Source organism: Apodemus sylvaticus, chromosome 6 (genome assembly GCF_947179515.1).
Source record: "Apodemus sylvaticus chromosome 6, mApoSyl1.1, whole genome shotgun sequence".
In the NCBI taxonomy this organism is placed as follows: domain Eukaryota; kingdom Metazoa; phylum Chordata; class Mammalia; order Rodentia; family Muridae; genus Apodemus; species Apodemus sylvaticus.
Genome location: NC_067477.1, coordinates 11,208,679 through 11,491,371, shown reverse-complemented (window position 1 = coordinate 11,491,371; position 282,693 = coordinate 11,208,679). Strand labels below are relative to the sequence as shown.

The 282,693-nt window shown below is 50.5% G+C and overlaps 6 protein-coding genes and 1 long non-coding RNA gene across 19 annotated transcripts in view; 5 read left to right on the top strand and 2 right to left on the bottom strand.

The window, feature by feature from the left end:
- Positions 1-94,022, top strand: part of Traf3 (TNF receptor associated factor 3) — a 100,091-nt gene extending 6,069 nt beyond the window's left edge. For 4 of the 8 annotated variants that reach the window (XM_052184991.1, XM_052184985.1, XM_052184984.1 and 1 more), the window contains 11 exons: positions 49,021-49,134; positions 66,960-67,218; positions 68,516-68,567; positions 71,790-71,894; positions 72,690-72,857; positions 78,349-78,429; positions 81,000-81,074; positions 82,442-82,534; positions 85,601-85,741; positions 90,183-90,357; positions 91,068-94,022. In XM_052184991.1, coding sequence (XP_052040951.1) covers positions 66,977-67,218; positions 68,516-68,567; positions 71,790-71,894; positions 72,690-72,857; positions 78,349-78,429; positions 81,000-81,074; positions 82,442-82,534; positions 85,601-85,741; positions 90,183-90,357; positions 91,068-91,639 — 1,704 coding nt within the window. In that variant the 5' untranslated portion in view covers positions 49,021-49,134; positions 66,960-66,976 and the 3' untranslated portion in view covers positions 91,640-94,022. Of the gene's footprint in view, positions 1-358; positions 430-22,993; positions 23,084-24,429; positions 24,475-46,970; positions 47,101-49,020; positions 49,135-66,959; positions 67,219-68,515; positions 68,568-71,789; positions 71,895-72,689; positions 72,858-78,348; positions 78,430-80,999; positions 81,075-82,441; positions 82,535-85,600; positions 85,742-90,182; positions 90,358-91,067 lie in introns of those variants that run through there. The other 4 variants (XM_052184990.1, XM_052184986.1, XM_052184988.1 and 1 more) reach the window with 4 other exon arrangements.
- A 6,566-nt stretch (positions 94,023-100,588) lies between these two features.
- Amn (amnion associated transmembrane protein) lies at positions 100,589-107,524 on the top strand. Its single transcript, XM_052186681.1, has 12 exons — positions 100,589-100,631; positions 101,179-101,297; positions 101,379-101,423; positions 105,410-105,497; positions 105,602-105,819; positions 105,952-106,089; positions 106,197-106,305; positions 106,394-106,476; positions 106,581-106,728; positions 106,816-106,993; positions 107,076-107,169; positions 107,285-107,524. Exons 1-12 carry the CDS (start codon positions 100,589-100,591, stop codon positions 107,396-107,398), a joined length of 1,377 nt encoding a protein of 458 aa, XP_052042641.1. The 3' UTR covers positions 107,399-107,524.
- Positions 107,525-120,781: 13,257 nt separating this feature from the next.
- Cdc42bpb (CDC42 binding protein kinase beta) lies at positions 120,782-203,152 on the bottom strand. 2 transcript variants are annotated; one of them, XM_052184983.1, is made up of 37 exons: positions 202,588-203,151; positions 170,699-170,790; positions 168,410-168,493; positions 166,176-166,271; positions 162,654-162,802; positions 156,105-156,198; positions 154,097-154,297; positions 153,136-153,384; positions 152,197-152,276; positions 150,204-150,370; positions 149,995-150,114; positions 148,634-148,767; positions 148,019-148,261; positions 147,055-147,165; positions 145,701-145,945; positions 145,472-145,577; positions 144,941-145,065; positions 144,526-144,631; positions 142,825-142,973; positions 141,250-141,344; positions 139,800-139,879; positions 136,586-136,675; positions 136,259-136,336; positions 135,018-135,123; positions 133,649-133,785; positions 133,043-133,182; positions 131,689-131,770; positions 130,173-130,389; positions 129,988-130,050; positions 127,940-128,539; positions 125,503-125,600; positions 125,335-125,419; positions 125,092-125,209; positions 124,887-125,004; positions 124,136-124,241; positions 123,975-124,045; positions 120,782-121,003 (listed from the first exon to the last, which is right to left on the bottom strand). In XM_052184983.1, the coding sequence occupies exons 1-37, from the start codon at positions 202,760-202,762 to the stop codon at positions 120,872-120,874; spliced, it is 5,142 nt and encodes a 1,713-aa protein (XP_052040943.1). In that variant the 5' UTR covers positions 202,763-203,151; the 3' UTR covers positions 120,782-120,871. The 2 variants fall into 2 exon arrangements, 1 of the variants encoding a protein (XP_052040943.1); XR_007978270.1 differs by lacking the exons at positions 120,782-121,003; positions 123,975-124,045; positions 124,136-124,241; positions 124,887-125,004 and having other exon boundaries at positions 125,199-125,209; positions 128,124-128,539; positions 202,588-203,152.
- Positions 203,153-230,060: 26,908 nt separating this feature from the next.
- On the top strand, positions 230,061-233,091 carry Lbhd2 (LBH domain containing 2). The gene is made up of 3 exons (XM_052186679.1): positions 230,061-230,133; positions 231,703-231,859; positions 232,945-233,091. The coding sequence occupies exons 1-3, from the start codon at positions 230,068-230,070 to the stop codon at positions 233,073-233,075; spliced, it is 354 nt and encodes a 117-aa protein (XP_052042639.1). The 5' UTR covers positions 230,061-230,067; the 3' UTR covers positions 233,076-233,091.
- Positions 233,068-235,163, bottom strand: LOC127687832 (uncharacterized). Its single transcript, XR_007978504.1, has 2 exons — positions 235,003-235,163; positions 233,068-233,221 (listed from the first exon to the last, which is right to left on the bottom strand). It is a non-coding gene; the product is annotated as an uncharacterized LOC127687832 (long non-coding RNA).
- Positions 235,164-238,449: 3,286 nt separating this feature from the next.
- Positions 238,450-252,130, top strand: Exoc3l4 (exocyst complex component 3 like 4). Of its 5 annotated transcripts, XM_052184982.1 has the most exons (14): positions 238,595-238,732; positions 242,910-243,073; positions 243,555-243,980; positions 244,890-245,550; positions 246,450-246,561; positions 246,775-246,897; positions 247,183-247,283; positions 247,428-247,508; positions 249,026-249,140; positions 249,555-249,674; positions 249,753-249,905; positions 250,499-250,620; positions 251,038-251,129; positions 251,643-251,828. In XM_052184982.1, exons 3-14 carry the CDS (start codon positions 243,572-243,574, stop codon positions 251,729-251,731), a joined length of 2,178 nt encoding a protein of 725 aa, XP_052040942.1. In that variant the 5' UTR covers positions 238,595-238,732; positions 242,910-243,073; positions 243,555-243,571; the 3' UTR covers positions 251,732-251,828. The 5 variants fall into 5 exon arrangements, with proteins under 5 accessions (XP_052040939.1, XP_052040941.1, XP_052040942.1 ...); XM_052184979.1 differs by lacking the exons at positions 238,595-238,732; positions 251,038-251,129 and adding an exon at positions 238,450-238,507 and having other exon boundaries at positions 251,643-252,130; XM_052184978.1 differs by lacking the exon at positions 251,038-251,129 and having other exon boundaries at positions 238,597-238,732; positions 251,643-252,130.
- Positions 252,131-263,297: 11,167 nt separating this feature from the next.
- On the top strand, positions 263,298-275,442 carry Tnfaip2 (TNF alpha induced protein 2). Its single transcript, XM_052184977.1, has 12 exons — positions 263,298-263,390; positions 265,653-266,007; positions 266,254-266,884; positions 268,614-268,728; positions 268,885-269,007; positions 269,186-269,286; positions 269,871-269,969; positions 270,366-270,489; positions 271,228-271,350; positions 271,577-271,732; positions 271,869-271,990; positions 273,890-275,442. Exons 2-12 carry the CDS (start codon positions 265,668-265,670, stop codon positions 274,029-274,031), a joined length of 2,076 nt encoding a protein of 691 aa, XP_052040937.1. The 5' UTR covers positions 263,298-263,390; positions 265,653-265,667; the 3' UTR covers positions 274,032-275,442.
- Positions 275,443-282,693: the final 7,251 nt, after the last annotated feature.

Below are 282,693 nucleotides of genomic sequence, written 5' to 3'. Positions count from 1 at the left end.
CAACTTTTGCAGATTGCCCCCTGACGTCCACACACGTGTCTCTCACCTACATAAAAAGATGTAAAGGAAAAAAATTAAATGGAAGCTATTTGGTAACTTCTCAAGAGGCCATTTTCCTGAGAAAGGTATCAGGAACTGCTGTTCTGATATCCTAATTTCTTCTCCAGGTCAAATGCTGATTATACATCCAGACCATTAAAGGCGTATGCATGAGAAGCCTGCTATCCTTTAAAGTAGTAAGAAAGGTTAAATTGAATAACCAAATGGAATGAGACAACCTTTCAGACAGTACTAGGCAGCGTTTCAGTGGAAAAATATTATCTCTCGGGGTCATGATTTTTGTTTGTCTTTGAGACAGGTCCTCAGGCTGCCCTTGAACCTGGGACCCTCCTGCCTTGGCTCCCAGTGCTGGATGAGCCACCATGCCTGGTGAGTCAGAAGCCTTTTTTTTTTGTTGTTTAGGTTTTTGGAGACAGGATTTTTTTTTTTCCGTATAGCCCTGGTTGTTCTGGAACTCTGTAGACCTGGCTGGTGTCAAACTCATAGAGATCCACCTGCCTCTGCCTCCTGAGTGCTGGGATTAACGGCGTGTGCCACCACTGCCTGGCTGAGTCATAATAGTTTTGAAGAGGTTTTCCAAGGTCAGGCTTTTGTGCATTTGGAGATCTGCATGCACAGGAGGTAGGTAGGTGTTTGTAATGCAGCTCTTCTTCCTCCAAGGGCCAGGCACATGCCAAGTGCTTGGTGAATGTGCTCAGATTCTCTAAGGTGGGAGGGAAGAGAAGACAGTGACGGATCTCAGGGTTTCACTGGGCTTTGAGTCTGGGTTGCAGTTGGCTAAACCTTGTGCCCCCTCCGGTCTTTTTCCTGGGTGCTACTTACTCCTCCTGCAGCTCCCATCCATCAGAGCCAGGTACACTCTGGGAAACGACTACTTTTTATTGTTCTTGTTGTTTTGAAACAGGGGCTCTCTATGTAGCTATTACTGTCCTGAATCCTGCTGTGTAGACCATGCTGGCTTCAAACTCACAAGAGATCTACCTGTCTCTGTCTCTGCCTCCAGAACCCTGGGATTAAAGCTGTGTACTGCCAATCTGGTAGGGAAACGTCTTTGATACAAACTTCTAACTTCCTCCTCCTCCTCCTCCTCCTCCTCCTCCTCCTCCTCCTCCTCCTCCTCCTCCTCCTCATTCTCATCTTCTCCTCTTTTGAACATGAACCATGCTGGTGGCTAGCTTCCATGCTATGGCCCAGTTAGAAGAATCCTTTGGTGATAAAATGGTAGGGGCTGTGACCGGTGAGCGGAAGTGCCGTGGGATTTGGATCACAGGCTAGGCAGGGATTTTTCTTGGAACATAATGGCAGTAACAGCAGGGATGAAGAGGGGTGTCACAGAGTTAGGTCCCATGAGTCTATGCTGATTCCATGGCTGTCCTTAATAGGAAAAGGAACAGGAAAAGGGAACTGACTAGTTGTTGAGGCTGGAACCGCACCCTTCACAGGAGAGGAGAGGAAGAGCAGAGGGCTTTTCTAGAGGTGCGTTCACCACAGCTCTTTGCGTCCTTTAAGCAGGTGGTTTGATGGGGCTGTGCTTTGATACGAAGTCTCCCATACAGTTCACATTGGCCTCACACTCACTGTGTAACTCACATTGTCTTGGACCTTCCCAACTCCCTGTCTCAGCCTCCGAGTGCTGACAGGACTTACAGGCACGTGTTACTGCATCTGGTTACAGTGCAGCTGTAGATTTTATTCCTTTGTAGGTTTTTTGGTTTTGTTCTGTGAGTGTAGATTTTATTTTGTTCCCCGTACAGTGCTTTTCAAGTTCGTAGTGGATTGTTGGAGCATTTCTCATGCAGCCTTCTCTGCTGACATCTGCTTGGCCCTCCCTAGTCAGTTGTCATTCCTTAGCTGGACACCGGTACACCTGTGTTCATGACAAGCCTAACTAGGGCCTGGGGTTGTAGCTCAATCGTAGAGCCTAGAACAAGGCCTTGGGTTTATCTCCAGCAGTGAAAAAAGTCAGTCAGGATGCTCTTTACCCTAGCGGTTCAGATATTGTGCACATCTTGCTGTACGTAGCAGTCCCTAGCCTGATTTACTAATGTGTTTTCTTTCCTCTTTATCTCTCTTAATTTACATTTAAACCAGTAGTCTACTAATAATGATAGTATTTAGTCATCATGTCTTTAGAGTTTTACAAACATTAGCTTGTTAGTGGTGAACTAGTCCCCGAGGCCTGGTCACTCTGTAGAGAGCATCATGGTTATAGCCCAGCACCCATTTATCGCAAACTTAATTATAACTACAGAGAGCTTATGGGAATATAAGTTAAAAGCAAAGAAGTCTTTCCCCAATTAGCAGGGAGGTGGAGCTGGCTGGTTTAGAGGATCCTGCTTTCAGCTAGAGCCACTGTGACGTTCTGATGTGGGTCCAGGGAAGGCTGGAGTCTGCTGGAGTCTGCTGGGCCAGAGGTGTGGGCTGCTCTCAAGGCCATGCTCCTGCTCCTACTCCAGGGAGGGCTGGGCACCAGGCGCAGCCTGAGTCCCTGCGTGAATAGGGGTTGTTAGGGTTTGGGTTTTTATTTTAGACAAAATTAGGTTACAGGTAGTATGTGAACCAAGGACCTCAGTGTGTCTAAAACACTTCCCTGCCTTTTCCAGGCTCAAGGAAGTTCTATTGTCTCTCTGACAGACTTCTAGGTTGAGATGACAGACTTGTTTCTTTTTTCAAGACAGGGTTTATCTGTGTAGCCCCATCTGTCCTGGAACTCTCTCTGTAGACCAGGCTGGCCTCAAACTCAGATCCACCTGAGAACTCTGCCTTCCAAGTACTGGTATCAAAGGTGTGCGACACCATTGCCCAGCTGTGAGATGAAAAACTTTGTAGGGGGGTTGTTTCCTCCTTTGTTTTAATACAGTTCAGCTTGAAGTGTGAATAAAAACAAGACACATTTGGGGCTGGAGAAATGGCTTAGTGGTTAAGAGCACTGGCTTGCTCCTGCAGTAGACTTGGAGTCAGTTCCCAGCATCCTCCTGATGTCTCACAGCCATTTATTGACTTCAGTTCCAGGAATTCTGGCCTCCATGGGCTTGTATACAGTGCATTCATATACATATAGGCAAGACACGTACGTACATAGAATAAAAGGATCCTAAAGATGTGAGACACTCACGGATGGGAAGAGGTAGACATTTGAGCTCAGATTCTTCCTTTAGCTGACGGTGGTGTCAAGTTTCTTACCCTCTCTAAACCCAGTTTTCTGTGGAACGCAGAGCTGTAGTGGTAGGTCCTGCTGAGAGCATTATGACTAATGTCATGTCATGTGCTTACAATGGCTGACATGTACATTTTATGTTCCGTGTGTTTTACAACAATAGAAAAGTAATTGTGAGGTGTGAAAGTGAGGTGTAGTGGGGTCCTGGGGAGATGGCTTACCGTTCAGAGCTCGGTTCCCACACCTGTGCCTGCCCTCTCACACCGTCCGGTATCTCCAGCTCTAGGAGGGCCAGACTCATCCATCTCCCCAGGGCTTCCTCACTCGTGTGTACATCACACACAGACACGTTAAAAAGAAGTGATAAGTAATGGCCTCTGAGAAATGAGCATATCATAATACATGAGCAGTAGATAATACCAGCTGTTACTATTGCACCTATAGCCATCTCAGTACTCGTGAGGCAGGGGCAGGGGCAGGAGGGTTAAGATTTAATTATACAGCCTAGGATACATAACTAGTTTGAGGCCAGCTTGGGATATTTAGAGACTGTCTCAGGAAATAAAATAATTTAAAAAGAGTGATAATTTCTTTCCTTTTTTTCCGTGTGTGTGTGTGTGTGTGTGTGTGTGTGTGTGTGTGTTTGTGTGTGTGTGTGTGTGTTATCAGACTCTCTAGGAATGTATGGGCCAGGCCAGAAGAACACCTTACACACCAGGCTAAGGGGAGAACGTTACTGGACTGTAAAGAAAGCTCCCCACTTCTCTCTTCTTTTGGAGCAGGGTCTTGCTGTGTAAAGACTGACCTTGAGACTTGCAGTTTTTCTGCTTCACCCTCCCGAGGTCGAGTGTTGGAATTATCCATGAGCTGCGTGTCCAGCTCAGAAAGTCTTTAGAACAGAAGGTGAAATATCTGCTAATCAAAGTCACACTATGTTTGCATAAAAGGAACAGCTATATTTAGATATCTCTGTTGGTTTTTTTAAGAAAACTTTTTTGCATGTGATTGAATTTTGCCCATTATTTATCAGGAATAATGTTTTCTGATTTATTCAGGTCTCTTTTAAAAAATTTGAAGGATCTTCTCTAAACTCTTAAAATAGCCCATGCCTCTCATAATCCCTTCGATTGCTTCTTTTCTTTCTTTCTTTTTTTTTTTTTTTTGGTTTTTTGGATTTGTTTTTTTTCCTGAGACAAGGTTTCTCTGTGTAGCCCTGGCTGTCCTGGAGCTCACTCTGTAGACCAAGCTGGCCTCGAACTCAGAAATCCACCTGCCTCTGCCTCCCAGAGTGCTGGGATTACAGGCGTGCGCCACCACCGCCCGGCCCTGTTTCTTTCCTTTTATATAAAAAAAATTTATCACCTTAGTGAAGAGAGTTTCTGGCATATGGTTGGTAGTCAAGTTTTTATATAAATGAGTCCATAAGTTACAGTTCAGCATTTTCTTCCATTGAGACAAAATTCATATGACATATAATTAACTATTCTAAAGTATACAGTTCAGTTGTTTTTAGTCCACTCAAAATGTCACTCTGCTACCAGGTCTTTGTAGTTTAACATTATATCACATACCCATTGAGTAATCACCTCCCTCCCTCCTTCCCAAGCCCTGATTCAGTCTGCTGTCTCTGTCCATGGATTTGCTTATTCTCAATCTGTCGTGTGAAAGGAGTCACAGTCAGTAATAACCATCTGTGTCTGGGTAATGTCCCTGAGGTGTATCCAGGAAGGTATTGTTACTTTGTTTCTTCAGCGACTGAATAATAATCCATTTTGTATGGCGTGCATGCTCTTCTGTGTTTGCACTTTGTTTATCTTTTCATCTGTCTGTGAACATTTAGTTTCCATCCTCTTAGCTGTTAGGAGTAATGTTGCCTAAAGTGGGTGTTTAAGGTGTGTGTGTGTGTGTGTGTGTTCCCTTTTCTCCTGACTGTATCTCCAGAGTAGTTGTTGGTAATACTGCACATAACAGTTTAGCTTGTTCCCACCAGTAGTATTTCAGTTTCTGTACATCTTCACTAAAACTAACTTCTGTTATTCTAGTATGTGAATTACTGTGTCATTGTCTTTTTGATTTGTTATTTCTTGATGACCGGTGATACTAAATGTCTCTCTATGTGCTTAGTGTCCATTTGTATGTTTTTCAAATGTCTGAGCCCTATGTCTCTCCTTTAATTGGGCTGATTTTTTTCTTGTTGAATTATAAGAGCTCTTTATATAGTGTAGACATAAAACCCTTTAGGTACACAATTTGCAACTATTTTCTCTTACTTAGTAAAATGCTTGGTAGATGTTGATGATAGTGTCTTTTGCACAAAGGTTTTCATTGGAGTTCATTTTTTTTCTCCCATTTGTTGCTTGTGCTTTTGGTATCAGCTCCAAGAATCCACTGTTAAATCATTAAGATTTTTTACCACTATGTTTCCTAAGACTTTTATAGTTTTAGACTTTATGTTTAAGTCTTTGGTCCGTTTTGAGTTCTTTTTTTATATGGATTGAGACAGGAGTCCCTTCTTTATTTATTCATTTATTTATTTATTGGTGGTTATCCAGTTCTTCCAGCACCACTTTTGGAGAGAGTATTTTTTCCTTATCAAAAGGTTTGGCCCTTTGTTTAAAATATATTGGCTGTAGATATTTAAGTTTATTTGTAGACTCTTAGTTCATATCTCTTGATCTGTATGCCTGTCCTAACGTCAGCACCACACTGTTTTGATTGTTGTAGCTTTGTAGTAAATATTAAAGTAGGAAGCTTTGAAAATAAGAGTATCCCAACTTTCTCATTTCCAACATCATTTTAACAGTTTTGAATCCCTTGATGTTTCATGTGAATTGTAAGGGTTGCTTTTCTGTTTCTGTAAAAATGGTCACTGGAATTTTAATAGGGATTGCACTGAGTCAGTTAGATTGCTTTGGAGTTACCATCTCAATAACGCCTTCCAGTCCGCGAACAAGGCTGTCTTTCCTATCACCTCCTCAGTTCCCCTCCTCCCTTCTCTTCTCATGTGATGCTAGGGATGGAGCTAAGGTCCTAGGAGTCCTGGGCAGCCCTCTACCCTGAACCCCAGCCTCCTCTACACTGAGCCCCAGCCTCCTCTACCCTGAGACCCCCACCTCCTCTACCCTGAGCCCTCCCCCCACCTCCTCTACACTGAGCCCCCAGCCTCCTCTACACTGAGCCCCCAGCCTCCTCTACACTGAGCCCCCAGCCTCCTCTACCCTGAGCCCCCAGCCTCCTCTACCCTGAGCCCCCAGCCTCCTCTACCCTGAGCCCCCAGCCTCCTCTACCCTGAGCCCCCAGCCTTCTCTACCCTGAGACCCCAGCCTCCTCTACACTGAGCCCCCCCTCCTCTACCCTGAGCCCCCAGCCTCATCTACACTGAGACCCCAGCCTCCTCTACCCTGAGACCCCAGCCTCCTCTACAGTGAGCCGCGGCCCCACCCCCCATCCCCCCATTCCCCCAGTTTTCTGGAGTTACAGATGGTTGTGGGTTCTGGGTGTTGAACCCAGGACCTCTGGAAGAGCAACCAGTGTTCTTAACCTCTGAGCCATCTCTCTAAGTCCCTGTGGAGTATTCTTGAGTCATTTTGCATGCAAGTAGATGCTTTGCATCCACTTTCCAATCTTTCTGTCTGTCTCTCTCTCTTTGTCTCTCTAGCTCTATCTCCCTCCCCCTCCTCCCTCCCCCCTCTCTCCCTCCCTCCCTAATGACTGCATCTTCAAGTATCCAGGATAAAAATGAAGATCACAATGGAGGTGAACACCCTTGCATTGTTTCTGATCTTAGAGGAACCACTGGTTCAGTGCTTAGCCTCTGTAGGGCCCTGGATTTGATTGCCACCATGGGGTAGAGGTTAGTGCTAATCCTTAAAGGTTCTTTGTTATAGTAAAGAAGTTCTTGTTCTTGTTTGTTCCTGTTTACAGATTTTGTTTTGTTTTGTTTTGTTTTGAAGACAGGGTCACTCTTTTGAGTCTTAGTTGTCCTAGAGCTTGCTTTGTAGACCAAGCTGGCCTTGAACTCACAGAGCTCCTCTTGCGTCCTGGGATCAAAGGTGTGCACCACTACTCCTGGCCTTTGTTTGCTATTTTTAATCATAAAAGGTCGTTGAATTTTGTCAAGTCCTTTTGTAGTTTCTGAATGAGCATGTATTTTTTTTTCCTTTGTGCTATTAGAATACTGTGTTATGGTGAAAGTGTGTGTGTGTGTGTGTGTGTGTGTGTGTGTGTGTGTGTACCAAACTCAGACACTCATGCTTGCATGGCAAACAGCCCTACTAACTGAACTGTGTCTCTAGCCCTAGTGATTATGTGTACTGAATCATCCATGCATCCTTGGGGCAAATCCTCATTTATCATGTATGTAATCCTTTTAACAGATACTGGATTATGTGTTCTCCTGAGGATGCTTGTGCTTATGTTCATAAGGGATATTGGTTTGTAATTTTCTTTTCTTGTGATATCTTTAGCTTTGTTATGAAGGTACCAAAAGGTATATCATGTTTATATAGAATTATACATTATAGAAATTTGTTACCTGGTCTCCCCTATCTCTCATCATATAGAAAATTCTAGGAGGGTTTCAAAGCAGACATGGTGATGATACCACATAGCTTCTTATTTCTGATACTTCTTAACATTTGACTGTGGTATTGGCTCTAAGGTCAAGAGTTCCCCTAACAGCTGGGAAGATCATGGCTGACATTACCTTCATCACACTGTGTCTTCCTATAGACTCAGGAAGGGTACTCTGTCCTTGATGCCTTGATGAGAGAAAGGTGTACTTCATTTATCTGGTTCTCCCTTTGCAGATAGCATTGGTTGAAGTCTCTCACTGGGATGTGTCTGGTGGCTGGTCTGGCTTCAAGGGTCCAAGACGGTTATACTCAGATGCCTGTGTGGTTGGAACGTTGAGGTCATGGTTTCCTTTCTCGCTGTGGTCTCAGCTCTGTTGTTATTGATGCTGTTGATGTCATTGCTGAGTATGGCTGCTTAGACTCCTAGGCAGTAAGCTCTCTAAAGACCTTAAGTCTGAGTTGGAAATCAGTGTAGTGTTATTCCGACTCAGAGGTCTTCCAGCGTTAAAGGGTGGAATGCAGATGGGATTGTCCTAATGCAAAGAGTGTAAAAGATTTGTGACCACCCACCCCTGTGCATGATGCTTATGTAGCACAGTGTTCTCAGCAGTACTGTCAGATAAGCCTTTGAATGAATTCAGTGCTGTGAATGGAGACTTTCTGAGTAAGTTCTGGAGAGTTACCATTCATACCGAGGCAGTCGCCGAATCAAATCTGTGTGTCATTCCCTGTCACGAGCTACCTTGTTCTTCTCTAGAGCTGGTCTTGGTGTGGCTAAGGACGGCCTTTGCAGTAGTGGCCCTTCCTGCTTCTACCCTCAGTGGAGGGATCCTAGGTGGGCAGACCCCTGGGTGTGCTAGCATTGATCCTGGCTCTGTTCCTTGTGATCAGATTCTTTTTTTTGTTGTTGTTGTTTGTTTGTTTTTGTTTTGTTTTTTTCCGAGACAGGGTTTCTCTGTGTAGCCCTGGCTGTCCTAGAACTCACTCTGTAGACCAGGCTGGCCTCGAACTCAGAAATCTGCCTGGCTCTGCCTCCCAGAGTGCTGGGATTATAGGTGTGTGCCACCACCGCCTGGCTTTTTGATCAGATTCTAAGAGTTTGATTAGTGGTGTTTTGGGAGCAGCTTTGGGTTTGTGACCTTCTTCCTGTGAGTTAGTTTATTTAGCAAGGTTAGTTTACACTCGTGTTAGGAAATTTAAATTAGTATTTCTCTCAGTTCTCTTTGGTTTTTTGAGACAGGGTTTCTCTGTGTAGCCTCGGCTGTCTGGAATTAATTTTGTAGACCGGGCTGGCCTATGGACTTAGAGATCTGTCTGCCTCTGCCTCACAAATGCTGGGATTAAAGACATGTGCTACCATGCCTGGCTAGTATTTCTGTTTGTTCTTTAAAAAAAAACTTCGTTGAGAAAATAATAGTGGAGCTGGAGAGATGATGGCTCAGTGGTTAAGAACACTGTCTACTCTTCCAGAAGTCCCAAGTTCAATTCCCAGCAACTGCATAGTAGCTCACAACTGTCTGTAACTCCATTTCCAAGGGATCTGACAGTCTCTCACAGACATATACACAGGCAAACATCAATGCACATACAAATTTAAAAAAAGATAAAAAAATAATAGTAAGCCTGTATATCATAAATTCCCCTTTTTCATGCAGATCATTCTAGGAAATGTCTTTGCTTGTTAGAATAAACTTATGGCTGGTTTCTGTATAAAAGTGGGATAGTTGGTGTGCATAAAGGTGCATGTGTCAGCTCTAACATACAAACCTTCTTTTCTGTGGCTCTTGCCTCCTTAGCCTTCCTCAACTGAAGTATCAGCAGTATCTGAGCAAAAGCACAGATGATGACATCACAGAAGAATGAGGAGGGTGGAGATGAATAAGGAAACTAGAAGTCTGCCTCTCATGCCGTAGTGTGTTAGAATCTGAGGGCGGAGTCATGCTTGCTTGCGTCTGCACAGAGAGCCCCAACACCTCTGCCTGGGAAGTCACTGGTGCCGTGTTTCCCAAGCAGGTCACTTCTAGACAGCATGAATGAAAACCATGTGATACACCAGAAGGACTGTGGGAGTCTCAGGGAGCCCTGGCACTTCTACTTCTCCTCCCGTGACTCCTGAGGTCAAGAACTTCTGGTCTTATATGGTCTGAGGTCTCTTGCCACAGTGAGGTTACAAGTGTAAGTTTTGATTAGAGTGTCTGCTTTTCTTTTTTTTTTTTTTTTTAAATTCATTAAATTTGCCAGTTTTTTTTTTTTTTTTAATATCATATGGGACAACATGCCTGCCCTCTGTCAGCCTCTGCTGTTGTTGGATACCATGTTCCTTCTTCACTGCTGTTGTCTTCAGTCCTCTGCACCACAGTGCGGTGACTGTGGCCCAGGGCTGGCCAGTGTGGGGCCAAGGTTGGGTAATTAGTCTCTGAGGAGGACGGTAATGGAGGTGTGAGGTCAGCAGCATTCCCACAGTTGATGCCATGTTCTTCATGCCTTGCTCTATAACCAGTGCTCCACCCCTGAGCCTTGTCCCACTCAGCTGGACTTATTTTTGAGTTCTGGTTCTTACAGCATGGTTTGCCTTGTCTTGCGATATGTTAATGTAGATAACGTTTCCTTTTTTCCAAGGGTTCTTGGGAACTACTTCTGGTTTTAGTTACTCATGCTTGGAATGAAACCTATCAGTAACATTTTAACCTGCAAGAAGCTTTCTGAGGGGACCACACCATCACATAGAAAGCTTTGCCCTCCTCTTTTTCTAGGCATGACTTTGTTGTTGTTGTTTTAATAGACTTTGAACCTAGGTTCATTTAGCCTAGGCTGGCCTTGAACTCAGTGTGTAGCTAAGGATCACCTTGGAATTCCACCATTATTCCCAGTTGCTTTGCTTTTGGGTTTTGTTTGTTTTGTTCTATTCTATTTTCTTTGGTTTTTTTTTTTTTGTTTGTTTGTTTGTATTTGTTTTTGGATTTGTTTTTTTTTTTTTTTTTTTGAGACAGGGTTTCTCTGTATAGCCCTGGCTGTCCTGGAACTCACTCTGTAGACCAGGCTAGCCTCACACTCAGAAATCCGCCTGCCTCTGCCTCCCAGAGTGCTGGGATTACAGGCGTGCACCACCACTGCCCGGCTCTGTTCTGTTTTTTTTTTTTTAAGACAAAGTCTCACTATGTAGTCCTGGCTAGCATGGAACTTATTGTGTTGACAAGGCTGGTCACCACCACTGCCCGGCTCTGTTCTGTTTTTTTTTTTTTTTTAAGACAAAGTCTCACTATGTAGTCCTGGCTAGCATGGAACTTATTGTGTTGACAAGGCTGGTTTCAAACTCACAGATATCTCCCTGTGTCAGCCTCTGCCTCTGAGTGCTGGGACTAAAGCATGCACCATGCCCTGTCTTAGTGAACCTGTTTTGGAGTGTTGAACATGTATACTGTGCGAGTGAGCAGAGGCTGGAATGTTGGGGTAGATGGTGTGATGGCTAATCTTGATGTTAACTTTGACTGGATTTAGAATCGCCTAGGAAGCTTCTGGGTCTGTCTGTGATGTGGTTTCCAGAGAGGTTTGGCTGAGGAGACAGGCCCTCTCTGGATGTGGGTGATACCAGCATGTGGACCTCGGGCCTTGGGATGGACACAGTGGGACATGGAAGAGAGCCCTGAGCACCAGCACTCCCTCCCTGGTCGTTCCTGCAGCTGTGCGGTGGCCAGTGCCTCCCTGCGTGCCACTCTGTACCCTGAAGCCATTAGCTGAAACCAGTGCTTTGTTTCTTAAGTTGCTTCTTGTCAGGTCTTTGGTCACAGCAGTGAGAAAGCAGTCAGTACAGAAAAATGATTCCAAGGGGTCGATCTGGCCATGTGGGCCATGGGCCTCTGTAACTAGTTTGGAGGAAGAATGTAGAGGAGTTTGGAATTGAGGGCTAAAGAAATCCTGGAGTGCTGTCAGCAGGGTTTAATGGGCCTGCTGGTAAAACTGTAGACGACCAAAGGCTGCTGGGAAGGCAGATGGCAAAGACTGTGTTCAGTGGCTCCAGGGAAGCCAAGGACCTGCTGGGAACTGGGCTATTGGCCATTCTTGTTATAGTCTAGGGGAAAATCCAGCTACTTTGTGTCCATGCTTTAAAAACTTGAGTGAAGCTGAATTCAAAGGCACTAAGTTGTTTGGTGTAGGAATTTTATTTATTTATTTAGAGATGAGGTCTTTCTGTGTAGTCCTGGCTGTCCTGGAGCTCTCTAAATAGATCAGGCTGGCTACAGAGACCCTTCTAACTTCGCCTGCCTTGTGTGGGATTCAGGACATGCCACCATGCCTAGTGAATTTAGGAAGGTTTCAGATAGCACACCATGAAGCCTGGCATGGTTACTGTTACCGCTCTTACTAAGATTTACAGTGAGGAAGAGCAGAACTAATGTGTGTGGTTTGGTGAAGACAGAGTAAGTTTCAAGTTTCAGGGGAGGTTGGTGTGCAAGAAGTAGTTATACCTATTACAAGATAAGCACCATCAAAGAATCCTCAAAATATGCACTGAGAAAGTAGAGGAGAGCGCTCTGAGAATAGACCCCACCCATCAGAAGAGTGGAGATTAGTGAAAATGCAAACACATTTGAAAGACAGACTGGATTGCTAATGCCAAGGAAGGATTTCCTGCTCGAAAACAAACCTCTAGAGAAGTGGTTTCCCAGATGCAGCCATCGAGGCACAGAGAAGCCAGGATACCTGTGGAGAAAGAGCCAGACTATATCTTCAGCTGACAGCAGGGCGTGGCTTTATTGTCCATGCATGAATTATGAGGTAATGGAGCAGCTTTCTCCAGGGAAAGCTGCTGGAGTCTCCAGGTCTGGTAGGGTTGCAGACCCTACAGTGAGGTCTTGAGAGCTCACAGTGGGAAGTTATGATGGTGAAGCCTAAACTATACCTGAGGCCCCAGATGCTAGAGCTGCCAGGACCATGGAGACCATGTCTCCTAAGAACAGTGGTAGCCACAGACTGAAGCTCCAGAGATAGAGAAGGCCCTGTGTGCTGCAAGGGCACATCTGAAATCCAGTGCTACTCAGGTCCAGTAGGAACCAGATGGTGGCATTGACAACCCTGTTCTGCAGGGAGCCTCAGGATTTGATGTGTGCCTGTGAAATGGTGATCTTGCTTTGGTCTGATGTCTCCTTGCTATGCACACAGTTCTCCATTCTGATATGGGAAATGTTTATTTTGTGCCATTGTATATTGGGGCTAATCTTCTTTTAAAAACATTTTTTTTTAGCATAGGCATATAGTTAAGAGATTGTCTTGAGCCTCAGACATTTGAACAATCATGGAACTATTAAAAGACTATGAGAAAGGGCTAGTAAGATGGCTCAGTGGTTAAAAGCACTGACTGTTCTTCCAAAGGTCCTGAGTTCAAATCCCAGCGACCACATGGTGGTTCACAACCATCCATAATGAGATCTGATGCCCTCTTCTGGTGTGTCTGAAGATAACTACAGTGTACTTACATATAATAAATAAATAAATCTTTAAAAAAAAAAAGACTTTGAGAAATTTTAGAAATGGACCAAATCTTTTCTATTTATTTGTTTATTTATTTATTGGTGGGTTTTTTGTTTGTTTGTTTGTTTGTTTGTTTGTTTGTTTTTAAGGACAGGGTTTCTCTTGGCTGGAACTTGGCTGTCCTGGAACTTGGTTTGTAGACCAAGCTGGCCTCGCACTTAGCCTGCTTCTGCCTCCCCAGTGCTGGAATTAAACTGCCTGACTTTGTTTGTTTGATCCCTGGAGGGTTTAATGTCATCTCATGGCCATTATTGGGACTCCCCCCTCCCCCAGGCTTCTCTGATGGGAAGTATGAATTCCATGGGGACTTCCTGACAAGACTTGCAGGGTGCCCCCTCAGCTTGCTTCATAGCAGCTTCTCTGAATGGGTGGGTTGGCATTTCTGAATTCTGACAGCACATTCCACACATCAGAATAACCACAAGCCTGTGGACCCGACTCCAGATCATATTCATAGGGAAGACCAGAAATAGGAGTTTGCTGATTCTTTGAGCAAGCATGGTGGCACACACCTGCCATTTGTGTGTGGAATTGAGAAGTGAACCCAGGACCTTGCATTATGTATGCTGAGCAACTGAGCTGCATCTCTATTCTGAACACTCTGATACTCAGGAGGTGGAGATAGGTTCATGAGATTGAGATCAGTCTGCACTCCATTGTAAGATGCTGTCTTTTTAAAAACAAAACAAGTCCCCTGAGAGGCCCTGCCAGCAGCTGGCTGAGACAGAAGCAGATACTTACACACAGCCATTGAAATGAAGTTGGGGACCCCTATGGTTGAATTTGGGGGGAAGGATTGAGGAAGCTGAAGGGGAAGCAACCCCATAGGAAGACCAGCAATTTCACCTTACCCAGACCTCCAGAGACTGAGCCACCAACCAGGAACATACACGGGCCAGTCTGAGACCCCTGACACAAACAGAGCAGAGGTCTGCACCGTCAGGCCTTAGTGGGAGAAGATGAGCTTAATCCTCCAGATACTTGAAGCCGCAGGGAAGGGGGAGGCTTGGGGGGAGCACCCTCTCAGAGGTAAGGGGGAGGAGGAATGGGATGAAGAACTGTGGGAGGGGGGACTGGGATGGGGGAGCATTGACTGGATTGTAAATAAAATAAAACTATTCTGAACTCTGAAGCACACCTGGCAGCACTTGGGTGAGAGACTGAGTGGTGCTGTAGCTGCCTGTCCTACAGTCTGTGGGCAGGTCTGTCTGTGTACGCCTGCAGGAGGCACCCACCAAGCAGCAGTTAGTGCTCTCGAGAGTCCCTCATCCGACTGTCTTCACTCACCGCTTAGCCCCAGTGTTCCCAGCACATTTAAATTTGGTATTCCAGGCTTTATCTTTCAGATAATGCAGTATCTTCTGTAAATCAGAAATAAATGGAACCCACAAATGGGTATCTTCTGTTCTGTGAAGGTCACTTGGCTAGATGTCATAGAAATAAAACTCTTAGACTGGCTAGTTTTATGTCAACTTAACATAAACTAGAGTCATTTGTGAAGAGGGAACCTCAATTGTGAAAATGCCCCCTCCCCTTACTGGCCTGTAGGATATTTTCTTTGATGATTGATGGGAGAGGACCCACTTCACATTGGGCAATACCACCCTTGGGCTGGTGTTCTGTTTTATAAGAAAGCAGGCTGAGCCAGCCATGAGGAGCAAGGCAGTAAGCAGCATGCCTCTGTGGTCTCTGCTGTATGCTGAAATAAACCCTTCCCTCCCTAAGTTGCTTTTGGTCATAGTGTTTTATCACAGCAAATGTCATATGGCATTGTCCTTGCCAGCAAAGAGCTTGGAGAATACTTCTAGAAAGAAAACACAAAAACACAGAAAGCGTCCATTTCCCACTAAGTCAAGCCACTTAGTGATTGACAGTCAAGGTGAGTAAGACGTGTTAGAAGGGGGCTCGAGTTCATGGCCCAGCCTCCTGGCTGGCTTTTTATAGAAGACGGGGATCTTTTTAAAAGACAGCAATCGACTGGCCCAGGTTCCCCTGGCACTGGTCCTCACCATGGCTGCCTGAGGGCCAGGATTGCAGGTGCTGCGGAATGAGAGGTGGTTCTCCTTGGGCATTAAATGCCATTGGAGGGACGGAAGCTCCTCAGCTTTTTGTTACTTTCTTTTTGTTCAGATGACGCATGTCTGGGGACGTCCTGGGTCAAGGGTGGTGTGGTGACTAAGAGTGGGTGCTGGGTGCAGTCTATTTTACCCAAGTGATCATGGGTCGTGGGCAAATGACTTCATCTGCAGTGTATGTGTTTCTCTATCTAGAAATAGAGGCAACAGCACCCACCTCTTAGAGAAATGAGATGACAAAAGTCTCTTAGTCATGTGTGGTGGTGTGTCCAGTACCTGAGAGGTCAAGGCACAAAGATAATGGGTTTGAGGCCAGGATAGCAAATCCCTGGCCAGCCTTGGCTATGCAGTGATGTCCTGTCTCAAAATAAACAAGTAAACTATCATTTAGCACAAGTAAGTGTTTAATTAGGAACTAGTTAAACCTTCTGGCACAAGAATAGTAATGGTGACTAGGGACTAACTTGGGACTCTTAAGTGGGTTATTCTTCTAGGACTGGGGCTAAGAGTGAGAGCCAGTAGCACTCCTGGCTTGCTTATAGAAAGGTCTGTTTCTCTCTGCCTTTGTAACTTCATGTTTTACAGTTAATTAGCAGCAGAGTTTCTTGTTTCCTAAACAGACCTTGCACTCATGTAGCTGAAGACAGCCTTGAGACTATAATCCTTCTGCCTCTCTACCTTTTGGGTACTGGGATTATATATGTGGGCCACTGTGTCTAGAGGCTGAATCCAGGGCCTTGTGCTTGCTAAGTACTTCTCCAGTTTAACTGTGTCTCTAGCCCTGCTGTATCTCTTTGAGTGGCTGATGATGGCTACATGTACCATAAAAGTATGCATTGATAAAATTCTTGTCTTTGAGTAGGTAACCACATGGGGTTCACTGAAGAGGTGATTGAAAATTCAGGAATAGCAGCATTTAGTTGTTTCTGTCTTTACAGATAGGTTACAGACAGGTTCAATCTTTACTGATTTCTCTATAGAGACTTGGACTCTTCAGCTCCCTTGAGTATCCTTCAGATTCTTCACTCGGTAATTGACCTGGACTGGGAAAATAATTGGGACATTTTTATTGCATTGAAAATGACTATAAGTATCTCCCAAGCTGCCCACTGTGGGGGCCTTCCGGTGACAGAGTAAAGTAAACGTGTGACCAATGCCCTTTCAGAGGGCTGAGAACACTACATTCTATAGTAACTAGCTTGTTCTTAATACTGGGTTCTGTCCTATTATTTAAAACTTGTGTGAATTTTACACTCTGCTGTAAATGTGTATTTTTACGGTTACAAATGTCTGAAATCTTCCTGTGCATTGAAATGGATCTTTTAGGACAGGATGCAGCCCTGTGTCCACCTTAGTCTATACCTTTAAACAAGCACCAGCAAGGTCTGTGACCTTCCTTGAGCATAGAAGAATCTGCACTGGATGGACACTTCTCTATTTGCGTTCAATTTTCCTTTGGCCCTTAAGGGCATATTTACTTAAACAGTTAAGATAACTGGTAACTAGTTTGGGTCTCGTAAAAATTTTCAGTCATTATACTGCCATCCCTAGTCCCATCAAGGGAGATGTGGAAGGCCAAGAGACCCGCTGATGCCTGGTTTGCGTGGTGGCTCTTCTAAGATAGAGGTACCCTAAAAAGTGGTGAGCGAGTACAGTTTCTGTAGCTGTTAGAAACTTCTCGGGTGATTTAACGTGTGTGAGACACTGACTTTTCTGCAGTAGGTGGTGTTCATGGAAATGATGGTCAGGAGAGCAGAGTGCCTGCGAGACTTGGACTGCTGCACTGTGGGCTCTGGGACACCAAAGCTCTCCAGGGAGAAGTCCACACTAACGTCAGTGCCCCTTGTGGGTGGTGCTGTGAGGGAACGTGTAGGTGCTGGAGACTTGTCTATCACCGTTGTGGTTCCACTCAGTGTTACCTGTGCAGAGAATGATCTTAAGAGTTGGTTTCCAGTATGTCTGTCTGCCAGCCTTAAAAGGCGGTCGTCAGCCAAGCAGCTGCTGTATTTAGTGTCTTCATCTATAGCAGTGAAAAGGCCAGTTAGTGTGTTCACTCCCACCGCCTCCTGCTTGAGACTCATTCTCCAGAGGATTGTGAGCATTTCTATGTAACTATGTCATAGGAGCTCTGTGCCTGTGTACGTTCACTTTCAGCAGAAGCTGCAGTTCAGCTGTCTTCTTTAGTTTTATTAACATACTGTGGGCTGGCCAAGAACTCTCTAAGTAACAGAGACTGGTTTTGAACTCATGATCCACCTGCCTCCACCTGCCTCTACCTGCCAAGTGCTCATCTATTGTCTTTAAGGGACACTTAAATTTTAACTGAATTGATCCCTATCATCATAGTTCCGATTCTTTAAAAGATCACTTGGGAGACAGGAGATGTACCTCAGTTGGTATTGCATTTGCCTAGTATGCACAAAGTCCTGGATTCTATCCCCAACACTGCATATATTGAATGTGGTGACATAAACCCATAATTCCAGCACTCAGGAGATGATGGCAGGGTATTAGTTTAAAGTCATCCTTGGCTACTTAGCAAGTTTGAGGCCAGCCTGGGCTACATAAGAACCTGTCTCAAAAAAAAAAAAAAATTTACTTGGTCCCTAGCAAGTCATTCTCATTCCAGGGTGGTTGGTAGATTTGAGAACTTCTGAGTTAGAGGCCATGCTCCTAACAGCCTGTGAGGCTAAGGATGTAATACCCACAGAACATGCACGGCCTCTCTGCACTTACATGGTCTGGAATACCATTACTGCCAGTGTGAGAAAACTTGTTCTAGACATTGTTCAAGGGCATCATCCTTTCTTGCTTGTGTTAAATGTGTGACTCAGGGCTAATGTCTGTGTGTTTATTTTGAGGCAGGGCCTCAACTGTGTAGCCCCGTCAGACCTGGAACTCATAGAGATCAGCTCGCCTCTGCCTTTTGAGTGCTGGGGGTTAAAGGTGTGTGCCATTACGCCTGGCCCAGGTTTAATGTTTTTGTGAGGTGAAGTGTTTCTGATAGAAAATTCTATATTCAGTCATTAAATGACTTCAGCATCAAAAATAGTTTTCATATAGCAGGGATGGAGTGAGGGTGTGTATTAACGCTGATGGGGTGAGATGGAGGCTGGAGAGATGGTTTAGAGAGAGATTCAGGAACATATACCACTCTTGTAGGAAAACAACTGTCTCTAACTCTTAGCTCCCAGAGACCCGACTTCTCTGGCCTCCACGGAACCCTGCACTCATGTGTACGTACCTATATGCAGAAACACATATATGTATACATATATATAATAAAACATAAAATAAAGTTAGCAGAGGGAACAGGAAGTTAGAGCACCTGGGGTAGAAGTCCAGATGTCTGTTACATTCACCTGGATATTTTCTTCCAGATTCTGATTCTAGATTGTAGATTCTGTAGTCTACAGCAAAACTTAGATTAGTAAAATGGGAATTTTTGAGTAGGTACTATTAGAAAAATAATAAATTTCCAGCTGTGGTTCCAAGTTCCCCAAATGTGTGTTTTGAGCTTGTACCCCTCTGCGTTTGCTGTTGAACCTGAGTATTTATTAGACTGTTGTTGGAGCTCTGAGTGTGCACTAGACCCCGCCCTAAGTGCACCGTGGTCAGGAAGCCATGTGGGCTGCTAACTCGTTGCTGTGGAGAGAAGCAGACCAGCTTACTCCAGTGAGGTGTGAGGGTGGGGTGGGGATGATGGGAGGTGGGGGGTTGTGACAGATTGAACAGAGCATCTCACACAGTTGATCTGACAGGAATCATTTAGCGAGGACCAGGAGGAGAGGAGTGACTATTGTTGTATTTCATTTTAGTTTATGTGTATGGGTATTTTGCTTGTTTATGTATCTGTGTACCCCATGCAGTGCCTCCAGAATCCAGAAGAAAGAAACAAGATTCCCTGGGACTGAAGATACAGACAATACAGTGTGTATTGCATTGAACACAGTGGGAATTGAATCTAGACCTCTGGAAGAGGAGCCAGTGCTATAACCACCCAGCCATCCGTGCACCTCCAAAAGGGAATTGTTTCACCAGAAAGCCGCAGAGGGAGTGACTGGGCCAACTGAGGCTGCTTGGGTGTTCTGTGATCATTCCCTAGAATTCTGGCCACAGCCAGACCACTGTGATCCTCACTGACACCCCCTTTTCCTGCCTGTTTGGTCCCTAGGGACCGTATTTAATCCTGCTCTAGCCCATCTTGTCCCTGGTCCCTCTGTCCACATGAGCCCTTTTTTTTTTTTTTTAAGATTTATTATTATATCTAAGTACACTGTATCTGTCTCAGACACACCAGAAAAGGGTGTCAGATCTCTTTACAGGTGGTTGTGAGCCATCATGTGTTTGCTGGGATTTGAACTCAGGACCTTTGGAAGAGCAGTCAGTGCTCTTAACCACTGAATCATCTCTCCAGCCTCACATGAGCCCTTTTGTCATGCTGGTGTTCTTCCCTCTTGCCAGGGCCACCTCATGGTCTGCATGTGGTGTGTTCTGACTACCCAGACACCATTTTCATTCTTAGATGCCAGCCTGCTCTGCCCACGGCTTCATCAGGCCTTCACTCAGGCCTGCACTCAGGCCTGCTGATCTGTTTGCTGCAGGAGCCCTTCACTCTTTCCTCACGCCACTTCCGTGTCCCTGGTTGTTGGCCTTTCAGATACAAACCCACTTACCTGTACTGCTTGCCATCAGGGCAGGATGATCTACAGGGACCCGCCCTCCTTCCCGCAGAGTTGGGACTTTTCGCATGGGGGATTTTTCTGTCATCTGTTTTCTTCACCCTTTGGAGTACAAGGGGTGAGGAGTGAAGGGGGCGGGGACCGTGACTGCGCCTCCTGGGAGTTCTTTGATCCCAAAGCTGTCCTGTAGTTCTCCCTGTCTTCAGAAGGGGAGTTGTATGATGTTAGAAGCTTTGAAGTTACCTTTCTCATCACCAACAAGGAAATGGAAAACTCAAGGCACTGCAGTTCCATAATTACTCCAGCATGCACACTGCTGCCCATAGCAAAGCTGAGGTGGTGTGCTGGTGTGCCCGGCCAACCCTTAGGAAGTGCACGGTCCAGGTGTCTCTATAACAGTGCGGTTTGTCCGGCTCAGGGTTGTGGATGGGCAGGGTGTGGAAAGGGGCAAAGAGTCACTTTGCTTTTGTCCTTCTGACAAGCTGTGCTGTCCATTGTAAAATTTCAAAAGGAGGACAAGACACAGGTGCACAGAGGGGCTTCAGAGAGAAGAAACTGTGAGCATTTAAGATGATTTGTAGATGACAGAAATTTCCAGATTGTACTGAGGCAGGGTCTCAGGTGGACATATATTTCATAAAAAGGAGCTAGAGATACCGAGATGATTTTCCTGCTGGGGACATACACGTTCTGAGTGCAATGGCTGGTCACCGTTTACACAGAAACTCTAGTCCTTGTCTTAACTTTTTTTCTCAACAAGGTTTCTTGTATCCTCGGCCATTCTGCCCCTGTAGCTGAGGTTACTTTTGAACACCTAATCCCCTGCCTCCATTTTGCAAGTGTTAAGATTACAGGGTGCTCCACCACACCCAGTTTTAGTCCTAGATTTTTGGTTTGTTTGGTGATGCTGGGGACTGAACCTCGGGCCTCATGCGTGCTGGGCAGGCCAGGCACTGTACCACTGAGCTATGTCTCCAGTCTTAATTCTTAAAAAGCTTCTGTGCCATTTAGAAACTGTGTACTAAGTGTGGATGGTTTTATGATTAATATTTTAAAGATTTATTATTTTATGTATGTGCATGAAAGTATTTGCCTACATGTATGTCTGAGTACCTCGTGTATGCCTGCTAACTATGCAGCCAGAAGAGGGTTCCAGTCTCCTAAAACTAGAGGTACAGCCTGTTGGGGGCCACCGGGGAAGTGCCAGGCATTAAATCTAGGCCCCTAGATGAGGATCTTTTTTTTTCTTTCTTTCTTTCTTTCTTTCTTTCTTTCTTTCTTTCTTTCTTTCTTTCTTTCTTTCTTTCTTTCTTTCTTTCTTTCTTTCTTTCTTTCTTTCTTTCTTTCTTTCTTTCTTTCTTTCTTTCTTTCTTTCTTTCTTTCTTTCTTTCTTTCTTTCTTTCTTTCTTTCTTTCTTTCTTTCTTTCTTTCTTTCTTTTTTTCTTTTTGGTTTTTTGAGACAGGTTGGGTTTCTCTGTGTAGCTCCGGCTGTCCTGGAACTCACTCTGTAGACCAGGCTAGCCTCGAACTCAGAAATCCGCCTGCCTCTGCCTCCCAAGTGCTGGGATTACAGGCGTGCGCCACCACCGCCCGGCTGAGGATCGTTTTTAAGACAGGGTTTCTCTGTGTGCCATCTGGCCCTTTCTTTTCTTTCAAAATCATGGCCTCTTTGTTTAATTGTTACATATGTGTATATGTGTGTGTATATTTTCCTAAATATACAGTATAACCGGCTTAGTCTGTATGTTACTTGTATGCATCTGTGTTCAGGGCTGACCATTTGGTATTGCATAATCAATTGCTGTGCCTTTCCCCAGGCAGGACCACATCTCCTGTTTTCAGCTTTTGTCACTTGCCTATGGTTCTTTGTCTAGGGTTGAGGCCAGAGGTCTTTCCTAATACTGTGGCTGGTTATGTAAGGGTTGAGTCATGGCTTCTTGACTAAGTTCTGTATGGTTGGACATGTAGGTTGTTTCCACTGTTCTCTCCTTGACACAGTGCTGTGGTCTTCAGCACTCCTGTGACAGCTGCCAGGACACTGAACAAACATGTGTGTCCTCTCTGCGGCATGCAGTCTCCTTCTTACCTTAAGAAGGGCAAGAAGGGGAGGCAGGCTCGCCATTAGACTGTGAGCAGGCCCAGCTCTCTTCGTGTGTTCGCCAGGCCTCTGAGTGGATGGCATCTGAGTCAGGACTGGGTGAGAAAGGGGCAAAGGAGCCCTGTGCAGACCTGTGGGCAGAAGGGGCGGAAGGGTGAGGACCAGAGCAAGAGAGGGAGAGAGGGCGGAAGGGTGAGGACTGGAACAGAGAGTGCTTGGCTTGGTGCTTGTTTTGCTTTGGTCCTGAGGGTGGGGGCACTGAGAAAGGAGTGCCTTTTTGGTCTGAGCAGTTGTGTAGTGCTGTTTATCAGACCAGGGATGCTGGAGACAGGTGGGGGAGGGAAGAGGATGCTGAGTTCAGTGTTTGGCTGCTAAGTTTGAAGAGCCTTTTGGGTGCTTACTTGGAGATGCTGGTGCGGTTGGTGATGGGAAAGCTGGAGCTGGAGCAAGGAGAGGAGGAGGGTGCAGAGGGCAGCAGGAGGCAGACGAGCTGCAGCTGGAGGGAAGGGGGTCTCCCGTTGCCTCTCCAAGAGGCTAAGAATGGCAGGGAACGGGTTTCAGTTCATTGTAAACTGTGTGAATTTTTAATAAAAAACCTAGGGATTCATGTTAATTGAGTTGCTTCAGAGTGCTTCCCCTGAGGGTTTTCTCTCCTGTGCCTTGGGGGCTTTGTTGGAAAAGTTTGAGAAGTCACTTCATTATTGTAGTCTGTTGTGTTATTAAATCTCACCCTAGTGAGTGTTTAACCTTAAAGAGTCTGAAATTCACTCACCCATTTTGTTATCCTTAATAGAGGTTTTGCAGCTGCTCCAAATACCCCCCAAGTTGTGCATCTTAATAGTTGTTTGGCAAGCCATTCCATTCTGCACGGAGGGTCTGCATGCTGTAGTGGCCTTAGAGATTCCCAGGTAAGGATGTGGAGGGAGTGGGTCCTGCCTAGGCTCCAGAGCACGTGGCTCCCTGTGGACAGTTTTCAGCGCTCTTTTCATTTCATAGAGATGTGCTGTTCTAGTTCTAGCCAAGTACAGAGTTCTTGGCTACATTTACAATAGTTAATAGTCAGCAGTGATTAAAAGTTGTTGGGATTTTTTATTCTATACAGTTAATGTGAGTAATTTTCCTGGCCATTGAAGTCTAGCCTGACATGGTAGTACATGCCTGTAACCCTAGCACTTAGGAAGTTGAGGCAGGAGGATTTACAATTTAAGACTAGCCTGAATTATATAATGAGATCCTGTCTTAAAATCCATCAGCCTTTATAGTGGAAAGTGCTAGCTGGGTGGTGGTGGTGGTAGTGGTGGTGGTGGTACATTCCTTTAATTCCAGCACTCAGAAAACAGAGGCAGGAAGATCTCCGAGTTTGAGGCCAGCCTGGTCTACAGAACAAGTTTCAGGACAGCCAAGGCTATGCAGAGAAACCCTGTGTTGAAAAAACAGAAAGAAAAGGAAGGAAGAAAAAAAAGAGTGCCTACGAGCAGGCTGAGCGAGTCACAGAAGTTATATCATTGAACTAAGCCATTGAGAAAGCAGAGATGGCCTTTTTCCTTCTCCTTTTTGGGAAAGGTTCTCATGTAGCAGAGGCTGCCCTGGCGCTCCAGATCCTCCTGCCTCTTCCTCCCTCCTCACTGGGAAGGAGTGCAGTGACTTGCTACCACAATACTTTGTCCTTCTTCCTTTTGAAACACAACTTGACAGAGGTGTGGAGGGGTGTTCATTAGTGAAGCCTTTATTTCTAGCCAGCTTAATCAAGTCTCAATGCTGACTGAAATGTTGTGTCGTGAGACTGTTACCTGTCTCCCCCAGGCCCCTGGGACCCCCACCACACACCTTGCTTTAACTTTTTAAAGCATATGTAGAATGCATCTGTGGTGTTTCCCTTAGCATAATATTCGTGAAGTTCATTCACGGCTGTATGAAAAGAATGATGCACATTGGCAGTTGCTAAAAGAATAGATCTTGAATATTTTTACAAAAAAAGAAAAAAGAAAAAAAAAAAGGCAGGTGAGGTGGCGGGCATGCTAATCTCTTCACAGAGAGAACATATATACCAAGACATTGTTCGAACCATAAATGTATACAGTTTTTATTGGGAGTTAAAAATAAATTTAAAAACTCTAGTTGACAAGATGCATGCCTATAATCTCAGCACTCAAGAGGATGAGAGGAGGATTCCAAGTTCAGCCTGGCCTGTACAGTGAGGAGACTCTGTTTCTTTCCACAAAAATTCTAACTGGTTTCCATCTCCCAAATTTAGCTCTTCCATGTGCCTCCAAGGTGGACTATCCTGGACTCTGCAGAGGTGGGTCCTGCCATAGCACGCCTTCTGCCCACGGCTGTCCCTGCTCCTTACAGTCTCTGGCAGCCTGTAGAGGCCTTCCCAGCCTCCCTTGCCGCTCCTTCCTGGTGGTTTATCAGCTCCTCTCCTTGCTGCCCCACACTAGCCATAGCTGGACTTGCTCGGTGAGACAAGTGCAACCTCCCCATTCAGGGTCTCTCCAGCAGGGCAGGGATGCACCCCACATATCCCAGGTACATGCACACACATGTGCCAGTCTGGACTGCTGCTGCATCCTGGCAGTAACGTGCGTGTTGTCCATTTACGTCTCTAGTGTATCCTGTCCCAACCAGAGCTTATCCTGCCCTCGTTCAATGCTCTAAGACCACAGTCCTTTATCTGCAATTCTTAGGAATAGGTATCCGAAGATTTGGAATTTTCAAATTTCTGACGAAAGTTAGTAAATGTAGCATATATCGTAGAAAATGCTAGGTAGTACCTTGTGTTCAAACAGATGCACAAAATTAAAAAGTAGTTTGTGCTACAGAATTTTCTTTATTGTACATTCTGACTTGAAGTAATGCTGCGAGGGTAAAGAGGTGCCACTGTGACTTTATGACTAACACTTGCAAACAGTTTATTCATCTGGGTTACATGAGTCTTGATGGACATGGTGGATAACTGTAATCTCAACATTTGTGAGGTGGAGAGGAGGGTCAGGAGTTCAAGGTCATTCTCTGCAAACTTGGGGCATGTAAGATCTTGTCTCAAAGATAGTAAATGTTTAAAAAGGGAGCAGGAGCAGAGTCTCCATCTTAGGTTCTACAGTTATCCTTTTCCAGGAACTAACTTTCAAAGTAAGAATTATGGGATTGGTTGTACATATGCTGTGGGTAATTATCCTCTGACTTTTTGAACACACATTAGGTGGTGCAGGATAGAAAGTCTACCTATATGTTATACATGCGGCTTTTATACAGAACAGAAAAGTTCAGGTTTTTGATTGCTTAAATATCTGCTTCATTGGTATTGAAAACCAGTAAGAATAATATATGGGAGTACTGAGTAGATGCAGTATGGGAATGCTGAGTAGATGGAGTATGGGGTGCTGAGTAGATGGAGTATGGGGTGCTGAGTAGATAGAGTATGGGGTGCTGAGTAGATGGAGTATGGAATGCTGAGTAGATGGAGTATGGGGTGCTGAGTAGATGGAGTATGGGGTGCTGAGTAGATGGAGTATGGAGTGCTGAGTAGATGGAGTATGGGGTGCTGAGTAGATGGAGTATGGAGTGCTGAGTAGATGCAGTATGGGGTGCTGAGTAGATGGAGTATGGAGTGCTGAGTAGATGCAGTATGGAATGCTGAGTAGATGGAGTATGGAGTGCTGAGTAGATGGAGTATGGGGTGCTGAGTAGATGGAGTATGGGGTGCTGAGTAGATGGAGTATGGAGTGCTGAGTAGATGGAGTATGGGGTGCTGAGTAGATGGAGTATGGGGTGCTGAGTAGATGGAGTATGGGGGTGCTGAGTAGATGGAGTATGGAGTGCTGAGTAGATGGAGTATGGGGTGCTGAGTAGATGGAGTATGGGGTGCTGAGTAGATGGAGTATGGGGTGCTGAGTAGATGGAGTATGGAGTGCTGAGTAGATGGAGTATGGGGTGCTGAGTAGATGGAGTATGGGGTGCTGAGTAGATGGAGTATGGGGTGCTGAGTAGATGGAGTATGGGGGTGCTGAGTAGATGGAGTATGGAGTGCTGAGTAGATGGAGTATGGGGTGCTGAGTAGATGCAGTATGGGGTGCTGAGTAGATGCAGTATGGGGTGCTGAGTAGATGGAGTATGGGGTGCTGAGTAGATGCAGTATGGGGTGCTGAGTAGATGGAGTATGGGGTGCTGAGTAGATGGAGTATGGGGGTGCTGAGTAGATGGAGTATGGAGTGCTGAGTAGATGGAGTATGGGGTGCTGAGTAGATGCAGTATGGGGTGCTGAGTAGATGCAGTATGGGGTGCTGAGTAGATGGAGTATGGAGTGCTGAGTAGATGGAGTATGGGGTGCTGAGTAGATGGAGTATGGGGTGCTGAGTAGATGGAGTATGGGGGTGCTGAGTAGATGGAGTATGGAGTGCTGAGTAGATGGAGTATGGAGTGCTGAGTAGATGCAGTATGGGGGTGCTGAGTAGATGCAGTATGGGGTACTGAGTAGATGGAGTATGGAGTGCTGAGTAGATGGAGTATGGGGGTGCTGAGTAGATGGAGTATGGGGTGCTGAGTAGATGGAGTATGGGATGCTGAGTAGATGGAGTATGGGGGTGCTGAGTAGATGGAGTATGGGGTACTGAGTAGATGGAGTATGGGGTGCTGAGTAGATGGAGTATGGGGTGCTGAGTAGATGGAGTATGGGGGTGCTGAGTAGATGGAGTATGGGGTGCTAAGTAGATGGAGCATGGAATGCTGAGTAGATGCAGTATGGAATGCTGAGTAGATGGAGTATGGGGTACTGAGTAGATGGAGTATGGGGTGCTGAGTAGATGGAGTATGGGGTGCTGAGTAGATGGAGTATGGGGGTGCTGAGTAGATGGAGTATGGAGTGCTGAGTAGATGGAGTATGGGGTGCTGAGTAGATGGAGTATGGGGTGCTGAGTAGATGGAGTATGGGGTGCTGAGTAGATGGAGTATGGGGGTGCTGAGTAGATGGAGTATGGAGTGCTGAGTAGATGGAGTATGGGGTGCTGAGTAGATGCAGTATGGGGTGCTGAGTAGATGCAGTATGGGGTGCTGAGTAGATGGAGTATGGGGTGCTGAGTAGATGGAGTATGGGGTGCTGAGTAGATGGAGTATGGGGTGCTGAGTAGATGGAGTATGGGGGTGCTGAGTAGATGGAGTATGGAGTGCTGAGTAGATGGAGTATGGGGTGCTGAGTAGATGCAGTATGGGGTGCTGAGTAGATGCAGTATGGGGTGCTGAGTAGATGGAGTATGGAGTGCTGAGTAGATGGAGTATGGGGTGCTGAGTAGATGGAGTATGGGGTGCTGAGTAGATGGAGTATGGGGGTGCTGAGTAGATGGAGTATGGAGTGCTGAGTAGATGGAGTATGGAGTGCTGAGTAGATGGAGTATGGGGGTGCTGAGTAGATGCAGTATGGGGTGCTGAGTAGATGGAGTATGGAGTGCTGAGTAGATGGAGTATGGGGGTGCTGAGTAGATGGAGTATGGGGTGCTGAGTAGATGGAGTATGGGATGCTGAGTAGATGGAGTATGGGGGTGCTGAGTAGATGGAGTATGGGGTACTGAGTAGATGGAGTATGGGGTGCTGAGTAGATGGAGTATGGGGTGCTGAGTAGATGGAGTATGGGGGTGCTGAGTAGATGGAGTATGGGGTGCTGAGTAGATGGAGCATGGAATGCTGAGTAGATGCAGTATGGAATGCTGAGTAGATGGAGTATGGGGTACTGAGTAGATGGAGTATGGGGTGCTGAGTAGATGGAGTATGGGGTGCTGAGTAGATGGAGTATGGGGGTGCTGAGTAGATGGAATATGGGGTGCTGAGTAGATGGAGTATGGGGTGCTGAGTAGATGGAGTATGGGGTGCTGAGTAGATGGAGTATGGAGTGCTGAGTAGATGGAGTATGGGGGTGCTGAGTAGATGGAGTATGGGGTGCTGAGTAGATGGAGTATGGGGTGCTGAGTAGATGGAGTATGGGGGTGCTGAGTAGATGGGGTATGGGGGTGCTGAGTAGATGGAGTATGGGGTGCTGAGTAGATGGAGTATGGGGTGCTGAGTAGATGGAGTATGGGGTGCTGAGTAGATGGAGTATGGGGTGCTGAGTAGATGGAGTATGGGGTGCTGAGTAGATGGAGTATGGGGTGCTGAGTAGATGGAGTATGGGGTGCTGAGTAGATGGAGTATGGTGGTGCTGAGTAGATGGAGTATGGAATGCTGAGTAGATGGAGTATGGGGTGCTGAGTAGATGCAGTATGGGGTGCTGAGTAGATGGAGTATGGAATGCTGAGTAGATGGAGTATGGGGTGCTGAGTAGATGCAGTATGGAGTGCTGAGTAGATGCAGTATGGGGTGCTGAGTAGATGCAGTATGGGGTGCCGAGTAGATGCAGTATGGGGTGCTGAGTGCAGTACTCCCAGTTATTGCCCAGTGGGCACATGAACAAAGTGGCCATGGGGCCGAGACGGAGGTTATGCTTGGGCTCAGCAACACGAACTTCCACTCACCAAGGTAAGAATAGTATATAGGAGTGCTAAGTAGATGCAGTACCACAGGAGGCGCCACAGAGGAATATTTTTGGGGCTCTACTGAGATCATATGAGATCACATGAGATCACAGTTTTGGAAAAATCATGTCTCCATTTCGATGTTCACTAGCCAGGCATTGTGGTACACATCTGTAACCCTTGTACTTGTGAGGCTGAGGCAGGAGGATGGTGAGTTTGTGGCTGTCCTTGGTTATGTAGTGAGACCCTCTCTCCCAGAAACAGGAGACAGAATCTGAAGCCATCTCAAGGTTTTACTTTTCCTAGCTGAAGGGATAGATAGCAACATAGTGTCTAAGTTTAAATCATCTATGTTGCCAACAAGCAGATTCTAAAAATAAGAAGTTACTAATGTGACTAATTATGAGTATAGTCACAAAAAGAATTTGGTCTAGGGATCAAAAAGTGTGCATATCTGATGTAGTTTTTTTTTTTTCCTCTCTTCTTGATTTTGGTTTCATTAACAGAGAGGTATCTCTGTACCTGTAATTTCTGGTAACTTAATGAGAACACCCTGAACTCTCAGGTCACAATAAATTTTCCCGTTATATAAAATATTTCACATGTTAGTTGACATGTTGTGAGTTGTGAGTAGCTCTGATTCTCTCCCAGCAAGTAGAGACACATGATGATGGTGACTTCAGCCAGTTACAGAGTTATACCTAGGTTACCGACTGGCTGCGTGCTTGGTTGTTTTGTTTTGTTTAAGAGTTGTTTCATTTATTTATTTAATTTTATATGTGTGGGTGTATTGCTTGGATCTGTGTATGTACTTTGGATCTCCTGGAACTGGTGTTAAAATGACTGAAGTCATCATGTGGGTGCTGAGAATCAAACCTGGTGATCCTCTGGAAGAGTAACCAGTGCTTTCAATCACTGAGCCATCTGCAGCCCTCAGTTTTACCTTTTGTTGTTGTTGTTTAGATTTATTTATTTATTTTTATGTATATATGAATATACTGTAGCTGTCTTCAGACACACCAGAAGAGTACATGGGATCCCATTACAGAATTACAGGTGGTTATGAGTTACCATGTGGTTGCTGGGACTTGAACTCAGGACTTCTGGAGGAGCAGTCAGTGCTCTTAACCACTGAGCCACCTCTCCAGCCCCAGTTTTGCTTTTTGAAGTAGAGCCTCTTGTAGCCCAGGCTTATTGGGGTCCTGAGTACAGTAGGGGCAGCAGGAAGCCACCACCACAGACCCGCAGCGGCACCGGCACCAGGGGCAGGCCGTGTCCACTGCTGGCTTCTTCCCATCCCCGTGTGTTGTACTCTGGCTAGCTGTTGGCTCCGCCTCAGGGGGTGGTGTCCTCAGGAGGCTCAGGAGGCTTGATATAAGACATTGGTCTGTTCCTGCAGTACCCTGTGGGGACATTGCATTCAGGTTGGAGCACAGGGTCTGACTGCATTGGGCTTCATGAACTGGCCGGAGTGGTGGAAAAGTTGAGCTGTTGTGCTGCAGCTGCCTGTAGCTGGTAGGATTTAGACAACCACAGAGCACAGGCCTTGATCCCTGACTTGAAAGGAAGAGCTCTACTGGACTGGAGTGGGGAGTGCCCAGAGTGGCACCTAGATGTGCCCATCTGCCTGGGATGAAAGCTCCTCTGAGGGTTTAACTACTCCAGTGAGTCTCTAACGTGCGGCGGTGACAAAAGACATTTCCTCCTGCTGCCTCTCTGCTCATTTCCTACGTGCTGTGCGGTTTTCCAGGTCAGTAAGGAATTTACTAGTGAGTCAAATCAACAGTCATGCATCCCAAAAGGATGGAGGGATATGTTCACAGAATGTGCCAGTGGTTGAAGGGTGAGAACATGATAGGGTGAGTGCTCACACCTTCTTGCACACACTGAATGTGGTCCCAGGGCCACAGTCCTATAACAGTCTATTATTGACCAGATGTCATTATGTGGTGGGACTGTATTCATTTATTCATATCTTGCCTGGAAAAAGAGACAGAGCAGGAAAATTAGAAAATGTTCTTGCCGGCCAGTGGTGGCACACACCTTTTATCTCAACACTCGGGAGGGAGGCAGATCTCTGAGTTTGAGGCTAGCCTGGTTTGCAGAGTGAGTTCCAGGATAGCCAGTACACAGAGAAAGCCTATCTCAAAAAACTAACAAGAAAAATAAAACATGTTTTTAAAAACTTTCTGCTGGGCAGTGGTGGTGCACGCCTGTAATCCCAGCACTCTGGGAGGCAGAGACAGGTGGATTTCTGAGCTCAAGGCCAGCTTGGTCTACAGAGTGAGTTCCAGGACAGCCAGGGCTACACAGAGAAACTCTGTCTTGAAACAAAACAAAACAAAACTTTCCGTAAAGCCAGCATCCTCTCTCCTAGCTAGTGTCAGCAAACCCTGTGGCTATCCATAAAAGCAGGAGGTTAGCAAATGACCTGTGGAAGCTGGGGCCTGCACTTCTGGCCAGCTTCACTTGGACTATAACTTAGGGCCCTTGTGCCTCAGTTTCCCTACCTGTGAGGAGAGGATGATACTAGAGGCTACCTCACAGGGAGCAACTGGCTTCTGTGAGACTGATAGTGTCTTCTAGGAATGGCAGCCACAGCGTGGTACAGTCTACCTGGTGTTACATGTCACAGCAGCGCCGTGATCCTTTAGGATGACAGAAGGGTCTTGCTGCTGGACTTGGGAAAGAAGTTTCTGAAAATTTCCTGGAGGTGATCTTAGAGCCTGTGGTTAGAGGAGCACAGTTAGGTAGACAAGAGAGGTGAAGAGGGAGTGTTTCCACGCCCATGGGAATGTGTGGGAGTGGTCAGCGTAGCTTCTGTTTGCTTATTCATTCAATCGGCCTCAACCCAGGCCTGTTCAAGTCAGATTGGGCCACAGATACTCAGAGGAACAAAGTCCATCTGAGCAGCTGCCACTGCACACAGAGCCCCTTCCAGGGGTCAGAATCCCTAAAAGCCAGCGGCCTGCTCAGGGCAGTAGTGAGGACTATCCCTCTGCCCCTGCCTGTGTGTTCACACTCTGCCCTGCCACTTGATCCTCAAGCCTCACATGTTTGTATGCCTCAGATACCTGATGCTCTGATACCTTGTCAGCTGTGGGTGTACACAGCTGCACGGGGGACTGTGAGTTTACAAGAGTGTGGTGGTTTGAATGCAAATAGTCCCCATAGCCTAACAGGGAGTGGTGCTATTAAGAGGTATGGCTTTGTTGGAGAAAGTATGTCACTGGGGGTGGGCTTTGAGGTCTCAGATGCTCAAGCCAGGCTCAGTGTCCCACTCTCTCTCCTGTTGACTGCTGATTGGGATCTAGAACTCTGGGCATCTCTTGGCACCATGTCTATCTGTGTGCCACCTTGCTTCTTGCCATTATGACAGTGGACTAAACCTCTGAAGTATAAGCCAGCCTAGTTAAATGTTTTCTTGTCATGGGCTGGAGAGATGGCTCAGTAGTTAAAAGCACTGACTGCTCTTCCAGAGGTCCTGAGTTCAATTCCCAGCAACCACATGGTGACTCACAACCATCTGTAAAGGAATCCAATGCCCTCTTCTGGTGTGTCTGAAGACAGCTGCAGTATACTCATAAACATAATTTTTTTTTAAAAAAAAGGAGGAAAAAAAAGAGTTGCTGTAGTCATGATATCTCTTCACAGCAATAGAAACCCTAACTAAAACCAAGGCCTCAGGCCCCAGCAGTAGCGGACCTCGTGACCTCTTGCTGAGGGCCTGTTGTACCACATGGGGACACACAGCTGTCCTGAGTGTGCATCCTCTTCTCCTCCCTCTCCCAGCCAGCCCACTCCTCCAGCTCCATCACAGCACCTTCCCGAGGGACCTTGTCCTCCCTGTGCCCTGCTGGCCCTGACCACAGCCTTGTCCTCTCAATAGCCAGCTCTCCAGCAGCATCCTGCTGGACGCCTGTAGCCACCGTCATGGTAAAACTGCCATCCGCAGCCCCTTTCCATATAGTAAAGGACATAGTGGTCACCAAACGAGTCAACGAGTGAGCAAGTCAGTGCAAAGTGAAGTCACTTAGGAAACTGCTGCTCTTGTTAAGGTCTCTTTCTGAATTTGATTGCATGGTCAATAGTTTAATATTTCAGGTCCTCTGACCGCATAGTGGGGTTTACTATTCTGGGTGTCCAAGTGGAAGCTACCTGTACAGGAGCCAGGCAGGCTTAGTGTGTTGGCTTTTTTTTTTTTTTTTTTGGTAGTGAAAGCTGTGATTCATCCCGAGCCTCTCGGCAGGGCCTGGGAAGCAGACATTTTGATAGCAGATGTGCACAGTGCTCACAGGCAGCTTGAAAATTAAAGGCTGTGTGTCACTATGCACACTTCACCCATTTCTGCATTGTGACCTGCCTCACTTAGTTGTCCCGCTACACCCAGTGTAAACCACAAACCAGGCAGCCTTTAGGACAAGGTCAGAAATCCAGAAATACCTCTACAAGTTTGTAATGTTTTTTAAAGATCCTTTAAAAAAAATCTTTGTGGTTCCAAAGGCAGAGCTGCCTCTGCTGAGGAGCCTGTCTCCAGCGCCTTTGCTTCTGAGGCTGGTAGCTTTCAGAAAGACTGCAATGCAGCGCTCAGCAAGCCCTGTTAGTATGGAAGCTCCCCGCTCCCCTTCAGACTGCTGCTGCCGCCGCCTGTGAGCTGAAGAAGGAGGTGGTGGGTCTAACATGCCCCAGGACCCGCAGTTCTGTGACGACGCAGACAATTTTGTGAGTGCCTCAGCTAGCACAGGCTTGTCCTGCAGCAGCTCTGAGTTTCTGGTGCAGAGGGCTTTCCTCGGAATGTGAAATTGAAGATGCCTTTGCAGTTTGTGCCTGATAATTTGGTTTTCATCTATGAGTTCAGATGGTGGGTTATACAAAGGTAAGGGACTTTAACAATCATAAAATTTAATATTTAAAGTATTTATGAATATCCCAAGTCAAAGTAAATAATTATGATTTGAGTAGATCTCCACTGGATCTAAAATAAAACTTTGTATCTTATTAATGACAGTTTTGACATTTGAAGAATTGTCTTATTTATCATGGACTAATATCCTCTAATGAATTACTCATGATGTTCTTTGAAAAGGGTTTGCTTTTACTTGGGCTTTCTAATAAACAAGCTTGACTCTCAGATATGTAGGTAATGATTATAGTATGTTTGCTTTTTAAACAATTATTTTATTGATCTGGCATAGGATATTTCATTTTTCTGGCATAGGATATATCACCAGGCATGTATGATAGATGATAAAGTCTAGTTCCCGGAGCTCTCCCTTTTCCTCAGATGAGAGTCCTCAGTGAGCATTTCTGGGGTGCGGGCTCTGCACTCTCGGTTGGGATGTGTCGAGCACTGCCTTCAGCTGCTCCTCCTCATTTACCTAAGAGGGGGTTAAATTCTAACTCAGATTGGTGACCCCAAAATATATCAAATGTATCGTGGTTGGTAATTTTTTATGTCCAACACCAAGAAATATAATGTCAGGGTTACCATGGCAACCGCATGTGTTCTGAAAAGCTTGTGAATGGGCTCTGAACCTTCTGGCATTTTAACTGAGATTTTCCAGCTGAGAGTCTGAATACATGATCAGTGTAAATAAATTCGGCTTTCTGTGGCGAGCACATCCTGTCTCCAGAGTTGACTACCCTGTTCAGTTCTTTCCCTTGTACCATCTACCTTGCCTCTTGGTTTCCAGTCACAGACTATGGTTGAAAGATTGTTTTCAGCCTCAGGCTGGGGGGCTGTCTGACCACAGTTAGTCAGTGGGCTGGCAGTGCCTGATATCCTCACCCCACACTGTACTTGTAGCTTCATATCCTGCTGTGCTGTGCTGTTCTGGTGGAGCTTGCTGTCCGTCTGAAAAACTTCTTTCTAGAAGTGTCCAGGCTCCAGAGAGCCTGTTTGAAAGCTGTGGTTGTTGGGTTTAAGGAAGGAGGTCTAGTGATGAAGCTTATGTGAATTTTAACAGAAGACCAATTGGCTTCATTATCAAAGGGTTGTTGGCAGCATTTATAGCCAGTTCATTCCCCAAGCTGAGCATGGTACATACACCTTTACTCTTAGCACTGAGCACGTGTGTGTGTGTGTGTGTGTGTGTGTGTGCGCGCGCGCGCGCGCACACACACACACACACACACACGCATGGAAGCAAGCAGATCTCTGGGAGTTCAAGGCCAGCCTGGGGTGTAGGGTGGAAACAGGGGTGTCTGCCAGGTCAGCAGCTCCAGGGCGGTAAGAGGATGAGTGTGATGGAGGGAGGAGTCATCCAGTGTCAGCCTCCTGCCATCAAAGCACACACTCTGGAGCCCTGACACCGCACTGATGAAGGCAGAGCCACAGGATGCTAGTAGGCTCAGTCTACCTACTACACAGAGATTCCAGTGGTTTGTGGTTAACCTTGGATTTTAATTTTCTGGTGTTCAAAAATTAAGATTTTAGAGGGCCAGAAAGATGCCTTGGTGGGTCAGAGCACTGGTTACTCTTGTAGGGACCTGGGTTCAGTTCCCACCCCATGGCCCTTCCTAACCATTTGTAACTTCAGTTTCAGGGGATCTGGTGTACTCCATGGGTACCAGACTCACATGTGGTGTACACACACACACACACACACACACACACACATGCACACATGCGTGCGCATATGCAGGCAGAATACTCATACACATAAAAAATTCTCTAAAAAAAAAAGCTTTTTATTGTAGGTCACATAAGTTCACTTCTCTTTCAATATTCTTTTTCTTTTCTTTTCTTTGTTTTTAGGATTTATTCATTTTATTTATATGAATACACTGTAGCTGTCTTCAGATGCACCAGAAGAGGGCATCGGATCCCATTACAGATGGTTGTGAGCACCATGTGGTTGCTGGGAATTGAACTCAGGACCTCAGTCAGTGCTCTTAACCACTCAGCCATCTCTCCAGACCTTGAATCTTCTTCCTTTTTCTTCTTTTCTTTCTTTTAATTTTTTTTTTTTTTTAATTAAAGACAGGGTCTCTCCATGTAGCCCTGATCAGCCCTGGTCATCCTAGAACTTATTGTGTAGACCATGCCGGTCTTAAACTCACAGAATGCTGGCCTATCAGGGCTGGGATTAAAGGTGTGCACCGTCACACCTATTGTCTTCTCCTTAAAAGATAATGAGTGCATGGCTGGCACTTACAGTGGCCAGAAGGCAGGATCCCCGGAACTGGAGTTAGGGATTGCTGTCAGGTACCGCGAGGAACTGGAGTTAGGGATTGCTGTAAGCTACCGCTAAGGTGCCACCTAGAAAGTCCTGAGCCCCTGAAAGAGCAGCGGGTGCTCTTAATCCCGAGTCGTGCCTTTAGCCTTCCTTTCTTTCTCAGCTGCTGCCTTTATTCACTGAGCCATCTCATTGGCCCAAAAATGTATTAAAAACATAATGCATATAGCATAGACTGCCTTGTTAATACGTGGTATCCACTTTTGGTATGTTCAGGATATTATTTAATCTTAGAACACTCGAGTCAACCTAAAATCTTAGATTATTTATTTATTTATTTATTTATTTATTTTGGTTTTCTGAGACAGGGTTTCTCTGTATAGCTCTGGCTGTCCTGGCCTCTTAATTTATTCAGTAGACAAGTGAGAGTGAAGCCCAGCATCATGCCTCACCATGTTGAGCTGTAGTCCTGTGTGCCTTGCCCTGTAGGCAGAGATTCAAACTCAAGGGTGCAGGTGGCAGCTGAGAGGTGGCTTTGGCTGCCACACTTCAGAAGCGCATTTAGGTAAATAAGAGTTTCTGCTGAGGCTCTGGCAAGAGGTGAGCTGTATACTAGGATTTGGGGAGCGGGGTCAGTTTTGATAGGACAGAGGTCACACTTCAGGTGGAAGGACATCCTGCCAGGTGAAAATAGACTATGTGGTTTGAAGCATTGGTTGAGTGCATGTGTGTGATGAGTCTACACACTCTTCCTCTGCCACGTGAGCATATCTTGTCCTATGTGTCCTGTGCTCCTTTATTTCCACACACGCCTGTTTAAAAGACCATATCATAGGCAGAAGTGAAGGCCCAGAGAGGAAAGGGCTGGTCCTAGTCTAGATCATCAGATCAGTGCCATCTGTATGTCTGTCTGCCTCTAGGTGACTGGTCCTGATATTAGAGGCATATTTTTGCACTAAAAATAAATCCAGTATCAAAACCTTAAGACTATTCTTTTGTTTAGAGAAAGAAAGTACAATAATTGAAGTATAGTTTCTTGAAGAGCCAAACATGGTGGCATACATCTTTGATCCCAGTATTCAGGAGGCAGAGCCCAGTAGATCTCTGTGAGTTTGAGGTGAGCCTATCCTATCTACTGAGTTTCGGGCCAGCTAGGACTACATGGTAACACCTCGTCTCAAAGAAAATAAGAGGGGAAGCCAGTGTAGTGGTGCACAGTTCTCATCCCAGCCCTCACGAGGCAGATAGAGGGAGTCGGAGGCCAGCCTGTCTGTGGAGTGAGTTCCAGGGCAGCCAGGGCTACACAGTAGCCTGCTGCAAGAAACAACAAAATCAGAGAGAAGAACGTGCTATCTAACAGGAAATCCCATAGCCTGTTCCGATAAGCCTCACCTGTGCTATAGAATGATGTCTCACAATGAGATCTGTGGCCTGAACCTCTGAGAGTGCTGAGACCCATGCGGGTGGGACCATGCCCTAGCTGTGTGCTCCTCGGCTGGTAGCCCGCGTTCTGCCTTCTGCCACGGGATGTCTGTGTTCCATAGACACAGCTGACATCCCCATAGCAAAAGATGGGTTCATAAGAAGAAATCAGGGGGCTGGGGAGATGGCTCAGCAGGTCCAGAGGTCCTGAGTTCAAATCCCAGCAACCACATGATGGCACAATCAGTAATGGGATCCGATGCCCTCTTCTGGTGTGTCTGAAGACAGCTACAGTGCACTTACATATAATAATAAATAAATCTTTTTTAAAAAAAGAGGAAAGCACAGGAAGTTGATTCAGGGCCAACAGGATGGCTTAATAGGTGAACTTGCTGCCAAACCTGACAACCTGAGTTTGATTCCTGGAAACTATATGGAGAAAAAGAGAACTGAGTCACATGGGTTGTCCTCTGAAGTACATATATACACAGTGGCACATGGTATATACATATGAACACAGACCTCTTAAACGCTTCCATAAGAAATAGCAAAAAGTAATTTTTTCCCCCTTAAGTCAGGGCTTCTCTGTAGCTCTAGCTGTCCTAGAACTTACTCTATAGACCAGGCTGGCCTCAAACTCTCAGAGATCCTCCTGCCTCTGCCTCCCAAGTGGCAGGGGCCAAAGGTGTGTGTCGTCACCACCAGGCTTTGTCAAATTTTTCAAACACTTTTTTTTTTTAAATATATAGTTTTATGTGCTGTAAAGAGGCTTCCTAGATGTGTATTCCTCTAATCCCAGCACTGGGGAAGCTGAGACAGGAAGATGTATAGTTGTTTCCTACTTTCAAATGCTCAACTAAAATTCTGCTGTAATGTTAACTTAGAACAAGTTTTAAATGTGTGACCTGTTTAAGAACACCTTTAATCCCAATGTCCCAGGACAATCAGGGCTACAGAGAGGGGGATCCCATCTCAAAAAACAAACACACCTGCTACTTGTTGCCCCTCTCCAGTACTGGCGAGTTGACACACTGTCCTGAGCCAGTGTTGGGATCCTCCATCGTTGCCACCACAAAGAAGGTAGCACAAAAGTCAGACTGAACCACACCAAGGTTTCCTTGGCAGCTGCACACTCAACAGGTCTGTGTGCAGAATATTTGACATTAGCTCTTGCTGACTGAACTGTCGTCTTATACAAATCCCTTTAGCCCCCAGGAAGGCTGCTTCTTTTGTAACCACATCTCTCAGAGGTTTCTCACAGCATATTTCATGAACCAGTGAATATTCAATAGAACTAAATTTGAAGTCTGTACAAGAAGCTCTGCTATAACATGGGCCACAATATATAATCTTGTCAGTCTTTAATGTCTACCTTTCTGACTTTTTATGGATTTCTGTTTCATAAGGTTTAACCTTTCTTTTTTCTTTCTTTCTTTTTCTCTTGAGATAGAGTTTCTGTGTAGTGCTGGCTGTCCTGGAACTATGTAGACCAGGCTGGCCTTGAACTTAGAAATCTGCCTGCCTCTGTCTCCCTGAGTACTAGGATTAAAGGCTGAAACATATAATAAAACAACATAACCTTCCAAAAGTAAAAAAAAAAAAATCTATATCTTACCTTTAATAAAGATAATTTTAAAATGCCATTTAATATCTAGAAGTCAATTGACATAGATGTTTCATTTTGTGCTTGGCAAGGTGAAGGATGTCCTTCCTTTTTCTCGTTTATGGAGATAGATGTGGGGAGAGATAGGGAGGTTTGTATGTCTTCCTTTGTCACCCTTTATTCCCTGGAGACAGGGTCTCCCACTGGGCCTAAAACTGCATTTTGGCCAGGCTAGATGGCCTGGAATCTGGAATTTGGTAGCGTAGGAGGGGGTTACCAGCATGCACTGCATTTTTGTGTGGATACTAGAGATTTTAATGGTGCCGTAGCAATCACTAAGCTGTTGAGCCCTGTCCCCAGCCCTAAGTGTCCTTCTAAGCTCAAGAGTACAACCTCCCAATTCACCCAGTCATTTATGACGCACTGTGTACATGTCCTGTACATAGCGAGCGCACGCACACACACACACACACACACATACACACAGATATAAAACAGAAACTTCATGAAATGAGATATTAAATACTTTTTAAGCATTTACTTTTTCTTATGCCTGTGTGTATTATTTTCAGATCTATTAAAGAAAATGGTTACTTTCTATATATTCTTTAGATTGTGGCATAAATGTCTCCTGTGGGAGAGCTTACCTATGGCTCTGTGTGCAGTTACTGCTGTGTGTACTGTGCCTCCCTTTGGTAGTTCTCATGCCCTGGAAACTGGGCAGTCCTCTTCTCAGCCTGCCAGTTGGTGAGTGAGTGCAGGGTCTCCAGCTCATCTTCTTCATAGAGTCCCCAGCATGGACAGACACATGGACAGGTAGGTACAGTAGGATGCTGCGAGGCCTATGTTACCCTTTTCTTTATACGATTTTCTCGGGGGTTTTGGTTCCACCAAGAAATCTTTTTCCATGACCGTCCTTGCTAGATTTTCAAACTGTTAATCACATCTTCTTCCTCCTTCATGGTGTAAATGACTCTTTATGTCTTGAGCCGCCGGCCGGCCAGTCCTCCCTTGTTACTCTTGCATTTGCATGAAATACAGAGGTAAAGAAGATAAGATCATTTTGAAAAACTAGTAGAACATGCCCCAGAGCTTTTGACATTCTGACTTATAGGCAGTCCTCTTAAATTTTGTTTTCCTCTAAGTGCTAGACCAAGCAAAACGTGTTGGCATTCAGAAATAGTAGGTTGGGTTCCCTGCTGGTGCTTGGCTTGCTTGCCAACCTACATGGGAAAGGTGGGACTGGCCGTGGCCACAGCTCCTTCTGTGCCTCTCTCTTCCAGGCATGACCGCTGCACTGACTTACTTAACAATTGCTTAACCTATCTTCAACTTTTATCCCCATATATTTTCAACAACATTTATGAATGTAGCTGTTTTATTTATATGAGGAATGTTGGCTGAATAGTTGAAAACTTCTTTTACACTGTGCATTAGAAAAGAAATAAATGATGTAGACAATGTGGGAATTGAGTGAGAGTCCCTTGGTTCTCATGTAAACAGGTGACTTTTGCCTACTAATTGCTTACTTAGTACATTTATTCAGAGGAATTAGGAGCTAGGACTATTTGGGAAACAAAATGGCTCATTTCAGAAGTACAGTTATTCTGTAAAACCAACAGTAAGCTTGTTGCCCTCTGGCTTATAATTGAACTGACGCAAGACCTTCGAGTAAGGTGAGTTGACGTCAGTGCTTCAGACTGCTGCGTGCTCAGGTTCCTCGTAGTCTACTGGAAATGACTGCATCTGGTGGTGTGGGTGAGAATGGCTCCCACAGGCTCAGAATATTTGAAGGCTTAGTCCCCAGGGAGTGGCACATTTGAAAGGATTACAAAAATTCCTTGTTGAAGGAAATGTGTCACTGAGGAGGGGCCTTGAGGTTTCAAAAGCCCACACCAGGCCCAGTACCTCTCCTCTTTCTGTGTCTGCCTGTCTGTCTCTTTGTCTCTGTCTCTCTGTCTACTGGTCAAAGCATAGCTCTCAGCTGCTTCTCCAGCACCATGCTGCCTGCCGTGCGTGCTGCCCTAATCCCCACCATGCTTATAATGTAAGCAAGCCACCAGTTGTCTTGTTGTTTGGTTGGTTTTTGGTTTTTGTTTGTTTTGTTTTCCAAGACAGGGTTACCCTGTGTAGCTCTACCTGTCCTGGAACTCGTTTTGTAGACCAGGCTGGCCTTGAACTCACAAAGATCCACCTGCCTCTGCTTCCCAAGTGCTGGGACTAAAGTGGTGCACCACCACTGCCTGGCTAGTTAGATGCTGTCAGGAGTCGCATGTCCATGATGTCTCTTCATGGCAATGGGACAGTCACTAAGACATCACCTAAGTCCCAACTGACTGCATTTGGCTTTATTTCCAGCCACATTTTGTGTGCATATATTTCATGGTTATAGGAAACTTTAATTCTCTTAGTACTATCCTGTCTACAAAGTGCTTTTTTTTAAAGCTAATTTATATCCATTTGATAATTGCCTTTGCTAGCGTGGAAACATGCACATACATATGTGGCCATTGGCTACAAATAATGGAAGCATCTGGTTCCCAGACATCACTGAGAAAAAAAAACAAACATTGATAATTCCTGTTGGTATTGGTTTTGATTCTGTTCCAGGGGAGAATTATTCCTGGAAACTTTTGTGTGCTCTAAGATAGGAATAACAGGACTAGATCTCCGGCGGGGCCAGAGAGGCAAATAGTATAGAATCTATGGGGACACCAAAAGCATTAGTGATTAAAACTAATGATATTTTAATGTAATACTTAAAAAATCAAATTAAATGATATCTGTTGACAAATAATAATTTAGGTAAAGGTGATATTAGTATTGATTGTTTTTCTAACATAGCACTGTGACTGGTGCTGTTTATAAAATGTTGTTATGCTGTTCCTCAGGGCACTCCCCATTTATTTTTATCCTATTTCTGTACCTTTTACACAGTCCCTTACAATTTGTGCCAGAGGCAGGTCTTGACTTCACCCCAGTCTAGAACAGACCATCTTAAACAAGTTAGAGACCAGGTGGACTGTGAAACAATAGCTTTTAGATATTCATACAAGGCAGATCATCCTCTGAAACAGGGAAACCAGGTGAACGGACTGACTGCAATGGCCCATCCCCGAGCAGGCACGGTGTGGGTCTCTCTTACAGGGAGGGCATTGAGCGACTACGCACATGCTGCCCTTGCTGGGCCTCTCAGTTTCTGCCTTAGCCATTCACTCATGTGTGCTTCTAAAAGCAAGAACGTAAATGAACAAGTGTGGATTTGTTTCAACAAAGCTTCATTATAAAAGTAGCAGCAAGGTGGAGTGACCTTCAAGTACCTTTTACTGAACGCAGGGGCGGTTTCCACACTTGAGGTAAGGGAGAGAACAGCCAGAGTCCTCCAGCCTCATCACTTACAAAGTGAGCACGTTTGGGGAAGAGGAGTTGCTTAGAGCTGCAGGAGTGCACAGTGGCCCTGAAGTCTGGATAAGCAGACATACCTCAAAGCCAGAGAAAGCCAGCACAAAGAACAGACTATCAAAGCCGGGCAGTGGTGGTGCACACCTGTAATCCCAGCACTTGGGAGGCAGAGGCAGGCGGATTTCTGAGTTGGAGGCCAGCCTGGTCTACAGAGTGAGTTCCAGGACAGCCAGGGCTACACAGAGAAACCCTGTCTTGAAAAACCAAGAAAAGAAAAAAAAAAAATAACTTGGGCAGTGGGAAGGCAGATCACAAGGGTACACCCTTGTAGCTTGCTTTAGCTCGAACAGAAGTTGCTTCAGGCTTTCTCTAGCCATGTCTATGTAATTTCTCTATATTCAAAGAATGAAACCCAGGATCTTAAAAAGGTATGGTAAGGGCTGGGACCGGAGCACAGTAGGAGAAAGAGAGGGCTTAGTGTAGACAGGCCTCTGAGTTTGAGTCCCACCACTACAGAAAAACTCGACAAAAGCAAACAACTTTATTTTTTAGAGCAAATAGCAAGTTTTCATGGTTCTGGGGCAAGGGGCATAGATCAATAGTAGAGTGCTTGCCCAGCGCACATGAGGCCCTGTGTTCAGTCTCCGACACTCGAGGGGAAAGGATAACACAGTAAGACCCAGTATGCATAGTGTGTACAATATTCAGTGGGGTCTGGAGAGATGACTCAATAGCCAAGATCACTTGCTGCTCTTTGAGAGAGCTGGAGGCAGTCGCTAGCACTTAAATTAAGTCAGACAGTTCACAGGTACCAAGAACTCTAGCTCCAGGGGGTCCAGGATTGTTTTCTGGCCTCTGTGTGTTCCTGGTGCGTGCACCATGTACATATACACATAGGGCAAATCATGCACATACGTAACATGAAAGTTGTTGGGTTTTCTGTTTGTTTTAAAGAAAAAAGGAGGATGGATCTTAAGCAGTTAGAAGAAATGCTATTTTACAAGGGAGCTGAGGTAATTTTAACAGCATATCGGATCTTCTGTAAGCCAAAAGACACTTGGCTTATGTGTGAAATACTAAAAGAAAAACAAAACCATAATTCCAAATCTTAACTTCAAATTTTGTACCTAGCAAAAAGATCTTTCTGAAATGAAGAGAGAGATTTTTTAGTCCAAGAAAAGCTAACATAGGACCTTGGACTCAGGACATAGCTTAGCTGCAGCACACAACTCCTAGGGCTTCAATGACAGTCCGTCCCAGCCCAAGGAGAAAACAAAAAATTCCTGTCTGCCATGGTGACCATAACCCAAGGACAGAAGAGTCTGAGGCAGGAGGATTGCAAGTTCAAGGCCAACCTGGACTACATAGTGAGACACTATCTTAAAAACAAAAACAAATTAGAAAACTCCAACAACTGAGAAGAAAAACAGAATTACATTATAAGAAATACCAAGGGCATTCAGGTAGATAGAGAAGACAATGTGACAGGAACCCAAAATGGCCCATAAAGGGCTCATTTTTACTTTTAACTAGTTCTTTAAAAATTGACTATTTGGAGATGGCTCAGTGGTTAAGAGTACTCACTGGCTGCTTTTCCAGAGGTCCTGAGTTCAATTCCCAGCAAGCACATGGTGGCTCACAACCATCTATGATGAGATCTGGTGCCCTCTTCTGGCCTGTAGGCATACATGCAGGCAGAGTGCTGTATACATAATAAAAATAAATCTTTTTAAAAATTGACTATATAAACTGAAAACATAATGTATTTTGGACATTGTAAAGGTAAAATAAATGATAACTGAAACGATGGAAGAAAATGCAAGTATTAAGCTAGTAAGGTTTTATTATTGTTTTGTTGTTTTTGTTTTATTTTTGAGACAGTCTCTGTGTATCTTAGACTGACATGGAGTCTGATGATTAGAGGCATGTACCACCATGCCTAAGTACAGAGCACTACGGGGTTCTAGACTGTGAAAAGTTGAAGATGTGTGTTGTATCAGGGAAAGAAACTAATGGCCAGCTATCAGGCTGTCAGGAGAGCACAGCTGGGAAAGAAAGGCCGAGGACTGAGGCAGTCCCTGGGAGGCTACACAGTGGACGTAGACAGCCAGCCCTGCCGGATGTCCCCTGACTGTCACACCCCCTTGTGCCCATGCACATCACACATGTTCTCTATATAAATGCCATTTAAAAAAAAAAACCTTAACATATTTGAAAAAGAACTTAATTAAAAATGCTTGAAAGAAGACTGTACATGATATTGTACTGGTAAATTATGCTTAATGTTTAAAAGAAAGAATATTGGGGCTAGAGAGATGGTTCGGTTGTTAAGAGCACTTGTTGCTCTCTCAGGTTCTGTGTTCAGTTTCCAGCACCTACCTGGCAGCTCACGACCATCAGTAATTCCAGTTCAAGGGATCCAGTGCCCTCTTCAGACCTCTGCAGGCACCAGGCATACACATAATGCCCAGACATACATGTAAGCAAGACATGTATAAACATAAAATAAATCTAAAAATAGAAAAATGTTAACTGGGCAAAAGCTTTTTCAAAAAATAGAAAACATTTTCTAATATATTCTTCAAAGCTGCACTATCCTAATTACAAGAACAGACAAGATTTAATGAAGACAAACTTCTGTGACAGATCAGCAAAGCACAGAAAAATTCCCCATATGTTTGGCAAATCAAATCGACATAGCAACAGATAAAGATGTTACACCATAGTGGACAGGAGACATTTATCTCAGGAGTGAAGGGTTAGTTTAATATTGGAAAATCTACTGTGGCCAACTAAAGAATAGAGCAAAGAGAAAACTCAAAGTGATGCAGAGATGGAAAATGGAAAACACAGAAGACACATAGAACGATGCCTTCGGTGTTAAACAAAATCAGAAGGGAGGAAAGGAGGGATGGGGTGGCTGGGGACAGAAATGTCATGCAGAGGTAACAGTTGAAAATGTTCAGACATTATGAAAGATGGTGTCTTAGTTAGAACTTTACTGCTTGAACAGATACCAGGACTGAGGCAACTCTTATAAGGACAGCATTTAATTGGGACTGGCCTACAGGTTCTGAGGTTCAGTCCATTATCATTAAGGTGGGAGCGTGGCAGTGTCCAGATAGGCGTGGTGCAGGAGGAGCTGAGAGTTCTACATTTTCATCTGAAGGATGCTAGTGGAATATTGGCTTCCAGGTAGCTAGGATGAGGGTCCTAAAGCCCATACCCACAGTGACACACCTACTCCAACAAGGCCACACCTTCTAATAGTGCCACTCCCTGGGCCAATCATAGACAAACCATCACAGATGGGAGACTGAAGGCAGGAGGGTCAGGAGTTCAAGGTCATTCTCAGCTATATTGAGTTTGAGATCAGTGTGGCCTACACAAAACTCTGTCTCAAACAATACAGAAATCCAGTATCTAACAGAAATAAATGAGTATCATATTTCTAAATAATAATTCAAAAGAAAGAGACCATTTAACTTCCAGTGACTAAGAAGCAGGCATGGGAATGATAACTTGTCCAGAAGAAGGCAACAGGAGCCCCACGTAAAAGCAGATTGAAACCCAAATACGAATAATCACTTACAGTATAAATGGATTAAGTGTTCTAGTTAAAAGATAAATATATTAAATTAGAATTTAAAACAGTTTAAGTCAGTTCAGCTCACTAGGGAACCTTCCTGGCCATAGGGATCAGAAACGTTGAAATCAAAATCAAAAAAACATACTACACAGACACTAACCAGATGTACACGTGTATAAAGTGAGCTAAAACACACACATGGCAGACATGGTACTGTGGTGTGAGGGGGTCCCACATCTCAGCCGCTTGTCAGTGCATTAATTTCCTGCCACACAGACGTCCTAAATAGCCTGTCCTAGTAGGCAAATCTCTTTCCACGTGGTAATTTAGGGATTCAAGGTTGTTATTTTTTATTTGTTAATTTTTTTAAGATTTATTTATTTTATATACTCTGTTGCTGTCTTCAGTGACACCAGAAGGGGCATCAGATTCCATTACAGATGGTTTTGAACCACCATGTGGTTGCTGGGATTTGAACTCAAGATCTCTGAAAGAGCAGTCAGTGCTCTTAACTGCTGAGCCATCTCTCCAGCTCAGGTTTTTATTGTTTAAATTTTATTTTATTATTATTAGTGTGTGTAGACGTGTGTATGTGTGTGCATATGTGTGAGTGTATGAAATGGACAAACCTAACAGTATAACTTCAGAATGGACAAGTAGACATTGACATCAGTTCTAAGAAAACGGGGCACATTCTTTTTTGGCATTATGGATTTGGTTTTTTCGAGACAGGATTTCTCTGTATAGCCCTGGCTGTCCTGGAACTCACTCTGTAGACCAGGCTGGCCTCGAACTCAAATCTGCCTGCCTCTGCCTCCCAGAGTGCTAGGATTACAGGTGTGTGCCATCACCGCCCAGCAACGGGGCACATTCTTAATCATGATGACTTTATACATTGCTATAATTCATGGAACAAGCAAATAAAGTAAATGTAGCTCACATCTAAATCTCTTGTTTGATGTAGCTATATAATACATCCAAATATAGCACCAGAGTTAAGTATGTAAATGTATTTATAAAAACTGGTCAATCTTTTTATTAAAAAAACCGATTTGTTTATTTTATGTATGTGAGTACACTGTAGCTGCATTCAGACACACCAGAAGAAGGCATCAGATCCCATCACAGATGGTTGTGAATTACCATGTGGTTGTTGGGAATTGAACTCAGAACCTCTGGAAGAACAGCCTGTGCTCTTAACCACTGAACCATCTCTCCAACCCGAAAACTGGTCAGTCTTGCAGTTCCAATTAGTATCAGGACATTTCAAAGTACTGGCGTAATACAGATTATAGTATATGACCTCTGTAATTATAAGCCAAGAATAAAAAGGTAATTTGTTGGGCATGGTGGTACGTGTCTCTCATAGCAGGAGGAGCTATGAAAGAAGGGGAAAGCAGAATGAGTAGTACTGGAATTTGAAGCTAGCCTCGGAACCGTAGGCAAGCCAGGGCTACATAGTGAGACTCTCAAAAATAAATATTTTTTAATATAACTCATGGTTAAAGAACATTAATGGAATCTAGAAAATATTTTAGGTACAATAATTAAATCAGTTTATGACATCCCAATTGGAAGCGTTAGGTAGGCCATCTATGGACACTGGCTGGGTGAGGGTCTTCCTGCCTGGTCCTTCAGGCGTGCTCTGTTCTGAAGTCAACATTTTACTGAGAGTTGGCTGATGACATACATTGTCAGCTGTAGTGTTCACGTTCTGGGGGAAATAGAATCACTTTGAGTAAAATGTAAAAACTCCATAAATTTTGACATAGGCCATGTTTAGAGAGGGACCAACACAAGTAAAGCCCAAGTCGGCACACTCCTCTAGGCCCAGAGCTAGAGGCCGGGTGGCTCAAAGTGGGTGGTGACACCTGGTGATGAGGTGGGGAGCAAAAACCTCAACAGGCGCTTGGTGGCAGAATTAAATTTCTGTGCGGTGATCATCAAACAAAGTAAATTTATTCAAAATAGCCCGAGCGTTGTATTAAGAATTCGTCAGCTATTATGCACTTATTTATTTAGAAGGATGAATATACCAATTAGTTCTGTTGAAAAACTGAGCAACAGAAATCCTCACATATCCTTCTTCTAGAAGTGCAAATTATTATAGCTGCTTTGAGAAATATTTGGCTTTCTCTAGAAGACATGCCTGGTTCAGAAGTCACTGTTGCTCTTCTCATGTACCAGAGAACGGTATATATATGCTTGATACAGCAGATCTTATGGGGTTCACATTTGCTCAGTGACTGGATAGCCAAGTTATATATGTATACTCTTGATTTTACATGATAATGGAAGCAAAGGATAATTCCAGCAATACTAGTGTTGATCAACAAAAAGCAAGACTAGAATAAATGTGGTTTATCCAGGGGTGGTAGCTTTTAATCTCAGTATTTGGAAGCTGAGGCAACAGATTTCTTTAAGGTTGAGACCAGCCTGGTATATATATTCATAGAACCTATTTATGTAAAATTCTGAAGCAAGCAAAAATCAGGAAAGAATACCTCAGTATGTACTAGGCTGGTTTAGTTGGGTTCTAACTGTATTAAGAAAGGTGAAGGGGACTGGAGAAATGGCTCAGCAGGTAAGAGCACCGACTGCTCTTCCAGAGGTCCTGAGTTCAATTCCCAGTGACCACATGGTGGCTCACACCCTCTGTAATGGGATCTGATGCCCTCTTCTGGTGTGTCTGAAGAAAGTGACAATGTACTCATATACATAAAAATAAATAAATCTTTAAAAAAAAAATAAAGATGTACAGTAGCCAAGAGAGCTAAGGTTTCTCAGAGGCTACAGCTCTGTGGAGAGCAAGGCCAGCAGGATTTGCAGCTCTGACAACACTGCATTCCTCTACCAGGGTTGTAGCTGGGCTTACTGTGTAATAACCATGGCAACACTGTATGAATGTTCCCGGAACTTTACTGTCTGTTACAATTTAGCATAAAAAAGATTTAAAGGGAAAAAGAATCAGACTTTATAATGTTATTTTTTTAAGTGTAGAAAAATTATAGTAGATTTTCATATAGAATGATTAAAAATACTTATCTTGAACTTTGTCATTTTATAAAAATGTATGCTTTAAAATTCTGTTTTTTAAAGCATTTACTATTTGCCAGATGAGGACTGAGCAGGCATTCCTCTTGATTCCCAGGTACAGGGTCTCCATCACTTGAAGGATAAGGCTGGCACTGCCTCGGCGTCTTTGTGGAAGCTTCGCCCTCCCTTCCAAGCTTCCCTAGACTCCTTACGCACGCGCACGGCAAAGGTATGTGCTGGGAATTTTTGTTTGTTTTTTTTTGTTTTGTTTTGTTTTGTTTTTTTTGTTTTTTTTTTGTTTTTTTTTTCGAGACAGGTTTTCTCTGTGTAGCCCTGGCTGTCCTGGAATTCACTCTGTAGACCAGGATGGCCTCAAACTCAGAAATCCTGCCTGCCTCTGCCTCCCAGAGTGCTGGGATTATAGGCGTGTGCCACCACCACCCAGCATGCTGGGAATTTTTAGTACAGGCAGGCTCCTTCCTTAAGCTGTTACCCGTTTGCTTTGTGTAAAAATCATCTCGTGCCAGAGCATGCTGAGTGTGCTGGTTTCAGCCATCACAGTTCTGGTCTGGGGCTGAGGTGAGGGTCTGCAGGTGTGCCCCGTGTTTCATTTCTGCTTGACCTTACCTTCCAGCTTTTTTATTTTCTTAGTGTGAGGGTGTATGTGTGTGGGGGTGCATGCCTGTATTCTGGGGTTTGTGTGTCGTTACCAAATGTACATAGAGTCCAGAAGAAGTCCATTATAGAGATGCCCTGGAACTGGCAGCACAGGCACTGTGACTGCACTGGGATCCAAACTCAGGCCCCCTTTAAAGGCAGTGCAGCTCTTACCCACGGAGCCAGTACCTCAGCCCTTTCAGTGTTTTCAAGCTAGCATTAAACTGTGATCACAATGGCTAAGGCCCATGGAACTTGGGAATGATTTAATAACTTTGAAAAACAAGAGTAGAGGAGTTGCCTTGCCAGGAGCACTCTGCTAGCTCTGTCACCCACAAGTCTGCTTCCCGACCACCTGCGGCCACTGCCCCACACGGGATGGCACCTTTGGCTCCTTAACCATCTTTCTCTGGGGACTTGAAAGGGAAAAAAAATATAACATTTTTTTAAATCTCTAATTTATGATTGCGACATTTTATACTTGGAATTAAAAATCTATAATATGTTATGGCATTAAGATAAAAAAGGGTTCGGAGTATTTGCAAAGTGAGAGTTACTATATAATTACTTTTGATCAGTTGAATAGTAGCAAGAAAACTGTTCCCTAAGCTTCATTTCTGATGCAGTGTCCTTAAGGTGCCATTCTTCCCCAACAGTCAACAGTTCTTTCCGTCTGTGAGTTGGGGCTAGTAGCATGTGAGTCTCCTAGTTGGGAGGAGGTCCCTGGGCATTGTCTGCTGTAAAGGCTGGTCTGGTCTATGCCCATGGCTTCCCCTGCCTGGCTGGACATTGGCCCTGAACATGTGGCAGGTGGGTGTATTTGGAGGCTGGCCCCCTGGCTTTATCAGCCCTCCTTGCAGGCATTCAGCGCTGGTGTGCGCCCGCCTGTGTCAGCAGGCACAGGACCTGCTCCTGCTCAGTGCTCAGCCACCAGAGCTTGCAGAGTGTCACTGGTCTAACTTTGACATGTATTCTTCCTTGAGCAACTGAAATGTTTCTGTATTACTGTGTCAGTATTTCCTCCATTAGGTATTTGCTTATTCTAAGGGACAGTGAAACAGGATAAATACATGCCTGAATCTTTATTTCTATAAGTTCACAGTCATGTAGTTCTGCCATCATTTGGGTTATTGTAAGTGTATCTCTTACTTCCACAGATGAAGGAATGAGATTGAGAGCCGTACCTGAGCTGTGTGAATACACACAGCCCAGAGTGTTTTCTTCTCTGTTCTAACTATCCTTACGCATAGGCCCAAACGCTTCTAGCTAGCGTCTGTACAATGTAATCTTCCAAGCTGACTGATTCAGTCCAGCTTATCTCTACTTCTGCCTGAATTGCTCTGCTCAGCCTCAAACCGAATTTAGCCATCTGTTCTAATCTTCTGCCTCCTTCTCATCCTCTGGCTTGTTCTGTCTTCACCTGTGTCTAGCTTGCTCTCTCTGCAACCTGCCTCTGTAAAACTGCCGTCCACAGCACGCATCACCCTTGTCCCCCTCTTCTGCTTCTCTTGTATAGCCTCTCTTGGCTGTGCTGTTCCCATGTGAGTTGGGCGCATCCTATCTCTGATTCATTTGTCTGCTCCTCAATTAGACATCACTTTCAAATATGGGTGCTTCCTTCTACAAACTAACCTTACCTTCATTGTTAGGAATTACAGGTGTGTCCTAAGGGCTTGTCTGTATTCCAGCCACATCATACTATAATCTATAATGTATTTATATTTGGGCTGCATCACTTAGACCTAGAAGGGCTTTGGATGTGATCCCTTCTCAGAGCAGCCATGTTGCTGGATTAAAATCCCTCTACAGGTTATAACCAGTTGTCACTTGTAAATTGAACTGTGTTCTTAGAGATGGTCAGATGCCACTTGTGGCCCGCAGAGCCTCCCGATTGCTAGCTGCAGTCTCTGGCTGTGGCCAAGCCTGTCCTCCTTGCTGTCTGGCCTCCTGCTCTCCACTCATCCTGAACTTCTTAGTTGCTGCCTGCACTGCCTGTTTGTCTCAGCAACCCTGGTGTCCTCTGTGGAAAGTGGGAGCGTGAGCCCCAGGCCTCTCGCCTCTGTGGGCACTCCTGATGTGGGAGCCTGCCGATGCGGGCACATGCCACTGTGGGCTTGCTGATGTGAAAGTTCCTGCTGTGGAGCTGCTGATCACCGCTGGGCCTGGAGACTAGGGTGTGTTCAGTCTTCACTTGAGTTAGGGGTGTTTGAGGGTTTTTAAATTTTTTTTATTTTTATATTTATCTTTTTTCTCTTATGCTGAAGTTGATTCCTAATAAATTTAGTACATTCACTAGGTTGTTTTAACCTGTAAAATTATGTGGTTGCTTTAAATATCAATACCAGCATATCACCAACCTTATGCCACCAGCATAACTTTAGATTTCTAGAAGTTCTTAATGTCTTTGAACTACCAAACAGCTAACCTTTTTAAGTTCCTTGAGTCGTGTGGTAGTTAAATGATAATGGCCCCATGGTCTCATATATTTGAATGCTTGGTCCACAGTTGGTGGAACTTTTGGGAAGGATTGGGAGATGCAGCTTTGTTGGAAGAAGTGTGTCACTGGGAGTGATGAGTGGGCTTTGAGGTTTCAAAGGACTGGGGTCATTCCCTGCTTCTCTCTCTGTCTCTTACTATCTGTCTATCTCTGTCTCTGTGTCTATGTGTCTGTTTCTGTCTTTCGTCTCTGCCCCTCTCTCTACTTCTCTCTACCTCCTGGGTCTGAATTGAACTGTGAGCTCTCAGCTACTGCTCCAGCGCCATGCCTGCCCACTGCGGGCTTCCTGTCATGATGGTCATAGACTCACCTCTGAAATGAACTTTCTTTTCTAAGTCGCCTTGGCTGACTTCTTTGTCACAGCAATAGAAAACCTTACTAAGGCAAGCCATCCCTGCAGCACCATCACTGGTTACACTGTTAGATGCACTCATTTCTCTGGTTTGGGTGAGTTGGTCTGCCTGTCATTCTCTTCTTGAATAGGGCTTTTAATAAGATAACTAATCCTAAGTTGACTGATATCGAACTGTTGGGGGAAGTATTAAAAAAGTTGAACCGGCTCATTCCAGCGCTTGTGCCTCTGCCCAGCATCCCGGCCGGCCATACATTGGTGGGCAATGGCCGACCTGTTTTCATCTTGTGGAGATTCTGACTCTGAACTCCACAATCTCTCCACCCAGCTTGCTAGGTTCCCACTGGTGGGACGCTACCAAGCCAACCCCGTGCTTCAATTCCCCCACAGCCTTTGTGGGCCACCTGAGGGAAACCCACACTTGGCCACCCCACTTTTCTCTCTTGACCCCAGATGAGCTGCTGCATGAAGGAAGACACAACACAAACTTAGTTCAGAAACAATGTAACTCAGTCTCTGGGTGCAACAACTACAACCTAATCTTGTAAGCCTTACTAAAATCTGATCCCTCCGGTGGGGAATCCCTGGGGATCCACCATGATACTAGGAAACTAGCAGCTACGTCTTACCCTTCTGTTGTCCTGGTTCCAAGGAGAACTAACTCTCTCCTGCTTCCTCTCTTCCTCCATCAAACCCAGAAGTCCCGCCTACTGGCCCAGTGATTGGCTCCTTTATTCATTAGGTGATAGGTTCACAAGAACAGCACCAGGCCCATCCACAACACAGACCCACCGTGAAACCATACGTCTGGATGTATTTTTGAAGCTGTTTCTGAAAGGGCTTGCTAGAGGATGAGAGTCTATCATGTATGCACACCGCACTGGGGTAGTAGAGTAAAGAAGAGGACAAAGGGAGCTGGGCACTCACCTCCCTCCTTCCTGACTGTGGTTCCTACTGCCATGCCTGCCTTTCCACAGCACTCAGCTGAGCCTTCAAATGGTGAACTAAAGGAGGAGAGTGGCCCCTGGTGAGAGGACAGCAGTGTTTGCCCTGCCCACCTGTCTGCATGGCCTTCTCTCCCGTATTTTGCAGTGTCAGGGCCAGAGCCTTCTGCCACAGTGTAGCGTTGTCTGGCATCAGGAGTCATGAAGGGAGCCGCTGTACCAGAGCACACAAGAAGAGTAGGATTCCAGGAGGCTTATGTCTGTCTGTCTGTCTGTCTGTCTGTGCCACACCTGCCTTCTGCCATTTCCCTCCCGTCACCACTGCCTTGCTGCATGGCACTGACCCCTGCTGGATGGGACTCAGCCCTGTCATCCTTTTTTGCTAGCAAGAGCCATTTTCTTTATCTGATGCTTCCCTTTTTTGGTTTTCCCCGGGCTTTCCAGTTTTTTGGAACATTCTTTTGTCAGCAGATGTACTTTTGCTTCTGGTTTCTTTTTGTTTGTTTGTTTTTTGTTTTTTGAGACAGGGTTTCTCTGGAACTGGCTGTCCTGGAACTCACTCTGTAGACCAGGCTGGCCTCGAACTCAGAAATCCGCCTGCCTCTGCCTCCCAGAGTGCTGGGATTACAGGTGTGCACCACCACTGCCCAGCTTGTTTCTAGTTTCTAAGATCCAAAATTAAAATGTAGCCGAGTCACAGGAGCAGAGACCTTCATGCTGAAGGCAGAAGAAGTGTGAAGTCACCATCCACTCTGCTGCATTACATGTGTGAGCCAGGCATCTGAGGCCGCTGCCTGGAACCTTAGAAGCTGTGCCCTCAGAAGGGTCCTCATATCGCAGGCTGGATTAGATGACTCACATACAGTGAGTCCCCACCTGAAGTGTAGCACAGAGCACTGGGTCTGTGTGACTGACAGGCAACAGGGAACCAGCTCTGCAGCTGGAGACCTTCTGGGGCTGCTCAGTGCTGCTCACTGCAGCTCCTCCTCAGGGTCTCCTCAGGGGAGCATGAGTGGCTAAGTGTCATGTTCTAGCCACTCAGCTCTACCTGCTTGCCTAGGGGCACCATCATTTCTGTTTCACAAAAGCTAACTCTTCATGTGTCAGAAGCAGACATTCCATCCTGGGTGAGCTGCCATGTCACCCAGGCTTGTACGTGTTAGCTCTTCGTGTGTCAGAAGCAGACATTCCATCCTGGGTGAGCTGCCATGTCACCCAGGCTTGTACATGTTCAGCTTCTGGGCATCGGAGACTCCATGTTGTCTCCTCAGCTTGGGCTCTTACCTGGTTGACAAAACCCTCAACGCTCCTCAAATGCATCTCTAATGCATTTGACTGAGCCAGCATAATTTTTCTTCAATAAAATAAGTATAGAATTTCATTAGCTTATAATTGCTAGATCTAAATTTTAGGACAGAGGTACACTATGTGTACAGCCATGTAAAAATAAGTGAAATAAAAGTATTTCTATCTAGTCATGAAATCTGATCAAAAGTTTTCACAGTCTTCTGTTTGGAGAGCTTCCAAAGACTAATTTTGCTATTTCTTCTGATGATTGTGCATAGCCTGTAGGTGGCACACAGGGCATTCCCCAGGGTGTCCTTGTGACAAACACTTTAGAAATACTGTAACTGTCTTAACTATAGGAACTTAATTTTTTACAAATGGCCTTTGTTTGGAAGACTCTGAACTAAGTCTTTGGGTGCTGAACTTGTAGGTATTGTCCCCACGGAGGATCAGAAGGAGCCTGTGCTGGGCGGTGGCAGCCATCCGCATCAGCTGTCCCCAGAACCTGTGCTCCATAGCTCATGCCTGTGTCCTCTGGCCCCTTGCCCTTTGGTTCTCTATGCTCAGTTTGGCGGCTTCTCAGGGTCAGTCTCTGTGGACACTTTCTAGCATCTCCACTTTTTCTACCTTTGACTTACTGCATGGCGCGGGGTCGTGTGCTTCCATCTCCTGAGCTTGGCCTTGGTGAGCAGTGTTTACAGGCTGTGCTTAGTGGGAGCAGACCCCAATGTCCCAGCTCCTCATTGTTAACGAATATTTCTTTTTCTAATTCGATACATGTGTGTATGTGTGTGACCTCACTGTGCAGGATCAGAATGCAACTTGCAGGCTCGGTTCTCTTCTGCTGTGCAAGTCCCAGGGACTGAGCTCAGGTGATGAGCCGTGATAGAAGGTCCTGCCTGCCCAGCCAGCCTTCCAGCCCAATTGTTTTACATCTTTATTTTATTTTTTAAAAAAGTTTGTGTGTGAATGTTTTGTCTGCATGTATGTCTGTGCTATGTGCATGCTAGAAGAGAGCATCAGATCCCCTGGAACTAGAGTTACAGATGGCTGTGAGCTGCCACATGGCTGCTGGGCACTGGACAGGGTTTTCCTATGTTCCATGCCTGGTTAGCCTGGAATTAATTCTCTGTGTAGCTAGCTGGCCTTGAAAGCAAAGCTTTATTTCCTTTTTTTTTTCTTCTCTTTTCTTCTCTCTCTCTCTCTTTTTTTTTTTTTTTTTTTTAACATTTTGAAAAATGGTCATGCCTTCAAGGGTTAGGTAAAGAGACCTTGTTTGTTGTTGTTCTTTTGTTTTCGTTGTAGCTGGGTGTGGTGGCACACGCCTCTGGTCCTAGCATTCAGGAGGCAGAAGCAGGTGTGTCTGAGTTGGAGGACACACACAGAAAGATGTAAAGATGTGATGTGGTGCTGGTGTGAGTGTCCTCCTTCTGCCCTGTAGATCTCAGGGAGCAAACTTTGGTTGTTAGATTTGTTTGGCGAACATCTTTCAGCCCACTGAGCACTCTGACCCCATGGGTCTAAAGAGAGGGTCTTGTGTGGCTTGGGCTAGCCTCGCATATGCTAGGTAGCCGTTGCACTCCATCTCAAGCCTCCTTCTGTACTTTGTTTGTTGTGGTCAAGAGTGAGAAAGCGGTTTCTTACCCATGGCTAGCCTGGCAGAGACCCAGAGGCCTAAGGCTCCAGCTGTGGGTGAGGCTGCGAGTGGGAGTGTGCACGTCTTCTCAGGACAGCTCCTTGGAATTCCCTCATGACGCTGCCATTTCTGCAACCTGCCCACCAGCAGTTTCTCTGCACTTCTAACATAGTTCAGGGCTAAAACACACTGTTTCCATGAAGACCAAAAGTATCGATATCACAGGTTTTGGGGACTACCTATGCTTTTTATTATGTGATCTTTGTTTTGTCTTTACATTTTAAAACCTAAAATTCATTCTGATTTTAGGCCCTTAGAGAACTAGGCTGCTGCCTAGGTTGATGGCACTTGCTAACCCTGGACTTTACTCTATGGTGTATACCGTAGAGAAATTTGTCCATGTGCCTCAGAAGAGATGAGTTAGGATGTTGAGAGCTGACTGTGCATAATACCGAAACTGGAGCACCATTGTGCATGGCAAGTGACCATTACCACATCAGGAAGATGGAGTGTTTCCAATAGTAAACATAGAAATGTTTGTAACCATGGCAGGGGATTGACAGGAAGAGAAACGTGAGCTGGATGTGGTGGCTCACACCTGTGACCGCAGCATTTAAGAGGTTCGCAGGGGGGTTGGATATCAAGGACTGGCGGTCATCTTCAGCTGCATGGTAAGTCTGAGGCTGTGTCTCAGTAACGCAAACAAGGGGCTGCAGGGGGGCTGGTCTTGCAGAGACCCTGGTTTGGTTCCCAGCACCTATATGATAGCTCACAACTGTTTAGAAATACAGCTTCAGAGGTTCTAGCACTTTCTTCTGTCATGCTGGGCTCCAGGCATGCCTAGACTAGACATACATGTAGTCAAAACTGCCATATATATAAAACAAAAGTGTTTAAATATGAATGCTAGCAATAGTCGTAAACAGAAAGTTCAGGTGCTGTTTACATTTGGAGAGAGGTAGGCGGGCACAAGGACAGAGCAGCACACAAGCTCTGACTGAAGGGCGTCCTGCACATGGGCTTAGAACCACCTACCACGTACCTTCCCCAAAGCACTGTCCTCAGCTGGGCCTGCCGCTCAGGAGGAAAGGTGGAGACGGGTCTCTAAGCAGCTATGAGTGAGCCAGTGTCTACCTTCCTGGCTCTCCAGCCCGTCTGCTGATACCAGAGCCTGATTGCTGACCGAACACTGAAAGTTTAAACCAGAAATTCTTTTTCAAGATGTATGTACTCTAGATCTCTTATATTTCCACATGAATTTAAAGATTATCATCTTAATTTTTACATTTAAAAAGCACAGAGGCTCAGTCCTGGGCCATGTCATGCATGCCAGCACCACACGGCACCTGCTCCTCCTTAGGAGCGGGCTTCGCCAGTCTGGTCGGGTTACTGTGGTGCAGTTTTGAGCATCACCTTGTGAGCACAACAACTTGCAAGAAGTTTTCTGAAGCAGAGTGAACCGAATATTATCTTTATTTGTGAATGGAAAGTGGGAAAGTACAGGAATTAATATTCTGAATAGGATTATTAAATTGACATCTGCCCTCTGAGAGTGTAACATGCCACAGCTGCTGAATGCTCTGTGGGAAAGCATACTCCCCTAACTGAGCTAGAAAGGATGGTTTTTAAATACAGCTTAAATATATTGCCTGTAGAAACACAGTTACTAAACCGTGTGTGTGTGTGTGTGTGTGTGTGTGTGTTTCAGGAAATGAAGCTGAAGGGACTTAGGGGTGGCACACACCTTTATTTCCAGCACTCGGGAGGCAGAAGCAGGCAGAGCTCCATATGTTTGAGGCCAGCCAGGGCAACACAGATACCTTGTGTCTTGGTGGGAGGTGGGGAGGGTGTTAGAAAAGAAAACGACACCATGTGATCCCTGTGGTTATCATCTTTGTTTGTGTAGTCTATGTCCCTGTGGAGAGCTGTTCACACTGTTTACAGTTAAAAGTATTTAACTATTAGCATTAAGCCCTGTGGTAAACCTCAGAAGATAACATGAGTGAAAGATACTTCAATGAAAAGTAGCCTAGGCTAGTGGACAATAACAACTCAAGCTTTCATGTGCTGGTAAGGAGAATCTTCAGGATACATTGTTGGAAGCAAATGAAAACTGTGGCTTAATTCAGACATTGGGCCGCCTGTGGAGCGGCTCATGACTGCTTGCTTGTGCATTGGCTGGGGTGCCACACACAGTGCTCTAAGCATGAGAGGGGGTTGTCTGTGCTGGGGAGCAGCTTCAGAGAAGCCGTGGTTTCCTGCATTGCTTTCTAAGGATCTGGACTGTTGTAATAGAAAGGAGAATCTTAGGCCCCTTGATTGCCCACAGCTCACAGCGCTGTATACCTTTAGCATTAGGGGTGAGTGTGACCTGCTATATCTACAGTGTATTCTGTATCAAAAGCTAATCAAGTTTAAATTGTATTATTTTGAGTAAATTATTTTTGTATTACTTTATATCCAGATTTTATATTAAAATAGGAATTCACTCCCTTTATTAAAGCCCAGCAGCTTTAGTCTGCTTTTAAATGGTAGAGCTACCACCATTCTCAAATTCCAGAATATTCTTGCCTTTGCACTGAGACGTCCCACACCCCCTAGCAGTACCTGACCTTTTGTTTCTAACACAATGCCAAACATTTGGTTTTACCAATAAAGACTCTGGAGCCCAATGCTGGGTGAAAGCCTGCTGTCTCGGAGAGGCAGAGAAGTAGCCGGCTGACCTCCTCCACAGCTGGCATCCCAAAGGAAATTCCACTGTCCCTCTCCGGGCCTTCTCTAAACCCTCAACCAAATGTCCCTCCTCTCTACATCCTGCTTGTCTGGTGTCTGTCCTTCGTCCTGACTTCCTCTTACTCCTTCTGGGTTTTTTTTCCTAAGTTCACTTTCTGTCACCTAGGTTCTTGCTGCACCTCTTGACCTGTGGTTGATTTTATTTAATCCTGTTTACAACAAACAGAAAGCTCTTGGATTAAAGGTGTGTCCTAGAGTGAGCTGCATCTCTAGACTTTAGATTTAGATTGTAGAAAAAAAGTCTAGAAATAGATTTTTTCCAGGAAATAGCACAATTTTGGGGGGGGGTTCATAATGTGATCATATGTCCTGCACCGCTGTCCCACATTCTTCCCTGGCTTCTGCAACATTGGTCCCCACTGCTCCGATGTTTTCAAGCTGTCACTGCCAGTAGGTACACAGCACACAAACCTGCTGTTCCCATTCCTGCGGTTCCTTTTTTCTGAAATGATCTACTTCACAACCCCTGAGCTCGGGCTGTGTGAAGGATGTGGACAGGTGGCCATGGGAGTCTTCAGGGGGTGAGCTGGATCCCGAAGGACCTGCGTGCTCCTGGTATTCTGTGCCTTTTGTAGCAACTTGCTGCAAGGCCTCCGTTAATATGCTGGTTATAGCTTTTCCATTTTCTTTTTTTCTTTTTATTTTTTTAATCTGTTTGCTTTTCTTTGGCGTTTTACAAAAGCAAAAACCTGCAATTGTAATCTTTACTTGTTTATATAGAGCACAACCTGCCATAGAAAGAAAGATTATTCATCATTAGCTGCTCTCACATACGGTGGTTTGAATAAGAATGGCCCCCATAGACTCATGTATTTTAATGCTTAGGGGATGGTATTAGGAGGTGTGACCTTGTTTGAATGGGTGTGGCCTTGGAAGAAGTATGTCATTGAGGGTGAACTTTAGGTTTTTAAGTGCCCTAGCCAGGCCCAGTGGTTTGATCTCTTTCTGCTGCCTTCAGAACCAAATGCAGAACTCTCAGCTACCTTGCCAGCCCTGTGTCTGCTTGTGTGCCGCCATGCTCCCACCTTAAGACTAAAGGGCTGAACCCCTGAACCTGTAAGCCAGCTTCAGTTAAATGCTGTGGTCATGGAGCCTCTTCAGAGCAATAGAAACCCTGACTAAAACAGACCTTGGAGTGGAGTACTGCTGTGACAGGCCAGACCATGTAGCTTCTCCTTGGCAGAATATGGACCCTGGGTCTTTGGATTAGGAAAGCAGTTGGATGCTTTAAGTGGGGCTTGATGGATTATACTGTTAGAAGCATGGGAGACGGTGGTGCTGAGACCAATGTAGATTATGATGACCTGGCTCAAGAGGCTTCAGAGAAGAAAAATATTAGTATGTAGCCTAGAGATATTTCTTGTGATATCTTGACACTTTCTGGCTGCTTTCTGCCCTGCCCCCCCACCCCCCACCCCCCCAAAAATCTGTCTGAGCCTAAATTAAAGAGTTATCAATTAACAGCTTTGGCAGAGGAAATTTCCAGACAGCCGATTATTGACTGTGTTGCTTGGTTATTAGTGAGCGTGCTTATGCAGATCGATAATGAAAAGGAGCAAGCTGAGTAAGGAAAAAATACGAAATGTACAGTTTGAGGAGAAAAGGAGCGCCAGGGAGTTCGGCGTCCAGTCCAGTGTTCAAGGAGACGAGCCGATGAAAGGAAAGCGTGCTGACTGGATGAAGGAGCTGGGGCAGGGTCCACAGCTGCACTGCCAACTTTAGAGAGCAGTTCTCAAAAGCCTAGGTCAGGGAGTGGCGGCCTTCAACCCAGCACTGAGGAGGCTGAGATAGGAGGGTCTCTTAGTTGAAGGCCAGCCTGGTCTATAGACAAGTTCTCTCTAGTTCCAAGACAGCCAAGCTTAAGCAGTAAAGGAAACGGTTGAAAGCAGAAAGCTGATGAAAATGTATTTGAACAAGGGGCCATCCATGTTCCAGCACAAGCAAACAATAGCGCAACTTTGGTCATGTGGGTCTGGCTTTAGAGTCAAAGAGACAAGAGATGGGTTACAACTAAGAAAAGTTGCTGAGGCCAGGTTTGTGTCAGGATGTCCCTGCATGGAGGTCTAAAGAGGCCACTGTGTGAAGTTGTAATGAGGAAGCCTGGGTTGCCTCGGGGACCCCAAGATGCTGGAGATGCCAGAGTCATAGAGTTCTTACCAAGGGGAGCTGCAGACTGGGTGTGGAGTCGGCTCGGGAGAGAGATGTGTGTTTCAGTCAACAAACCTGAATGAAACAAGTTGGGGATTTGAAGAATACTTTGACATCGGACATAGAGATGTAGAGTTTGGAGTTTGCCCAGCTGGTTTTTGGTCTTGCATTAGACTAGTATTTCCTCACTGCATTCCCCTTTCTCCCTTTTGGAATGATAATATATTTCCTACACTGTTATATGTTGCAAGTATGTGGTCTGCTGTTAGATTTTGACTGTATGAGGAATACAGCTAAGAGATTGCCATGAGTCTCAGAAGAGATTTTGGACTTTTAAACAGCGTTGATACTGATGGACTATTTGAAGTTGGACTGAATGCATTTCTGCCTTATGATATATTGCTTCAAGCCTGTGGGGGCCCTGGGGTAGATGTGCTGGTTTGAATAGGATAGCCTCCATAGATTATACCTACCTCATACGTAGGTATGATAACGTTTTGTAGGCTGTGTAAAGTTTGCCCTGGGGTTATTCAAATGCAAATTTCTCTGTCATCATATCTTATTTCAGTCCAGACACAGCACTGTAATCCTTACACTAAGAACCTCCTGTCTCAAATTTGTGTAAATAGTTCTTACCATTTATTCTCTACCTTGTCAATAAATGCTCATCACCCAATAATACCTGAGCAGACTAGAGACTGGGGTGGACATCCACTAGTGAGAGGAAGGAGAGAAGGAGGGTCAGCTCCACGGGAGAATGGAGGAACTGAATCGATGAAGAAGGGATCTGAAGAGTCTGACCAACCATAACATGCAGGTGCCATGGGACGGGCCTGGAAGGTAGGCGGACATTCAAGATACATCATTTAACTGCTCAGCTGTAGAGGTGTAGTCTTAAGTAAATCTTGATATGTGAAGTTATTGGGGATTAGCATAGGTAAATAAATACAGCTACCAGATTAATTCATTGTTTATATTTACATTAAGAATAATTCATTTCACATATATTTTTCTTTTTTTAAATTTATGTGCACTAGTGTTTTGCCTACATGCATATCTCTGAGGGTGCCAGATGTCCTAGAATTGGAGTTACAGACAATTCTGAACTGCCATGAGGGCACTGGGAATTGACCCTGGGTTCTCTGGAAGAACAGCCAGTGCTCTTAACCACTGAGCCCTCTTCCCAACTCATGTATTTTAATGCTTAGGGAGTGTCATTAGGAGGTGTGGCCTTGTCAGAGTGTGTGTGGCCTTATTGGAGACAGTACATCACTCACTGGAAGTGTCCTTTAGAGTTCAAATGTCCAAGACAGAACCATCGGCTCTTTCTGGGCCTTGGATCCAGATTTAGAACTCAGCCTCCTCTCCAGTGCCATGTCTGTCTGTGTGCTGCCATGTTCCTGCCGTGAGGATCATGAGGATCATGGCCTGAATCTCTGCACTTGTAAGCCAGCTCCAATTAAATGCCTTCCTTTATAAAAGAGTTTGCTGTGGTCTTTTCACAGCAATGGAAACCATAACCAAGACACGCAGGGACAGCAGCAGCTCAGTGGCCCCTCTCTCTCACAGATGCTTGCTTGACATGGCTTCCTGAGCACTGTAGAGCAGAGCATCAGGCACCGGACCAGAGCTGAGGAGCTGAACTCTTGGATGGTTCTCACGTTGCACAAAATTAGCTCAGTTATTACAGTTTTCTGTTCCTGAAGTCAGTTTGTCACAGAAGATATTCGAGGTGAGCGGTCATGCCTTGTGCACTGGCTGGTTTTGTCTGTCAACTTGACACAGGCTGGAGTTATCACAGAGAAAGGAGCTTCAGTTGGGGAAGTGCCTCCATGAGATCCAGCTGTGGGGCATTTTCTCAATTAGTGATCAAGAGGGGAGAGCCCCTTGTGGGTGGTTACACCTTTGGGCTGATGCTCTTGGGTTCTATAAGAGAGCAGGCTGAGCAAGCCAGGGGAACCAAGCCAGTAAGAAACATCCCTCCATGGTCTCTGCATCAGCTCCTGCTTCCTGACCTGCTTGAGTTCCAGTCCTGACTTCCTTTAGTGATGAACTGCAACGTGGAAGTGTAAACTGAATAAACCCTTTCCTCCCCAACATGCTTCTTGGTCATGATGTTTGTGCAGGAATAGAAACCCTGACTAAGACAAATTGGTACCAGCATAGTGGGGGTATTCCTGTGACAACCTGACCATGTTTTGGGGAGGACTGTGGAAGGACTTTGGAACTTTGAGCTAGAAAAGCCATTAGAATATTAAGAGCTCGGTGAAAAGTTCTGTAGGAGCTTGGAAGACAATGTTAAGAACAGTGCAAAAGATGGAGGCCTGGCTTGTGAAATTTCAAAGGGAAGATTAAAGACTCTTACAGTGGCCATGTTTTGATTGTGAAGATTCTGTGGTTTTGGTTAGCTGGGGCTGAAGAATCAGCTGTGAGTAACAAGACACCAGAACCACTAAAGCAAACCTTTGTGTTCCTGGGACTGCTGGTGCTGGTTAACTGGAGCTAAGAAATTAGCGGTGATTAAGAAGAGACCAGCATCACTGAGATGAAATCTTCTGGGAAGCGTTTTCTGAGAGCACAGAGAGTGTGTTCCAGAGATAGTCATAGTTGTATTTTGTGCTGTGGCTGGACTTGGTACTGTGTAAGAGTCACTCAGATGGTACTAGTTTTGAAGGCATGAAGGGGTCATGAAGAGCAGCTGAGGCTCTTGGCATAGTGAGAGGCCACAGAAGGCCATTGGTGAAGGTGCAGCCTCAGTTGCAATTGATGGCCCAGGACTTGAAGGGGTCATGCATAGGAGCAGAGGCTTGTCACCATGAAGAGAGCCTATGAGAGGCTATTGGTGCAGTCTAATTACAGTGGAAGATAGCAGTGTTTTGGAGATGCCAGTACCATGTGATGACCACCAAGAACAGCAGCAGCAGTGGAGTACAGGCAGCTGAAGCCTAGAAGACAAGCTGTGTGCTACAAAGGGCAGAGCTGGAGAAGTGACCCACGCCCTTGGAGGAGCCCAGAAGATCGTGAGTTGGATCCCAGACATCGGACATTTGGAGTTTGAGTTTTGCTTTTGGTTGTGACTGTGCCCTGATATGTTTCCCTCTTGAAGGAAGAAAGTATTTTAGTGGAGCCCACAGTTAAAAGACTTTGAACTTTTAAAAGACTTTGAATTTTAAAGATATTGGACATTTTAAGGTGATTGAACTTTTAATATGTAAAGACTGTGGGACTTTTAAAGTAATTTAGATCTTGTGGATGAATAAGAAAGTTAAGGGTTGAGGCTTAATAGTGATGTTTGTGTGTCAAGTTGACAAGGCGTCAATTGTACTGGCTAGTTTTGTGTGTCAACTTGACACAGGCTGGAGTTATCACAGAGAAAGGAGCTTCAGTTGGGGAAGTGCCTCCATGAGATACAGCTGTGGGGCATTTTCTCAATTAGTGATCAAGTGGTGAGGGCCCTTTGTGGGTGGTTCCACCTTTGGGCTGGTGCTCTTGGGTTCTGTAAGAGAGCAGGCTGAGCAAGCCAGGGGAAGCAAGCCAGTAAGAAACATCCCTCCATGGCCTCTGCATCAGCTCCTATTTCCTGACCTGCTTGAGTTCCAGTACTGACTTCCTTTAGTGATGAACTGCAACGTGGAAGTGTAAGCTCAATAAACCCTTTCCTCCCCAACTTGCTTCTTGGTCATAATGTTTGTGCAGGAATAGAAACCCTGACTAAGGCACCTTGCCTTTGTATTGATTCAGTAAGTGCGTGCTGAGCCCTTGCTGCCGGTTCCTCACTGCTCTGAACACCGGAGTTATCAGTCACCTGAAGAGAGCCAGATTCCATCCTCTAAGTCTGCCTTTCTCCAGTGCGAACAAGCTCACAGATGATTGCTTGGATGTCCTTCAGAGGACGGAGGGGACACCGCCAAGTTGGCTGTTAGGGATCCTGGAGTGACCCCAGGGACCTAGAATGCTTGATACAATGCTTGATGGCGGCCAGCCAGTGAGCTCAGTGCAGATCCTCCATTTTCACACAGCATAGAAAGGTAAGCTGTGGTGCCTGTGAGCGAGCTTCTCAAATACTGACTGCAGGCAGTCACTGGTCCCTTGAAGTCATCTTGAAAACTTATACGTCCACAGCGTTCACACGAGGCCTTTTCATGTTACCACAGCTGCGTTCGTCTTTATTAAAGCTCACTCCGTAGGTGTGGCTACGCTATCAGCTCATTAATTGATCTGCTGCTGACAGCCAATTTTGTATAGGCCTAACCATAAAGCATTTGTTCCTTGTACCTCAGAAAGAACAGCAGAAAGCCGTAGGTGAGCAGGGCTCAGAGAAGAGGAGGAGTCGCCTCTGCCCCAGCCTTCCCTTGGGAACTTGTATCGGCTCTGCCTCTGCTCTGAGGGGGCTTGGTCCTAGTCCTGGCTCTGAGTCCTATACTGGCAAGAGAGGTGAGGGGAATCCCAGAGGTGGATCTCCAGGTACTGCTAGTTGACAGGATCTGTCCTCTTGGAATTTGGAGGGTTTTATTGTTTGTTTGTTTGTAAGATGGTTTTCATATATCCCAAACTCACTATGTGTATGAGGCTGAACTTGAACTACTGATCTCCAGCCTTTGCCTCCTGAGTGCTAGGAGTACAGGTGCCACCATGACCCATTTTATTTGATACTAGGGATCAAATCCAGGCCAACTTTCTACAAACTGAACTGTGTTCCTGCTCGGTCAAACCCAGACATTTTTTAAGTAGGAAAAATAAATTGTCCAAGGCTACAATGTAGTTTTTAACAGTGCTAGTAGCTTTTGAAAGAGCCTGTTTAGTCTGCAGATCCACTGCCTAGGGAGAAAAAAGACTGGGGGTGGAGAGACAGGAAAGTAAACTCCATGTTTCCCGGCCGCCTCAGGTGTCTTTCTCTGAGCTGTGGAGGTGCACGGGAAGCAGGGCCAGCAGAGTGGGGCTGTGCATGCTGAGCTGAGACAAAGGACATCAGGGCCATGTGTTAGAGCCACCCAGAGAGGTCTCTGAGGAGGAGAGTGACCAGTCCGGCAAAAACCTCTCTGAGATCACGGCTTGTCCATCAGTCACAATTCCTTGCTTTAAACCATTGCAGGGCTGGGGAGATGGCTCAGCAGTTATGAACACTGGCTGCTCTTCCGAGGTCGTCCTGAGTTCAAATCCCAGCAACCACGTGATGACACACAACCATCTGTAATGGGATCCGATGTCTTCCTCTGGTGTTTCTGACAACAGCTACAGTGTGCTCATATAAATAAAAAATTAAAATTAAAAAAAAAGAAAGAAAAATGTCTAAAAAATATTGCGGGAGCTGGAGAGATGGCTCAGCGGTTAAGAGCACTGACTGCTCTTCCGAAGGACCTGAGTTCAAATCCCAGCAACCACATAGTGGCTCACAACCACCTGTAATGAGATCTGATGCCTTCTTCTGGAGTGTCTGAAGACAGCTACAGTGTACTTACATGTAATAAATAAATAATAAAAAAAATAAAAAAGAACCTTGCAAATACAATTTACTAAGTATATTTTTCAGGACTATGTTGGTTGGCAGTGTTAACAGTATGATCTGGATAAAGCGAACAGAAGGTGGACACTTGGCCATGTCTTAGTCCATGGCGGATTAAGACTGGGAGGGGTCCTGGCGCCCCGGGGAAGCCCCAGCACGGGCTTCCTCAGCTGTGCGCTAAGCCTTTCCAAGGGTTTGGGGGACGACTTACAGTTCCCATTACCTTTCGCTTGGCAGAATTTCTCTTTCCTACAATGGAGTCAAGCAAAAAGATGGACGCTGCTGGCACACTGCAGCCTAACCCACCCCTAAAGCTGCAGCCTGATCGTGGCGCAGGGTCGGTGCTCGTGCCGGAGCAAGGAGGCTATAAGGAGAAGTTTGTGAAGACGGTGGAAGACAAGTACAAGTGCGAGAAGTGCCGCCTGGTGCTGTGCAACCCGAAGCAGACGGAGTGTGGGCACCGCTTCTGCGAGAGCTGCATGGCCGCCCTGCTGAGGTGGGTGCCGCCCTGCTGAGGTGGGTGCCATACGGGCTCCGGCAGCCTGGCACATCACACACCTGGGTTTCTGAGACCTCTGTCCCTGCCTGCCTGCCTCACACCCCACTTGCCCAGGCCTCTCCCTGAAGTCTACCCAGGGATATTAGCACTCCGTCCATCCACAAAACTTCTGTGGCTCCCTCCCCTCTGCCTTGCTGTGTTCTGCACAGGAAGCTCATGTTTTATGATGGTGAGGTCAAATGATCAGAAGTCCTTAATGTTGAAGGGTGCCCCTGGGCCAGGAGAGAGGAAAGTTGGGGTCACTTGCAGAACAGAACAGGTGGTAAGTTTGCATGCTTGCCTAGGCAGTACCTAGAGATCGGGGTACCAAGACCCTAGAAGCTCATGAGTCTAGTAGTTGCTGTGGTAAAATCACAAGGGCAAGTTGGGATTTGGAGGACAGAAGTTGAGTCAGCCAAGGAAGAGTTTCAGTATGCAACTTCTTATATTTGTCAGGCATTGTGCTTGATGCTCAGATTACTACAAGAAACACTGTACCATGAGGACCGTCACTACACATTAACTTGAGAAGACCACCAAGTTTCTTTTCTCATCAGGTCACTCACACCTGGGTGCCTGAGACCGAGGCTGAGCCCAATAGTCAGGCTCCTGTGAACCCACACCCTCCTCACACCCGCTCACTGGTCCCATACAGCCCACACCCTCCTCACCCTAGCTCACTGGTTCCACACAGCTCACACCCTCCTCACACCTGCTCACTGGTCCCACACAGCCCAATTGGTTTTGCTGGAAATGACAGGTTGAACTTGATGATGACATAGTAGGCTCAGCACTGGTTCCTGTGGAACAGGACCTGAAAACCACTTGGGCTCAGGAGAGGCCTGTGATGGGTTTTCCTGGAAGATAGATGCAGCTCCCATGTGCAGGTGCCATTAGCGTTTGTATATATAGTGAGTCTGTAGATAGCCCAAGACCAGAGCATCAGAAGGACTTCAGTGTTTGTGGGTGCACCTTCCAGAGGCTCCCCCCGAGAGCTGCTGTGGCACGCACATGCCGCTCTCAAGGTCATTAAGTCTTTCCAATGGGACTGAGCTACTGAATGTAAATAGCATGTTTTAAAGTTCAGTTCTTCTTGTCCTGGGGATTACAATTTAAATTCAGTCTTTAACAGCATCGTGGAGCCCGTCTGTTGCTGCAAGCTAGAGCAGGCCCGACTGCAGAGGAAGGCGTCCGTGCTGTGAGCCTGGGGGAGGGAATAACTCCTGCTCTAACACATGTACTCTGTTTCCTTCAGCTCCTCGAGTCCAAAATGCACCGCATGCCAGGAAAGCATCATCAAAGACAAGGTATGCTCCCCCATTTCCTTTCTTCAGACAGGCTTGCTCTGTAGTGCAGGGTGCCCTTGCCCTGGCCTCTGAGTGCAGGCGTGCTGCCATTCTGGACTTTCCAGGTGGCTGACACATTTCACAGAGCTTGCGTTTGCCTCTCTGTAATTCAGTTAACATCTTTACTTGATTTATCATCAAGAGGAGGTGTGTGTGTGCTATAGCGTTCATGTCGAGGTCAGAGTACAACTTGTGGATACTCTTCTGTCCTTCACTTAAGTGGGTTCTAGGGATCAAATTCAGGATGCCATCTTTGCACTTTATCCTCTGAGCCACCTTGTTTTGACATGGCTTTTGTACAATGCATTGAAATTCACTTTTGTTTTACTTTTTAAAATTAAGCCAGGCATGGTGTTGCACACCTTTGATCTCCGTACTCAGGAGGCAGAGGCAGGTGGATCTCTGGGACTTGGAGGCCAGCCTGGTCTGCAGAGCAAGATCCAGGACAGTCAGGGCTGTATAATAAAGACCTTTTCTCAAAAACAGTTATTACTTCTGTGGAGAGGTGAGGGTGGGAACTTAGCTCAGGCTAGCCTTGAACTCACTCGTAGCTGAGGTCCTTCCCTCTCTGCCTCCCAAGTCCCAGAATCATAGGTATGCACTCCCACAGCTAGTTTTGTAGTGCTGAGGGCCTGTCTCAGGGCTTCGGTAGTCTAGGTAAGCACACTGCTAACTGAGGTAGATCTCCAGTCCTTTGGGGTTGGTTGGTTGGTTGGTTTGAGATAGGGTTTTTCTGTGCAGCTCTGTCTGGATTTGAAATCGCAGAGAGACCTGGACACAGAGATCTCTGCCTCCACACATGGTCACAGAGATCTCTGCCTCCACATGTGGTCACAGAGATCTCTGCCTCCACACGTGGAAAGTCCCCTGAGTTTCCTTTGTTTGCTTTGATTTTTGAGATTGAATCTTCCTCTTGGATCTTCTGGCCCAGGCTGACCTGAAACTCACAGCAGCTCTCTGGCGTCAGCTCCTAGGATTGTAGGCCTGTCCCAGAATACTCAGCTTTTAGTTTTGTTAGTGGTGTAGCAGGCTACAAAGCCCAACATGTGCTATGTGAGCACCTGGGCAGACTGGGTGTGGAGGAAATGTCAAACGCAGTCTTCAGCTATGACTCCTGCAAGACACGCTTTCCTCTAGTCACTTGCTTTGTCCATAAGAGTGTCAGTGTGGCCCGTTAGCTCCATGAGAGGTCGCGTTCTGAGTCCGGAGCTGTGAGGTGCTGAGGTGCCTGTCATGGCGGTGGTGCCTGTGGTGGATGGCTGGTGCCTTGGAGCTCTCTGTCTCATACGGTCTGTGCTCTGCTTTGACACTAGCTTTTCCCTCAAACATGCCAGTGGGGAGGGCTGTTTAAATGCGTCCTTGCTGCCCTGTACAGGGTCTTGAAGTGCTTAGGCAATAATGAGATCAGCTGCTGTGTGCCCACTGGCTGTCAGCATTGGCATACTCAGTGGGTACCACTGAGGCCTCCCCTGTCTTCCCAGAAGAACCCGACCCCTCCCCTTCTCTCTGGCACATGGCCACTCACAGACTGCTAAGTCCTTCCAGGTACATTTGTGGCTTGAAACAACTCATTCTTAAGGACTTAAATATCAATAAAAATGTGTGTGATTCCAATATTTTGATTAATGAACCTAACAGTTTTTAAATGTAGGCTATTAAATTCCACACTAAGAATCTTGCTCTGGGGTTTCCTGTCAAAAGCATTTGCAAGTGCTGGACTTGCTGGTTAGGACAGCGCAGATGTGTCTGCTGGACACAAGGGCCCCTGACGTCACCCTGGGCTCTAAGAAGCATCTGATGGAACTTGTTCCGGGTTGTGGGAGGCTAGCCACTCTCCCAGCTCTTCCTCAGCAAACTAGCATATCTGCTGCTGAAGACTTGAGTCGGTTGTTCTAAGATGCAGGTCACTTAGCCCATGCCTTTTAAATGGCAGTGAGCCTTCCTTATTCTCAGGAATTGACAAGTGTGACTGAGAGAAGGCAAAGCCACCAGCTAAGGTGCCTTTAAAGTGTCTCTGTTTCATTCCAGACTGGCCTCAAACTTACAGCTTCATTCTGCCTTTGCTTTCCGAATGGTGGGATTAAAGGCATATACCGTGATACCAGCTTCCATCTTAATTTTTGAAACTGGATCTGTCACAGACCCTAGAGCTTGGAATTGGATAGACTAGCTGGCCAATAAGCTGAGGATCCTCTCTCTTCCCCCCCATCCCGCCGCCCCACCCCCAGGGACGACAGGTGCGCACCACCACCTGTGACTTGTGTGTAGGTGTCAGCACCCGAGCTCAGGTCGTCGTGCTTCTGTAGTATCACTTTACTCTCCGAGGCGTCTCTGTTTTTAAAGTCTCTGTTTTACGAGCCATTTGTTCTGTCTCTGCTGGACATGTAGGAAGGACTGAGGACTGACAGGTGGGAGTCCCAGAAAGGCCCAAGGACTAAGGTGCTGTAGGCTGTTGTTAGAGGCAGATTGCTTGTTCTCTAAGGGAAAATAAAATGAGAGACAAGCAGGTGTTCATTTTTAGGAGAACAGTTCAGTCCCAGCTCATCCTTGTGGTGTTTATTTAAAGCTTCCTCTGGACTAAGATGTGGCTTAGTGGTGGAATGTTTCCCCAGCATGCATAAGGCCCTGGGAGTCCATCTTCAGTGCTGAGGGGAAAAGGAAATTAAAAAGACAACAGTCTTTGGTAAAAACTGAGTTATAAGCAGTGTACACTAAGAGGGAACCGAAATTGTTTTACAGATTGTTCCAAAACATCATCTCTACAACCATTGGTCTGATTCTCTAGCAGGCTCTTTGTACCGCATATGGAGTTGCCAGCATGTTGCCAAGTCCTTTGGCAAGAGGTGCACTCCAGGCCGTCTGCTCCTTGTTGGCGGGGACTCAGCCCACCTTGTCCTGAGGCCATGTCAGTATTCAAGGATCATAGTGCTCCAACTGTCTGCACCCCAACGGTTATTTTGCTTACCTAATAAAAGATAGTGGGTAAGGCTATACAAGTTAAATGGTGTCTCTTAGAGGGGCTGGCTCCTTCGTTCTACTTATGGAAATTAAGACGCTCCTTAATGCTTTCTGAGGCCCACTTAAGAGTTGCTCTTAGGATCATTAGAGTGGTTTAGCCTTATCCAAAATTGCAACTTGTGACGATTAGGAAGTATTAATCCTCTAACTACTTTTTCGATTCAGGTGTTTAAGGATAACTGCTGCAAGAGAGAGATCCTGGCCCTGCAGATCCACTGTCGGAATGAAGGCAGAGGGTGTGCGGAGCAGCTGACTCTCGGGCATCTGCTGGTAAGCACCAAGTGGCCCCAGAGGTGCTTGTGCAGAGGGCCGCTGCTTCACCTTACCCAGCCGTCTGCCTGCCAGGGAGACGTAGCACTGTGTGCACCATAGTGCTGTGTTTATCCTTTAAAACAGCACTGTGCACGAGACGGTCTAATCCCTAGGCCACACAGCTTCACTTCATGACATCAGTGAATGTTACCCTCTACCCTACTTCAAATAAAAATTGGAGTTGGGTTTTTATTTTCCAAGGCACTTTAGGACTTTATGAAACTTCATAAAATTTAAGGGTTTTTTATTTGTATATTTTATTTAGAGTGAATAATTGAATTAGAATAAAGGGTTTGTGTGTGTTTATTAGTGTGTGTGTGCGCGTGCACGCGCGCGCGCGTGTGTGTGTGTGTGTGTGTTTGTGTGTGTGTGTGTGTGTTTGTGTGTGTGTGTGTATGTGTGTGTGTCGGTATATACTTTTTGACACAGTTCAAGAAGGCCTTGAACTCAGCATCCCCCTGTCTCAGCCTATTCTGCTCGGATTACAGATCTGCATAGCTACATCTTGCTAGAATCGTTGTTACCAGAGACCTCCCACCCCGGTTGGTAGTGTGTGTGTGTGTGCATGGTCCCTTCCTCATATGCTGAGGACACAGTGTGCACAGTGAGCCTATGTCTGCTTGCCATTTTGCTGCACAGAACTGTCTGAGGAGCAAGGTCACAGTGTTCTGCAGACCTCATTACACAGCAGGTACAGTCTGCCATTTCACACTTACACTTTCTGCCCGTTAACAACTTTGCTTCCTTCTACAGGTGCACCTGAAAAATGAATGTCAGTTTGAGGAACTTCCCTGTCTGCGTGCCGACTGCAAAGAGAAAGTACTGAGAAAAGACTTGCGGGATCATGTGGAAAAGGCCTGTAAATACCGCGAGGCCACGTGCAATCACTGCAAGAGCCAAGTTCCCATGATCACACTGCAGGTGCGCTGCTGGCTCTGCCCGCCCCGTCCCTCTGCTCTGTCAGGTGCAGAGATGATGCTTCTCCCGAAGAGAAAGGGAGAGAGCATTAGATAGCAATTTTCATCTAACTTTATTTCAGAGTAAAGCTGTATTTGTTTTGCTTGTTTTGATTTATATGATTAACATTTTCCATTGCCTTGATTGACTCGTTTGAGATGTCAAAGAAATGAAAAATGATGACTCAAAAAAGGTAGAATTTGTAACTTGTCCCAAAGAATAGCCTCAGATTTTGGTGGAGTGCTGTCTTCTCACAGCTGTATGGCACTGCCGGCACTTAGAGCAGGCTCATTGCTCCGGCGGGGTCAGAAGCTGCTGTCTTGGAGAGAGATGGGGATGAGAGTGCTCTCCTCCTCCTTGTTTTGTCACAGTCTGCTCTGTGCATGTGGTGGAGTCATCACTTCTATGTAGAAGACGAGAGAGACCCTGAGGGTAGAGGAGCAATTTTAAAACAGAGTGAACATTGGTTGTGTACCTACTGTATGCCGTGACATTCCAGGACATGGACTGCTTGCAGATTGCTAAGAAGGGGCTTAGGAAGTGTGAGGAGAGCTGGGGGCCCTGGCCAGGTATTGCTGAGGCCAAGCAGTTAGGGACCTCTCCTGATAGCAGTGCAGAGGTCATCGGTGGGAGGACTCTTGGAGTATAGCTAGGGCACAAGGGCCTTGGCTGAGTTCCCAGTGTCTGTCTTGGAACATGTCGTGGCCTCCTTGTAGGAGGGTCCCCACCCTCCTGTAGGAGGGTCCCCACCCTGTGAACTGGGGTGGGTTCTGCTCACAATCTCAGCACTCCTCCCAACCAGCCTGAGGCTGGGCCTCGAGTTATCTGAAAGTATTTTTCTTGTAGAACCATAGACATTCCCAGTTACTGAGAGCTTTTAAGGAAATAGCATTAGAATGTACTAATGAAAAAAAAAAAGAATGTGCTAATGAATGAGCAGTGTCTCTAGTAACAAACTTGCCTTGAGTGAGACCCTGGGAATAAGTGCCTTTCAGACTGCACGCGTTAGTGTACTGCTGTCAGGGATACACTTTGCTTCTTGCAGAAATCAGTTATTTGCAGAGTGGAATCAAGTAATTAATTTTTATTTGAGAAGGAACTGAAAACGTGTCCATTAAATACCACATAAATTGCCGCCTCTGAACACCAGGCAAGACTGTAAGAATCAGGAGGGCAGAGCTGGGCGGTGGCGCAAGCTTGTAATCCCAGCACTCTGGGATGTAGAGGCAGGCGGATTTCTGACTTCAAGGCCAGCCTGGTCTACAGAGTGAGTTCCAGGACAGCCAGGGCTATACAGAGAAACACTGTCTCGAAAAAACCAAAAAAATCCAAAAACAAAACAAAACAAAAAAAGAATCAGGAGGGTGCACAGCTAACCACGTGTTCACAGAAGAGGGGATAACTTGATGTTATCCACAGTCTGCAGTCTGAGAAAGGAGAACCAGGTACACAGTTCAATTTCTGTAAAGTGGAAAGAACTGTGACCATAACGTATACAAAACACCAATAAGGAGGTCAGTTCTTATGATAGGGCTAGAGAAGATCAGAGAAGAGGCAGGGAAGGCAGCTTGAGACCTGAAGACCCCTCAGAGAATGCTGTTGCTTATACTGTTGAGGCCTCCCTGAGGGAAGCTAGCTGTGGCAGCTTGGATTTGTTATCACTTGCGCTTCAGTTTGCATGACTAAGGGCTGACCTCAGGACCATCCTCAGAGATCACTTTTTAATTTTTCTTATTTTAAGGCAGGGTCTGACTGTCCGTGAAATCACCAATTCAGCCAAGCTGGCTTTAAATTCGGCATCCTGCCTTGGTCTCCTGAGCAGCTGGAGTCACCGCATGCAGCACCAGACAGCCATTTGTTTTCATTCATTTTGTTTTGAAATAGGCTCTTGTTAAAAAACAAAAATACAAAACAACAACAACAACAAAAAAAAACAACCTGGGCTGGTCTTAAATTCACTAGTATGTCTATGAACTCTTGGTCTTCTGCCATCGCCTCCTGAGTACTGTGGGTGTGTGCCACCATTACACGCCTGTTAAGGTCTGGATTGTGTTTTCTGTGGTTTTCAGTCCCTTACCTCCATACTTCGGACTGAAGCCAGCGCACTGAGCATGCCGAGCTGGCAAGCACTTGCCTGTAAACTGTGTGTCTGTAGCCCAGCAGTGTTCTAACTAGTGTGCCCGTCTCACATCATTGCGTGTTCCCTCCTCAGTGACACCGCAGTTCTGATACTGGCAGAGTAGTGCACACTCACTTCTTTACAGAACTAGGAAGGTTCTGGGACTTGCTCTGGGCCTCTTCTTCTATTTAGGGCCAGGATTACATCCCCAAATCTTTTGCTCCCCCCCCCCAAACAGGGTTGATTTTTTTCCTTTTATTCATTTATTTGTTTGTTTGTTTGTTTGTTTGTTTTAAGCTCTAACATACTTAACTTCTCAGCTATGAATTGTGTCATACACTATAGCTTAGGACCTGCCAACTGGCAGTACATTACTGACAGTGGCTAATACAGGGCCAAACTGCATACAATTCTTGTAGCAAGTTGTATTTTAATGTTGATCATGTTAAAATGTTGATCATGTGCATACATGTGTGATCAAATTTGTACTTGCGCCAGGCTGGAGGGCAAAACTACAGTCCAGGACTCAAGAGGCAGAGGCAGGGGTTCAAAGCTACACTGTTTCTAAGTAACCAGTCTTCCTACAAACCACTACAAAATGTATCAAGTTTTTGTTTTGCTTTGTTTGAGGCAGTCTCATGTAACCCAGATGCCCTGGAACTTACTGTATAGATCAGGCTGACCTCAGACTCACAGAGATCTATCTGCCTGCATTTCCCAGCTGCTGGGATTAAAGGCGTGTGCCATATGAATGCTTGGCCCAGGTTTTTGTTTGTGTTTTCAGTGGTGCATCCTTACCTTTGGCTGTTACAACACAGAATTGCTAAATACCACATAGCAGGTAATAGCAATCTGTAACTCCCTCTTCTGACTTTCATAAGTACCTACACACATGTGGTGCACATCTATACATACTAGGAAGGTATTCAAACACTAATTAAATAAAATAAAGGAAAAGAAAGTAGGATCAGAAACCAAGATGTTGGCAGGGTCCTGTTCCCAGCAGCATCCCTGAGAGAATACTTTCTTCCCTTTCCTAGACTCTCTTAACCACCATTGACCCTTGGCCAGTGGCTATAATACCCCTACTCTGTCTCGTGTTTAGGTGGCTGCAACCAAGTCCTTGCCTCTCTGAGGATGCCAGTCATGAGACATAGGGCCTTGTCCTCGTTCATGGCAGCTGCAAAGAACCAGACCCAGTGGGTCCCACTCAGAGGTTCTGAGTGGGCGTGAGCAGTGTTAGGGGAGGACACTAGTCAGTCTCTTTCATGGGTAGAAACCCTGGGCAGGCAATTCAATGAAAAGAAATGATAGGTAAGAGGAAGTGCCCCAGTTCACAACATCCGAGCTGCAGGAGCCCATATCGTAACCTCCCATTAGGCTGTTCTAGAGTAGAGAATGTGGTAGAATTGGTAAAGTGCAGGAATATGCTTTCTCGTGATCGTTGGATTTCAGACTGGGGTCAGGTTATTGGGGGACAATTTGGCAACAATTCATCAAAATCTATATTAAAGGATGTGCATCCTTTGATGCCCTTAAAATCTTCTTCCAGATATTCTCCTGTGTGTAAAAGTGCATACAAAGAGCCGGGCAGTAGTGGCGCATGTCTGTAATCCCAGCACTCTGGGAGGCAGAGGCAGGCGGATTTCTGAGTTCGAGACCAGCCTGGTCTACAGAGTGAGCTCCAGGACAGCCAGGGCTACACAGAGAAACCCTGTCTCTAAAAAACCAAATCCAAAAAAACCAAAACAAACAAACAAACAAAAATAAAAGTGCATACAAAGGTATTGGCGTTGACCTCCTCCCCTCCCCCCCTCCTACCCTCCCCACCCCGTTCCTCCTCACCTCCTGTGGTGCCACCCTGGTCTTCTCCCTCCACTCTGCCTTTGTTGATGAGTCAGCAGGCCAGTGTCCAGCCCAGAGAACGAGGTGGGAGTGTGTGGGTTCCAGGAGCCGACAAAGTCCCCGTGATGCCTCCCCCATGTTTCAGAGTCCCACACCACTCTGTGGCCTGTGGCCTTGGCTCTTGGGAGGGTGGTCTGCTCATACTCAGTTTACAGATGTGGTAGGCATCAGAGAAGTAAGGCATGTTACTAGGTTTTCCACTGAAACACGCAGAATGCTTTGACTTTGTAGTACTTGGAAGCTCGGATCCATGCAACCCACATGGATGGGGTCCTTGTGCAGGCTATCCCCTGAGAGAGAGAGGCCTGTGACTAGGCTCTCCCTGTCCAGTCAGGAGGGAATGGTAGTAGACTTGCTCACCAGGTACTCTGGGAGACTCTGAGGCCCTGCTCTGCAGATGCAGGTGTATACCTAGAAAGCCCAGGCCTTCAAGATTTCAATGAGACTGAACCTGGTACCTCAGAGCAGTGCTTTTTGTTAACTCTTCCCTTGTGTGGCCTCTGTTGTGACCCTTTACCTGCCTAGTTAGACTGAGGCCGGAGCAAGTGCCTCTGTTCATTTATCCACCTAAAGACAAATGTCACCGAAGGCCCAAGGAACTAGAGTACCTACTGAGACTTGAAAGGGCCCCGGGGCCCTGGAGGACTGCTGAGTGTCCTGACCCAGCTGTGGTGCTGTGCTGGCTCTCCTGTCTGTGCCTCCAGTGTGGGTCTCATGGTGCTTTCCTGGGCCCTTGAGTGTGATGTCCTGGGCGGAGTTCTTGCCCTTGCTTTGTTTATGGAGTCCGAGTGACTACACATTGCCAGGTAGCCCTCACACTGAGATTAGCGATCCTCATCTGTCTTCTACAGAGCTAAGAATCATACCATTAGGCAGTGGTGGCGCACACCTGTAATCCCAGCACTTGGGAGGCAGAGGCAGGCTGATTTCTGAGTTTGAGGCCAGCCTGGTCTATAGAGTGAGTTCTAGGACAGCCAGGGCTACACAGAGAAACTCTGTCTTGAAAATCCAAAAAATAATAAAAAGGAGGAGTCACACCATTCAAGTAGGGCCTAGAGCAAACTTTATCCATACTTGTGTATTAAAGATAATCTTGGTAAGTATCCAAGAAACCATTCCACTTTCCCATGTTATGGGGTCCTGGGCAACTCCACAGTGGGTCATTTGGCCAACCCCAAATTGTCCATAGCCCTTGACCTGTGATCTGCTGGGCAGAAGCTGGTGGACAGGTGCCACCAATAGCGTTGTTTACAAGTTCCCTCTGAGTCAGCTGTGCCCTGATGTCTCACGGTTCCAGACTCTCCCATGCTCTGGGTGAATGTCACATGATGATGGTGGACCAAGCTGTGGGCAGATGTCTCTGTGTTGGGAAGCTGGTGGGCAGCAGCCAGGATGGGCTTTGGTGTTCTAGAGTTTCCTTTGTCTTTGTAGAAACATGAAGACACAGATTGTCCCTGTGTGGTGGTATCCTGCCCTCACAAGTGCAGCGTCCAGACTCTTCTGAGGAGTGAGGTAAGGCCCAGACAGGAACCCGGGAACACTGGGTCCGGTGTGCAGTAGGCTCCACTCCTCTGAGTTACCGGCCTCTAGAGTCTTGACTGTGGTAATGTGTGTAATAGGACAGACAAAACTCACAGGGAGTTTGTGGAAGTCAGAAGCAAACAAATAGTTGAAAATTGGAAAAATTGGAAAAATGTGAATGTTTTATCCACACATGTAAGGAAAGGTGGCACTTTAAGGGTTTTTTGAAGTACTATTTTAAAATCTACAAAATAATGCATTTCTGTAAGATTGTCTCAGAAGAATGAATTCAGACATTCAGACAATTTTGACCTCCAGGGCAGGGCAGGGCTAGCTGGAAAGGAGGTGCTAAGTGCAGGGCATCCTTAAGGGCGCATGTGAGGAGCCCAGCTGCACACTGCGCCTGCCCAGGTGCTCCTGTAAATGGGCAGGTTCTCATCACCTGTCTCATTTTATCTGTCTATGGATGGATTCACAGGGAAATCCCAGGGACTCCCAACTTTTTTTTTTTTTAAGATTTATTTATCTTATATATATGAGTACACTGTCACTATCTTCAGACACACCAGAAGAGGGCATCATTGAATCCCTCTACAGATGGTTGTGAGCCACCACGTGGGTGCTGGGAATTGAACTCAAGACCTCTGGAAGAGCAGTCAGTGCTCTCTTAACTGCTGAGCCATCTCTCCAGTCCCGGTTCCCAACATGTTTTACATGAGAACTGACCTGGAACCCCATGGTTGCTCTGATCTTTGGAGCCTGGTCACTAGCGTTTTCTCCAGCGGCCTGGGATCCTCCTGGGCAGTTAGAAGAAGGAAGCCATGAGGGCCGGTGTAAGCCTCATCTAGGAGGAGACGGTGAGAACTCTGCTTTCCTAGGTACAGCCTCCCAGGGTAGGGTGGATAAGATTGGTGTCAGGACCAATGTACCCGGGGAGGGGCTTGGGGGAGAGAAAGTAAATGGCCTGTGCTGGGCCACCAGGAGCCTTCTGATAGTGTGTGGACAGCCTAACTGCTGAGGTGACCCCCAGAATGTATAGCCCTTACTTCAATTCTGTCTGCTCAGAGCTCTGAGTTAAGATGAAAACTTGCCTCTAAGTTACTTTTATTTCAAAATAAAATTTTAGAGTGCATGTTTCTTGATTTCTAGTGAACAGAGATATTGAGCTGTGCATTGGTCTCTTCTGTTTCAAAGCTTCTGTGTGTCCTCCAGGGCTCTGAGTACACTGATAATAAAACCAGGTTAGGAACAGGTGAAGTGGTGAGTTTTTGTGGAAATACATGTCAGAACAGTGTGCCCTGGTGTGTAGCATCACAAGTGTTAGCTGGTCATGTCTATAATTATAACAGGAGCCCGGGAAGGCTGTTAGACCTTAAAGGTTTACGCAGACTTTGTGAGCAAGAGTCCCCTTGTGCAGGCCATGCTGACCTGCCTGGGGGACCTTCTGGGTACTTCCTCCAAGTCCAGTCCGGGACAGCCTGACTGGATCCAGGGAACCTTACAAGGATACTAGGATGCTGACCTTTACAACCGCCTAGCTAACTTTGCCATATGGCTGGTTGTGATAGGGGCCTCAAGACCCTCTTCCTGGTTGCCTTTCTCCTGAGCTGTGTAGATGGGTCAGTGAGCAGAGGGGAAATGGGTCCCTGTCTGCTTCATTCCTAAACACCAAGTAGAGTGAACAACTGCCCTGGCTCTGGTAGACGGAGCAGGATTCCTGAACTGCGCAAACCTGCACACACCCCGTCTGCACAGACGATGGATGTGAGCTGGGAGAAGGCATCAGACTGGGAAAGCGCAGCCCAGCCTCAGGCTCAGGCGCCAGGCAGACACACACGTGTCTTAAGGACACATCTCAGGTCCCTTGTCTCTTGCTTGGGGCATCCTGGAACTAAACAAGAAGCTGTTTCTCTCCAGACAGCTTAGATTTTTCTAGGCACTCCTAATTTTCCCTCTGTCAGTTGAGACAGCATAAGATTCCCGTTGTTAGACTTGCTGAAGAAATCTTTGAAAAGCTTATGAGCCTCTGAATGTGCAGGAAGAAGGCTCTTCAGTGAAGGAGGAACTCACCTGCAGCCATCTCAAGTAGTGCTGACATTTGTATGTGAACTTGCTTTGGAAATGGGTTTATTTTTGTGTACTGTATAGTAGGTGTGTGACCCAGTTGTATCCCAAATGCTTTCTGATTTTTTTGTGTTTCATACAGTTTTTGTTAATAGTCTTTAAATGTGCATTCTGTTTCTCTTTTTTTTTTCTTTTTTTTTTTTCCTTTTTTAACTCTGGCACTTCAGACGGCGTGTCACAGTTTGAATAATTCATTCTAAGAAAATTGGAAGTTTAAGAACTGTTGCAGTAAATGTATTTGTGTATATTGGTGTGTATGCGTGCATACTTGTGATGAAACTGTATTTTACTGCCTGAAGTCCAGCGAGCAGGCCTGTACACCAGCAGCTGACAGCAGCCTGCTCACAGCACAGGCTGGGCACTCTCTGTGCCTTGATATGTTTGAACATTCTCATGCAAACGTTTGTGTCACAACTCATGTCTCTTTCCTGTTGCAGTTGCGTGCACACTTGTCCGAGTGTGTCAATGCCCCCAGCACCTGTAGTTTTAAGCGCTATGGCTGCGTTTTTCAGGTCAGTATCCAACATTTGTCCTTCCCAGTTACTGACATTCTGCCATTGAAGCAAGTTCTCATAATATTTCCGCATCTGAGTTCTCGCTCTTAGTCTTTGTCATGAAACCAGACCACCTGCTGCATAAGTGCAAAGGCCGCACGAGTGCCGCTGGTGTGGGTGCTCAAGCACCTGCCAGTCCAGGGAGTTCTGAGACTCAGGTGGACACAGGTGCCCTGCATTCAGCTCCTCCGACAGTAGGAACGGATGCGGTGATGGCTGCTTTAACCGTATCACCAAGTATCAGTGACTGTTAAACTAGACTTAGCTTTGACATCATTTGTCAGTCCTTAGCGAAAAAGAATCACACATGGATGTTCATAATGCTTTGTTTACACATGTGTGCTGACCCTGACCCCTGTCAAGGTTGGGCTTGACTGAGCACAGCTTCCTGGGAAACAGTATTGTCGTCAGAAACCTATATCTGGTTTTCTGTTCATTTTTTTAAATGTACCTGAGAATTGCTAGCGAGTCAAGATTCAGTTTTTATTCAAATATATATCCTAATTTTTATCTGCCAAAGGGCAAAATACATTAGACGGAAAGTGGTGTATGTTTAGTTTTACGTATCGACGGCGCGTTGTTAAGGATTCGTCAGTACAGAGCTCGAGAAACTCACGTTGTAGTTTTTACTGAGAAGAGGAAATGCAGAGAGTGAGCGTGAGGTCCTCCCTTGCCAGCGTTAGTCCAGGAGGCGCTACACCTCCCTGTTCTGTTGTGCGTAGTCCCATCCATCCTGTGTGTGCGCGCGCGTATGTATGCTGATGCGGGGCTACGCTCAGATCAGCATAGATAGACACAGACTATGTACAGAGTATGTGTTTTGGAGATCATGAAAACGCTTTCTCTGATTTTTTAATTTTCTGGTATCAAAACAAATTATATTCTCGAACTGATTTTTTCCTTGAATGTGCAAAGTACTAGTTAACGTGCTTGCTCTTGGCTTGAATGGTCTGCATCTTATGTACTCTGTAGATTGTTTATGTTTTGTATGTAAATTTCTCAGCACACTCAGCCTGCTGAGGCGTTGCCTTTTTGGTTACAATGCTGTATTATAGTTCACTGGACTGCTGTAGCAGCAACGGGCTGCAGCTGCAGCTGCAGGTTCCAGAACATTCTCTTTGTATACCATCATGAAAGTGTTTGTAAAGGAGCAGGATAGGTTTTACGTTTACTGCCTTGGTTTTGCAGTGAGGAACAAAGATGGGAGGCCTGGGCGAGGGCCCTGGGGTTCCTGCACAGAAACACGCCCTTCTAGAGTTGTGTGCTAGGTGTTTTGTTCTCTGAGTGCGTGACTGGTTTGGAGTAACCCACTGTTGCTCTTGCAGGGTACAAACCAGCAGATCAGGGCCCACGAGGCCAGCTCCGCGGTGCAGCACGTGAACCTGCTGAAGGAGTGGAGCAGCTCCCTGGAGAAGAAGGTAGGCGGGGCTGCTGGCCGCTGGGTGTGCAGTGCTTCCCATTGTTTACAGAGGACATTTATTTTGTAATTATCAATGGTTTTTAAATGAAAGCATCAGTGTGAAGAGTCAGTTCTGCTCTGGAGTCTTGGGCTTCTGTGAGGAAGTGCTCTCCTGTTCAGCAGCCAAGCAGCACACACTGCCCACTCTCTTTCCTTTCCTTTGTGTGTTCCTTTTCCCACTTCCATCCTCTGCTCCCAGCCCCATAGTTTTGTGGAAAGTGGCCACCCCACAGGTGACTTAATTACCTCTGGACACTTTGGCACTGGCCAGCGTGGAGACTGGTGGGCCGGACTGCTTGACCCCAATACCGCCGCTCCCTCACAGAGCAAGTGAGGTGCTTCCTGGTGTTGCATGACCCACAGCCATGTCTGTGTAAGACCCAGATGGGAAGCCTTTGCCTTCTCCCCGTTGTTTGCCTTGGTTCTCGTGGCACTGTACTGGCTTCATAGACAGCACCGCCACCAACAGCTCCTGCTCCCCGAGGGGCTGTGAGCCTGCAGCCAGCTTCTTCCAGTCAACATGTTCTGTGGGGGTAACCCCACCGCAGGGCTGTGTTTCGTGAGATAAAAGTGACACAAGAAATGGTTATGGCCTCACACTCAGTGTACATTGATTAAAACTTACAGCAGGGGCTGGAGAGATGGCTCAGCATGTAAGAGCACTGACTGCTCTTCTGAAGGTCCTGAGTTCAAATCCCAGCAACCACATGGTGGCTCACAACCATCCGTAATGGGATCTCATGCCCTCTTCTGGGGTGTCTGAAGACAGCTACAGCGTGCTTACATACAATAAATAAATAAGTCTTTAAAAAAAAAAAAGCTAGTAGCAGAAGGGTATCTAGAAGGAAAGAGGACAGCCAAGAGCTGTGCGGTGACACCCGCCTGTAATCCCAGCACTGGGAAGCTGAGTCAGGCGGTCTACAGACGGGGTTCTAGAACACAGGGCTACACAGAGAGAGCTTGTCTCAAAGGCTCTTCCTTTTCTTTTTGCCCAGGTGGTACAGCACATGCTTGTAATTCCTGCCCTCGGGAGGTAGGGGGGTAAAAGGTCAGAAGTTCAAGGTCAGATTTAGCTACACAGCAACCTCAAGGTCAAGACCAGCCTCTGCTCCCAGAGAACCTGTCTCAAAAGCCATTGCGATCTTGTTGTTGTTGTTTCGTTCATTCCTTGTTTCATTCACGGCAATATAACAGCAGCACTGGAGTTTGGTGGCTCTTGAGGTGTGTATTGGCTGTTCAGGACACCAACCAGGAAGTACTGAGGCAAAGGATGTTTTAAAGCTGTGGAGGTAGACCTGGTTTTATTGACAGGGAGTGGTTACACCATGGGTCTGGAACACACCTGCCTGTTAGCCTCAGTGGCGGTCATTGAGAGGCTGCTGAAGGTAGCTGTGGGCGTGGCTCCAGGGCGTGGCTCTCTAACTCAAAGTCCAAATAAGGGAACTTCTGAAGCCTCAAAACTAAGACTGCGTGGTGTGTGTGCATGCTACTGTTCGTTGCTTTTGCTCAACTAGTACCTGATTGGTGCAGGAAAATTGGTGTTTTTAGAAGTATCAATGATCTTCTTGTTTAAAATGATAGCCCCACTTAGGGTGAGGATAAGAAGACTGGAACTCAGTCTGGATGTCCAGATGGGAATGATGGACAGAGTTTTGTGAAACTGCTGCTGCCCTCTGCATTGATACAAGCTTGTGAGTGGATAGTGTAGGAGCTCATGGCCTTACCGAGGGAGAAGGCTGCTTTGCTATCATCTTGCAAAGTGAAAGCATGCTTGCCTCGCAGATGTGCAAGTTTGCTCTGCTCTGTTTGCTTTCTTTCTATTTCTGTTGGTTTGGTGTTTTTGGTTGGTTGGTCGGTTGGTTAGTTTTTGTTTTTTCAAGACAGGGTTTCTCTGTGTAGCCGCTGATTGTCCAGCTATTCACTCCATAGACCAGGCTGTCCTTGAATTCAGAGATCCGCTTACACCTGCCTCCCGGAGGATCACTGGGACTAAAGACATGTGTCGTCCCACCTGGCTCACTTTACTGAGTTTCTCTTCAGGATCTCTCTGTGTGTGAGCTCTCTGAGGAAATGATAGGAGGGCCCAAGGGTGCGATTGCGTGCCTGTGTAACCTCAGTCCAGCCACGCTCCTTGTAGTTGGGGATGTAGCACTACTGGGCGGGGCCCTCGCAGGGTGTGAGATCCCATTAATTGGGCCATGATTGGCTTTTTAAAGATTGATCCATAGGGATTGTATATCTTTATGGGGTGCATATGTTAGAAAATGGCTTTAAAAGTTATTGAAAGGCCTGTGATGCTTCACTGTCTATGGTGTATATTTCAAATCTGTTCTCAGCAGCTCAGTGTATTGTCAACAGTTGGCAGTGTATTGACCAGGAAATCTCAGGAGCAGTTCTTTGACTGAAACTGTGTGTGTGGCAGTGGCTCCCAAGTCCACAGCCTTTTCCTTTTGCTTCTGGGCTCAGCTTTTAGGTTCCAGTTGTGAAAACAGGCAGTGCCTGCCCTGCCGTGCCTGCCCTGTTCCAGCTAGTGATGCCCTCCAGAGACTAGCTTTTTATTACTATTATTTTTATATCAGAAGGAATAAAACAGAAAATGTCAAGTTCATTGTGTTTCTAGAGCAGGTGTGACTCTGTGAGCACCATGTTTCAGGTGTGCACGCAGTGCTTATGCAAGCTGGATAAAATAGAAAACTGGTTTTTATTATGTGCCCTGGCCAAAAATTAGAATCCACACTGGTAAAAGGTTTGTTTACAGTAAGCACTTTCAAAACCAGCCCCTTGTTCTGACATTTAGTTGACCCTGCCCCAGACCTCCCTCAGCTGCAGGAGAGACAGAAATAGTTTAGAGGGTTCCCTGCTAGCTCCCCAGAATTCCCCTTTTTGTGTAGAGGGATTTTTCTCCTGGCCTCCTTTTAAGAAGCCAGTAGAAAGCTTATATTGTGAAAGTTTAATTACTATCATTATTGTTAATTAACACCAAACCACTTTTTGTTAAATTAATTGAAGGATTTTTTTCCCCCAGGTTTCCTTGCTGCAGAATGAAAGTGTCGAGAAAAACAAGAGCATACAAAGCCTGCACAACCAGATCTGCAGCTTTGAAATCGAAATTGAGAGGCAGAAGGAGATGCTTCGAAACAACGAGTCCAAGATCCTTCATCTGCAGGTGAGCGGCCTGCCTGCCACCAGGAGTCACTCGCAAGCCAGGCGTCTCTGCTTATGTGAACATTCAGGGACAGCTTGGGTCAGCATGGTCCTGCCTCAGAGGCTGACCCAACACCCACCCCTCTGTGTCTTGATTTAGAAATGATCTGTTCTGATGGGGTGCTGCTCAGTGGCAGTGCGTTTATCTAGTTTGTGCAGAGGCCTGGGCTCCACCCCTCCACTGCGGAAAGGAGAGAGAGAGAGCAGAATCTGTTTATTACTCTCCATTGATGACAGACAAGGCTCATAAGTGCTTGGGAGCCAGAGACTGAAGTGAAATCAAGCCAGTCTGCTCTGTTCCGTGCTTTTACACACACATTCCAGCTTTATTTCACATAATAATCCAGAAATACCCCCCAAACAACAAACGCATAAACATGCAGGTCTGGAGAACTGTTTCTGTGACTAAGCACTGACTGCTTTCAGAGGACAGAGAGAGGTTTACAGAACCCACATGGTGTAGGTAACTCCATTTCCAGTGACTCTGGCGCCCTCTTCTGGCCTCCATGGTCACAGCACGAATGTGTTGCTGAGGGGGTTAAAGGAAGTAGAATTGATACTTTTGTACAATTTTGTACTTTTGATACAGTTGTGCATTTTGCTGGCCCAGGAAGTGCTGTTGTTTGTTTTTTAATATTTTCATTACATTATGTGGCAAGGTGCGCATGTGTCATAGTGTGCATGTGGGGTCAGAGGGTGTGCTTCAGGTCTCTAGCTCTCCTTTCAGTGTGAGTTCAGAGATCAAGTACAGGCCCTCCGGCCTAGCTGCAAGCTACGTAGCACTTGAACTGGCTACCGTGCGCGTGCACACACACACACACACACACGTTTGTCTGGGTTTTGAACCCCCACCAAACTCCAAGTGCTGGGATTGAACCCAAGTCCTTGAACAGGCTGACAGGCTGAACTGCAGTGTACTTGTGTTTACTTTGTATTGCCTGGGCTGGCCTTGAACCTGTGATCCCCCTTTCCTCAGCCTCTTTAGTAGTTGACTTAACAAAGCCAAATATGATGGCGCACGCCTCTAATCCTGGTACTCAGGAGGCAGAGACAGGTGGATCTCTGAGTTCAAGGACAGCCTGGTCTTCTGAGTAAGTTCCAGGTCTGCCAAGACTACACAGAGAAACCCTGTCTAAACAAACAAACAAACAAACAAAGAGCAGAGACTGCAGAGCTTTGCCCCCAAGCCTAGCAAGCCATCTTTTCTTTTTCCAAACAGCCGTGGGGATAGAGAGAAGGTTCAGCAGTTGAGAGCATTGGGTGCAGTTTTCAGCACCCACATAGCAATTCACAGTCATCTGTGCTCCAGTTCCAAGGAGCCCAGTCCCTCATACAGCATATATGCAGGCAAACACTAATGCACGTAAAGTAAAATGAAGTCATTAAACTATCTTGTAGCTGGATGGAGACTCCAAGGCTGGCAGCACGATTTAGTGATCCTGTCTCAGACCTCAGAAGTGGGTTCTCCGGGCATGCCGAAGGCACTGGGTTCTATCTAGAACACTTTAAGCGACATTAGAGAGGCAGGCAGGGAGGGAGGGAGGGAGGGAGGGAGGGAGGGAGGGGTAGAGACAGAGTGTGCTGAGAAGTGGCTCAGTGGATAAAGGTGCTTGTCACTACACCTGACAACTTAAGTTCCGTCCTCAGAACCCATGATCAGAGGAGAAAATCGATTCCTGTATGTGTGCAGTGGGATATACATGCATGCACACTCACACGTACATACGTTGAAAGAACAAAAAGACGGGGTCACTAGCACAGCTGTAGTCCTAGCTACTTGAGAGGCTAAGGCGGAGGATCCCTTGAGTTTGAACAACAGCATAGTGTGATCCCGGCCTCGGAGGCGTGGGAAGGAAGCAGGGCGCTGAGTAGTGAGCCTGGCTGCACATGCCGCTGCCAGTCGCTGCCTGAACCAGAGGCTCCCGCAGCGGGGCCCACTCAGGTGAGCAGTCCACACTGAGCACCTCCACACTCTCACTGAGCAGGGTTGTGTGGCCAGGGCCTAGTGACCTGAAGGTAACAAGGGACAGACACTGAAGCCCTGAAGTGGTAGTGCATGCGGCTGGTCATCTGAGGACCTGAGGAGCAGGCCTTGAATTATTTATTCTGTGTGAGACTGTTGCTCCCCAGCCGCTGAGACTGTAATTGAACTCACACCTGCACTTAGGACGCACATTTATAGAAGCACCGCAGTGACTAAGTGGTCACCAAGCACTTCAAGGGTTAAATCATTTGCTGCTCACAGAGAAGGCTTGACACAGACCTGGACTCTGCTTTGACACAGTGATTTTAATGCAAGTGAAAGGTCTGTCTGAAAAATAGCACAGTCCCTAAGTTGTGTGGGGAGCCCATTGCGTAGAGCATGTACCCACACAGAATGCGTGCCTATGTCTAACAAAACACAGGCAATGGCCTGTACTAGTTGGGAGAGCTTCGTGGCCAGTACAGTGGTCCTGTCCCCTCCTATGCATGTCACCAGCCACTGGGGAGGAGCAACTCAGGGCTTCCTCCTTGGTCCTCTAACCAAACACCTTCTCTCATACTATGGCCAGACTTTTCCTTCTTACCAGTGCCTGTGACAGCTTGCTTTATGGGGGCAATTCATTCAAGGACAGCACACTGTGGGCGTCCATTAGAGTCAGTACAGTTGGCCCACAGAAAACAGTTCTTAGGAAGTCAGATAGCCCTTTGATTATACATTCTTGTTTAAAATGAAAAGTCATAGGACTGGAAAGATGGCTCAGCCGTTAAGACTAGGCTCACATCTACATAGTAGGCTTTTTGAAAATTGAGGACCTTACCTATGCTATGTCTGGGGGGTGCACATGTATATACATATGTATGCCCAGAGTGTGGAAGAAGATGTCAAGTGTCCTGGTCTATCACTCTTCCTTATTCTTTTGAGAAAGGGTCTCTCACTAAGTGGGAGCAAGGCTGGTGGCCAGAAAGCCCCACAGAGCTGGGGTTACAGGGGACACATGGCCGTCTCCAGCCCTTTCATGGGCTCTAGAGATTTGTGTTTGCACAGCAAATGATCTTACATGCTGAGCCATCTCCTGGGCCCCTCATTCTTCTTAAGTGTTGGTCTCAGGTTTCTTGGAAAGAACAGGGAGATTCAAATTAGCCTTGCACTCTACATGAAGGACTCCAGACCTGCCTCCTTCGTTCCTTCCTGGTTGCTCACAGCCAACAAAGGTACAGAAACCCAGCATTTCAAATATAGACTTCCAAAAGAAGGGAAGGTGGCGGGCTGCGCCCTGAGCACCCTGTGTGACCAGCAGCTTCAGGGCTATTCTACTGCCTCTGGAGCTCGTATTGAGTCTGTGTGAATGGGAAGTTGAGACCCTTGACCTCATCTCAGAGAGACGGACAGGCCGGGGCACAGGACTCTCCCTGTTACTGTCACAGGAACACAGCACTATGATACCCAGCTCATAGCCTCAGTTACCGTCACAAGTGGAATGGGAAGTTTCTATAAAAAGCTTTTCTGAGTTACTTAAATTATGACAGTGCAGAATTGGCTCTTGCTGTAGGCAGACCCCGTGTCAGGACATGTGTCCTGCTTCCCTGAGAGTAGAACTGCCTCTTGTGGCCACAGCAGGCATCTCTGGCCACTAGCACTCAGGGGGTCTGGGAGAGGAAGGATTGAGGAAGCTCTTTGTTTCCCTGGTCCTTGGCATAGTTCTAGGGTCCCCCTGTAGTCACAGGACAGAAGCATTCTATCCTGAGCCAAGCAGCTGGACAGGCAGATGGTGCCAGGTCATCATTTTGACTCTATCATCCTAACCTCTGATCGATGGGGCAGAGGTCTTGTTCCCTGAGCATCCTCACTAGTCAGATGAGGCGTTGCCCTCAGTCCCTTCTCCATACCTATGGCCTCCACGGTACCAGAGGTACACGGTACAGGGTGTGGCGCTTATGGCAATCTGGTGAAATGTCTAGAAGGGTGGCAGGGACGTGACATCTGCAAGTGTGAAGTCATGGTCACAGCCAGAGTTCTGAAAGGAGAGCATGTGGCATTGTTGTCTGGATGCAGTAATGTGACAAACAGGCAGTTAGGCCTGAGTTGGGGAATCCGTGCAGGAGCTGTGGGCAGGAGAGGACTGCTCTGGGCCATGTGCACACTGTGGTGTTGGGTGTGGTCCCTTTCATCTCACCCACCCAGCCCCTCTCCTGGTGGCATACAACAGGTCTTTTACATGAGACACATCTCGAGCCGACTGTTCCCATCTTCACTCTGTCTTCTACACAAGTTCTTATTCCCAGAGACTCCCAGGAGGCTGGTGGGTCTCAGCCAGTAGATGTCCGCAGAGGGGCCCCGCTCCAGCTTGCATTTGGGGGTGACAGCACAGCAGGATCAGAGTTCTGACTGGCTTTTATCCTTAATCCCTCTGGTCTGGAAGCGAGTAATAGACAGCCAAGCAGAGAAGCTGAAGGAGCTCGACAAAGAGATCCGCCCCTTCCGGCAGACCTGGGAGGAAGCGGGCAGCATGAAGAGCAGTGTGGAGTCCCTCCAGAGCCGAGTGACGGAGCTAGAAAGCGGGGACAGAAGCGCAGGGCAGGCAGCTCGCAACACCGGTGAGTGAGTGAGGGAGGGAGGGCACGGGGCGAGGCAGCTGCTCCCAGGCACAGGCGGGGCATGCCAGGAGCCCTCTAGTAGGGGCAGTTTTCCACTTAGATTTGTCCTGCATGAGGCCCAGCTTGGCAGGGTACAAAGTCCTCCCTTCCAGAGGCTAGACTACGGGTGACCGGCAGGTCATGATGTCAAGGCGTATTGGTCAGGGTACCCCTGACACCCCCTGAGGGCCTAGAGACAGGGGCAGACCAGGCAGGGGAAGTGGGCAGCCTAGTATTGCCAAGTATTTCTGACATTGTGAGCAAATGTGTACCTGTAGCTTTGAGCCTGAGTGAGCAGTGATGGTCCTCATGGAAGGATTAGGCAGTAGGGGTGGCTTACCATGCTACAGGGTTGGATTAAGCAGATGGACATGTGTGGTTAGAATAGAGTAGGTGACAGCTTCGAGTCAGAGCCTAGTGTCTCTGGGGATGCCAGGACTGCAGGGCACGGAACACAGGACATAGGCAGTCAGGGTCTGACAGCTGTGGCCTGGCAGGTGGTACCTTGTGACTCCCAGAGGAGAGGGGAGGAAAGACAGCCCAGATGCCCCTGCCTTGTCTCCTTTGTGTATGTGCACCCCTACACTCACAGCCATGTCTGAGGGCTGCTGTGCATACACTGGTGCGGGTGTGCGTATTCCCTTTGCCAAATGTCTTCTCGCCTACGGCAGGCTTGCTGGAGTCCCAGCTGAGCCGGCATGACCAGATGCTGAGTGTTCACGACATCCGTCTGGCCGACATGGACCTGCGGTTCCAGGTGCTCGAGACCGCCAGCTACAATGGTGTGCTGATCTGGAAGATCCGCGACTACAAGCGCCGGAAGCAGGAGGCTGTCATGGGGAAGACCCTGTCTCTCTACAGCCAGCCCTTCTACACAGGTTATTTTGGCTATAAGATGTGTGCCAGGGTCTATCTGAATGGGGACGGAATGGGGAAAGGGACACACTTGTCGCTGTTTTTTGTCATCATGCGTGGAGAATATGATGCTCTGTTACCATGGCCATTCAAGCAGAAAGTGACACTTATGCTGATGGATCAGGGGTCCTCTCGCCGTCACCTGGGAGACGCGTTCAAGCCGGACCCCAACAGCAGCAGCTTCAAGAAGCCTACCGGAGAGATGAACATCGCCTCTGGCTGCCCAGTCTTTGTCGCCCAAACTGTTCTAGAGAATGGGACGTATATTAAAGATGATACAATTTTTATTAAAGTCATAGTGGATACCTCGGATCTGCCTGACCCCTGACAAGAAACCAGGGAGGTGGATTCAGCAGAAGGTAACTCCTCTGGGGGGGTTGAACCGGTCTGTCTTCACGAAGGTCCTCGCCCTCAGAAAGGACCTTGTGAGACAGAGGAAGCCGCCGGAGGAGGAGGAGGAGGAGGAGGAGGAGGAGGAGGTCGAGTGGCTGGCAGGAGGAGCCACATGTGAAAACAGACCCCAACGGATTTTCTAATAGACTAGCCACACTCACTCTGAAGAATTATTTATCCATCAACAAGATAAATATTGCTGTCAGAGAAGGTTTTCATTCTCATTTTAAAAGATCTAGTTAATTAAGGTGGAAACATATATGCTAAAAAGAAACATGATTTTTCTTCCTTAACTTAAACACCAAAAAGAAAACACATGTGGAGGTAGCTGGACGTGTCAGCATGTTAATTACAAGGAGAACTTATGAAATAATAATACAGTTCCCATATATTCATCCTGAAATTCAAGAGTGCAATCTTGTTTCAAATATAGTATATTGTCTATTTTTAAGGCCTCATCTGGTCACTGTTTTAATAATTTGTTTGTCAGAAGACCCTGAGTAAGCATAAGGTCTCTAAAATTCAGAAGTCATTTTTAATTTAAAGTTCTACAGATAATTGTTATTGCAAACATTTTGTTTTAAAACGTTGATAGACTGATATTTCTTGGAAGAAAATGTAAAATATCAAACACTGGTTATCACTTGTGATAGGAAGGAGAATATTCAACCTGCTGTTATTTCTCGTTAGAAATGTACCCTTCGATATCTGTCGTAGTTAGTGACACTACTTCACAGTGACTATGAGAGGGACACGCTCATGGATGCCATGCATCGTTTCAGACTTACAGTTGTTCTCACCCTAAAATAGGGCATCAGTTGAACTTTGGAGTTCTAAACAAAATCCTATAGGTTTTTACAATTCTGCCCCATGTTTAGACAAGCTCTGTGCTGCTGACAGCACCAGCCTTGGTCTCCAGTGTCGTGTCCGGGGATGGGCAGGTGACCTGTGCCGCGGGAGGCCCCAGCAAGCATCCCATCCTGTCACACTGCTGCATTTGGCTAGCGCTCTCCGAAAGCAACGTCCGTGCTCAGAGATGGTGGCATACGGTCCACGTGCCTTAGATGTGACATGCTGCTTCTTGTCCCTGGGCTTGTGTTCACCATAGTTCTAGAAAGTGATAGTTTAACCAGATCTCTCTCCACCACCAGATCTTTGTCTCTACCAGGGCCCTCAGACAACTCTGAACCTGCCTGGGTAAGCCCCTGCTGCTAACTATTCACAGATTCCAACCATTGGCCCCCAAGAGCAGCTCTGCCCCACTCCAAGGGAGGGAGGTGTGAGCAGAAGTCACACCCTTCCAGGTCTCCACAAGGCCCGAAATCCCCCACATCGTGAAGGAGAAGCACCCCTACCCCAAGCATCCCCAAGACCACTGATCTGGGGGCCTGCCTCTCAGGAGGGCGGCTCGCTGATGCCCAGCCTGTTTAGTGTAGACAGCCCTGGCAGCTCCCTGTCCCCCACTGTGATGAGACGCCTGGCGCCCCGCCCCGTACCCTTTGCTATGCACCACGCTTCATGGTGCTTTACACCGATGGGTGCTACACGCGACGGGTGCTTCTTAGGCAAAACCAATGTGTGCGAGCCGCCGTATCTGTGCCACTTGCCCAAAAGGCGCGCCCACAATTGGCCAGCTGGGCCTGCGCTTTAGACTGCCTGCCTCTGGGCTCTCCCCATGGTCGCACGGGGACAGCTGGGTTGGTGCCCGGTAGCCCACCTTGTCTCTGGTGCTGCCATCTGTCCTGGGTGTGCCTTCGCCCCAGTGCCTGCTGGAAGTGCCCTCCTCTCGCACACCTGTCCCCGTGCTTCCATGAGCGACCTCTTGGTTTTGAGCACTAGCCCTGCCCTTCCATGGCTGAAGCATTTGGTTCCCCACCCCCCACCCCACCCGCTCTTCCCTTCTCTCCATTCTGCTGGGATTGCTTTGGGCTAAGTCAGTGACCTTAAGGAAAGACTGCAGAGCTCACGTTCTTTCAAAGGTTTCTTCTTCTTCCTCTAGGCCTGTCCCAGGATTCCTCCCCCAAAGACTTGGAGTTGGGAGGACCACTGGCAGCCCTTGGCTGGCCTCAGGGAGCTTTTCCATGGTCAGGTGTCAGCCACGGGGACATCTCCGCAGCTCCCCCCTTCGGAGAAGTCAGTGCAGTGCCAGTAGATGTAGGCCAGCAGCACCATGTCTGACGGAAAGTATGCCTGTCCTTAGTTTCAGACCCTGGTCTGAGGATGGCCCTGAGTGTCCTCAGGCCCTCCCTCCCTGCTAGGGAGACTTTTACCAGGCTCCTTCCTATGTGAAGTGGGCCCTCCTAGCCTCCCCCCCCCCCCGCCCCCCCACCCTCCCCACCCCCCCACCCCCCGTGCCTGTAGGGTGTCTGTAAAGTAAGTGACTGTTCCCCTGGGACGAGGGCCCTGCACGTCCCAGCTTCCTGTGCTGTGTTGTGTCTATTGCATTTCTTGGTAAGAGTAGAATAGCGGGCAAGCCTATCCCCCTGTGCCCTGTCTCAGTGTGTGAAGGGCGTGCCGGGACGCGTCTCCTGGGAGTGTGGAGTGCGCCCTGTCCTAGCTGGGTGTGCCTTGCTCCGCTCCATCTCAGGATTCCTTGGTGCTCACCACCTGGGCTTCTGTTGGACTGGTCTCAGCATAGCTGAGGCCGTTACCAGTCCTGGCAGCCAGCCCTCACCATGTCACAGGGTCCTGGCCACGAGCGCGCAGGGTGGTCGTGCGTTGTGTGTACCTGGCTGTGCAAAAGTGTCGATTGCTCATCTTTTAAGGAGCCATTTGTTCGGTGGCCTCTGGGGAGATTAGACACAAGTCCTGTTGCCTGGGGCGGTGTTCGCACCTGCTCACAGTGACCCTGGGAAGATGCAGTGGGCATCTTAGTGTGCACTGCACTAAGCGGCAGTGTGTCCTGAGCCGGCCTGTGGCTTTTGTGGGTAGCTGAAAGCCTGTGTCAGTCACAACCCAGGGCCTTCCACCTTTGTTGGTCAGGGAGAGGAAGGCAGCCTGAGGCGCTCTGCCTGAGCCTCCTTCACCTCCTGGGCTTAGACAGAGCCAGGCGAGGCCATGAGTGCAGCTGTGTGGGAGAGAGGCCTCGGTGAGACTGAGTGTGAGCTGGGCTCGTGCAGGAGAGCAGAACCACACCCAGCATTCCAAGAAGCAAAGGGCTGTTGAGAGGTCCACATCCCAGTCCACATCCACCTTCCTGTCCTAAAGTGGCCTGTGCACAGATAGCACCCTGTCCCTAAGACAGCACAACAGCCATCAGCTGAGGGAGGGTCTGCTAACGGCCACCAGCCGCCTCCTTTCTTTCTCCACTCTTTTCCCATTTACTCCAAGGACTGGGACTCCAGGGAGCTGTGGCCATTAGCACTGAGGCTCTGCTCCCTGGCAGCCTCCAGCAGGGCCTTCAGATCCCCTCCAGATCCCCTTTGACTGACTTCCATCTGACTGTCCGTGCGGTTAGACACAGCCAGCCCCTTCCCAGAGCTCCTTAGTGAGCCCCAGTCCCCCAGTCCCACCGGGAGTTGGGACCTCATGCCTGCTATCTTGGGCCTGACATTAACGGTGCCACTGTAACTGAACAGTATACACGGCAGTCACCCACGCAGGCCTGGCAACCAGTGGACAGCATCCAGCAAACACGGGGATGTCTGGGCACACCAAGCAACAGAACCCTGGGTGGACCACTCCTGCCAGCCCAAGAGGAGACCGGGGCGTGCCAGGGCCAGCGGCGTGGCCCTTGGCGCCTCCTCCCCTGCACACTGCCACGCATCGCAGGGACTGCACTTTGTACCTGGCCAAGACAGGTGACAGGGTGGGTCCGTCCCTACCCCCCCCCCCCATACATCCCTCTGCTCGGGACCACCAGTGAGTGGAGAAGGGCTTGGTGGGGCTTAGGGTACTGTTTTTTACTTTCAACTCAGCCCTTTACTGGCTAGACTGCTGGGGAGCGAGTGGGTTTCGTGCCATCGTATCCGAGTGTGTGAGAGACAAATGAGGGTCTGACCCCCTCCCCCCAAATCTCCTCAGACTAAGATTCTGTCTTCTGTTTGCAAATCCATAGCAGCTGTTTTCTCCAAACTAGAATGCGCCCACAGGGGTCTGATCTGGTGAGGTGTTGTCAACTGTCCCACCCCGGCTGCTGCTGTTAGCCATGAATACTGTGGCGTCCCGGAGCTGGATTAACAGGGACAGTAAAAAGAGGCCAGGAGCCCATCCCCAACCTGGACATACCCTAGCCTGTTGTCTGCTTGGGCACCATTACTAGGCAGTGACCCGCCAGAGCAGGCCCTACAGCCAAGCGAGCCCCGACACCCCGGTACCCCAGCACAGTGTGCAACCCATTTCCCTTGCCACACCATGTCTGGAATCTTGTGAGCTCGCTGTGGAAGGGAGGTTGCAAACCCAGGGTCACTGTGCCACTCCAGAGTCAGTGGCGACTGGCGTACACCCCTAGTCCCCCTAGTCAAGATAGCCATCAAAGGCAAATAAACGATCTAATTGGAAAACACAAAAGCCGGCCTTCCTTCCAAGGATTCCCCTAAGAATCTGTGGCGCTCTGACTGAGGGAGCTGGAATCAGCGCAGACAGCTGCAGACTGTTCTAGAGTTCCGTTCTTTTCTGAAGGCACATCTCTTGTGTTCAGTTCTATTACCCAAAAAAACAAAGACCAAAGAAGGCCAATCTCTCATTTGACTGTATTTTTAATCTGCCTGTTTTGACACATGCCGTCTGTAGTAACCGCTCGCTGTGAGGCTCCATCTTGACAGTCCAAGTGATCGTGACCAGTGATTAGCGTCCCGTGTTCTAATGCTCTTCTAAGAAACTGAGACAGTGTGAGTTACTGCTCAGCAATAATCATGTCACCAGGAGTCAGCAGCACGCCTCATCTCCTGACAGCATTATGTCCCATATTCTGTTTACTGTGTGTTACATGTGGTTTCATTTGGTATTTATTTGTGTTTTGAGGTCTTGCGATGTTTCTGTTCTGCTGCTAATAATAAAGTTTGTAAGATTGTAGAATGCAAAATTTTGTAATGCTAAAGTGTCTGTTAGAGGATGAGGAAGCAGGGTCCTGCACTCACAGCAGTCCGTTCCTGCTGAGCCTTCATGTGGGCCCCCTCAGCTGCCCTCAGAAATGCCTGGGTGACAGCTGCCTGGGGACACTGTGGCTAGCAGGGGCTACCATTCTGAGAGACTCTTTGAGCAAGGCCTGCCTGCTCCTGTCACCCCAGGTCTTGTCCGTAGCCCACCAGACATTTGGCTCAGTCCAGGGTGAAGAACTGAACGCAGATGGGAAGCAGGCCCACAGGTCCCAGGGCCGGATATGGATCCGAGCAGAGCCCTGCCATGGAGCCCGCGTTCGGAAAGGGTTGTCTTAAATAGGGAGCATGAGGCAGGCTTGGGAGGAAGGCAGGCCCTGGGCTGTCGGCTGCGGTGCAGTCTGTCCTGTGGATGGTTGCTGCCCCCGGCCCCCAGCTGCTCCACAGGATGCTAGCCGGGAACTAGAATCACAAATGGGAGCACTGGGGCCTGGGAAGGGCGTTACCCCTGGAGGAGAGATATCTGAAGCACGCAGACACACCCTTACCTATAAAGCTTTCAGTCTGGGGTCAGATAGCATCTGTTCCCCAGGTCCCAGGGAGGGTGGACCCTCTGCTGGCCTTGGATCCTCTGGATCCTACACCTCAACCCTGTGGTGCTTCAATTTTTGGGGTGCCAAGCACTACATCCCTCCTGAGCTCCAGAAGTTTCCACCTGTGTGCCTCCTAGCTGTGGAATTTGGGGCTCAGCCACAGCTGCCCCACCCACACTGTGGGTGACCAGATAACAGGACTCACCCTGGAGCTGCTCCTCACTGGGAGCCTGGAGCCAAGCGTCCCCGCAGGGACCCCGCCCACGAGGAACAATGAGTATTCAAGCCTGGAGTCCGGAAGCCTGGCCTCCAGCTGTGGTGTCCCCAGACCCATGGACCTATGGCCTCAAGGCAGAGGGACAGGAGGGGACCACTAGTCGGGAGAAGAAGGAAGGGCGGGTTGCTGGCTTCTTGTCCTGAGAGCCAGTGGTTTGCCTAAAGCCATCTCTCAGCCCAGGGCTCCTTGGGGCCCTCGGCCTGCCTACTATCCTCTCCCGCTGCCCAGGGTGGAGAAGGTAGCTGTCTCACCTAAGCAGGAAGGGGCAACAGGCTCTGGCACCCACTCTGCAGTTGGAAGAAGGAACCAGAGGGTGAGAGGGTTAGCAGCCGCCCCCAACCCCGCATCTGAACCTCCAAGTGTTACTAGCCCCAACCTATCCAATTCACACTCCGGCGCCCCCACCTCAGAATTTATACCCAACTCAGCCCCGGGAGCGGCATGCCTGCCCTCCCCTTGCTCCTCCCCAACCTCCCGTGCCTCCCACGCCCCTGCCTAGCGCCTTGGAAGGCTCTTTAATCCTGCAGACATCCCTGTCCCCGCAGCACTGCAGGGCTGCACTCAGGGTTCCCACAGCCCCGAGGTAGGGCATGAGCTGTAATGGCCAAGAGCACAGTCATCCGGAGTTAGCATTTCTTACAGTTTGAATGAACCGTAGAAAGCCTCTTGGTGGCTGTCTCGGGGGCCTAGAGGGGGACATGGCTTCCCTGGCACAAGAAGGTTTCCTGTGTACAGATAATTTGGCCCAAGATGGCAGTCAAGTCAAAACTGAACAACTGCCAAGCCCCTGGCTCCATCCTTACCCGAGGCGGCCACACAGAGCACTTCTGCACTTCTAGTCACTCTCTAGCTTCTGCTTTTCTCCTCCTTCCTGTGAAGGTCCTGACCAGTCCACATGTGTGTCCACGTGTGCCTGAGGAGCTCATGTTGACCACCAGGGCTTTCTGTAGACACACTGCCTGCCCCGGGTCCCAGCTGTTGCTCCACGGTGCCTCTTACAGGAAGCCTCTCCTGACTGCCCTTTCCATGTGACCACCATGGGAACACCCACCTGGCCACTAGCACTTGTGTCCCGTGAGTCACGCCGGCACAGCAGTGAGCGTGGGAGCCCAATCTGTGACAGCGCTTCTCTGCAGGAATAAAGCAACAGGCAAAAAGAATGTGACCTCCAAGAGTCTCCTTTGTGCCTGACCTGGCTAGAGGCCACGAGCAAACCTCTCTCAACACCTAACTCCTGCTAAGCCGGAAGCGCTGATGCTCACTTCGAAGGCATCAGGTACCAGGGTAAAGGGTACCCCGATGCTTCAGGCCAGCTGGGGTCCAACCTGGTGTGAGAACAAGTGCCCCCTAGTGGACGAAATGCCTTCTGCAGGGGAAAAGCGGGAGGGTGGAGGGGAAGGATGGTGGATGGATGGAGGAGAGCTTATGGGGTCCCCAAGCTTAATCATCTCTCCTATGAGCGATCCCCCCTCGGCACACCCTCTCCAACTCTGCCTCCCATCACCCACACATCCGTCCACCACTCACAGGTATGCACGCCATCACTAGACTGACGTCACAGCATCCATCCTTTACCACCAACTTGAACCCACGGTGATTCCTCTAACAGCCCCACTGCGGGGTGTTAAAGCACACGGCAAAGGCAGCCTCAGGAAGGGAAAGTGTGTTTGGGCTACAGTTGGAGGGGATGCAGGGAAGGCACGAGGCGGCTGGGCTGTCATACTGGCCATCACGGCCATGCTGCCGTGTGTCAGGGAAGACTGTGGAGGCTGCTCACAGTCAGTGCAGGCCGGGCCTGCTCAGTGTCGAGAGGCCTTCACCGCCACAGCCAGAGGTGTGTCTGGGGTGAACCAGTCAAACTGACTGTGAAGCTTCCCTGTCACACCATGCGGCCAGCTGGCCGAACCCCATCTGCCCACAGCTCACCCACACTCCTCCCTGGTTCCTTCTGCGAGCATCGGTTTTTGCCCCACAGGGACATGTGAGCCTGGGCAGGGCTGGATCACAAGAGACAATTGCCAAGTGACGTGCTGACCTCTGGACCGGGAGAAGCCTTTCTAGCGGCCTCTCATCAACCCCATCTCTATCCTCCTTCCGGCCCCGGCAAGGGACCTGCCTCATATACTGTCACTGTCGGGCTCCACCCATTCCCCACATGAAGTCCGTTACCTCTCCTGTGACCTCAGCCAGCCTCCCTGGCAGATGGAGCCCGCGGGCATCTTCACCCCGCCTTCCCGGCACCCTCTGCCTGCCATCCACCAGGCATCCTTTCCCCCCACCCACCACCTGTCTACGGCTGTCATCACCGCCACCCGGCCACCACCCGCTGTCCCCTACCCACCCACCCACTGCCGTCCGCCAGCCACCCGCTGCCACTGGCCCAATCAATCTCCAGCCGCAGTCATCCCCGTTGCTATCAGGAATTTAACATCCAGCACCAGGAGCCACGGTCTACCGTGTACTCACAGAAGCCCTCCTCACACACTGCCACCACCGTGGTGACTGACCGTCCTGTCCTTTTTCTCACTGGTGATTCTCCGCTCAGCGTCCACTCGGCCTGTCTCCTATGACCCGCCTTCACGGCCTGTCACACTCTGCCTTACCTGCCTGTTCTCTTCCAGAACCACACCACGCGCCTGCACTTTGACATCCCTTCCACCCTATTCTGCAAGCCACACAATCCCTGCAGAGCACGCAGCCAGGCCTGCAGGCCGGGAGATGAGGGAAGGTGGCCGAGCTCCAGGGTGCTCAGGTGTCTCAGGACGACACCCTCTTCCTGGGCACCCAGGGCCCTGGGTCCTAAAGGGCAGATGCTAAAGTCGCTGAGAAGATTCCTCCGAGGGACCTCAGGAGACAGCTGGGCGGTCCCAAGGTAAATGTGTAACACCTGGGCGCCCCCTGCCCCGCAGCCCCGCCCGGTCACGTGGGGCCCTCGGAGCGAAGTCCGCATCAGTGGGAGCCTCGGCGGCGGCGGAGAGATGGGTGCTCTGGGTCGGGTCGTGCTGTGGCTGCAGCTCTGCGGTAGGCCGCGTGTCCCCCGGGATCTGGACCTTGGTCGGGGCTGAGGTTTCTCTAGGCTGGAAGGGTCGCGATCTCAGGAGAGGGTGGGTGACGGAGGCGGCGCTGGCAGCCTACCTCGATTTCCCGGTCCTCTGGCCCGGGCTGGGGAGGCTCCCAATGCCCAGGAGGTGGAGAAACCGCAGTCTCTTCCCCAGAGACCTCCGACCCCCTAGCAGCTCCTCAGTGCACAATCGGGACGGGGCCGCCGGCTCCGGGCTCCGGACCCCGGGGCCCCTTTCTGCCCCAGTGCGCTTCCCGCCAGAGCTCCTTCCTGAGGCCGATTCCTCTCCGATCCCCCCCGAACCCCATCCCGGGCAGTCAGAGTGCCGTGAATAGCGGCGACGTCCCGTGGAAGGGGAGGGCACGTTTGCGTGGGTTCTGCAGATCGGTTAAGAGTGCGCCGGAGACCGCTGCGATGGGGTCTGACCTCCTGCGCTCTGTGCATCTCCGCGACACTTCTCTGGAGGGTCTCCTTCCCGGGGAGCGACACTGGCCTTCCTTTCTCTAGCACTGACTCGGGCCGCCTACAAACTTTGGGTCCCCAACACCGCCTTCGATACTCCCTCCAACTGGAACCAGAACCGGACCCCGTGCGCGGGAGATGCGCTCCAGTTCCCGGCGGACAAGGTGCCTTGGTGGGGACTTGGGGGTGGGCTGGAGGTGGGAGGCCGGCCAGCCCGCGCCTGACGCCACCACCTCTTGCTGCAGATGGTGTCGGTCATGGTACGAGACAGTCACGCCATCTCGGATATGGTAAGGCTCGGGGCTGTGGCCACCGCGGGCATGGCTGGCCGCGGGTCCCCGAAGGCCCCTTCCCACGCGCCGCCACCGGAGCCTCTGGGTAGAGACAGTCTCTGCGAAGGGACATCAGAGCACGTGGGGTCTCCCAGTCCGGCTCCGCTGCGCCCCGCCCGGCCGCCCGCAGTGTGTCCGCGCAGGGTGGGCTCTGGGAAGCCCGCCTGCCCTTCCCTGTCCTGAGGTCCTGTTAACAAGCAACCAGCCGGCCGGGAGGGTGGGGAGCAGGAGGGTAACCGGCCTCTGCCTCCCGCCCTGCGCATGCTAGGCTAAAGGCCTCCACATGCGCGAATCCAAGGCTGCTGGTCCTGCGACCCTAGCTCAGGCCCTGTGGCTGGAGCGAAGAATGAAGGGTTTGTTTCTTTTTCTTTTTTCTGTTAAGATTTTTCCCCTTCTGTATATGGGTGTTGAGATTTTTTCCCTTCTCTATATGGATGTTGAGATTTTTTCCCTTCTGTATATGTGTGGTTTGTCTGCATCATTGTATCTGTGCGCCACATGTGTGCAATGCACATGCGGGCCAGGAGAGGGCCTTGTGTCTCCTTGTGCGCCACCCGTGGGTGCTGGCATTCAAATCCAGTGTCCTTAATCGCTGAGCAGTCAGTCAGTCACACCAAAGCACACCACTCCAAACCAAAAGAACAATATTTTATGGCAACTCAAATATAAAATCCCCATCTCAGTGCCCCATGGTTTGTTTGTTTGTTTGCTTGGGTTTTGCTTTGTTTTTTGTTTTGTTCTTGTTGTTTTGATTTGGTTTCTCTGTGTAGCCCTGGCTGTCCTGGAACTCACTCTGTAGACCAGGCTGGCCTCGAACTCAGAAATCCGCCTGCCTCTGCCTTCCAGAGTGCTGGGATTACAGGTGTGTGCCACCACCACCCGGCCTTTGTTTTGTTTTGAACATAGGGTTTCTTGTTTTTGTAGACCAGGCTAGCCTCGAACTCGGAGATCTGCCTACTATTATACCCAATAAGAAATAATATTTTCTGTGGGTCAGGCTACAGCAAGGTTGCCCCCACCTGCCTAAAGCACCAGGGACAATGATGGGGGGGCAAGGCTCGCAGGCAGGGACACCTGGCAGGCAAAATTACCACACAAAATCCTAATGATTGTCCAGTTAGCAAGCAGCTCTCCTCTCTCCGTGCGCTCTCCATTCAGTTCCCAGCTCAGGGTGCAGGCTCCTTAGGGGTGTTTATGGCGAACAGGGCGTGGGTCACTTTGGGGAGCCGTGTCCCCTCCAGATCCCAGGGATATGCTTTGGTCTTATCTTGGACCTCACCGGTTCCTCACACATTCCTCCCGAGCGAGCAGAGAGGTCCTCCCTGGGATATTCCCCTCCTCCTCCCTTCTATCTGCACCTCCATCTTGGTTGTGGCTCTGGTGGTCGCAGGAAGCCTGTACACACCACAGAAGGACACTGCGTGGCGGCTGAGTTCTCCATTCTAGAGCACGGGCTGCGTCTCCCACTCTCCTTCAGCTTCATTCTTCGGGGGTTTTAAGATGTTCTCTGCAGAGTCAGCTGTGGTGCCTCAGCCTTTAACCCTAGCGCTCAGGAGGCAGAGGCAGGTTGATCTCTGTGAGTTCAGGTCAGCCTGGTCTACGTAAGCAATTCTCAACCAAACCTCTACCTTCAAAAAAATCTACATCTCGATTCATAACAGTAGCAAAAATTACAATTATGAAGTAGCAACAAAATAATTTAGTGACTGGGGTCACCACAACATGAGGAACTGTATTAAAGGGTCGGTGAGTTCCGGGTTACACAGCGAGACCCTGTCCGGAAAAAGAAATTAACAGGTGGTTTGTATATGATACCAACTGGCTCATGAATGGCACATACATATACATATATATATGTGCATGTGTGTATACATACATACATACATATATTCTGTAGTTCTGATGGTTCTTCCCATATGAAAAATGGCAGCCACCTCTCATTTTCTGGGTGTCTGATTTCTTTTTCTCTCCTTGGCCATGCTCACTGCTCCTGTGGAAGTAGGAGACCTTGTCATGTTGTAAGCATGTCACATTTTTTTTAACTGGGTGCCATGATGGCTGTAGGTTTGGAGGATATAAGCTTTAGAATATCGAGAACATTCCCTTGCTAAAGCAAACTGCTTTAAAAAGGAAGGTTTATTTACTTTATGTATATGAGTACACTGTAGCTGTACAGGTGGTGGTGAGCCTTCATGTGGTTGCTGGGAATTGAATTTAGAACCTCTGTTTGTTCCGGTCCGCCCTGCTCACTCTGGCCCAAAGATTTAGTTATTATAAATAAGTACACTGTAACTGTCTTCAGACTCACCAGAAGAGGGCGTCAGATCTCGTTACGGATGGTTGTGAGCCACCATGGGGTTGCTGGGAATGAATTGAACTCAGGACCCTTGGAAGAGCAGTCAGTGCTCTTACCCGCTGAGGCATCTCGCCAGCTCTGCAAACGGCTTTTTATAATTAATTGATCTTCAGTGTTATTTCGTAATGGGTTGATCTTGGAGTTCCATCTTATGTTCCAATTCTCCAAAAAAGATTAGCATCCTCCAAGCAACATGTGCACGCAGCACCTCTAGAGGCCAGAAGGGGGCGCCAGATCGCAGCCGGTTGTGAGCCACCATATGTGGAAGGGAGCCTGCGTCCTTTGTAAGAGCAGTGTCTTGAACCTTAAGCACTGGGCCATGGCTCGAGTCATGTATTCTCCCTTCAAACCTTGTTTCCTCCCTGTTCTTCCTTTCGGAAGCTAGGATAGTCTCTTTCTTTGATATCAAGCATACCTGCCTGTGTGGATTAGATTCTGTCTGCTGGCTCTCCAGCTCAAGTGTAGTTTCCCAAGCTCAGGTCTGGAAAGCTCTCCCCACTGTTTGGTGTCTTTGCCTCAGCCTCCCTCAGCCCTCAGACATTCATTGGTATTTAGATGTCCCCCCTGCCCCCCCCCCCGTCTTCTGTGGAGCCTGGACAGTGGACAGCTGTCACTGAACACCCACAGCTGGATCGCGCCTGTGTTGATTTACTAGTGCTTGACCGCTGCGGGGTGGCCTTCTGCATTCTGTTCTTTCCTCCTCCGTTCTGTTCATTTATCGTGATGCTGGGGACAGAACCCAGGGCCTCACAAACGCTAGTAGGTGCTCCCCACCCCCCACCCCACCCACCCCGCACCCCCATCCCCAGCCCTGTTCTTTATGAGAATATATTCCATTCACATGGGCTCGCGCGCGTCACCCACCTCCCATCCTGAGGTGCCAATCATGTCTGTCTCCAGCTGTCCCCACCTGTGGGTGGAGTCCCTGGCCTGTGACATCTTCTCCTCTGTCTAGGGTGAGCCTTTGGACAGGTCTGGAGCTCTAGGAAGGCCAAGTGGGGACCAGAGCCTGGGTGATGCCTGATAACCTGATGGCCCCGCGAGGAGCGGCGCCCATGGCTCCTGTCTCCTTATGCTCTGGGAGAAGGATGGAGATGAGGGTCCTGAGGCTTGGGGGACCAGGAAGTGGTGTGTTGGGGATCAGTCTTTCCCTTCCCCACAACATATTCCTAGCACAGAACCGGATTTGAACGGTGGTGAGGGGATCCACCATGCAACTAGCTAAAATCACCCTTAGATGTCCTGTCTTCTCCTGCCTCCCTCTCAGGAACTGGAGCTCCTTCCCCAGTGTCGTATGAATGTATTTTAAGGTCTGGCTTCTAAGATCCAGGAGATCTTGTCTTATACTTTCTCCAAGGGATGGGTGCCAATGTCATCTCCCGACCCAAGTGTTCCGTGGGTTCCCGGGGTGTCCGCCGTGTCCTGCTCCTTAGCATCAGACTGCTTTTGTGACCCTTTAAGCCTCAGCTGGGGTCCGTTAGCCCTGACACGTGCCCGGTGTGCCTTCTCTTCCCTCGTGCCCGGGAGGTGTTAGTTGGGCGCAGTGCGCGGCCCGAGCATGAGCCACCTCAGCCTGTGGTTTCCGCAGCTCCTGCCTCTGAACGGGGAGTTCGTTCTGGCCTCGGGGGCCGCATTCAGCGCTGCAGGAGGCGACTCGGACCCGGCTTGTAACCTTGGTGAGACAGACAGGCGTGGTTCGAGAGGGCGTGGCTTGCAGAGGGCGGGGCGCGGGGAGCACTGGGTGGAGCAGGTCTCAGTGGGTTGGTGCGCGCCTGCACAGGCGCCCCATTGCTCTTCCGCAATCCCGACCGCTTCTCCTGGCTTGACCCACACTCGTGGAGCTCCGGGACCCAGGCGCACGGCCTCTTCTCCGTGGACGCCGAGCGCGTGCCCTGCAGCTTCGACGACGTCCTCTTCCCGCGCGATGGGTCCTTCCGCGTGGCGCTCGGCCCAGGCCCCAATCCGGTGCACGTCCGCAGCGTTTCGGCCGTGGGCCAGGTGAGCAGGCGGGAGGGCTGGGGTCCCGTCCCCCGTGCGCGTCCCCGTGGCATCCTGCAGCTGCGCGCGTGGGCCCGCGCACTCAGACTCTCTCCTCGCTCGCCTGGCCGCCGGTGACGCCACCGCCCGCAGACGTTCACGCGCGACGAGGACCTGACCGCTTTCCTGGCGTCCCGCGAGGGCCGCCTGCGCTTCCACGGGTCGGGCGCGCTGAGAGTGGGCTCCCAGGCCTGCACCGACGCGTCGGGCTGCGTCTGCGGCAACGCCGAGGTGAGCGAGCCTTGACCCGGGACAGCGCGAGGGCTTCCCGGGCCCCGCTGGGGCGCGTGGCTGCCGCCGCCGCGCTTCCTGCATTCACCCCCGTGCCCCCCACCCAGACGCTGCCGTGGATCTGCGCGTCTCTGCTGCAGCCCCTGGGCGGCCGCTGTCCCCAGGCCGCCTGCCAGGACCCCCTACTGCCTCAGGGACAGTGCTGCGACCTCTGCGGTGAGCGTCCCCCGGCCCTCGAACGCGCTTCCCGCGGGCTTCCCTCTCCTGCTGGGGTCCGCGACCTTGACCTGTCCTCCGGTCGCAGGGGCTATCGTGTCGTTGACCCACGACCCCACATTTGACCTGGAGCGGTACCGCGCGCGGCTGCTGGACCTCTTCCTGAAGCAGGTAAGGGAGCCACACGCCGGGTGCCGGCTGTCGGCGGCTGAGCCCCGACTCTGCTGTCCCCTTGGTCGCATGGCAGAGCCCGGGCCAACCCCCTCCCTCCGCAGCCGGAGTACCAGGGCCTGCAGGTGGCTGTGTCCAAGGTGCTGCGCGACGCCCACACCGAGATCCAGGTGGTGCTGGAGGAGACCGGGCACGCTACCGGCGCGGCGGGGCAGCTGGGCCACGAGCTCCTTCAGGACGCGGTGGCACAAGGTCAGCCCGCCCCTCCGCCTCTCCGCGCCCTCCCTCCCCTCACCGACCCCGGGGGCCCCGCGCCCCGCTGAGTCTGCCTGGTTGCAGGCAGCGAGCTCGGCCTCGTGTCGGCGACCCTGCGGCTGTCCGGCAAGCCCACGTGGGCGGACTCAGCGCTGGATCAGAACCGGTCCGGGGCCGGGCTGGCGGCCGGCGTGGCGGCCTTGGTGCTGCTGGCTCTGCTGGGGATGGCGCTGCTGCTGCTGCACCGCAGCGGGAGGCTCAGGTAAGCTGGCCCCTCCTGAAGGCGGGCTCCGGGAGGGGCGGGCCGGGCTGCCCCGGGGGTTCACCCGCGCCCACTTCTGCAGGTGGAGAAGGCAGGAAGCCGCTGAGCCCGCATCCGCTGGGCTGCCGCTGGGTTTCCGAAATCCCATTTTTGATGTGATGGTTTTCAAGCAGCAGGTGAGACAGCAGGAAGAAGCTTTGGGGTTCTCCGGGGGCGCTGGGAAGAAGCTTTAGGGGTCTCCCCGGGGCTGGTACTTGGGACCGTGAGCCCTCTGACCTTGTGACTCCACAGCCCTCGGTAGAGCTGCCTGACTCAGCTCAGAAGGTGGACATCTTGGACATCGACACCAACTTCGCCTGCTTCGTCAACCCACTCTTCGCTGGGGAGGCAGAGGCAGAGGCCTGACCTGCTGGGAGGGTTCTAGGCCTCCAGCCTGTGCCCTCTTCACTCCCTCTGGGACCTAGACCTCTCTCCTGGTGGCAAGGACAGGCCTCCCTTGACCAATAAAGGGTTGTTTGTTTTTTAACTTGATAGCGTGGTGGATGTAACCCTGCTTTCCTTGAGCTATGGCGGGTCCAGTCTCACTGGAATAGCACCGGCTCCCGTCAGAGCATCTGTTGTCTCTGGTTATGGGGGCGAGGAGCAGGGGCAGGAATCGACCCCTTGGGTCATCTCAGGTTATCCAGCTTTAGCTTACTCAGAAAGAGCAGTCCCAGTTCTTAGTGATTTTGTGGGGGAAAGGTGGCTCAGTGTTGGGCATGGCGGTGCATAACCCCAGAGCTAGAGATGAGACAGGGTTTCTCTGTGTAGCCCTGGCTGTCCTGGAACTCATTCTGTAGACCAGGCTGGCCTGGAACTCGGAAATCCACTTGCCTCTCCCTCCCAGAGTGCTGGGATTATAGACGTGAGCCACCATTGCCCACCATTGCCCAGCTGGCAAGACTCTCAATAAACAAAACCAAACTAAACGGGGGTGGGTGGGGCCGCGGAGCTAGGAGATGGCTCAGGGGTAAAATACTTAACTTCCCTGGCAATGGGAGGAGCGGTTTTAGTTCCAGATCCCACATAAAGGCACCAGGCATGGAGCCCAAGTGTGGAATCTCAGCACTGGGGCAGGGTGGGGAAGGGGCTGCCAGTCTGTGAGCTCCAGGGGAAGATCTTCTGCCCCACATGCCTGCATGCACACACCTGTACCTGCATATTCCTGAACATGCATACATGCATGCACACACCTGTACCTGCATATTCCTGAACATGCACACATGCATGCACACACCTGTACCTGCATATTCCTGAACATGCATACATGCATGCACACACCCCTCAAGGGGAGAAAGGAAATTGGGTTGGCAACTCATGCAAGGATTTATGATGGATTCTAGTCTAGAGGTAGAAGGAAAATAAGCCTTAAAGACCACAAGCAGGGACTGGAGAGATGGCTCGCTGATAGCGGGCATGGGCAGGGGCGCTGGCACGGGCAGGGGCGCTGGCATAGGTTCCCAGCACCTACAGGGCAGCTCACAACCATCTGGAGCTCCAGTTCCAGGGGATCTGGGTTCCTCGGGCACAGCACACAAGGGGTGCACATATATACATGTAGGCAAAACACGCAACATAAAAATCAGTCTTTTTAAAAAATGAAAACTTGGGCAGGAGAGATGGCTCAGTGGTTAAGAGCACTGACTGCTCTTCCAGAGATCCTGAGTTCAAATTCCAGCAACTACATGCTGTCTCACAACCATCTGTAATGATCTGATGCCCTCTTCTGGTGTGTCCAAAGAGAGTGACAGTGTACTCACATACATAAAACAAATAATTATTTTTTAAAAATGAAAACTACAGCCTTGCAAATATGTAGTGTAGTTTTTAGAAACACACCTCTTCTCTCTAGAATCATATTGACTTTTATGACGCCTTTAGTCCCAGTCCTTGGGAGGCAGAGGCAGGCAGATCTCTGAGTTTGAGGCCAGCCTCATCTACACAGAAGAGTTCCAGAACACCCAGGGCTACACAGAGAAACCCTGTCTCAAAAAACAAAAAAGAATTTAGTTTCATCAAATTTGACTTGATTATGTAAATGCAGCAAAACAAATTTGATTTATCATAACCATTCCACCCTGGGTAGGGGAGGCAGCTCTCTCTGCTCTTGTAACACTGGAGAGGCAGGACTTAAGGGGCCATGGCTTTATCCACTCGCAGAAGCAGGGACTCTAAAACCTAGGAACCTGTGTGTGTGTGTGTGTGTGTGTGTGTGTGTTTAAATTTTGTTTAATGTATAAGTGTTCTGTGTGTCCACCTGCATGCCAGAAGAGGGCATCAGATTGCCTTACAGATGTTGTGAGCCACCACGTGGTTTTGGGATTTGAACTCAGGACCTCTGGAAGAGCAGCCAGTGCTCTGGAGAGCCATCTCTCCAGCCCTTGTGTGTTGTTTTTGAATGGTTGTTTCTACTTTACCCTGTCACACACAGCAGATAAGGGTTCTCTGAAAAGTCAGTTGCCTTGGCTGGAGTTTGGCTGGGGCAAACACGTGCAGGAGCGTTTCCCTGAAGCAGACACAGGTGGAAGGGTGTTCCGCTAAAGCAAGCACACATGATGGAGGATTCTTCTCTAACGGCACGCATGCATTGGTAAATTCATGTAAATTGCATAGTTGAGCTCCATAGAAACATCAGAAATCCTCTGGTGTGCTGCAGCTTCCTGCCCTTCCGCAGCCTCGGGCTGACAGAGAGCGACGCCAGCTGAGACGGGCACACAAGCCGAGGGGGAGCCGAGGAGGAGCCGAGGGGGACAGGTGGCTTTGGAAGGCGTAGGGAAAGGGCTTGAAGGGCGGTGTCAGGCTGAGCGAGGCTTGCTGGCACAGCTAAAACACTCGTGGTCCCTCTGCTGACGCGTGTCGAGGATGAGGCCTGGCTGTTCCTGCTAGGTCACGTCACTGCTGCTGATTCGTGTTTTCTAGCCTGACTCTACTGATTTGAACTGCTGATTTCCTGAGGACACAGATGGGATTTGCACCAAGAACCATTTCTAAACAGGTCCACTTTCCCTGTATCCTTCCTTCTTTTCTTCCTTCTTTTCTTGCTTTTAAAGATTTATTTTGTATGTGTGAGTGCACTGTTACTACTTCAGCCACACCAGAAGAGGGCATCAGAGTCCATTCCGGATGGTTGTGAGCCACCAGGTGGGTGCTGGGACTTGAACTCAGAACCTCTGGAAGAGCAGTCAGTGCTCTTACCCCCTGAGCCATCTCTCCAGCCCCCTGTATCCTTTCCTTAACACTACCTGTGGTGGTTGGCAGGCTAGAAGGGAGGTTAAAGCATTTAAGAACCCTCATTAAAGGGTTCATGAAAGAAGAACTTGTTTTTGTGAGGCCATGTTAGAAGAATAAAGATGAAAACCTCTATCCTGCTCACAAAAGCCGCTCTTCTCCGACTACTGCCAACTCTAGAGAGCTTAAGGGTCTCCTGGGTGGGCAGCATGAGGGACACCTGAAGCACTGCACGATACCCCGCCCCCAGCACTAAAAATAGCATGTTTTCTTAATTTAGAAAAGTCATTAAAGAGCAATGAAACCTGATACTGAGGTACAGAGCTATAAACTGGCACCCAGCAGGCTAAGGCAGGAGGATTGCCAAATTGAGGCAAACGTGTGGACTACTGTCTTAGTCAGAGTTTCTATTCCTGCACAAACATCATGACCAAGAAGCAAGTTGGGGAGGAAAGGGTTTATTGAGCTTACACTTCCACATTGCTGTTCATCACTAAAGGAAGTCAGGACTGGAACTCAAGCAGGTCAGGAAGCAGGAGCTGATGCAGAGGCCATGGAGGAATGTTTCTTACTGGCTTGCTCAGACTGCTCTGTAATAGAACCCAAGAGCACCAGCCCAAAGGTGGTACCATCCACAAGGTGCCCTCCCCACTTGATCACTAATTGAGAAAATGCCCCACAGCTGGATCTCATGGAGGCACTTCCCCAACTGAAGCTCCTTTCTCTGTGATAACTGCAGCCTGTGTCAAGTTGACACACAAAACCAGCCAGTACAATTGACCCCTTGTCAACTTGACACACAAACATCACTATTAAGCCTCAACCCTTACTTTCTTATTCATCTCCAAGATCTAAATTACTTTAAAAGTCCCACAGTCTTTACATATTAAAAGTTCAATCACCTTAAAATGTCCAATATCTTTAAAATTCAAAGTCTTTTAAAAGTTCAAAGTCTTTTAACTGTGGGCTCCACTAAAATACTTTCTTCCTTCAAGAGGGAAACATATCAGGGCACAGTCACAACCAAAAGCAAAACTCAAACTCCAAATGTCCGATGTCTGGGATCCAACTCACGATCTTCTGGGCTCCTCCAAGGGCGTGGGTCACTTCTCCAGCTCTGCCCTTTGTAGCACACAGCTTGTCTTCTAGGCTTCAGCTGCCTGTACTCCACTGCTGCTGCTGTTCTTGGTGGTCATCACATGGTACTGGCATCTCCAAAACACTGCTATCTTCCACTGTAATTAGACTGCACCAATAGCCTCTCATAGGCTCTCTTCATGGTGACAAGCCTCTGCTCCTATGCATGACCCCTTCAAGTCCTGGGCCATCAATTGCAACTGAGGCTGCACCTTCACCAATGGCCTTCTGTGGCCTCTCACTATGCCAAGAGCCTCAGCTGCTCTTCATGACCCCTTCATGCCTTCAAAACTAGTACCATCTGAGTGACTCTTACACAGTACCAAGTCCAGCCACAGCACAAAATACAACTATGACTATCTCTGGAACACACACTCTGTGCTCTCAGAAAACGCTTCCCAGAAGATTTCATCTCAGTGATGCTGGTCTCTTCTTAATCACCGCTAATTTCTTAGCTCCAGTTAACCAGCACCAGCAGTCCCAGGAACACAAAGGTTTGCTTTAGTGGTTCTGGTGTCTTGTTACTCACAGCTGATTCTTCAGCCCCAGCTAACCAAAACCACAGAATCTTCACAATCAAAACATGGCCGCTGTAAGAGTCTTTAATCTTCCCTCTGAAATTTCACAAGCCAGGCCTCCATCTTTTGCACTGTTCTTAACATTGTCTTCCAAGCTCCTACAGAACTTTCCACTGAGCTCTTAACACCGAATGGATCATCTAGCCCAAAGTTCCAAAGTCCTTCCACAGTCCTCCCCAAAACATGGTCAGGTTGTCACAGGAATACCCCACTACACTGGTACCAATTTGTCTTAGTCAGGGTTTCTATTCCTGCACAAACATCATGACCAAGAAGCATGTTGGGGAGGAAAGGGTTTATTGAGCTTACACTTCCACATTGCTGTTCATCACTAAAGGAAGTCAGGACTGGAACTCAAGCAGGTCAGGAAGCAGGAGCTGATGCAGAGGCCATGGAGGGATGTTTCTTACTGGCTTGCTTCCCTTGACTTGCTCAGCCTGCTCTCTTATAGAACCCAAGAGCACCAGCCCAAATGTGGGACCACCCACAAGGTGCCCTCCCCACTTGATCACTAATTGAGAAAATGCCCCACAGCTGGATCTCATGGAGGCACTTCCCCAACTGAAGCTCCTTTCTCTGTGATAACTCCAGCCTTGTGTCACGTTGACACACAAAACCAGCCAGTACAACTACATACATAGTAAGAACATGTCTCAAAAATATACTATGGCTGGAGTCACTGTCAACAGTTAAGATAACTGCTGCTTTTGCAGAGGACGGGGGTTGAGGGCCAAGCACCAGCAGGCTCACAACCATCTGTAACTCCATTTCGTTTTCTGGCCTCCGAAGGTACTGCACATACGGACACCGCAGGCACACACAGAGACAGAAATAAATCTTTTTGCTTGGTTTTTTTTGGATTTTTTTTTTTCGAGACAGGGTGGTTTCTCTGTACAGCCCTGGCTGTCCTGGAACTCACTCTGTAGACCAGGCTGGCCTCGAACTCAGAAATCCGCCTGCCTCCACCTCCCAGAGTGCTAGGATTACAGGCATGCGCCACCACCGCCCAGCTGTTGTTTTTTTGAGACAAAAATCTCACTATTTAGTTCTGGCTGGCCTTGAAATTGTTATGTAGACCATGCTGACCTCTAACACAGAGAGCACATCCTGTGTCTGCTTTTCATGTTTTAGAATTGAAAGTGTGTGTTACTACGTCCAGCCTGAAATTTGTAATTTAATGGCTTTTTTTAAAGTGAGCTATTTATTTTCCATGTTACGAGCACATGAATGCCTGCATGAACACATGTATGTGTAGCCTGTGTGTGCCTGGAGGCCAGAGGAGGGTGTCCGATCTTCTGGAATTAGAATTATAGGCTGCTGCGACCCAACTGATGTGGGTCCTGGGAACTGAACCCTGGTCCTCTGCCAGATGGCCGCGTGTCTCTAACCTTGAGCCGTTGCTGTGATTCCTTCTGAATTCATCTTTTCTGAAAGTTATCAGGAATTGTATCATGGGCTGTAATGGGGAATTTAGAGTGTGTAACCCCATCAGGGCACATGGTCCCGCCGCTGTCCCCACTGCCAACCACAGACTGAGCGCTCAGTGAACTGGCTCTTGCCGGATGAAACTTAAGAGGCTGTTGGCTGTTTGTGTCCTTCAGGGCTTCTGTCCATTGTCAGCCATGGAAGGACCTTCAGGAAAGTCCCCAGAGGCAGCAAAGGCTGCAGCAGGTGTAGCAGAGGTCACTCACTGCTGCGGGGTGTTCCGAGCACTCGGGCCGACACCCTGATTCTGGCTCCTCAGGGTGAAATGTTGCTGCACCACGGCACCTTACCCTGGCCCAGCCCGGCCACTGTGGCCAGGGGTCGCTGTGGAAGATACTGTTCTCCCGATGTTATCCCAGCGTCCTCCTTGAAGACGTGCACCAGCTGTGCCTTCTCCTCTGACGATCCTTGGCAGTGTGGCTGATTTTTAGTCTCAATTAGATCCCCCTGCCCTACTGGGGGTGGCACTGAGGAGTCACCCCCTTTGACTACTCTGTTAAGGGTGCTCCTTGCTGAAGGCTGGAACTGTGGCTTCAAAGCTGTGTAGAGAGGTACAACAGGAAGGTGGGTAGGAACAGCCAGTTCTGTGAAAAAATGCGGGTACTGCACGTAACCTGTTTTTGGAGGGTGACACTAGACTCGGGACAAAGCCACAGGTGTACAGCCTGCACAGCCAGAAGCTGTCTCCCCAAAAGTCTCCATATGGCTAATTCAGGACCAGATAGGGCGTGGTGGGCCCCAGAGGTGAAGCTGTGTGCGAAAGCTAACAGAGCTGGCAGCTGTGGGTGACGGACGGCGGGCAGGTACTCCGGGGCCTATGGGATGTCTGTAAACAATTAACACGTGAGCATTTCTTACTTGTTATGTGGGTGGCTGGATCCCAGAATGTGGCAGATCCCGAAGTTTGGACTCATAAGCCTCTGGCCCCCAGCCTCTGCCTTGGCATTTGTCTGGCTCACAGCTATGCTGAAGGTGTGTATACTGTCTGTGTCTGGCTGCTCTGTGAATTCTGACCACTGGAAACGTCTTAGCCTTGGGTTTATTATTATTATTATTATTATATTTAAAAATTTTTTTAAGGAATTGTTTATTTACTTTATGTATATGAGTACACTGTAACTGTCTTCAGACACACCAGAAGAAGGCATTGGTCTTATTAGAGGTGGTTGTAAGCCACCATGTGGTTTCTGGGAATTGAACTCGGGACCTCTGGAAGAGCAGTCAGTGCTCTTAACCACTGAGCCATCTCTCCAGCCCATATTTTAAATTTTAATTTAATTTTAAAACTTTTATTTATCTATGTGAGTATACCATAGCTGTCTTCAGACACCCCTGAAGAGGCCATCAGATCCCATTACAGATGGTTGTGAGCCACCATGTGGTTGCTGGGATTTGAACTCAGGACCTCTGGAAGAGCAGTCGGTGCTCCTAACCGCTGAGCCATCTCTCCAGCCCAGCCTTGGGTTTTGAGGTCATTGTGTGGAGGGCACAGAGCCTCATTGCGCTGAGGAAACTTGGTGAATGGGGCACTGTTTCTCTGGGCTTGTGTGGCTTCAGTTTTAAGGAGTGGTGGTGATATCATGTCTTGGTAGCCATAAGGACCCAGACTGTAGTCCTTGTGGGGAGAGACAGAGGGGAATGCAGGCCCAAGAAAGACTCAAGGAGGGAACCATGGGCCGGCAGGGACTGAACCACGGCAAGCACACACGCCACCGCTTAGCTTGGCTTCTCCTTGGGACGGGCTAGATGAACCAGCTGCTCCCTATCAGGCTGCAGCTGCCCACCAGGAGGCCTGGGGTCTGTGGGTAGGAAGGAGCAGCCCTGACCCAGTCCCCCTGGCTTTCTGCCTGCACCTCACTGCATATGGTCCCTATCAGGGTTGGTGAGATGGCTCAGCAGTTAAGAGCACTGACTGCTCTTCTGAAGGTCCAGAGTTCAAATCCCAGCAACCACATGGTGGTTCACAACCATCTATAATGGGAGACAGAATTTCTTTCTCTCCCTCCCCCCTCTCTCCTATACCTAATGAGATACACATGTACACACACACCCCTACACCTAGACACACACAAGACACACACCCGTACACCTAATAAGACACACACACACACCCCTACACCTTGACTTTGTTGTGTGGGGAGGCAAGTCTCCAAGCCCTCTGGCACATTTCCCTTGCAGATGGAGAACTCTGACCCACCTGTTTTCAGAGCCTTCTCTTTTCAAAAAAGAAAGAAAAGCCAGGAGTACTGAGATTTTCAGGTTGTCTGCCTCTATTTGCATATACACAGATTGACTGTGGGCAGAGTCTGCTTCGGAGGGTAGCCGGGGAGTCTGCGGTTCGACACTGGCAAAGGCGGGTGCTTCTGTCAGTTTGTGGGTACTGCCTGCCACTTACCTGTGAATAGTACGTTTAAAGACTCTCAAAGAAAATTCTGTGTCTGGCCAATCCCTATTCCGGCGCGGGCCACGCCTGGGCTGGTGGTGGTCCTGGGTTCTATAGGAAAGCAAGCTAAGGAAGTAAACCAGGAATCAGCTCCCTCCACGGCCTCTGCATCAGCTCCTGCTTCCAGGTTCCTGCCCTGTCCGAGTCCCTGACTTCCTTCTATAATGAACAGTGCTCTGGAAGCAAGAGAAACCCTTTGCTCCCTTGGGGACTTGCTTTTGGTCATGGTGTTTATCAGAACAGTAACCCTAACTAAGACAAAAAAGATGCAGGTTACAGGGTCTGAGCAAGTCGCATATGGCTTGTTAAAGATCTAAAAAGTTCAACACACTGATGTCATCCTCTGCTTAATTCATGCAGGTATTGGTCTATTCATAACAGTTATAAGGATGGCTTAAAGATAAACTGTACGACTAATCCAAGTCTATTTAGTCTTAGTTTTTGGGTAAGCTTTATCTAAATACTGCTCAGTAGTTAAAAAAGCACTGGTGTAAGTGACCATCTGAGTGTCCAGTGGCCACACCTGGAGGCCCTGCCACTGTGGTCAGAGGAATTAAAGGGGAGAATTAACCTTTCCCTTGGAGGTTAGGGTCCTCCAGGGGATTTTAGAGTGTGGCTGGGGGGTCATCTGTTCTTTTGTTCAGGGAGAACTTTGGAGACTCCACCTGGTGAGCACTCGCTTGTGTCCAGTTTGCAAACAGGAGAGTCAATAAAGAGAATTTCCTTCATGCTTCTGGGAGAAGCCATTGCCGTGAGGACTTTCACTTGTCCTCATGCAGATGGAACAGCTGTCAAAGCAAAGTTAGAAGAGACAGAGGTTCAAGACTCCTGTGAGCCCTGAGCCCAGCGCCTCCACAGGCCTGGACGGTGAGAAATCAGTGATTAACGCTGGCCACCTGCAAGGTCCTGAACGCTCTCCAGGACAGCATGGCTGAAGACTGACTAGGTAACTCTTGTGTCTCCTTTCTCTCCTACTCTTTCTAGACAGGGTCACACCCTGGCTGTCTGGAACTTGCTGTGTAGACCAGGCTGGCTTCAGACTCACAGAGCTCCTCGTCCCTCTGCTTCCTGAGTGGTGACTGGAGTGTTTAATAGTCAGAGATCACAGAGTAGGGGTCGTGTGCCCTAGACATTAGGCTTAAATCCAGGTGCACTGGCTGGTTTTGTGTCAACGTGACACAGGCTGGAGTTATCACAGAGGAAGGAGCTTCTCTTGAGGAAATGTCTCCATGAGATCCGGCTGTGGGACATTTTCTCAATTAGTTATCAAGGGGGGAGGGCCCCTTGTGGGTGGTGCCATCCCTGGGCTGGTGCTCTTGGGTTCTATAAGAGAGCAGGCTGAACAAGCCAGGGGAAGCAAGCCAGTAAGGAACATCCCTCCATGGCTTCTGCATCAGCTCCTGCTTCCTGACCTGCTTGAGTTCCAGTCCTGACTTCCTTTGGTGATGAACAGCTTGTGGAAGTGTAAGCTGAATAAACCCTTTCCTCCCCAACTTGCTTCTTGGTCATGTTTGTGCAGGAATAGAAACCCTGACTAAGACACTAGGCAACTATTTCTCACTCATTATTTTGATGAGAAACATGATGCCCAGATATGAGACAAGATGAGTTTGACTTGATTCCACATGGCAGTGTCTGACTGTGGCCAAGAGAAGCCCACTGTGTAAACTTAGAGGGGAAACCTAATGGTGGTTAGATTTTTTTCCTTTCTAGAAGCCACCTGGGAGGGACCCTCACACTGATTCTAGCCACTCCAATATCGAGCCAAGCTCCTGAGAACAGATCCTGGGTTCATCATTCTCAAGACCAGCCTTGGAGACCAAACTCTGCTTTCTCAGGGTCTGAAAGAGATTCTAGAACTGGTCACTTGGACTGTTCGACCCACTAGGATTTAGAGAGCCCACTTGTGGTGACTGAATAGGCATTGCCTCCACAGACTCTGTGTGTGTGTGTGTGTAAGTGCCTGACCTGTAGGAAGTGGCACTATTAGGTGTGGCTTTGTTGGAAGAAGTGTGTCACCGCAGAGGCAGGCTTATGAGGTATCGTGCTTGAGCTAGGCCTGGTGTGGCAGTCTCCTGTTGCCTGCAGATCAAGGTGCAGATCTCAGCTCCTTCTCGAATATCACGCCTGCCTGCACTCTGCCATGCTCCCCACTGTGACAATAATGGACTGAATCTCTGAACTGTAAGCCAGTCCCAATTAAATGCTGTCCTTTATAAGAGTTGCCATGGTCATGGTGTCTCTTCACAGCAGTAAAGCCCTAAGACACCACTTTTATCTAGACTGTCCTTGGCTCAGGATGTAACAGAAGGAAATGGAGACCTAGGCCAGTTAGTCTTAGACGCTTAGTGACGATGCTGGAGGGCGTCATCATGAGCTCTGAGTGGATCCAATCCATCATCCCTGGCTGGAGCTCAGGATGTGTGCCCACAGCCCACTGAAGTGGCCCCGGGAGCTTGCTACATGGAAGTCCCCTCTCTCGTGGACTAATACTCCCTAGCAGCTGCCCTGTCAGCACAGAGTAGAGAGAGCGGCCGTGTCCCCTCCTCTGACAGCAGCTGGTGTTGGAGAGTCAGAAGGACAGACATGGAAGTGACATGGGCTCCCCGAGGTGACCCGGAACACTGGGGTTAAGTACCCAAGCAGGACCAGCGGAGGCGTGAGGACCCAGGAACCCTGCAGAACACCCAAGCCAGAGACTAGTTATGTCGGCTTTTAGGACCTGCCCTAGGCAGGGTTATCACTACTGTGATCAAACACTATGACCAACGCCCCTCAGGCCAGCCTGAAGCTGGGCCGTGGGCCGCCAGTGCCAGCAGCATCATACAAGGCAGGGAGCAAACAGGCTGCAGAGAAGGCTCATTGTCTGCTCTTCCAGAGGTCCTGAGTTCAAATCCCAGCAACCACATGGTGGCTCACAACCATCCTTAATGAGATCTGACGCCCTCTTCTGGGGTGTCTGAAGACAGCTACAGTGCACTTACATAAATAATAACTCTCAGGGGAAGAAAGGCAGGGAGCAAACGGTTTATCTGGCTTCTGCTTCCACAGCCCTGTTTATCATCGAAGGAAATCAGTCCAGACTGAACTCGAGCGGGCCAGGAACCCGGAGGCCGAGGCTGATCAGAGGCCAGGGAGGAGTGCTGCTTACTGGCCTGCTTCCCCAGGACCAGGGCTTGGCCCCTCCCATTCTGAAGCTGCTATCTTTGATTTCTCTGTGTTTTGGTCGCCTGTTCTCCCAAATGCTTTTGTTTTCCAGATTTTTGGAGACAGGGTTTCTCTGTGTAGCCCAGCTGTCCTGGAACTGTGGACCAGGTTGGTCTGAAACTTGGAGATCCGCCTGCCTCTGCTGCGATTAAAGGCGTGCACGGCCATCTGCTCCTCGTTTATTTCTTGGTCTAATGTTTTGTCTGTGCCAGAGAAGGAGCTTGCTGTGTCCTCCAGCCACACCAGAGCCCTCAGTGAGTAGCAGGAACCTGGGCTCGCCTCAGCCAGTCTCTGTCCTCAGGGGAGCCGACTCCTGGGGAGGGGGGCAGGTCCTGCTGGCCAGGCCTTGGTGTGCAGCGGCCGCCCGTGGCCAGCCTGCCTCACTGTCTGCTGGGCTCTCAGACCTGCTGTCCTCCCCATACCTGGCCCCACCTTTCCTTTAGTGTTGCTTCTGTTCCGACGGAGACACCAGCTCCTCTTTCTGCAGCAGCGTCTTAGTGGGACCTGCAAGCTGGGCAAGAGCGCCCGGGGCAGACTCGCCTGCAGGGGCAGAGGCGCCATGGCACATCCCTGAGCGCCTTAGAGGAAGCACAATGGACATCACTATCACACAAACCACTGAGAACTTTAAAACTGCCGTCTTCTGCTTTATTGACAAGTAAATTGTTCAAAAATGTTCTCACAATTCAATAATTACAAAGACTCAAGACTTACATTAAAAAAGTAAAAACCAGACCCCCAGCAGGTGCCTGCCCCGACGTAGAGCCGGGGAGGGTGGATGGGGCAGGCAGCAGGTGCTGGGTGTGGCGCGCAGGCTTGGCCCGCAGTGCTACAACCCTCAGTGCCAACTCGGCCAAGTGCTCACCCTGAATCGTGTCACCAAACACGCCAATGGGGAAGGAGGCCTGTCCACGGGGAGGACAAGTCATGTCTGCTGCCACAGTTAACCGCGAGCCTTCGTGGGCAGGGCCACAGACCCGACCACTCAGCCCAGGACGCAGAAAGGGAAGAGGTGCGGCCGACGCACGTGGCATTCCTGGGCCCGTGTGCTGCTGCTGTGCAGGAGTGTTGGGCGATTCTGGGGCTGACTCGGCCGCTAAGCACGGGCTCCATGCAGGGGGAGGGGAGGGGGTGTCACGGGGCCCGGACCCAGCTCCCCAGGCTCCGGCTGCCTCTGAACTCAGCAGGCTACGGGCCTGCCTGTGCCCCCTGTGTGCTGGCCTGTGGCAAGCCAGTGTACAGCTGCCTTCACGGCAGGAGGGGCATCTCGTGGCTGTGGCCCAGAATGGACGGACACAGGGACACAGGCGTCCGGTCAGCAGGCCTGCTGCAGCTGCCTGTGTCAGGGTTAAGGGAGTGAAAAGGCCACACACTAGCCTCTGCCTGCTGTGGCGCTGGGATGGCGCACGTTAGTGTTTGTAGGGCCTTGAGACAGTTTTGGGAGAGAGAAGGTCTTGAGGCATACCCCAGCATCTGCTGAGGAAGCAGATGGATGTGGGCCTGGGTGGTCCTGGGGGAGGGATGAGTGGTGGTCCTTCATGTGCAAACGGAACAGTGTTGCCTTGCGGCTGTGCAGACGAACACATCTGGTCGATTGCCACCAACAACGTGGCACAAAACTGATCATTACAATAAAGATTATTTTATCTATCTACAAACTGATTCTACATTTCCTTGGACAACACTGGAGGGTCAGCCCAGTCTTGGCACTGATGTTGGGGCCATTTGGACTCCTGGCCCCATGGTGCTATGCTGGCGGCCTCAGGCGTCACAGGCGGGCTGGTCCAGGCCTTCCATAGGGAGCTGGCTCCGGTGGGGCGAGTTGGGGCTTGGGGGGCCGCTAGGGTTGGAGCTATTGGATGGAGTTGAGTGTTTGGTGGAATCAGAGTCAGGCTGCCAATGCAAAGAGAGAGTGTGAGAACAGGCGACGCTCTTGTCCCCAGCATGGGCACGTGCTGTATACACGGCCTCTGCCAAGACCCTTGGTGGTGGTGGGCACATCAGCCTTTGCCCTGCGCTCAGAAGTCACTTGGTGTAGAGAGAAGCCGGACAACCTGCCGTCAAGTGGGACACTCTAGGAATAAAGTCAAAGGCTGCTCTGTCAGCCCAGGGTCGACAGTGAGAGGGAGCAGCTCCCCTAAGGCGAGGGGCGGGAGGAGCTGCTGCTTCACTGCCACGGCTCAACACTGCACCGGAAGGGGACCTAACACGATTTACAGAGACAAGGTCCCAAGAAGTCATACACATCAGACAAAGTGGAGCTTCAGCGGAGTGCGGCAGCGTCAGGATTCAACGTCACCACAACCACAGACAACTCCATTTTCGAACCTGAACAGCGGAGGGGAGGGCAGAGTCTCGCCCGCAGTAAAGTACTTAAGGAGCTGGGGAAATGGCCGGCCAAGCAGCTCAAGATGCGCTGCATTTTTGAGGACCTGGGTTTGCTCCCAGCACCCACATTAAGCAGCTCACAATTGCCTAGAACTCCATTCCTGTTTAGCATCTACCACATACACACACACACACACACACACACATACACACACACATGCACACACACACGCACATAGAGAAAGAGAGAGAACAATAAAGGAAACTCATACATGTAAAGACTCACAACTAAATACAATGACAGTCTCAATCCCTTAAGTGGTCTACAGATCCAGTGTGACCTTCTGAATTTCCAATGGCCTTTTATAGAAAGTTCCTCTCAAGAAACTTAAGTCTGGGCCTAGTGACACAGCCTGTAATCCCAGTCCCGTGGGAGGGAGGGTGAAGGCTAGAAGTCAGCGCCAGCCATGGCCAGAGCCTGGAGACTCACACCTTGTGTCTCACGCAATCAAAGACAAAGCCGGGGCTGGGGCTGGGGCTCAGGGGTAGCGGGTTCGACCCCAGAACTGAAGACAACCATGAAGAGCTCGCGCTCCTGTTTCCGATTCAAAGTCTAGGACAGCAACTACGTGAGCAGACACACAGGCAGCCGCACTGCCTCTGATTTTCAAGACTTTCAACAAGGCTGTCAGGACAACCTTGCAAGAATGCATCCTGCTATGATGGCTGGGATATTTTCATGCAGACAGCGGCATTGTACACAGACACAGACACTAACATGGATTAAGAGGCTCAGGAGAACTGCTGAGAATATAAGTGCTGGATGAAAACAACAGACCAGCCATGATTTTAGACAGAATGTCAAAAGTACCTGTAACAGGGAAAAAGAAAAGGATTCTGCCAAGGATTCACCAGGACCGCCAAGCGGGTGCAGGAGCTGGAGAGAGGCGTGGCAGCTAAGACACCTGCTGCTCTTGCAGAGAGGATCCAGGCTCGGTCCCAGCACCCACATGGCGACCCACAACGATCCTCAACTCCAGTTGCAGGGCATCTGCACCCTTTTCTGGCCTCCTTGGGCACCAGGAACACACAGGTATACACGCAGACAAAACACCCACTCATAAAACAAAACCGCATCTAAAGTCGGGCACTAGCAAGAAATGCAGTGTGTCACCCGGCGTGCTTGCCACCACAGGTAAGGAGAGGTGAAGGCGGCCAGCGTGCTGACTCTCAGGATCGTAAAGGGAGCAGCAGAGTGTCATGTCAATCACCACTTCCACACTGGGTGGCTGTGGGTGATGGGCCAGCGCCTGTCTCTAGACAGCCTAAGGCACACAGACATGCAGTTCCTCAAGTGCAGGATGCTACAAGTCTTCTCTCTCTCATGCCCACTCCACAGAGGCAGGGACACGGCTGCCTCCAAGTCACGGGGGCGCTGCTCACACCCACACACCAAGTGTCCTAGGACGGAGGGAGCACAGGTGACCAGAAGGCGTTCCAGGACAACAGCCAGGCTGTGTCACACACACAAAGCCGGGCAGAAAGGGCAGGAGTGGAGGAGCAGGAAACCTCAGAGAGCACAACCCGGCTGAGCACAGACTGAGGCCCTGTCAGGAAAGGCAAGAGCAGGAAGTGGCCACACCTTTCATCAGCCTTGGGAGGCAAAGGCCGGCCGAGGTCAGCGGATTCAAGGTTTGGGCAAAATCGTGAGTTCTAAGCCAGCCAGCTACACAGTGAGACCTTGCATGAAGCCAGCAAAGCAACCACTACTCGAGAAGGTCCAGAAGCCAGCCAGGTGTCTGGTGTGCACCTCTAGTCCCAGAGCTGAGACGATGGGGGGCAGGCCTCGGCCTCAGCAGGCCCATCCCCAGGACAGTCCATCAGGCATGACCACAGACACAGCAGGGCAGGGACCCCCCCCCCCCCACACACACACACGACGCCTACAGTGCTAGGGCTCACTCCTGAAGGACCCAGAATTCAAGGTCATCTTCACCTACATAGTAAGCTTGAGGCTAGCCTGGGCTACACGAAATCCCTTCGGAAAAGAGACAGGTTCAGAAGGAGATGCCTCTGGCGGAACCTGGCTCAACTCTAAAGGAAGCCCTTACTCTGTGACTCAGGTTGGCAGCTGCACACCCTGGGCTGCCCAATGCTACTGCAGTCTCTGTGGTGAGGCCATTCTATCCGGTGTGCAACGTGCCAGAGGGGCTAAGGCTGCACTCCCAGCTGCATGGTGCCTTCCTTGTCCCAGCTCTCAACCAGCTGGCCCTGGGGTGACCGGTGACGAAACGAAGTGCTTTCCCCCACATAATAAGTACTGACTCACGGGGCAGTGGTGGCGCACGCCTTTAATCCCAGACTTGGGAGGCAGAGGCAGGCAGATTTCTGAGTTTGAGGCCAGCCTGGTCTACAGAGTGAGTTCCAGGACAGCCAGGGCTACACAGAGAAACCCTGTCTCAAAAAACAAAACAAAATAAATCCTGGCTCCACTCTACAGGCCCTGCGTGGCCAGCCTGTGCTGGGGAACACATACCTCTTTGTCAAAATCCTGGTCAGGGTCAGACATGCTCCTCAGAGGCACTGGCACTCCAGGCTCGGGTCCACCTACACACAAGGACAGCTCTGACATCAGGGAGAGGCCCAGAGGATCATGGCGGATGGAGCTGCTGCCCAGCACCTATCCCTCCTTGGTACCTGAGGATGGCCACGAGACGTAGGGCTTGCTCCTAGAGGGCGGCTGCCGAGGGAGGCCTGTCGGGGCGGGGCCCTGCTTCTCCTCCTGGGCAGTGGGTGCAGCGCTCTGTGGAAGAGAACAGCACGTGAGACGGGCATGTGAGTGTAGACAGAGGCACAGTGGGGACGCCCGCCGCAGTGGGGGCAATGAGCCGCCATCCGCAGGTTCTGGCTAACTATGGGAAGTGGCTACGTTCACACCACCAAGGCCTCCGAGCATGGCAACTGTAGGAAAACCCTAAGGAAAATTCACTGCTTAAAGATACAAACTGTTATCTCGCACCGAGGAGCTAGAAACCCTTCCTGACAACCGTTTCCTTTTTTTTTATTTTTAAAAGAATTATTTTATTTATTATATGTAGGTACACTGTAGCTGTCTTCAGACACTCCAGAAGAGGGCGTCAGGTCTCATTACAGATGGTTGTGAGCCACATGTGGTTGCTGGGATTTGAACTCAGGACCCCTGGAAGAACAGTCAGTGCTCTTAACCGCTGAGCCATCTCTCCAGCCCCCGACAACTGTTTCCTAAGGGGCTTGAGTGCACACAGGGCAGGCTACTTGTAGACAGCCATCTCAGGCTCAGGAGTGGCCCTGCAGTAATGCGAAGGTTTCTTAGGTCAGCATGGCACAAGGAGGCAGGGCAGCAGCCAGACGCCAGCTACCTGGGCCATGCAGGCTGAGCCCCACACCCGCAGCCCGGCAGAGCACGCACCAGAGGCAGGTCCATGAGCACCTGCATCCCGTCCCCGGGGCCCATGTGAGCCACGTGGTTGAAGTTGGTTGGGTTGGATATCATTTTGGATCTCAATTCAGGGTCTCTGAGCATCTCCCTGCAGAAAGGAAACATTGAGATTTAGGAAACGCCCTCAGGCTCCCGCCGGCCCTTCCCGGCACACTGTCGCAGGCCCAGGACTCACCGCCGCTGCTGCAGCCTTTCTTCCTCAGGGACCTTGAAGACGAAACGCCGTTTGCTCCGAGTCCGCAGCATCTGCTTCTTGCTGTTGTCCGAGGTGTCGGGCACATTGAGGGCTGCTCCTGCAGGGGAGCGGTCACTATGGCCGCCGCACAGAGGGGCAGCCATACATGCCACGACTCACAGCCCAGCAGGCCAGTGGGACAGGTGAGGCCGCCTCCCGGCTCCCACCTGTGGGGAAGCTTACCTGAGAACTTGTTTTTGAAGTAGATGAGGCGTGGGGGCTCACAGCCCAGCAGGTTGAGGCTGCCATCAGAGTTCAGAGGTCTTATCTGTAGGAGCAGAGGGACCCATTATGTGTGGCACCAGGAAACAGGGCACAGCTGTCTCTGGCAGGACCACCGTGCTGTCTTACCCTCCGCAGGCCGATGGTCTGAACCCACTCCATGGTGCGCACGTCGAAGACATCCACCCCGTATTCGCTGTACACTGTGACATGGGAGGAGCTGCAACCTGGCGCAGACGGAGCACAGCAGGTAAGCATGGAGCCCCACCCTCGCTCGCAGGCCGCCGACGTGGGCGAGCGAGCAGGGTGCAGGTGCTCAGCCTGTGGTGGGGCTCCCATGCCAGAAGTCACCTTATGTCAAAGTCGCGTGTGCCTTAGCTGCACAGAGGCACCCACTGCTTCCACACCAGGGTGCATTTCCCACACTACAGCAAGATGAAGTTGATTTACAAAGTACACCACCTGTTCAGTTCAGGCAGGGACTGCCTGTTCTACACGGCCAAGCAAAAACCTTAATGTTGTTCTGGTGTATGAGTGATCTGCATGTCTGACTGTGCACCATGTGTACACGGTGCCAGAGAAGACTAGGAAGAGGGTGCTGGATCCCCTGGGACTGCAGTTATATGCTGAGAGCTGCCACGTGGGTACTGGGACAGCAGCCCTAACCACTGAACAACCTTTCTAGTCTCAAAAGCCATCTAAGATGACAGAGAAACCAGGTTTCTGGGGAGTGTTTTTCAGGCCCACACTGGCTTGCTGCTTTGCTCTGTGCATGACCTTGCTGGGCACATTTCACACTAAGGACATTGGGACTGTCCTGTAGGGCACAGTGGCCCCATTCTAGTGGAAATGAGGAAAGGCATCTGGTGATGGTGTAACACCCCCTGTCCCAGCACTCTTAAATGCTGTCTGTCAGGTGACGACAACTGACCTGGAACACTGCAGATACACCTCTGCCCCTGAGCATGTGAGGCTGAGGGAGCCCTCGGGTTTAGGCCCCAGCAGAGCCCATCTATCTGAGCGTGGACGCCCACTCTCCGCAGCTATGCTGCTGCAGATGGCCTGGCCACTACCAGGAGCCTGCAGTGTTCTCAAATGCGGTTCAGGCGTTTATGGCAATGCAGAGTACAGGGTAGACAGCTGGACCCCAGGAGAGGCTGTTGGGCACTGCAGCACCTCAGCACACTGAGGCCAGTGACACCGGCAGCACTGACCGAGGGTGACTCTAACCAGCTTGGGTCAGCCCAGGCAGGATAAGATGCTAGGACCGGCTATCAAATTGGCCAACAGTGGTGTTTCTGGCCGGGGTGGGGGGTGGTTGTCCTGTCTTTGTGTGGCACGTGCAGAGGCTGGCCCTCAATGACCTCTAAGATGAACTTCCCCACAAGGGAACAGGGCAGCACTCGTACCTGCTCAATACGGGGACTCTACTTGGGACTTGTCAACAAGGACAAAGTTCAAACTGAACGTCTGAATAAACACACTAAAGTGCACTGGAGGATATATGCTTTGGAGACAGGGAGACTTGCAGGCTACGGAGCCTCTTGAGACGGAACGAGGTGGCACCGCAGACTCTGAGGCTGCCCCACCCTCAAAGCTCTGAAGCTGACTGGTTACACAGGGGCGACTGTGAAAGTGGAGAGGAGGGGCACTGGGTGTTATCTGTCCCAGGGATTATAACGACACTGCACGTAGGGACGTGTCCGTTCCAATTCCAAACTGGGAAGAAAAATAAAATTCTGCAAGTTAGGAGTGTACGGCTCAGTGCGCTACACTGGCTGCCTGTGGAGACCAGGAAAGGCTATTTCCAAGGCTGTCCCCCCCGCCGGCACTGCCAGGGCCTGCTGCTCCAGCTTCCCCGGTGAGGGAGGAGGGTTTGGGAACCACTGCACCACACAGACGGCACCCCTGGGCATCTCCTTGGCCAGAGCAGCATGGAGGCAGCTAGGATGGTTTTGGTTGTCCACCATAACGGAAGCACGAAACCACCTCCTCTCCTAGCCACCCCACAGGCTCCAGGCCAACGCGTCTGCGCCCTGCTGGTCCGCCCGCCCTGCTGCTTGCTACTGCCCTCCAGTTCCATGAGGGCTGGATGGAAGGGCTTAAGGCCTTTGACGGAATGGAGGGGCAGGCTGGCCCAGCCCCTGGACAGCACCCACTCACAAAAGCATGTTACAGACCAGCAGGCTCCAGCCCACAAGGGACAGGACCCTGACACTGAAGTTAAGTCTCCTAGTAACCAAGTCCCCGTGACTTTATTCTGCCCTGTGAATTCTACTAAGGGGAATGCTGTTTAAAAGAAGATGCAAGATCCCTTCCCCACCCACTGTGTTGTTCTGCCCAGGAGGGCACCTGCTGGCAGACGTCTGGGAACAAGCAGGGTAGGGAGCGAGGCTGGCAAGGCTACGGGCTGCAGCAGCTGCCTGCACGCACCCTCTTCCTGAGCGGACACCCTCTCACCCTGCCCCTTAACTCTCGGCTCAGGGACTGAGAGACAAACACAGCGTGCCGACTGTCTGTGTGAGAAGCAGCGACAGTGATATGGCAACAGAAAACATATACATACTACAGGCGACAGGAGCCGCAGGCCACATGAGCTCCTGCATGCGTGACCTCCGACCTTGAGGGTCCACGTACAGTCCCATGTGGCTGAAGCAAAGCAGGTACTCGTCACTTTTGAGCTCCACAGCACAGAGGGCATCGAAAGACTGCTGTGAGAGGAACGCGAGCGAGGGGTCAGTGGGATTTACCAGGTCGAGAGGCTGCCCGTCCCCCTGGATGCTCAACAGAGAGAACCCAGAGGGGTAGCCAACACAGAGCCTGTCCTTGAACACGGCCATCCACTGCACGTGCCCTGGAGCCACCATCTCATTGAACTTCCTGTGGAAAGGCTTAGTCCTCTGGATCTCATAGCAGAGGATCAGCCGCTTCACGGCGACAAACAGGCAGGTGGCCGAGCTCTTCCTTAGGGTCCCTGTCGCTATGAGCTGGCAGCCCTTTGTTTCTGGGAGCTTGATGTCAAGGTTGCTGGCCTCTGCTCCCTCGAAGGAGGACCAGGGGCACAGGTGCACGTGGTGGTTCCGGCCACACAGGAGGATGATGATCTTCTCCTTGGGCGCCAGTTCGATCTGGTACACCTTCTTGCAGTCAGCAGCACGGACGATCACTGTGGCCAGAGGATACAGGTGACTGGATGACATGGTCCTCCCGTTCCCCAACAATCCTCCCACCACAGCCAGCCCCAGGGCCAGTGTGGCAGATGTCCCTAACAGACATTGTGGCACGTTTGTCTCAGCTTCCTGACAACCCTGGTCCTGCCACTGCCTGTCCTATGCTCTGTGCCAGGGTCCAGCTGGATACTGACAACACAGTGAGGCTGGGAGCGGGGGCTGGGATTCCCTGATCCCATGCCCACGCACACTAGGACACTAGCTGGCTTAGGACCTCCACCTCCTTCCCTGATCTGGAGCCCGAAGAACACAGCTGCACATAGCTCTGGCCACGGACGGCTCTGCCCTCCTCTACCTCAACAGGAAGGGCCATGGAGTGAGAAAGACCCTGGCCGGCAGGAAAGGACCGTGAACTCTGGTAACCCTGATGCCCCGGCACTGCTGGGTCTCCTGAGGGGCTCGGCGACCCACACCCATCCCGTTCTCACTGGCTGTGGTGCCACACCTCTTTAACCCCAGCACCCAGGAAGCAGAGGCAGGCAGATCTCTGCGATTTCCAGGAAAGCCTAGGCTATGTTGGGCTCAAAAGCAACTAAGCAAGCAAACAAAAAAATTCAATATAGAAGGCCAGCAAGATGGCTCGATGGGTAAAGTGTTTGCTGCCAGGCTGGAAACCTGAGTTTAGCCCCAGGACTCTGCTGTCCTGTCACAAGTTTTTTCCTAACCTCTATACTCTATAACTTCTATTATATAAGCAAATAAACGCATGTTAGAAAATTTAGCTGGGAGCTGGAGAGATGGCTCAGCAGTTAAGAGCACTGACTGTTCTTCCAGAGGTCCTGAGTTCAATTTCCAGCAACCCCATGGTAGCTCGCAACTATCTATAATGGGACCTGATACCCTCTTCTGGTGTGTCTGAAGGAACAATAATGTACTCACATAAAATAAATTTAAAAAAATATATTATAAAAACAGTTATCTGGGTGTGGTGGGCCACGCCTTTAATCACAGCACTCGGAAGGCAGAGGCAGGAGTTTGAGGTCAGTGTGGTCTCCATAGGAGTTCCAGAACTGACAGGACTACTTAGAGAGACCCTGTCACAAAACAAAAACAAAAACAAAAAAACAGAACAAAAAAAATAAAATAGGCAGGACCCCGTGTGTGTGTGTGTGTGTGTGTGTGTGTGCGCGTGTGTGCTGACACACGGCAGGCACGTGCATACGCTGAGTGCCTGCCAGGTGAACCGAGAACTTAGGACTTCTGTAATGTCCGTCCTCTGCCGACGTCACTTAGGCTGCATACCAGGATGTTCTGTGTCACAGCCCTGAAGGACTCGGGGGTGGGGTGGGGACGGGAAAAGGGGGGGGGGCGCCTCGGACTCTCTGCGCCACCCTCAACCCTCTGAAGGCCCCGTGTGTCTGAGGCAGCCAAGCAGGCCACTCACCGTCCCGCGTGAGCTCAATGACGTAGAGCCCTTCTTCCAGGCCAACCGCAATCCTGTCTCCATCTGGGGAAACAACGGTGTGTTCTTCAAACAGGAGAAGCTGTCTACACATTCAGAAGGCCAGGGCCACGGTGGGGTCGTGCGAGAACCAGAGCTCCCACGCAGGCCAGGCCCCAGAGACATACCCACAATGGCGGCAGCCAGGATGGCCTTGATGAGCGGCAGCGAGCTGTCGTAGGCTTCCTGCGCCACGTGCACTACCTGGCTCTTCAGCCGGTTCTTGTGGAGGATAGCTTGCAGCCCCTCAAGTATCCCAACCCACTTCCGCTTCTCGTTCTCGTTCTCCGTCAGGATGAGCAGGGAACTGGTCTTAGAAGGTGAACCTAAGAGAGAGGCCGTCACCTTCATGAGAAAAACAAAACAGACAAAACCATGAGCTGCCAGCCGGGTCAGAACAGGGACTGTGCTGGAGCCACCTAGCTCCAGAGGTCACAAATGGGGCAAGTTAGGAGACCCACGTCAATGTCCCGAGACCACATCTCTTCACCTGCCAGCCAGGCTGCTGGAAGGCAGCTGCCAGGAAGGGACAAGGCTGCAAACACACATGTCTGTCCCTTCCTGGCCAGATTTCAATTAATTCTGCTCCAGTCAACACTATGGTGCAAATGCACATTTAAAAAGTGCTTTCTTGGCTGGACGGACGGCACACACCTTTGATCCCAGCACTCGGAGCCAGAGGCAGCAGGATCTGTGTAAGTTCGGAAACAGCTCCTATAGAGACCCTGTCTTTCTGCCTGTCTGTCCGTCTGTCTCTTTTTTTTTGTTAATAGCTTTTTTATTCTGGACTATTAGAGCATGTTCAAGGAAGAAAGGGTCTCCACTAAGTGTTCACTAGGACCATTAGAAACCTGGGAGGCCCCTTAGCTATAGAATGATTGTCATTTTGAGCATAGAATGGTGGTGATTTTCTGGATTACGTACAACGGCTGCTTGTGAATTAAAATATGACTCAGTACATATGACTCTCAGACTTAGCTCTGTGGTTGGCAAACATGTCTACAAAATTACAATTGAAGCATTGTGCATTTCTCTGACCAAGCCTTCCGGAAACTTTCTGATATGAAAGTATGCGGCCAACCCAGAGGACACCAACCCAGTCAGAGGAAAGGGACAAAGCAGATGCAGTCAATTTAAAAGCGTCTGGATGCCAGACAGGGAGCCTAGAGCAACTCGCGCCTCACAGGTCCACCACGAAATGTCCCTCCAGTGCTAAGGCACAGTGGCTGGGGTAGAAGGGCAACCAGGTGAAGAGAGGGGCACCGTGGGAAGCCGGGGTGGGCAGATCAACGTGAGACACAGGCTGTGTGAGGAGAGCATGCTGTTCAGTGAGGGTGGCCATGCCAGGCAGGAGGCGCCTGGTGCACGGTGGGAACGCACGGCAGGGGAAGGTCCCCGGGACATTCACCAGGGCAGCAGAATGCTTAGAAGATTGCTTTTGTCAGGTGGGTGGCCAGGGTGTCACTATGCAGCTCTGGATGCCCTGTTACTCAGAAACGTGCTGCCTCTGGCTGCCTCGCACTGGGACCGAAGGTGTGCACCATTGCGCACGTGGCTTTTGTTTTTAAGAATTACTGTCTTTTAAGAATGTGATTTCTTTTTAAAAGAATTAACAGACAGAAATAAAATCAAAGAGACTCATACCCTGAATATGCACGGGATGTCTCGGCGTGTAGCATGGATAACGTCTGAGGCCAGGACTGAGCTCACAGCAAACTCATCATCTCTGGCAAGAAAGAGACACACGTGGTTCTGAGAAAGCTCCATAGACTTCCACCACATTTGTACAACTCATATCATGGAGGCAATGCTGAAAACAGAGCCCCCTGCCTACTCGCATGGTCTGCTGTCCCCAGTGCCCTGCCTGACTCACACGGTCCGCTGTCCCCAGCTTCACACCAGTTATTTTTGACCTGTCCTGCTACAACCAGGCCACGGCTCATGAGCTGCTCATAAACAAACAGCAGAGGGTGCCACGTTCAGGATGGGAAGGGCAGGATGAGCAGTTTGCCACCCTCAATGGGGCCCCGGACATTTGGACCCAGGTGTTGGAATGAGAATGGCCCCACAGGCTGTGAATGCGTAGTCACTAAGGCGTGGAGCTGTGTGACAGGCCTTGCTAGAGGAAGCGCGTCACTGGGGGTGGGCTCTGGGGCTCTGAGGCGCCCACAGCAAGCTCCGTTCGTCTCTGCTTCTCCACCAGGACATAGCTCTCAGCTACTGTTCCTGCATCGCCTGTGTCCTCCTGCTAGTAATGGTGACAACGGGCTAAACATCTGACACTGTAAGCAAGTATACTGAATGATGTCCTTTATAAGACTTGCCCTAGGGCTGGAGAGATGGCTCAGCGGTTAAGAGCACTGACTCCTCTTCCAGAGGTCATGAGTTCAAATCCCAGCACTCACATGGTAGCTCACAACCATCCTTAAAAGAGATCTGACGCCCTCTTCTGGTGTCTGAGGACAGCTACAGTGTACCTACATATAACAAATAAATAAATCTTTAAAAAGACTTGCCCTGGTCATGGTGTCTCTTCAGAGCAACAGAACAGTGCCCAAGACGTAGCAAGGGACCTCAGGTGCCACTTGAGGTGGGGACATGGACCGTATGGGACAAGACGTAGCAAGGGACCTCAGGTGCCACTTGACGTGGGGACATGGACAGTATGGGACACGTGACTGCTGGGTGACTCTGACTCATGTCTGCTCTTGCAGCTCTCTGAAGGAACCAGCCTAGGACCACCACCAAGACCCGAGCCTGTGTCGCTGGGCCCAGGCAACGGCAGCTTTTCTGACTTGGCAAAGGTGAGAACAGCACAGGCCCTCACATGATGCCGAGTGTGCCCCGAGTGTGCCGTGGCTCCTGGTTAACTCTCTCAGCTCCTCCTACCCCCATTAACCATTCTTCAAGGAAACATGGAGAGAAGCGAGTGGGCCGCACGGCCTGCAGCGTGGGTGGTGACTTGGTACCAGGGCAGTGCTTCACACATTAAACACACCTGAGGTCCAGGACCTGACTGGCGACAACGCCAGGCTGGGTAGACTTCCCTTCTGGCAGGTCGTAGAGGAAGAGTTTGCAGTCACAGACCACTGCGTAAGCCCGCTGCCATCCTTTCTTCACGCCCGTGGGCTTTGGGACCTACAGAGCAGCAGTGAGCATGCTTGCCTGGGCACGGGTCTGGGCAGCACAGCAGAGACTGCCAGGCCCTTAGCTCGGCTCTCAGTCAGTGTCCTCGTCCAGGTTCCCCGGGGAGAGCAGGGGAGTGCTCTCCCGTCAACCCTCTTCCCAGCCGCACCCTGGCTCGGGTGGTAACACAAGGCAACAAGGACACACTGCATCCTGGAGACTGCGGCTGGACTCTGTGGGCACCACTTGGCTTTGGGGCCCTGACTTAAAGCTCGCTGGCCGGAAGCCCGGGGAGTTACTGTGGGGCGGCAGGAGGACTCTCCATGCCCAGAGGTTCTCTCGGGCTCATCTAAAGGAGCCGCTGTACCTGGGACCCTCACCCGGTGACAGGCAGCAAAGGGACTGCCGCTCACCGCAGAGAGGCTCTGAGCTGACCCACCCAGTGGAAGGTGAGCCACGCCGGGCTGGCTCCTCCTACCTTGACGTAGCCCTTGTAGGCCGTGCCTATCCCCCTCTGCACGTCTACACCGAGAGGCCTCTTGGACTGCTCAGGAGGTATGGGGCACACCTGGGGAGCACTGTCTCTGCAGGACACGTGGCAGGAAAATGCACAGACTGAAAGAGAGGACAGTCACACCTTACGGCATGCCGCTGAGGAGGCAGACAGCCAAGCCCAGGCTCTGCACACACACTGCCCGCGAAGTCGAGACGTTCAGTATGGCAAAGACTGCGCAGAAAACAGTTCCCAGAAAGGTTTCAGAATAAAAGCTCAATGAATCACAGCGCCCACACATCAGAGGGGCCTCCAGGGCAAAAGCGCATACGCACAGCCTGCCTCAGTTACCCCGGAGCACACACCCACAGCCTGCCTCAGTTACCCCAGAGGCCGCCTTCACACAGCACAGGCAGTCTCCTGCACATATATCCCTGCAGGGTTACAGTCCCAGTGACAGACACACAGTCAGTCAGAAGGCTTCAGACAAGCCAGCATCTGGGAAAAAATTTCTCTCAGAGGAGATGCAGAGCACAGCCAGTACGCCTAGGGCAGCGGGGACTCAGGCCCAGCAGTCGGGCCGCCTGTGGAACCAAGCCCCGGCAGAGCAGAACACAAGAGGGGGTTTGTTATTTAAAAATAACAACTATCAGCAACAGACAGGACAGAGTCCTGGGGCCTGTGAGGTTTGGCAGGTAAGGGCGACTCTGTGAAGTCTGAGTTCAACTTCTGGAACCACAGGAGAGACAAGAAGAAGCTACTCTCTCAAGTGGTCCTCTGACCCTCACCTGTACCATGGCACATGCGCCCACACACTCACAGACACAAATAAATAAATGTAATTAAAAGGTTAAAAACAAACAAAAATCCCACAAACCACGGGAATGGCAAGCTTGGACCCCTGCTCCGCACCTCCTACCGGCCGTGGTTCTCCCCCTACAGCCGCACCTCCCGACCAGTCCTGGTGCTCCCCCTACAGCCATGCCTCCTGACCGGCCATGGTGCTCCCTATAGCCATGCCTCTCGACTGGCCGTGGTGCTCCCCCTACAGCCGCGCCTCCCGACTGGCCGTGGTACTCCCTACAGTCATGTCTCCCGACCAGCTGTGGTGCTCCCTACAGCCGCGCCTCCTGACCGGCCGTGGTGCTCCCTACAGGCACTCTCAGGTGAAGGTGCTGTGCTTCACAGTACTTTTCAAGTGACAGGTGACCTGGCTACTCAATCAACGTGCTGTGCAGCACTGCGACAGGCCTGGCCTGGGCCTCTGTGGAGAGCAGGTGACCTCCCCTTCTGGCTAGCGTGAAGCATAGCTACAGCAGCGGTGTCCTGCTCGCGCACTAGGGTCGATACTTACCCTCACAGGCGTAGCCCTGTCGAATCAGTCCGACCATCAAGGACGTGCAGTGGCTGCACTGGGTGGGGCTGGAGAAGGACTTGATGCTGAACTGGTGTGCTTTGGGCTGCAGGAAAATCCAAGTAAAATGAATCAGATTGGCACTAAGACGTGGGCCAATCTGCCCTGGACTGAGCTGCAGACAGCCCGTGTGCCTGCTGCGTGTCCCTCCTCTTCCAGCTTTGGGCTCTTCATCAGTAGCGCCAAACCCCAAGGTCCCAAGCCAGAACTCGAAGCCACCCCAGCATCCTTTAGTTAGCTTTGTTTGGGGCGGAGCTGGAGAAGGTCAGTGTCGCCACTCACAACTGACAGTGTACGGAGATCAGGAACAGCTCCAGGGAGCACTACCACCTGGATTATTATGGGGTTTGACCTGGACCCCCATCTATGGTTGGCTCTTCACACGTGTGCACACTTTCAATTTACAAGAAAGGTTAATGGCAAAAATCTCGGAAAGACCCACTGTCTTCTGCCAGGACAGAAGACTTAAGAGTGTGACAGACTGGAAGAAGCTTGAAGCTAGCTGAGAACACAAGGTCAGGCTGTAACAGCTGCCTGGCAACCCCACTCGGACACTGGCAAGACCTGCATTTCTCGAGGAGAGGTGAGTGGTCAGCCCGACTCTGGGAGCGGCTAGGGGAGGTGCCAGAGAGGAGGCAGGGTTTGGTCATCGCCCAGGGACATGCCACTGTTAGGTTTCTGTCTCTGGGTACCAGAAGCTCACGAACTACACAGCCCCTCAGAAGCTCACACACTACACAGCCCCCAAAGCCACAACCTCGGGCCGTGCAGCTGTGAGACTGACAATCTACCGTGCTGCTTACACAGGGGAAAGGAGACCCAGGTGGGCTTCGAGGCTAGTAAGGAAAACAAGGTAAAGACCCAGGTGCCGAGGTTCAAACTACCCTGGGGACAGCTCCATCTATGCTGGCAAACATCCTCCCACAAACCATATGGTTCTCAGTGACAACAGACATAATAAATACAGGACATGGCTGCCTACCCGCCGGGCCTGGGGCTAACAAGGAAACAGAGGAAGACCCTCAGAACTTCTCCATCTGAAAACCCCACGCCGCAGTGCTTAGGTGTGAAGCCAACCACGCAGATCCTGGCCTACTGGGTATATTTAAAACTAGCACGGATAGCCAACATTTATCTTCTAAACCAGGAAGGGACCCAGCAGTGTCAAAGGCCGGACCTACCTTTGGTCCAGCCATGGCGAGGGCCTGTGCGTTGGGCAGCGGCACGGTGGACGGCCTCTGCTGTGGCCGAGTTGCATCCTAGGATAAAGTGTGGACAGGTGAACTCCAGCTTAGCCACCAGGTCCCGTCTGGGGTGCCTCTCTATAATTTATACATTATCAACATTCTGAATTTTTAATTGACTACATTGTTGAGACACCTGTTAAGACCTCCTTCACTCATTTAGCTCAGAGTCTGCTGGGGTTCTGAAGGGGAGAGGCAGGGCCCAGCACAAGCTGCAGGCGGACCCCAGGGCCCACAGCGCACCCACACAGCAGACGGTCTTACCTCCTGCTGCTCTGCGCTTGTGGCTACAGACACTGATGGGGACAAGTCCAGCTTCGAAGCCTGTGTTTCCTGGTCACTAGCTGAGCTGGTCTGTGAAAAGAAGAAGTTGTCATTTTCTCCTGGACAGTAAATTGTCAGGGTCTAGGGTCCCCTGCATCCAGCCCCCAGGTCTCACCATGAACGTGTTTCCTCACGAGTATTCTGCCTTTTAAAGGGACTGGCAGTCACTGTTATTACCAATAGGAGGGTGGTGCCTGGCCACCCCGTGACATGGGCTTTCTCTCCTGCAGCCATTGTAAATTAGGAACCATGTCCGAGGCATGTTAGTGCACACCTGTAATCAGCACTCTGAGCCTGAGGCCAGCCTGGACTAAACAGTGAGTTCTAAAAGCCAGCAAAGGCCACATAGTAAAAACCTATCTAAAAAAATAAAATAAAATAAAAAAAAGGAACTTGGAAAATCAACCTTGGGCAGTCCTCAGACAGATGCTTAACTTCCTTCTAACCAAGAGACAATCTATCGCAGCCACACAGCCCTGACAGCTAGAGCTGCACTAGGTCTAGTTAGAGCTGGATGAACACAGGGTCTTCCTAACAGTCCCAGCTCACAGGCACCTCGTGATTAGCTCCATGCGGTGAACCTCTCTGCGGTTATAGCCCTCATATAACACCACATGGGTGCAGTGGCTATTCCCGGTGCACAAAGTACTCGGGAATGTGCGGAAGAGCCTAGAGATCTACAACTGCTCTGCTTCTGATCCAATGGCACACACGTGCACACCTTCCAATAGCTGCAGCTCATTCTGAGGGGAGGAGGGATTGGGGTCCCACACAGCACAGGTACAACTGCATACTGCTAGAGTTGGTAAACGAATCTTCTGTGGACAGGGACATTAATTAGAGAATAAGCAAAGCTGGTAAGCATGAACATCACCCACAAGGCAAGTTAACTAGGTCAGCGATCCAGTGGTGAGTGAGTGAGGAGCAAGCCGATGAGGTATTTTAGTGGCGTAAAAGCCATTTCCTTAGTCGTTAATCAAAGGACGCAGACTCGGAAGCCAGGGCACACAGAGCACGGTGTCCCAGCAGTCACTTACGTCCTCCCACAAGGCTAGCAGAGAAGATGCAGATGAGGAGGAGAGCGAGTCCTTGGTGTAACAGACAGGAGGAACACAAATGATCATTTCCCACCCAGTAAACCCTGGCAACAAAGTCCAATGAGGCTCCATGGGGACCCCTTTCTAGCATTCAGCAACGTCTTTAATCTGCCAAGACACAGGGGCTCCCGGGAGATCTCAGGTCTGGAAACGGCTAACACGGACCCCTGTCCAGGTGAGGGTTTCCTCTCGTAGGAGACACACTTTACACTCAGGTGAAAAGTGTTGAAGAGGGTCTAAAATTGGGGGACACGCTGGACAGCGAGTGAGGCGTGCTGACAAACGCCCCACCTCCATGTGTCACTCGGTCCATGCTGTGACAGCCACCCAGCTCGACGGAAGCCATTTACCTCCCCACCCCCACAAGGCTGGCCCAAGGTGAGCGATTACTTTTATAATGTATTTGCTTATACATTATAAAATGTATAATGGACTTGCTGCGCATGGTGGTCACACCTTTAATCTGATCAGAGACAGGTGGGTCCCTGAGTTCCAGGCCAGCCTGGTCTATAGAGTGAGTTCCAGGACAGCCAGGGCTACACAAGAAATTGTCTCAAAGAAGCAAACCCAACCAAACCAAGCAAACACAAAAGGAACAGAGACTCGGCCCAGCCAGGTCTACAGAGTAAACTCAGGGACACCCAGGGCTCCACAGAGAAAGGCTGTTGAGTGAGGGCAAACTGCTGAGTGCCCGGAATGTCCCCTGGCAGTGTTACAACATCCCCACGTGGTCAACTATGACTGCTACCTCCTTACAGAAGGGGGACGCCACACCCTTGCCACCTCTACCTAGTGATGCAACTGCAAAGTGAACTCTGAACAGAAAACAATCTGTCTCCTGGGCAGACTCAGTGCCGACACTGCCTCTCACCACACATATGTACACGACATGCACAGAACATGATATAAACCCGGAGTGCAGGCATTCCACGGTCCACAGTGGGAGAGACAGGCTATGCAGATAGAGCCTGATGATTAAATGCCACCAGAGGCCTCCAGCACGCCCTGACAGGGACAACAGTTGTCCAGCACACAGGCAGGGCCACAGGCAGGTACCGAGCTGCAAGTCACTGCTGCACAGCCTTAGGATGGCACTGACGTTCACGGGGACAAGCCTGAGTGTTGGGGAAGGTATGCGAGGTGTCCTGTGGTCAACTAGGTCAGAGAAAACAAACTGCCAGTGCGGCAGTCAGGCAGAGAGAAGTGAAGTGTGCAAGCGAAGCACACGCAGGCGAGGCGCGTGCGCGCTCAGCGTGCCCCATTCTGACTGGCCGATAGGTAGTCAGCAGCCTTAGGTCCAGCAGAAGCTCCGCTAACGACACACACACTCTCATTCTCCAACGCGCCCCTCCGGTCCCGGTCCCGGTCCCAGGATCAGCCTGAGCTGAGCAGTGCCGTCACTAAGCTCCCCAGCCTACCTCACTCCTGTGTGCACGCACACTGCGGGCACTGGAGGACATTTCCTGGGCTGCTCCGGAAGAGGAGGGCAGTCCCAGGAACACCTGTGTGAAGGGCGGAATGGGCTCATCCCCACTACAGAGACAATCTAAGCAGATAAGCGGTCACACGCTGGTCACTGTGGCGAGCAGGACCGGGCAGGGTCTGGGTAAACTGCCTGGCACTGGATCGCTTACAGCCCACTTTTCCCGCTAACCACTGGATCCATGCTACACAGTCCCAGCAGTCTCAGAAGCAGCACGTGACTATTAGTATTGTGTTGCACTCACTGCTCAGCCAGAGGCCCTGAAAGGCTCTCACTCACCCTCAGTCCTGGGTAGTCCCAGGAACAGCCCAACACCTGCGGAGCTCCTCACCTTCACGCTCCCCGTGACTTTCCTGCCCACGATGTCACCTGGCCCAACTCTCCACACATGTCAGACCTTCAGTTTTGAGGCACGATCTCTCTATTTAGTCCCGCCTTGCCCTGGAACTGCTTTTATCGACCAGACTGGCCTGTCTGCCTCAGCCTCCTGAGTGACAGGACTGAAGGCATGTGCCGCCCCTCCCGGCCTACATTCTAGTATTTTCAAACCTCTCTACTTATAAGCAATACTCACTCTAAAAGTCAGATTGTGTGCAAGGGGAGCAGTGTTGAAATACTCAAAGATCGAATCCTGGAAATCTGGAAGTTTGAGCCCTGCAAGGAAGAAAAGCACACTGAGGCAAAACCAAAAAGCCATCGGTCCCCACCAGGACTCCAGAGTCACTGAGACAGGATGGGATGCGGTAGAGACCCGGGCAGCAGTTCCTGGAGACCATGAGGAATCGGGAGAGAGCGGAGACTTACTGTGAGCATGAGGTGGGAGGACACCCGGAGCTGCAGGCCAGGGTGCGTTCCAAACCCACTAATCCCCCCAACCTACAACCTGAAGCCATGCCAGGCTGGGGCAATGACCTCAGCACCCGCAAGGCTGGGTGGGAAGATCAGGAGTTTGAGGCCGGCCTGAGTGTAACACAGTGAGATTCTGACCTTTTAGGAGAAAGGGGGTGGGGGTGGGGAGGCCCGAGGGGCTGAAAGGCGACTGTGGTCAAGGGCACCAGCTGCATCTCCAGAGGACCCTGCGCCCTCCTCTGCCCGGTGCAGGCACCAGGCATGCAAGTAGGGCGCAGACAGACATACTGACATAATACACATAAGCAGGAGTACACACAAAATAAGAAAATGATCAGGAAAACGTGCTCAGGTCCCTTAGCAACCTGCAGCTGGAAACAGCTTCCTTTTCAGGAAAGAGGATATTAATAATAAATTCAACACAAAAATAGGGAAAGCTTTTTTGGGGGTGGCGTGGGGGTGGGGTCCCACACCGACCAGGATATAGAGCACGCCTGGCTTCTGTGGTGCTGGGGACCAAACCTAGGGCTGTGTGCATACGAAGCACACATGCAGCCACAGCCTTAGCAAATGTCAGAGCAGGGAAAAATCTTGGCAACAGAACATCAAAAAGGATTTTATCCTCAATATGTAAAAAGCTTCTGAAACGTAGAGACAACCCAAATCTTAGGAAACAGATGCAGTTCCTGTACTGGGATGATTCCTATTTGGAATGGAGAGTCTCAAGGGTGTAGGCCACCCGAGGGTGGGCCACAGGGCGGGTCCTCATGCTGCAGACTGACAGAGGCGACCTTTTGCCTTCTCACTTCTCACGGAGTCTCACTTCTCAAGCTCTATCCCGACATGTTTTATGCACATGCTCCCATGAAGCACTTGGGAGAGGATGTATGGAAATGCAGCCCAGGGGGCCCAGAGCAGCAGCAGAGGCCCCAACAGTCCCCATGGGCTGTGTTCTCGCCAGCATGGCCACCTTTCACGTGACCAGGGTAACTGCACGTATGTTCGCTTTCCTTTTCAAAGGAAGAATTGACTAAAAATTATTATTGATTTCGGGGAGGTATTTTTGAACATATTTGCTTCAAAATTTTAACTTTGGAAGTATTTTATAGAACTAAAAATAGCTTTAATAGAAAATCACTTCTTAGAAAGGTATATTTCATTTCATTTCATTTTACCTGTATCTGCTCTAAATTTTTCTTCCATCCTTTTCTTCAGAATTTGCATTTCTTCTAATAATTCCTTGTTTTTGGCTTCCGATTCCTTCAGTTTGCTGAAAGAAGAAGTAAGTCATGGTAGGTGCACTGGAGGGAAGCCACGGCCCATCTCACACTGTGCTGGAGTGTGAGGGCAGCCTCACTGTGCTGGGGTGAGTGTGAGGGCAGCCTCACTGTGCTGGGGTGAGTGTGAGGATAGCCTCACTGTGCTGGGGTGAGTGTGAGGACAGCCTCACTGTGCTGGGGTGAGTGTGAGGACAGCCGCACTGTGCTGGGGTGAGTGTGAGGACAGCCGCACTGTGCTGGGGTGAGTGTGAGGACAGCCTCACTGTGCTGGGGTGAGTGTGAGGACAGCCGCACTGTGCTGGGGTGAGTGTGAGGACAGCCGCACTGTGCTGGGGTGAGTGTGAGGACAGCCTCACTGTGCTGGGGTGAGTGTGAGGACAGCCTCACTGTGCTGGGGTGAGTGTGAGGACAGCCTCACTGTGCTGGGGTGAGTGTGAGGACAGCCTCACTGTGCTGGGGTGAGTGTGAGGACAGTCTCACTGTGCTGGGGTGAGTGTGAGGACAGCCGCACTGTGCTGGGGTGAGTGTGAGGACAGCCTCACTGTGCTGGGGTGAGTGTGAGGACAGTCGCCCTTGGTGGAGAATCCCGAGAACGGTGTGCCTGACAACTCCACTGGGCATAAAGCAGAAAGCTCAGAATTATGAATGTAAACACAGATTTTTAAGTCATGGCTTGGGTTATGGAGGTCAAGTCTGTATTCCCAGCAATGAGGAGGCCGAGATGGAGGATCAGGAGTCAGGGCCAGTCTGGACGACATCCACCATGCCTTAACACCAACAAGACAATAAGGTCCTGGCCCTTAAACTGGGCAAGCTTCTGACTGCCCTCTGATGATAAACACACAGTCCAGACCCTTGGCTGTCTCCCTGGAAAAGGCTTTCCCATGGCTGACACCAGGAGACCTAACATGAGTGTAGAGCCCCAAGGGCCTGCCTCTTAAGTAGGTCCCAGGTAAAACATGGCCAGGGGGCAGAACCCAGCATAGACTCCGGTCAACGGGATGACACTGAGCATACCGCTTCACCTCCATTTTCCCACACCTTGATCTTAACACCTGTAGAATGAGGATAATGTCTGCCTCATTGGGATGTACAAGGGTCACATGACTTAACCCAGGTTACTGCAAATGCAAGGCAGGTTCTCTCCCCCCCCCCCCCCGGGCCCCCCCCCCCCCGGCCTCCATGCTGGCCTCACACTCGGGGTCTCCTATCTGAGCCTCCTGTGTGCTGGGATTACTGGTGTGTACTGAGGGTCCTCACTCCTTCTAGAGGACACTAAACCGCACACTTCCCTCAGGAAAGGCGCAGTCTTCCCGCCTGACCAGGGTTAAGCACTGAGCACTATAAACCTGACATTATGGTCACCCTGACTTTGGGACCTCACACATCCCTCTGGATGGCAAAGGTTTCCCAGCCGGGGGCAGCTCCAACGTCACAAAGGGCTCCAGCTCCTCTAAAGGGCAAACCAACCTCTCGAAGGCTAGGCTGCTGTCCTTGACGGTTCTCAGCTCCTCCTGAACAAGCTGCTTGGCACGGATCTCTGCCTCCAGAGCAGACTGCAATTCCAGCCGTGCAGACATGTCCAGCTTCTGACTCCGACGAACTTTCCAAAGTGGATCCTGTAACATTGATTAAAATAATAAAATGAATACAAACAAGTCACCTTTTCAGTTTTACACCTTTACTATCATATTTACAAATCAGCCTTCATCAGTCTTGTTTTTAGTTTTGATATTTGTATTTTTTTTTTCGTTTTGTGGTGCTGGGGACAAACCCTGAGCAAAGGCAGGCACACTAGGTGAGCGCCCTACAACTGAGATGAAATCTCCAGGCCAGTATTCTGTAACTTATTTTTTCTGATGCCTCTGGCCTCTACGAGCATCTATACTCTCATGTGCACATGCACACAGATACACACAGACACACACACATACACACACACACACTCACATACTCACGCACACATGTGCATACAAATACATAAATGCACACACATGCACACATGCATACATACATTCACACACGCCACGCACATGTAGGAACACACACATATGCACAATACACTCAATGCATACACAGAATATACTTATACATGCACACTCATATATGTGCACACACACATATGTACATTCTCAGCCATACAAACACACTCACATGTATACACACATGCATATAAATATACACATGCACATACATATGCACTCGCACATGTGCACATACACACTCACATATACTCACATTTGACACACTCAAACACAATACACTCAACACACACATATACTCACACTTACACATGCACATTCACACATTCACACACACAAATGTGTACATTCATAGGCACATACAGGTACACAAACATACTCACACATGCATACACTATACCCTTTCACACACACACACACACACACACACACACACAGCCCTGAGAAGGGGAGACTGGGAGCTGAGGGTAGCAGTGCACACCTGTAACCCAGCAGCACTCAAAGGCTGAGAGGCAAGAGGGCCCCGAGACTGAAGACAGCTTGGCTTTCTCACACACTGATTTCCTTCCTTCCTTCCTTCCTTCCTTCCTTCCTTCCTTCCTTCCTTCCTTCCTTCCTTCCTTCCTTCCTTCCTTCCTTCGGTTTTTTGAGACAGGGTTTCTCTGTGTAGCCCTGGCCGTCCTGGAACTCACCCTGTAGACCAGGCTGGCCTCGAACTCAGAAATCCGCCTGCCTCTGCTTCCCAAGTGCTGAGATTAAGGGCATGCGCCACCACTGCCCAGCTAAGTGATTTCTAAGTTAACCTGGGCTATGTCACAAGATCACATTAAGAAAGGGGTAGTAACTGCCCCAAAGCTGTGGTGGTGAGATGCTGGGGGGGCGGGTGGCTACTGCCTCACAGCTTCACAGGAATAAGGGCAGTGTCAGGTCCCCATAGAGCCCAGAGTCTGCCACACCCTCAAGCTCAAAACAGACACAAGTGAGCACATGGAGGGTGTTGTCAGTAAGGTGCCCTGTGTCAGCCCCTGTCCTGCTACTCTGACCCATGAGAGGCCTGGCTGACAGCTGCCGTGTCCTGCAAGCTGCACAAGACCTGATCATGTCACAGGAGTCAAGCTCCACAGTTCTCACAACAGAACCAGTGGCAAGCCTTCAGGGAGAAGGGACCACGGCTCCCACAGCGCCTTACCAGTGTCCTGGACCCCAGACTAGAGCTTCTCAAGGTCTCCAGCTCTTCCGTCATCTTGGCAGCGAGGGCTTGGAGGTAGCCTCTGGCGTCTTTCTCATCGCTGACCCTGCACAGGGAATCAGGGTTTACCTTACAGAGAGGAGGAGAGTCTGCTTCCCACAGGACAACGTCATGGTGGCCAGAACACCAGCGGCCTCGATGGAGCAGACACTGGCTCTGCCCACAGCTTAGGACTCCCCAGTCATGTGTACGTTGGCCATGGAAGCTCCCCTGTCACCCACCATTAGGAGCATAAACAGGTCTCCCCACCCTTAGTGTGAGGGCCACTGCCTCTCGGAGGCTGGGATTCAGGCAAATGCAGCAAGATACTTTGCAGCCTCCAGGGAAGAGTGCAGCCACCCTGCCAGGCACGCACCACTGAATGATCTCTGCGATCTGCGCCTCCCAGTGCGCGACTGACTCCTTCTTGGATGCCAGATCCTGTAGCTCATCTTCCAGCTGTCTGTTTTGGGCTGTCAGTTTATCCACAAAGGAACAAAGCTGAAATTAAACAATGTCACCACATCACATGTGTGTCGGGCACCTCTTCACTGCAGCACTGCAACCCAGCACTGCGGCTCATCAGCTCTGCAACCCAGCACTGCGGGCCTCTCACTGTTCCTACCCCAAGCTTCAGTTCAGTACAAATCGAACTGTCGAGGTGACAGAAACAGTGAGGAGCAGCTTTTCCACAAATCAAAGCACCCCATTTAAAATGTATTAGTTCATCTAAATATCAAACTATTTAACACAGGCACCAGGCGTCCAAAGACCTGAGAGTGAACAATAGCAATATCCTCCCAGGAGCGATGCCCCGCCCTCCGGTGGCACCAATCCCCAGGAGCAATGTCTTCCCAGCAGTGCGGTCCCCAGCAGTTCCCCAGCAGTGGCACAGACATCAAGTCACCTTTTCGTTTTCCGCCGTTAACTTCTTGTTCTCATCGAACAGCATGGCGCGCTCCCGCTCGTACTTGTCCTTCACAGTGCCTATGGCCTCCTCCATCTCATTATGCCTGGGGGGTGAAGGAGACAGGCTCACTCGCTCGCTCCGTGCCTGCAGCCGTGGGCTCGCTCCGTGCCTGCAGCCACAGCCGCAGCCGCAGCGAGCCCCGCTCTCACTGGGTCCAGATACATACCGCTCTCGCTTTGACTTCTCCAGCTTATCTTTCAGCATCAGGACCTCCTTCTGCAGGGCCAGCTGGTGGCTCTCCGAGTCGTGAACCTCCTTCTTCACGTTCTTCACTTCCAGCACATGGGAGGCTTCTCGGCGCACCAGCTCCTCCTCGTAGAACAGGACTTTCTTCTCGAGTTCCGACCTGATTTTGGAGATTTCCTGCTGATGTTCCAGCGTGGCGCCTGGCCCCCGGCCTCCTTGCTTTACCTTCAGACAAAGGTTAAAATGAACCAGCACTGTGTCAGGCCACGATGCCTTCTTGCTCTACCACTTGCTGGCACCTAGGGCTGTACCAGGCAGAGCAGCTAGCGTGGGGCGAGTCTGGGGGACAGTGGAGCTCGGCGCAGACTTTGTGCCACAGAGTTGTGTTGTCTACCTGTCCACCTACCAACACTCTGAGAGCCGACCGCTTGTCACAAATCTCCTGGTGACTTGGGTGACACTGAGGTCCCTGTTCTCAGGAGCAGGCAGTGGGAGGAAGTGACAGAAAACTACTAAGTGAGGGAAGAAAAGCGTGGTGGACAGAGGATGTGTGTGGTGCCATCTTGGCAGGCGGACCTTTGAGCTGGGCCTACTAGGAAGGTGGGCATGGCTGGCTGAGGAAGGCTGTGGAGCTGACTCGACCTGAGAGAGCACTCCACACACCAGGTCCGAGGGAGAGCACCAAGGAAGGAGGAGGATGTCCCTGACACGTCTGCTACACTCCCTGGTGGCTGTACGTGAGGAATGTGGCTCAGACAGGTAAAGAGCGGCACAGAGTCCCAGGAAGCAGTCTAGGAAATGGTGTTGCTGCGAGCGGGATCCGATGGTAGCAAAGATGACAGTGGAATAAATGCCTCAGGCTAAAGGAGCGTTGCCATGACAACTATGAGGATCCAGTGGCCCAGCTCCAAAGAGTCCATCACCCATCCTGGACCACACACACCACCGCGAGGGCGGACGGTGGCCCTCACTCATGACTGTTCCTAGGTCTGGAGCAGTTGCCTCGGCCACATCAGCAACAGGACATGGACTCGGCAAGGCTTTTCCAGACCTGAGCATGCTCAAGTGTAGATCACAGAAGGAGGCCACACCTGCTAACCCGGCAATGCTGACCACAAACACCTGACCCTTCTACACAACAAAGGAATGAACGCAGGTGGCTTTTGTAACGAAGCTGCTAGAGAGTGTGGCACATCCTCCACTTCCCCCATCCTGCTATTTCCTGGAAGATGCTGTGGGACACTGGTCCAGCCTTGTTGACAGCCAGCGCCCCATGCACGCGCGTGCACACAGCCAGAACCCCATGCGTGCGCGTGCACAGGGACGAGCCTCACCTTGAGGGCCTCGAGCTCGCGCTCCATCTGCTTACAGAAGCTCTCGCTGTGCTCTCGGAGCTTCCGCTCCTTGGAGGCCTCGGCAGCCGCATCCTCCAGCCGAGCTTCCAGCTAAGGAGAAGCAGAGCTACTTTTTATAAAACAGCACCCGCCCCGAGGGAAGCCACCCTGGAGGAGATCCAGGGAGTCTCTGTGCAGACCACCCTTCCCGCGCTCACCGCGGGCTGCAGGCTGAGCAGCACTTTAACTGGAACGGCTGGCTATGACCTCTAGACATGAAACAAGCCTGCATTCTACTTAAATAGGATAATCTGAGGCTTAAATTCAAGGGAAGTTCCCAATTCATAGAAACAATTCTGACATGTAAAGGTGCAATTAAAAAAATTATTACACTTTCAATTAGTTTTTAAATGAAAAATTCAAACATCGGCTAAAGGAGAGAGAAACCCACACGCCCATGATCCAGCTTTGACAGGTGACAATTAGCTAAAAGCCAAGCTTGTTTTGTCTGTGCCCAAATTCTCAGGCTGCTTTAAAACACAGCTCAGGGTCCCTGTCACTTCATCCTCTACTCTTAGGGACGTCACTAACTCGAGGTTAACGCCACTGAAGCCACTACAAGTACATCTGGGTTAGAAAACCACTAAGAAAGCGATTAGGATTCAGGGGTGAACATGGATCCTACACAGGAAGTGACCGGCACCGCAGGCTGTCAGGGGTCCCAGGCCATCACATGCACTTGACAGAACTGAAAGCAGCGCCTGCCTGTTGCTAGGAGACTGTTGCTAGGAGACTGATGGGGCACCGTCAGAAGGCCAAGTACCTAGCCACTAGTCAGGTGCTAGAAGGCACTGTCCCAAGCCTGAAGGCTACGCGGTGGCGGAGAGAGCAGCTCCTGTGGCCGCGAGCCCATCAGCGTGTGCACCCTCGTGCTCACTAAGTGAAGGAACTGAAGGAAAGCTACCTCCTTCCGCGACTTCTCGGACTTGCGGATATCTTGTCTCATGGAGTCAATCTTCTGCATGGCCACCTCCATCTCCTCCTCTTTGTCACGGAGCTGACGGGACACCTTCTGCTTCTGCGACCTGAGCTCTGCCATGCGCTCATTGAGCTCAGAGAACTCCTGCAGGGCCCGCTTTCGCTGCTGGTGGGCGTCTTTGAGTTCTTTGGTCTGGGATTTCAATCGCTCTGAAGCTTCAACCAATTGCTGAAGGAAAAAAAATTCTCTGTTTTACATTTGTTTAACAAAGACTTCGAAAGCCAGAAGCTGCATTTTGTCATACTTAAACTAAAAGCAATTCAAATGCTAGTCAAAAATTATAGGCATGGGTTTGGAAAGTGTTCCAGTGAACAGGCTGCCCTACATGAATTAGGTGCTCAGCACCTGAGCCAGTCCTCCTCATACAGTCCTCCTCACACACGGTCCCCCTGACACACGGTCCCCCTGACACACGGTCCCCCTGACACACGGTCCCCCTGACACACGGTCCCCCTGACACATGGTCCCCCTGACACACGGTCCCCCTGACACACGGTCCTCCTCACACACGGTCCTCCTCACACAGACTGGGCTACCCACCTTGTGCAGTTCTTCCTTCTCCTGCCGTGCCAGGCGGTACTGCTTCTCCAGGCCCTTCAGCCGGTGAGTGGAGTCTTCATGCTCCTGGCGAAGTGTCACTGTATCCTCCAGCTGTCGTTCCAGCCTGTTTGAATCTGGACAGAAGAGAGTTGGATTGTGTTCCCGTGTGTATAGTGACTTTGCGTTAGCTTGATTTACTGAGCTGGAGGTAGCTGGTGATTCACAGGGAGGCAGTCTTCTTCACTAGTTTTCATGCATTTAGTGTGTGTGTGTGTGTGTGTGTCTGTCCCATGTGCATGCTACAGTGAGGGTGTGGAAGTCCGAGGCTGACTCGTGGGCAGCAGGGACTGAACGCTGTCGATATGGAGGCAAGTACCCACTGCACCATCTTGCAGCCCCGAGATGTCTGCACTCAGAGACCTTCCGTTTCCCTGCACATGGTGCCCCGTGTCACCGCCTCCCTACTGGCTCCCAGAGGTCTATCCTGACCACTTCGCAGATTATATTATATTTTATTCTGGAGACTCTGCTCACAGACAGTCCTCCCTTTGGGGCGTCTGCTCACTGGCCTCAGGCCTTCTGCCCTCCAGCAAAGTGCTGCCTCTCCCCTGTGGGAGGCGGGACTTCATTTAGTGAATAATAGACTCAGTCCTAACCTTTGTTTGCTTTTTTAAATCAGGATAGTGAACTCTAATCAGAAACGGAGTAGTCAGACTCCAGATATAACCTGGAGACAGAGGCTGATTGAGGAGGCTGCCCTCGAGTGGCTCAGAAGTGATCTGAGTCCTTACACATTTTCATGACCAGGACTACAAATACGGCTGGAAGGTGCTGGAGAAATGGCTCAGCAGTTAAGAGCCCTTGTTCTTGCAGAGGACCTGGGTTCAGTTTCGGTTCTAAGTGCCCACATGGTGGCTCACCACTACTTGTCACTCTGTTCCAGGACTATGACTTCCTTTTCTGGCCTCCACAGGCTCCAGCACGCACATAGTACACAAACACACACAGACAAAACACTCATGCACATGAGGAGAAGCAGAGGCAACGGCTAAACCCCTGGAGCTCTGAGAAAGCGGCCAGGCAAGTTCAGTACAACGAGAGAGTTCACAGGAAAACCGATGTTATCAGAGCCAAGTGAGGGGGAAACAACTTTAAATATAGACAACATGCCACAATTCTACATAAGCCTGCAAAAGCTTAGGCTTCTCCCTACTTTTCCACCTTAGGAAAAAGATAACTGAAAATAGCAGCCTACTGCTCAAGAACAAAGAACACAAGGCAGCCAGCCAGGGAGCACCCACCTGCCCAAGGGAGCACCCACCTTCCCGAAGGAGCACCTACCTGCCGGAGGGAGCACCCACCTGCCATTTTACTCTTCATGCGTTCAAGCTCTTCATTCAGCCTCTTGATTTCCTTGTCGCGGTTTGAGTTGCCCAGGGCCCGCGTGGAACCGTGAAGGGACTGCACGGTCTGGGTGGACTCTGAGGGGGACACAGCGTTGAGAGCAGCCGGCCGCATGTGCGAGGCAGGACCCCAGCCCGCGTCAGGCCTGGCCGGCCACTCCACTCACCCTGCAGCTTCCGGCTCAGCTCCAGCTTCTCCTGCTCCAGCCTTCGTATCCTTCGCTCGTAGGCTTCGATCTGCAGGCTGTTCTCCAAGTCGCGCTGCACGTCTTCATCTTTGGTTAGCGTGTTAGACGGCATCATGCTCTTCAGAGAGCCGCGGTCAGAGAAGCAGCTGCAAACAGAGCAACAGGCTTCCTCACCCACCGAGAACCCGCAGTGGCTTCATTGGCATTTAGACTTTCTGGGATGAGAGGCTTTCAAAGAGGCAAACCAGTACCTGTGAAAAGGCTTTATTGTGTGAAGAGCCAAAGTCAGACAAGAGGCTCCTTACTATGGAGAATAGGAGGGGAGCGGTAGCCCGAGCAGGGCCCAGCGGAGAAGGGACGTGGACTCGGAAACCACTGCTCACGGTCAAATGGAAAAGCAAAAGGAGGCCTTTGCTAACAGACAAGTGTGGCTCACTGGAAAGTGGTCAAAGGCTCACTGGTTCTGCCTCTTCCCCGAGTGTCTCCTGGGAGAGTTGCTGATTTATTTTATCTTTAGTCTTGTAGGACAGACAGCAAATTGACTGACGTACTCTGGACGAATGGCTTAGCTGTGGGTGAGCAGCTGATTCATGAGCACACTCATGTTTGTGAGCTCTGTCTTGACAGGCAGGCCTGGGCCTCACAGTGTGCCTGGCACCCTGTGAGTGGGAATGCACTGTGGACACTGAATCACTGAAAACACCTGGCACACTTCTGTGGCACGGTGCCAGTCGTCACTGTGGCACCAGAGACAGAGCCACACACACCACATCAACACCACTGGCTGAGGCCACACATGGATGGATCTTCCTGGACCTGCCGAATCCACATCATGAGGGGCTGCACTCCAGCTCACTGACAGGAACTAGGAGGCAGGGTGGCAGAACTGACAGAAGGAAGCGGGGTGCTCTCCAGGCTCCCAGCTGAGCAGAGTACAGACAGCTGTAGCCACTACCGGCCTTCACCAGGATAAATTCTACTGCCTGACAGCCTTACACAGGAGTTAACCAGCCAGAGCCTGCGGACCCAGTCCTATTCCTGAGCCTTCCACGAACCTTCAGGAATGTTCTCTACATGTCCCGTCCCCTCTTCCCTGCCCATCCCCCAGCAGGGATGGAAACGAGGACCTCATGCATGCCAGCCAGGTGCTGCCACTGAGCTACATCCCACACGTGTTCCCATGTTATTGTATGTGTGAATGTTCTGCCTGCAAGGATGCCTGTGGACCACATCCATACAGTGCCCAAGGAGGCCAGAGAGGGCATGTGAGCCCTGGGACCACCGCCACACAGCTGTGAGCTGTTCTGTGAGCCCTAGAAACACAACCTTGTCCTCTGGAAGAGCAGCCTCGCTCTCTACTGCCAAGCTATCTCTCCAGCCTCAGGTTTTATATATTTAAAGGACTGTAGAAGAAAAGACAAACATGTAACAGAAAACAGAAGACACACAAACATGTAACAGAGAACAGAAGACACGTAGTGCAGCTACCCACTGCTTACTGACAGGGACACACGTGCTGACAGGTGACCTTATGCCAACAGTCTAGAGCGTTCTTACACAACATGAGGGTAAGTCAAGTGTGGACAGAGACATGCAATCAAAAATGCAGAGCACACGGTGCCCAAAGCCACTGCTGGCACGGTGGGATGCCCTACAGTGAGCCTTATCTGCAGGCCAAGCACACTGACTGCACAAACCAACAGTGCGTGCTACAGCTATGTGAGCCAGCGGCAGTCAGTCGGGCCTACACGCCGAGCATGACCACTGGACATATCCATGGACAGAAAAAGCCAGCTGGTGCTGATCCGTACAGTCATCAGCAGGCAACAGAAGACCCTCTGTGTCCCCCAGGAGCCACAGCCTCCCACCGGCTGGCCCTTACAGCGGTGTGCTCCTGTCCCTTATGGCAGTGCTCCCCTCAGGCCGCGCCCACCCTAGGGAAGAGCGATGAGAAGGACCGCCCCAGGCGTACCTTTCTGTCGTAAACGTAAAGCCAATGAATGGCAAGTGCAGTCCCGAGAAGCCCGTGTGTGAGCCAGGAGGTAAGATTTCCTGTGCAAGAACATAGAGCGCAAGTCAAACAAGTCGTCCTTCAAATAGCATGGTGCCACAAGGAACAAAACCAAGGACCCTGTCACCACTGTCCCTACTCTGAGCTCCAGCTGCATAAAGGAGTGGCCGTGTGGGCTGGCAAGACGGCTCACCAGGTAGAGGCTGACAGGACAGGTCTCCTGTGCACCTGAAGCCTTCACATACATGAAGTAGCCAAGGGAACAATGAAGCTGTAGCACAATTACGCATCTAACACCGAATGAAAAGGTGCAAAATATGAAAAAAAAAGGGGGGGGAACTGTTGAAAAAAAAAAGGGGGGGAACTGTTTCACGTGTGTGTGTTAGAATAAGAGAACTTTTTTTTTTTTTAATCAAAAAGGAAAGATCAAGCTGAAGGCTTTAAAGTAACTACCAAACTTCAACAGTGTAATGCTTAGACAGGGTCTAACTGCACGTCCAGCAGGACTGGAATTCGCTCTGTACATCAGGCTGCTGCTCTTGAACTGAGAGATCAACTTGCCTCTGCCTCCCAAGAGTGCTGGGATTAAAGGTGTGCATCACGACACCTAACTGCTGATGTGCGCGCGTGCGCATGTATGTGTGATGCTACATGTATGCAGTCGCCTGCGATGACCAGAGGAGACTGGAGCCATACAGCTGGAGCGGCAGGCAGTACTGAGCCGCCTCACACGGGTGCTGCGAACAGAGCTCAGGCTGCTCTGCAAGAGTCCAGGTGATCTTGCCCGCTGAGCTGGCTCTCCAGCTGCAGCTCTGCAGCTGACTGACTTGTTCAACAGACTAACAAACACTGCAGACTCGTCGTGATGCAACCCCGGCAGGACATGGGCCCAGCACTCACAATGTTTCTCAGCATGTCATCATCCACATCGAAGTTGGACGTGTCAGAAGGGCTGCTCACGTCGGGAATGTAGGGCGCTTCAAGGTTTCGAATATTTTCCCAATTTAGACCTTCAAAGAATGCGTGCTTCTTAAAGTCTTCTATTCCGTTCTGCCCGAGCCGGCGCTCTCTGCTGCATATCAGTCTCTGGATAAGGTCTTTTGCTTCTTCAGAGACGTCGGTGACATGGGATGGGAACTGAAACCGCTCCTGGGGAGGAAGGGGCAGCCAAAGACAGTCAGGAAACACAAGAAAAATCCTGACTTCATAACTAACTGGGGACAGGGTTTCTCCGTGTAGCCCTGGTTGTCCACTCACTCTGTAGACCAGGCTGGCCTCAAACTTAAGAGAGATCCGCCTGCTTCTGCCTCCTGAGTGCTGGGATTAAAGGCGTGCACCACCACCGCCCTATTGAAGCCAGCAAATTTTAACCCCTTTGGGCCTGCAGGCGGCTTTTGGGTAAAACACACTCACTTGCCTTGCAGCCTGGTGTCTGGAGCTTGAGCCCCAGAACCAACATAAAAAAAAGGAGAAAACACACAAAGTCGTCCCCTACCTCTCAATATGCACTGTGGCACACACATCCACACACACGTGTCATACACACACAAATCAATTAATTAAAAACAGACCATGAGAGCTGAGCGGTTAAGTACTGCCCCATAGTGGGATTAGATTTCTAGCTCTCAAAACAGCAAGGAACACAGACAAGTGTGCCATGGGGATTCGTGCAGTATGGCCCACACAGCGCTTGGCCAACACAATGAGAAACACGTCTTTGAAGCACATCTTCCTTTCTGTCCCATGTATACAGTGTCCCCATCTTGTGTCTGCCCCCCTCTTCCTGTCCCTCCCACCCCATCTGGCCTCCGACTAGCCACCCCAGCCTGTGAAGGCTTTACAACAGCACACAGCGTCTCACCTCATGGTTCATGATCTTCCCATATGTCTCCACTAGAGACTCTGCGTAAAACGGGGTTTCCCCATACAGCATCTCATACATGCAGACGCCCAGGGACCACCAGTCACACTCGGGCCCATATTTGCCCATGCCATCCTCCATGGCCTGCAGGATCTCTGGTGAGATGTAGTCAGGTGTGCCCACAGCCACGGAAGACTGAACCTAGGAGGGAAGGAGGGGTGGTGAGGGGACCAAGAACATCATGAACTAGTATTTCTAACCACATTCCTTAGAAAGCAACCAACAGAAAACAGTACAGTCGTGGAATAATAGTGGTGGGTGATCAGGAGTCAAGGCCAGGTGATTCAACACACACACACACACACACACACACACACACACACACATTCTCTCTCTCTCATTCTCTCTCCCTTTCCTTCCCTCCTCCCTCCTCCCTCTCCCTTCCCCCACCTCTCTCTCTGTCTGAGCTCTGGGATTTTCCCACCAGGCCTGAGTCTGAGGCAGCACTTCCACACCTGCTGCCCATGCTTGCAGAGTGGTCTAGGGCCCTGCCCAGATCAGTCCTTGACTCTCCAGTTCAACACAAGGCCTTAGGAAGAGCATGTGTTGGCTTCTGACAACAAGGGGCTATGGCTTCCTAACACAACCCACCCTGGGTATCTAGAGGGAAAACAGGCAATCTGGCCCAGCATGAACAGGGTTCCCTGGACAGTCCCTGTTTAGGGGTCTGAATTGGGGCAGTGGTCGCAGGCCCGTCTAAGGAAAGAGCAGGCTCCATGGTGGGGTCTCCTTTGGAAAGAGCATCTCGAGGAAAGAGAGTGAGGGGCGCTTCTCTCAGTGGACAGCAGGGACTGTGCCCAGCGCTTTCCAGCACTGCAGGTCACATACAGCCTGCGGTGGCTGCAAGGGCGGTGAGGGTGACTGAATGTCCACTGTGGTGACATGGAAGTGTGCCCAAGGACACTGCTCTCATCACCAGAAGAATGATTTGGATTTGACCACAGCATCAATTTAACAACAAGTCAATGTGGGATAGAAATTTATGAACAAAAAGCACAGTGCAGTGGAGCACAGCACACACAGCTCCACAGCCTGTGCTGGCGTTTGCACTCAGCTGCTTGGAAACACCCTGGCAGGAAATGTCTAGGCTGCTCACTTCTGGAGTATCTGGCATCACACTTAAGTAGGATTTGAAGAAGCAATGCCTCCTGTAAGGGACTCCAGGGGCTGCTGTGGTCACAGGAGAGAGAGAGAGAGAGAGAGAGAGAGAGAGAGAGAGAGAGAGAGAGAGAGAGAGAGAGAGAGAGAGAGAGAAAGAGAGAGAGAGACAGAGAGAGAGAGGACCCAGGGTGCAGTTAAACAGGGTGGAAAGCTGGCCAGTGAGAGAGCACGGAGCAACTAACTACTCACAGTCCATTGGCTCTAGTGTTGGTGACCGTGGCACCAACTGAGCCCGGCTCGCCCCGTCCTACAACAGGGACGCCAGCTGGTGCTCAGAACACTGTACCAAGGAACCCAGTTTGAGAAAGAAAGCTGCTGCCGGGCGGTGATGGCACACGCCTTTACTCCTAGCACTTGGGAGGCAGAGGCAGGCAGATTTCTGAGTTCGAGGCCAGCCTGGTCTATACAGTGAGTTCCAGGACAGCCAGGGCTACACAGAGAAACCTGTCTCGAAAAACCAAAAAAAAAAAAAAAAAGAAGAAGAAGAAAGCTGCCTGAGGCAGAAGAGTTCTGAAGAGTGGTGCCCAGGGCTGTCCTCCGGCCTCTACACAGACACATGCATGATGCATGCATGCCTGTGTACCCCTACATATGTGCCTGCACACAGCATGCTCAAACTTTAAAAATTCCACAAATAGAAATTTCAATTGGCTCCTAAACAGATTCGTTTTCTTAATTTAATTAATAAACTTGGATTTCTTAATTTTGTCTCAAATTGACCACTGAACCCCCTTTAACTACAAGCCAAACTCCAAAGCAGATGGCGGCCTCCAGCAGGGATGCCTACAGTGCCGTCATCGTTCATCTTCAAGCACGATCCAAAGTCAGCCAGGCGGATGTGACCATTGACATCCAGAAGGACGTTGTCGGGCTTAATGTCTCTGTGGGTGAGATAAGCAGAACAGGTTACCTGTGTCAGTGGGCATGCAGAGAGAATTGTGACCACGCCGAGAGAGAGCAGCCGTGACCAAGCACGGCAGCTGTCACCACCGGCACCCCTTCCTGTCACCTCCCCCTGCTGAGGTCCTCGTCAGCCACGGGCTCAGCAAACGACATCTACGAGCCAGGGAGACGGCTCAGCAGTAAAGGGGGCTTGGTGTTCAGTCTTTGGAGCCCAGCAACCACAGAGCAGCCGAGGGCACCACAAACACCTGCACACACAGCTGAGGCTCTCCTGCCCTCTCCCAGCTCTGGTCCCCGTCCTCTTGTCCTTGCTCCTCTCTCCTGCCCTCTCCCAGCTCTGGTCCCTGTCCTCTTGTCCTTGCTCCTCTCTCCTGCCCTCTCCCAGCTCTGGTCCCTGTCCTCTTGTCCTCGCTTCTCTCTTGTACCCTCTTCTTCTGTCTTGCTCCCCGGCCCTGCCCGTGATGGCACCACCCGGTCGTCGGTGAAAGTGCTGGGGAGAGAGACAAGCGGAGATCAAGGGACATGTTGCCCAGAGGGAGGCCCTAGAAGGTGTACTGGGGCCAGGGGAGATGCGAGGCAGTGTGCAGGCTAACAGTCTACTCTACACAGAGGCTGGGCAGCCTGCACACAGCGGCTACCACAGCAAATGGCACGGTCTCACAGCCAAGGCAAGCCGCCCAGAGCCCACGCCTTTCTCCACACCCAAACCCTGGGCTGAGGCCTAAGAATGGGACCATGACAGGTGACCCTGAGCTAGAGAACATGTCCACCAAAGCCATGCTCACGCCGCTTTCCAGCAGCACAGGTAGAACAGCCAAACCATGTTTGGCGTCCACTGCAGGAGGACATGTGCAGACTGCACTGCAGCCCGTGGAACAGCCCTGCAGGGGACACAGGGATTCCACCACAAACGCGGCAAAAGAATAATTCTTACAGCGAAACAGAAACACAACACAGGAGAAAACCAGCCCAACACTTAACCTGGAATGAATATGCTCACGCAGACAGGTCTGAGAAAAGAAACAGCCTCAGAGAGGGGAGGCTAGAAAATTCCGAGCTCAAGGTCAGCCTGGGCTACACTGTAAGACTAGAAAGAAAGGAGGGAAGGGGAAAGAAAGATGGCGGATACACATAAGGAAGGGGCAGCTGGGGAACCCAAATGCCACAGCAGAAAAACTAAAGTAAGAAACCGATTTAATCAGAGGAAGAAAGAGAAGAAAATAGTCATCTGTGAGGCCAAGGGAGCGCTGATGTACGAGATGCTTAAGGGAGAGTGAGTTTCAACCCAAGCCCAAGGGAGGCGCTGAAGAAGGAAGGAGATGACAGAGAGGCTGGCGGAGGAAGGAAGAATAGCAAAGGCGTGGCTGAACAGGAGGCGAGCCAGCAACGGGGCCCACAGACACGAGGGAAGTAGCTACCAAATATCACTCCCTTCTCAGACAGACCCAAGAACATTCTGGTTAAAGAAGACCTGCATCTGGTGAGACACCAGAGACTCAAAAACAAAAGCAATGTCCTGTTTCTTCAGACCCAGGGAAGATGATGATAAAACTCATGCAGAAAACTTAGCTGACTAGAATAGCAAGAAAAGCCTGAAGCAAAGCGGTCTGAGAGATGTGACCCTCAGGTGGCATCCATGGAGCCCGTGCTGTGGCGTCAGTGTCAGGAGCAAGGAGAGGAGGCAGCACTCCCTGAAGGAACAGATCGCCCACACGTGCACGCCTGTGGATCCCAGCACACACGGACGGATGGCGCGGGAGGATCATGACTTCAAGGCCTTCCTGGGCTAAAGAGAGGCAAGGGCTGGAAGGCTGGCTCAGCGGCTAACAACATGTAGTCAGGTTGATCGGAACTGCCTGTAACCCCAAGGGGATCCAGTGCCTCTGGCCACGGTGGAGCACCTGAATTGACATGCACAAATCCACATACATGCACATAATTAAAAATAATAAAAATAAATGCTAAAAGAGAGATGAAGAAGAGAAAACTTCATATTTCTTTATAAGGAGATAGGCAGAAGCCCTAGGGAAGTAAGATCATAAAACTCAGAAGCAGACACACAAATATATAAAAAGGTTCAGCTTCACAAAAAAATGAACTATCTAACTGTGTGCCATCTCCTCCCCATCAGGTGGCAAAGGTTCCGCACACCCAGCTGGCATGGATGCAGAGGAAACAGTATCTCATACACTGCGGATCGGATCGGATCAGAGAGTAAATGGGGATCAGCGGCATTTAAAAAGACGGCTCATAGCAGGTATGGTCCAGAAACGCTGGTTCTGGAATTACTCTGCAGACACACCAACATTCAAATGGAGATACAGCTACCCAGGGCCACACTGTATGCAACTGAGACACACCAGATGTACCTAATGCCCACAGCTAGGGCGTCTGCATACAGCAGGGAAGTAGACAAATGGACAGGGCTAGAGGCGTGGCACAGCAGTCAACAGCACTTGCCAACCTCCCAGAGGGCTCACACACCTCAAGGAATGCACACCGGAAATAAGCAGACGATCAGAGAGAAGTAGAGAACTCTCTGTGGCAGAAGATGGCTCCGAGGGCCTGGAAGTAAGTCATCCGGTGCCAGGAGTGAAGCCCAGCTCGGACAGAGCCTGTCAGGGGCCACTCAAAGGGGAAGAGACGTGCGTGAGTTCAAAATGCCTTTTCAGGGCACAAGAAGCATTGCTGGGCAACCTGGTTCATCTCTGTCACAGAACTGAGTGTGAACTGAAGAGCGCTTTACTCTAAAGCCAGAGGAACGGCCATGTCTGTTCTTCTGCAAGAGAGGGGTACAGTGTTCTCCAAAACCAAAAAGAGGATGAGGAAGGATTCCGGATTTAAAAGGTGGAGAAGAGGGGGCTGAGCGTGATCCTGTGTCTGCTTCTCACTGGAGGACTGTGGGGACCAGTCTTAGGTACTGGGACAGTGGGCTGCAGTTGGTGTTGCAGGGGAGGCGAGGGAGGCGCGCCCTGCTGGCGGAAGTCGGTCACTACAGGTGGCTGTCAGGCTAGAGACAGGCCACTTCAGCTCCCTCTTCCCTTTTGCCTCATGCTCTCAATTCAGTGTGTGAGCTTTTGGCTTTAGGGTCCTTGGCCCCAGCTCTGCCACCACAGACTTTTCTCCATCTGGGACTATAAGTCAAAAGGAATTCTCTTTCTTAGGTTGCCTTTGGCCATGGTGTTTTACCACAGTGACGGAAGAGTAACTATATCAGGATCAAGGGTCATTAGGATGTGAACACAGACAGAAGGAAGACCAAGAAGGAGCTTCCTTGGCTGGGCAGAGTGGCACCCACCTGTTATCCCACAACTCCAGAGGCAGATGGAGTTTGAAGCCAGCCTGGTCTACATAGCAAGCCCAGGTCAGCCACAGCTATATTCCAAAGACCCTGTCTCAAAACCAAAAACCAAAATAAAAAAAGAGGTCTCCTGAGACTAAGCACACTCGATGAAGAGACACCGTACCTAACCCTAAAGCATCTAACACATGCAACAATGTGGCTCCGGAGAGATGCCTGTGCACATCTGTGTGCACGCACGGCAGAGGGAGAAACTGCGTAACAGGTCAGTAGTGTGTGAATCTGGGCAGATGCTTTTCGGCTTTCTTGCAATCATTACATGGGCTGAAAATTATTTCAGACATTGTTTTGGAAGGAAATGTTAGAGCTGGGGTGTAGCCCAGCAGAGCACTTGCTGGATAAGTGAGACCCCAAATTCAATTTCTAGGACTCCAACATTAAAGGGAGAAAGATAACACACACTATAGACAGGCCAGGAGTGACAGTGCTTGCTTGTAAGCTTAGCATCAGCGAGGCCGTAGCAAAAGAATCCCTCGCCAGGACATCCTGCTGTCAAGTCCTCACCTCAAACCCAACAATGTATGTATAGTATGGTCAGGATACATAATTAAAAACAGGCAAAGCTAATTTACATTTCCAAGGCTCTAATGTAGTAGTCACATATAGCTATTTAAATTAACTAATTAAGAACCCAGGAGCCAGTGAGATGGTTTCATGGGGAACGGGTGTCACCAGAGGACCTAAGTTTGATACCTGAGACCCTCATGGTAGAGAAATAACTCCTGTAATTTGCTAACTTCCATATGCACACATGCCTACAATCATACCAACACACACACACACACACACACACACACTCTTTTTTTTAAAGTAATAGATGTTCAGAGAGATGGTATGGTGATTAAGAACTCTTGCAGCTCTTCTACAGTTTGGTTCCTAGTACCTAGTACCTAGTACCCATGCTGGGCAGCTCACACGCACCTGGCCTCTGCAGGCTTCCATGCATACTTGGTAAACACATGGCACATACACATGAAAACATTTTGAAAAACTGAGCTGCAACAGCCCGGCCTGGTAACACACCACACACACACACACACACACACACACACACACACACACACGATCCCAGGCATCAGAAAGCACAAGCCTGCCTGGCACTGATGGAACTTTCCGTGATAAAGGACCGTGTGCGGTGGTTGGGAGGGAGAATGGGGGCTCTACACTCAGTCTCCAGTAGTGAAAGTAACAGTATCCAAGAAATGCAGAGACCTGCGGAAGCATGCATCCCCACACACAGAAAAAGGGGTGCACTACCAAACCATACAGAAAATGGGGTACACTGCCAAACCACACAGAAAAGGGGGTACACTACCAAACCTCTCTGAACTAAGGCACGGCTCCCTTGGGTGCTCTGGTCAGCCAGCACCACCCTTTCCCCTGGTAATGACACGCACTCTCAGTGAAATGGAAAAGTCCTTCCTTCCTTCCATAGTGGGTGCTGCGCTCCCGTGGGGAGTCTCACAGAGGCCTTCCCAAGTGATGCAATCCTAGAAGAGCACCACAGTGTGTGCTCAGCCCAGCGAGGCCCAGGATCCATCCCAGAATAACTGAGAAAGCAAAGAAAAAAATCAACAGCAGAGACCTTTCTCTCGGAAGAGCTTTATGGAGAAGGAAGACACAGGAGCTGCAATGCCCAAAGCCCAGAAGTGCCAAGCAGCTGGCCACCCTCCGTGGATGAGGCCAAGCCACCAGCATGGGTGGAACAGGAACTGAGACCTCACAAGCTTCTTCTCAGGAAAGCTCCTCAGCAGGGCCCAGACTCACAGAGGGAGGACAGACGGGGAGGACAGACATTCGGGAATACAGGGATCTGACTTCAGTGGTGGGAAAGCAGCTGTCCACTCAAGAGCTCTCTCTAGGGGCAAGCTGGGACAACACGACTGAAGAGGAAAAGCACAAATAAGGGTGACATTCTTTCTGTCTGAGTGTACAGAGCTTTACAACACGAGGATGATCTAAGGGCATTAGCGATAGACTCTCAAAAATATATACAGAAAAACCATGAAAACTTTTACTTCAGAGAAACAAAGGTTAGTCTAAGAACTACAATCTTGGACCAGCGAGAAGACTCAGTGGGTAAACTCCCTTGCAGCAGAGTCTTTTGACCCGAGTACAATCCCTCAATGGTAAATAGAAAGACATCTCCTGACAGTTGTCTTCTGATTACCACATACGCATCTCAAATGCACCCCTCCCTAAAACAAACGATCAAAAATCTAGCAACAAAACAAAAATTTAAGATGTATTATACTTTGGACTAAGGCAATGGCTCAGCCTTAGGGCATAAGTTCAAATCCTCAGCACCCATGTAGAAAGCTGGAAGTAACTCTCGGTGCCTGTGACCCCAGTGCCAGGGAAGGGCAGGAAGGTCCTGCGAGCTCATTTGCTGTCAGCCTTGCTGAACTGGCAGCTTCCAGCTCAGTGAGAGACTCTGCCTCAAGTGTAGCAATCCGGCCTCCCTTCTGCATTCTCCAGGCATAGTGGTATATAGACACAGACAGACATGCAGACAAATAAAGATAAATTCTTCTTATACACCACAAGGCTCAGCTGTAGCAGTCAAACGGCACTGTACACTAACTCCACCAGAAGCTATTTTACCACGGCACTGTACACTAATTCCACCAGAAGCTATTTTACCACCGGGCGATGTGAGAAAGGAAAGGGTAGCCCTAAGGGAGTGCAGCTGCAGCGGCTCTTCCTGCCTTTCCCACTGCTGTGACAGAGACACCAATGAGTCAGCCCTCTCCGCCCCTGCGAGGGCTTCATGGGCCATTTGGACAGCTAAGAGCATGGGGTGCAGTGGGTGAAATCCTGTGAGCTCAGGCAAACAGGGCCCCCTCAGAGCCATTGTGGCTCAGCTGTTGCAAATTCAGCCACCACAGCTGAACAACAGGGTGTTGGGGGCTCAAGGTGTGATGGAAAAAAAAACGACTCCAAGCCCACACTTAGTCACTCAGTAAGGACTCGCCTCAGGTGGCCTGGACTGAGACCTGAGGCTAGGAACTCCAAAAGGAGGCTTTTTCCTGTTTAATATAACATTTGCACATCTCATGGAGAGGTGGTTACCTGTGTACATAGTGGAGCTGGTGGATGGAGTCGATGGCCAGAACCATCTCGCCGATGTAGAACCTCGCCATGTCTTCCGGAAGCTTGTCTTCAAACTTACTCAGCAGGGTCAGCAAGTCACCGCCTACATAGTAATCCATGACCAGGTACTACAAATCAGAAAGAGGAGAGAAAACAGCCCTTAACACCGATGGGGACGCTGTCTGACCCAAGCCTGTCAGGGTCGGACGTGCAAGCCAGGCTGGCTTCCTACCCCAGGCTCTGCAGCGATGGCAGCTCAGAAAACACCCTGTTGTGCTGTGCTGCTGCGGTGCAAATACCCCGTGAGCAGAGAACAGCTAGTAGACGGAAAGGCCGGAGGCATGGCTGAGACAGAGCTCCCATGAGGAGCTGGGGGTCTGACATGGCCCGTCCAGCTTTGGAGGGTTTAGTCTGCGGGTCCCCGAGTCACGAGACACTGACCAGAGCGGGAAAGTGCTATCTAATACCACAGACACCAGCACCTCCTGCACCAAAGCGCGGGGAGGAGGGTGAAGCTGTGCTTCAGCAGCTGGGTGTACCCCTCACTAGTACAGCCACAGGGCCAGGGTGTACCCCTCACTAGTACAGCTGCAGGGCCTGGGTGTACCCCTCATGAGTACAGCCGCAGGGCCTGGGTGTACCCCTCACTAGTACAGCCACAGGGCCTGGGTGTACCCCTCACGAGTACAGCCACAGGGCCTGGGTGTACCCCTCACTAGTACAGCCGCAGGGCCAGGGTGTACCCCTCACTAGTACAGCCGCAGGGCCAGGGTATACCCCTCACGAGTACAGCCGCAGGGCCTGGGTGTACCCCTCACGAGTACAGCCGCAGGGCCTGGGTGTACCCCTCACTAGTACAGCCACAGGGCCAGGGTGTACCCCTCACTAGTACAGTCGCAGGGCCAGGGTGTACCCCTCACTAGTACAGCCGCAGGGCCTGGGTGTACCCCTCACTAGTACAGCCACAGGGCCTGGGTGTACCCCTCACGAGTACAGCCACAGGGCCTGGGTGTACCCCTCACTAGTACAGCCGCAGGGCCAGGGTGTACCCCTCACTAGTACAGCCGCAGGGCCAGGGTGTACCCCTCACTAGTACAGCCGCAGGGCCAGGGTGTACCCCTCACTAGTACAGTCGCAGGGCCAGGGTGTCAGGTACAGCATGCCAGCACAGGCGTGCTCTCTGCCACCCAGTGCTCAGAGGCTCATGCCAGACCATCTCAGAACTGCTGAGGCCTTAATGGAAGCATATCATCACATCAGAGGGTGGGGGATGGGAGGGCCACTGCAAGCCACAGGGGGTGACAGTCTGTAGCAACTCTGGGGACTATTCAGCCTCTGGGAAACAGAAATACGCTGTCTCATCTCCATGACAAACTAACTTTTAAGTCACCATTGTAATAAGGAATTACCACTCCCTGGTTAGCTGAGGAAACCACTTTTTAAAAGAGCACTGAGGTCTAATAGAGTAACAGCTCTTCCCTGGATGACAACTGTGCACTGCTTCTGCTACCTGAGTCAGGCCTGTCACCTGTCTGTCCTCAACACGGTCCTCCTCTCATGCCAAGCTTAGGGCCCACAATCTAACAGGACAGAGGGTGCCTGCCTGCCCTATGAAACTCAAGTGATCACTTTCTGAGAGTGGCCCGTGGGTGAGCAAACCGGAGCTTCCTGGTCTTAAAGCGTGTAGCCAACAGCTCTTCACCCCGCTTCCGAAATCCTTCACAGGCGCCCCCTCCTCTGCAGAGCCTTCCTTCTTCCTGTGTCCCTCCCTAGCTGTGTAACAGCATTCTGAAGGCAGTGTCCTGCGTCACCACATCTGCCTCCTACACTTGCTCAACTTCTGCTGCACGAAAGCCTCTTGATAGGTAGACATATGCCAAATTACGTTTCTATCCTGCAGCACCTCCAACCCAGCCTGCCCCAACGCTCAGCCTGCTCTACTCCTGGGAGATGGGGCAGGGGGCTGAGGTGTGAAAACCGAAAGTGCTCTGGATCAGCAGGGTTCATGTTACTAGAGGAAGAGGAAGACCACAGGAAGCACAGAGAGCAACAGAGGGCATAAAAAGGCAGGCCGGTCTGGCTAAGCCCCATGACCAGAAGCTACTGAGCACAGACCACGGGGCCCTGGAGTCGAGGCCAGAGGGCCTCAGACAGCCAGGGGTGGGCAAGGAAGCCAAGAGGGAAGAGGGGAACCTGGCAGCCGGAGCGCCATTACCACAAGCCTAGGTGCAGGGAGGGACGAGGCCAGAGCCTATAGGAGAGTCCAGCAGTGCTGGGGTCAGGTCAGTGAGGTTGTGAGGCCTCTCAAGCAGGCCAGGCTCTTTACATGGTGGGGCCTGAAGACCGTGGGCAGGCGTGCGTCAGCAGCTGCTGAAGGATGTTCTTGGGGTGGGTGGGGAGTGGGGGAAGACCTAGGAGAAACCAAACAGCAGCCCTCAAGATAGCAGGGGAGGGTGAGAGCGGAGCTGCAGGGTCTCCAAGTCCCCCATGAATCTAGAGAGGCTGCAGGTCTGTAGCCACAGGGCTGCCGTGACTGACGCGCCCTGGAAAAGAAGCCACCGAAAGGAAATTAACAGCTTATAGGGCAGAGCCAAAGAAACTTAGTTTGAAGTAACCTCTGCTGTCATGCAGGGCTGAGAGTTAAGTCAATAATTCTACACTTTCAGTTGGTGGTTCAGAAATCTCAGAATCAGAAGGCGCAGTAGCGCCTAGGCCACAGATAAACCCACAGTTCCTATTCCGACCATCCCTACGTGCTCTGGTGAGGCAGCATGTCTGCTGATTCTCCACATCCTAGAAAGCAACCGAGAACGCAGCATCTGCCCTGGAGCCTCCTGGCTAAGTGTGAACGTCAAAGCAGCTGGTGATGCCTGTCTACACTCCACACAGCACCACACAACTGAGCTGAGGGAAGAACTCTGAAACAAAACTCTCATCCCCGGATGCCTAGTTCCCCCGAAAGCCAAACAGTTCCTGTCAGAAGAGCACGTGGTTTACAGGGAGCTCAGGCAGGGGCGTTCATCAGGAATTGAGGAACTTCAACCACCTGCTCCAGCAAATCAGAACAGGAACCCTAACACGGTCGCTGTCATCTGGGCAGTGGTGGTGGCACACGCCTTTAGTCCCAGAACTTGGGAGGCAGAGGCAGGCAGATTTCTGAGTTCGAGGCCAGCCTGGTTTACAGAGTGAGTTCCAGGACAGCCAGGGCTACACAGAGAAACCCGGTCTCGAAAAACAAAAACAAAACAAAAATGTTGTACAGACCTTGGAAGCTTCCTGTTAAAAACTGTCCCTGGTAGCCATTGAATGCAAACAAACTCTTCAGTTTTATGTAGGCTACGTACTGACAACTGCCACTCCACACTGACTCATTTCTGAGTGGCAGGGAAGAGGAGCCAAAACTTCGAGGGAAGTCCCTGTGTGATCTGCCTGGACATGGGGGCGGGGCCGTGGTGTGGGCGGGGCCGTGGTGTGGGCGGGGACCCCGGCGGGCAGGCCTACCAGGTAGTTCTCATCCTGAAAGGCATAGTGCAGCGCAGTGATCCACTGGCAGTCACCATTCACCAGCACATCACGCTCTTCTCGAAAGCAGGCTGTCTGTGAGGAATGAGAAGATGGTCAGTCTGTGTCCATCTAGGCGGTGTCCTAGAACATACTCCTCCTAAACACTAGCAGTCTCTGTTGTAAGGACCCCAGATCCTGACTGCCTGAAGTCTAATGTCCCCAACAGCTTCTGCAGAAGACAAGAGGCCAGAAATCTCTGTGCTCCTCCTCCTTCCCCGTCCCCAGTGGCTGTCTCTGTGGCCCACAGAGATCACCCTCCATGGACTGACTCGGCAGGTCTCAACCCCCGACCCCAGCACACGCAGCCACACACCTCTCTACCAAACCAGCCTCTTCACACGCCCTGGGCGACACATATGATGCCCAACCGCACACCTGCTTCTGAGCAGCCACATGGCCGACAAGAGGGGACAACCTGCTTACTGATCTGAAAGGTGGTTGGTTTAATCAGTTTGCTGATTAACAGTCACAGTCAGATGCCTGTCCTATAGCAACTCCTGGTGACTGTCAACACATGGGTAAAGGGCTTTTAGCCTGTCTGGTTAAAAAAGAACGGGCCTGCCCTCTCTCTGTCTCTAGCTCTGTGTGTGTGTGTGTGTGTGTCTGTCTGTCTGTCTGTCTGTCTGTCTCTGTCTCTCTTAAGCAGTGTGACTGAATTCAAACTGACACTGAATGAGACCTCACACCTTCCACCTCCCAAGCTCTTCCGCGGCACCCCTCCCCCTAGGCCTGCTTCAGTGAGTCTCATTGGCCAAGGTGTTGGTTAATGTTTTTGTCATGGTGACGCGAGCTAGAGTCAGCTGGGGAAAGGAAACCTGGACTGAGAAACTGCCTCCACCCATGAACCAGGCTGTGGACAAGCCGTGGGGAATTCTCTTCGTCAATGATTAATGCGGGAGGGTCCACCTCGCTGCGGGCAGCACCACTCCTGGGAAGATGGTTCTGAGCTGCGTAGGAAGAGCTAGCTGTGGGAGCAAGCTGGTAAACAGCACTCCTCCATGGCCTCTGCCTCAGCTCCTGCCCTGACTTTCTTCAAGGATGGACTGTGACAGGGAAAGGTGAGCCAGATAAGCCCCTTCTCCCTCAGCTGATGTGACTAGTCAGGCTCTTATGAAGCAACAGGAAGAAACCGTGACCCAGACTATGTGAGAACTGAGTGAGCAGAGAGACACACTGCTGATGCAGGTGAGTGCCCCAGGCTGGCCATGCAGGTGAGTGCCCCAGGCTGGCCATGCAGGTGGGTACCCCAGGCTGGCCATGCAGGTGAGTGCCCCAGGCTGGCCATGCAGGTGAGTGCCCCAGGCTGGCCATGCAGGTGAGTGCCCCAGGCTGGCCATGCAGGTGAGTGCCCCAGGCTGGCCATGCAGGTGAGTGCCCCAGGCTGGCCATGCAGGTGAGTGCCCCAGGCTGGCCATGCAGGTGAGTGCCCCAGGCTGGCCATGCAGGTGGGTACCCCAGGCTGGCCATGCAGGTGAGTACCCCAGGCTGGCCATGCAGGTGAGTGCCCCAGGCTGGCCATGCAGGTGAGTCCCCCAAGTTGGCCATGCAGGTGAGTGCCCCAGGCTGGCCATGCAGGTGAGTGCCCCAGGCTGGCCATGCAGGTGAGTCCCCCAAGTTGGCCATGCAGGTGAGTGCCCCAGGCTGGCCATGCAGGTGAGTGCCTCAAGTTGGCCATGCAGGTGGGTGCCTCAAGTCGGCCATGCAGGTGGGTCTCCTGACTGGTGATGTAGGTAGCTAAGGCAGGTGTGGGGCTACTGGGTGACAACTCAGTCAACCGGTGGTCACTTCTTGAGCAATGGAAGAGGGTATGGTCTTGTGTGTGGAGCTACATCAGGAAAGAGAAAATTGCTCCGAAAGGAGAACAAGGCACAGAAACAAGTTAGACACCAGGTGTATGGAGTGTCTGTGGGAGGCCAGGCAATACTAGCCACAAAATCTGTCACAGAATCTGAAGTTCAGGAAAGACCTCGCCATAGCAGCACGTGGTGGTGCACGCTTTCAATCCTAGCACTTGGGAGGCAGAGGCAGAAAGATCTCTGATTAGAGGCCAGCCTGACAGAGCTTGAGAGCAGCCAGGGCTACGTAGCAAGAACTTTTCTTCCCAACACACACACACACACACACACACACACACGCACACCATCTTTACTTATTGTATACTCCACACATACCTCTGCTCTCTTTAGCATCTCCCATTTGTTGAGAATTTTCATTGCATAAATTCGTTCAGTGTTCTTCATTTTGACAACTGCAACCTAGAATGTAAATTAGAATTTAAAAAATTTTACTTAATGGTTCAAAAGCCTTGCACATCTAAAAGTTCATCTTAACCGGCCAGGAACTCTGAGAGAGAGAGAGACACCTTCTATATAAAGAGACAAGATAACTTGGCTTTAACCACACTGTAGCTCGGATGTGTCCCCCTGGCTCAGGTAAGAAGACACTTCAGGACTAAGCGCTGGGCCCTGGGGATCCCTGACCTCCACTTGAGCAAGGCCTGAAGATTTTCAGTAAAAACAAACACAGCCCTTTTATGCTGACCTGTAGCTGGCCTTCTGCCTGTACTTGGGGCGATCCAGACACACCTCATGCCCCTCCCTCCTGCCTCTGTCCACCTGCCCGCCAGCCTCTACAGGTCCTGGTTACTCAGTTGAATATTTGCTTCACAGAGGTGGTGGCTGTGTGGGTCTAGCGTATAGCAAAAGAGGTTTAGATAGACTCAGGCCAGACTAATACCACCTCTTTCAGGGCATCTCTGTCACACCAAGTGACCTCTGGTGACCAGTAGTATCAGGATGAGCCACTACTTGGTGCATTCCACCATGTGCGTCCCTTCCCACTCATCCACAGCTCCTTTAAGTCCATACGCGCTGCCATTGGGGAGCCCAAGTGTCTCTCTGCACTAAGATCCACGGAACAGAGCTCTCAGATGGAACCCCTGCTCTCCCAAGCAGCACACCCCTCCCTCACCATGCCACCACCACCGAGGGACCGTGAGAACTGACATGCCCTAAGCTCATGCCATGTGTGTGCTGGGGACAGTGTTGATCATCCCGGACTCCTGCTCAGTCCTCACAGTCCTCACTGGTAAGGATGCTAGATAGCCATTGTTCACAGGTGCTGACTTTTAGGGAGGGAGGGTCTAAACAGCAGCCCAAGGAGTAGTGGATCGCTCACCAGCACAAGCTTTGAAAGCCTATAGTAAAGTGACAACCAGAATTCAATGTCTTCCCTGGATGACAAGGGCTCCTCCATGATGCTCTTATCCTGGCACAGCCCCAGGCCTTCTGAGTCAAGGATGCACTCCCTACACAATGCTCCCTGCGTAAGAGCACAGGTGGCTCTTCTTAATGGCCTCTCCACGCTGTCTCTCTGTGGCTTAGAAAGCAATAGCCAAGCCTGCTGCAACTTTAGTAAACAGGAAACAGTACACGCAACAGGTTTCTGTGCAGATGAGCAGCTCTAGGTGCAAGCCCACTGCCGTCCGGAGTGGCTCCTCCCTCCTCAGAGCCACCACAGGCTAGCAAGTGAGGTGCTGCATTTTAAAGCCGTTTTTGGCTTTGCGGCTGCAGAGGACGGCAGAGCTGACCTCAGACAAACACCAACGCTCTGAGGGAAGCACAAGAGCCTGATGTGAGAACAAGACCCACCACACTGGGCCTCTCGCGGGCCTCACTCCTCACAAGATACAGATCCAGACAACCAACAAAACAGCCGGACGTGTGTCGCAGAGAAAGTCTGTTAAGAGTATGTAGAAGTGAAACATCTAAGTAAAATTTAACATAAAAAAAAACTTTGTCTGTGGGATAAGTTTACTATAAAACAACTCACAAAATAAACAAGGAATAATTTTCTCATTTGGCGTACCAGAAACTTTTCAGCCCAAACTTCAAGTATTTCAAAGGATCATTTTTGATCCCTCTGAGGTCAGGGGGTTGGCTCCGTCCGGAGGACCTGAGCTCAGTCCCCAGGGCCCAAGGGCAAAACAGAGGCCATGCTGTACACCTGTAACCCCAGCACAAGGATGCAGGGGATCAGCCAGCCCAGTGAAGTCAGGTTCAGGGAGGCTGCCTCTCAAAACCTAAGGTGGAGAATGACAGAAGACATCGCATGTCGACCTTTGGCCTCTAACAGCCACCCCCCACCAGGTACAAATATGTAGCAAATAGACACACCACACACACATCTCTCTCTCTCTCTCTCTCTCTCGCTCTCTCTCTCTCTCTCTCTCTCTCACACACACACACACACACACACACACACACACACAGAGTTATCTTCCTAAAAGTGATGGGATTTTATGAAACACGAAACTGACCACAGAACATGGTAACAAAGTGAATACTTCATGCTGGCCCTGTTTACCCCCCACCCCAGAGCTCTTCAGATGATTCCAGTGGTCAGGTCCAAGGTGTAAGGAGCTGGTGCTGCCTGGGCCATGTGGAGGGAGCCTCTCTTACCTCACCAAAAGCTCCTCTTCCAATCACTTTGATGATCTCAAAGTCTTCCCGATGAAGCTGCATGTCCTTCACGAGCTGGGTAAAAGGCTTGGCTGTAAGAAGGAGACACAGTTTAGTCCGACACACTGGCCTCTAACCTGACAGATGGAGTACCACACTGTACCAGTCTCTCTAACCTGACTGATGGAGTACCACACTGTACCAGTCTCTCTAACTTGACTGATGGAGTACCACACTGTACCAGTCTCTCTAACCTGACAGATGGAATACCACACTGTACTGGGTCTCTCTAACCTGACCGATGGAATACCACACTGTACCGGGTCTCTCTAACCTAACCGATGGAGTACCACACTGAACCAGTCTCTCTAACCTGACTGATGGAGTACCACACTCTACTGGGTCTCTCTAACCTAACTGATGGAGTACCACACTGTACCAGTCTCTCTAACCTGACTGATGGAGTACCACACTGTACTGGGTCTCTCTAACCTGACCGATGGAATACCACACTGTACGAGTCTCTCTAACCTGACCGATGGAGTACCACACTGTACGAGTCTAACCGGCTGATTGGAGGTACCACACTGTACCAGGTTTCTCTGAATAAGAACACCTGTCAACAGTAATGCTTCAGTATCTACTGTAACAAACATTTGGTAAAACCCTCTAATTCCCTGGTCAGATCTGAGGTTGGTTCATTGAGACAACAGCGACCGGCATGTTGCTGGGTTTTGGAAGGTGTAGTACTGGGATGAAGTGTTCCTTCAAATATGACTTATTTGGAAACCAAGCTAACATGAGGTCACACGCTATGTGTGTGGGCCCTAAAGCCAACAAGATTGTGTTTTTTAAAAATACTTCCACTGTTATTTATTTACATGTACACCTATGTATGTCTGTGTACGCGATGCGCCTGAGGTTAGGGGCATCCCTTGGAGTTTGAGTCACAAGCACTCGTAAGCTGTCTGATGTCGGTGCTGGGAGTTAAACCTGGGTCCTCTGCAGGAACACTACATGTTCTTAACCAGTGGGCCATCTCTCCAGCCCAAGATTTGGTGTTCTTATAGGAATAAAATTTGGACAGAGTCAGAAGGGAGAGAAAGCCACATAAGGACAGAGGATGGAGGGAAGCAGTCCCAAACTAGTCAATACCACGGAACACTGTTAGCACTAGGAGCTGGAAAAGGCAAACAAGACCCTCCCGAGCCTTGGTCTGCAGCCTTCACAGCTGTGACAGGCAGAGCTCTGTGACTGTGAACACCACCCCCACATCTACCAGTGTACGACAATAATTCACGGAGAGGTTCTCCTTTCTCCCAGGAGAGTAGGGGACAGGGACAGGGCTAGCACAGCACGGTCTGGCCTACCTGGCAAATGTGTTGGTTGCATCTTGTATGCCTGCCTGCTCACCTTCAAACCCAAACCCATTCTATGCTAATTTCCACTGGTCTTAATTACTAGAGGTCTCCTTTCTTTCTTTGTGAAGCCCAGGCTGTGCTGGAACACCCTCTGTAGACTGGCCTCAAACTCACAGATCCACTTGTCTCTGCCTCCAGAGTGCTGGGGTTTCTAGAATGTTAGGTAGTTGGGCAAAACTGATTAAATGTTTTACTTCTTACATCTTATATTAGTATCTAAAACTAACTCTGTCAAAAAGCACAATGTGGTATTTTGAGATTTTACCCTGACTCCCACACTGTTGAGCTGATTCTCTCGTTTCGCAGTATAAGTAAGTCACACAAAGCTCTTGGCTTCTACCAGAGGGTGAACTGTGGACTCTGGCCCATCACCATCAACACCTAGCAGCACAGAGCTCAGAAAATGGAACGCGCAAAGCCAGGAATTTAAGGCCGGCCTGACAAGGAAACCCCTGGGTTAGAACCTAAAGGGTCAGCTACAGTTCATGTTTACTTCTTTCAAATATCACCAAAAATAACCACTCTTAAAACCCCCAAAGTAAGCAAGGTTTTTAGACAGCCACTAGAAATCTTGGGGGCGCCAAACAGTACCTTTTCCCCTGCTGTGAAGGAAAACAAGGAGTCTGACATCTATACAAACCTGAAGAGAGGTGTCTGGGGAGGGAAGCATGCCAGTTAACTACAGCAAACACGCCCCACCCATGTGCTCCCTCCTCCGGGAGCACAGAAGCAGACATTGGAGCTTCCTGAACTCCACAGAGCTGGGCGGAGGGCGCGAGGGCCGTGCCATACACAGTGCAGGCACACTGAAGCATTTAGGAAACAAAGAAAACCCTGCCTATAAAGTGTCACATGCTGGCTGTACTTGCCCCCGGTGTGCCTCGGTTCCTCCTCCTGGGCATCATTAGTTGCTTTTCTGTGCCATTTTTATTTTACTTGTGATTTTTAACTTTTTTTCAAATCACTCAATGATCAATTTAATAGATTCATGAATTGAGTTTCTTGAATATATATATATATTCTGTTGTTGTTTTGTTTTGTTTTTTGAGACAGGGTTTTTCTGTGTAGCTCTGGCTGTCCTGGAACTCTCTCTGTAGACCAGGCTGGCCTCAAACTCAAAATCCGCCTGCCTCTGCCTCCCAAGTGCTGGGATTAAAGGCATGCGTCACCACTGCCTGGCACAAATATATTAATTTTTTAAAATATTATTTTCACAGAGAATTTGCAATGATCATTTTCATATATACTTTTTATTACTTTAATTAATTTTGAGTATGGAATTCCTGGACATTTTAAAGAACACAGACATGTTTTATAGTTCATAAGATACCTTCCCAAGCAATCCCAACCCAGCCTACACTCTCAGTACCACAGCTCTGAGCAGCTACACAGGAGGCCAAACCAGGTCTGCTGTGAGCTTGACAATGAGCCACTGCCACACTCCCACACCATTGCACACTGTCTTCCCACTGCCGTGCTCCCACACTGATCTTCCCACTGGTGTGCTCCCTGCTCTCCCCACTGCTGTGTTCCCACACAGTTCTTCCCACTGCCGTGCTCCCCACTGGGTAACTGCTGTGCTCTTGCTCTGTCAAGACATACAGCTGTAAATGTGATTCTTCTGCATTGTGTTTTTCTTAATGAATTACACTATTTATAGAAATTAGTTTGAAGATAATTATCTTTTATTTATGTATTTATTTTGGTTTTGAGACAGGGTGGGAAATTATCTTAATTAAACTTTAACTGGTTCTTTCTCCTGTCACTGTATTAAGATTCAGAAAAACCAATGAATCCTTTGAAGATCTTACTTAATCCTATTTTGTGTTAAATGGCTTTCAAAAAACTTTTATCCTTTATGCCACTACCGTTCACCCCTTAACAGGTGTGAAATGCAGATTTTAATGCTTGGTTGTAAGCACACACACGTTTAAGCAGTCTGAAAATGATTTGCCTAATTCTGTTCAGTTCTCCTACTCCCCGGTGGGGGTGCTAGAGAAAAACTCTGGCTTCTGTCACACTCCCGTCATAAGGACACCCGGTGGCAGCCTGACAGCTAGCCCATCTTGAAAGTCACTGTCAGTCACTAGGCATGGGTCTCCTCTTTCCACGGCAGAGCAGAGCGCTCTGTCCACGGTTCCACTGTCAGATCTGCTGGAGTCTGTACCCAGGCCTCTCCTCCACATCCCTCCATACCGACTGGTCTAAGATCACTCAACCTTGACTCGCTTCTTTCTACTCTGCCCAAATGTTTTTTGTTGTTTATGCATTTTAACAGTCTTGTCCAGGTGCCCCACAAAAGGCTGACATGAAGTTTTCAAACCTGGGGGTAGGGCTAGACATGGTAAAGAAACTACAGGACCAGGAAACCAATGTAAGCAACAGTAAGGTGTGGAGGGGCCTTGAAAGAAGGCCTGAGAGTCTTTATCTAGTGCTTTCTTTAGGCCAAAGAACAAGGAGTCAGAATGCACAACCTGTGAGTGGCAGCAGGAGGAGCTCTGTCCAAGGGAGGAGTGAGGGTGAAGAGGGAGACCTGCTGCGGGCAGCAGGAGATCGGCGAGTATGCAGACCTAGAGCAACGTCAGCGTCAGCTTCATCGGTGGAAAGGGGGAGTGTGCGGGAATCCACACGCAGGGTCAATACAGAACCCATTTCCACCACGAGGACAGTGAGGACCTGTCTGATATATGTACCAAGAGACAGACACTTAAGTGGGTGTACAAGGACATATAGCCAAGCTCTGTAAACTGAGAGGCCTTAAAACAAACAGCAAACCCCAAAATGAGCACCTAGTACCAGGTTTCTAAATATCCTCCACTAGAGGAACCAGGTCTCCTCAGGCAAGTCCAGAGCCAGAGCAGCCTGTGGTGTGAAGAGAAGCTCAAAGGATGCCCAGGAAGACAACCACCATGCTCACAAAGCCATCAATGCACAGCCAGCCAGGGAGCTCATACTGACACTGGTAAGTTGTTCAGCCTGGAAAACGGAATACCAGAGACCTAACTTGCAAGCAAAGGTAAGCAGGAAGTGACAGATTAAGGTTAAGCTCCTGATGCTTTGGTTGTATTGTGTTTTCATGGAATACTCATGTTTACAGGAAACACTCACTACTCAAGAGAACCACTCAGGGAACATCATGTGAGAACTCTCAAATACCTGGGGAAGGCAGCTTTTTCTGCTATTTAACTTCTCTAAGGGTGAAACCATCACAAAGACATTTAAACACCTTTTCTAATGATCATTTGTAGCTAAGTAGATAACTCTGGAAAGCGAGGGGAGCCACACTCACCAGATGGACACCAACATTAATGTCCCAAGAGAAAACCAGGGCAACTCAGTCCTGGGGGAGGAGAGAGGAAGAGAGGGGAGGGGAGGGGAGGGGAGGGGAGGGGAGGTGTGCCTGGACACTTGGAACCAGGTCACAGTGCTCAGGAAGAGCGTGAGCAGGGAGAGGACCTCCTGACATGGGAGATCCAGTGATGTCAGGCCGTGATGCCCCCAGAACCACAAAAACCAGTTACTGCTCAGGGCTTCAGAGTGTGAAGGACACAGTGGCTGTTTTTTCCTGCAGTATCCTACTGCTGTGTGTTTAAAAAAAAAAAAAAAAAAAAGAAAGAAAGAAAGAAAGAAAGAAAGAAAGAAAGAAAGAAAGAAAGAAAGAAAGAAAAGAACATTGGGGCTAGAATACGGCTCAGCATGTGAGACCACTTGCTCCTGTAGAGGACCGGAGTTCAATTCCCAGGACCTATACAGTAGCTTATAACCACCAGTAATTCCAGGGGATCCCATACCCTCTTCTGGTGTCTGCGGACACCAGGTATTCAAGCAGTATACATATTTATATGCAGGCAAAACACACATACTTATAAAATACATAAATCATTTATAGAAAAGTATTTTCCCCTGCCCTGTATTTCACTCAGCTAAAACTGTCAGCACTATCACACACTCTTAAACATGTCATCCAGGAAACAAAACAGTGCTCAAAAAACCATCTGGAGCAGGCCTGGAGAAGTGAGGCCCCAGCCGGGATACATAGTGAGACCTTCCCCAACTGATCACTTAATATAAAACATAATATAAATAATACTTGAAAGATTGCTAATCTTTAACATCTCAAAAAAAATTTTAATTCTGTCATGATGCACACACCTTTAGTTCCAGCACTCGGGAGGCAGAGGCTCTGGGTTCAAGGCAAGCTTGGTCTACATAGCAAGTTCCAGAACAGCCAGGGCTGAATAGAGAAACCCTGACTCCAAAAAAATGACTTATATGTGTGGATGTTTGGCCTGCATGTGTCTGTGTAGCACATAAGTGCAGTCCTAGAGAGCCCAAAAGACAATACTGGGTCCCCGAAGAGCAGCCGGTGCTCCTCGCCTCTGCGCCATCTTTCCAGTGCTCCTGGCCTCTGCGCCATCTTTCCAGTGCTCCTGGCCTCTGCGCCATCTTTCCAGTGCTCCTGGCCTCTGCGCCATCTTTCCAGTGCTCCTGGCCTCTGCGCCATCTTTCCAGTGCTCCTGGCCTCTGAGCCACCTTTCCAGCTCCAGTCAACGCTCTTACAAGACAGCCAGTATGGTCAGTCAGCTGGAGGAACAAGACGCTGACTCTCACAGTGATGCAGATCCTAAATGGCGGGAATGTCACGTGCGACAATTCTAAGTGTCAAGAAGGGTAGAACTGCAGCCAGGCACGGGGCTACACTGTCACCCCAACACTCAGGAAGCAGAGACAAAAGGTGAGTCACACGACGGAGACTCTGGGAGCCCTGGGACACTTCCGAACACCAGGCCCTCCTTTCACAAAAAAGTGGACTTGATGGTCTACCTCCCATAGGTTACCCACTTTCTGCCCAGCACAGCCGCAAACCTGTGAGGGCTGACAGTCACAACGACAAGCCATTGAAAAGAGACTTACCTTCTCTGTAAGGAAGGCTCACACCACCATTCCCATCCCTCCAGACCCCACTGAACTTTTTGTTCTGCAGAGCTGGAGGTTATGGAGTCTCATGTGAGTGCTCCACACAAGTGCTCCACTAAGCCTCAGAGCTTTACTGTCCCTGAACTTCTGTCACCCAAAAGGCAATGACTTCATCAATCAAGATGACTACTCTGGCTGAGAAGACAGCTCAGCAATAAGAGGAGACTGCTTGCTGGGCCCCAGCTGAGGCAACAGAGGCAGGAGGACCCCAGGAGCTCAAGGGCCAGACTGCCAACTGCAAGCTTCCAGGGGAGTGAGGGACGCTGCCTCAAGGCAGAAAGGCAAAGGCAGAGCGGTGAAGACGCCTGGTAGCCTCTTCCAGCCTTCACGTGTTCACACGTGGGTATCCACACTCACTTGAGAGCATGCCACATACAACACACAAACACAAAGAGAAACTCCTGAGAGAAATCCAAACTGTAAGAAAAATGGATGCCCATGCTCCTTTAAAGGGGAGCCCTGGCAGGAGAAGGAGCGGCCAGGGGAAGACTGACTGAGACCCGAGAACGGAGAACTCGTGCCTCCTACCTCCGCTCCTTTGCCAAGGGAAGCAGCAGGACTAGAGGAGCTGATCAGAGGGGCAGCGGGGAAGAGTCAGGGGAAGGAGGCCAGGGCAGCAGCCAGCAGCTCACTCACAATGCCAGCCATCAGCTACCAACCTGGCCTCAGCCTCTGGACTGATGTCTTCCTTTTTCCCCAAGACAGGGTTTCTCTGTGTAGCCCTGGCTGTCCTCCAGCTTAGAAATCTGCCTGCCTCTGCCTCTGCCTCTAGAGCACTGGGAATAAAGGTGTGTGTCGCCAAACCCAGAGTAGACCTAAGTCTTTTTGCAAGTCTCTCAATTCTTCCATCCTTAAGGCTCTGTGTTAGCATCCCATGTGCAACTGAAATGGTCTTCGAGATCTAGTATAAACAGCGGTTATGATAGAGAAACAGGGACCCCTGAAGGCCACTGACAGACATGGGACATGGGACACACAAGATAAAGTCAACTCCACCTGAAGCTTTGTGCTTCTACTCACCTGTGCTTCAGGAGACAGAGTGCGTGCCTGACAGACACACGGTGCCCCCTAGAGGCGCCTGCTCTAGTGAGGGCACAAAGATTAACACCCACAGCAAGGGTCCTGAAATAGGCGCTCAAACTACAGAGCAACACACACTTATACAGATAACCAGGTCTTTGTGAAGTGACAGAAATCTACGTCACAGGCAGTTACAAACCCGCACCCAGACCATGAGCTGGAGAAAACAGAATCGACTCTTCCGACAAGTCTCAGTGGTGTTCCTAAGTGACCCAGAGGGACCTGTGGACCTGCGGCACTCCGTGAGCATTTCAACGGTGCGCTTGAACTGTGCTCCACAGGAGCAGCAGAGTGAAGAGCAAGCTTTATACAGTGAGTCAGAAGCCAGGCCAGCGACAGGCTTGGGCAGTGAAAGTCCACTGGGGTGGGGAGGCTGTGCTGAGTCAACTGCACACGCAGCCTTCATTCCAGCAGTGTACCGTCACGGAGGGAGGAGCCGCCCATGCCCGAATGAAGCCGGTCATACCTACTTCCCAGACCCACTCAGGTCTGCCCTTTGCCCTTCACTCACGGACACTCCCTTTATCAGGTGCCTTTCTCCATTCTTTTCCACTTGGTGGAAGCTGCTGTTAGCACGGAAACAAGCCCCTGCCTCCTCACTGCTGCACATCACCTCAGTGTTCTTCTGACCTCCTGCCCAAGGATGGTGCACCGCAGCTATCGATCCTAGTCACATACAGCGCTGTCCTGTGAGAGTCCTTCAGCAAAGAGAAGACCCTCTGCTGTCACGAGTAACTCTGCAATAAAGCCAGTTCCCCTGCTGCTGTGAAGACGGGATGGGGGCTTTCGGAGGAGTGATGCGGAAAGGGGATACCATTTGAAATGTAAACAAAGCAAATATCTAATAATTTTTTTTTTATTTTAAAAATTCTAGGGCTGGCACAGTCGTGCCTCTCTCCCCAAATAATTAAAGTGAGAAGTGACGGAGTGTATGGCAGGTGACAGGAGTGGAGGAGGGGTGTGGCCACTACACTCCCTGCACCACAGACGACCAGTTTCCAGGCCATCTCTTCCACAAGCTCTTTGATGCATCCTATCTTTAACAGGACATCCTCAATTTAAGAGACAGGAAATCAGAGTTAAAAAACGAGGGCTAAATTAGGCGTGGAGGGAGGTACACACCTGTAAGTGCCAAACCTGGGAGCTGAGGTGGGAGGACTGCAGGTTCAAAGCCAGTCTGGGCCACACAGTGAGTTCCAGGCCAGCCTGGACTCGACCACAGGACCATCTCAAAAGGCAGACAAGTAGGTGAAGGTGTTTGCTGCCAAGCCTGACTGACCTAAGGTTCAATCCCTGAAACCCACACAGTGGGAGGAAAAAACCAACTCCCACAAGTTGTCCTCTGACCTCGACATGTGCCTCCTTAAACACACATGCATGCATGCACACACAGACATGAACACACACGGAATAAATGCAAAACAACAAAAAATACCAAACCAAACCTCACCCCCAAAGATTAAGTGCCTGTTAGCATGTGGCTGGAATGAGCAAGGATTAGAATGTTCTGGAAGCATTTGCTCTGTACATACAGAGGTTGTTCAAGTGAGTTCCTTGGCACCCCATCTGATTTCCACTGCATCATGACCAAAACCAACCTGAGAAGGTCACTGTCCATCACGCAGGGAAGTCAGAGCAGGAACCCGAGGCAGGAACTGGAGGCAGGGACTGAGGCAGAGGCTGTGGAGGGCACTGCTTACTGACATCTGCACGCTCGCTCAGCCCACTTTCCAGTGTAACACGAGACCACCCGAGCAGGGCCGGCACTGTCTGCAGTGGGCTTAACCACCACATATCAGCCATTAGTCAAGAAAGCCCACCCCACAGCCTCGCCTACAGGCTACTGATGCTGGCATTTTCTCAACTGAGCTTCCTTCTTCCTAGTTGTGTCAAGTTGACAGAAATCTCACAGTCCACCTGGCGGCCTGCAGCATCTGCAGGCAGATTTAGGAACAGAGACTATCTACTGGGAGCACGTGAGCTTGGAAGTTAGGATGCTTTGCCCTGAATGATCTCTCTTCTCAGGGGGTTCACACCTGAAGTCATCTCCGCCAGCTAACTAAAAGACATGCTGAAAGGGACCCAGAGGCACATGGGTGCCCTATATACAAACTGATGGCTTTCTTGGTGTTTGTAGTGGCTGATTTTGAGTGTCAACTTGACACAGGCTGGACTTATCACAGAGAAAGGAGCTTCAGTTGGGGAAGTGCCTCCATGAGATCCAGCTGTGGGGCATTTTCTCAATTAGTGATCAAGTTGGGAGGGCCCCTTGTGGGTGGTGCCATCCCTGGGCTGGTGCTCATGGGTTCTATAAGAGAGCAGGTTGAGCAAGCCAGGGAAAGCAAGCCAGTAAGGACCATCCCTCCATGGCCTCTGCATCAGTTCCTGCTTCCTGACCTGCTTGAGTTCCAGTCCTGACTTCCTTTAGTGATGAACTGCAACATGGAAGTGTAAGCTCAATAAACCCTTTCTTTTCCAACTTGCTTCTTGGTCATGGTGTTTGTGCAGGAATAGAAACCCTAAGACAGTGTTGGCAAGACGGTTCAGTGGGTAAATGTGCCTGCTGCCAGGGCTAACTGAGTCTAATCCTTGGAACACACATGGTGGAGAGAATCAACTCTCAGTGTCCTCTGACTTCCAGAACTCTATGCATCTGCAGCACAACCACCCCACGCCAAACACACACACACACACACACAATAACTAAATAAGTATTAAAAAAAAAAAAAACCATCTGCAGGTTTTAGAAGTAGAATGCTCAAGTCAGGAGCAGCAGGGGTGGCTTACGACGCACAATACGCCCCAACCTGAGCACGCACCTGTGTAGGACGCCATCTGTGACTGTATTCCACTCTATTTTTTAATGGGTCTTTCACTGAGCCTAGTGCTCCCTGCTTTGTCCACACTAGCTGGCAGGGGGCCTGGAGCGCCACCTGTCTCTCTGCAGCAGCAGCTCTGGAGTCGTGCTGTGTGTCACCACGCCTGCTCTTACACAGGTTCTGAGAGCTCGGGTCTTCATGCTCACACAGAAACAAAGTACTCTCTGCACTAAGCCGTCCCCAGCCTGCCCTCAGGAACCAAAGTCAAGGAAGAGGCACTAGCATAATAAAGTCTGCTGTGCTGATCTGGGGAAGAATGGGACAAAAACCTTTTTAAAAAATGTCCCTTTTACTGTAGCAAGCAGAATTCTTAATCTAAAACAGTGTCTTGTTTGACCCTGCTTTAGAAGACAGGTAAGACGTAAACTGAGCATGGAGAGGAACCAGAAAATGTACACAGCCTCGGTGTAGATGGGAATCCAGGCACAGTACGCCTTGCTACCCGCCCCAGCCACCAGCTGTATATGTGAACAGGAGCATCTCCGCCTGACAGGTAAGACAACTCAGGGCTGTGGCCACAGCTCAGACAGGAAATTGCAGAGCCTCTTGGCCCCAGGCCAGGGCCAAAGCCAAGGTATAAATGTGTCGATCCCTGGGGGCCACCTGTCCGAGGCACTAGGTGGTGATGTCAGGGAACAGGCCAGCGATGCAGTCTGTCTTTCACAGGACGAGTAGAGGTGAAAGCTGAGGTGGTGTCACATCCTTGTCACAAGAACATTTTGCTACCTTCTGAATTTCCTCACACCTTCTCTGCTTGGGGTTTGACAGCCAAGACACAGGAGAGAGTCATGTTTCTGTTACACGGTGACAGAAACTCATTCCGAAATTTAATTCAGTAAAAAAGTCTTGAATTCAGCCATTTGTCTGCTTCTTTTACTTCAGTATTTAGAACGAAGAATCCAACCATAGGGAAAGGGTCGGCAAGCCATTTTTCCCTCAGTGAAGCAGTCATGGCTTCTTGTCTTTTCTCCACTATCTACATTTCCAGGACTTTCCGGCACCTGTCTCCAGGGCCCCTACACCTTATCAGTTACCATTCTTCAAATGCAACAACTCCAAAGAAGTTTTCCTCAACATCTGGACTCATCACTCATCTTGAGAGCGAAGCTAAAAGGGCAAGAATGAGGGGACTTGTGTGGCCTCCGCCCAGAGACCTTGCTGTCTGCAGGTCACCTTTTGCTGAAACAGTGTCTTCTAACAGGGACAGAACAACAGCCCCTGGCTTTACTTCCATGTAATCATCTCAACATCTAATCTGAGAAAATAAGGCTTCCAGTCCAAATTTAGTTTATTGAGGAAAGCCCTTGGGATTTTATATGTGATGCCACCCAGGTTAACATAGAGGTGGGTGTATGACATTCACGGTTTAAGGCCAGACCCTGGGATTATATGTATATATCCAGACCCTGGGATTATGTGTATATATCCAGACCCTGGGATTACATGTATATATCCAGACCCTGGGATTACATGTATATATCCAGACCCTGGGATTACATGTATATATCCAGACCCTGGGATTACATGTATATATCCAGACCCTGGGATTACATGTATATATCCAGACCCTGGGATTACATGTATATATCCAGACCCTGGGATTACATGTATATATCCAGACCCTGGGATTACATGTATATATCCAGACCCTGGGATTACATGTATATATCCAGACCCTGGGATTACATGTATATATCCAGACCCTGGGATTACATGTATATATCCAGACCCTGGGATTACATGTATATATCCAGACCCTGGGATTACATGTATATATCCAGACCCTGGGATTACATGTATATATCCAGACCCTGGGATTACATGTATATATCCAGACCCTGGGATTACATGTATATATCCAGACCCTGGGATTACATGTATATATCCAGACCCTGGGATTACATGTATATATCCAGACCCTGGGATTACATGTATATATCCAGACCCTGGGATTACATGTATATATCCAGACCCTGGGATTACATGTATATATCCAGACCCTGGGATTACATGTATATATCCAGACCCTGGGATTACATGTATATATCCAGACCCTGGGATTACGTGTATATATCCAGACCCTGGGATTACGTGTATATATCCAGACCCTGGGATTACGTGTATATATCCAGACCCTGGGATTACATGTATATATCCAGACCCTGGGATTACATGTATATATCCAGACCCTGGGATTACATGTATATATCCAGACCCTAGGATTACATGTATATATCCAGACCCTGGGATTACATGTATATATCCAGACCCTGGGATTACATGTATATATCCAGACCCTGGGATTACATGTATATATCCAGACCCTGGGATTATGTGTACATATCCCGCCCGGCAGGCAGGCAGGCACTGATTTCATGGCATTTTGGGTCTTTATGATGGGGTGCAGGTTGTTGATAGCTCAGCAGGACAGAATGGCTGGAGCAGATGCAGCTTTCTAATTCCAATCTTATTTGTGAACTGAATTTCTGAAATTGTGGTGACTGACCCATTCCCCTCCCCTTCAATTCTATGCAATTACTTTACAGACAAAAAGCATCATTACAGATTGGTTCTCCAGATCAAAGGGACAGGATCCAGCACGCAGACAGAACCCAGGACGACGCCTGTCTCCAGGGCAGCAACATGGGAAATGAGCTTAACCACTGTGCTGATGCAGGATGAGAGATCCAAAACCAGTTCCGCCCTCCTTCCCAGATCAGGGAAGAGCCACTCGGAGATGCTGCCCACACTGAATGGACGGGCCTGCTAACAGGAAGGACATACACTGAGGAAGGAACTAACTGTCTGTGCTGCTTCCTCCCAGTGCCTCTGGTCATGAATTTCCTGCTGAATGGAGGACAACAAAACAGAGATTCAACCCTGGCTCCTGGGTATCTCTGGGAGAATACGGCTGAAGTCTCCGGCTGAAGTCTCCTGCCTCAATCCCTGAGCCTGAGATTCACAAGTGTGCAGTGATGGCAGTCACAGGCTTAGGACAACATGCACTTACTAAACTGGAACCTAGAAGCAGAAACCAAGTGCTTAGCATCAACCAATTGCTGTTCTTTCTATGGCCAAGCTGCCTCTGATCCAGCCAAGATCCTAGCCCTCCACACCCACGTAAACCTCTCTAGAATTCCACACACCTGTAAACATCTACTCAGAATCACAGTCCTTCCTATCTAAAGACATAAAAGGCAGGACTCAATAATTTTGAAACTGCTTGTCCTTTGCATTCCAATTGTTAGGCACAGAGTCGATCCCCATGGCTGAAGGTGGCTTTTATTTTCTGAATGGAAGTGTCAAGGAGACCGCACTGCAAACCTGCAGGATGATACAATCTAAGCAGGCTGAGGTACCTGAGGTCTAAGGCCGCAGTAACATTTAGTTACTATTACCACTTATCTTCAATCCCCACATCTCCTCTTTTGTATTCCTGTAACACCAAGGGAAATCAGCTCCTGGGTTTTTGTTACTTTTTACCACAATCATTCAGTCGACGGTAGCTATGGCATCGACGGTAGCTATGGCGCCTGAGCTCCTGCTTTGTGAGGAGGCCAGGTCTGCTCGCTGGCCCTAGGAGGGCCTGCCCTTTCTGTCTAAGGAGAAAGCTGAACTGTATTTCACCATCCTCCAAGCACATCTGGTGGTCACCATCCTGCAGCTGGCTGCACAGGAAGCTCTTTGGCAAACACAGGGGCAGCCCCAACACAGAGTTATGAACTAGGTGACTCCAAGAGAAAGGAAGGATGTGTCTAGCAAAAAATGTTGACAGCAACTTTATTTGTAATCCTCTAAATCTAAAAACACCCCAAACATTCACTGTCAGGTGACAGGGCAATCTGTTCTATTCAGGTAATAAATAAGTGCTCAGTTGCAAGATGGCTCAGTGGGTAAAGCAGGTGCCACCAAGCCTGATGACCTGAGTTTGAAGACTAACTTATCTTTCACACGCATCACAGGCATGCCTCCACACGCTGAATGAGAGAGAGAGAGAGAGAGAGAGAGAGAGAGAGAGAGAGAGAGAGAGCGAGCCTTGAACATTTAAGTTTGGATTCCCCAAACCAATGTTCAAAAACAAAAATACCACCAATAACTAAAACTGATATGGTGGTACAGACCTCTAATTGCAGAGCTTGGAAACAGAGGTAGGAGAACGCCTGGGACTAGTGGACAGCCAGTCCCGCAGGTCAGTGAGCAGAGCACCAAGGTCAGCAGCAGCCCGTGTCTCTAAAGACAAGGCGATGCGAGAGACAAGGTGACTAACACTGGACTGGGCCTATGCACGCACGAACAGCCAACATGACAGCAGGCACAGAGCACACACTCCACACGAAGCCCCACTGTGAGTTCAGTAAGTAAGGAAGAGGCCAGCCTCCTCCAAGAGTTAAAATTAAGACACACATAAAATAAACACTGGTACCAATCTTCATAACCTTGTGTTAGGTGACAATTTTAGATATAAAACCAAGAACATAAGCAAAAACAGACAATTTGGATTTCATCAAAACTAGCATTGTGCCAGGCATGGTAGCACCAGCCCTGACCAGCAGGAGACAGAGGCGGGTAGAGGCTCAAGGCCAGCCTGGTCTATATATCTAGTTCCAGGCCAGCCAGGACCACTTAGGGAAACCCCCCCCATCTCAAAAAGCTAAAAAACAAAACCCAAACAAAATAATTAACACCTGTATGTCTGAACTATAACCATAAAAATGTGCTTATGCTGTATAGCCAGGAGCCAACGGTGGCATGCCAGTTTCCCAGTGCTGGAGAATGAATCCAAAATGACACACATCTGTAATGTGACACACATCTGTAATGCCAGCATTTGGGAAACTGAGGCAAGGGGTCACAGGTTTGAGGTCTGCCAGGGCCACACAGACTCTACTTCAAAAAAGCAAGAGGAGGAGGTGGAGAAAGACGAGACAGGGGGAGGTATCAGCGTGCTTGCAGTCCCAGATCCTTTTGACGCTGAAGCTAGAAGTCTGGTGAGCACAGACTGGGTAACTGACACACCAAGACCACACCTCAAGTTGGAGGATTGGGACTGACAGGGTGAGGGGTGGCAGACACTGAAAGGGGGAAGGGAAGGAAATGACAAGGAAGTGTCAAAAATATCACGTATCTGCTAAGGGATTTGTATCTATCTCGAATGTGGGGAAAGCCTTTTATGGCTGACTACAGGCAAGACAGGGTTAAAACTGTGCAAAGGGTCAGAGTATGTTCTCCAGAGTGACACAGAAGCAGTCAGCACATCCCTGGGACACTCCCTCTCCACGGAGGGGACACTCTGCCCTACCATCTGGACTCACTTGCAAGCAGGTGCCTGGAAGATCCAGCAACTGAAGAGCTACAAACATGGAGATGCACCTGAGGCAGAGGCCGTGGCTGCCCAGAGAGGGCAAGTACCAACTTGTGTTCCTGAGCTCAATTAAAACCACAGAGCTCAAGACGGTATTTAAAAGCCAAGTCCTGCTGGGTGTGGTGGCTGAGGCGGGAAGATGAGGAGTCTGCGCCAGCCTGGGATGCGTGACATCCTTTCTCAGAACAAATGGAGCCCTCACGACCTTCAGTGCTGAGGGGTCTCCACAGCAGTCAGATCCTTTGCAGTGTGTGAAGTGGGCCACCAGCCCGTTGCCACACTGACACGCATACAAGGGGCCTCGGTGCTCGGGAAGAGGATTGCTACGGGGGTCCACACATTTCTATCCTCTCCACTACCTTAGAGCAGGCTGGAGCTGCTGGCAGTGGCCCCTGGCAAGGGGGCAGTCACAGCCTCTTCACAGTCTCCGACCTCCCCAGTGCAAGGAGGGACCCGCCTGGACACAGGAAGGAGCAAGGCTTGCCACAGATCTTCACAGCCCGCGTCTATGGAGTTTCCCAGGAAGCTGCCCTGTGGCTCTTGGGTGAGCCCCCGGCTAGCACAAGGAAGTTAAGGGGCTGCCGAGAGTGGAGGCACCCTCTCACTTATCCCCATCACACGGAGGGGGGGCCCAAGTAGACCAGGGAAGGTGTCTAGGAAAGTCCATCAGACTGCATGGTGTAAAGGGAAAACAGTGAAGGGAAGCAGCTGCCAAAAACAGGTTCTGGAGACTCAACACACACTGCTGAAGAGCCCCCACACACACACACACAAACTGCTGAAGAGCCCTCACACACACACACACACACACTCTCTCTCTCTCTCTCTCCCCCCAGCCTGCGGAAGCCTGTCCCAAGGACAAGCTCTGTGCCCGGCTGAGTGGCTAAGAATTCATTTGTTTATTGCTGGCGTTCCTTCTGGGCCATAAAAGTTTTACGAGCTGGTAAAACTTCTGCGCAAATCCTGGAACGATAACTGGACGGGTGGTTTCAGTATCCAGCATAAACTATACTTCCCAAACTTGGTCATTACCAGCCCCGCCGCACTCGGGACCTGATTGCAAGGTTTGTGCAGGCGCTCCTACTGTTCAACATGAAGACTTCCTTTCAAACACAGTGCTGCAGAATTCCTCAGGAAATAAGAAACAACCATGAAAATTTCCACACCAACTTTTATTTTAGAAAACACTTGAAGTCCATATTATTGAGAATGTTTCTAAGACTGTAAATACAACCCTCTAAGTAAAGTTTCATGTCATCAACAAGAACTACTGCAGTAGGAAAAACTGTCAAGGGGCTGGAGAGGTGGCTCAGCAGACAAGAGCACCGACTTTTCTTCCAAAGGTCCTGAGTTCAAATCTGAAGACAGCTACAGTGTACTTACATAAAATAATAAATACATCTTTAAAAAAAAAAAAAAAAAAAGGAAAAACTGTCAAGACAAGAGGAGTGCAGGGGCTGGAGAGACGGCCCACAACCGAAAGAATGAGGAAAGGGGGTGGAAGTGAACCAGACTCTAATCCACAGTTAAAACTCACATTACCACCAACCGATGCCATGCTACTGGAGAAGAAACGTATCAACCAGACTCCAGTGCATAAGAATGGGACCAAGGGGCCTACACTACAAATCAGTTTTCTACGCGATCTACCGCAAAACGGACAGCCACGGACCGTCAGCCTTCAAGTTCCAGTGTCGACAAAGAGTTGTGGAAACCAGACATCAGAGACGGAAACTCTGAAATTCTAATCATTACTCTCCGAGCGTTTATGGAATTCTGGGCAACCACATGGCCACCAAGCAGGCTCTCTTCAAGTATCTACCCTAGTTCCACGCTCACTCTAAATCAACTGAGAACAGAAGGCATCGTTATCCTCAAGGGGAGAGGAAAGAGTGTTAAGTTATAGGTACACATTATGTGCAATGTTTAAATAGACACACATAACGACTCTAACAAAATATCAAAACAGAATCCAAGAAAAAGTGGTGCGCACCCGAGAGCAGCAGAGGCTGAGTGACTCGGCAGCTGAGAAGGGTCGCTCGCACGCACACACACACACACACCGCACTCAACACGCGTGTGCACACACACACTCCCACTCACCTGCCCGAGCAGGTCTACCCGCCTGTCCCCTTGCTGCACGCAGCCATGCGACTTGGGTTTTACAGGCTAATGCTTTAGTCATGGCAGCTGTCAGAAAAGTTAGTCACTGGATTTCAGTTTTTTAAACCGACATAAAGGCTTCCTAGCTAAGGACACAGCCTGAGGTGGAGTACTTCCCCCACATCCCCATCCCTGACCCACCAGAGAGAGAGAGAGAGGGAGGGAGGGAGACTCCACTGTAGTCACACACATAAAGGTCAGGAACTGGGGGCTGGAGAGATGGCTCAGCTGTTAAGAGCACTGACTGCTCTTCCAGAGGTCCTGAGTTCAAATCCCAGCAACCACATGGTGGCTCACAACCATCCGTAATGAGATCCAACGCCCTGTTCTGGTGTGACTGAAAACAGCTACAGTGTACCTACATATAATAAATAAATAAATCTTAAAAAAAAAAAAAAAACAAGGTCAGGAACTGATTAAGATCTCCAACTCAAATGAAAAGATATAAAGATTATATAAGAGAACTGGTGTAAAACTCTGTGACCTTGGATTTGGCAATGACTCCTTAGCTGTGAAACTAAAAGCAACTAAAGAAAAGTAAGTAGGACTTCATCAAAATTACTCTTGGGCTTCAAAGGACAACATGAAGAACGGAAGCCCCGGAGACCCAGGGCAAGTCATGTGTTTAATATGGGACTTGAATCCTATAAATAACTCAAAATTCAACGATGAAAATAAAATGGATTCAATTTTAAATAGGCAAAGAATTTGAATATTTAAAAAAGGGACAAATAGTTAATCTACGGAGGACAAGGCATTAAACATGAGTCACTAGGGAGCAGCAAGACACACGGACAGTGATCCGCCCATGGACACAGGCAGGACAGTCAGAGCATGCAGGACAACTGCTGTGACCTCTGCTGTGGAGGACAATCTGCAGTTCCTCAAACACCAGAACCAGAGCTGCCACCTTTGCCATCTCTACCCAAAGAGGAATGAAGACGCATGTCCACACAGGAATCACACGCAGGTATTACATTATTCCTAACAGTCGATGGAATCCCAAATGTGCACCAACTGATGAATGGACAAAGTATAAACTGGCTGTATGATAGAGCAGCACTCAGTGATGACAGGCGTGAACAGAGCCACGGCGCAGCCTGGGTACAACCCTGAAAACATGCATGCTAGTGAAAAACAGGCTAGGCAAGCCGTCTGTTAGCTCGCTGCGGCAAATGAGGCAGGGGGTCACGACAAGGGTGATATCAGTGGAGACAGAGTAAGCCCCTTGTGAGTGGACCAGGAACAACCACAGTGTAGGCAAACATGTATGGGAGTGGCTTGGAGTGGCTTAGAGCTAAGGGAGCAGCCGGGCACCACCTGCGGGCACCACCGGTCCATGCCCGCTTCTCTGTGAAACAGGCAAACGTTCTGCAGTCAGGTGGGCAGATGTACAGCTAAAACCAGTGAGCTGCTGTACACCTGGAGTTGTTTTGGTTTTCTGTGTGTGTGTGTGTGTGTGTGTGTGTGTGTGTGTGTGTCCAGCATGTAAGCAAAGGTCCGCCAGGAGTTGGCTAGGGGTCACAGCTTACTGGATCCCTCTCCACCCTGTTTTCTGAGGCAGGGGTCTCGCACCACCGGGAACTCGCCATTGGCTTGGCCATCTAGGCAGCAAGTGTGCCACATCAGCCTCCTGATCCTTCAGTCTCCACCTCCCAGCTCTGAGATTAGAGTATGCACCACCCTACCCAGCTTCTTTAAAAAAACAAAACAAAACAAAACAAAAAAAACCCTGTTACTAAGGATCTAGGCATTACAGGTGGGACAATCCTATAATCCCAGCACTAAGGAAACTGAGGCAGGATCATTATAGAGCAGATAGGAGCACACCGAGACCTTATTTCACACAAACATGTGCACACGCAGGTACACACACACACACACACTCATTCCTGAAGGAACCTTTCTACTAAAACAATCAGCTGTACAATTCAACTTGAATTTGAATTTCCATTTATGAAAGACTTTCAGTTTTATTTATTATATGTAAGTATACTGTAGTTGTGTTCGGACACTCCAGAAGAGGGTGTCAGATTTCATTACAGATGGTGTTAAGCCACCATGTGGTTGCTGGGACTTGAACTCAGGACCTCCGGAAGAGCAGTAGGTGCTCTTACCTGCTGAGCCATCTCTCCAGCCAGACTTCCAGTTTTAATTGAAATCCTCTTAAAATATTTCACAAGGGGTATTTAAACTTTATTAACATAAGCCTTGCTTTCTTTTCTTTTTTACTTTCTTTCTTTCTTTTTTTTGGGGGGGGGGGGTTGAGACAGGGTTTCTCTGTGTAGCCCTGGCTGTCCTAGAATTCACTCTGTAGACCAGGCTGGCTTCAAACTCAGAAATCTGCCTGCCTCTGCCTCCTGAGTGCTGGGATTAATAGTGTGTGCCACTACTGCCCAGCTAAGCCTTGCTTTTAAGAAAAAAATTAACTATTCCTATGGGGGGACTGTATCTGGGTTCATCATTTGAATCATCCTGGTACCTGGCTTGAGAAATAGCTTACACACCATGCCTACGTCAGTGAAATGTTCTCTGCCGTCCTGACTGGGCAGGCTGGAGCAGGGCATTCCAGCGACCTCCCCACCTGCTGCTCCCATGGCCCCTCTTCAAGTTTCCTCAAAACTGCCCAGATTAACTTTTTAAAAAGATTTATGTATTTACGGATTTTATGTGTGAGTGCTCTGTCTTCAGACACACCAGGAGAGGGCATCGGATCCCTTTAGAGGTAGTTGTGAGCCACCATATGGGTGCTGGGAATTGAACTCAGGACCTCTGGGAGAGCAGTCAAAAGAGCTGAGTCATCTCTCCAGCCCCAAGATTAATTTTAACTATACACCAAAAGGCTGTTTTGTTAATATACTTAAACAAATTCAACAATCTGATTTCAAATACTTTGGGTTAAAAGCATCCATGTGTGACTGAGCTGCAGAATTACTTCAAGGAGAGTGTGGTAGCTCGTGTCTCTAATCCCAGCACTGGGAAGCAGAGGCAGGTGGATCTCTGTGAGTTAGAGCCTAGCCTGGCCTATATGATGACTTCCAACCCTGAAAAGGATAAACAGTGAGATTCTATCTTAACAGAACAAATAAAGCAAAATTACTTTAAGAAGTGTTACTTATCAATCAGTTATAAAATCAGCATCTTTCTCAATAGCAAAAACCCACTATAAAATGGCATTTGGAATTAAACATATGGTACGTATTAAAAACATTCAGCTTGCGGGTTCCAGTTTCTTAGACAGCACGGCAAGGCTCAGTTAGTTCAGTTCACCTCTTGTGCTGTCACGGGTACTGTGCCAGAGCAACACCTCGCAAACATGGTGGCTGTGGGTAAGGGGGCCTGTCGACCTTCTCCATTCAGTGGAACCAGAGGGAAAACTCCCAAGGCTTTGAGCAGTGAGGACTTTCACATCGCCCTCTTGTTTACTTCAAGTGTCTTCTTCCTACACACCAGAAGCTCAGGAGCTAAACAAGCTCAGCTCCATGCCACTGCAAGACAGCTCGCATAGAGCTGCTGTGCTGCACAGGGCACCCTAGAGTCCCTCTGGTCTTACTGGCCGCCTCCTAGAGGAGGCGGGCACTGTGGGGAACCCCTCTCAGGCTTACAATACAACCTGCAGTTCCCCTCTCCTCCACCCCTCTCTGTCTCCAGCAGGCTGGACTCCCTTACCTCTGATTCCTCCTTCACTCAACTCAGATCCCTTCCAGAAAACTGAAACATTGAAACTGAAACAGCAAAGTATCCAGATCTAAGGAAAGAGCAGGCAAAGGCCTCGGTAGCCATACTCACACCCTTTACCTATGTGCTCAAGTCTCCACCCCAGGCTCAAAGACATTATTTTGTTTTGTGCAGCAACGCTGCTGGTCCACCCCGGGCCCTTTCCTTCGTAATACTTTGTGGAGCTGCGGGTCCGGCTCAATGGTGCAGGGTCCGTACAGTCTGCATAAAGCCCGTGTTCAATCCCAAGCCCCGACAAAATAAACAACTGGAATGAAAGATGAGAGACAGCAGCGGTCTCACCTCACCTAGCTCACCTCACCTCCACCTCACCACACCTTCCCAGCTACTGCAGCCACGCCTACTCTGCCACCACACCAAGAGGGGAAATTTCTCCTTGGGGAAACTTTCGAGACCAAGAGAAAAACTATGATACCAACTTATCAGTCCGGGACTGCCAATCATGCTTATGGGGCCATGTCTTTCTTTTCTTTCCTTTCTTTTTAAGATTTTTATTGGGCTAGGCATGGTAGCGCATGCCTTCAATCCCAGCACTCGGGAGGCAGAGGCAAGAGGATCTCTGTAAGTTCGAGGCCAGCTTGGTCTACAAAGTGAATTCAAGGACAGCCAGGGTACTATACAGAGAAACCCTGTCTTGGAAAGAAAGAAGAAAAAATTTATTTATATGTGCCTGTGTAATTATATGCCACGGGTGTCCAAACAGGCCAGAAAGAAAGGGGAGATCCTGTGGAGCTGAAGATACTTACAGGCACTTGTGGGCCACCCTTCGTAGATGCTGGAAGCCAAGCAGGAGTCTCCTGGAAACGGGGAAGTGCTCTCTCTATTCATCATCTCCATAACCCCACCCCAGCCCTGCCACACCCTAGTTCTTAAAAGCGGGATAAACGCTTCTGAGCTTGCTGGTGATACAGAGTTCCAATCAGACAACACACAGTCAGAAAGACAGTCCAAAGCTCCAGATGTGGAAAATTTTCTTCTCCAAAGACCTCAGAACAGACAAACCCTGGGACTGGAGAAAATTCGTGCAGAACCTGGGGGACCCTAGTCCACGGGTAGTCCGGCAACACAGTAAGACCTGTCTGAGGAAGGGGGCGCAGAGGTGCATAAGGTGCACTGTTCATGCCTGAGGACCTGCTCTGATCAATCTCGATTGCAGCATCTATGCAAAAGCCACCCTGGCCTGTCTGTAACCCAGCGTGGGGCAGCAGACAGGCACATCCTCAGAGCTCACTGGACAACCAGTCTAGCAGTCTGTGAGTTTCAGGTTCAGTAAAGACACAGTTTCAAAAGATAAGGTGGAGAACAACAGGAGAACAATACCCAGTATCTACTTGTGTACTCTGCGTAGGCCCATGTTCACATATGCACACCGCCCAGGTACAGACATGTACACATACCACACACAGAGAAAGAAACAAGAATGAAAGAAGACAATGTCTGCATGCAACTATGTGCATAAGTCAATTAAGACATAAAAATACATTTAAAAGCTATCGCCAACATAAAGTAAAAACAAGATGCTAGCTATCAAAGAAATACTAAAGAAGAGACAGGAGTGGGCACCACGGAAACAGGCTGCAAAGGGGACAAAACTGAATGTCCTCACTCCAATGCACAAAACGGAGAACCCAGGGACAGAAAGCCAGGGAGCCACAGTCCCTCAGAGACCAAGGAGCCAAGATGCCCTCCAGACAACACTTCACAGCAACATATCCCACAGCCTCCTCCGTGGGCCAGCAACAGAAGCAGGGGCACTTCACACAGCTCACGGAGGTCCTTTCCATCCTCTCAGCCCATGGCCCGGCAGGCTGTCAGCCCAGCTGGGAGGGCTGGGCAGACACTGCGTTCCTCAGTTTTTAGGCAGATCAAGTTTCAAACATTTACCTCTGATGAACTCTCTCTCTCAGGAAGCTACTCAAAAAAAAAAAAAAACAAAAAAAACAAAAAACAAAAACAAAAAACAAAAACCCTACTCCTTTAAAGGGAAAAGACACACAGGGTCCAGGGGGAACGAATGAAGGAGAAACAAAAGCAATAATCCCCACTAAAGCCAGGTGTGCAGTGCGCTCAGGGGACAGCCTGGCCGGCCTGCCACCCAGCCACCCAGCTGCACTAGAACGCTGAGGCCAGCCTGAGCTTGTGTATCAAGTTCCAGGCCAATCTCAAATCTTCCTCACCTCCTAAGAGAGAGAAAGCCCATTAGAAATCAAAAGAAATCGATGGATAGCAGCTCAGTAGAAACCTAAAAAAATCAACCTAAATGAAGCAGAAACATGGAAGGTTCTAGAAGAAACAGGACTGGCAGACTCCGCGAGGCATGTGACTACACTGGAGTTCTGTGTGAAGAACCTCTCAGGAAGACAGGCATGGTAGCACATGCCTTTAGTGCCAGCACTCTGGAGGCAGAGGCAGGAGGAGCTCTGTGAGTGCAAGGCCAGCCCGGGCTCCGTGGCCAGCTCAGAGATAGTCAGGGCCACACAGTGGGATCGTGCTTCAAGTAAGTAAAAAAAAACAAAAATAAAAACAAAAACAAAAACAAATAAGTAAAAAACCTAGTGTGAAATTCAGGTCTGTTCACTGAGACTCAAGCTAAAGGGCAAAGAATTTATTCCAATCACATAAAAAAAAAATCCTCAGAAAAGACGTCCAAGTGAAGTCTTTATGGGTTAGCTGTGATAATCTTCACTAACCTCTTGGTAAGTGGCAACACTGAATATCAACGTAAGCCAAACTATGTAGCAGTATTTGGAAAAAGAGACTGAAGACAAAGGCTGTCTCTGGGTGGAGCCAGGAACTGCTAATAAGCAGCCCAACATGAGAGCCTTCTCCATAGTGACACCCACCCCACTGCCCAAGACAGGGAAGGGCCCACTGCCTGATGAGGGGGCTGCAACCGGGAGGGCCCACATCAGACGGTTTTAAGGTGCATGGGTGTTTCTTTAAGGTGCATGGGTATTTCGATTGCATGTGTATCTGAACAGCACACAGGTGGCGGTACCCTCAGAGGCCAGGAGAGGGCGTCAGGCCTGCTGGAGAACTGCAGTTACAGGTGGTTATTACAGGCCACCGTGTGGATGCTGGGAACGAAGCCCGGGGCTTCTGGAAGACCTGCCAGTGCTCTAACCACTAATCTCATCTCCTCAGCCTCCTGGCCACTTCTAAGAACCTGCTGTCCTACTAGCCCTGGACCTTGACACCCCAGTCTTAGAGTTTTGTATCCCCATGTTCCTCTCCAGGCTGGCAGTGTGGTGTGATCCTAACTTACAGGCAGATAAAGGTCACGGTCTGAGGCGGAGGCAGCAAAGGCCTGCCGTTTTGTTTCAATTCCACGGCGCTACAAAAATGTGTCACAGTAATAAAGGTAAATTTAAATGTACAGAAAGCCACTCCAAAGTGTTTAACAAAAAATGCTGTTAAATTTAACTACCAAAACTAGGATTACTAGGATCCTTTTGTCCACTTTGATCTCTAGCGCTGGGCTGAGGGTTTAGAAAGGCTCCACTATGAAGCCTGGCAGGAATTTCTAAAGGAAAAAGCAATGAATGAAAAGCAGAGTGAGCCTGGTGGGAGGCAGTGGTTCTCGGGTCACCTGAGTTCAAGGCCAGCCTGGTCTACAAAGCAAATTCCAGGACAGCTAGGGCTGTTACACGGAGAAACAAAACAGAAAGAAAGGCAGACAGGCAGGCAGACAGACAGACAGGCAGGCAGACTGAAACTGATCCCGCGGATCCCTCGGAGGCTTTGAACATGGGGAAAGCACCCACTTACATCTGGGGGTCAAGAGCTTCAATTAGGCCAGCGCTAAAGGAGAAACAAAGAGAAAGCCAAAGTCAACCAGCAACAGGCAGCCAGGAAGACCAAGGATGACTGTAGTCCTCAGGGAAGAGACACACATGGGTAGATGCTGCCTCAGAAATAGATGAAATGTTTAGAACCGGTTTACTAAGAGAGGATCATGGAATAGGGTGGGTCCCGTGGCGTCTAAAAATTCCCATCCCAGAGATCACAGAAATCATGGGTTAGATGTTAGAAGTCACCTGCATGGGAGGAGCTTACACGGTCTCCAAAGGGGCCCGGATCCAAGAACAGAATTTGAATAAAATAATTCTAAATTTCTGAATTTTCAACACATTCCTAAGAACAGAAAAATAAACCAAAGTTCCCTATAACCTTTTCTTGGACAGTGTTCATCTAAAAACAATTGCCGGCCAACAAATGACACAACCCAAAAACTAAGGGTCAACACAGACTTGTTTGGAATCAAACTTAGAGAATAAGCTCTTCTTCGTAGATTTGTGTTCTGTTTGTACATGTAAGGTTTTCTGGTAGATTTTAAATTAAAAAAATTGTGAAAAAAGTTACTATATGGGAGCTGAGGCTATCGCCTCTTCCAAAACAAGGAAGAGAACTGTTTTAAATATACCACACTCAGAGCTTTCTTCTCAGGAAGACTGCGTTCCTCAGTTCCCAGTCTTCATCAGTAGGGACGGTGTGTGAGCTCAGAACACCTGAGGAAATCTTAAGGCCCCGTTGTTACACACTATCCTAAGAATCTGAGAATAAAACCTCAGTAACAGCTGGCCTGATGACCAGTGTCTGTGATTCCAGGACTTGGAAGACAGAGGCCAGAGATTAAAAGTTCAAGGTCATCTCTGGCTACACAGAATTCTAGGGCAGCCTGGATTACATAAAACTCTGACTCAAAATAAGTAAAAATTAAAAGTAAGTCAGAGCCAGTGAGACTGCTCAGAGTGTATAAAGGCCCTTACCACCAGGTCTGTGAAGATCCTGTATTTATTTACTTCCCAAAGCCCAGAAAGATTCATTCACTCACACAGTCTTCTGACATCCACACAGGAACTGAGGCACACTCACCAGCCACATACAAAGCAACATCCTTTAAAACACATCAATTATAAAACATTAAGGTGGAGAGGGACCCAATATGTATCTTGTCACAAGGTTCAAATAAGACTACTTGGTTATGCTGTTTTGATTTTTAAAAGATTTTTCGCCCCAGGGTCTCACTTAGCGACCTTGAACTAGGTATGTAGCCAAGGATAACCTTGAGTTCAGATCTTCCTGCCTCCAGCTCCAAGTCAAATTTATACCCGGGATTAGAAACTGAACCCAGAGCTGGAGAGAGATGGCTTAGTGGCTAAGAGCACTGGCTGCTCTTCTAAAGGCCCTGAGTTCAATTCCCAGCAACCACATGGTGGCTCACAACCATCTGTAATGGGATCCGATGCCCTCTTCAGGTGTGTCTGGAAATAGCTACAGTGTACTCATGTAACTAAACCTTTAAAAAAAAAATTTTTTTTTAAAACTTAAAAAAAAAAAAAAGAAAGAAAGAAAAAAAAAGAAAAGAAAAGTAAGTAAGTGGTGCTGGAGCCGTGGCTTAGCCAGTAAGGACACCGGCTACAGATCCTAAGGACCCGGTTCAAATCCCAGCCACTGCTTGACGGCTCACAGCCGTCTGCACTATAACATTGTGTTTTCTTTAGGTCAGACAGTGATGGCATATGCCTTTTATCCCAGCACTTGGAAGGCAGAGGCAGGTGAATTTCTCAGTTCGAGGCCAGCCTGGTCTACAAAATAAGTTCCAGGACAGGCAGGGCTACACAGAGAAACCCTGTCTAGAAAAAACAAAAAAAAAAAGAAAGAAAAGAAAAGAAAAGAAAAGAAAAAGAAACTGAACCCAGAGTTTGTACATGCTAGGCAAATGCTCTACCAAGTAACCTAAATCCTTATCCAGATTTTAATTTCTTAAAAATAAACAAGTAGGGGCTGGAAAGATGGCTCAGCTGTTATGAGCACTGACTGCTCTTCTGAAAGTACTGAGTTCAAATCCCAGCAACCACATGGCGGCTCACAACTATTCATAATGAGATCTGACGCCCTCTTCTGGTGTGTCTGAAGATAACTACAGTGTACTTACATATAATAAATAAATGAACCTTTAAAAAAATAAACAAGTAAATGAAAAGCCTATATTTGGGCTCATCTATTAATTAATAGATTAATTAACATTATCAGTCTCAAAACCTTCTTTCGGGGCCAGTGCAGTGTTTTCAGCAGGTACTGGTGCTGCTCACTAGCAAACCCGATAACTTGAGTTTGCTCTCCAGAACTCACGCAGTGGAAGGGCAGAGTTCATCCCTAGAAGCTGTTGTTTGACCTCCACACACGGTGGCCCACATACATACTCACAAAATATATAAAATTTAAAAGTTCTTTCTTCTCGGTAACAAAAACTACACTGGATCTTCTTAGCCCATGTTAGTGTTTGGAATTAAGTCTTGCCCGCTTACAGGTGGATGTCTAGACAAGCATCCTGGACACCAGACTCCCCAGCAAGAGGCTGAGAGGGAGGAGGGGGAGAAGGAGGGAGAGGAGGAGGGGGCAGGAGAGGACCTGCCTGCCACCCTGCAGCAGGCTCAGTTCCCTAAGCTACCCTTGAGCACCATGCAGAGAGCAATTCACCACACAGGATAAGCTTCCGAGGAGGAGACCGCAGCACCCTGACTGAGAACTCTTCAACTGCGATTCTGTGTGGAGATGTGTGGCCCACACTGCGATGCTGGCTGGCTCGTTTGCTTTTCAGTCCTCACAGCGGCGCGAGGACACAGACTGGCCTGTTAATGTTTAATTGTTTCCACTGTCTATCTCATGCCTTGTGCTCAGCGTCAGTGCACGCGTTAAGGAGATACTTATAAAATAGAAATTATGTTAGCCTATGTTTTTAATCACACAACCTCCAGCATTTCCTTCCAAATTTAGAGCTTGTTAAAAGACCTGTTTCCCAAATCTCTAGTTTTAAAAAGTATTTTCATGTTCCACAGATGACTTATCCACAGAAACCGTGAGCCGCCGGGCGTTTTGAGATACTTGGTGCCATCCTGTCTTACCACCTGCCTCACACTGGTGGTGAGACAAAGCAGTTAGTGCGATGGGTGAAGTGACTGAGTATAAAGTGCTGGCCGCCACGCCTGACTGACTACCGTGCCCAGGATGCTCACAGTGGAGAGGGGTGACTCCCGCTAGATGCCACACATGCACTAGAGTACACATGCCTGTGCACGCACAGATTTTTTTTTTTAAAGCAAATTGAAAGATGAATCAAACCTTAAGAGCATTGGCTGCTCTTCTAGAGGATCCAGGTTCAATTCCCAGCACCCACAGGACAACTCACAACTATCTGTTAAGTCAGTCCCAGGGCTTTTGACGCCCTCTTCTGGTCTCTGAGGGTACTGCATTGCATGGAGTGCATATATGTACATACAGGGGAAACGCTCATACATGAAAAAAATTTTAAAAATATATTAAAGAAATTAAAAACAAACCTGCTTGCTGGATGTGGCGTCACATGCCTTCAATCCCAGCACTCTATAGAGGCAGAGGCAGGCGGACCTCTGAAAACCAAGTCTTGAATAAACAAAAGAAAGAGGAGAAGGAGGAGGTAGGAGGGGGAGAAGGATAAAAAGCTTAGCTCTATTCATTAAAGGGTTAAACACCCCAAGAGAAGATACCCAGGACTGAGGCCAGCTGGGGCTTCAGACAGAGATGCTTTCAAAGATTACACTTGAACTACAAAAAACCTCCGTATGTGAAAACACATTTTTATATAAAGAGAAAAAGACAAAGAGAAAAGACAGCACGTTGGGGTGTCTATATTTACTACCGTTTGCCAGTGGAAACTTTAAAGTGTTTCATATGCTGCGCTTCAAATGGCTTCTAATTTACATTTTAGGAAGCACACATACAAGGCACGGCATTTCCAACTTTTAATCACGGTCCGGAATTTCATGGAGGAAACCAATCAGATGATAAACATAACCAAAGGCAAAGTGAGGACACCCTGGATGACGCATGCAACACGAACAGGGTGGCCACAGGGACCTGGGAACGACCTTAACAACTTGAAAACTTTTCTTTACTTTTATTTTCTAAATTTCTCAAAGATTTCCCTTAAATTTCTTCAGGGATGAATTGGCTGTCTCCCTTCCTAAGTTCCAAGAACCTACCTGCTGGTCACTAGAGACTGGCTAAGACCTGCATGGTGGGGCAAACCGGCTCTCAGAGGCTTCCAAACAGGCGGAGTGAGGTCAGGTTAGTGCTCTAGAATGGTCTTATGAGAAAGACCATTCTTGTGCCAGGCAGTGGTGGCGCACACCTTTAATTCCAACACTTGGGAGACAGAGGCAGGCGGATTTCTGGGTTGGAGGCCAGCCTGGTCTACAGAGTGAGTTCCAGGACAGCCAGGGAGAAACCCTCGGGGAAAAAAAAAACCAAACAACAACAAAAAGACCATTCTTTGTCTTGCCACCAAACACCTACACATTGACGGCATATGTCTTTCCCGGTTAAAACCTCGCACATGGGGATATATGTCAGAGGACCTGGCAGTCTAAACCATGGTACTATTTCATTAAAATTCTATCTTGTATGTAAAAACATTCCGATCTGTAATTTGGTTTTTGTTGTTCCGGGACACTCTCAGATACCCCATGCTGGCTTCACACTCACAATGCAGTTGAGGCTAGCCTTCAATACTCAGCCTTCTGTCTCTGCCTCCCAAATGCTATGATAACAAATGGGTGCCATCCCAGCTGGGTTGCTCTTAATTAATAGCTTAGAGCAGGAACTAAGAGGATAAGTTATTTGTAATCACAATTGCCAAGAGCCAAAACACAATCTTAAAACTATGTCTACACTACAGCACACAGCTTCTGTTTAGATTTGGAGAGGTCAAATATTACAAAATCTGCCCTCTTCACAAGCCAAGCAGAGCGTCCTCCTGGGAAGTGCACCCTGCCTTCTGGCACATCCAGTCCTGGTGCCTCCCAGGTCCCAGGCCAGAGGACACCTGGACCACACCTCCTCAGCTCTCTCTGCCCGATCACTCACGCTGGCACCCAGCTGAGCCTGACTGTGGAAGTGCCTAGATCTCAAGCTCCAATGCTAAGGAGGGCAAGTCCAATGCTGAGAAGTCTCAGATTGCAGCGTGCTTTAACTAAAGACCTCACTTTCAAAGCAACTCTGAAGTCAGTTCACTATCCAACTGGAAATTGTGTCACTGATAGTCCAGAAAGCCAGTGTTCTCAACTAAGGGCTCAGCCTTCCATGTGACCAAGAGCGGAGGCCCCTCACAACCAAGGCCCTTGCCCCCTCCAGCTGCTCTCAAGCATCTGCAGCAACATCTCACTGAGCAGCAACCCGGCAGAAGCCCTCTTAAAACAAGTGATATTTAAGTCCTACACACAGCTCTAGATTCCGGTCGACAGTGTGAGAGGAGGAGGCCTCCCTGTGGAACACATTTGTTTCCTCGGGTAAATATCAACTTTATCCGTCCCAAAGATTAGAAATGACTGGTTCAAACTGCACAGTCTTAGCCCAGTGACGAAGGCAACCACGGACAAGATTTACAAAGTGGACCTGAACCTAAGCCACACTTCCTCCTCCTCAGTCCTTGTGAGGGCACTGGGGGTCTTAAGGGGAAATTACTGTTGGGTTGGTTGAAACCTTACTCTTTAACCTGTGTTGGGAACTGTCAATGAATGACTTAATCAAGCATTTGTCTTAATAAAGCACAATAGGTTATCCGCCCTATGGTTACTGCATTAGATCCCTAAATGAACAGAATACCCAGGATCAGATGAAGAAGTTTTCAAGCGACAGTTGTAGCTGCGCTCCCCCCTCCAACATACACACACCCCGAAATGTTTCGAGTCTGACACGATTACAATTCGGGAGTCGGGGAGGGGTGAGTGGGTGGGCTTTTGCATGGTGTATCTGAAATAAAGCCTTTAACATTTAAAAAAAATCGCTTGGACGTGCTAAAAGAAAGGGATATTGGGGCGGTGGACATCGAGGGAAGGTGGACCGGCTGTCACCTGGGTGGAGCCCTAGGGGCTGGGCTCTAGGACGATGCATTCGGAAGGCCCACCGATCAGGGGCGGGGGGTGAGAAGATGCAAAAGGTCCAGGGTCTGCCCTCCCACCCGGCAGAGTCTAGGGTTGGGAGGGGTAGCTCCAGGCCCGACTCTGGACCCCAAAGGCTAGTCCGGGGCGGGGGCAGGGCGGATATCCCAGGGAGCGCTGCAGGAAATGATATCCAGACTCAGAGGGTGGGTCTAGGAAGCGGCCAGGGCGATGGCCGGGAGTGGGGGGAGTGCGAACGGAGGATGTGGCTCCGGAGCGCAGGACCAGGGAGGCCCGGCGCGGGTGCGAGAAGTGAGAGGCGCAGGGGGGTGAGCGGCACCTTACTCACCCCACTCGAGGAACTCCGCCACATACTTGTCGCGGCGCAGCGCCGAGTGGCTGCACTCGGTGTAAAGGCACACCAGCACGTCCAGCAGCGTCTCCACGCTCAGGGCGCTCTCATTGCGCCACGGCCCGTCCAGGAGCAGCTGCTCCAGCTTCTTGAGCCGCACCTTGGCCGACATGGTGCCGCGCGGCCCGCTCCCCACGCGCCGGCCTCTCTCCGCCCGTGCGCCCCGGCGTCAGAGGCAGCACTCCCCGGCCCAGCGGCGGTGCACGCCGGCGTCCAGTAGCCGCTCAGTCCTTGTCGTCGCAGCCCGGCCTAGGCCGACATCTTGGGCTCCGTCCCGGCGGCACCGAGTCTGGGGCACCGGGCCCCGCGGGTCCATGGGCCGGTCTCCTCCCCTAGGCGCCGCCCGCACGCCCGCACGCCGTCCCCGCCCTCAGCGCCTGGCCGCGCCCTCGCGCGCGCCGTCACCGACCCGGACCGCAGCGGAGCCCAGCACCGCGTAAACCCGGCCGGCGCCCGAGCCCCGACCTCAGCCCGGCCGGCCGCCCAGCCCGCGACCTGCAAGCCAACCAGGGCGCGGCCAACGCGGCGCAGCCAACCACCGCGGGGCCGACCGCCGCCGCTCTGACCTCAGCGCGACGCCCCGCCCTCGGCCCGCGGCGATCAGCCGCTCTTTGGGCCTCGCGGTTCGCCGTAGGGATGGTGTGGGGCGGGGTGTCCAGTGCGAAACCGAGATTGCGGGTGGCGCACGCGCACAGGAACGCAGGCGGGGCGCCGAGCCGTGCTGTGTGTGCCCTGGGTCTCGTGGTTCGGCTCTGTTCCCGGGCCTGCGGACCGACCCTGGTGGCCTCGTGAGGCAGCTCTCTGGCGCGGCCCTGGGAGCATTACTGCTGGGTTTCGGTTGAGCTCGTCAGAGCTGTGGACAGACCGTGCCCTGTGCCCGAGTGCGCACGCGAGACGCGGGTGGGGCACCTGCCGGGAGTCTCGGGGATCTGCTGGACGTGCGCTCCCCACTGGGCACGCGCCACTGGGGATGCGCAGTGCCCTGCCTCGCCGGTTCAGATTCTAACCCCCGACTGATTATTAGGGTGTCGACCTGGTGCGGGGGAGTAGACTGTTGTGTCCAGGCGAGTCCCCGCTTTTACTCGGTTCGGCGGCTGGGAAGGTTGATGTAAAATCAACCCTTACGACAAACCCCCAGCCTCCGCAGAGGAGGAGCCCTTTGTGGACCCCAAGGTTGCTTCAAAAGAATGGGGGCTTGTGGTGCAGCAGAGGAGGGGCAGGTGGGGTTTGGAAGCCGGAAGCTGAGAGGAACCTGAGGCAAAGCGCTGGGTGGAAAACCGAATGGCGACTCCAGCGCAGGAAGCCACTGAAGGGTCCCTGGCAGCTAGGAATGATGGATGATTTGGTTAGGGTTTCGAAGCACATACGCCTCCAAACGCCTCAAAATTCACTCGCGTTAAGATGTATATGTATCTAGCTTTTTTTTTTTTTTTTAAACGCTGGCAAAATAGCCCTGTATAGTAGGTTGGCCAGAGCGAACCCTTGCCAGACCTTCGTTATTGTGAGGAAATCTACACACATATAAAGTATATTCACGAGGTTACTGCAGTGTATGATGCCCAGTTTTTAAAACTTAAAATGAAGACCCAACAAAATTGTCCTACCCAAAACCAAAGTTTAACCTCTGTTAGTAGGACAAAGACCCAAAGTAGTCTGACCAAACAACTGTGGTTTTTTATTAAAAATTATTTTTAATTTTTATTAGATATAGTCTTTATTAACATTTCAAATGTCCCCTTTCCTGATTCTCCCCTCCCCCGAAAATCCTATAAGCCATCTCCCTTTCACCAATCAACCCTCCCCCCTCCATTCCCTGTCCTGGTATTCCTCTACACATCAAGTCTTTCCAGGACCAAGGGCCTCTCCTAACAAGACCATCCTCTGCTGCCTATGTGTCTGGGGCCATGGGTAACTCCATGTGTACTGTTTGGGTGATGGTTTTGTCCCTGGGAGCTCTGGGAGTCCTGGGTGACTCATTGTTGTTCCTCCTGTTGCACTGCAAACCCCTTCAGCTCCTTGGGTCCTTTCTCTAGCTTCCCCAATGGGGACCCTGTGCTCAGTTCAATGCCTGGCTGAGGGTGTCCTCCTCTGTATTTGTCGTGCACTAGGAGAGCCTTCCAAGTGATAGCTATATCTGGCTAGCCAGCACTTGTGGCCATCCACAATAGTGTCTGGGTTTTATAACTGTATATGGGATGGATCCCTAGGTGGGGCAGTCTCTGGATGGTCTTTCCCTTGGTCTTTCCCTCAGACTCTGCTCAACCTTTTGTCTCTGTGTCTCCTTCTGTGGGTATTTTTCCCCTTTCTACAAAGGACCCAAGGATCCATACTTTGTTCTTCCTCCTTCTTGGGCATCATTTGATATGTGAATTGTGTCTTGGGTATTCCAAGCTTCTGGGCTAATATCCACTCATCAGTGAGTGCATACCATGTGTGTTATTTTGTGATCCTCATTCAGGATGATATTTTCCAGTTCCATCTATTTGTCTAAGAATTTCATGAATTCATTGTTTTTAATGGCCGAATAGTACTCCATTGTGTATATATACCACATTTTCTGTATCCATTCCTCCATTGAGGGACATCTGGATTCTTTCCAGCTTCTGGCTATTATAAATAAGGCTGCTATGAACATAGTGGAGCATGTGTCCTTATTTCATGCTGGAGAATCCTCTAAGTATATGCTCAGGAGTGGTATAGTGGGGTCCTCCAGTAGTATTTTGCCCAGTTTTCTGAGGAACCCCAAACTGATTTCCAGAGTGGTTGTACCAGCTTACATGCCCACCAGCAGTGGAGAAGTGTTCCTCTTTCTCCGCATCCTCATCAACACCTGCTCTCTCCTGAGTTTTTTATCTTAGCCATTCTGACTAGTGTGAGGTGAAATCTCAGGGTGGTTTTGATTTGCATTTTCCTGATGACTAAGGATGTTGAACATTTCTTTAGGTGCTTCTAGCCATTCGATATTCCTCAGGTGAAAATTCTTTGTTTAGCTCTGTACCCCATTTTTAATAGGGTTATTTGGTTCTCTGGGGTCTAACTTCTTGAGTTCGTTGTATATATTGCATATTAGCCCTCTATCGGATATAAGATTGGTAAAGCTCTTTTCCCAGTTTGTCAATTGCTGTTTTGTCCTTTTGATGGTGTCCTTTGCCTTACAGAAACTTTGTAATTTTATGAGGTCCCATTTGTCAATTCTTGATCTTAGAGCATAGGCTATTAGTGTTCTGTTCAGGAAATTTTCCCCTGTGCCCATGTCCTCAAGGCTCTTCCCCAGTTTCTTTTGTATTAGTTTTAGTATTTTTTTTATTTTATTTTACTTTACTTTACTTTACTTTATTTTATTTTATTTTATTTTATTTTATTTTATTTTATTTTATTTTATTTTTTTGCCTGGCAGCCCCCATGCTTCCTCTTTGAGCCATAAGTGTCCCAGGAGAGAGTGTCTTCTCTGGCTGCTCTCCCCACTGTCACCCCTAGGTTGCTGCTTCTGGATTATTTAACCCCTCCGAATTAGGATTTTGCACTTGCCCCTCTGTACCAGTCTGAGGTGCCTTTTCCAGCCACCGTTAGTGTGTCTGCTCTGCCCAGATCTGTTTCCCCATTGTCTTTTAGGATGCCTTATACCTCTGGGGCAGATCAGACCCTGGCATACTCTGGAGGCTTCCTTTGAATTTGAAACAGCGGTCCACGTGGGGCTTGTTGCTCAGTCGCCCAGTATAATAAATAAATAAATAAATAAATAAATAAATAAATAAATCAAATTTAAAAATCTACCTGTAGTCAGTTTCCCCTGGTGTAGCAGAGTGAGCTATTTCCTGTCAGTTTGGGAACGGGTTTGAGTTGCCGCCCACGGAGCACTTGGCCCCTCGCCCTGGTCACATCTTCTCTTACTTTGGCGGCTGCTGTTGGAGCATGAGGGTTAATATTTTAGAAAACAGAACGTCTGTGACCAACAGGCTCAAGGGTGAGAGAGGCTTGGATGCTGGCTCTTGGCGGAGGGAGCCTAGCTACATGTCTTCTTTGGCATCTACGATTCAAGCCACAAGCAAACACGTGGTCCAGAGTTGGGGACAGGTTCTCAAGCATTCGCCATGATAATCTACATAGGCAGTCTGGAGGATTAGCTCTCAGAGCCTGAGAATTCTACATCTGCATAGATGATGTCTAAATAAATGGCGGTAGTTCGATGCCAATACAACCTTATTTACAGAAGCTGGTGGTTTATAGGGCTGCAGTTTGCCGACTCCTGCTTTACAGCAGAAGTGTGACAGTGGGATTTTAGGCTCAGAGCCTCAACCCTTGCTTCAGAAAGAAGGATCTGGCTACGGGAAACACAGTTTCCATTTCTCTTTAAATCAGTGTGAGAAAGGAACTTGCAGTATGTGCCGGAAAGTATCTTTTCAAATCACTAAGAACATCAGGAGATAATCCCAAAGAGAAAGGAACAAATAATGGGGACAATAAGAAAACACAAAGAATTAATAGACAAAGAATTTGCTTGATCTAGCTGGTGTTACAAACAAAAAACAAAAATGTGTGCTTCCAGGCAAGGTGGAATGGGCCATGATGGTTCACACCTTAATTCCTACATTCAGTAGACGAAGGCTAGAAGGTGACTGGGAGTTCTAGGCCAGCTTGGACTACAGAGTGAGACCTGGCTCAAGCGTCTGAGGGAGGGGAGATGTGGTTTAGTTGGGACAGTGTCTAGCATGAGTTTCTGACCGCGGCACTGTAAAATATCAGACATGGTGGCACAGGCCTATGATCCCATAATCCCAGCGCTATGGAGACAGGCAGAAGGATCCTCCTTTGCTATTTCAAGCTCAAAGAAAAATTATGTGAGACCCTATCTCAAAATTATATATATATATATATATATATATATATATATATATATATATATATATAATGTATGTATGTGTATGTATCAAGGGGTGACAAGGATCAGAGTTAGTTTTCTACCTGAGAAAAAAATAGACCGAATACATAAAATAAGGAATCCTGTCATAGTGAAAATAGGAGAACATGGCAGTGACCCCCTGACATACAAGTGCTCAGAAATGTATAGTCTGGCCCAGCCAGCCAGGGAAGTGAGAAGGAGCTCAGAACTCCCCAAGGCAGGAAGACAGCCACACTGCTCAGGGCAGCACGGTGCAGGGGTGCTCTGCAAAGTCCCCTCAGGAGTCCAGCAGCCCACTAACAGGACCAGGACCGGGGAAAGAGGCTCCAGGAAGATTCGAGGAATAGTATCTGGTGCGCACAAAGACACAAAGATAATGTTTCCCACAAGCCAGGCTACAGAACCCCATAGCTGACAGACACCGGATGGGATCCCCAGGAAGGCTGGCGTTTACTGTATTGTCAGCTTTCTGTCGTTGTGACGAAAATGGCTCAGAGTTGCGGAAACTGCATTCCGTGACCACATGGCTCTTGTTTCTAGGCCTGTGCTGAAGCAGACTATCGTGGCAATGTCACAGAGCAGAGAAACAACCTTTACATGACGTAGACCCGGAGGCGGGGAGAGGAGAGAGCCACGGTCCTAGACTCCCCTCCATGGGCATGCGCACACTGCTGCCTTCCATCGTCTCCCACTAGGGCCACCTGCTACGGAGCAGGCGTTCCCTGTGAGCCTTTGGGGAAGAAGTTACCCTACACCGTAGAGGTGGATCAGCCTTGGAGGTGGGATGTCCACTTCCAGACATCCAGGCACTTCCCCTAGACTTACTCCTAGATGACTCTTTGGGGCTTCGCTTCGTGTAGAGCAATAGCCTAGCAAGTGTGTGAGACCCTGAGTTCAGTCCAAGCGAGGCAGAGAAGGGACTGCCTGAGCGCTCTTCCATGTCTGCCTAATCACTAAAAAAATGACAAAATACTATCAGACTCCCTCCAAATAATTTCACTTCATCCCAGAACAAAAGCCACAAAACCTTTTTTTTTGTTTGTTTGTTTTTTGTTTTTTGGAGACAGGGTTTCTCTGTGTAGCCCTGGCTGTTCTGGAACTCACTCTGTAGACCAGGCTGGCCTCGAACTCAGAAATCTGCCTGCCTCTGCGTCCCAAAGTACTGGGATTACAGGCGTTCGCCACCACTGCCCCGCAAGCCACAAAACTTTTATTGGAGGCAAAAATCCTCAACATCCCAAATGACAAAATTATGTCTGGTATCCGGCGGAAGACGAGAGCGTTCACATAAGCCCTCGGGAAGACGCACACGGCCCATAATGAGGAATCTAAGATGACCGATCTTTCACGAAAGCTAGCAGGAAGACGCCGCCAATAGTGAGAAATCTAAGAAGGTGACCAAGCTTTGATGAAAGCTAGCAGGAAGATGCAGCCAATAGTGAGAAATCTAAGAAGATGACCAAGCTTTCAGGAAAGCTAGCAGGAAGTAGTGAGGAGACTAAGAATCAAAGGCACAGCTGGAGAGAGATGGCTCAGTGGTTAAGAGCACTGAATGCTCTTCCAGAGGTCCTGAGCTCAAAGGTTCCCAGTAACCACATGGTGGCTCACAACCATCTGTAATGGGATCTGATGCCCTCTTCTGCTATGTCTGAAGACAGCGACAGTGTACTCGTCATATACATAAAATAAGATTAAAAAAAAAAAAATCGCCGGGCAGTGGTGGCGCACGCCTTTAATCCCAGCACTTGGGAGGCAGAGGCAGGCGGATTTCTGAGTTCGAGGCCATCCTGGTCTACAGAGTGAGTTCCAGGACAGCCAGGGCTACACAGAGAAACCCTGTCTTGAAAAAAACCAAAAAAAAAAAAAAAAAAAAAATCAAAGCCAACCTACAGTTTGCACCATAAGAGAATTTTAGCAGAAGACATTAAAACGGTTATTGTAGTATTGTAGCAATATCCCCTATGTTGAAAGTTAATAAAATCGTTTAAATGTTTAGTTTAATATACAATGATGAAAACCACAGCCCCTGACAAGCTCCTATGTGTTACAAGTAACAGATTAGATATTACTTAAAATTCATGAAATTGAAAACTTAAAAATAGAATTATTCAGGGAGCCTGTAGGTGGATCAACTGATAAGGGGGCTTCCCACCCAGCCCAACAACCTCAGTTTGATCCGTGGGACCCACAGGGCAAAAGGAAAACAGTAACCCCCCAAAGCTGGTCCTCCAAACTCTACCCACACACATGTGCCGGAGTGCATGTGCACACGGATGTACACACACACACAAATGAATAAATGTTATAAAAAAAGACAGATGGAAATATTTAAAACAAGGAGGGAGGAGTCCAAAGAAGTGAGCGGAACACCAGTGAGCCCTGGGACAACCGCAAACCGTGTGTAAGCAACGGAGAGGGGAGCAGGCAAGACGAAGGTGGGGAAAACACTGAAGAAGTGCTAGCATTTGCTGGAGAGATGGCTCATGCGCAGAGCGCCAGCTGCTCTTCTGCAGGACTGGGTTTGACTCTCGGCACCTACATGGTGGCTCACAGCTGTCTGTAATTCCAGTCCCACAGAGTGAATACAACACCCTTTCTGGCCTCCATGGACACCTTGTGATGCGTTGCATAGACATACACACAGGCAAAACACCCCACACAAATAAGAGCAAAAACGAAGAGAAAAAATTGTAAAGAAATGACAATATTCAGAATGTCAACGTTCGATAACTGAGAACAGATGCTGGAAGGGATAAGGGAGAACCCTAACCTCCATGGGCACGGTCACGCAGGGGTCCAGCCACTCTGGAAATCAGTGTGGAGAACTCTCAAAAAACCCGAAAGGAAATCTACCATGTCACTCAGTTATACCACTCCTTGGCACGTGCCCAAAGGACTTGTCATCCTAATCAGCAGACCCTGGCTCAGCCATGTGCCTTGCTGCTCGAGTCACGATAGCCAGGACCTGGGGACAACCCCGATGTCCTTTAACCAATCTAGAGAATGACACTGTGGTAATATACACATAGAATATTATTCACCTATGAAGAAAAATGAAATCGTGAACCTGCAGACAAATGGATGCAACTAGAAAAGATTATATTGAAGGAGGTAATCCAGACCCAGTGTGACGGTTTGTATATGCTCAGCCCAGGGAGTGGCCCTATTAGAAGGTGTGGCCTTGCTGGAATAGCTGTGTCACTGTGGGTGTGGGCTGTAAGGCCCTCACCCTAGCTGCCTGGAAGTGAGTCTTCTACTAGTAAGCAGCTTTCAGATGAAGATGTAGAACTCTCAGCTCCTCCTGCACCATGCCTGCCTGGACACTGCCATGCTCCCACTTTGATGGCAATGGACCGAACCTCTGATCCTGTAAGCCAGCCCCAATTAAATGTTGTCCTTATAAGACTTGCCTTGGTCATGATGTCTGCTCACAGCAGTAAAACCCTAACCAAGACACCCAGAAAGACAAGTGCCACAGGGTCTCACTCATCTGAAGCCCCTCGCTCTAAATCTTCAGATTCAATAAGTCCAGTTCTCACCCCTCATCAAGGAAACTTGTCTTTGCAATAGACAGATTGAACCCGACAACCAATCACAATGCAGAGTCCTAGAGCCAGTTCCAGCTGATACATCTACAACACAACTCCCAAACCCAAGGCTCGGGAGTCAGAGGGTGGAAGACTGTAAGAGCCAGGGGAACCGAGAGTTTGCCGTGAGAGTGTGTCTCCTAGGAACATCAGAAACTATATCCATCAAGTCTCACCAACATGGCTTCCTAGACCTGAGCTGAACATGGACAGCAACAGTGGACATGTTAAAGTGGACAGGGGAGGGGAGGAGCCCACCGGGCTTCAGCTGCACACCAGGAGCTACCGGCAACTAAGAAAAGCTGAGAGCAGGAGACACAGTCTTCTCCAGGGAAGAGCACATCAAGTTATTATCCATTACCAAGTGGCCAGCCCTGAAAACAATACACATAGAAATAACATTATGTAGATTTGTTCACACACACACACACACACACACACACACCAACATCAAACAGAAGGCCACAAATTTGAAGGACAGTCAGGAATATAGAAGGGTTTTAGAGAGAGAGAAAAGAAAGGTGGAAATGATATAATTATATTTAATGTCAAAATATAAAAGGAATAATTTTTGTTGTTGTTTTTTCAAGATAGGGTTTCTTGTAATCCTGGTTGTCCAGTAACTTGTTCTGTAGACCAGTTGGCCCTAAAGTCAGAGATCTACCTGCCCCTGGTTCCCAAGTGCTGGGATTAAAGGCATGAGCCACCACTCCTGGCAAAAGGAATAATTTTTAAGAAAGAAATAGACAGTATTTTCCAAACTTGCCAAAAACTATAAACTCGCCGGGCGTGGTAGCGCACACCTGTAGTCCCAGCACTTGGGAGGCGGATTTCTGAATTCAAGGCCAGCCTGGTCTACAGAGTGAGTTCCAGGACAGCCAGGGCTACACAGAGAAACCCTGTCTTGAAAACAAAACAAAACAAAACAAACTATAAACTCATAAATTCAAGACATTCAGTGACAGACAACACAAAACCAGTCACTGTGACCACTGCACCAGACATATCATGAATCGCTCAAAAGCAAAGATAAAGGTAAGAGGAAAAGATAAGAGAAAAACAGCTAGAGAACAAGACACTGGCAAGCATTGCTGGAGAGAAGGTCTGGGAGTGAGGAGTGGGATCCGTTTGCAGCGTGGGACCAGAGCCTGGTTCCCAGCACTGCCCGGCGGCTCACACCACCTGCCATTCCAGCTCCAGAACTTCGCATCTCCTCAGGCACACCTGTGCATATATATTCTATCTATCTATCTATCTATCTATCTATCTATCTATCTCTTCACATATACACACATACATTAAAATTATTTTAAAGGACATTATATAAAGAAAAAAGAAACAAGGATGACAGCAAATATCTCATTTTTGAGTAACACATTAAAGTACTAAAAGGAACATTTTTTTTTAACTCAGCTAAAATACCTTTCAAAAATAGAGAAGAAGCTGGGTGGTGGTGGCACACGCCTGTAATCCCAGCACTCTGGGAGGCAGAGGCAGGAGGATTTCTGAGTTCGAGGCCAGCCTGGTCTACAGAGTGAGTTCAGGACAACCAGGGCTACATAGAGAAACCCTGTCTCGAAAAAAACAAATCCAAAAACCCAAACCAAAATAATTAATTAATTAATAAAAATAGAGAAGAAAAAACATCAACATTTCAGCTACATAACCACCACCACCCCACCACCCCACCACCCCCTACCCCCCAGCCCCCCACCCCCCCCATCCCCACTATGAAAAAAGAAACACAAAGCATCTTCAGCTTGGGGTCATGCATCTTGGATTCTAGGTTAGCACTCTCTACCTTATGTGGTCTCCTCTGATTTATTTTTTTAAGATTTATTAATTTATTTTATGTATATGAGTACACTATAGCTGTGCAGATGGTTGTGAGCCACCATGTGGTTGCTGGGAATTGAACTCAGGACCTTCGGAAGCACAGTCAGCACTCTTAAACGCTGAGCCATTTCTCCAGCCCCTTCTCTGATTTATTTGCTGGCCACCCACAAAGACTGACAATTTTGGATGGAAACCATGAGTGGGTGACCTGGCACAGGCTTTGCGGAGGTTACCTGCCACTTCAGCCTCATGATGCAGCAAGTTTTGAAAATGTGGGATTCCGCAGACAGCTCAGCTGGTAATGTGCTCACAAACACATTTGGTTTGTGATGTACATTTGGTTCCTAGAACTTAGCACCCGGAAAAGAAAGAGGCAGAGCCTTAGACTTTATAGCCACCAGCCTACCCTACTCCTGTGAGTTCCAGGCCAGTAATAGACCATGTCTTTCTTATTTATTTATTTATTTATTTATTTATTTATTTATTTATTTATTTACTTAATGTAATGTGAGTACAATGTCGCTGTCTTCAGACACACCAGAAGAGGGCATCAGATCCCATTACAGATGGTTGTGAGCCACCATGTAGTTGCTGAGATTTGAACTCAGGACCTCTGGAAGAGCAGTCCGCGCTCTTAACCACTGAGCCATCTCTCCAGCCCAGACCATGTCTTTAAAAGGGCAAAAGTAGATAGCTGCTGAGAAATGACACTCCAGGGCCCAGGCCAGGTTTCCCCTGGCCTCCACAGGCATGTTTACACGTGCACGCACACACATAAAGTGTGAAGGGCAGCCCGAGGCCTGTCGAGTCAGTCCTGGGAAGAGAACTGTCATTCTATACACTCCAGGGCCCTGGAGTAAATCCACTTCTTCCACCAATGACAGTCCTTTCCAAAGGCTCCCACAGGCTTGCTTCTGGGTTAATAAAGGTGACTGCTCGGCCATGGATACCAAGAAACTATTCAACCCGACTTATCTGCCCATCAAAAAATAGATGTTAGCCACGATATCGCAAAACCAAGTATGCGCAGCAGCATTCCGTTGTGAAATGCCGCTGACCCAGAGATATCCGGAAGGAACGAGTGAATGTCATGACTCGGCAGCATGGTGCCCGCGGTATGTGTTCCTGCTCCTCTTACCTCATGGTCAGTCAACACAGGATGGGCCTGGAGTAAGGATTGCTCTCCGGGGACTGGGGGTGGGGTGATGGTTTTAGCCAGTGATGGCCAGTGATGGCCAGACACAATGAGGAAAGTTCCGAAAAGACAACATGGAGGAAAAATTCTCCCAGAAGGCAAAACTCCATGCTGATTCATAACTATGTGTGGTCCAGTCAATCGGAGACTTTGAAAGGTGCCCCATGTAGGGGGGGGGAGGGGCAATTTGGATGTAGTTATCAGGATAGGCATAAAAATGCCAGCCTGCAAGAATGAAGATTCACTGCCAGGCAGTGGTGGTGCACGCCTTTAATCCCAGCACTTGGGAGTCAGAAGCAGGTGGATTTCTGAGTTCAAGGCTAGCCTGGTCTATACAGTGAGTTCCAGGATAGCCAGAGCTACACAGAGAAACCAAACAAAAAAAAACAAAAGAAAAAAACAAAAGAAAAAAAAGAGAGAGAATGAAGGTTTGCCAAGCAAGATTCGGTGGGGAGGAGGCTCTCAGGATGGGCCTTCTGAAGACACCAGCTGTCTCTCTCTCAGCCCCTGCCCCGGTGCTGTTCAAAGGACCCAGGTACCCTTGATAAAAACAAGGATGGAGGCCACAGACTCCCTCTGCCCAGACTGACATGGCTTCCACCATGGCATGCAGCCCAGACTTGATCACAGGGCCCCACGCTATGTTCATCTGAGGCTGTTCTCCACAGTGCTGACGTCAGACCGCGTCCATCACGGAGAGGACAGTGATTTGCTGTCCGTCTTTCAGGCAATGACTTGCTTTTCCAGCCGCACCACTACCAGCACCACCATTTTTGGGCTTTGAGAATGCTTTATTTATCTATCACCATAGCAACGCACACAACATCCCTGCGAGCTGTAGGATTCATTTTATGGAGAAGGAAGTATGGTCAAGAGCTCATGCCCATGAAATCCCCTGACTACCCCATGCCTCACAGCCAGGCCCATCCTGCGGGGCGTGGTCTATTCCTTCTCCAGCAGGCAGTGCATGGTGCCATTCCCCCAGAGTCCAGGAACCCAGCCTTGGAGGACGCCCTCCTGCTTAACACCAGCTAACACAGGAATTTTGCTTTCCTTCCTGTGACCTTGGGCTAGCGTCCAAGAGAGGAATGCTTCCTTCAGGAAGCTCAGTCACGTTGTGTCACAGTCCAGATGGATTACAGGATTACAGCCGAGGTTGCCCCTCCACCGCCAGCCCTCCTGGCCCTGCCCCACCAAACCAACAACCACCAGGAAGATTGTGAGTTCACTGGGCCAGTCAGGCAGGAGGGGGTTTTGGCCAGATCTGTGAATTTCAGGGAGACACACCTAATACTTCTTGTTAATGATTCTTACTGCGGAAAAGGAAGAGTGCTCATTAGAAAGGGGCCCTGAGGGGAGTCAGGTCCTCAATGAACAAAAGTTCTAGTCACCTCCAATGCTGAGGAGAAGAGCTGCTAACGAGCCCCCACAGGGAGACAGGCAGGCACTGTGGCAGCTTGAGTTTGAGAATTGCTTCCTCCTGGGCAGTTCTGCCCACTTGCATGCACCTTGTGCAAAGACTCATGGTAATGCCAAGCCTTTGGGTTCGGATAGACACAATCCTGCGGGTCACAGTCACCAGAGACTGATAGTCAATTCTGTGGCCATTGGAGTTTCCTCCACAAGGCAAGGGAGGTAGCTAAGTGGTTTGCCTTTCGTCTATAGATCCTACACTTGATCTTAGCCAAAAGGCCGAGAAGCAATCGTCTATAGATCCTAAATTACATTGTATTATGCACTCCAAAGTCTCTATTCAGGGAGATTCTAGTGTAACTTTAATTTTTTCAAAATCTATTTTTAATGATGGTTCTTAAACACTTTAACCTCTCTGTAACCCACCACCTACCAGAGATAGAGGGAAAGAAAGGGTATGTGGGTTGAAGGGGGAACCTGTTTAGAAAGGTTCTTTGGAGCAACTCCCATCTGCGTTGCCTGGAAATCGGCACTTCAGTCCACAGGTCAGCAGCGGCAGCTTGAGCCACTCATAAACACTTTATGGGATTCACCAGCAGTCCAGTTCGGTAGAGTCAGGATAGCAACGACGAATCAGCAGCAGTGGCACTGCCTAGCAGAGACAGCCAGGCCCCAGCCTCAGCACAAGACAGCAAAAGGGACCCAGAGGGATAGAGGGACACCAGGAGAAGTTCTCGGCTGTGCCTCACTCAGGGAAACGAAGATCAGAGAAGATTCAAGACCCACAAGTGTTGCACAGCTAGCTTTATAAGCAAGCCTAGCTCAGCTTCTGTCACTGACCGTAGAGTCCTGGTTCTACCCTCCAACATCACCTGTCCTCCACAGGTCTCGGCTCACCACGAGTCTTGCTTCAACTCATGCATCTGTCTCAGCTGACATCATTCTGCCAATCTCCCGAGTCTGAGGAAGCAGCAAGAAACTGCAGCACGCCACCACAAGTTTTTTGGTGTTTGTTTTTTCTCTCTATAGAGTCCCAACAAATGGAGCTCAACTATACAAAGTAAGGCCGACCAATACATGCATGTCGTTAGCGAAGAATCCTCCATCACGTGTCCTTTCACGTGCTTGCTTTAACAGAACTTCCTCTCTCCTGTGTCTGCTTCAGCTAAATGTGCTTTCACGAGTCTGCCTCAACCTTTCACCTCTGACCACTTCAGCTGAATGGTCCTTCATGTGTTTGCCCCAGCAAAATAACCTCCAACCAACTTTCCAAAGAACCCTTAGGTTTCCACTTCACTCTAGATTCAGCGGGTGTCCAGTAAGAGCATAAGGAATGTTTTGACCCAGTAGCTGACGATGGCACAGCTTCCACCGAGGCCCTTCCTTAGGAGCTCCTCTCTGACTCCCTCCAGCCAGCCACCCCACGGCACCTGTGGTGGGACCCAACAGTTGGCCCATCTCATCCTTCCTGACCTGATCCTGCCCACGTCCTGGTAAACAGGGCACTTGTATGGCCTCCTCTGTTCTCCATAGTGTCACCTCTGCTGAGCTGACCCAGTCGTGTGTACGCTTACTGTCTTAGGAAAGATGATCGCCTGAGCGTCCATATAGGCAGATGGGCAGGACAGTCAGGAGGTGGAGTTCCAGCCAGGGCTGGCGGCACACACTTGTAATCCCAGCACCATGTAGCACTTTGGATGAGAAATATCTCCCACAGTCTGGGGCATTTGAATGTTTTGGTCCCCAGTTGTTGGCACCGTTTGGGGGAGGCCTTACAGGAAAAAGCATCTCACTAGGGCCTGGCCCAGGCTGTTCCTCTCTTGTGATTCAAGGTTACTTCTCCTGCCGCCAGGCCTTCATGCTGGTGGACCCCTAACCTTCAGGAGCCTTAAACCCAAATAAACTCTTTCTTCTGTAAGATGCTTCAGTCATGGTGTTTTATCACAGCAATAGAAAAGTGACTAATTCAACTTGGGAAGCAGAAGCAGAAATATCAGAAGTTCATGGTCATTCTTAGCTACCTATGAAGTTGCAGGCCAACCTGGTTGACAAAAGCTTTCTAAGGATATCAAAAACAAACAAATAACAATGTGTGAACACGCACACAAACCACACACAAACACACATGCGCGTGCAAGTTGAATTCCATATAGCCTCTAAAAACAGTGCAAAGTTAAGTTTGGTCTTACCAAACCCAAACTATGTGATATCTGCTCCTGGAAACCCATCTGGGTATAGGTATGTTACAGCCATTAACCAGACCATAAGCAGGGCCTAGAGAAGTAAATATAAATAGGGTGGCAATGTCGCATGCCTCAGGCAGAGCTCTGTGAGTTCAAGGCCAGCCTGGTCTACAGAGCAAGTTCCAGGACAGCCAGGTCTGCACAGAGAAATCCTGTCTCAAAAACTAAACCGAACTAAAACAAAACAAAAGAGGTAGATCCAAGAGAGATTTAACTGTGAGGAAAGGGACAGTGGCCCTAGAGGACAGGTAAAGAAACGCCTGGATTGCAGGGAGGAGGGCGGTCTCTTTCCTACACCGACGGTGCCACTCTAGGGTAGAGCCAGAAGCACCCCTGTGTAGGGCAGATGTGTGAATGATGAAGGCCTGGACAAGGACAGGCAGCCATTACCCAGAAGGAGGGGCTCTTCCCTTCCATACCTGGTGGGTCCCCAAACTCCTGCGATCCTGGCAGTGACACTCCTAAGCACCCTTTGATAGACTCTCTGGACCACAGCTCTTCCTGAAGGTGCCTTCTTGTCAACACCCCAACAGACCACATCGAAGCCCAAAGTTCAGGAACGCCAGCTATGATCAAACATAAAGAAATGCCCGTGTAACATGTATGTGAAGTTTTTGCAAAAAGGCAGGGAGATGGGAGGGAGACTCATGGGGTATAGAGGACCCGGAAGGAAACCTACGGTGTTGCTTGGCATGTCAGGTTTAGAAATGGGGACCCCTGAATTCTTCCTCTTTGTTCAGCAGTGCAGTGTGGTGGAGCAGAGGGTGGGGCCAGGGAGTCAATGACATCGTAGCTAGGACCAAACACATAGTCTGCAGAGGCAGAAAGTCCATCTGGGAAACCCCACTGGTTAGCTGGGGGAAGGGAGCCACACAGGGGACAGGCTCGGATTAGAGTTTGCCCGTGGGTCTTTGCAGGGCATCAAATATCCGCCAGACAAGGACCCAGCACAGAACAACTGGCACTGTCACGTGAGGCCTCTTCCAGAAAGATCTGTTTACGAAGAGCCCTATGACAGAGGTAGAGGTAGGGACCACAGAGGTGGTACAAGAAACTGTTGGTAGCAGAGTTGTTACATCTGTGCCCAGGTTCACCTTACCCTCTCTAGCTGCTGCATCTGTGAAGAAGATTCCTGTGTGGGTGCCATCTTATCTGGGCCAGCTATCTGGCTCGTGAGTTTGATGAACATCTAAGGGGAAGAAAGGGACAAGAAAGGCATGTATCCTCTGGGCTTCTTCCTTGCCATCGGCACCTGGCAATGTCTAGGAGGTCAGGAGGAGGTGAGCCTCTGCTTCTGGATCTAATTTCTGCTACCTTCACTTCTTCCAGGCGAGGCAGTCTCAGGCAGACAGCCCCACCCCAGGATTTGGACACCTAGTAACTTGTGCTGTCTTCTGCAAACACGCTGCCAGTTGCTACTGGTTTAGACTCAGAACAAGCCCTGCCCCTCCTAACCCCTCTCTCACATCTCCACCGCAGCCAGCAAGGTTTCTGGCATCTAACAACACAAGCCCAGCAATCCTGGAGGCTGACCATCCGAGACACTTTCAGGCTGTGTGAGGGCTCACTGAGGAGGCTCCCAGCTCCTCACTGCAACAGTCTGTGAGGCTCCTGGAAATTCAAAGGTGCAATCTGCAGCCATGGTGGGCACAGTCCACACAAGATAGTTCTGGAGTCACGCAGGGCAGCCGGTGACAGTAACAAGGACAAGGCAGGGACAAGAGATGCTGACCGACACAGCCTGTGCACACCCTGACTGCATGCGCGCCCTTCCTGGCAGCCTGACCATCTCCACTGACAGCCAGCAGCATCTTCAGAGAAGTCGCTGCAGGCTCCTGACCTTGCCCTGAAACCTTCCATAGCTCCCACTCTCTTGGGGGATGACGGGAGTTCCGAGGCTGCCATTTAGGTCAAGGATTTCTCTCCCTAGCTGCAAAGTGAGCTTTGCGGACTCCACTTCAACCTGCCTGAGAACCGAACGGGGGAGGGAAGGTCTGCTTCGCTATCAGACGAGCAAGCTGAGGTTTGGAGAGAGAAAGCCATGACTGGTCTGGGGCCCAGGCAGCCTGGTCCATGATACTATCCCACTTCCCCCAGAGCTCCAGGTTGGTTCCTCCTAAACGAAGCTAATCTCTGGCCTCATAGGCTCTCTCTGACTGGCACACAGCCCGCTCTCCTCCACACAATGCGGATAAGGAATGAGGCTCAGCGGGACAAGCGGTCCAGTAAGGACACACAGTCGGAGGAGGAGCAGACCTTTATCTAAGCTTGTGTGGCTAGAAGAGGCCTGAGAGTCCCCAGAGGATACAAGGCTGGCTCAAACTTCCTGAGATATGAAATCTGAGACCCAGGAAGGGCAGGATGAGAGCACCCTTGTCTTCTGGTCACCCCTTAGTGTGGTCTCCAGTGGGACCACCAGCAGTACCCAGGAACTTATTAAACATAGACCCTAAAGCTACTAACCCAGAACCGTGTGGGGAGGTCGGGGATCCTTTGGTAGGCTCTGAGTGAGAACCTGTCTCGACCTTTCACATCCATGTCAACGTGGTGGCCAGCCTAGTCTACAGAGCAAGCTCCAGGACAGCCAGGGCTAACCAGAGAGAATGAAAGAAAAGGCTCTACAGATGTATCCACAGGCCAACCCAGTGGAGGCAATCCTTCAGTTCATGTTCCCTCTTTCCAGGTGGATCAGATGACAGCAAAACCAATCAGGACATGTTTTAAGGATTGAAGATAACTGAAAAGATGTTGTGGGTGTAATGACTACATCCATGTCAACATATCAACATGCTGGCCACATCCGTGTCAACATGCCAATGTGGTGGCCACATCCATGTCAACATGTCAATGTGGTGGCCACATCCATGTCATTGTGGTAGCCACATCCATGTTAGCATGGTAACCACATCCATGTCAACTTGTCAATGTGGTGGCCACATCCATGTCAACATGATAACCACATTCATGTCAATATGTCAATGTGGTGGCCACATCCATGTCAACATGGTGGCCACATCCATATCAACATGGTGGTCACATCCATGTCACCGTGGTGGCCACATCCACCGTGGTGGCCACCGTGGTGGCCACATGTCAACATGACAATGTGATGACCACATCCATGTCAATGTGATAACCACATCCATGTCAATATAGTGGCCACATCCATGTCAATGTAGTGGCCACATCCATGTCAATGTGGTGGCCACATCCATGCCAGCATGATAACCACATCCATGTCAACAGGTCAATGTGATGACCATGTCAATATGGTGGCTATATCCATGTCAACATGTCAATATAGTGACCACATCCATGTCATTGTGATGACCACATCCATGTCAACATGTGAATGTGGTGGCCACATCCATGTCAACGTGATGACCACATCCATGTCAACATGTCAGTGTGGTGGCCACATTCATATCAATGTGATGACCACATCCATGTCAGCATGTCAATGTGGTGGCCACATCCATGTCAATGTGATAACCACATCCATGTCAACATGTGAGTGTGGTGGCCACATCCATGTCAATGTGATGACCACATCCATGTCAACATGTCAGTGTGGTTGCCACATCCATGTCAATGTGATGACCACATCCATGTCAACATGTCAATGTGGTGGCCACATCCATGTCAACGTGATGACCACATCCATGTCAACATGTCAATGTGGTGGCCACATCCATGTCAATGTGATGACCACATCCATGTCAACATGTCAGTGTGGTGGCCACATCCATGTCAATGTGATGACCACATCCATGTCAACATATCAATGTGGTGGCCACATCCATGTCAATGTGATGACCACATCCATGTCAACATGTCAATGTGGTGGCCACATCCATGTCAACGTGGTGACCACATTCATATCAATATGATGACCACATCCATGTCAGCATGGTGCTACATCCATGTCGACATGGTGATCACATCCACATCAACGTTTCTATTATTACCACCGGAACGATTCTCACTCAGGACTATTTCTGTAAATGCATCTTCTGGGCTATGCAGGCGGCCACCCCTTCACTCCCACCACAGGCAGCCTGAGACTGAGCCAGGCTGCAGCTCCTACCTTGGCTCCTGGTCTTTCTCCGCCCTCCCCAGTCCAGAATGCCCATATCTAGGGTGACTGCTGTGTTGGGTGCTACCCCATGGTGCTGCGGTGGGTTCCAGATGGACTACTGGAGAAATGATGACCTGGACATGAGTCACCTGTGAGGTGGGGAGGAACGGGGAATGTGTGCTCAGGCCGCTGAAGCACACAGTTAGATAGCATGTCAGTCACACTGTGGGCACCTGTTTTTCACGGTTTCGGGGGGGGGTGGGCACTGGGCACTGGAGGGCCTCACCCCTCAGCATGAGACAAGACCAAGGCCAAGTATCTTTGCACTGCTCCTACCTGAGCTCCCTGCTGAGACAGGGAGTGGTTTTGGTCACGGGCTCTGCCTCTAGGTGTGCAGGGAATTTCAAGTGGGGGCTTTTACAGTGCAGACTCTGTCAACCAGAGGAATCTGTTCAACCCCCACCCGTGATGGTGGCAGGGTCTAGTGTCAGCTCTGGCTCATGGACAGGGAGAATGCCGTGGCTCTCCGGGTCCTGGTAAGCAGACATGGCTTGGACAACTCAAGTGCAGCTTTTCCCGCTGGTCACCCTGAAGCAAGCCACTCATCTAGGCTCCCTGGGAGTTAACAGCTTCCAGCCTTAGCACTTCTGGAAGGAGGGGACGTCCTCCAACCTCTCCTGAGGTGTGACTGAACAGTTTCTAGTTACTGAAAGCTCTGTATATGCTTGGCCCAGGGAGTGGCGCTATTAGGAGGTGTGGTCTTGTTGGAGAAGGTGTGGCCTTGTTGGAGTAGGTGTGTCCTTGTTGGAGTAGGTGGGCGTGGCCTTAAGACCCTCACCCTAGCTGCCTGGAAGCCAGTGTTCCTCTAGCAGCCTGCAGATGAAGATGTAGAACTCTCAGCTCCTCCTGCACCATGCCTGCCTGGACGCTGCCATGCTCCCACCTTGATGATAATGGACTGAACCTCTGAACCTGTAGGCCAGTCCCAGTTAAATGCTGTCCTTATAAGAGTTGCCTTGGTTATGGTGTCTGCTCACAGCAGTAAAACCCTAACTAAGACAGACAGTCGTACCCATTTTTAACTGGAGACTAACAGTCTCTACCCACTCCAAAACAGCATCCACCACTCCAGTCCAAACTCTGTCTGCCATGGGCTCTGGGACCCCAGAGCTTTTCCAGCCTGTCTGTGCTAACTTTTGTCCTCCACAGCATGGAGCACCCCGGCATCCTCTCCAGGCTCCACGGTTAAGGGAAATGATCTAGCGCATCCTCGCCTGCCACACAGGAAATGCTATCAGGTTGGCCAGAATTTCAGAGTATCCTTCCAGAATACGCCTACGTTTTACAAACCAACATAAGCTGCACACATTTTAAAATAACTACTGTTCATTTATTTAAGATAGACTCTAGAGAAAGGCCGGTCCCACCGCTGTGGACACACTTCTGTGGACACACCTCTGTGGACACACACTGCCACTTAGTAGAGTAGGCACGGGGTGGCATACACACTCACACAAATAAGTAAATAAATAAATAAAATACTATTTAAAGAAAGCTCTGGGCTGGAGAGATGGCTTCTTCATGGTCAAGAGCACTGACTGTTTTTCTGAAGGTCCTGAGTTCAAATCCCAGTGGTGGCTCATAATCACCTGTAATGAGATCTGACGCCCTCTTCTGGGGGTGTCTGAAGACAGCTACAGTGTACTCAGTGTACTTACATATAATAAATAAATAAATCACCAGGCAGTGATGGCACATGCCTTTAATCCCAGCACTTGGGAGGCAGAGGCAGGCAGATTTCTGACTTAGAGACCATCCTGGTCTATAGAGTGAGTTCCAGGACAGCCAGGGCTAAACAGAGAAACCCTGTCTTGGAGAGAGAGAGAGAGAGAGCGCACTCTGGGTATAAACCTCACACCATTGCATAATGAGTCAGTCTAGTCAACCCAGCAGGATGGGTTGGGATGGGGACAGCAAGTAGATTCACCTGACCCTCACGCAGAGAAAGAAAAGGCACCCCAGGCGTGACCTTGGTGGCTGTGTGTGGACTGCAGGTGGGTGGAGTGGGGACATGCCTAGAGGTAGTCGGCAGGAGAGCCTGGGCTGGCCTGGTTCTTTTCTGGGCTTCTTGCTGAAGCCAGCAGCAGCAGAAGAGTGTCCTTATCTCGGCTGCTACCCCAGGCTCCACATTCAGTCATTCCAAGGTCAGGCCCTGTCCTGTGGCAGGTGCAGGTATGTCCCACTCCACTGTTGTGGGGAGGGAAGATCGTTCCCACCCCAAGCAGGCACCACAGGTCTGATGTGAGGACTAGGTTCCGGGCTCTCGGTGTCCCACACACCCTGGTTCGGTGCCTCAGGCAACACCTCTCCTTAACCTCTGAGGCCACCTCTGGTAGGATTCTCTGATTAAAGTAGTTTGTTTTTAAGTTCAGAGCTCTACTGTCTGAGGCTTTCTACAGCCAACTAGTATTTCCTGTCTGGGAAGTTGAAAATCCTGGCTCTGACAGACTTTCTTCTTGTAGTCATCCTGAGGCACAGGATGGTTGAACGGTCAGTCCTGGACCTGTCTTCTCATGATCAGTATACGAGGACAGAATGCAGGACTGTCTGTTTTATAGCGTCCTGTAAAAACATCCCGAATCCCCTTACCAATGCCTTGTATTTTTGTCTGTGATCCTCCTGAGTACAGCTGTGTTTTAGCCAAGTGGTCACCAGAGGGCGACAAGAGCAAACCATCTAGGCCAAAGCCGACAAACCCCCCTCAGCGCTCTTCCCACCGGTCTCAGAGAAGTCAGAGGATGTCAGAGAGCTTAGCACTTACCTTCAGTGGCCCCACTCAATCCCTTGTTCTGCTGGCATTGTCAGGGAAGCCCAGGGAGTGACACAGGTTCCCTCAGGCACACAACAGCCCCACACAAAGCTGTGCTACCATATCAGCTTTGCTTTTCTCTGTGGAGAAGGCCCCAAGTGGAAACAGGACGGCAGGAAAGCCCTAGAACTAGAGACTAACGCACAGCTAGACCTCCAAGGTGACTTTTTAGGAGCTCTAGGCTCTGTCTTTACAGACACTCCCTGCCCCCATCCCCTACAGAATAGCACACACCTCAAGGCCTTGAGCATTTCCAGAGAGCTCTATCAGGACCAGGCCGGGCAGCTGCAAGTCTCTTGTTAGCTAACACCTTGGATGACAGCTAACACCTTAGGTGGCAGTTGGCAGTTACACCCACACTAATAAGCAAGGAGAGCAACTTCTGCCCAGGTGGGAAGGAGGGTGGGGGGAGGATGGAGCTGTGGGAAGGCTGTGTCTGCACAGAGCATCTCCTGCTGAGGTTATGGTGCAGCTGAAGCGACAGTGGCCCTGGCGACCAATCATCTGGCATGTGACTCTTTAGTTCCGACCTCTGGGTTCCTGTGCCTGGAGTGGAGGGACAATCTGTGTATAAGTCTCTAAGAACTTGCTCCCTAAAACTCTGTTGGAGCCCTTTGATGTCTCTGGGCAGGGTCTCAGGCAGTCTTTTCCCCTCTGGTCAGAGTACCAGGTCCCCCAGGATGCAGCCACAGGAAGGCAGACCTCTGCAGACTCCTCTCTCCCCACCTCCTCCCACAGACCATGGTCAGTGTGCTTCACCTGTCCCACACCCAAGAGACTGAGGACCTAACATCTACATCAGTGCAAAGTACATTTTTAATGACTTATTTTTATGTGTAATTACATGTGTGCATATGTGGCGGGTATGCACATGAGTGTGAGTGTCTGTGGAGGTCAGAAGGTGTCCGATTCCCCCAGAGCTAAAATTACAAGTGGTCCTGACCCACCTAGTGAGGGTTTTGGTACCAGAATTTGGGTCCTTTGCAAGAGCAGCACCTGCTCCCACTGAGACCTCTCTCTAGACCTTAAATGTGCATTTTTATGCCGACACTCCTCTTGCTGATTCGTTGGCTCCTTCTAGATCGTCGGACCATAAATCTAGATTGATTCTTATTTATCTTCACGACTTCAGAAACCAGTACTGAATAATAAATGTTTATTATTTATATTGAGTTTTTTCTTAGAGATTCATTTGTTTTATGTGTGTGAGTATTTTCCTTGAATGTATGGCTATGCACCATGAGCATGCCTGGTGTTCTCAGAGGCCAGAAGAAGGTGTTGGATTCCCTAGAGCTGGAGTTACAGACAGTTGTGAGTCACCATGTGGGTGCTAGGGACTGAACATGGGTCTTCTGTACGGACAACAAATACTTTTAACTGCTGAGCCATCTCTTCAGCCCCGAATATTACATATATATTATTTTGATAGCAATAAATGAATGTTTGGTTTATGACTGAATGAAGAATGGTAAGAGAAAGGATAAATTATGGAATAAGAGGTGTAAAGAGAGAGGCAAACCTAGTCGCCTGGTGCGCATGATCAGAAGGCTCTTAGCTGATTACATGGAAGGATGCTGGATCAGGGAAATTACTGTGTAGCTGGATGACAGGGAGAGATGAACGCTGGATACTATGTAGAACGGTGCAGGCTGCGACTTGCAGTGCTCAGGCAGGTGCTGGAAACAAGGCAGGTGGTTGTGCTACAGTGGTGACAGATGGAAAATGGACTAATGGAGGCGATGAATGGGCAGTAAAAGAATGTCTGTTGAGTGTGTGTGATGATTCGTATGTTTGACCCGGGAAGTGACACTGTTGGGAGGTGTAACCTTGTTGGAGTAAGTGAGTAGGTGTGGCCTTGTTGGAGTGGGTGTGGCTTTTGGGAGTGGGTGTGGCTTGTTGGAGCGGGTGTGGCTTGTTGTGGTGGGTGTGGCCTGTGGGTGTGGCCTTTAATACCCTTGTCCTAGGTGCCTGGGAGCCAGTATTCTGCTATCAGCCTTCTTTTTTTGTTTATGTATCTGAGTACACCATTGCTCTCTTCAGACACACCAGATGGCCAGAAGAGATCATCAGATCATATTACAGGTGGTTGTGAGCCACCAAGTGGTTGCTGGAACTTGAACTCAGGACCTCATGAAGAGCAGTCAGTGCTCTTAACTGCTGAGCCATCTCTCCAGCCCCTCCACTGCATTCCCCACCCCCTCCCGTTATCAAATGAAGATGCAGATCTCTCAGCTCCTCCTGCACCATGCCTGCCTGCTGCCGTGACGCTGCCATGCTCCCCCCTTGATGATAATGGTCTGAACCTCTGAACCTGTAAGCCAGCCCCAATTAGATGTTGTATTTTATAAGACTTGCCTTGGTCATGGTGTCTGTTCAGAGCAGTGAAACCCTGACTAAGACAGTGTGTGTTTCATGGATGTGGACATTTGGTGAAGTGTGTGTGACTGGTGAAGAGATGGGATGTAGTAGTTGGAGGGGGTATAGTGATAGGGTGGCCACAGTTAATAGATGTTGGTGGACACTCAGCCTAGGACTCCTGGGAAGGAACATGGCTGGATGGCCACCCTAGGTGGCCGGGTGACTGGTGAGGGGTAGATGCTAGGGTAAGTATGGGGGATGCATGCAGAATGGCCGTGGGGTAGTGTCTTAGGGTTTCACTGCTGTGAACAGACTCCATGACCAAGGCAAATCTTATAAAGGACAACCATTAATTGGGGTTGGCTTACAGGTTCAGAGGTTCAGTCCATTGTCATCACAGTGAGAGCATCCAGGCAGGCATGGCGCAGGAGGAGTTGAGAGCTCTACAACTTCATCTGAAGGAAACCAGGAATGGAATGGGCATTCTCCTCGGGTGGCTAGGAGGAAGACCTCCAATCCCACTGCCGCAGTGACACACTTCCTCCAAAGAGGCCACACCTTCCAATAGTGCCACTCCCTGGGATAAGAGTATGCAAAGCATCACAGGTAGGCAGTGGGGTATGCATGCAGAATGGCCGTGGGGCGGGTAGTGAATGGATGTAAGGTGCCAGGTGGTGACTGGGTGACGGGAAGGGACCGGCGGTGGCCAGCTGGGAGGTAATGGGAGGGTGATGGTTGAATGGAGGTTGGGTTGTGGACAGTAACCGGCACCTGCTCATACATGGTTGGGTGCACGGTGATCCGAAAGCTACATGTGGGTACTGGTTGCAGGTCTGAGAGAAATAGGACATTGGAGAGCCCACAGTGGATCCTAGAGGGGGAAGTGTGTGGATTATGAGTGTGGGGATGTGGCACTATGGCCTTGGGTGACAGAGTTGTTCACCAGACCAACTCAACTATCCTAAGGTAGAGAATGGACCTGGGAATCAATATGAGAGATGGACTGTGGGACAATTCTCCAACCTGCCCCACTTCCTAACATTTCCTCCTTCCATAGCCCGGTTGGAGAAAATCCTCTTCCTACCATATCTGGCACCACACAATGCCACACCTCACATTCTAACCTGGGGATTGGGGGAGGAGGTCTGAAGTGGCCAAGACCAGGTTCTGGGGTAGGGTGGTGTCTAAAGAGGTGGATGCCAGGTCCTTCCGGCGGCCCTGCAGAGGAGAGGGCGGGAGTGTGAATGAGGGGCCGGCTGCGAGCCGTGTGTGGGCGGAGAGCTCGGAGGAGGACCGAGGTAGGCGAGCTCCCGAGCCAGCGTGGAGTCCCCGCGAGCTCCCGAGCCAGCGGTGAGTGTCGGTGAGTGTGCAGGAGGCACAACGCCCCCTCCCCACCCTCGCCCTCAGGGTTCCGGGCCCTCAGAGGTGCATCTTGACAGCCAGGGGTGGGGAGGAGGGCGAGTGTGGTAAGGAGTTAGTGGGAGAGCCCCGAAGAAGGGACGGATGTGGGTCCCCCCTGGCAACCGAATGCGGGAGGGGGGCTCTGGATCAAGCGTCCCTCTACCGCCTGCGGTCCACATCACCTGGCCCTCTGCACCCACCCCAGAGCGGACAGCGGTGTGGGGGGCTCTCGCAGCCCAGGCACCAGGCAGGAGCAAGGCAGCCTGTGCGCACCTGCTCCGTCCTTGTCTCCTTGTCGCTCTCTCGGCCCCCTCCCGGGATTTTCCCTGGGACTCTCCTGCTCTCTCCCTCTTTCTCCCCTCACTCTTCAGCTCTGTCGCCTCTTTGCATGGCATCTGGGGTCACTCTCCCTCTCTCATTTCCGAATGTCTCTGAGACATCTCTTTGGGTCTGTCTCTGTGCCGGGAGGTTCCCAGAACTCTGGAGGTATTGCAGGCACCTAGGGGGCCTCAGAGCCGGGAGCGGGTCCACAGGGCATCGCCTGGCATGTCTGGCATGACATGGCTGCCTTCTGGCAGGGGTGCCCATCACAGGGTGTGTCATCCTTCCAGACTTCCTTGGGACTCTGGAACTTGAACTGACCAAGGTGGACATTTGGTAGAAGGACCCTCATTTTCCAGACTAGCAGGTGACCTTGTGGAGGCCCAGGGTTCCCGCCTCCCAGCAGGGTCTCTCAGCCATTCCATCCTGCTGGTCAGCTTGGCCCAGCCTCCTTCCAAAGCACAGGCCTGTGGCCCTGGGCTGCCTGACTAAAATCTGCCCATGCCTGTTAGACCGCACTCATTTCTTGCTCTGGCTAGGCCCAAGAACACCCCCACACCCCCACACCCCTCCACCCTCCACCCCACCACCACCCTGCTACAGTGCTGAGGGAAAGTCTGAGAGTGGGCCTATGATTTTTGGGCAGGGACTCTCTTTCCTCACCATGGAGGCGCTGATCCAGCCTCCCCAACCTGTGCCTGGCCTGGGTAGACATGGCCATAAGCAGGCAAGGTGTCAGCTTCCCTTAGGACATGGTCTGAGGGTCTGTGGGTGAGGGGGTGTTCTTGGGCAGGGATGGGGCGCCCTGGCCTCTGGGTGGCTCAGATTCAGTCCCGGGTTCTCCCAGCCTCCTGACTCAACCCTGTTTGGGTCCCCCAGGTCTCCTGTGTTCTCCGCTTGTTGTTCATGTCCTCAACACACAAATCTCTCTTGCCTGCTCTCCGTCCCTTAGGGAGGCCTCAGGCCGGCTGACCTTCCTCCAGGAAGCCTTCCTGGCTCTCAAAGCTGGGTCAATCTCTCCCCCTCTTGTCACATTCTCTATGGTCCTGGACACTGTAGGGCAGTGTTCTGTGCTCTTGAGATCAGCCCTGAGCTGTGGGTGCTGGGCCTGGTGAGGGTGAGGTGGGGACAGCTCCTGCAGGAGGAGGGGGACACCTAGCCCTGGCAGCAGTGGACGCCTCATCTCTACTCTTGTCTTGTGTAGCCCAGGAGCAGCATGAGCACCCCACAGTCAGCTGCACCAGAGAGCCCCACCGAGGGTCCCACAGGCCCGGCAGGGAAGGTAAGTGACTGAGGGGCAGGAGACAGCAAGGAGCCAGCATCAAGCTCTGGCCTGTGATTTCAATGTGCTACTCATCTCTGCCAGCCTCAGTTTACCCTTCCATGTGAGGGGGGGCATCGCTAGTTTTGTAGAGATTTGGTGGATAAAGCAATTGAAAGCAAACTGCCCTGGTTTCCTTAGTACCCCTTCTGACCCTGGGGACATCAAGGCTTATTCCCTGAGCACAGGATCACACTTTGCTCTCTGTAGGGTGACACAATTTTAGGATGTCTTCAGATTTTGGGGGGAGGGGTGGCAGGGATGTTGATGCAGCAAGATGTTGAAATCTGACACACCCCTGTAATCCCAGTAGTCTAGAGAGTGAGTCTGAGGACCAAGGCCAGCCTTGGCTACTTAGTGGGTTTCAGGACAGTCTGGGGTATAAGAACCTGTTTCAGGAGTAAAATAAACTGAGACTCTAGTGCTGCGCAGAGAAGCAGGGTCACAGAAAGCAGCCTTAGGTCAACAGAGCCAGAGAAGGAAGAGCGGCTTAGGCTCGGGGCTCATGGGCGCAGCTACCCTGATGGTCCGGCTGGCTTGGCCGGCTTACCGTAGTCGGTACCCTCCACAGAACCTGTGGCTGAGGGACAAGAAGGAGGACAGAGCAGCATGCAGGGAAGGAGCCAGGACGGGGAAGGAGGCCTGGCAAGGCTGCAGAGTGTCAGCCTCAGGAGGGTCCAGCTGTGGAGGCGGGATGGGGTCCCCCTCTGCTGTCCTCTGAGGGCCTTTGTTCTTTCAATCTACAGATGGCACACCTGTTCTCAGACTTCAGGGTCACCTGCAGTACTTGGCTAACAGGGTCCTGGGTAGAGCATGGTAGTGTGTGTGTGTGTGTGTGTGTGTGTGTGTGTGTGTGTGTGTATCAGTGTCCACTGGTTCTGGGCAGGGTAACAAACAGTATGCCTGCTCTGTGCCTACCCTCCTGGAGGACCGTGTGCCACTGTGGGAAGGCACATACACTAGGCAGCCATCTTTTCCAGAACTTAAGGAGGAGGGCACAGAGGTGGACAAGGGCAGGCAAGTCAGGGCCTCAGGGCACCGAGGGATGGGGCTGTGCTAAGCAGCCTGGGCCTTGAAAAGCCTTGAATGGGAGGTGGAGTTGCTGAGGGCACCCAGAGGGCGTGTGGGCACGGAACAATGAGGAGAGCCAGCTCCGATTGCCATGGCAACATCTTCCTAGCTCCTTGGCCTGAGGGAGGAGGCCAAGGACTCAGCAGGGAAGCCCCCAGAAAGGACTTGTGCTGGCTTCCAGGTACAGGAAGCAGCTGGGGTGCTCAGTCCTGGGCTTCCTCCTGAGTCACTGGTCTCTACCATCCTAGGCTCTGTCTGTGAAATGGGCTTCTTTGGGTCTGAGTCCTGGTGAGTTCAATGGTGTTCCTTGGGTGCCTAATTTCCCAGTGGTGGGACAAGGCAGGGCTGTCCCCCTGCCTGTTCTCGGCCTTCCTAACAGGGCAGGACAGGGGGCAGAAGAGGCAGAGCCAGCAGTCCATGGCCCTGTACCATCCTGAGCCCTCCCCACTCTCTCTGCAGGCTGCGGTCGGTGTCCGGGAGAAGGGCCCTCGGCTCTGTCAGCGACTGCCCTCTATAGTGGTGGAGCCCACTGAAGCGGGTGCCGTGGAAAGTGGGGAGCTGCGTTGGCCACCGGAGGGTACCCAGAGGGGAGCCCCTCAGATCCAGGCTGCTGCTGGTGAGAGCACAGAGAGACCCACTTCCTGTCCGCGTTTGCAGTAGGTGTGGGACCCCTGCACTAGTTCACACCCCAGCACCCAGAGCATGTGCCCAGGGCCTGGACTCCGACTCACCTCCACCCACGCCTCCGACTACTGCCCTTCCTCCCATCTGAACCTGTGCCCTTAATGCACACCGGTGGCCCCAGGCCTGGCACCTGACAGGGCCACCGTCACTCTCCTACTGTCCAGCCTGCCTTCTGTTCTCCTTCCTCCCCTGACTTGAGACCTTTGGAAGGATTCGCGTTGCCCACAAAGACCTAGAGAGGCCGGGGCACAGGGGCACATTTGGGCGCAGGAGCACATTTGCGTACAGGGGTTCCTCACGGCTTGGCAGCCAGTGCCAGGGCGAAAGACTGGAGCTTCAAGAAAAAGGTGGGACAGGAGTGGTCAGTCCGCAGGGCCTCCAGAGTGGTTCGAAAGCCACTGAAAGCTATAGGCATGAGGCCTGCACCTGGGAATCTTTATTCCCTGAAGCCCGTGGAGGGTCTCTCTCCTTGTGAGGAAGTGAGTTCAGCTCCCATGACGGATGCTCAGAACCACACAAACCTTCTCCTGCTCCTCAGCCCTCAGCCTCCGGGGTAGTCCTTATAACAGTCCACGTGCAGCTTGCTCCCGAAGGCTCTATACCCACGGCCCCCACTTCTGCTCTAATCTCTCTCACCCTGCGTCAGGCCAGCAGCAGAGACAGCGGTGGTGGCTGCTGGCCCTCAGGTAACCACTGAGGTGTGGGCTGTGGGGAGGCCCTCGGCTGCCACATTCTCTCTGCTATACCTTTCCCCGAAGCACAGGGCAGGGCAGCGGAGGGCTGCTTCTGCTTCCAGAGCTGGGCTTCATTCTCCTCCTCTCTCCCTAAAACAAGGGGGGCATGATCACCCCTTCCTCCCCATCAGCCCCGGGGAAGAAGTGGCTATCCCATCAAAGATGTCTGCCGAAGGCTCACCTTACATCTCCCAGGACCAATCCAGCTACAGCTCGTCACCAATACAGAGACCTTTGGTTTTTAAGTTTAGTTTTAGTTTTTTGTTTCACTGCTTGTTTTCAGCATCTTCCCCGAGTCCTCCTGGAGCACCAGGGAAGGAAGGAGGTGATGACGTCATCGAGGGTGCCAGCCCCGGGCACCAGGTATTCCCTGCTCCGGTAACAGATACGGGCATGGCAGGCTCTGCTCTCTGACCACCGAGAGGACTTCCATCCCAGGCTGATTCACAGAGAAGGCTGGGCCCACCCGGGAGACCCAGCTCACCAAGCTTCCTGTCAGGCTAGGTGTGGCCAGGACCCCGGCCCCTGCCTTTGCGCTCCATGGCTCCATATTATATGACCTGGAATATAACCCTCTTTGTTCAGTGGTTTGAAGCAGAAATAAAGGCATCCTTCCTGGGGGCTACGGGCGCCTTGGTGGGCACTTGAGCTGCTGGGCACAAGTTTGCGTCTACCCGTGACATTCTAGTCTCTCCCAGGCTGGGAAGTCAGAGCGTTGGGTGGTAACACTTGGTGCTTGGCGCTCGGCCCAGGGTGGGAATGGAGGGCTGAGCAGACCAAAAGGCTGTCACCTGTCTCTGCCTAGGGACCCTCTCTTCTCTTCCTCACCTGGACGGCCTATAGCCACTTCCTCATGGCTTCCTACCCTTGCTAGAGATTCCCTGGAGGCCAGGGGCACCCCTTACATCCTGCATCCTCTGGACATTAAGGCACCAGGGTGGTGCCTGAGGTGAGGGGTCTTCTTCCAGCCCAGTCTTTATTAATTCCTTGCAAAAGTCCCATTTTACAGATGGGAAAGTTCAGCTTCCAAATGAGGTGTCCTGGACCAGTTTTGCCCAAGGCTATGGAGGGACCTTCAAGGTAGCCACAGCACCCATATGTGACCTTGGGCAGGCAAGCTCCTCCTACCTTGAATGAAGGTCTTGTCCCTCCACAACCCGGAGGGGAGCTATGGCACCTCACCACAGCTGGCTTGGGGAGTAGAAAGGTGACCGTGCCTGGGGCTCCCTCTTAAGACATACTGCCCTCTCTTGGCCAAGCGCTCAGCAAAGCCCTCAGGCTGAGGCCCCCACCACGGGTGAACTGGTCGGGTTGTGGGAGACACAGGCCTTCTGTTCTCTCCTGGCCTCCTTGCTAACCTCCAGGATGAATAAAGCAATGTCTCCAGGCTGCCTTCCTTCTAAATATAGCCTGGCCCCCCAACGCCAGAGGTGGGGGGGAGGTGCGGAAGTCTGCATGGAAGTCTGTTTTAAATTTAAAACCGTGGGTGCTCTGGGTCCAGGATGTCTCCGTGGGCCCCACCCGGGTTCGCGGGTTAGAAGTGTTGTTGTCCTAGAGTCTCCCTGTCCCCAGTCCTTCTTGTGGGTTTTGAGAAAGGGCAGTGAGAATAGGAAATGGGGAGGGAGTGTGGGGATCCTCAGGGCTGACCTTTGGCAGGAAGTGCTGTCCACTCGGAGCCACGGGATTGCGCCACCTCTCTCCCGGGCAGGCTTATCCCAAATTAAACAGGGTCCTATAGAAGACAAGTCCAGGACCCGTGTGTGTGTGTGTGTGTGTGTGTGTGTGTGTGTCCTGGAACCCAGGCCGGGCTTTCTCGGTGGGCTTTCTCTGTGGTCTACCAGGGTAGCCCCGAAGAAGTGACCCATTCCTGAGGTCCGAGAGCTAGAGGGGCCGTGGAGGGCTGGACCTTTGTCCACTCCTCTCCAAGCAGTGGGAAAGAGCCTGGGTGGGACCAGAGTGGACGCCACGCCCACTCAGCAGCCCAGCCCAGCCCCTCCTTAGCACACAGGAGGCCTGAAATCTGCCTACGGCTCCCCCTAGCGCCCGCCGGGATCAGTACATAAGACAGCAGCCGCCACTGTCTGGGGCGCTCAGGTCTACCAGCCGACTGCAAATTGGCCTCAGAGAGAATGGGGCACAATCCATATCTACCCCGCCACCGCTCCCGCCAGAGCCGCCAGGGACAGAGGGTGAACTCTGCCTCCCTAGTCTTAGAATGGCTTCCAATGTGGGCCCCTTAGCATTCTAGGCAAAAATGACCCCTAAACAGGCAAACATCTGCGGAAGGTCCTTCCTGCTCTTGCCTACCTAGAAGCCAGGTCCTCAGGTGGGATGAACTCACCTCATCTCAGTAACAATCCTATTTACTTAAGAGTAAATAGGCTTAAAGACAAAGAAGCCTCTCCCAAGGCTGTGGGAGCTGCAGCTGAAGTTCTCGGTGTCCTACGGTGTCCGAGCTGTGCTCTCCTCTTAGCTGCCCCCTGCACGGCCCTCAGCTGACCCCAAATGACTGCCCTAGTGTCCGGGCTTCTCTGAGACGATGCTGGGACTTTTCCGCTGGGATTTTACTGAAAAAGCCAGGGGAAAGCAGCAGGGAAAAATAGGACAAGTTGCTGGGTGTGGTGGCACATCCTGTAACCCCAACACTTGGGAGATGAAGGCAGGAGCAGGAATTCAAGGACAAGGATGTCGCAAGTTCAAGGCCAGCCGACTTGAAACCGAAGAGTTGGCTCAGCGGTTAAGCGCACTACCCGCTCTTCCAGAGGACGAAGCCCACCTCCCAGCACTCACGTGGTGGCTTACAACCATCTGTAATTCCTGTCCCAGAGGACACCACATCAGGAAAGCAGACATACATGTAGGCAAATCACTCACGCACATAAAAAATAGACAAATTAAGGCTAGAGAGATGTTTCAGTGGTTGCACCTGAGACTTTGGGGGAGGCCCAGGTACAATCCTCCTGGTCCTGGGTTGTTAGATTTCTGAGGCAGCACAGAGACAGAAGTCAGAAAGAGACCAAATTCTTCCTGTTTGGACAGCCGAGGCTAGACTTCAAGCGATTTGAACCTGGAGATCCCAGGACTTGCATGTGACTTGGGGACACTCTTGGTCTCCCCAGTTGACTGTGTGCTGGTGGGTAGATCCCTGAGCCCGGGCAGCCCCCTTAGAGGGAGCCGTAGGCAGGCCAGGCTGAGCTGAGGGCAAGGGTCCAGCTGGGCTCCTCTTGGGCTTGGACTGGTAGTTTCACCTAGGGATCCTGGAGCTTCTCATTACTGAAGAAGTGATTAACTGGAGGGCATCCTGGAGGTGGTGCTGATGGCTTCTGTCTGACTTGGCCTGTCTCCAAATAGCATGGGGTGATGTAGTGTGCCTGGTAACATCATATCATTTATATGTTGAATCCTTAGTTCCAGAAACTGAGAATGTGACCTTCTATGGAGATAGGGTCTTTTAAAAGACAATCAGTTAAAGTCAGGTCAACTGGGAGGCTGGGTATGTAGCTAAGTTACGTCGGCTCCAAGAAGAGGATGCAGAGACACAAGTCATGCTGTCACCCTCACCAGCCTTAAGACTCTCTTTGCCTTTTACAGACCCAACTTATGCTAAACCAAGACTTAAGGCTTTAATTAAGGAAAGAATTTCAGGACTAGCCAGTCTGAAGTAGAGTCGGAGATTTTTATTAAAGATACGTTAACATAGGATTATACGCGAGGGTTAGGAAAAAGAGACTTAGTGGAAGACGTGGGGAGAGGCAGGAAGTGAGACAGCCCTGAGAGGACTCAGCCTGCTCTGGGCGCTCGGCGTGGACTAAGCTGTCCTGGCCTTAGCTATAGATCCCTGGTCTTGGTGACCCTCAATCTGATCTCTAAGGTTACCAAGAAAGCATTGTTTTTCTCTATTTCTTTCTCTTTTGATAAATTAGTGGTGGTGATGGAGATATCTTGTATGCCATGATAATTTGATTTCTCAAGGTGTTTGGTTATGTCCTTCTCTCTAAATGAGGGCTTTTGGAGGAAATTCCTAGAAATACCAAAGGTTTACAGGTGGCCGGGGAGAAGGACTGAATGCAGGTGTAGATTGCACAGAATCCTTGCCTGTTGCTGAGGCCCTGCAGCCAGAGGAGCTCCTTTTATTTCTCATGTTCCCACACTTTGCCCCACCCTTCCATTTTGCCTCAGTTAGAGAGCTTACCTAGCACGCTGTCTTAGTTAGGACTTTACTGCTGTGAGCAGACACCATGACCGAGGCAAGTCTTACTAAAGGACAACATTTAATTGGGACTGGCTTACAGGTTCAGAGGTTCAGTCCATGATCATCAAGGTGGGAACATGGCAACATCCAGGCAGGCATGGTGCAGGAGGAGCTGAGGGTTCTACATCTTCATCTGAAGGCTGCTAGAAGATTACTGGCTTCCAGGCAGCTAGAATGAGGGTCTTAAAGTCCACTCCCACAGTGACACACTACTCCAACAAGGCCACACCTCCTGACAGTGCCACTCCCTGGGCCGAGCATATACAAACCACCACACCCCACATGCTATAACAAAGAGAAAACTGGACGGATACACACAGAGGAAAGAACACATAAAGAGAGGAAGTGCCAGACATGACGGTACATGCCTTTAATCCAAGTTCCATGCAGTCAGAGCCAGCCTGGTCTAATAGCGAGCTACAGGACATCGAGGAATAATAGTGGGACCCTGTCTCCAGAAGAAGTAGAAGAAGAGGAGGAGGCTGGAGAGATGGCTCAGCGGTTAAGAGTGCTGCTGCTCTTCCAGAGGTCCTGAGTTCAAATCCCAGCAACCACATGGTGACTCACAACCATCTGTGATGGGATTTGACACCCTCTTCTGGTGTGTCTGAGGACAGTGACAGTGTATTCATATATATAAAATAAATAAATCTTTTTTTTTTTAAAGAGGACTAAGAGGAAGGGGAGGAAGAGGAGGAGGGAGGAGGAGGAGAAAGAGAAGGAGAAAAGTAGTCTCAGAGGAATCAAGACCTTAGCCCTCAGGTCCCCCAAACCGGGGGAGTACAGCCTGAGTGACACTGTGTTCTCATAGCCCAGTACTGAGTACTGTAACTGTAGCAGCCAAACTGTACCCAGGTGCAGGGCAGGGCAGTCCTGAATGTGTCCTTGGATTTCCCCCGAGTTTGTTTCCTAAGACGCTAACTATGGAATCCCCCTGAAATCAGGGACGAACCTCCTCTTGAACCTCCTCTTCTGAAGGCTCCAGGGCCCTCCCCGCAAAAAGCCTCCTGTCTGAGTCTCTGTGAAGGCAGAGAAGGCCTGAGTTCCAAAGCCATTGCAACAGCCCCTCCTCCACGCGGAGGCTCACGCTGCGCTGCATCTGCCCAGAAGGCTGCCTGTCATTCCTGAGCCTGAGCCCCTGTGTGCCTCGGGCCCTCTCCCACCAGCAATCAGGAGTAGTGTATGGCTCACACCTGGTCCTCCAGGCGTCACAGAAAACTTCCCTAACAGGTCTTGGTATCTGCTCTCTGCCTCTCGGCTCTGGCAGGCATAAGGGGCACTGGAGTGAACTTCCCAGACGAAACCCTTTTCCTGGAGAGCGGAGTGTTTCTGGGCTTGGGCACTAGGGGGTGGATGCCTCTCATCTAGCTTACCTCTGGCAGCAGTCAGGGTCTGACAGCCCTCAGTGGTCCCCACCAGCTCCTGCCCCCGCTGCTGCATCATCCTCCCCCAGCTCCACCCCCCTAACCTCTCCTCCACTAATCTCCACCTCCTTGGCCTCCCTTAAGGCCCTCCCTAGCCTCCCCTCCCCGGTCTCTCCCTGTCAAGCCTCGGATCAGGCTCGGGCAAGCTCCAGGACTGCGACTGATCAAAGGTTGGAGTGATTGTCTCTGGAATGAAAGGGGTGGGACTTTTCAGAAAGCGAAAGTATGGGGTCCGAGCAGAGAGTGGGCGGTCCTGTGGCTGGGAAGTCCCAGCTGTTGGTCAACCAATTGGGCTGTGCTGGCAGCCTCTCTCCTGGACCTGGTCTCAGGATCCTGCTTGGCTGGCTTCCCTAGGACCCCTGCTGCCTGGGTACAGCTGTCTGCGCACATATCAGGTACAACCCAGCCAGGTGGGGCAGGAGGATACGAGGGTGTTTGTGGCCGCGGGTGGGGACCCAAGAGGCTAGGACTACTCTCACTCTGTTAGTTGCCTTTGTGGTCAAGGGTCTGGGCTCTAAGCCCAGGCCGGCTGAACTAGAATACCAGCTCAGCCACAGAAGATATACACACATCCGAATATATAGACAGCCATACAATACACACTTGCAGAGAGCAGAGACATCCATGAGGCATACAGACATGGACACAGACACAGAAGACACACACACACACACACACACACACACACAAGGAGGCACTGGGACCAGCATGAAGATCTGCAAAGCTGAAGAACGCCTACGTGTAGATAGATGTACCACAGGTTCACAGCCATGGCTGGGCCACACCATTCCTTGGGTACCTGACATTTATCGGCCCCTTCATGAGTCTGGGCCAGACCCATTCTGCGCCCTCTGGGAACTCCTGGCCAAGTGGCAGAAAGATGGCAGATCACATAACTACTATCTAGAGCGGGAGCTAGACCCAGAAGAGGGTGTGCTGTGGGCTAGGACTCAGTTGGTCAGGGAAGGCTTCTCAGAGGAGGAGCCGGAGGACATTCTTGGCAGCAGGAAGAGCAGGAGCAACTCACAGAAAGGTTTGGAGGGGGATGAGTTCTGGGCCGCAGAGGGCCAGGAGAGCAAAGCAGGACAGGCCTGAAGAAGAGCCTGTGTGTCACCTTAGGAAGTCTGTACTCCAGTGGGGGCGCCTACCAGGGCTCTTTATATTTCGGCAACTGTGAAGGGAGCCTGTGTCGTTTTAAAAATAGGCCTGGCTGGCACATAGAACAGCTACTGATCGTGTTTGCAAAATCAACATATGAAATTTACTAAACTCTTGTTATTCCCATAATAACCACGCTTGGGTTTCCCGGCCGGCAGCTATAACCAATTAGAACGGTGATCCGACCACCTCTCGGGCATTTGCAACTCTTACTGATTTTCCTTGCTTTGTTGATTCAACTAGAACTCGAAGGCGAACACTGAGGAAGATTGAAACCATATTGTCTTGCCCTGTTCCATATTTTCAGGAAAGGACTCAGATTTCAGGGAAGGGTTCAAGTCACGAACACCGCAGCCTGCCGGCGGTGGCTGTCCCTGGGTCTTTGAAGGACGGGGAATAGGGTCCTAGGGTAGGTGGGGAGGAAGGATGCAATTTGTCCCAGAGAGAAACAGAGAATGGGAGTTGGTGCAAGAGGGAAGGTCTAGAAAAGGGCAGAAACAGGCTGGGAGTAGGGGAGCTCTAGACCTAACCTCGTGGCCATGCTGACTTCCCGTACTTAGTCCTGCAGTTGGTACCGACCAGGAAAGAGGTGAGCTCAGGGCCCAGACTGGCATGGATCTGCAGGAGCTTAGTACCAAGTTAGTCAGGGAGTGACAGCAGTGGAAACAGGGGATAGAGGACCAGGACAGGCCTTATGGCTGCAGAGGGATGGCATGGGGGTAGACGCCACAGATCACCCCGGTGGGCACCAGAAGGACACCTGACCAGGGCAGCCTTGGGTAGGATACCCACCCACACTGGAGAGTCCATATTTCTGAACTGTACTCACGTGTGAAAGAGAGAAGAGACAGACAGATTCTTGATCCTGGAGGAGGCTCTGTCACAGTAGAGACAGCCCTGAGAAGCCACTGAGCAGATGACAAGGGGCTGAGGATTCCTTGGACAAAGGAAACGCACTGTGTCCTAAAAGCCAGGTCCAGTGTGTAGATTAAAGAGAGAGGGGATCAGGAGGGGACACAGCTCAAGGGAAGACCAGAGTCGGCACATTCAGCAGGATGGAGGGGGGTCCCATGAGCTAACAAGAGTAACATACACGCCCGGGAATGAAGCAGAGTTGTCGACCTAGAAAGAGAAGAATTTGAATGCCAAGCTATAGGGCTTGGGGTGGCTTGAGGGTTTTGGGGACTCACAGAAGAGCAGGGCAAGAATGGTTTGGGAAGCTGCCAAGAGCCGCAGAGCCAAAAGTGGTTTGGTGGCAGCCAGGGGCAGTCTGGTGGCCACGATGGCCCTTTGGTACAGGCCTGGTTTGATATGAAGGTGGGTGGGTACTGTGAGCCCAAAGATTCCTGTGCAGCCTGCCATGAAATTTCCTGAGTCCAGCTGCCCCTCCATATCCAGAATCTGCCTCCCAGCTCCCTGGCAAGGACTGCCAAGTCTGCCTTGCGGTCCTCACAAGGAAAAGAACTCTTTTGGGGTAACATCTGGTCCTCTAGTCAGGAGCACATACAGACCACCTGTTGTTCGTAGCTTCTGAAGAGACATGGTGGGCCAGGCTGAGTGACTTGAGGCTGCATCCTGCCTCCTTTTGAGCACTGGGCTCCTCAGCAGAGCAGATAACGCTCCTCAGGGGGGTCATGAGGATCACGTCTGGGTCAGCACTGGGCCGGGCACGTAGTCAGTGCTTAGCAAATCAAGGTGAACTCGTACCAACCACGGCAGGGCCCATCTTATCCTTTCCTGACACCCCTGTGGTGCAGCAGAGCCAGGCTCCATCTCCCACAGTAGACACAGAAGGTCACCTTAGATGGAGGAGGCCGGGCAAAGACTGTTATTTAACGTCAGGTCTGTGTGGGGCAGGGTCCCTGAACCTGGGTGCCAAGCAGGATGATGACCTGTGGTCAGGGTGGGGCTGATAAGGCCCCAGCCAATCACCTGAGCTTGCCTCCCTCTCCTGGGCTTCCTTGAAGCTGCCGGTGGCCTCTGGAGCTCCAGAAATGCAGGCCTCAGCTGACTCTAGCAGATACCCTGCTGGAGGGCTAGACCCTAGGGGACGGCCTCTGTCCAGCATGCCTTAAGTCCCAGGGAAGGGCAGTTGCTTTCTGACTCACCCAGGACTCTGGCCTACTTGGATTTGTCCTGGTATGGTAGGAAGCTCTGAAGAGGGCCAGGAGCTATGCCTCTGTTGGGTCAGCCTTTCTTCCTCCTCCTCCTCCTCTTCTCCTTCCTCCTCCTCTTCTCCTTCCTCCTCCTTCTCTTCTTTCTTGTTTTTTTTAAGATTTATTTATTTATCATATCTAAGTACACTGTAACTGTCTTCAGACACCCCAGAAGAGGGCATGAGATCCCATTACGGATGGTTGTGAGCCACCATGTGGTTGCTGGGATTTGAACTCAGGACCTCTGGAAGAGCAGTCAGCGCTCTTAACCACTGAGTCACCTCTCCAGTGCCTCTTCTCTCTCTCTCTCTCTCTCTCTTTCTTTCTTTCTTTCTTTCTTTCTTTCTTTCTTTCTTTCTTTCTTTCTTTCTCCCTTCTTTTTCTCTCTCTCTCCCTCCTTCCCCCCTCTCTCTCTTCCTGCCTTTCTTTCTTTTAAAAAAAGATTTATTTATTACTATATATAAGTACACTGTAGCTTGTCTTCAGACACCCCAGAAGAGGGCATCGAATCCCATTACAGATGGTTGTGAGCCACCATGTGGTTGCTGATATTTGAATTTATAATCTCTGGAAGAATAGCCAGTGCTCTTAACGGCTGAGCCATCTCCCCAGCTCCTCTTCTTTCTTTCTAAAAAAGATTTATTTATTTGGTGTGTGTGTGTGTGTGTGTGTGTGTGTGTTGCTTGGATAGATTTCTGTGTACCGTGTGCATGCCCAGTGCCGTCGAAGGTCAGAAGAGCATGTTGGTTGCCCTGGGACTGGAGTTATAGATGGCTGAGAGCCACTGTGTGCGCTGGAAATTGAACATGGGTTCTCTGCAAGAGCAAGCAGTGCTCCTAACCACAGAATCATCTTTTCAGCCCCATCCAGCCCCTTTTTTGGTGCAGTTTCTCGAAGGGCATAGTGGGGAGCCTGCTGGCCCAGTACCATCCCCCACCATGTCTGACTTGCACAATGTGGTGGGCAGGAGGCTCCAGTGGCCAGGAAGGCTGCCTCCTCTCTCCCACCCCTAGCTAAACATACAGTCAGAAAAGCAAACAGCCAGGCTTTGCTGGCTAACGGGAGTGTGGTGGTGATGCCTGTCAGGGGGCTGGGCAGAGGGTGTCTCCCATGCTCTTGAGATCCACCACACAGACCCCGGGTGATGAAGGCTGGGGTTCGGCAAGAGAGGGGAGTGCAGTAGGTAGGAAATATGTTGGGATTCCACAGCTCCAGGTTAAATATAGACCTGAAGCCCCTCCCACCACCTTCCCTTCAGGCTGTGTGGTGAAGATAAGTGGCTGGGTGACCGAGGCTAGGGCCCTGGGGCGCCACTGTACCCGCCTCCAGATCCTCCAGATCCAAGGCCAGGAAGGGAAGTTTCTTAAGAAGCTTCCTGTTTGAAGAGAAGAGAGAAGTGATCCTGCTTTTTGTGCTGAAAGGGTGAGCCTACATCTCTGGAGGGGCTAAAGCAGGGTCTGTGGGAGGAAGGGATGGGGAGAAGTTTAGGCCTTAGAATCTAAAATCCTCGAAAATTTGGGCTGTGGGTGCTGGGCCCTGCCCTTGTGGTTGTGGGTTGGGCTGGTTCCCAGAATAAGCATGCTCTATACTCCTTCGAAATCAGCCGGGAATTACTCGGGCTCGGTGAAGGTGGATGGGCACCTGAGAGAGCCTTCTGGGAAGGCGCGGGAAGCTGGGAAAAGGTGTCTGCATCCTAACACCAATTGCATTGGCCATGCAGAAGGCTCTGGCCAACCCAGGAGCTAGCGGACATTTCTTTTCCCACAGATGAGACAAAGCCTTCCTGCCCCGTGTTCCGGGGTCCCCCTGAGCCCCAGAGTTTAGCCAGGCTTGTGTGTCTGCTTCCTGGGCTGGGCTGGGCTTGTCGCCCTCCATGCCGCTTAAGCTGTGTTCTCGCCCTCAGCGCTCCGGCCGGCCAAGATGCCATTGCCACAGTCGGGGGACCCCGGGCCAGAGCTTAAAAGCCCCAGGGAGCCTCGGAAGTCGCAGAGCCTACCTGCTGGCGCCTGGAAGTCCAACAGTATGAAAGAGCAGAGCGTGCACCATGGGGACAGCAGGGACGGCATGAGACCCAGCCTGGGTGTGCTAAAGCGCACCCTTTTCCGGACCAGCCTGCGCGCTTCAGCCGACAAGCCCAAGGAGGACCCAGGCCTGTTCAGGCGCAGCTCCCGGCTCCTGTTCAAGTCTTTGAGACGGGCCATAGATGAAGGCCTAACTGTGGGACATACCCAAGGCACTGCTGGACCAGAGAGGCCCTCCGGAGTCCCAGATGGTGTCAGCAGGCAGGCAGCCACTGGCATGGAGAGTGGGGATCTGGGACCCCAGGCAGGTAAGGCCCCACACAACACCATGAGGGAAGACAGAGGGCAGAGGGGGCAGAGCTGAGCTGGGTCTCCTGACAGACTCTCCTTGAGGCCTAATTCACCTAAATTCTGCCTTCTGCACAAATTCTTTTAGTATCTAGCAAAGGAAGCCCTTTCCTCCCGACACTGCCCCTGAGCAAATGAGAAACATCAGGCTCAGCTGAGTGACTTGCTTGGTGTTTTACAGCAACCAGTAAGAGGTGGGATTTGAACCCAGATCTGCATGACTGTAGAACTATAAACCATGCGCGGGGCCTTTCAAAGCCTGGCCCCTTAAACAAACTCATCCTAGGCATGAGTCTAGGCCTGGCCTAGGGGTCACATAGGCACATGGAAGCCATGACTACTTGGAGGAACAGCTAAGGGACTGTCGGGGGAGGACAATGGAACTTGGACTCTGAAGAAGGGATCTAGCCACAGTAGAGAACTCCTTGAACACAGGGTGGGAAGAGAACTGCACAGCAGAGAGGCTGGCTCTGGGCTTAAGGGCAGGACACGCCCTGCCCGAGCTCTGACCCTATTAGACCTGTAATTACAGCCACATATGAGGTCACCAGGACCAGCTCAGTAGAGATGGAAGAGATGACTGGGGGTGGAGGGTGCAAGGTAGAAGGTACTGGTTACAATATGGCCAGCTGGGCAGTCAGGAACTAACCCAAATTGCTGTTTTCAGCCAGGTTTGGGGTCCTGACACTGTTCCTTCTAATGTGACTATTAGCAGGGACTTCTGGAGGGTAGAGCAATTCGGTTGTGCACAAGACATCTGGGCAGTGGCCAGGCGGCCCAGCCCAAAGCTCCCAGTGCAACCTAGAAATCTGGATTAGTACCAGGACCCCAGGTGGCTCCCTCTCAATGGCTCCCTTCCTCACTTGCAGTTGCAGAAAGTAAATCCGTGGCAGACCTCATCACTGAGCGGCAGCTAGTGAAGGCCTTTGAACAGTTACGGTACCTGGAGACGCAGCTGGTAGCCGACAAAACCTCACGCACCTTTACCCAGGACCCCACCGCCTATGCGCGGCGCGCTATGGACCTTTGTCTGCATTACGACGGAATGGCTGCGGAGATCAGAGCCATTGTGCGCGAGGCGCTGAGTTCCGAAGGCGTGGATCGGGACGCTCTAGCGGAACTGGCCCAAGTGGTGCACTTGGAAGAGGAGGCCCATCAGACCTCCCAGGCCGAGGGTGATTTCTTGAGTACACCTCGCCACTGGCGTCAGCACTGGGAGGACGCGGTGCGGCTCAGCGCTCAGGAGCGCGTGCAGCAGGCAGGCGCCAAAGTCAGCCCAGGGGCTGCGGAGGGCTCATCTGACCTAGCCCAGCTCCTGGCTGAGCTCGGTGGCGTGGTTCGCCACGACCTGCAGAAGGTGCGATTAGAGATACAGCCCGCTTACGAAGCCACCGACTTCCCGGTGTGGGAGACCTACTTGCACGCCTTCCACAGCGCTGTGGCCCAGCGCCTGCAGGAGCTGGCTCGAGACGCCCGCGGCTGTGAGCAGCTCTATGTGCTGTTAGACTGGGCTGCTAATGTTTACGGCAGGTGAGGCCTGAGCTAGGGTATTTTAGGCAGGAGCAGGGTCCATTAACCACCAGGAGACCTCGGAAAACGGCTACAAGAACATAGGGCACCTTCCTTCCCCATAGCTGGCAAAGGCGATGGCACAAGGAAGACTGGGGACTTGGTCATTCTTTGCGCTAGGCTGTGTGCTCCCATCCCAGGCTTTCCTAAGGGACCCATGGACAGGTTCCAAAGCTAGAAAGTCTCTCTTGTGCGCTTCTCACCAGTGCCAGGAGCCCCATACAGCAATGCAAGTCCCTAAGAACTCTGGAAAAGGGCGGCTGCCTGCCGGGCAGCGCGCCACTCCGCGAGCGCCCCCTATAGGTAGGCATTCACATGCAGAGTGCAGCCTGCAGGGTGTGTCCAGCCTTGGTACCTGCTGTGTAACAAGGGTGTTTTAGGTCCGCAGATGAATGGGCCCCAGCTTCATTACAGGCAGGACCATATAAAGGAGAAGGCTGCCGGAAGTCCTGACCTCTTTAAATTGCCCTGTGATCTTAAGCCATCATCAACCCCTGTCTGGGACACTCTGGTTTGGGTTAAATGGTGGTGGGGCCGGAGGATGTCGTGTACAGCACAGTCTTTGAATGGAGGCTACCCACGAGAGCAGAGGTCACACGGAAGCAGTCTGGCAGAGGCCCCTTAAGCATTCTGAGCAGGGCCAGCTGGTTGCTTGAGTGTCAAGAGGTCGGCCCCTTCCAGAGGTTTCTGGGAAGGGAAGCGATGGCGTAGAGCTCTGGAGGGTAGGGGAGCGGAATGTGTCGACAGAAGAAGTTCAGGACTCTAATGATGACTTTAGACGTTGAGCCAGTTTGAGAGGAGGTAGCTGGTGGAGCATTGGAGCCCCGCCTGGGTCCTAACAACTCCCCTTGCTTTTTCAGTCCTGACTTCCTGGGCGCCCCAGACTTGGCTCTGCCCACCGAACCGCTGCCCCCACTCCTAGAGCCTGCTTTGTGGGCTCGACTGGAGAATGACTACACTAGCTTTCTAGAGGTGAGGCTGGGAGGCTCCGGGCTCCAGAGGCTGAGTCCTTCCGGAGGCTTGGTGTGGAGGACTGGGGGTGTGCTGGCAGTACCTGTAAGGCGTACACCGTGACTGGAGTCTGGTGGCGCTCGTCCTCGAAGGCGCAAAATGGAGTTTGGAAGGCAGGGGGCGCCCTTACCTTCCCCCTGGAAAGCTCACCACAGGCCACTCCTAACCCTACAGACCAAGATCACAAGCTGTTTTGACAGCATCTTGCAGCTGGAACAGAATCGCTGGGAAGCCGTCGAGGACCCGGAAGTGCTGCAGGGCCTCTACCACGCGCCCCTGTCCATCGATGTGCACATGGTGCGCCCGGGAGGGGACTGAAGGAAGGCTTGTGTCCAGGACTCAGGCACATGTGGGAGATCCATGCCTCAGAGCTAAGTTTTACTGAGAGAGGACCCTGTGTGGTGATCTAGACTCCTGGGGCACATGGCCAGGCTAAGTCACAGATCTAGGTTCTGCCGGTGAACTCTGGTAGTTGTGTGGAGGGTGGGGTGGTGACTCTCTCATTGGGGCCGCTGAAAACCTGAGCGAGGGGTGGGCTGGGTTCGGGACTCAACTGCTCTCAACATGTGGCATCCCTGGCAGCTGGTAGCTGAACACGTGAAAGCGGCTGGCGCTATCTCCGCGGAGCTGGAGGCCACCACCCTGCAGATCTGCGCGCGTGCACTCTGCCTCTTTGTGCCCAGGTGCGGATGGCATTCTCTACCCTGGACGGGTGCCCGGGAATGGGTGGGGTCCATTGGTGGACTGAGTGTGAGGCCCTCATCACGGTGACGACCCAACGGGGGCGCAGACCTGAAGTCAGAGGAATGATTCTTTCCGATCCCCAGGTTTGAAAAGGCTTTTCTGGCGTCGAAGGCGGTGAGCGAATGGTACCTGGGCGCTTACATTAACGCCTGCGTGGAGCTGAGGTAGGTCGCCCCAGCTCCAGGGCATTGCCAGGCACTGCCAGCAGGAGGCGCGCGAGCTCAGGAAAAGAGATCAGAAGCAGCGGCGGTTAGGGGCAGGAGTGGGGAAGAAGTTTAGTGCGGATTCTTGTGGGTACCCCAAGGCCTTCTGGGATTGCCCCCTCTTCGCCTTGGCCTTACGCGCTCAGCAGGGCTAGGGCCCTGGAACAAATGAGGGGTTTCAAGGCTGACCGGAGACTGAGGAGGTTGGGCCGCCTTGGTCCCTGAGCTCTCGGTTTATTCCCTCCATCCCATTCGTTCTTTTTCCTGAGTTTACCTTCTCCTTCGAACCCCCCCCCGCCCCCGCCCCAGTCCCACCCTGGACCATCCTGGGTGTCTCTTCCCTCAGAAGGCAAGGTCCTCTCTATTTGGCAGAGACTGATACCTGCACTCCAGACCACACCAAGTGCCCTCTTCCCGCAGATGAGCTAGTCTGGGGAACATCCGGGCCACCTTGTGGGGTTGGACCCAGCGTTGCCCATTGTTGACTGTGTGCTCTGGGACAAGTCACTTCATCCCGGTGCCTCTTTCTTCTTCTAACAAAGCCGGAGCCTGTTTCCTCAGGCCGTGGGGACTGAGCTCATATGAACTCTTGATGAGCACTGATACACTGTGCCTGCTTCACCCGCCCAAGGTGACTTCCCAAGCCTAGGGTACCCAGGTGCAGACGGGCAAGTGTGTGCTGGTGCAGCAGTAGCCCATGCAGCCGGGAGCTGAACCAGGCCTGCCTGTGTCCAAAGGAAGATCACGGGGCGCTCCGCTTCCCAGCCCGATCTTGCCTCACTGTGCCAGGCTAGTAGTTTTCGGCTCTGGAGAGACTTAGCTCCAGGAAGCCGGCTCCTGTTCTTGACAGGCAGTGCTCTCTATTGGATATAGCCTCAGTTTTCTCGGTAGTGAAATGGGACAATGTCGTCCTCTGAGACAGGGACGGAGCTCCTTGGAGAGTTTGTGCCAGCCCGGCTATGCTACAATGTCCCTTCACCAGGAGGCATGGAGGGCTGTCTCAAAGCTGCCAGCCAGGACCAAAGCTGCCACCCTGCTGCCAGAGTTAACGATTGCTTCTCTCGGGGCTTTGATGGTGTCCTTTTAGTCAGTTCTGCCCCCGCGGGTGCTACTTTACACAACTCCAGGGACAGTGCAGTCTAAATCAGCGATTCTCAACCCGTGGGTCTCGGCCCCTTTCACGAAGGTCACATGTCAGATATCCTGCCTATCAGGTATTTGCACCATGCTTCACTATAGTTCTGAAGAGCAACTAAAATAATTTTACGGTCAGGGTCACCACAACAGGAGGAACTGTATTAAATTGTCGCAGCGTTAGGAAGGTTGGGAACCGCCGAGAAATGAGGGAGGCAGGGCAGTGCCGGGCCAGTCGGCGGGGCGGTGCTGGGGGCGGCGCTGGGGGCGGCGCTGGGCGTGGCTTGCTCCTCTCTGCCTGTTTTCCTCGCCCAGCTTAGTCCCTTGTCTTGGCTCCTCCCCAGAACCAGTCTTCTGGCCAGGTTCCCAGGAACCATAAAGGAACTGGAGAAACCCCTGGTGGCTGCCACCAGTAGCTTCCAGAAGCATTTGCTCCAGATTGTGCAGCAAGACATGCAGGTGAATTGGACGCTTTCCGTGCCTGGCGGATACCCGTCTGTGTGCTAAAGCTCCAGGCCTAGGTCACAGCACCCCCACTCCCCATCCCCACCCTCGAGAGTTCTCCCTGAGCAAGGGCAGTTGGGGAGCACCCACCACCCCACTGCAGCTCCTTCCGCTCAGTGATCGACACCCAAGCTCTGGGATGGTGAGCCAAGAAATAAGGCCTTAAAACCCCTTGACCAGACTCACTCAAGGTGCACCCAGCACGCACCCTAAACAGGGCCCGACAAGACTCTCAGCCTCAGTCCATGCCCATTGGAGGAGGTGTTATGGGAATGACCTAGTGATCAAATCTGTGCCTAGGAAAGAGGACTGCACAAGGGAGTTAGGAGCGGTGAACAGAGCTCACTCCCCATGCCCTTCTGTCCCCAGCCACTATTCAAGGTGCTATATACGAAGAGCTGGCTCACGCAGGACACACTTCGTCCCCTCATGGACAAGGTGGTGAACTTTGCACATCACCTTGAGCATGTGACCCCACCACTGGCGCAGGTACCAGGAAGTGGGTGGCTGGCGTGGGTATGCAGGGCCCACAGCTTTGATCCTGACCCTACCCTCTCGCTCTCGCAGGAGACTCTGCAGGAGGTGCACCGGTTCGTGGTCCGCGAATACCTGGGGCAGGTGCTGAGGCCCCACGAGAGGTTCAGTGGCCTGGACCGCGTGAATGGCGCCCATAAGATGAACCTGGATGCCCAAGCCATTAGCAACACCTTCCAGGGCTTGGTAGGAGCAGCGTCTGAATGTCAATGTCTCTGGCCCACAAACCCAGCCAGGCAACCCTATTCTTCATTTGCCTTCATCCTGTAGAGCCCTTACAGCAGGTGCAGGAGCCGGTGCTGGAGAAGAGAGCTCCCAGCTCCCACTAGGCGGTTCTTCAGGCTCCACAGGGAAAATGGCAGTGGGGCTGGACCCTAGAGGGGCGGGCTCAGGTGGGGGCGTCACTTTATATTGTATTTGCATACATTTGTGGATGAAGGCAAAGAAGGGGTGAGGGTTATGATGGGCAAGGTCTGTGGGAGATCTTTCCCCTCTCGACCCACCCGGACGCACTTTGAGCCCAAACCTCTTATCTGGGCTGCTGGTGACAGGTCCCAATCGGCACTTTCCTGGTCGGGGCTCGCATTTCCCGTCAGTGCAGACAGAAAGACAACTCTCCAGAATCATTGCAGATGCCCACCCACTCTGTGGAATCTTCTTATGGGCAAGCCACCCGCGGCAAACACATGAGAGGGGTGTTTCTGGGCACTACGGGAGAGGTTGTCGGCAGGGACTCCTTGGCGGAGATGAACCACACACCTATCTCCCTGTTTCCTTAGGGCTCTGAAGCCAAGTGGCTGGACCAAGCCATCCTGTGCGTGGCTGAGATCCTGGGCGAGACATACAAAGACGACATCCGGCGGCACCTGGAAACACTTATACAGAGTTACCCGGACATCAGGTGAGCAGACGCTCCTTCCCCATTAGCCTCTGACCGAGAGTGAGTGGTCACTGGAACCTGGCGCTCGCGCCTTCAGCAAAGTCCTATTGGCTGTGAGTGCTGGCGTGGACCGGACCGGAGGAAGAGCGAGCTGGTCCGTACGGGCGGAGAGAACTGTGGCTTAGCCTGGAAGCGAACCGTGACGGACCCGTGTGCGCATGCCCGCGAGGAAGGGGCACAGGTGGGGGCGGGTGTAGGCAAGCGGGCCACCCCCTCCCTCGTGTTCTCCACCATCTGTGGACGACGCGGCCCCACTCTTGGGCTCAAACCCTCTCTGAAAGCCCTCTGAGGGCTGGACAGCCCTGAGAATCCCGGGCTGTGTGGGGCACTGAGTCATCGGAGCCCTTGGAAATCCCGGTTCGGTTCGTCTCTCCCCAGTGCTCTCGGAGATTCCGGGATGGAAAGGCCACTAAAAGCGCCTGGTCCAGCCCCTTCCCTGGCTCCCGGCTGCTCACAGCTTGTTTGTTCTGGTAGATTTTGGATATGGACGGCGACTCTGCCAGCCCCCTTCTAAGTTTCCAGTTTCCTGGGGGGGGGGGTCCCCAGCTGCTGTTTGCCCCTCCCTCCCTGGCTCCAAGGGTGGTCCTGGATGGCTGCTGGGAAGCAGTGGGGAGGCAGTGACTCAAGGTGCCCCTTTGTGCCTGCCCCACCCCACGTCCACCCCTCCACTTCCCCTGCCCCCCCCACGCCCGTTCTGTCTTGCATACTGTGAGGACATTCCCCAACCTGCCACCTGGCCTGGCCTGGCCTCTACCTCCCTAGTATTCTGCCAGTTTCTGGAGCCTTCCCTAGATCCGATTTCTTGCGTTGCCTCTGCGCAGAGCTTCTGCGCGCATGCCCCCTCCCCTGACCCAGCTCCAAGAATGCTGGGTGATTCATACTTCCTCCCAAGCCTGGGCTCCTGCCCTCCCCAGGGTGAGGGGAGGCGAGAGTGGAGGGCAGCAGGGGCACCGCTCTGCAGTGGGGACCCTATGTCTCTACAGGCGAGACCACATCCTGGCCATTCTGGCGCTGCGCAGACTCGGCCGCCGTCGGAACCAGAATCTCTTGCAACACACCCAAGGCTTGCTGAGGGCAGCCCACGAGATCAGGCCGCCCTCCCACCGCGTGCTCTTTGAGGAGATTGAAGTGCCCACCTCGGTGGACGTGCTCATCACCTGCATCTAGGGCGGAAGGGCGAGCAGGAGCCTCTATGGGAGGATCTGCCACCCTTCCCGTGACTGACCCCAAGCTGGGAGCCCAGTGAGTCACTCTGGCCCTACCCCAGTGGAATTTTTGGTCTCAGCTGCCTGGATGCTCAGCTGGGAGAGCTAAGAGATGAAGCATCCCAGGCATTTGTGGGGGAGCCTTTTGGGGCTGCGGAGTCTCCTTGCAGGACTTCAGGCCGGGGAAGGCTTCTCTTTCTAACTACTCAGCACATCCACACTGTAGGAGCGGAGGATTCTAAAAATAAACGTGAATTAAAATAGTATCTAAGGTTGTGCAGGCGGAGCTGGCTGGGAGAGGTGATGCTGGTTTGAATGAATGGGACGACGGAGCCAGTCCTGAACTGGGAAAGCCCTGCCTGCAGCAGCAGGTCAAAACAGGAGCCTTTGCTCTCCCTTCAGAGGTTGTGTTCCCAACACCCATGTGGCAGTAAACAACCATGTTCAATTCCAATCCCAGAGGACCAAGTGCTGCCCTCTCTGGCCTGTGTGAGTGTGCGCATGTGCTGTACATAGACACACAGACAGGCAAGACGCCTGTGCATAAAGTAAAAAGAAAAACACTTACAAAGTAACAACAAAGCAAAGCCAGAGTCCCTGCACCCTGGGTTCCTAGCCTCAGATCCCATGTTGGTCTTGCCCAGAAGGGGCAGGTGCGGTACTCAGCCCCTTGCTAGGTACCTGAGCACCAGCCCTGCAGCTTGCGGGATTCTAGTTTCATGTAGGAAGGACTTACAAACCATAATATTTGCCAGGTCACTGTGCAGTGGTGGTGTATGGGTGGGAAGGTAACAATGCAGGTTTCAGCCTTGGATACAGTTCCAGCAGGCAGTGCACCTGCCCACTAGACAACGTGAAATGTGTCTATAGCCTGCCGGGGTGGGGGGTGGGGGGGTGGGGGGTAGGGGGGTGGGGGGGGTGGGGGGGGGAGGGGGAAGGCTGGAGACATGTTTGCATTGTTGGCTCCAGTTCCCAGGGAGGATGTGAGCCAAACCAGGATTAATGGAGTTGATAGCGGGACTCTGACGGCTTTCTTACTCTACCGTTCCCCAGAAGACTGCCTCTGTAGCTTTGGGCTTGACCTTGACACTAGCTTGTGTGGGGTAGGGTAACTGTGGCCTGGGGTTCCAACAGCCCTGTGAAGTTTCCCTCAAATGTAAGACCAAGATTCTTTTTTTGTTTTGTTTTTGTTTTTGATTTTTGTTTTTGTTTTTTGAGACAGGGTTTCTCTGTATAGCCCTGGCTGTCCTGGAACTCACTCTGTAGACCAGGCTGGCCTCGAACTCAGAAATCCTCCTGCCTCTGCCTCCCAAGTGCTGGGATTAAAGGCGTGCACCACCGCTGCCCGGCTGAAGACCAAGGTTCTTAAGGGCTGCAGTACCAGACCCCTACTCTCCCAGACCCCTCCCTGTCATAGAGGAGAAGTGGTGTTTCCCAGGCCAGGTGTCCCAGATTGGACCTACAGACACCCTTCAGTAGCCATCAGAGTCCTGAGCAGGGATGGGGTGGAGTTGGGGGGCACAGAGCCATGTTTGAGTCTGCTGGGATAAATGCCCAGAATTCTTAGCTCCTTCTAGGAGCAGGGGTCAGGGGTGGTATGACCAGCCCCCCACACTGAGTGTATCAGGGCTGGATGCTGGCAGCAGGTCCAGACCTGGGGAAGGATGGAAGGGGAAGCAGGGGTCGGAGTGGGGTGTGGAGAGGACAGGAATGAGGAAGTGCATTGCTGAGGTTCCCAGCCTCCAAGGCCAGAGGGGAAAGCCAGGAACTTGTACCTGTTGACTGATAAAGCAACTCTTCCTGCTAGCAGGGAAACTGAGGCCTGTAGAGAGCGGGTAGCCTGGAAACCTCATAGATTGGAGTTCAGGGTGTGAGCAGGAGGCACCTCTGTCATAGAGGAGAAGTGGTGTTTCCCAGGCCAGGTGTCCCAGATTGGACCTACAGACGCCCTTCAGTAGCCATCAGAGTCCTGGCAGTGCAGGCTCGTCCTAAGAGGTAACTGAAAACCTGATCCTAGCCAGGTTCCCCCAGAGAGTCCTCTACCTCCCCCCACCCCTCACAGGACAGCAAGGCCCCATCCTGGCTGGGCACCACCTGAGCCTCAAGGCTGAGTGGACTTCCTCACCAAACTGAAGAGAAGGGAGTTTAGTCTTAGCTCTGCCACTGTCTAGATGAGTCTGTAGGCGACTCTTTGTGCCTGTCTGTGCCTCGCTATTTCCAGCTGTGAAATGGGCATGCTGTCAGTGCCTTCCAGCCAGAGGAGCTGCATAGATCTGCCAGAGAGGGTGTGAAAGGAGTTAGCCATAAAGCCAGACCCCTGACTTCCATATGATGCTATGACCCAGCCAGAACATAAACTGCAAAACAATGTTGGACGTTGATCCTGAACCTTGAGGCCTGGGGGGGAGGGGCAGGACCTTGGGTGTTCAGGGGAGCAGAAGGTGGGTATGTATCACGGGTTTGGAGAGATTTGGAGGATGTGCCCAAGCCTGAACAGCATCACACTGCATGGAGAAGGACTTGGGCCTAGTTCTTAGAGCCTTGGACTGTCTTCCTGAGGATCTCTAGACCTGGAAACAGGAAGTCTGGGTTTCCTGGCCGGAAGTGCATATTTAGAATACTGGTACCTCGTGTAAGGAGTGGCGGCGGTGTGTGCTCCTTTGCGAGTTCCTCTGAGCCCTGCAGTGACTGGGAACCAGGCCTGCCTTCCCAAGGCTCAGTCACAGGGAGCCAGAGGCCAAGGAAACAGTCAGAAAGACTGGCTGGGGACCAGAGGGCAGGCTTGAGTGAAGGACTCTGGCTGCTGGCTATTTTGCTCTGAGAGCACTGTGATTTGGGAGCCTCCCATCCCCCCACCTACACAGACTACCCAGAGAGACTCCTTAAGGTGTCTCCTTGGCCACCCTGCTGTCTAGGCCAAGTTTGAGGGGACTGTGAACTGTCTCCTAAAGCTATCCTGGGACTCACTGACTGTTTTCTCGTGGATAATCTGTGCAAGTGTATACGTGTGTGTGTGTGTGTGTGTGTGTGTGTGTGTGTGTGTGTAATCTGCTAGCCCATGTCAACATTGTCAGCCTGTCCCACAGGACAGAGCCTGTGTCCAGCTTCTACTTCTCCCACAAGCAGGGGAGCCTGGAGCCACCTTCTTTGCCTCCCACCCTCAAAGCAAAGCTGTCTCCTGGCCCCCAGCCTCTGCCTGGCCCTTCTCACAAGGTCCCTGATGATCTCTGTCCCTTTTCCCCTGGGCTCTGGCCCAGCCTGGTTCAGTGTGCCATGCCAGGGGTCAGGGGCCAGGTGTCCCAGCCGTGTCCTCGGAGCGTGTCCCTGTGGTCCCTTTCCTTGCTGAGGTTCCATCCCATAAAATGGAGCTGCTAGTGGGGAGGGAGCTTAGGGACAAGCCAGGCTGCGCACGGAGGCCCTGGTGTAAGGGCACTCTGGGTGCCTGTCATCCTGTCATCCTCCAGCCTTCCCAGCCTCTCCCTCTTCCTTCCTTGGCTGCTGATCCTGGCTCCTTCCTTCCTGGCCCCAGACCTCCGCAAGCCACATTCATGGGGGCAACACCCTCAGTGACTTTGAGGTGTTTCCTCTCGTCACTGACCAAGCTGCAGGGGGCAGGGGCAGGAGGCAGCACCACACTATTCCCAATCTTACTTCCTTTGCTACCATACACACATACACACACACACACACACACACACACTCACTCACTCACTCACACAGAAAAGAATAACCAAGAAACCAAAAGCCCCTGGGAACTACAGCAGCTCACCAGAATTTCCATCCATCCATCATCAGTCCCAGGGGAGGGCCAAGCCTGGCCTGCCTTGAGACATTGTCTTTCTCTAGTGGTTCTGAGCAGGAGGCTGGGTGGGATCTGTGCTGGCCACTGAGATAAGGCAGAGGGGCTGCAGGTGCTGAGAGTGGATTCCGCAGCGTTCCAGGCACCCCTGCTCTGCAGCAGCTATGGTGTCTGGGGTGGGAGACAAGCACCCTATGGTAAGAATGGCCAGAGGCTCATCCCAGCCCTGTGTGTCTGTCCCCACTCACACAGGGAACTGAAGTGTAGAAATCATCCTGCCCCGAGTCCACTCCACTTCTAGACCTCTGAAGCCTGGATCAGCCGTGGCAAAGGCACTTTGTCCGTGTACAGACAGACCCACCATTTACTCACCACACAAAACATTCACCATGTCTAGTTGGCTATTGTTTTTTTGAGGCTGGTATCACCATATAGCCCCAGATGACCTGGAACTCTATGTAGGGAACTCCATATAGGCATATTCTATGTATGCCTCTAATTCCCAAGTGCCGGGAATAAAGGCGCACACCCCTGAGCTCACAAGTGTTTTCATACACAGCTTTACCAACCTTACGGGTCTGTGCTGGCAGGATCTGTACTGGCCTAGGATCTGCATTCCCCTAGGTCAAAATTTAAAATGTACTTAGAAGACACAGATTTAAAAGTTCAATATCAAGGCTGGGAGTGTAGTTCAATTGTCAGAACGTTTGGCTAGCACCCACCAAGCCCTGGATTCGATCCTCAACACCCCATAAATCAGGCATGGTGGCACGTGCCTGTAATTTGAACTCTTGGGGAAAAGGGTCAAGAAAATCTGGCAGGAATTCAAGGTCTTCTTTGGCAGAGAGTTCCAGGCCAGCCTGGGATTAGAGATCCTGCCTTATAAAAAAATATAGTAGTCTCTGCCCTGGGGGCGGGGCTTCCAAAATCGATACTTGGTCAAAAAACATACACAAGACATTTCTTTTCTTTTTTATTTATTTTATTTATATGAATACACTGTCGCTATCTTCAGACAAACCAGAAGAGGGTATCAGATCCCATTACAGATGGTTTTGAGACACCCTGTGGTTGCTGGGAATTTAACTCAGAACCTCTGGAAGAGCTGTCAGCGCTCTTAACCACTGAGCCATCTCTTCAGGCCACGAGAGGACATTTCTGTTGTCACTGAGGGACTTGGTTTTATCTGGGGAGGCTAGGATGAGCCAAAACTCAAGTATAGAGGAACCCCAGGTTTTCTGGGGGATAGAAGTCGCCAGAAAATGAACCTGGAATGTTGGGAAGAAGAAAGGTTAAGGGGGGTGTCTGTTTTGGGGGTGCTCCCTCGAGCCATGTCACAGCCTACCTGCTCCCTATGTAGTCACTGTGGTTAAATCCAGTCCCTTGATGCAGACAGTGCGGGTGGGGACCCCACTTATGGCTGTCTGGCTGTGTGACTCTAGGCTCTGTCTTTCTGTGTAAAACCAAGAGATCACAGAGAGAGCTGCTGTGATGGGCTTGGCCCCTGAGGAGCAATTTCCAGGCAGCGGCAGTTACTTCTCTACAATGTCTCCTTTAGAGACCCCGATATCCCCTACCCCCACCCCGGCATCCCCAGGATGCTCGTGGGTCACTAAAAGCCACAGATAGACAAGGTGAAGCTCTCTAAGGCCCATACTATCTCCAAGCCTGAGCCTACATGATGACCTCTCTTGAAGGTTTCTGGCTTTCAGGCAATGGTGGGTGGGACTCCCGCAGACTTGCAAGCACCCTTAGCCATTTTCGGCAGGCCTGAGATTGCCAGGAGAGCTCCTGCCATACGGCCAGCCTGTGTTATGGGGAGAAATCTGAGCAGAACGTACTCCTTCAGCTGATTCCTGTAAGTCACGCTGTTTCAGAGAAGGCCCGTGGCAGGGAGGGCTTGAAGGGATGGAAACTATGTTTGTATCACTGCCTGAGAGCTATTGAGAAAGACTGGCCACTTTTCAACAGAACAGCTGGGCCCGGGGAGGACAGCCCTTGCTTACAGAAAGGTCTGGCGCGGCTGCGGCTGCATCTGCGTTGTTGTCCTGTAGGTCCTGTGTTGTACTCCTCTAGAGACCTCCTAACCCCAGTGCTGCTTTCTCTCAAGAAGCCTACCAGCACTCCCGACTAGACCAGGCCGAGACAGTGCAAGTCTCTAATCCCAGCACTCAAGAGGTAGAGGCAGGCAGACCTCTATGAGTTCGATGCCAGCCTCGTCTACATATCGAGTTCTAGGACACCTAGAGCTGCAAAGTGAGGAGACCCTATCTTGAAAACAAAACAAACAATAACAATAAACAAACAAACAAACAGATATACAGCTTAGGCAAGGGGGGTAGGCCAGGGTCAATTTCCCCATTTGGCAAGCAAAAAAATGAGGCCTTGACTTGTTTACATTGTGGGAAGAGGAGGGGTCTGCAGCTGTGAGCCCCTTCCAAGAGGATGGGGGTGGGGCACTGGTTGCTGGTAAGGAGCTTCTGCTCCCAACTTCTGTAACAGGGCATGTCATTAAGGCTTGGCTGGCTTGTCCTGGTCACCCTATGATCCCAAGGTTGTCAGCAGACCCCAGTCCTTGCAGCTGATGTCCTGAGCAAGTCACTTCCTCTCCAGGAAAGTCTGGGCGAAGAAAGGAAGCCACAGCTCTTGGTGCTTCTCTGAGTCTGGCTTTCTTCGTCTGTTACTAGGAAGACAGTGGCTCTGTTGCTTGCCGTGACTACCTGGCGTGTCCCTAGGAAGCAGGAGAGTCTGACCAAGGTCCTTGGGTCTGACAATGGCCTGAGAAGTGAAAGGAAGAAGCCGTTGTCCTGACAACCAAGGTCAGGCCAGTGGGAAATGCAAGTCATCACAGAGGGGGAAGTGAGTCTAATGACCAGGGGGGATTAGAAGACAGCCTGAAAGGCCTTAGGCTTCCTTCTCAGAGGGTCCACTCCTCGGCCAGCATGGCCCTTGTGACCAAGGTGACCAGCCATGCCCTGGTACAGCCTTCCACTTGGCCAAGTTTTCCACACCTGCCTGATGTCCCCACCTGGCATCTGTGACTGCTGAGCTGTGCCCCACAGTGCTATTTCTTCTGCTTTCAGCTTCTCCTTCTGAGAGCTTCCTCCAGCCATTCTCTCAGCCAGAAAATAAACAAGAGTCAATAGTACACCACTTTGTATTATTCTCTGCCCAGAGCGGGGGAGGGGGGGCGTGGCCTGTTGTGTTGCCCATGATGGCTTAATCAGTTGACTGAGTAAGGCAATGAAAAATATTGATTGGGGTTCCCCCGCCCCATGACAGAATGAAGGACAGCACCTCCTGTTTCCCCATGGAAACTCTTGTCTTTCCTGTGTCTATCTTACATATGTCAAGTTGTATTTCAAATATAAAGTAACCCTAAGGAGGAACAGTAGAGCAGAGTGTAGCTCAGTCCTGATTGGCAGATGGCTGGTGAGGGGACATCTGTGCCTCAGTTTCCTCATCTGTGAAAAGGGATGGTTAGGCGGTACCTAATTCACATGGTTGTAATGAACTCCATTAATGAACACAAACCCCTCAGAGCCTAGCTCGGCGGCTCCAGAGGTCAGAGAAAGTCAACCGTCTGCTCACACAACTGCAAGGAATGGAGTTTGAACTCAGCATCCCCAGCATCACCATTCACAGCAGTGTGCTCCTCAGGGACAACAAAGTGTCGCCCATCCATCAGACAGAATATAATCAGGACCCTAACAGGCAGAAAATGCTACCTCGCTCAATGGCATGGCTCAGCCTTGGGAAAGTGCTAATTAAAGCAGGAGATTGGGTGAGAATGGCTTCTGGGAGAAATGCAGTTTAAAGTCTGTCTTTACAAGTCGAAAGCTCACCCAACCTGCAACCAAGTTAGTGGTTTGAGATCTGTACTTTGAGATCATTTGCAATGATGTATCCTTCTGCACAGTCAACCTGTTCAGAATGAACTGACCTCTAAGAAAAGTATTACAATCTTAGTATACTTCGGACTGTCGACCTGATAAAGTCTTGTAAGCTCAGCTGAACGAGGCTTTGATTGTGCTATCTTTCCTATTTCTCCTTTGTAACTACTGAGAGGCGCTGTTCCTGGGAGTCCACTCACCGTAATAGGGAGCACACCAAAGTACAGATGCAAAGCTCAGCTTGGTGACCCGTGGAGTTTTATTGGGGTTCTGTACAGGTATGTGGGTGGAATGACTCAAGACAGCTGCTATCCAAAAGCCATCACCAACATGGTGACAGTTCGTAACAGTGGGACCTGGAGCTCATAGTGAGCAGCCTGTAGGCAGCTCTGTGGGTTGGAGTGCCCTCTGCAGATAGCTCAGGGGCTCTGAGACTCTTCCAGGAAGACTGGCTGATTTGTTTCTTCCAGGCACTTCGGTTGATCTCTATTTTTCCCAGGAGGCTCGGCTGTTGGGTCTTCTAGGAAGCCCAGCTTATCTGAGAGTTCGTCTTAGCCGTTGTTCTTACAGCTTATAAACCTGCTTGAAGGAGGGGAGCCTAGTGAGTCTGGTCAGTTTCAGGGACTTCCTGTAGCACTTTTGAGTTGTTTACTTGTCTTAACCAGTTTCCCCTCCGCAGAACACCCCACTGTCCCACCTTCCTGCATGTGTACCTGGTGGGGCCTCCCTACAAAACTGAAGCTTTTAACCTGGAGTAAACTGCAGCACAGCAAACCCATTCAAAACAATGTGTGTGCGTGCGACAGCTCTTGGACTGCTGGGAGCAGTGAGCCACACTGTAAACAATATCACAGCCCCCCCTCCCCAGCCCCCAAATGCCCACCCTCCCCCTACAAAATGTGTTGCAAGCAACTTGTGATTATAGCTTGATAAACCCGAATGTGACTTTGTGTGCTAATCTGAGTCAGTAGGACCAGGAAAAACAGGATTTTTCTCCCTTCTGAGACTCCTGTAAAAGAGACAGCACAGAGCTGCTTGTTTCTTTTTGTTACATTTGCTGCACTGTTCAGTATAGGGAGAAAGGCCTGGATTCAGGGTTCCCTTTTTAGATTAGAGCTTTCAAATTAGAATTCATTTAGATTAGACCTATTCCACTATTAGAATGGAAGAAACTCAAACTCTTTTGGATAAATAAGGTCCACTCCTGGGTGACACCAAGAGTTACTCTTTCTTCCCTTGCAAAGCCTCACCACACGGGCTCAAAGGTGAAGGGCTGTATCCACCCACTCACTGGATCCATGGAGCAGACACAGCTGTGGAACGCAGGGATACAAGGGAATGGGCAGTGGTTGTATAGGAAGACAACCAGTACCAACATGTTTAGTTTTTCAGGGGAAAAAGTTCTGTGGAGCTGAAGAGGGGGTTCAGTCTTTAAGGGCACTGGCTGAACTTGCAAAGCACCCAAGTTGAGTTCCCAGCACCCATACTGAGCAGCCTCACAACTGCCTGTAACTCCAGCTCCAGGGGACCCAACGCCCTCTTGTGCACTACCAAGCACCCGCACTCACATGCAGATACACACAGTGAAGAAAAAAAAGTTCTGTGGATGGGGGTGGTTGCGGCTGTTCCTCAGTGTTAGTGCACTTAATGCCAGCAGCCAACGCCCACCACCATTAAAATGGTAATTCTGCATTATGCATATATTATAATTAAAAACATAGAGAGCATGTGATGGTGCCTGCCGGTCATCCTAGCACTCAGGATGTAGAACAGGATTCTGGGTTCCAGGCCTTGGCTCTTGGCCAGGTGCTGGCCAGCAGAGCCTCTGTGCTGGACCAGGAGCCTTTGCCAGCTCTGGCTGCTGCACCAACTCTCAGATGCCAGAGTTGGGACTGGGACAGCAGCTCACCAGGCAAGCTGATCCAGATGTTTCTATCCTGTGGGATCCATTTCTTGGCTGGCTTTCGGGGGAGACTTTGAAAAGGAGTTAACTACCGCTGACCCCGAGAATCAACTGATCTTTGGCCCTCAGCTATCCAAATAGCCCCGTTTTCAAATTTCCTTTGTGTTGGGAAATTCACAGAGGACTTTTGACCCTCATCCTAAACTCTGACAGGGAAAGTGCTTGGTGTGCCCATGCAAGATGGGTGGCATTGGCTTCTACTGTGCTCTGAGCAAGCTGCTGTGGACATCGTGAGGCAAGCATGGAAATACAACATGTGTCCCACAGAGTCTATAGGCTCTGACCAGATGTGTGCTCTTGAAAGCCTGACCCCTCTGTCTCTCAATCCCACCTATGCAGTTTCCCAACCATTTCCTTATCTGTTTGAAATTCAGAGTTGGATCAATAGAGCAGAGGCTGGACAGACTCCGGGGAGGTCATACAATGTGTCAGGAGGCAGCTAGGAAGTGGCAGGCTGGTATTCCTGGGTTCTCGTCCCCTTTCTGTATTTGGATGGGATTGCAGGTACAATCCTAGGGTCTTGGTCTTCCCTGGGTGTCCTGTGGAGCAGGGGCAACACCCAGCTTGGGCCCTGGAGGCTCAATAGAAATGTCACCCATTGGGACCTCAGGGAGAAGCGGTAGCATGTGGTTTGTGTTTTGAGACAGGTTCTCTTTATGTAGCCCTGGCTACCTGGTACTTGCTCTGTAGCCGAGGCTGGCCTCGAACTCAGATATCTGTCTGCTCTGCCTCCCAAGTGCTGGGGTTGAAGGTGCGCATCACTGCCGGCCGCCGGCAGGCAGCCTTCTGTTCTTGCCTTCTACAACCTACCAAGGTATAGGACAGAAGAGAGTCTTAAACCTGGCACTTGGCCACTGCTCCCCAGGAGGAAGAGGAAGTTCTGGGTTTCCAGGGACAACCCCTAAACATAACCCACCTGCTCCGCTGCCCTTCCCTCTCTCCTCAAAGCCCAGCGCCTAGGCTGGCAGGGAAAGGCTAGAGGCGCCCCTCCCCCACCCCAACAAAAGATGGGGAGGAGCCGAGGTCCAAGCAGAGGCAAAAGAGAAGCTGGCATCTAGTAGGGAAAGTCCTGAGTGAGCCCATCTTCCAGAGGGCAGAAATTCCTAGGGGGTGAAACATTCCCCCTTCTACACTAGCCTACACTCCAACTTCCCCAAGGCAGACTCCGAGAAAAAGCCAGCAGAAGAGGGTCCTGGGGATCACACCCAGCCCCAGCCTAGAAAATCTTGTCACTGGGAGCCGGGAGGAGGAGGTTCAGGTGAAGACTGTCGGTCATTTCTGTTTGTGTGACCTCCGGTAACGACGAAGGCGGGCTGCATCACTCAAGACTTGGTGATCCCACTCAAGGTCTTGAGAGGTCCCAGTACCAGTCACGTGCCCAGCCGCCTTAGGACACCTCCTCCAGGAAGCTTTCCTTCCAGGCTTCCAAGGACACAGGGGTGCTCAGAACGGTAACAGCGCGTGGCTTTTAGAGGCGTTGAGGTGGGAGAGGGGTTGAGGTCCCCAGACCTAAGTAGGTGCTGACTGTGTGACGCGGGACAGAGGCTCTGTGCGTTCGCCCCTGCTAGATAGCCAATCAGAGACCGTGGTGGGTCAACGGCTCTCCGCTAAACGAACTCGTGGCTCCCTGTGCACGCGTGCCGGGACCACTCGGGACCACTCTTTCCAGGCTATTGGGAACAGCAAAGCGACCCCGCCCCTCTCTCTACCGGCCCGGCCCCGCCCCCAGCACTGGAATCGGCCGGCCGAGGCGCCCGCAGCGGATTTTCCGCGGTTGCGGCTGGTGGAGCAGGCGGAGTCTGGGCGGAGCTTGCGACTATTTTAGGCGGGCTCCTCCAGGGCCGGGACTAAGGCGTCCTGTCCTGGACACAGTAAGTGACCTCTGCCGCTGTGCCTCTGTCCCTACCGCTCTACATTGCTTCCCTTCCAGTCCTGACATAAAGTGGATTCGCCGAGGGAATGGCCCTGAGTGGCCGGGGGACGCGGGCGGGATCTTTCGGGGTCCCTTGACCTCCAGCATACCCGCTGCTAGGGACGGACGTACAGGCTTTACTCTGAGCCACTCCCGCCAGGGTCCGGGGTCCCCGCGCGTAGCGAGGGGTTCTCTCTGGATAAACACGGGGAGTAGGGACGGGGACAAAAGCTAGGGAGTCTGAGGTTTACAGAAGGAAGGTTCCAGCACCCGCGGGACTCCCTGTCCGGATGATCTCTTGTGGGGCAAGAGTCAGTAAGTTGCAAGACCAGGAAGATTCTCTGTGGTGTCCAGAATTCAGGGAGGTGACACCATCCAGCTACCAGATGCAGCCATCCCGTGTGCCTCTGGGACTCCATCGTGCCTCAGTGGGTCCGGCTTGGTGATGTTTTAAACTGCATCCCATCACTCCTGCTGCCTTCCCCCTCTGCAGTCAGGGATTCAGGGTAACTCACTCCTAAGGCCCATCATCCAGTGCCAAGCTTGTGATTTTGCCACATCCTCTGAGCAGCACTGGGAATGGGAGTGGCGGGACGGCAGCTCATCCCCATTTTACAGACGGGAAAGGTGAGACCTACTGAGGAAGGGCGTTGTTGAGCCCTAATACTGGCGAGAGGTGTAGCCAAGCCCACAGCTGGTCCTTCCTCTTACACCAATAGCCTCTGACACTGGAGGGCAACTGGGGCCAGACATGCAGGTCAGCAGCTCCGTCAGCTACGCCAGCCCTTGTGGATGTTTGCCATGCATGTGGGATAGGTTGGCACGGGCCTTTAAAACTGCCTGGCCCTATCTCAGGCCTCATGAGGTTAAAGAGAGAGGGCTCTCTCTGTTCAGGGCACCTGGTGAGGGTGATAAGACCTGGGAAAGAGGAGCCCAGGCTTCCTGTCTAATCGGGGTGCTCTACCCAGCCCCTAGTTATGAGATAAGCCCCCCAGGAGACAGACCCGGGTAACTGAGCTGGTGGGAGGCAGCGAAGGTGTTGGGAAGGAGCCCTTGGCATCTGCTGTGCTTGGGGCAAGCACCTCCCTCCGCAGTTTCCGGTTCTCCTTTGTGATGCGAGTCTTCCCACCAGCCTTACCGAGCTGTTCCTGAATCGCTCCAGGTCATTTTGAAGAACTGAAGCATCAGCTTGGGGTTTTTATTCTTGAGGGATGGCGCAGGGAGACCACCCCCTGGTAATGGCTCACACGTTTCCCAGAGAGGCCCTGCTCCTGTCTGCTCCCTCCCTCCCTCCAAGTCAGCCATGTTCCCTCAGGTGCTCTCCCTCTCTCTGACAATCCACAGACAGGAGGGGAGGTGGAGGCCTGAGAAAAGCCAATCCTTTGAGGGAGATGCTCTGACCTCCAAGCTCAAGCCATTGACCACAAGGTTTATTTTAAGCTAAATAACATACTTGCTGGGGAGACAAGGGATGGGATAGGCACCCAAGAAGGGAGGGGAAACAGAGGGCTTTGTGAAATTGTGCCCCACCCCGTTTGGAGACAAGCAGGGGTAGGGTTCTACACTCACGTTGCTGTGTGACCTCAGGAAGGCCTATGCTTTGCCCACACGGAAAAGGTTACCTGGGGTCATTTGCCCAGAAGTCTGACCCCCTAATCCTAAACCAGCATAGCATAAGGGACAAGCTCTGTTCCTCTGGTGTCCCGGGACAACAGCTGTATCCTTGCTTGTGGTATATTTCTGTGACCCCCCCCCAAAGCTAAATAAGACCCGTGAGAGGAGGCGGAGGGGGGAGGCAGAGGCTGAGCTCAGTAGGAAGGGTGCTAGGCTCTGTGACCACCGCATGGCTGTGGACTTTTAGACCTGTTCTTGCTGCCCCAAGGACTAGCAACCTCTCTCCTCCCCTGAGTCTGGTGGAGTTGGAGAGACACTCGCATGTCATGTCGTGGCCCCTTCCTTTCCCTCCAGGAGGCTGTACTGTCAGTGCTCCCTCAGCCTGGAAGCTCTGGAGCCTCCAGCTTCTTCCTTGCCTAAGGAGACAAGCTGTGAACACTACAGTTCCCATAGCCAAGGAGGGAGAAGGGTTGAGGACCAGGAGTCGAGGGGGTCTGGTGGTTTTACAGAAGAAAATAGAGCACTGTTGGGGCTGTGAGCTGCTCTGCGCGCTCAGGCCGTACACTGTGGCCTCTGGTGTCTCCATTGTCCCATCTCCAATCTGCAGGCCTGAGCCAGGGCGATGCTGAAGATGGTGACTTTCTTCCAAGGGCTTCCTGGCCAGCAGTCTGTGCCAGGGACCCTGGACTTCGCTGGAAGCCCCCAAAAGCCACGTTCCATATCCGAGGCAGAATCAGAGACTTCCATGTCTGAGGCTTCCTCTGAGGACCTGATGCCCTCCCAGGAGGCTCCCGATGGGGAAGAGGAGTCTGCAAAGAAGAAGGAAAAGAAGTCCAAAGGACTGGTGAACATGTTCAGTGTCTTCACCAAAGGGAAAAAGAAAAAAAAGGACCAGCCCAGATTATCAGATCCGGAAGTGCCACCCAAGTCCAGGTCCGAGTTAGATGGTCCACTGCCCACAGGTAGGCTGTGGTGGCAGCTGGGGTTGGAGCGGAACGAATCAATTTGTCCGGGTTTGGGCAGTGTAGGGGGCTCATAAGCCACTCAGCCGGACCGTGGGCAGCTGAGACAGCTAAGCGAGTCACCAGTCTGGGAGTTCTCCGCTTCTGTCTTCGGTCCTGTATGGGACATTGGCCTCATCACTGGGACCACAGCCTCTTCTTGTCCCCGGGGTGTTTGTCGGTCTCACGCGGGTTTCTGCATTTCAGTGGAGGAGCTCAAGGAGGCCCTGGAGCGCGGGCGGCTGGAGGTGGCGTGGCAGGTGCTGGCGTTAGAACGGCAGCTCGAGGCTGCGGCGGCGGCGGGTGGCACGAGCGACGAGGAGCTGGTGTGGCGGCAGAGCAAGGTGGAGGCGCTGTACGTGCTGCTGCGCGACCAGGTGCTCGGGGTGCTGCGGCGGCCGCTGGAGGTGGCGCCCGAGCGGCTGAGCCAGGCGCTGGCCGTGGTGTCGCAGGAGGAGCTCGAGGACCGCCGGGCGTCCGGGGGACCCTTGGCGGCGGCACTGGAGGCCACGCGCCCGCGGCGATGGCTACAGCTGTGGAGGGGCGTCGTGGCGGAGGTGGCAGCGGAGCGTCTGGACGCGCAGCCGGCCACGGTGCCCGAGGGCCGCTCCGAGGCCGAGAGCAGGTTCCTACACATGGGCCGCACCATGAAGGAGGATCTGGAGGTGGTGGTGGAGCGGCTGAAACCGCTGTTCCCCGACGAGTTCAACGTGGTGCACACCTACGCCGAGCGCTACCACGAGCACTTCGCAAGCCACCTGTGCACCTTGGCGCAGTTCGAGCTGTGTGAAAGGGACACCTACTTGCTGCTGCTCTGGGTGCAGAACCTCTATCCCAAGTGAGCAATGCTAGTGGGTGGGATGTGTCCCCTCTGCGACACCAGAGCCAGACAGCTTGAGCTGAAAGCCAGTGTTGGGGTGAAGGGAGAGAGGTGGGACTTGTACCTGGCAGGTTGACTTTGCACTTCTATTTCCTGAACCTTTCCCATTCTGCGGTTGGGGCAGGGGGCGGGGGGGGGGAAGCACAGAAAATGAATTCGCTCTCTAGGAGTCAGAACAGGGATGAAATCGAGTAGGAGGGGCTATGACGGAGAAATGGAAACGGGGGTGGGGTGGGGGGGAGGCCAAAGCACTGGGTTTGAGAAGAGACCTGGTCTGGGGGAGTCAGGCAGCCTCGACATATTGCGTCAGTCCACATTTTAATGAGTGTACAGTCAGGCAGGGAGGGAGTAGGAGGACTGGCGTTCCAGGCAGGGGGAGTGACACACACGGACAGCTGAGCTGAACTGCAGCGTCTCAACAGTCCCAAGCAAGAGAGGTAGCAACAGTGGAGTAGCATTAATTCCTCTCAAGGAACCATTCAGATAGAATCACCCAGGGCTGGGCGCTGAGCACCTTAGGTAGGAAGGAGGCTGTGCCGGGAGGTGAGCAGTTGGCACTCATCTGGGTCAAGCCTCAGGCATCCTCTGACTGGCCCGACTCCATGGATCCACAGTGTGCCTACCATCTACACCACATGGGGGAGTGACTTGTGGAAATGCCACAGCACTAGAAACCAGGGATTCTTACTGAATCCTCAGACCTGAGTGTAAAGTCTGCAGGAAGAAAGGCTGGAGGTATGGACGCCAGGCGTGTGCAGTGAGCGTGTGATTCGGTGCTGAGCCAGCCTCCTGGAGGGGGAGGGCGCGGGTAGAAAGGACACAATAGGGGCGGTAGGTGAAGAGCCAGCAGGACACAGGGAAAATAGGCAGGGACTTCCAAAGATAGCTAGGCCCTGCTGTAGCTCCTGCTGGGTTGTCCTGACTCACCAGGAAATGCCAGGCACTCATACCCCTGCCTGATCACCTTCCTGCCTCTGTGATATTCTGGGGTCTCCTGACTCGGGATGGAGCTGCAAAGCAGGAAGCTAGGGCTAGCCTGGACTCGGAGTCCACTGGAGGCATGTCGAGGCCCGGCCCGGGAGGACCAAAGTGTGACTCAGTGCAGGCAGAGAAGGCCCTTCTTAAGGTTCTCAGTAAACAAAGGCCTTTAGGAAGTGCCAGGGCTGTGCAGGTTCCCCTGGGAATTCTAGGCCACTTTAAGGCACCAAGAAAGCTCCGTGGAGCTGTTCCAGGGCAGCCCTTCCTGTTCAGCTACTGAGGCTGACCCGGTTGGTCGGTCAGAGTGGTAAGGCTGGCTTGGGGTCAGAAGCTGGGCTGTATCTGTGTAAAAGGGGAGACCCAAGGGCTGGACAGATCAGATGTGAAAGCTGGCTCTGGGGTGAAGGCATTGTTGGTGGCCAGGCCAGATGCAGAGGGAAGGAGGAAGGTCCTTCAGTGAGTGACTGGCGGGGTGCAGGGTCCCCCCCAGGCCCAGAGGTCTGGGAAACTAAAGCAGGAGTAGATGGGGGAGGGGGTAAGAAGATGCAGGCTGACCTCAGCTTGCACTAAACTGAGTGTGGTCCTATGTGAAGAGCTCCCCCACCCCTGTGTGGGGTGACTGGATCAGCAGCTGAGGGGTGGCTGGGCTAAGCAGCAGGGACTCTGTGGGCTGTGCTCCCATGCCGGTGTCTCCCTGTGTCGCCCGCAGTGATATTCTCAACAGCCCTAAGTTGGCACAGGAGCTTCAGGGTGTCCGGCTTGGGAGCCTCCTGCCTCCAAAGCAGATCAGATTGCTGGAGGCCATGTTCCTGTCCAATGAAGTGGTGAGTCCAAATAACGGGTGGGGCCAGGGAGGGCCAGGTGGAGGGAGGAGGGAAGAGTAGAAACCAGACACGGGACTCCCAGAGTGTGACAGAGACTTCTGAATGAGCTTGGTGACAGGCTTGGTGCTGCTGCGACCGGTGTGTCTTTTCCCCTAGACCAACGTGAAGCTGCTCATGACCCGAGCTTTGGAGCTAGAGTCTCAGCGCTGGGCCCAGGATGTGGCTCCCCAGAGCTTGGATGGCCACTGTCACAGTGAGCTGGCCATCGACATTCTCCAGGTACCACTCACTGTCCCCCTCAGTCCCATGGTGCACAGGGACAGCCACAGCTGTGATGGGGTGGGGGGGGGACCCTCAGAGCTCCAGTCCCATGCTCCAGCATGCACACCTCCCATGCTCTGCCCCTGCCCGGCGCAGAGCGGGGAGCTGTGCTATGCTCACCCACTGCTCCCTGCAGATCATCTCACAAGGCCAGACCAAGGCTGAGAACATCACTTCCGATGTGGGGATGCAGATAAAGCAGTTGCTACTGGTGGAGCTGGCTGCGCTACTGAGGAGGTAGGTGCGCCTGCAGCACCAATGCAGGCCTGCAGCACCATGAGCCCCTGGCCCTCCTTGCGCTTAGGGTGGGGGAATCCAAGCTAAGTGAGTTTTCCCCCTGCCCTTGTCAAGTACCGCACAGCATCCTCTGGCCCCACCCCCTGAATCCAGGGCGCCACAGTTTCTAGTAGGGTGGCCCCCACAGGGAGCTGGCACCTCCTGACCTCCTTCATCCCCAAAGCTCCTTGGCAGAGCAGTTTGTAGCTTCAAAGAAGAGACAGCCACCATGAGGAATGGAAGCTCCTGTCACCCCTTCCCACGAATTCCCACCCTCAGAATTCACTCGTTTCCCTCCCACTTCTGAGAACACCATTGGCCTCCCAGTTACAGAGAGGGACTGGGGAAAGGAGGGATCTGGGACAGGAATACGGACCCCAGAGTCAGTTCTCATGGGCTCCGGCTCCTCTGGCCTCAGGTTTTGCAACTTGTAATGTGATGTTTAGGAGCTTACGGCCCTTCCCAGCAACCCGCAGACAAGGGAGTGGTTTGTATGGTTTCGGTGCTTAAACTGCTCCTGAAGGTGCCCCTTCTGGTTTTGTCAGCTACCAGCGCACCTTTGATGAGTTTCTAGAGAAAAGCAAACTCCTGAGAAATTATAGAGTGAACATCATCGCCAACATCAACAACTGCCTGTCCTTCCGGTGAGAACCCTGGGCAGATTTGCCTGATGGAAAGACAAGACCGGACAGATGGGAGGTGGAGCAGCCAGGGGGAATCGAGGGTCACGAGGCTGGGAGGAAATGGCTGGGCCAGGAGCAGTCACAGCCAAGGGGTGGGGTCCCCAAAGAGTCACCAGGATGCAATCGACTTATTTATTAGCTTAGTCTTATGATAAAACTGTGAAAGCAGAAGACAAACTTAAGGGTGGAGAGCTGGAGATTTGCCGAGGGCAGAAGGGGATGTGCCTGGGGCATAAATGGGAAGACCTGGACTGGATCCCAAAGGGAACAAGAAACTGCTGAGCCTCCGAGAGTGTCTGTAGCTGCTGTAGGCTGCGCGCAGCAGGCTGTCATGAGCTCCTTCTGTTCGTTCTCCAGCACTTCTGTGGAGCAGAGGTGGCAGATACCTCATGAGTCTCTGAACCGCCTGGTGGAGCCTTTAAAAGACCTCAAGGCTCATGGCTTCGACACCCTGCTCCAGAGCCTGTTTTCAGACCTGAAGGTATCAGGAGCCCCATTCTCCCCTGCCTTCCTCCTAAAGTCTGGCACAGGAGGGAAGGCAGGGATGTGGGTGATAGAAGCCCTCCCCCCTACACACACACACACACTCACTGTGCCTCAGACTTGCGGGAGGCACAGCTGGGGAGATGCAGTGTTGCTGGGGATGTCCAGGTGATGGCCCCCTAAAGTGCTCTCTGGCTGACCCATCTCACATCCTGACTTTGCCCTGGCCTGGAAGGGTTACAGAGTTGGGTACATCTGGGGGAGACTGAGTCCCTCACCACCATTCCTGGCTCCCTGAAGCTCGGGACCTTTGATAGCTAGATTCCATCTTGTGGGGTGGGATAGGGAGGTTCCCTGCTCAGCCTCGGGGCTGGAGGTGCGAAGGGCAGTGGGTAAGGAAAGCCCACAGGGTGACCCTGGATGCCCTGGCTCAGGGCTCAGCCCAGCCAAGCTCACAGCCTTGTTTATGCAGGAATTTATTTATTTAAGAAGGAGGCAGTGGAAAAGACCTCAGGGCTGCAGACAGGCGCTCCTGAGCCACAGCTGGGTGACCTTGGAAAAAGGGTACACACAGACTGCCTCTGCTTCCGATCTGAGAGCAGGGACCTGACAGCTAGCCAGCTCCTGGAAAGCCCTTGGGACCCTGCTGGTCATGAGTGTGTATGTGAGGGTGTCTGCGCTTAGCCGCCCTTCCTTTCTGGGTGTGACCAGACATCCTGCCTCTCGCCTGTCTCAGCCACTCTTTAAGAAGTTCACACAGACCCGCTGGGCAAAGCCAGTTGAGACCCTGGAGGAAATCATCAGTACTGTGAGCGTCAGCCTGCCTGAATTCTCAGAGCTGCAGGACTGTTTCCGGGAGGTGAGGACTGGGGATTGGAGAAGTCTGGACAGCCATGCTGAGTAGCAGCGTTTAGACCCCACACCCACGTGTGTTCACACACGCACACACGCACACACAGAAATGCAGACACCCATGCCCACACTTTTGGGTTTTTGCCTTGGAAGCTTCAATTCAGGGGAGGAGATGGGCACCCAGGGGTGGGTGTCAGCCGATGGCTCACTTCCGCTGGCATCTGCCTGCCCAGGAGCTCATAGAGGCTGTGCACCTGCACCTGGTGAAGGAGTACATCATCCGGCTCAGCAAACGGCGTCTGGTCCTCAAGACTGCTGAGCAGCAGCAGCAGCTGGCAAGGCACATCCTCGCCAACGCGGACGCCATTCAGCACTTCTGCACTGAGAGCGTGAGTGCCCCACCCACCCCAGGAGCCCCAGGCAGCCCCACCGGGCCTCTCCAACCTGGGTATCTACTGCTCTAAGTATCTCCTAGTGCCCCTGGGGGAAAGGGACATGGGTCTTCAACCAGCCCTCTTCCTTCAGGGCTCCACTGCAACCTGGCTACACCCTGCCCTCCCTACGATCGCTGAGATTATTCGCCTGCAAGATCCCAGCGCCATTAAGATTGAGGTGGCCACATATGCCACGTGGTACCCTGACTTCAGGTAAGCACTGGAAGCTCTCAGAAAATGGTTTGCCAGGTCCCACCGTGATCTGAGCGTACTGGGACTAGAGTCTCCTCATGCCCCACTCAGCTGTTAAGGCTCCGTCAAGGTGGGGCTGTGATGTCTGGCCTATACTAGATGCTGTCTTCATGCTCTCAGACACCGCTAGGAACTCAAGCATTTGGCATTATTAGAGTCCATAAAGGCTGGCACCGTTTATGGTCTGTAGCTGAGGCTTAGGGAACGGAGGGAATGTGACCAAGTTAGTATAGTCATGACAAGGTCAGGTAGCATGTTCCACCACTCATGTGCTGAGTTTTATGTGATAGTGCTGTTCAGTGAGGAAAGTGAGTCCTGGATCTATCGCTCAGCCTGGAGGTGGCTGTCTCTTGCACCCTCATGTTCCTGACTGAGGACCTGGTGAGCCATGGACAGGGTTCCTTCCTAGGCCAGGTTCTCTGATAAGAACATTTGGTCTTGACTCGGGTTGGCCTAGCTTAGCCTAGTCTGTCAAGTGGCTAACCCACCTCACCTGTTCATCTATCCCAGCCGACCCACCCCACCTGTTCATTCATCTATCCCAGCCAACCCACCCCACCTGTTCATTCATCTATCCCAGCCGACCCACCCCACCTGTTCATTCATCTATCCCAGCCGACCCACCCCACCTGTTCATCTATCCCAGCCGACCCACCCCACCTGTTCATTCATCTGTCTACATAGATTGACCATGCACACAAGCCCCCATCCACCTATCTACCTGTCCATCCACTAGTCTATGTGCTTACTCCTGTCATCCACATATCTATCAACCGACTTCCTGTGTAGTTGTCTATCTGGTCTCACCCATCTGCTAGCATTCTGTTCCGTCCATCCATCCAGTTACCTATCCAGATTCTGCTCACTCCTAAACCGTCCATCCATCCATCCACCCTTCCATGCAGTTACCAGTCCATCCATCCATCCATCCATCCATCCATTCATCCATCCATCTGTACATCCATCTGTCTATCCATCTATCCTTCCATGCAGTTATTCATCCGTCCATTGTCTGTCCATCCATCCATCCATCCATCAATCATTCCATGCAGCTACCCATCCATCTCTCCATCTGTCCATCCATCCACCCTTCCATCCATCCACCCACCCACCCACCCACCCATCTATCCACCCACCCACCCATCCATCCACCCACCCACCCATCCACCCATCCATCCACCCACCCATCCACCCATCCATCCACCCATCCATTCACCCACCCACCCATCCATTCATCCATCCAACCATCCACCCTTCTACCCACCCATCCAACCATCCACCCTTCTACCCACCCATCCATCCATCCACCCACCCACCCACCCATCCATCCGTGAACTCTCTCCTACCCACCTGTCCACTTATCCCTGTCCTTTGATCCCACCAACAGCCATTGGTCAGTATTGTAAACACTGGACTTCCTGCTGCCCTACGCTGCAGGATGCAGTGAAACACTGGGAAGCGGGGTCTCGGTCCTCTCCCTGTAGCTTACAGCCTGCTGAGGGCTAACCATGATGAGACAATCAAACAGAAAGAGAAAATTCCAAGCTCTAGAGTTCAGTCACCATGAATTAGAGGGGCTGCTGACCAGAGTGCAAAGCCACTTAGGGACATGGCATTTAGCTGAAACTTAAAGGTTGGGAAGGAGCTGGCCACCTCAAGGGTGTGGGGAGAAACATTCTGGGGTGACAGCCAGTGCAACTTTGGGGCTGGAGAAGGAAAGATCCAGGGAGGGCAAGGCTGCCTACGGGCCAGAGCAGCTGGCTGCAGGTTCTGTGGCAGTCTGGAGTCAGGACTGCCAGCGAGGGCTGTGAGCAGGAGTGTCTGTGACCACGGGCTGACGGTGCCCTCTCTCCTTGCCAGCAAAGGCCACCTGAACGCCATCCTGGCCATCAAGGGCAATCTACCGAGCAGTGACGTCAGGAGCATCCGGAACATACTGGACATCAACACAGGAGTGCAGGAACCTTCCAGACCCCTGTTCTCCCTTATAAAAGTTGCTTAGCTTTTCCAAAAGTCTGATATGCTAATGAGACCCAGGGAACATCGGGCACAACTCCAGTCTGGGGTGCTCAGTGGCGCCAGCTCCATGACCCATCACCAGGCTCCCACATTCTGCTTCTGCCCAGCCCAGTTCTGGAACAAGATCTGGCAGCCAAGATTGGACCGGTGCTGGTCCATTGGGGTCCAGACCCCACTCAAGGGAGTTGACATGTGAGCATGCAAGAGATTTCTTGTAAATGATTATTCGTCTCAGGTAGAGTGACCTCTGCCTACCTACACTGTAGTCTGCCTTTTAATGGCCTGAATAGCCCCGCCCAGCTCCCTAGGACCAGGGAAGAAGCCTCATAACTGTTTCCTTCAGCCCAGGGATGTCATGAGATAGAACTGAAAACACAGGAAGAAAGAAGGGATAGCATCTGATCTGGGTCCTGGAAGGAGGCCTGTGAAGGGGCAGTGACAGAGCTAGCCCCTGCCAAGTGGCTCCTGGTACCACTCAGCTAGAAGGGCCCTCTTATTCACTCCCCTGGGCTGCCCTTGGTGGTCTATGTTTGTGTTTGGGGAGTGACCCTGGAGGCCTTGGCAGAGCACGGGCCTCCTGGGTTCTCTCAGATCGCATCTTGTTTCATTTAGAAATAAGCCAAAGGCTACCCTCTGGAGTCTGGTGGGAATACAGGGGTCTGGCAAGCACTTTATTAGCTTCCTGTTGGTGCTGTACCAAATTTCCACACCAAGTGGGTTTGAACTACAACTTTTCCTTCGGTTCTGCAAACCAGAAGTCTGATACAGGACTGAAATCTAAATGTGGTCAGGGCCCATTGCTGCTGGAAGCCCCAGGGAGAATGGTTTCCTGGTCTTTCCCAGTCTTTAGGGGTTACCCACATCTCTTGTCTAAGACCCTACTACCTTCAGAGCCAGAGACAGCTACACATGTTCCTCAGGCCACCACAGGTCCACTGGTTCAGAACCCACTGTGATTTAGGATCCCCATGACCACAGCCTCCTCGATTCCAGCTGCAACGTTAACTCCTGTCACCTGATAGTTATTGGCTGTGAGGACCAGTGGCCACGGGGGTCTACCCTGGAAAACAGGAATGCAGTTTGCCACCACAGCACCTGCACTCCTTAGACCCACTCCGCTCTAGCCGTGAGAGCCCTACTCAGCACTGCCCCAGCCTTGATTCTCCGGGGTTCGAGGCTGGGATTCAGAGCCTCTCCTTGCCCTATGGAGCTGGCCAGGGTGAGTGATGCACACGGCTTTTGTACTCTTGTAGACATTAGCTTGTCGATGACATTAATATTGTTAATATTGTTTTTATAGTGTTGATTTTGTATGCATGTACTCAGGACAGAATCCAGAGGGTTTTTTGTTTTTTTTTTTTTTTTTTAAATATAGCTCGATATTTCAAAAGTGACCGTGGAGTGGTTTATTTGGTGAATTGCAGAGTTGGGGGAGGGGCCGAGCTGTGTCTAGCAGCTTCTCCCACCTTTCTCTGCAAACCCTCTCTCCTCTAGCTCTCTAGCTCTGCTCCACGGCACAGTTCCAGCCTCCCAGTCCCTAGGGTCCAGACTATAGTATGTTTGCCCCTTCCAGATCTAGACTTAGTCCTTCACCCCTGTGTGTCTCTGCCTAGAAGTTGGAAACTGGCCATCCTGAGGCTTTGGGGCAGAGTTGGGGGGACGGTGAGATGTGGGCTGTCATCACGTTAACTGCATGTTTGGACTCACTGAACAAGAAGTTCCTGGTTTACATGCAGTGGGCAGGGCATGATGGCCTCCTCCTCTGCATCCCGGTCTGGACCTAGAATCTGAGGCAGTGCAGAGTCTCTAGGGAGTAAGGGAACATGACAAACCCATTCCACAAAGTTCAGGAATTCAGGGGTGTGGTGAGGAATTGGTACACCCCTCCCAATGTCCCAATGAGGGACATGTGGAGTTCATTTGTGTGCGTGTATGCGTGTCTGTCTGTGTCTGTGTGTCTTGCTGGAGAATTCGATGGGATGGGGATGGTTTGAATCCCACCATGAAGAGGGAAGTCAGTCTGGAGAGCAAAGGGTCAGCTGGGGCAGGACCCCTCCATGCCATGCCACCAGCTGCAGACCTGTCTCTCTCACAGAGCCCAGGGATTTGGAGTCATACATTCCTACCTGGGACCTCCTACCAGGATGGCTAAGGACCAAGAGGAAACTAAGCTTCTGGGTCAGATGGTCACATGGCACACTGAGCCCTGAAGTGCCGGCGTGCATAAGTAGAGAAAGGCGGTGCTGAGGTGTGTCCAGTGCTCCCTGCTCTCTGTGACCATCACGGAGCTCAGAGCTCGGCTCTGGTCGCCAGCCTAGCTGCCTTGCCCCCGCCAGCAGTCATTTCTCCAGGAAAATCCCAGGAGAAGCAGAATTTGCCCCAGAAAGGGGAAGTGAGTCATCTGGCCCCGGGGGCAGAGGCTCCCGAAAGCTGAGCTGGGGGAGAGGTCACCCTGTGTGATCTCATCACTGTGCTTCCGTATGCCAGGGCCCACACGGAAGGGCTAACTCCCTCAATGCCCACTGTTTCCAGAGGCCCACACAAACACAAGTAAGAAAGTAGTTAGGGAGAGCCCGTGCAGCAGGGTGCCAGTTGAGGTGATTCAGGAGAGATCATTCGGGCGACTGTAGCCAGCGGGGCCTGGCTGGAAGAGAAGACAGTTGGCTGGAACCCCAGACTTGAGGAGCCCCTAGCACAGACCTGGACTGAGAGGCACCTGGCAAAGGTGGGCAGCGGGAACTGGGAACTGTCAGACCGTAGGGAAAAGGTGGTAGAATTGTGGGGTGAAAACAAGGCCTGGGAGGGGACCCTGTCAGGAAGACAGGCTGGAAAGCAGTGAGTTAGACAGGCCAGGTTCATTCCAGCTGTAAAGGGAGGGTTTAGAGAGTTTGAAGAGAGGATTTAGTGACTTGTCACCTGGAGGAACCCCTCAGGCTGTTGTCTTGAGAATGGGAGGCAGAGAAGAGCCCCAGGAGACGTCATAAGGAGCACTGAGGTTGTCATAAGGAGCACTGAGATTTCCGAGGAAAAGAGGAGGGTGAGAGAGAACTCTGACTGCGGACAGAGATGGCCTGTGATAAAGGCCATTGGTCTGGAGAGCTACTCCAGAGGTGAGGAAGGCTTTGGGGGGCTGGGGGGCTGGGGGGCTGGGAGCATGGGCAATATGGGGAGGGGATTAAGCCAAACTCAGTCTGAGAAGTCTACAGTCAGGGATTGTGGCTCATAAAGACTTGAGTAACAACAGCGCCCTTGGTAAGGTGGTTGGGTGCCCGGGCTCCACTCTCGCTGTTCTGAGGGCATCACGTTGCACAGCCCCGTGGGGTGGGGTTGGAGACTAGAGGACAGATTCAAAACTGGAATCCAGCTAGACCCTCTCTAGGACTTTAAGCTGTAGGCCAGCAATTGTGCAAAATGACCAGTCAGCCACTTCCATTGTTGAAGCAAAATACTGGAAACTCCCAAAGTGCCCATCAGAGGGCAATTGGGATAATCTCAGCACAACGAAGGCCTTTGTAGCTGTGATAAGGGGGGACGTCCCTCTGTCCCTCTGACTAGAAAACTCAGATCGTAAAACGTTTAGGGGAGAGCACGTACACAATGATGCGCCATCTTCTGCCTTCAAATAAATGAAATCAGAAGATACACAGACATTAAATTTGTGTGTTGCTGGAATGATTTCATGATACGGCCATGTGTGGACTGGTGGGTGGAGCCGGGTGGGTGGAGCGGAGTTGCCTGATGGTGTGGGACTGCATGCCCTTAGAGGTTGAAGCCACAGCGTCCTGCAGCCAGACACCTCAGAGGATCCTGGAGCTGATGGATGTCTCATCTCTGGGACATGTGGCCTGGACACATGATGGGGCAGGACGGTTTCCTTCATGGTCAGAGAGAGTGTCTTAGGGTTTCCATTGCTGTATAGAGACACCATGACCAAGGCAATGTTTATAAAGGACATCTCATTGCAGCTGGCTTACAGGTTCAGAGGTTCAGTCCATTATCAAGGTGGGAACATGGCCACATCAGGCAGGCATGGTGCAGGAGGAGCTGAGAGTTCTATATCTTCATCTGACTGCCTCCAGAAGATTGACTTCCACGTGGCTAGGAGGAGGGTCTCAAAGCCCATCCCCTGCCGGGCAGTGGTGGCACACGCCTTTAATCCCAGCACTTGGGAGGCAGAGGCAGGTGGATTTCTGAGTTCGAGGCCAGCCTGGTCTACAGAGTGAGTTCCAGGACAGCCAGGGCTACACAGAGAAACCCTGTCTCGAAAAACAAAAAAAACAAACAAACAAAAAAAAAAAAAAAAAAAAAAGCCCATCCCCATAGTGTCATACCTCCTCCAACAAGGCCACACCTCCTCCAACAAGGCCACACCTCCTCCAACAAGGCCACACCTCCTCCAATAAGACCACACCTCTTCCAACAAGGCCACACCTCCTAATAGTGCTACTCCCTCGGCACTCTTCTGGTTTCTGCTCCGGTCAGGCTTTTTGGCGTCTCATGGTCACATGATCAAGTCCATATACAAGAATTACAAATAGGTGGCTTTCTGAGGACAGTGCTCTGTGACCATCCCTCCTGCCACTTCACCACAATCCATCCTGACATCCCGTGTACGTCCCTTTCGTGAAAAAGACCCATTGCTAGGTCCCCAAAGCCCGTGCAGCGCCATCCACACTCCTGGGATCTCCTCAGGACTTAGTGCTGACACTCTCAGCACTGCACCATGAGTGAAGCCACACTTCCTTTTCTGTAGTGCTGGGATGGAACCTGGCCATCCCCCTAACCCCCACCCCCCACCCCCCACCCCCACTCCCCACTCCCCACCGTTCCTCGCAGCGCTCTACCACGGAGCTACATTTCCAGCGACTTTCAAAAACACTGGGGTTTTCAAAGATACTGGAACTCACTGACTTCCCTGGTTGGCCTGGAACTTACAACTCTTTTGATCCAGGGACAACCTCTACACCGTCTCTCTTGATCTGTCGAGCTAAAAGGCCAGGTTGGGTGACTAGACAGACACATTTGTAGAGTGCTCAGAGAAGGACAGAACAGGGCAGCTGCTTTGGGTAATGTCATGAAGAGCAGTAAGGACAAAGCCCAACAGGTTCATGGCCACACCTTGTTCCCCAGCCCAGGAAAGGACTCCACCTCCTAAAAGACAGTGCTTTGCCTGCAGAGCTTACTTGGAATGGCTCTCTGTGCTTCCAGAGGGGTGCACAGGCAGTAGCTGGACCCTGAGAATTTGTTACAAAGCTATAGAGCCCTGAGGGAAGCCGAGCCCTCCCTAGCCAGCATCCCAACTAAAAAGAAAACCTCAGCCCAGCGGTGGTGGAGCACGCCTTTAATCCCAGCACTTGGGAGGCAGAGGCAGGCGGATTTCTGAGTTCGAGGCCAGCCTGGTCTACAGAGTGAGTTCCAGGACAGCCAGGGAGGGCTACACGGAGAAACCTTATCTCAAAAAGAAAAAAAAGAAAAAGAAAAAGAAAGAAAGAAAAAGAAAATCTCTTTCCGGGTTCGTTGTCTTTCTAGCGCCCTCTGCTGTTGCTACTGAGTACTACCAATTAGCAAGGGACAGGTCCCAGCACCCATTCACTCATATTTAACATTTCATCCTTTTATTATCATATCTGATCACAGCCCAGGCTGGCCTCAAATCAGTCCAGGATGACCCTCAACTTCCTAAGAGCTGGAATGACAGGCCTGCACCACCACTCCCAGCGTTTGTGGTGCCGGGTACCAACCTAGGAGCCTTGTGATGCTAAGCAAGCGCTCGACCAACCCCGCTGTAGCCTAGCCCTGTTAACCTTTCCTATTATCTCCACACGAGCGGTGTCCATCTTTCCTGCAAAAGAAGCCAAATGACAAGTGGCACCTCAGCTTTCCCTTAGTGATGTCTCTCCCCTGGTTCCCCAAAATCGGTTGAGGGAGCAAGATACAAAGACATTAAAATCGAAAGAAATCACGTCTCATCTAAGAATCGCAACTTCAACCGGGCAGTGATGGCACACGCCTTTAATCCCAGCACTTGGGAGGCAGAGGCAGGCAGATTTCTGAGTTCGAGGCCAGCCTGGTCTACAGAGTGAGTTCCAGGACAGCCAGAGCTACACAGAGAAACCCTGTCTCAAAAAACCAAACAGAGAAAGAGAGAGGAGAGAGAGGAGAGAGAGGAGAGAGAGGAGAGAGAGAGAGAGAGAGAGAGAGAGAGAGAGAGAGAGAGAACTGCAACTTTGTGAACCATAGTAAACTATAGACATTTTCAAAAAGACTGAGACAAAGGAACTGGGTTTTTATTTGGGGGGAGGGGTATTTTTAAAATATTTTATTTTTGTGTGTTATGAATATGAGGTATGTGTGTATGCAAGGCATGAGTGGAGATCCAGGGCAAAGTAGGCGAATTCTCTCTCCCTCTCTCCCTCTCTTTCCCTCTCCCTCTCTCTCTCCCTCTCTCTCCCTCCCTCTCCCTCTCTCCCCCACCCCTCTCTCTCTCTCTCTGCATGAGCCATCCCTCTCTGCTGAGATTAAGCGGCCTGGCTTTCTCTGCATCTGCCATGCAGGTTCCGGAGATGAAACTCAGGTCACTTGGCGGCAAGCACCTTCACCTAACTGAGCCAACTTGCTGGCCCCAAAGGGAAGTTTTGAAAGACAAAATAAGATATTTTGAAGTAACCATCCTTAGCACAGTGATTACTGTAAAAGTGATATCAGCCTGGGGTCTTCTTGAGGAAGTCTTTCTGGTCCAGGGCTTTGGTGACCTCTGTGACACTTTGATGATTCTCCTCAGGCAAATGCTGGCCAGAACCTTCCATCTGTAACCTCGTGGGTTTAATTTTGTTAGGGTTGATAGCAGCAAATTTGTCTTTACTTTGGCAGTTTTGTTTTTTAAGATTTATTTATTTTATGTATGTGAGTATCCCTCACTGTCTTCAGACACCCAGAAGAGGGCATCAGATCTCATTACAGATGGTTGTGAGCCACCACGTGGTTGCTGGGAATTGAACTCAAGACCTCTGGAAGAGTAGACCGCACTTTTAACCACTGAGCCATCTCCCCAGCCTGACTTTGGCACTTTTTTGTTGTTGTTGTTGTTATATCTAAGTACACTGTAGCTGTGTTCAGACACACCAGAAGAGGACATCAGACCTCACTACAGATGGTTGTAAGCCACCATGTCATTGCTGGGATTTGAACTCAGGTCCTTCGGAAGAGTAGTCAGTGTTCTTAACCACTGAGCCATCTCTCCAGCCCTGACTTTGGCAATTTTTACAGTAATGTTTCCAGCAAGGTGAGTGATCTCTTTCTAGGCCTTTCGGCTCGGTGGCACCATGAGCCCTCAACAGCCACATGGCAGTGCCATCCTTCAGTTTAATGGGGCTGTCCTTGTGCCTGTAGTTGAAGTGCCTTCCTTGTCGAGATAACACCCTTCAAGGTAGCAGGACTCAAGACTTCCAGGACAAGAAGTCATCATCCTGCCAATAGGTGTGGGAGTATGGACACACCCTGTCCCGGGGTTTACAGTATTGTGGCTGTGGAAAGACAGCCACAGTGATCTCTGCCCCAAAGCATGCGTGAAATCCAATAAAGCAGAGCCCTGCCCTTTCTGGTGTGCTGCCCCAGCGGTCCCAACCTCACATCTCAGAGTCACTCAACCATGAGGTAGGACCAGGTGCTTCTGGGCAATGGTGCAGGAGTAAGACTAAATGTCAGAAGCCCACTGCTGCACTTACTTGGTAATGAATCCCTTAGTTGAAAGCAATGGTCTGTGGGATACCAAGATGGCGGATGAGACATCTGGTGAAGCTGCAGACTCAGGTGCCAGCATATGGACAGGGAAGGTCAGGCCATTCCCAGCAAGTCAGATCAAGGAAGACAGTGTTACAACAGAAATGTTCTGACATATGCAACTGGCTCCCTTCTCCTGGGACTGCTGCCACCCAAGGTCATGTCCCTGCTAAAACCAGATCAGTCTGGAACATTCATCCCAGGCCACTGAGCCAATGCACAGACTCCATACCAATCACCACAGCATGGTTGATTCTGGTCCTTGAGCAAACTCTGGCCTATCTAGAGGAATTGTGTCTTCACACTCACGCTGAGGTTGTGACCCTCAGTCCTTCAGAACGTGACCTTGTTTGGACATAGTAATCACCTTAGGAGGAGCTCAGTAGGGTGAACTCTCAGCCAATGTCCTTTCAAAGGACAAAAAAGGAGAGAAAGGAGAGAGAAAGCAGCACTGTAAGCTGCTGTCAGACAGGTGAGGTTTCTCCAGGCCCAGGAAGGTCAGAAATTATTGTTAAACCACTCAAAGCTGAGAGGAACTTGGAATGTATCTCCCTCACAGTGTTAGGTGTGTGTGTGTGTGTGTGTGTGTGTGTGTGTGTGCGCGTGTAATAGCCTTTTACCCTGCAGAACTACGAGGCAATAAACTTCTGACATGTAACCACCTCTCCACCCCGCTTTGCTATAGCAAACCCAGGACACTCACACTGAGAACTCCACAGCACTGATTGGTAAGACTCTCATCACCTGTAAAAACCAAAGTTCCAGAAACCAGCAGGAGAGGATGGTTTTTATTCAGGATGCTAGAGACCCAGAAAGGAAACAGATTAATTTCCCATCCCCTCTGCTCCCGAGACTTAGGGAGAAGT

Bases quoted from the DNA above. Each gene is read 5' to 3' on its own strand.
- Amn (XM_052186681.1), top strand. From the start codon at position 100,589: ATGGGTGCTCTGGGTCGGGTCGTGCTGTGGCTGCAGCTCTGCG. The intron at 101,298-101,378 runs GTGCCTTGGTGG...CTCTTGCTGCAG, and splicing joins TCCAGTTCCCGGCGGACAAG to ATGGTGTCGGTCATGGTACG. The intron at 107,170-107,284 runs GTGAGACAGCAG...GTGACTCCACAG, and splicing joins TGATGGTTTTCAAGCAGCAG to CCCTCGGTAGAGCTGCCTGA.
- Cdc42bpb (XM_052184983.1), bottom strand. From the start codon at position 202,762: ATGTCGGCCAAGGTGCGGCTCAAGAAGCTGGAGCAGCTGCTCCTGGAC. The intron at 125,210-125,334 runs GTAAGCTTCCCC...GCTCCCCTGCAG, and splicing joins CTTCAAAAACAAGTTCTCAG to GAGCAGCCCTCAATGTGCCC. The intron at 125,005-125,091 runs GTGAGTCCTGGG...TCCTTTCTGCAG, and splicing joins GAAAGGCTGCAGCAGCGGCG to GGAGATGCTCAGAGACCCTG.
- Lbhd2 (XM_052186679.1), top strand. From the start codon at position 230,068: ATGAGCACCCCACAGTCAGCTGCACCAGAGAGCCCCACCGAGGGTCCC. The intron at 230,134-231,702 runs GTAAGTGACTGA...CTCTCTCTGCAG, and splicing joins CCACAGGCCCGGCAGGGAAG to GCTGCGGTCGGTGTCCGGGA. The intron at 231,860-232,944 runs GTGAGAGCACAG...GCTTGTTTTCAG, and splicing joins TCAGATCCAGGCTGCTGCTG to CATCTTCCCCGAGTCCTCCT.
- Exoc3l4 (XM_052184979.1), top strand. From the start codon at position 243,572: ATGCCATTGCCACAGTCGGGGGACCCCGGGCCAGAGCTTAAAAGCCCC. The intron at 245,551-246,449 runs GTGAGGCCTGAG...TTGCTTTTTCAG, and splicing joins GCTGCTAATGTTTACGGCAG to TCCTGACTTCCTGGGCGCCC. The intron at 249,675-249,752 runs GTACCAGGAAGT...TCGCTCTCGCAG, and splicing joins TGACCCCACCACTGGCGCAG to GAGACTCTGCAGGAGGTGCA.
- Tnfaip2 (XM_052184977.1), top strand. From the start codon at position 265,668: ATGCTGAAGATGGTGACTTTCTTCCAAGGGCTTCCTGGCCAGCAGTCT. The intron at 269,008-269,185 runs GTACCACTCACT...TGCTCCCTGCAG, and splicing joins TGGCCATCGACATTCTCCAG to ATCATCTCACAAGGCCAGAC. The intron at 269,970-270,365 runs GTGAGAACCCTG...TTCGTTCTCCAG, and splicing joins AACAACTGCCTGTCCTTCCG to CACTTCTGTGGAGCAGAGGT.